Raw genomic sequence first — 288,358 nt, 5'->3', positions numbered from 1 at the left:
TTCCCTTGATTGTCAGTTCATCTCCACTTAGTTAAGTTAATTGATCCTTGTTTTCTAATTAAGTCCACTCACCTGCTCCTCATTGCCCTAGCTTATCAGTGTGACCTACATATTCTCCATTGTTTCCTGGGTGCTTTGTTAAGTCTTGTATTCTCCCTGAGTTGCATTTCTAAGTCATCTATTTCTATTTCGGTGTATCTGTGTTTTGACCCTTGCTTCCTTTTTGACTACTTATTCTTGGATCTCCTTCTTGGTGGTGTTTGCTAGTTTTTGACCACCTGCTTGTTTACCTGACCACGTTTTTGGATTCCCTATATATACCTGTTTGCCGGCTCTGACCCCTCGCCTGATTTTGACTGTCTTGGCTCACCCGCACCTGGGTCCTACACCCCTGTCCCTAAGTCTCCGTTACACTGTAATATTATTACTCAAATTAAACTCTAACACGTTATATTAACTCGTTATTAACACAAGTACTATTATTACAGTAGCATGTTACGTTACTAAAGCATTACCCTCAACTCTGGTTATAAGAAATGCTGAATCTGATTACCTTATAATGCATATGCTTAAAATTTAAAATACATTCAAAACAATGTATCTAAGTATATGTCTTTACCTTACACCAGGAATATCAGCGATCTGGGACTTTTAATGTTACGTGGAGAGACTGCAGTGTGGGCTGTATTTCTGTTAGTTCTGTGTGTTGGGGGGGTTGGAGAAGATAGTTTGGGGATCTAATTTACTGAGAGGGAATTATTGTAGCTTCCGGGATCAAAGGTTAGCCCTGTGTGGGAACAGCAGGGGCACCATGATTGGGTGGAGCTGATCATGAGGGCAAGGAGATATATAGGGGTGCCCCAGCTCCCACATGGTAAAAGTAGTTTGGAGTGAGACTAAACTCAGTGTTATGCCTTTGAAAGCTGTCTGTGAATAAAAACTGTTGTTTGCACCCCCAATTCACTCTCTATTATTTGTTGTTTTATTTGAGTCAGCGTAGCATAGAAAAATGCTACAGTATGCTTATTGTAACACCCGGTCTGTTGATCTATAAAATACAAAATGTTGCAGGCATTGTCTACCTTGTGTTAATTACATTTATTTTAACCTGCATTGCCTGCAGAACCTGTTTTTTCTATGATTTATTATAATCTATAAACAAATAACTATGTAATCATTAGAATAAATCGGCTGTGGATTCTGTAGTTTCCTTATATCTCTCTTTCTACAGCACTTCTGTTATGAACAATTCAGCTCAAGGTTTTCAGTTTATGCTGATACTAGCATGCACAAAACTAATATTGTTGTAAATTCTGCCTATTTCTTAATTTGTATGTTGTTTCACTATGAAATGACAGATCACATGTGCATGTTTAACAGAAACAATTAGAATGTTCATAAATGTTTTTGTGTTTTACAAATAATCGCCTGTCTTCATGCAGATTCACATTCTAAAAAACATTATCAAAGGGGACTCAACTAATCTAGTGATTACACTGCATTTATTACATTGACTACAGCATAGTCTCTCTTTTAATTTCAAGCCCGAAATTCTGTTCAAATCCAGTTAGTATGCTGAATGATTTTGTGATATTTTTATGTTTTTAATTTAAATAAGTTATTTGGGCATTAGTATGTACAGGGGTACAGCATTTCCCCAGAACATAAGAAATGAATTCAACTCTGTAATAAGATTTTTAAAGGGACCTCATAGCTGTCCCCAGCTGATTTAGTGCTTTCAAATCTGACCTTGATTGAGCAAGTGTTGTCACCCACCTATTAAACATCAAGAGGCCTATTCAAGGATAATGTATGTATTCTTGTTTTTTTAATTCACCAGAAGGGAGTTTGAGGTTATTCTAACAAGGATTATATTGTTTCTGTCCACACTCTGAATTTTGAATGTATCATTTACATACTGAGTAGTGGTTGAGGACTGCTACCCCCTGGGGTCCAGTGTGCTACACCAGTTTTGATTTTGCACTTGTTATTTTCATTGTCAAAATGTATTGCTTCTAAATTTGGTTTTCAATAAATTTAAATACATTCTTCTGATTTATGCAATGAGTTATAATTGATTTAAAAAAATAATAATCTGTGGGACCCTTCTGTTTGCTAAAAACAGGTTTTGCATGATCAGCTGTATGATTTAGGCTTTGATTTTTCTTAGGTTTAAATTGTGGTTGATGCTTCCCTCCTTTGACAACACTAGGCTGGTTATTAGCAAGCATCAAGGACCTCCATTTGATTCAACCAAGTCTTCATAGGAGAACAAAGCAATTTTCCTAAAATGAAATATAAACACATTGTTAAAATATGTAAAAGTATGATGGCTGGTATGAGAGTATGGTAAGAACTTTTTTTCTGACTGACATTACCTTCACACTAATATGAAAATAACATGATTATTGCATTAAGGAAATCCTTCATCAACTGACCTAAATAATGATCTTTATGTGCTAAAGAAATAAGCAAACCTGAAAACACAATTCACTATTTATCTCTTCCAATTTGATGAATATGTGTAGAAACACCATTTTATTTGCACTTTAATTCAAGCAAGGTATTTACCTAGGTAAAAACTACCAACCCTCAAAGGACACAAGAATATTGCTGAAATACACCTATCTATCTAATCATAATTAGAATTACAACCTTGTTCTGGTTAAACAGTGTGCTCAGAATCATAATAAAGATTCTAACAAGAAAAAGTGTATCAGACTTACAATATTAAAACTGAAATTTCCTGCACTAATTTGGAAGATTGTTTTTTTTAATGCTTAGCTCAGCAAGTACAAGCCTCAGATAACTTTTATTGTCAAATAATTTGGCTACATATACAACATTATTCAGTGTAACATGACTACACTCTCCCCTTTTTGTAAACCATATCTAAATTACATCTGGTTCCAGAAATACACCTGAGCAGAAATCAGTTAAAATGGCTTCTCGCTTTTCACTTCCATTTTTCCATTTGAAGTTCAAATGCCATTCAAATAGATCAGATCCTTTTTTTTGTAATTTCTGGCTCCTTGCTTTGTCTGAGTTTGTTTTATAACAATGGGACACATGTGTGGGAACACAACCATGTCACCCAATTTTTTAAATCGATTGTCACAATTAAACATCTTTAAAAAGATAATAAAGAATAATAGAACTATAGTTATCTTTCAAGTCGGAAGCACTGCCCAAGGGGGAGGGATTTCTGTGCACTTCCATAGGAACACGATCGAAACGTCACTGTATCAAAGCTGCCATTGGCCCCTGCGCTCGTCACTCGGAACAAATCCCTTCCCACTTCCTGTTCTATAAAACGTGACGTCAGCGCAGGTTCGTCCTCTTTTGCCTCTTCGCTGGACTCAGGAAAGTAAGCTCTCTGTGTCTGTGTTTGTAATAAACATTCAAACTGCGTATTTTGGCTGGCTGGCTCACTTCATAGTGTTGTTCACCACCGTTTTCGCTACACAACGTCTCTGTCTTGTGTATGTTTAGTTATTATTGATAGCTAATCCCGATTCTGTCCCATCCTAGCGGCTCAATCACAGACCCTCCCCCCTCGGTTTCCTTCAGTTGAGGCCGTTGCAGTGGTGGTTCAGGTCTCTCGGGATGCACCCTCACCGCGATTGAGCACGCCGAGTCACAGTCACTCTGGCATGCTGGAAGGCGCTCCGCTCCCCCCAATTTGACCCTCGGTGTGCCCCTGGGACCAGTTTACCACCAAGCAGTCATGACGCCAGATGCCTCCAAGCAGGGTTGGAGTCTGAGGCAGGTGGACGGAGCCCGCACGGGCCCTCCATATCAACATCCTGCAGTTACAAGTAGTACTCCTTGGACTGTCTCATTTCCTGCCAGTCCTGAGGGACAGACATGTGCTGGTCCGGACGGACAACACAGCGGTAGTTGCCTATATCAACAGGCAAGGAGGTCTCCGGTCGCGCAGACTGTACTGTCTAGCACACCGTCTGCTTCTGTGGGCCCAGCCACGGTTCCGCTCCATCAGAGCAGTTCACCTCCCAGGCCTGTCCAACACGGCGGCGGACCTCCTCTCTCAGGGAGGCCCCCCTGTCTCGGAATGGTGCCTCGTTCGGCAGGGCGGACGTGGATCTCTTTGCCGCGGCAGAGTCCACACACTGCCCTCTATGGTTCTCTGTCCGAGACCGCTCAGGAACCCTAGGGATCGAAGCGCGGCCACGTGTGGGCTAGCGCAGTCTCCTTTACGTGTTCCCACCGTTCCCCCTTCTCCCGGTGGTCCTGGAGAAGGTCAGGAGAGAAGGAGCGACAGTTCTGCTGATAGCCCCACGGTGGCCTCTCAGATTCTGGTTTGCCGACCTGATCGCCCTCCTCCAAGGAGAGCCTTGGCAGCTCCCAGTGAGAGCGGACTTGTTGTCCCAGGTGCAGGGCACGCTTTGGCATCCCAATCCGGGCCTCCTCCAGCTCTGGGCCTGGCCCCTGAGCAGGAGCGATTGATTCCCTGGGGTCTGTCGGACGCGGTAGTTGCCGCTATTCAGTCGGCGAGAGCTCCCTGTATGAGGTCGCAGTATTCCTACCACTGGCGGACGTTTAGCACCTGGTGCCAAGACGGCGGTCAAGACCCAATTAATTGCCCCTTCGGGGTCATATTGCAATTTCTACAAGAGCTGTTGGACTAGGGCAAGTCCCCGTCCACGCTCAAAGTGTATCTGGTGGCCATCTCTGCATTTCATGTCCGGATTGATGGCGAGCCTCCTGGGTCTCATTTTCTGGCTGTGCAGCTTTTAAAGGGAGCTCGACAGGCTACGGCTTCCTCGAACCCTTCCACTGCCCGCATGGCGCCTTGATGTAGTGCTGGACGCACTTTCCCAAGCTCCATTTGAGCCGCTGAAGTCAGCTGAGCTGAAGCTGGTGTCACTTAAGACTGCGTTTTTGCTGGCAATCACCTCTGCAAAACACATGAGCGAGTTACACGCCCTGGACACAGGGCCAGGCACTTTCAAAAGCAGCACCTCTCGCATTGGATTTTGTACACCATTACCATGGCCTACGAGTCCACCGGGACACCGGTGCCTGATCACCTGGTGGCCCACTCGACTCGAGGCGTTGCCACATCGTGGGCCCTTTTTCAAGGTTCATTCATTATAATTGTGTTGCGGTGGTGCATGCGTTTGGCCTGTACCCCACTCTGTATATTGGTCAGCAGCTCTGTGGCCCGCTCTGGCTGTATTACGCCATAGAGTAGGGGACCGTTGCTGTTGTCCTCCAGCGGAGGGCACTTGAGTTCTCCAGTGCCCCGTTGTGTACATAGTTCATTTATTCACACGGTAAGAGCTGTAGTTGCCCTGCATTAGCTGTGCTATTCGACAGGTGTCAACTGCTCCTGTGTTCCATGGGCGGCGCATTAGTTCGTTCCTGCGCCCCGTGGTGTATATAGTTCGTTTGTACGAAATCTAATTTGTCAGCACAATGGAGCTCTTCTACTCTGTACTGTTTAGTTGAGTTGGATGCTCTTGTGCTGCGCGCTGACAGCATGAAGGTCTTGCTGTCACGCGATATGTTTATATTGTATATTGTTCAGCTCAGCTACTCTGTTGATTAGCCAGCTATGTATTATATTGTATTTTTCTCATTGGGTCTGTGGCCCCGCTCCTATTGGATCAGGGGTCCACTGCCATGATATTGCGCAGAGGTCGCACAAGTGCTTGATTGCCCGTGCCAGACATGTGCAAGTAGATTACGGCCTCGCTCCTAGCTGCACTAGTAGAGCTGCCGGCCTTGCTCTTGTGAGCAGAGGGCGTAAGAGTTAACCTCTGTAGCCCCGCTTTGTATATGCTGATTGCAACAGTTCCCGGTAGATTGTGACTACGGTCCTCACTCCTGGATGGCTCAGGTGCGGCCCTATGGGGCCCCTGAGGTTACTGTCTGGAGTTGTGTTGCCGAGGCCCCCTAGCGGTGCACCTCGGGGCAGGCTCCCTTATCAGCTCGCTGCCTCCTCCCTTGCGACGGTTTTGTTATACAGTAACCCCTCCATCTTGGGCAGTGCTTCCGACTTAAAAGATAACGATAGGTTGCGTATGCAACCCCGGTTATCTGAAAAAGGGAGCACTGCCCAAGTCACAAGTTCGCGCAGGAGTCTTGGCTCCCGGCAAAAGAGGATGAACCTGGCGCAGAGGCCAATGGCAGCTTTGATAGAGTGACGTTTCGATCAGGTTCCTACGGAAGTGCGCAGAAACCCCTCCCCCTTGGGCAGTGCTTCCTTTTTCAGATAATCGGGGTTGCATACACAACCTATCGTTTTTATTTTTAACCCTATTTTATTCAGTTATTCAGTATAATATCACTACACTCTGTGGGCCCATTCTGCTTCTTATATTGAAAAAATAAATGGAAAGCTTGTTAAGCTTGTGAAGAGCTCTGAGGTGCACCACTGCAAAGTTAATGTTTATGCCGTCAAAGGATCTCCATTCTTTTAGCAATCTACACAACATTACTGAGAGGGTATTGAATTTCTGTAGCAAATTAACTGAACCACCAGCTTTTAAAAAAACAGAACAAATTAATAAAATCAGCTTGAATGGTTCAAAAACTACTCCTTGGTTTCAGTACATTTGAAGAAAGTACTAAGAGCAACAGGTGACCAAGTCTTGGATGGATACCATATGTATATTCACCATATATGTATTATCAATAAACAAATGGTTCTTTCATTAGAATATAAAAACGTGACTCTTCAGAGCACCGGTCAGGCTGCAGCCTCGCAGTCCTACACTGCAGTCTGCCTGTAACTCCCAGCATAACCTGACCCTGATCCTAGATCCCTGCCTGAGGGCATCCAATAAAGTACATAGTCCTGAAATTAAATCTTATACAAACAAAATGAATAGTTATCCTATTAAAACAGTAATTTTTCATAGGCTTGGATGTATTCCTTCCTCTCAGGGCCCTCACTTTAACAATCTAATAAAAGTTAAAACTACACATCAGAAATTACCTGCTCACATTACTTCTCCCATGTATAAGCTTGCTGTCTTAAACATCCGCTCACTACCTAGCAAAGCAGCCTTAATAAATGACACCATAATTTACACACACATAGATGTATTCACCTTGACTGATACCTGGTTAAGACCAGACAACACTATTCCATTAGTAGAAGCCTCCCCTATTGACTTCTCTTGCCAGAAGGCCTGTACAACAGGTTGTAGGGGGGGCCTAGACACCATCTACCACACAGACCTGCGCCTATCTACTAAGCCATTAGATAGCTTCACATCTTTTGAAATTCACCAGGTAGAATTTAGGCTTGAAAGGGGTAATGAACTGCCTTTTTTTTATTGTGTACTGTTCTCCGAGGTCCACTTATGTTATCAAGATTTTTACATCAAAAAACATCATAATTTAGAATAGGCTATTTTCTGTCCTGTTTTGACCCCCCTCATCGGAACACACCGTTTGAATAGGTGTGGCGGATTGTAGACTCGGAAGTAAACGACCACTGGTATGATTGGCTAACAGTTTTGCATATTTAAAAATGTTCAACTCCCCCCGTCAGTACACGTGTGGAATTGTTTTGACATTTTCCGATGTTGAGAAATGGCAGCCGGTGAAATTCAGCCATGTGTTTGAGCCAGAGTCTAATCCCGAATCAGAAGACAACGAACCTGCACCTCAAATGGCAAGGATACTACAGCCTGCGACAGCGTGGTAAATAATCATCTTTATTTATAGTTATACTTTATGTATTTGTGAGGTAGTTAGCCCATTACATTATATTAGAGTTTAGCCGAAGAAGCTACAGAAAGCAGTTTGTGTCGTAATGTTGTTAACATTTATGCATATTACACATTTTATATTTAATTGGTTGTTGCATATAAAGTTGAGATACTAGCCATTAATACAGTTATATCTGACAAAGGATAATTCGCGCTGCTTCATGTAAACAAAGTATAAATGAATGTACCATCATTTGTCAAGCTTTCTTTCTTATATTCATCGTCCATCATTTTCATTAAAGTAAAAAACTTGTCAATTGTTGTCTTCGGAGCCATCTTTATCGTTTGGGTTCTGCATAGACCTGGGATTGCCTCTCGTTATGTACCTACAATATGCGTTAATCGGTGGGCGGGGCTAAGCAGGCAGTAATGTAGAAGCAGGCATTGATCATTTTCTGCGGAGGCGGGGTTTAGCCACACTATTACGTAATAAAGTGGCACATTCCATATCCTGTCATTTTTGCAGATTGGCTTCAATATAAGCTGTTTTTAGACTAACGAGAGTTTTGAGTTCTGAAACTTACAGGATGTTTTTATAGTACAATGACCTCTTATATGTCAAAAGATCAAGGGAATTTTGATTTCTCAGTTCATGACCCCTTTAATCCACCTCTTCAGCTTATAGCTATTTATAGGCCACCAGGCTTTTTTAGGACTACATTTAGCGATCTCTTATCCATACACTTTAATAATAATAATAATAATAATAATAATAATAATATTATTATTATTATTATTATTAAATAAATAATAATAATAATAATACATTTTAATTTTATTTATTATTATTATTATTATTAATATTATTATTATTATTATTATTATTATTATTATTATTATATTTATTTTATTTCTTGGCAGACGCCCTTATCCAGGGCGACTTACAACATAAGTGCAATACAAAGTGCAAGAATACAGTTAAGTACAAGGCATCAAACATTACAAATTCAAATTTACATTAAACATAGCTAATCAAAATATAATACATTTTACAACTTCCAATTTACACAGGCAAGTACAGTAAGTGAGATCATCCTGGAAAGTAAAACCTAAGTGCTGTCGAGATGTAGGGTCACAGTCAAGGCCTACGGGAAAGGGAGCAAGGAGGAAAATCAATCAATAATGCAAGAAGCATGATAAAACTCTGTGAAGTGCTATCTAGCAGGGATAGAGGACTAACATTACAAGTACTGTCTGAAAAGATGTGTCTTGAGTAATAGCCAGAAGGAGGTCAAGGTCTCTGCTGTTTTGAGTTCGGTGTGAAGGTCGTTCCACCATTTAGGGGCCAGGGATGAGAAGGAGCGGGCTCTGGAGGAAGGAGAGTGGAGAGGTGGCAGAGTTACTCTTCTGGCACTGGAAGAGCACAGTGGCCTGGAGGGGATGTATGGTGAGACGAGTGTCTGAAGGTAACTTGGTGCAGTATGGTTGAGACAGCGGTAGGTGAGGGTCAATGTCTTGAACTGAATGCGTGCCAGTATTGGGAGCCAGTGGAGGGAGCGGAGCAGTGGAGTAGTGTGTGGGAATCGGGGCAGAGAGAATACCAGACGAGCCGGAGTAGTAGTTGGTAGTAGGGCGGGTAGTAGTTGCAGGCAGGCCGGCCAGGAGGGAGTTGCAGTAGTCCAGGCGGGAGAGGACCAGTGACTGGATGAGCAGTTGAGTAGTTGGTGAGGAAGGGACGGATTCGGCGTATGTTGCTCAGGAAGAATCTACAGGTGGGTGTCAGCGTGGCGATGTGCTGGTTGTAGGAGAGCGCAGGATCGAGGGTGACTCCTAGATTTTTAGCGGAAGAGGAAGGAGAGAGTGTGGTGGATTCCAAGGGGATTGGGATGGAGAGATCAGCAGAAGGTGAGGAAGAGTGGGGGAAACAGGAGATCCGATTTGGAGAGGTTGAGCTTGAGGTGGTGCGAGTGCATCCAGGTGGAGATGGCAGACAAACAGGAAGAGATGCGAGAGGGGATGAGAGGGTCAAAAGAGGCAAAAGACGGGAAGATCTGGGCATCATCAGCATAGAACTGGTAGGAGAAACCATGGGATGCGATGAGGGGGGCCCAGGCAGTGAGTGTAGAGAGAGAACAGGAGGGGGCCCAGGACAGAACCTTGGGGTATGCCGGTGTGCCATGGACATGCAATGCACAACTGTCTTTGGAAATATCCTGCATTGCATAAGCAGTATCTGAGAACAACTGTCTTCTTGTCTTCCAGCAACAGCCCCTTCTGAGGGTCTGATGAGGCACCTCGTCCCCCGACCATGGAAGTCTAACGTGGCACAACCCTCTTCCGGGGCACCCCACCACAGAGGGCCAACGGGGCATCCACACCCAAGGTTTGACGAGCCATCACCACCCAAAGGCTGTTGATGGTCCAACCCCCCCACCCCCGATGGCAGACGAGAGGCCTCCTCCACAAGGAAGACCACAGCCAGCAGCACCGATCAAGAACTTTCTGATCTCCTTTCTGCTGTAATAACTATACTGCCTGGAGGGGAGGCAACCATTAGGCCTAGGCCCTAAGCCGTGGACCCCCAGATTAATTTTTCCTACATGTCATCCATAGGAGTTTTGTTGTTTTTCTCTCCTCTGTACCTAAATGGGTTATTTATTTAAATGTTCACTTACTTTATTTTAGATCATGTAAACTGTTTACAGGTCTATATATTTTACTTTATTGTATTTATGCATTTTATTTTGCTGTACATTTGTTGTATGTTTACCACTCTGTAAAGCGCTCTGTGGCTATCCTGTGAAGGGTGCTATACAAATAAAAAGATTGATTAATATTGTTTATAATGTGATGTTTGGAAACATAGAAAGGGTGACAGATCTTCATGGATCTATTTCATGTATCATTTTCATTGCATGCCTAGGCATTCAGGGTAATGTAAGTAGATGGATTATGAACTGGTTGATGTATAGGAAGCATAGGGTGTCGATTTAGAGGAGTTGCTTCTAACTGGAGTGAGGTTGTTAGTGGAGTTCCACAGGGATCAGTACTAGGGCCTGTGCTATTTCTAATCTATATTAATGATCTGGACTCTGGGATAGTTAGCAAACTTGTCAAATGTGCAGATGATACTAAAATAGGTGGCTCAGCAGATACAATCTTGGCAGCACAGGCTATTCAGAGGGACTTAGATAATATTCAGTTGTGGGCTGACACCTGGCAAATGAAATTCAATGTGGACAAGTGCAAGGTAATCCATGCAGGTAACAAAAATGTCCACTATAATTACACTATGGGAGGTACAGATCTAGATGAAGTAACGCATGAGAGACCTAGGAGTCTATGTGGACTCCTCACTTTCTCCATCCAAGCAATATGGGGATGCAATAAAAAAGGCAAACAGAATGCTAGGGTATATTGTCAAAAGTGTAGAATTTAAAACAAGGGAAGTCATGTTAAGACTGTACAATGCGCTAGTTAGACCACATCTGGAATACTGTGTGCAGTTCTGGGCACCACACTTCAAGAAGGATATTGCTGCTTTAGAGGCAGTTCAGAGGAGAGCAACCAGACTTATTCCAGGTCTGAAGGGAAAGTCCTACTCGGAGAGACTGAGGGAACTGAACCTTTTTCACCCTGGAACAGAGGAGACTACGTGGGGACTTCAAAATCATGAAAGGCATCGACCACATCAAACCAGAGGAGCTTTTCCAGATCAGCAGGGTTTCATCATACGTTGTATGAGAACTGAAAGGGATCTGGAGGGGTACAGTTTTTGTAACACTGCATGTACTGTACATATCCAGGGCAGATAAGTTAAAAACTGAAATAAACAAGAAAGAAAGGTCACAACCCACATGCCAGGCTGCTGCCCATGGATAATTCAATGACGCAATATTTTTCTCATCAGTTTTCAATACATCTTGATTTGAACAATTTAAAGTATAATATCTGGAGCCTTCTATGTCATATAATACATGTCAAATGTCAGATGAAACTGATAAACTAATGCATTATGAGGAAAACCTCATTCTATCTATATCACTTTTTCCCCTTTTGCATTTCAAAGAGTTTACGTAGCATTATTTAAATTCACATACCCCTACATTATTCACAACAGGAGGATCAAAGGTCCCTGAACTATATATATATATATATATATATATATATATATACAGTGAGGGGAAAAAGTATTTGATCCCCTGCTGATTTTGTTTGTTTGCCCACTGACAAAGAAATGATCAGTCTATAATTTTAATGGTAGGTGTATTTTAACAATGAGAGACAGAATAACAACGAAAAAATCCAGAAAAACGCATTTCAAAAAAGTTATAAATTGATTTACATGTTAATGAGGGAAATAAGTATTTGATCCCCTATCAATCAGCAAGATTTCTGGCTCCCAGGTGTCTTTTATACAGGTAACGAGCTGAGATTAGGAGCACTCTCTTAAAGGAACCGCTCCTAATCTCAGCTCATTACCTGTATAAAAGACACCTGTCCACAGAAGCAATCAATCAATCAGATTCCAAACTCTCCACCATGGCCAAGACCAAAGAGCTGTCCAAGGATGTCAGGGACAAGATTGTAGACTTACACAAGGCTGGAATGGGCTACAAGACCATCGCCAAGCAGCTTGGTGAGAAGGTGACAACAGTTGGTGCGATTATTCGCAAATGGAAGAAACACAAAATAACTGTCAGTCTCCCTCGGTCTGGGGTTTCATGCAAGTTCTCACCTCGTGGAGTTTCAATGATCATGAGAACGGTGAGGAATCAGCCCAGAACTACACGGGAGGATCTTGTTAATGATCTCAAGGCAGCTGGGACCATAGTCACCAAGAAAACAATTGGTAACACACTATGCTGTGAAGGACTGAAATCCTGCAGCGCCTGCAAGGTCCCCCTGCTCAAGAAAGCACATCTACAGGCCCGTCTGAAGTTTGCCAACGAACATCTGAATGATTCAGAGGAGAACTGGGTGAAAGTGTTGTGGTCAGATGAGACCAAAATCGAGCTCTTTGGCATCAATTCAACTTGCCGTGTTTGGAGGAGGAGGAATGACCCCAAGAACACCATCCCCACCGTTAAAACATGGAGGTGGAAACATTATGCTTTGTGGGTGTTTTTCTGCTAAGGGGACAGGACAACTGCACCACATCAAAGGGACGATGGACGGGGCCATGTACCGTCAAATCTTGGGTGAGAACCTCCTTCCCTCAGCCAGGGCATTGAAAATGGGTCGTGGATGGGTATTCCAGCATGACAAAGACCCAAAACACACAGCCAAGGCAACAAAGGAGTGGCTCAAGAAGAAGCACATTAAGGTCCTGGAGTGGCCTAGCCAGTCTCCAGACCTTAATCCCATAGAAAATCTGTGGAGGGAGCTGAAGGTTCGAGTTGCCAAACGTCAGCCTCGAAACCTTAATGACTTGGAGAGGATCTGCAAAGAGGAGTGGGACAAAATCCCTCCTGAGATGTGTGCAAACCTGGTGGCCAACTACAAGAAACGTCTGACCTCTGTGATTGCCAACAAGGGTTTTGCCACCAAGTACTAAGTCAAAGGGGTCAAATACTTATTTCCCTCATTAACATGCAAATCAATGTATAACTTTTTTGAAATGCGTTTTTCTGGATTTTTTTGTAGTTATTCTGTCTCTCACTGTTAAAATACACCTACCATTAAAATTACAGACTGATCATTTCTTTGTCAGTGGGCAAATGTACAAAATCAGCAAGGGATCAAATACTAATTTCCCTCACTGTATATATACACTCACCTAAAGGATTATTAGGAACACCTGTTCAATTTCTCATTAATGCAATTATCTAACCAACCAATCACATAGCAGTTGCTTCAATGCATTTAGGGGTGTGGTCCTGGTCAAGACAATCTCCTGAACTCCAAACTGAATGTCTGAATGGGAAAGAAAGGTGATTTAAGCAATTTTGAGCGTGGCATGGTTGTTGGTGCCAGACGGGCCGGTCTGAGTATTTCACAATCTGCTCAGTTACTGGGATTTTCACGCACAACCATTTCTAGGGTTTACAAAGAATGGTGTGAAAAGGGAAAAACATCCAGTATGCGGCAGTCCTGTGGGCGAAAATGCCTTGTTGATGCTAGAGGCCAGAGGAGAATGGGCCGACTGATTGAAGCTGATAGAAGAGCAACTTTGACTGAAATAACCACTCGTTACAACCGAGGTATGCAGCAAAGCATTTGTGAAGCCACAACACGTACAACCTTGAGGCGGATGGGCTACAACAGCAGAAGACACCACCGGGTACCACTCATCTCCACTACAAATAGGAAAAAGAGGCTACAATTTGCACAAGCTCACCAAAATTGGACAGTTGAAGACTGGAAAAATGTTGCCTGGTCTGATGAGTCTCGATTTCTGTTGAGACATTCAGATGGTAGAGTCAGAATTTGGCGTAAACAGAATGAGAACATGGATCCATCATGCCTTGTTACCACTGTGCAGGCTGGTGGTGGTGGTGTAATGGTGTGGGGGATGTTTTCTTGGCACACTTTAGGCCCCTTAGTGCCAATTGGGCATCGTTTAAATGCCACGGCCTACCTGAGCAGTTTCTGACCATGTCCATCCCTTTATGACCACCATGTACCCATCCTCTGATGGCTACTTCCAGCAGGATAATGCACCATGTCACAAAGGTCGAATCATTTCAAATTGGTTTCTTGAACATGACAATGAGTTCATTGTACTAAACTGGCCCCCACAGTCACCAGATCTCAACCCAATAGAGCATCTTTGGGATGTGGTGGAACGGGAGCTTCGTGCCCTGGATGTGCATCCCACAAATCTCCATTAACTGCAAGATGCTATCCTATCAATATGGGCCAACATTTCTAAAGAATGCTTTCAGCACCTTGTTGAATCAATGCCACGTAGAATTAAGGCAGTTCTGAAGGCGAAAGGGGGTCAAACACAGTATTAGTATGGTGTTCCTAAAAATCCTTTAGGTGAGTGTATATATATATATATATATATATATGTATATACAGACCTCGAGTTTGGATCAAGATGGCAAGAGGAAAGGATCTAACTGACTTTGGGGGGGTCATTATCATTATTTTGGCATGAATGGTAGGAGCTTCAGTCACATAGACTGCTCAACTGGCTAGTGTTCTCGATAAGTGGGCAAGTGCATGTGTGGCGTACACCAAGAAAACGGTACAGTTCTGACTGCTTGACCCCTACAGTAAGGGCATCTGGAGGCTCTGTTATGCTGTGGGGGGCATTTTCCTGGAATGGTTTGGGTCCACTTGTCCCCAAAAGGGAAGGGTCTCTACAAATCATTACAAAGTTATTCTGAGTGATCACCTTTATCATATGGTGAAACATTTATATCCTGATGGGAGTGGTATCTTCTAGGATGACAATGCCCCCATCCACAGGGTATGAGGGGTCACTGAATGGTTTGATAAGTATGAAAATTATGTCCTTCGCAGTCACCAGTTGAACACCTATGGGAGATTTTGGACTGACGTGTTAGAGAGCACTCTCCACCACCAACATCAAAACACCAGATGAGGGAATATCTTTTGGAAGAATGGTGTTCCATCCCTCCAGTAGAGTTCAAGAGACTCGTAGAATCTATGCCAAGGCACACTGTTCTAGCGGCTCGTGGTGGCCCAAAACTTCACTGAAACAGGTTGTTTGTTGTTCATCGGGAAACTTTCCTTTGTTCTTGCTAAGCACAATTCACACTACCAATGGAAAAGTATCACTAGAACCTGAGATTGGAAGAGACTGGATTTGAACCTGAGATTTGTAAAATAATGTCCATAATTAGTGTGTAATCTGGGATGCAACATATCATTTGCAACATATAATGTGTCTATTTTCAATATTGAATAAGCCATGTGTTATGTGTGCAACTTAGTTGCAGTTTCTGCACCTGCAAGATATTACACTGTTAAATGCAATGACTGGTTTTGATACTACTTAAAAGATATAATCAAGTTAAATATTCTCCTCTTTAGTGTGATAATAAACACAATGAAATGTATTGGCTATTTTATCCACTGGATAGCTTCTGTTAATAACCTTTCTTATGTTCTCACACTCAAGGCTTTGCAAATGGATTTAGAATAAGCCTTTCCTTTCCATTGCCATGAATTAAATTGATAAGTGACAATTAGTAAGGGGTATTTGTGTAGGGCTCTTATGTTTGATCTGTTTAAGACTTTTGAACACTCTGCCCATCAGGGTTTGTTGTTTCAAGTGCATGGTGTGGGGGATTTGTCAGGAGTTCAGATGGTACGATTCATATTTATGTAACAGAACAAAAGCTAATTCAGAACTGTATATAGATACAATACCTAGAAACCGTTTCTGCTGCAAAGTTTACTCTTCGTCACTCTGTATGCTGTAGGTATATATAAATAGTGCAAAAGGCAAACATAAGACTGTAAAGTCAAGTGCCATTCTTACATTTCTACTTTTGCATCTTAATTATAGATATTCCTAATTCAGCCTTTGATCTGAACAGTGTTTGTTTATTTTTCTTTCTTTTTTAATTATGTATGCAGTAGAAGTTACATCACTATTCTTCAAGCATGACACAGTTCTAATGGAATTTGCTTTTGAAATTCACATTAAAGTTTTATGCCATTTAAAGTTTTAAATTAATAAATTTTTCTGTAACTTACAACTTACTTACTCCACACCAAATATAATTATAGGTCAGAAATTATGTGGTAACATGCTTAGCTGAGCATACCTGGAATGACCCAGGAGGGTACCACTCTGAGACTCTGAAAAAGCTGCAGTCAGCTGACAGATGTAAGGTTTGGCTAAATGGAAAATAAAGGAGGACTTGGAATTGTACATGGTACCACAAGCAGAATAATGCATATAATAGCACAGCACATTATCAATAGTGTTTGTATCACTATGAATTCAGCAAATGTATTTCTGTTTATATATGACTTCATAGAAGTCCATCTTCCATTGTGAAACCACAATGTTATTAGAATTATAATAAATAACAAAATGTGGCTGATGTACATACAATTTTTACTAAATGTAAGGTAAAATGCATACATGCATATATGCTATCATTAATAAAATGAAATGCTATCATTGCATTCCAATATTTGATCATTTAATGTATGGGCATTTGCTGATTAATTGATAGATTGATTGATGTACTTTTCAAGAATATTACAAATGGTAAATGGCAGGGGAATAATAATGTTTATTTTACTGGTTCGCCTAAATCTGCTTGTTACAATGTGCAGAAAGTGGCTCCCCAAACATGAACTGTGGCCAGTTTCAATTTCCTGGGTCTCTGGGTGAGATATGGACAGTTCTCATGAATACTACCATTATTACCATTATCATTACTATTTGTATTAAGATAAATCATTAACTCATAAATGCAGTTAATAAAAAATGTAGATACAAAAAAATCTAACCAAAATGTTCAAACATTAAACATAAAAATTAATTATTAACGTATTAATCGTTTACTCAGGACAGCACAACTATACATGTTTTAATATCCTGTTCATATATTTTTATTTATGATTTTGTTTATTTGCACAAGAATGCTTCCTTAAAAATCATACAATAATTATTTCATAATAAATATAAATGTTTTTATATATATGACAGATTTTCACTTGGATTTGTTTTATTTTGTTACACCTTACACTCCTTTAATAAGGACTGATGTAGAATTGCTTTCATATTACCCCTAGCCTTGTGGCTTGTTGTGATTATGGTGATTTAAATATATATATATATATTAACAGTTTTTCCTTTTATCACATCCTTTACTTTAACTTAAAGTTAACTTACAGTGAGATGTTAAATAAGAAAAATATCTTAATGGTGGTAAAGTCCATTGTGGTCATGCATCCAGTACATTAACATTTGTGAAAGTGACAAATGACTTACCTCAAGCCATTAGTAAAGCGTATTTGCCTGGGGCTCCCCATGTTTGATCTCTCCAATGTGCCTGACCTCTCTGGCTATCAAGGTTTGTTGCCAATGTCAAGTGCATTGTGTGCGGGGCCAGTCAGCTGTTCAGATGATAGGATTGTGATTTACATAACAGACGCATTCTGTTCCTAAAGGGAATAAAGGGGCACCCAAAGGATCTATTCCGAGGTCACTCTTTTTTTTATCTTATGCATGTTAATGAAATCACATCTGTTCATAAATTAAATGTTGGGTATAACTCCACAGATGACACTTACCATACCCATCTGGGAAACAGTTAATGTAATCTTCATACAGCTTTCAGTCGATACCAGCCTTCACTCTGGAATAACAAACTTTGCTTTCATGCTATTAAAATAAGCAGATGGACCCTTTATTTTAAACAAAGCCCAAATTATCAGAATATTCAGTGTAAGACATTGTGGGGTGTTTTAAAAACAGGGTATAACAATGACCATATAGGTCATGTTCTTATTTATTTGTTTTTTAATTAAAGGCTTCCCATTTGTATCGCTTTATGTAATCAAGGCATCTTGATTAACTGGGATGATTTAACCTCTCTCCTCGTGTGATTCTGTGATTTTTGTAGTTTTAATTGATTGAACGACACACATATATCTAACTATCTATCTCTATATATCAAGGATAGGATAGTATACAATTTCCATGGTATGATAGCCATAAGCAAAAATACAGTGGTAACCGGTACATTACAGTATAAATTATGCAACATATTTCTCTATAGGTCTACTATATTTTTGAGAATAAAGTAATAAGCTCAGCTCGTTTAATATAATATGGAGCATACATACATTTTAACAGATTTAGAGGCAGGGAATGACAGCATAAATTAAAGTAAAAATTAGCCAGCCCTCATTATAGTAACATTTAACTGTTGTGTTCCTAGCCATGTGAGTGATTCCCGTTATGACAGAGATAAAGCCCTGTTATTTCATAGATTTCCAGTAGACAAACAAAACAGTAACATGGCTTTTTCTATTAAAACATAAGTTACAAAGTATAAATTAGTTACTTTTGGTATGTTCAGTATTGATATTATGATTGTTTAGCAGATCAACTATGGCACAAAAGTGTGTAGCAAACACTACAGGATGATGTTTCCCTGTTATCTTATTTTTTGGTCTGTATAAAGACTTAAATATATTATAAATCTATGTAATAAAAATGCCTTAAAACATGAACATACCTATTGACTGTTACAACAAGCCAAATTAAACCAGTTACTGAAGGCTGTGTTATGTCAGACGAAAAAATTACCAAAATACATATGTGAGTGTTAGCTACTTGCACTCTTTTCATTGATCGAAAATATTAGCCTCTCAAGCTGCAACAATAAAAAAACTGGTTATAATATGGATTCATATTTATTCTAGATCTATATGCTAGCATAATATAAGACTTGTCAAACTATGTTATAGTTATTTACAATAGCAGTGTTTCTCCTAGAAAATCACATAGGCCTGGTGCTTAGTTGGGGGGGTTCAATGTGCATTTATTGGATTGTTTGTCTCTTATTGCTTAGCATATTGATTTATTTTCAATGTGATTGGGAAAACCACATTTTTAAACTTCACCCACGCTTTTTAAAAGCTGTTTATTCTTCGCCTGGTCTAGAGAATGATAGCAGAGAGTGCTGATTCACAAACATGGCAAAAACGGGATCACGTCTTTTCATCACAAGCTTTTTAGCGACAATTTGTCACCTGCGACAATTATAACAGGAGACACTTCTTCATACAAAGAGTTGTTACAATCTGGAACAAACTCCCCAGTGATGTGGTTGAAGCTGAAAACATGGGAACATTCAAAAATAAACTGGATAGGATCCTTGGATCACTTAGTTATTAATGGTCACCAAATGAGCACGATGGGTCGAATGGCCTCCTCTTGTTTGTAATTTTGTGATTCGACCCATCCTGCTCATTTGGTGTCCATTAATAATTTTAATTTTACAATTGATTTACATTTTTTTACTAATCACATACAAAGCATTGCATGGTCTAGCACCTTCCTATATTGCTGAGATGTTAAGTCCCTATAAGACTATAAGACCACTCTTGTACATAAAGTTTACAAACGAGCAAAGATCATTCGACCCATTGTGCTCACTTGGTGTCCATTAATAACTAAGTGGTGCAGGAGACTCAGAATCTCAAAACTCCCCAGGATGTTACTATATATATATATATATATATATATATATATATACACACTCACCTAAAGGATTATTAGGAACACCATACTAATACTGTGTTTGACCCCCTTTCGCCTTCAGAACTGCCTTAATTCTACGTGGCATTGATTCAACAAGGTGCTGAAAGCATTCTTTAGAAATGTTGGCCCATATTGATAGGATAGCATCTTGCAGTTGATGGAGATTTGTGGGATGCACATCCAGGGCACGAAGCTCCCGTTCCACCACATCCCAAAGATGCTCTATTGGGTTGAGATCTGGTGACTGTGGGGGCCAGTTTAGTACAGTGAACTCATTGTCATGTTCAAGAAACCAATTTGAAATGATTCGACCTTTGTGACATGGTGCATTATCCTGCTGGAAGTAGCCATCAGAGGATGGGTACATGGTGGTCATAAAGGGATGGACATGGTCAGAAACAATGCTCAGGTAGGCCGTGGCATTTAAACGATGCCCAATTGGCACTAAGGGGCCTAAAGTGTGCCAAGAAAACATCCCCCACACCATTACACCACCACCACCAGCCTGCACAGTGGTAACAAGGCATGATGGATCCATGTTCTCATTCTGTTTACGCCAAATTCTGACTCTACCATCTGAATGTCTCAACAGAAATCGAGACTCATCAGACCAGGCAACATTTTTCCAGTCTTCAACTGTCCAATTTTGGTGAGCTTGTGCAAATTGTAGCCTCTTTTTCCTATTTGTAGTGGAGATGAGTGGTACCCGGTGGGGTCTTCTGCTGTTGTAGCCCATCCGCCCATGTAACGAGTGGTTATTTCAGTCAAAGTTGCTCTTCTATCAGCTTGAATCAGTCGGCCCATTCTCCTCTGACCTCTAGCATCAACAAGGCATTTTCGCCCACAGGACTGCCGCATACTGGATGTTTTTCCCTTTTCACACCATTCTTTGTAAACCCTAGAAATGGTTGTGCGTGAAAATCCCAGTAACTGAGCAGATTGTGAAATACTCAGACCGGCCCGTCTGGCACCAACAACCATGCCACGCTCAAAATTGCTTAAATCACCTTTCTTTCCCATTCAGACATTCAGTTTGGAGTTCAGGAGATTGTCTTGACCAGGACCACACCCCTAAATGCATTGGAGCAACTGCCACGTGATTGGTTGGTTAGATAATTGCATTAATGAGAAATTGAACAGGTGTTCCTAATAATCCTTTAGGTGAGTGTATATATATATATGAATATAATTAAAAGCATCCGTGCACTGCAGCGTCTTCACCCCCATGAGGTGCTGGCCCAAATAAGGCAAAAATATATAATTAAAAATTGATTTTGTAGCCACACTCTAACTTATTAGGTATTTAGATAGGACTCTTGTTACAAAAGTTTCATTTTATTGAAAAAAATTACTTTCGACACTACTGTGTCTTCATCTGGGCTATAAATTCTAATACCTAATACCTAATGTTGCTACAAAATATTTTTTTCATTATATGCGTAAATATAAAATGTGATGTTGTCCTTATCTTAAAAACTTTTATTTTATATAAAGTGTAAACATCACCATGGACATGATTTCGGGACCTTTTCTCGTATACAATTGTACTATTTATATCATAAAGTGAATAATAAAGTTAATATGAAAAATAAAAATAAAATTTATTTATGTATATTGTAACGATCTCGAGCCTCACTAAGAGGCCTGTACCTTTAGGGATGCGGTAAGATTGTTGCATTGCGGCACAGGAGACTGAGGTTTGATCCCCCATCTTGCCAGGACCTGAAACCCCTCAAAAGTGTTACAATATTATTTATTAATACTGTATTTTTTATGGACAACTGTCATTAAAGTAAAGATGCTGTGATGTTCACCCACGCATTGCCTTTTTAATGGATTTGTTTGTTGTTTAATTTGCAATTATACAGTAATGGATATTGTACCTCATAAATTAACTTCTTGTTATCAACACAGTTTGTTATGGGGTGCATACATATACTGTGCGTGTTTCCACGTGGGTTTACATCACTTTTGATTGGTCAGATTCTTTCTAGTCGTGGCAAAATAATCAATAAAATAGATTGTTTCTATCTCAGCGATGCTAAGATTTCTTAAAGCAGTGTGGAAGCTCCTATTGAAATACAGGCAGTTCTACGATTTTCGCTCGAGTCAAGTGTGACCCACCAACAGAATTTATATTCATTTCTGATGCAGGACGAGCGCTTTATAAGGATGCGATTCTTATACAATTTTATGAAACTGTCACGGTCGGAGACGAACCAAATTAGGGAGGATTAGCAGGATTAACTAGCAATGGTGCATCAGAAATGACTGAGGGGGCACAACTATTTTCGGTCGATGATAACACAGGATGTACAATAATCGATAGTACAATGACACACAATGTTTTTGCAGAGCTCTCAGGTTTTCAAAACGTCAATGCATGAAATTTGTCTCACACAAAAAATGCGGTGACAGATACCGTTGACACCGGCAAAAGCAGGAGCCAGAGGTGGGGTGGGCACAATTTTTTGGGGGGCAAATGCTTAAAATTTCAGGGGCAATGAGTGAGAGTGCGAGGAGCCTCAATGTGTGAGACTTGAGAGCTATACCTGCCACAGGAATAGAGGTTACTACACCGCTATACAACATGGACAATTAAAAAAAAAATGTTATGACAACGCTACACATCTACATGCACAATACACATCGATCTAATGCAACAATAGATAGCTGCTAATTACCAAAATAATACTTCCCCATGCCAATGCGTTTCCAATCGCGGAAAACAATACTGTACACTGCTCTACCACGACTTATCGGTACACTGCAGCTCAGACGCAGGTACACATGCACTTTCAGATCAATACTCACTTCTCTTTGCCTTGCGCTTGGAGTGGGGTATCCGTGTGCTTCTATTTCTCCCATTACTCGCCATAACTCACTGGCACGTTGCAGTTTTTCCACGCAATTGTGGAAAACTATTCATTTCTCATACCCATTATTAATGTTAGATAAATTCTTTTCATGCAGCTGCACAGTGAAACTTTTTTGTTTGTTGTGGGCATACTACTTTGAAAGCAAACCTAAATGGTCATATTGACCCTGCTTTTCTACTGTGTGAAGGTGAATCAAAATGTTTTTTTTTCCCCCAAATTGGAAAATGTGTGTGACTGACGTATGAATGGTGCTATGGAATTGCAGAATGAACCATATAGCCGGTTAAATATTCATATTAATGAGTAACAGTGGGAGTCGTATGTGGGAAATGTAGTGGAGTAAAAGTAAAAGTAGCCACCAATAATAAATACTTAAGTAAAGTACAAATACTCTAAAATTTTACTGAAGTACAGGAACAAAGTATTTGTACTTCATTACTTTACACCCCTGATGTTACACAGTGCACAGTGAGTGAAACAAAAACAAGATTAACATTAAGAAAAGGAAAATAAATAATCTCAGAATAAATATGGGCCTAGAATAAATACTGGGACTCTATTCATACATAATAATAATAATAATAATAATAATAATAATAATAATAATAATAATAATAATTATATATATATATATATATATATATATATATATATACACACACACATATATAGCTGCAAGCATCAATGCAGGAGGCCAAATACACATCTACACAGTACAATTGAGTCTTTCCACTGGCGGGCGCGTCCGGCCCCGGAAGCTTTAACAGGTGTTTCCACTGGCTAAGCGTCTGGACGCTTGTCTGAATATAATGTTGTCTATACACGTTTAGCTCTTCCTAATATCTCTTAACAGAAACATGTATTTATTATGCTGTTTACAATCATGTAAAGCCGAAACATTAAAATAGACACAAAAATCCTTTCAACGTCAGGCTGTATCGCTTGTAGTGTTGTTCTCTGTTTTTGTTTTTAAAACGAAACACAAACCAAACGCACAAATCTCTCTGCTCCTCCCATAAGAGGGATTTCACAACGGCCTGGTTTTACAAAAAAGCTCTGGGATGCATCCAGCACGGCATGGCATGACACGGCACGGACGCTTAAGCCAGTGGAACCAAGGCATAACACATTCCAATGTAGTTCAAAAACTGCTGTTTATGACACTTTATGCAATGTAACCATTGTTGCAATTTGATTGGCTCAAGGTGGCCAATTTGTTTAATCAATTATTATTATTTCATAGCAGACGCCCTTATCTAGGGTGACTTACAAAATATAAGTGCAATACAAAGTGCAAAAATAAAGTGCAGTACAAGGCATAACATATTACAAATTCCAATTTACACAATATATGAGGTCTTACATTGGACTGTAAAAGCTGATAAGTGCAGACAAGATGTTAGGTCACAGCCAAGGGCCAGGGGAAAGGAGCATAGGGGAGATCAAAATAAACAATACAAGTACTAGTAATGCAAAGCAAGTAGTATGATAAACGTTGTATAAGTCTTACAGGAGAGTAAATGACTAAATTACAAGTACTGTCTGAAAAGATGTGTTTTGAGTAAGCGCCGGAAGGAGGTCAAGGACTCTGCTGTCTTGACTTCAGTGGGAATATCATTCCACCACTTAGGGGCGAGGGATGAGAAGGAACGGGCTCTGAAGGAAGGAGAGTGCAGAGGAGGCAGAGTTAGTCTTCTGGCACCGGAAGACCGCAGTGGTCTGGAGGGGATGTAAAGGGAGACAAGGGGATGTAAGGCGAGCAGCTGAGTCGAGCAGTTGGTGAGGATGGGTCGGATTCGTCGTATGTTGCTCAGGAAGAATCTGCAGGTGCGTGTCAGCGAGGTAATGTGCTGAGTATAGGAGAGCGCAGGATCGAGGGTGACTCCTAGGTTCCTAGTGGAAGAAGAGGGAGAGTGTCATAGATTCCAAGGAGATTGAGATGGAGAGATCAGCAGAAGGTGCGGAAGAGGGGGGGAAAGAGGAGATCCAATTTGGAGAGGTTGAGTTTGAGGTGGTACGAGCGCATCCAGGTGGAGATAACAGACAAACAGGAAGAGATGCGAGAGGGGATGAGAAGGTCGGAAGAGGGAAAGGACAGGAACATCTGGGCATCATCTGCATAGAAGTGGTAAGAGAAACCATTGGATGCGATGAAAGGGCCCAGGGAGCGAGTGTAGAGAGATAACAGGAGGGGACCCAGGACGGAGCCTTGGGGTACACCTATAAGGAGAGGTTGGGGGGGTGGATGAGGAACCTCAACATGTCACTTGATAGGTCCGGTCATTGAGGTAGGAGGAGAACCAGGTAAGAGCAGTCCCAGAGATTCCAAGGTTAGATCATATAGATCATATTGCCTTTAACAAATCTGATGGAGGACCTAGCCAAGGGCATGTGTACAAAATTTCACAGCAATCGGTCCTGTGGTTTCAGATAAGCTAAGAAAATTATCCAAACTTGGCATTAAATCCATGATGGACGCCATGCCATGTAACATATGGCCTGCATATTCCATACAGCATAGCTCTGCATAAACCTCGAAAATGTTATGAAGTTTCGTGAGTTTTCTTTTTCAAATTCAAAATGGCTGCCTACCCATGTGACCTATGACCAACATATTGCTTATGGGATCAATCCTGTCAAGTAATAATCAGTCCACAACATTCTAACATAGTTCAATACTGCAACATATTAATTTATTTGCAACTTAACCATATCTGAAATTTGATTGGCTCATGGTGGCCATATTGTTTTTCTAACATATCTGATAGGGGACCTAGCCAAGGTCATGTGTGCAACATTTCGTATCAATTGGACCAACTGTTTAAGAGAAGATCTTTGAAGATTTTTGGCCAATCCAATATGGCTGCCAAACCATGTGACGTATTGACTTCTCTTGAACGAATCTGAATATAAGCCATAACATAACTTCACACACCAAATGTCACATCTGTCCCATTAGAGGTTTTGGAAAAGATTGTCCAAAATGTGTTACTTAAACCAAAATGGCCACCAGACCATGTGACATATGGCATAGCTCTACATAGCCATCTATCACTGTATGAAGTGATAATAATAATAATAATAATAATAATAATAATAATAATAATAATAATAATAATAATAACTAGAAATTGCATGCAACTTTTAAGGCCTCCAAGCTGTATCAGTAGGTTTCAGATTTTAGCAGGCATTTGTAGTTTAAGTGTTATTAAGAGTTATTAAAGGTGTAAATTTCAATTTCAATCCAATTTAGTATGCATATGAGGTTTTCATTCTTGTGTCATTTGAGGTGTGTATGTCAATCTCAGTGGACTTTAAAATACATTTCTTGATTACTTGCTTCAATTATGTAAGGTACAATTGTATTTTTCACTTAATTCTAGCATTCATGTGAAGTTTTCATTCTCGTGTCCAGGGATGGGCAAAGATACATCAAAATGTATTTTAAAATAAGATACCAAATACCTTAATTTTAAGTGTATCAACATAAACTACAAAATACAGCAGCCACACCATGTATCAAAATAAACTACTGTATTTTTGTATTTTAAAAATACTAAAAATACTTTTACAAGGGAGCATGAAATCACTTTGAAAACCTTCCTTCTATCGGCCTATTTGATCTATCCCTTCACCAGTAAACTGACTCAGTTGATTAAGTAGACAATGTTTGCTAGCAACAGCTTTCCTCTGCCTAACTAGTCGTTCGATAAATCTGAGATAAGCAACCAGTTAACAGATCAAATATTCACATATCCCTGTGATCACCCAGATGAAGGTTAGTTTTAAAGTAACCAACAGTTTAATGTTTAACTAACAGTTTGCTAATGACTCATAATTGTATCCTAATTTAGTTACTTTTGTGTTTGGTAATGAAGGGCCTACTTTTCATCAGCAACACTGACTCAATGACAAACAAGTCATTCATAAGAAGACAACTGATGGTACCTTTATTCATAGCAACTAGTTTCTAAGTAATGAATAATTTGATTGTTAATCATAAATATAATAAATTATGTGTCAGGCAGTCATTTATGCAATGGTATGCAAAATCATGATCCTACTAAACATCTACTTCAATTAGGGTACAATCATTTAGCATTAAATTATTTATGTATCAATCATTGGACACCTATTTGGAGGTTGAGAACAAACATTTTAGCACTTTGTCAACAATTATGAAATGATCAATATGTTTTGATTTTAAATGTAGCCAGAAACGTAATCAGAAAGTAGCAACAGAGCTTGCCAAGGAGTGGTGGATGGGTTGACAACATGCTCTTTAATGGCGTTGCAGCACAACGTAGTTAATGACAATAAGGCACACGTGGGTGCATTTAACAAGTTACACCATATCGTGACATTATATTGTAATATTGTACAACACTGAAACGCTTTTATTTTTTTCGTGCACAAACAACGAAAACTTAACATAGGCTGAAAGTAGCAAAGCTAATGTTAACTGTGAGGGCTGCTACTCGGGTCAAATAGTTAGCTAGAACACTATGTAATTTGGTAAAAGATTTAGCCTAGGCTACTAAAACGAACACCAAAACTTAACATGAACTGTTAAAAAATTTAGCAATTTATACTAAAAATCGATGGAAAGCTGGCAACCTACACGTTTCTCACCTTGACCTTCTTCGGGTATGGATCAATTTTCTGTTATGCACCAATCAGAGGCAGCGTTTTTATGATGTCATCATGTAGACTTCTCACAAAGTATTTTACAGTATTTTTAAACTACAAAATACAAAACACTAAAGTATTTTGATACAAAATATGAAGCCATTTTCATCAACCCTATCAAATACAAATTACAAAATCCTATTTTGTATTTGAAATACGTATTTTAAATACATGTATCATAAATACTGCCCATCCCTGCTTGTGTCATTCAATGCAGAATGCAATTTCCAGGTTTGGCCACATGATGGAGGTAGAGGTCTACATAAGGAATGTCATGAAGTGGCTGAAATGAAATGTCATTTTCATTGGTGTACATGGTACATTGGTGTCCTATCAACTTGGCTTCATCAGCTTTGACAGATGTTTGTACTAGTGTTAATCACTGATATTTTAAGCACCGTAGGCTTAACTATGCTGTAGATATTCACTGCTGCATGTGACATGTCCTTAAGCATCGTGGCCACCGCGCCGTGTCCCCATTGGTGACAAAACTCACCATAATCAAGCATAACATTGTCATTTATTATTGTACCAAGTTTGGTGAGTTTTTGAATATGGCTCATGGGTTTTTTCTGGGGTCAAAGTTCATCTATTTATAAATACGTGTATTTTGCATACGTGCACAGTCATTTACTTGTGGCTGCCATGTTTTTGCACGCAGACACTTGCCTCTTGCACATGTTATAGACAGCAGTATCTATGTAATACATGCACAGTTTCAGGGCACTGGGCTTTATTGTTCTGGAGTAGTAGCCATTTTCATATTCGCACACAAATTCATGTTAAATCCAACACTTCACAAACTTAATTCTTTGGTTTTATGTTCAAAGCATAGCAATACACATATGTGCAGAGTTTCATGTGTGTACTGTATTCTAGTGTGCAGGAAATGTGTAATGTATCTAAAGTGGCGTGTACATTTTTTTTCATTGGCCCACGGCACCCATGTTTTTCAGTGGGGCAACTCGCCTTTAACAACCTTGTACTCTGTACAAGTGTCATGCATGGCAGTTTGTGTCACAGTGGGTATAAGTGGCATGGGATTTTCAAAATTTATACTGGAGTCAAAGATCACATAGATTTTTAATAACTGGTTTAATATTATGGGCTAGAAACCCAAGATTCACTTGAAGTTGTCTGGAGATCATGTCTGGGCTGATAATGAGAATTTCTGTTTTGTCTGAGTCTGCAATACAGTCATGTAAAATAGCAACTTTACTAAAGCGGTAAAGCTAAGTATCGTCCGCATAACAATGAAAATTAATAATATGCTGAAGAATGTTATGGCCCAATGGTAGCATGTATAGTGAGAACAACATAGGTCCCAGTATCGAGCCTTGAGGCACACCACATGCAAGTATGGCTGTGGACAATACAAGTTTGCTAATAGAAACTGAAAGTGATCCACACCCAGTGTCTAAGTCTATCAATTAGGATGGAATGATCTATTGTATTGAATGCTGCACTTAAATCAAACAACACCAGAACAGAGCAATTTCCAGTGTCTGCACTAATAAGGAAGTCAATTGTGACCATAAGAAGGGCAGTTTCTATACTATGATGTTGTCAGAAACCTGACTGAAATTTTTCAAATATGTTAATGTTTTTTACTACTGAGTTGTTTTGATACCAAAGGGGAACTTTGAGATGAAGTTGTTTAAGACAGGAGGATCCAAGGAGGGTTTCTTTAGTAAAGGCTGAACATTAGCTGTCTTAAAGTAATCAAGGACACATCTAGTGCAAAGAGAGTTATTCATTCCTGCGAGTAAGTCAGGGCCAGCATAATCATTTTATTTTTTTATTTAACATGTTTTGTGCCAGGAGTCAAAACTTCAGTATTAGATAAATCTCTCTCTCACTCTCTCTTTTAATCTTATTCACCCTGCTTTTCTCTGTCCTACCTTTGCAATTACATGTTGTCCATTTACATTTTTAATAAACGTATATCTTGTATAAAACTAAACAGCCTCAAGGTGAAATTATGCAGATCAACCTCACTGCTAATCTGTGTTCTTATAAGTAAAGCACTTTGGTAACTTGCATATCAACAGGTCTTGTTTTCAGAGGACATGACCGCTGTGTGTTATATGTATGGGATTCACTAGACAGCAGGACTTTATTCAGGAATTATTATTTCCTCTGATATCGATCAAAGGCAAACAAGCCACACTCCAGTTTAACATCCTAGGCTAATTAAAAGTACTTACTAATAAAACCAAAAAACCAATAACTGCAGCCATAACGTAAAGGCAATTCGTCCATTGCAATGTGTTCGCTGTATTGTAACAGATCAGCATCTCTTCACTCATCCTTTTGACATTATATACACCATTAAAAGCATGATATAAATGTTTATGTTTATTTTTTTCCAGGTCACCCCAGTTTTAAAGCCTTTTATCTTTGTAACTGGAAAAATATTAAGTATACAAATTACAGATAAATGTTACTGTTAATAATGGAATAATAATAATGGCAATGTGCCTTACATTTCCCCATTCTAAATGTGAAATGTTTCCTGCTTTTTCAAATTCATGTTTTTCATCATGCAGAATAAGTATGAATGTGTGCATTGACAGGAGAGGAAGTCCTATTTTACTGAAAAAAGATTAATACATTATATAAGGGGTATTTAGCTCAACAAAATACAAAGCGATAGAAAAAGACAAGCAGTGATAATAAAGACCAGGTATTTATTAAGGCCAAGGCAGAATTATGTAATTGACCACTATGCTCAAATATATGCTTTTTGAACAGTGTTACTTTACTTGAAACCAGAATTAAAATCAAGCTGAATCAATTTGTTTGCAATCGAATGTGTTCTCCATCCACAAACCAACACAGGGATCATGATTAACTTCAGTAACTTAAATCTGCACATTCAATGTTCTTAATTTATAAAATGGTATTTTAAGGCTAGCCTAATTATAATTTTGAGATATATTCAGTTGCATTTCAAGATATCTTTAAATATTTACAGATATATTGAAATTAATTAAAGACAACTACTTTCAGATATCTTGAATTGTTTTGGAGATATCGTCAAATGCACTTTAAAATAAGAAACACCCCAAGAACAAGCAGGAACTAAAGACAGCTGCAGAACAGGCCTGGCAGAGCATCACCAGGGAAGAAACCCAGCATCTGGTGATGTCTATGGGTTCCAGACTTTAGGCCGTCAGGATTTGCACCAAGTATTGAAACTCACAATTTAATTAATGATTATGTCCGAATACTTTTGAGCGCCTAAAAGTGGGGGTTACACATATAAAAATGGGTGTAATTCCTACACCGTTCACCCAATTTGCATATAACTACCCTCAAATTAAAGATGAAAGTCTACACTTAAAGAACATCTTGTTTCCTTTCAAATCCATTGTGGTGGTGTACAGAGCCAAAATGATGACAATTGTGACATTGTCCATATATTTATGGACCTAACTGTATCTTTAAATCATTTGAAGATATGTGGAATTAATGTAACGATATCTGAAATACATTGAGATATCTATAAATAATTTTAAGATATCTGTAAATAACGTCCCATTCATTTAGAGATATTTGTAAATAATTTCAAGATATTTGCAAATGACTTCCTGTATGTTGTCTGAGATTATCACTTCCTGTTTACTCATTCAGTTACATGAAAATTTACGAATAAGTGAACAGGAAGTGAAAATGTCAGGCAACATATAGGAAGTCATTTGCAGATATCTTGAAATGATTTACAGATCTCTAAACAAACAGGAAGTAATTTGAAGATCTCTCTAAATGAATTGCAGATATCTTAAAGTTAATTTGAATATATCTTCCAAACATTTAAAGATATCGGAAATTAATTTAGAGATCTCTAATTCCTTGCAATTGCAATTGAAGAGATCTCTACATGATAACTTGGCTTGCCATTGTATTTTTCATAATAATTAATGACCGCAATATGCAGGCCATATGTCACATGATCTGGTGGCCATATTGTATTAAGTGACAATTATTAGACTATATTAAATGATCATCTTCTCCAAAGGATGTGAAACTGCCCATACATTTCAAATTACCATGAAATTAAAACTTCTAAACTATAATAAATGGATGTCATACCTCATATGGTGTGGTGACAATATTGGATAAAGTGACAGTCACAATAAATTGTAATTTAATGTTGCATTAAGGTTGCTGCACTGTCATGCTGGAGACCAGGGTTTGAGTCTCACCATGGTTGGAACCTCAAATTATCTTGCTATATGCCATATTCACACAGATATGTTTGGCTGCTTATACCTATGTTGTTTTTTATATGTATGTACTACCATTATTATAGTGTAGCAATTCTGAAGGATTGTTAGGAAGGCGGGGCCATGTAGTGTTGTAGTAAGGTTGCTACACTGTGGCATGGGAGACCTGTGTTCGAGTCACACCACATGGCCAAAACCCCAGTGTGTTCAATATGCCCTATCCCTGCACATATGCTTGGCCCCCTACATTGCTGCTTGCAGCTATACTTTTTTTGTTATTTTTCTTCCTTTAAGTTTTGTGTCAGAGAACTTAGAGCAGAGAATAAAGTTCACAGCACTAAGCTGAGATGCCTTTAGATAGATAGGTACAGTATATAATTTTGGTAATGCTTTAGATTATGTAGCCAAATTTTATATTAAATATATATTCTATTAACATTCAACTAATTGCTAAATAAATATAAATAGATTTTTAATGTATCTGTATACAAAAAAGGTTGTCGGCATGAAAAGAAAACAAGTTGCAAAATTGCTCGGCCATTTAAAGTGGAGATATCAAATCAATAAGCCAAGTTACAAGAAATAATTGGGGCAGACGTAAATATCTCCACTTTATATTGCTGAACCATTGTTTTTTGCACATTGACAAAGTTTTTGGTATAGATAGATATTGCATTAACATTCTATTAATCTTTAATTATCAAGTAGTTGAATGTTAATATAGTTTCAGTTGAATATCTATTTAATATTAAATTGGGCCACATAATCTAAAGTGTTACCATAATTTCTGTTTTACTATTTCTTATTTGCTGTCTTACAAATAAACAAATATACAAGAACTTGATGATTCTTTGAAATTAGTCTGGAAGTGTTAACTAAAACAGAAATAGATCTTTGCAAGAAGACATAGATTATGTAGCTTTTGTCACACATTGAGTTGAATACTCAGTATTTGTGTATGTTTATCATGTATATTTTGAAACCTAGCTATGCCATAAAGATTTGAGATTTGTAAATTGTTCTTTATTAACAGATGTAGCTGTAGATGTCATGTATAATAAATGTGCATTGGAGCATTAGCACAAAGCTAAATCTTGAGCTCACAGCAAATAGGCATTAAATACAGTAGAGGTTCTTGCAAACACCATGTTTATTTCTGCAGGTCCTGAATCTTCAAGAAGCAACTCTGTTTTGTAAAAGGCATGTAATATATAGCCTACTGCCATTCCCCATGCATTGCAAAGTTACACTTTTTATAATTGTGGTTCTATATCCCATCAAATTGATCCAGAGTAAGGCACAGCATCTCAATAGAGTCTTACAGTTACTTGATGGTGTTTTCAAATAAGGTTTAGATAAGAGACTGTATTTCTTTTGCCCCATATTATCAGTTTGGCTTTCCTTTATCTTAGCACTTTATGTCTAAGGGGAAACTGGATCTCTTACAAAAAGGGTTTGCCCTACATTCATTTCAAATGAAAACTCTTATTATTCATAGCTTTTTCTGTTTTCTATTCCATTGTCCCTTAAATCCTGAGGGGCTATCTAAATGCTAATGTCTCAATGTGTTAAAGTGAAGCAGTGTGGGTTTAACTGTCATCCAGATTACTGTGACCTTTGTGATAGGAAAAATACAGACATTTGAGATAATTTAATTTATATAAAAAATAAGAAAAAAGCAGGCATTTAATTAATGAGATACCTTGAGCAGGTACCTGCTAAAGACTAGAGATTAAAAGCAGGATGGCATCAGTCTTCACATTATAGCCTAACAAGACAGAATAGATAGAATCCATATGGTATCCCCCAGTCAAGAAGACCCTTCCTCCCCCACACACATACATGCTTTCCCATACATATTAATTAAACTATGAATGAAAGAAAGAGAATGCAGGGCTATGTTGTTATAGGCATATGAATCTATTTGGGATAGAATTAAGTGTTGTTCTTGCTCTCTCTCAATACATTTGTCTTATTTACTAAAGGTAAGAACTTAACCTTTTTTGTAGACTGGACTTGTTGCAAAACTATGTAGGAAAAATACAACAAACAAATGACAATTTGTAATGACAGAATGAGCAGTTCTTTGATTTTGCTCAACAGACTGAAATACATTGTCATAATATTTCTGTATAATAAGTGAATGTTTTAAATTATATGAATACATATAATATTCCATTTGAAAGTTAAAAGCTACACAAAATTAAAGCTAGCTCACTACTTTAAAGCTTCTGACAAAAGTAGTGAACTACAGTGTATATACCTCTAGCAAGCTACTCCCCAACACTGGTCACTGTCTATGCCAAGATCAACATTTATGCAATGTATTTTAACAGTGGTTGAAAAAGTGCTGATGCAAGCAATAAAAGCCAATGGAATTGTTATAACAATACTGATGTCAACACTGGAGATGGGTGTTATCTGGGGGAATGGAAAGAATGTATCTATTGTAGCGATCTCGAGCCTCACTAAGAGGCATGGGCCTTTTAGGGATGTGGTAAGATCGCTGCATTGAGGCACAGGAGAATTGGGTTCAAGCCCCCATTGTGGCCAGAACCCCCGAGTCATTACATTGGTGTTAGAAGTGAGTGCCGAGCCTGCGTCAGACCACTCTCAGGTGGAGAGGTGGAATGACAATGATAGAAGGGGGTAGTGTAGTGATCTCAAACCTTGCTAAGAGGCCTGGGCCCTTTAGAGATGCAGTAAGATCACAGCATTGTGGCACGGGAGAACAGGGTTTGACTCCCCATTGCAGCCAGAACCTCTGGGTCGTTACACTATATTGGACACAACACACATAATATATATAATTTGAACATGCACACTCTCAATACTATTTCTGGGTTTGAGGGTTATCAAAAAAGTTTTCTGAAAAAATAGGGAATGTATTACCGAGACCCAGCTTCTATAAATATCTCATTAGACTTACATATGATCCACTTTCCTATGTTTAATCCCAGTGTAGTTCACTCCTAGACATTGTGAATCATACAATTTATCATATAATAATTAACTTTTTTCTCATGGTGTAAATGGCACATGGAAATACACATTTAATAAGAAGGCATACACTGTCATTTAAACATGAACAGAATGACAAATAAAGGAAGTAATGTGCATAATTTGTACAGATATCATACTATATATGTGCTAAAATGAGTATCATCAATTACTTTATTAAGATTTTTATCTTTAGTCATAGTATTATGCTGCTTTGAACATTAACTAGTGCATTGTATAGTCTTAACATTACTTCCCTTGTTCTAAATTCTACATAGACTCCTAGATCTTTCTCATGTGTTACTTAATCTAGTTCTATTCCTCCTATAGTGTAATTATAGTGGACATTTTTGTTACCTGCATGTAATACCTTGTACTTGTTCACATTGAATTTCATCTGCCAGGTGTCAGCCCACAACTGAATATTATTAAGTTATTAAGTCCCTTTGAATAACCTGTGCTGCCAAGATTGTATCTGCTGAGCCTATTTTAGTATCATATGCAAATTTGATAAGTTTGCTAACTATCCCAGAGTCTAGATCATTAATATAGATTAGAAAAAGCACAGGACCTAATACTGATCCCTGTGGAACTCCACTAACAACCTCACTCCAGTTAGAAGCAACTCCTCTTATTGACACCATCTGTTTCCTATACATCAACCAGTTCATAATGCATCTACTTACATTACCCTGAATACCTACAGCTTGCAATTTGAGGATCAGTCTTTGGTGTGGAACCTTGTCCAAAGCTTTCTGAAAATCTAAGTATATCATATCATATGCTTTCATGTGATCTACAGCTGCAGTTGCATACTCAAAAGATTTGAATAAATTAGTAAGACATGATCTGCCTCGTCTAAACCCATGTTGACTATCTCTAAGAATATGGTTTTCATTAAGATGTTCCACTATTTTCTCTATTTTTCCAACATTTTACAAGTAATGCAGGTGAGACTGGTTGGTCTGTAATTTCCTGGCTCAGTTTTGTCCCCTTTCTTGTGGATTGGTATGACATTTGCTGTCTTCCAGTCAGTTGGCACATCCCCTGTTTTAAGTGTCATTTGGAAGTACTGTAGGAAATATACCATCTGGCCCAGTTGATTTGTTTGTTTTTAATTCTGCTAGTCCCTTTACTACCTCCTCCTCATTTATCCTGATCTCTCTTAGAGTTTGGCTGGACTGATTGTTAACCTGTGGCATGTTATCTGTTTTTTCTTTTGTAAAAACCTCAATGAAATACTCATTTAGAACATTTGCTACATCTTGTTAATTTTCTAAGATACTTCAATTTTTGCCCTTTATCTGTTTCACTTCCTCCTTTATTGACCGCTTGCTGTAATATTGAAATAAGCTCTTTGCATTAGTTTTAGCTCCAATAGCTATGTTTCTTTCTATTTCCCTCTTTGCTGTCCTGATCACTTTCTTAACATCTCTTTGTAGTTCAATATATTCTTTGTATTTAGTTTAGTCTCTATTCCTTTTATATGTGCTATACAACATTTTCTTTCTCTTGATATTTTTTTGCATACTTCTATTAAACCATTTGGGCAAATGTTTTTGCTCCTTCATTTGTAGTAACATAAGTAGTATATTCTTAAAATATAACCATCCATTTTTGAGAGATAGGTGAGTCATAGGGTGACCCTGCTGCACTGCCGCACATTTACTGTATGTCTACTTGTTTAGTTATCTGTTTATGTATGTACATTTATTATTGTTTATTTACTATGTTTTTGTAACTGATTTGGTTTGTTCTCTGTATCGCTTTCTAAAAAAAAAGGTAAACAATTAAAAACAACATAAGCAAATGAGAATAAACCTTGGATGGTTTTAGTGCAAAGTCCTTGTCTTGGCCCTGGACCCATCTCCCGCAAGATGGTGTGTACACACAGGGTGTGTAACTTGCTCACATGTTTAGGTTCCAAGAGTGAAAACGAGTCAGTTCCTGTGTGAGCGTCACGTTATATACAAAGGGGAGGCCTATAGAAAGCTTTGATGGAAACATGTTTTCAATTAGGTTCCTATGGCAATGTGGTAAACCCCTCCCCCTGGAGCAGTGCTTCCGACTGTTGCAATGAAACAATTAGAAGCAAAAATAAAATAAATTACCTATATTTTTAAGAAAGGAGCATAATATTCTGCCAATTATCATCTTATTAAATGTAGAACTGTTCTTTCAGACTGATATGACATTTTGAAACCATTTTCTTAAATTCTGAAGACAGTGTCCACTGAATGTCCACTGTAAAATAATTAAGCTAAATACATCTTTGTCTTAATATAGGATGTGTTGGAAAGATTCAGATTTGGTGTTGGAATTACTTTTAGCAAGTCAGTAGAGCTCTGTCAGTGAGAGACTCAGGAGGGATCCCACAGCAGTATAATATTTCTTGCAGAGAATTTGACCTTCAGAGCATTCCAATTTCAGTTCACCCAGTAGTGTCATACTGAACCTTAATAAGAACTAACAGTAACAGCTCAATGACATTTTTTTCCACTTTCAGAAAACCTAGCTCAGTGCTTTTTATATATTAAGGATCTAAAACTGATGATTCATGTGCTATCCAATACCTACCTTTGTATTCTAGTTCAGGAACATTAGAGCATTACCTAATGCTGCCTGGGGGTCATGGCATTTAGATTGTGTGTTGCAAAGAAGCAGGAATTTGAAAGATGATAATTTTTCATTTTCTGTCCCGAAAAAACTGTTTTGTACACAAATTACAAATATTGTGTCTCTAGCATTTACAGATAATAGCAAAATAAGTTATATGGCTTTACTAATACACAACATGAACACAAAGTTCATTAACTGCGGAGTCCTTTGCTCTTCTTGGATTGTATGCAGCTGCCTAGGTATCACAACATTTGCAAAGATAGTCCAAATACAGCTCTGGAAAAAAATAAGAAGTTCAGAAATCAATGTTAAGTGGTCTCTTAATTTTTTACAGAGCTGTATATATTATTTTTCCTTCAATTATTAATTTATAATATAATACATTATTGATTTATTTTTTGTAAATACTGGTAATAATAAGCATCCCCTGTGATCTTCACTGCACTGTTTAATAAATATGTCCAACAGAAAACTCTGAGGTTAAACCCAGAGGTATCATTTAACATGGCTATTAAGGAAAGGATAATTAAGGATACATTTTGAATTTCAGCTTAAAGATTGGGACATGCAGGTGCTATTTACAGTCTTTGTTTACAACCTTTATTTTTACAAAAACATTTTTTGTTGAGAAACCATTATTTTGCCATTCCATGTGTTGTGTCATAGCTCCAAGAGAAAAGCTAAATCTGAGAGGAAAACAGGTAAAAGGCTTTTAAAATGTTGTGTAGTGCCTACAAAAACAACCTGCAACCTAATGTGAAGATTTAAGGCGATACAGTAAGACAGTTGTAAGGATACAATACCATTCAATTCTTTAGTGTCATGTAATACCCTTAGGGATCTAAGTTGTGGGGGAAGGATCCCTTTTGCAATATGATAATGGTGGTAAACTCACACTCATACTCAACCTAAATGACATGAAAAATTATAAATAAAAAGAACAGACTGTGAAATTGATGAGCTGGTCTCCCCAGTCACCTAAGCTCAAGAGAAAGGTGATAGAGCATGTTTGACAGCAGAATACATCAGAAGTATACATCTGAAATAAAATCTGAGACACACTGTTAAAGTTGTGTGGAAGTATGCCTGGAGTATATGAAAACGTAATTGTATTAGTAAAGTTTCAAAAAAAAAGCCAGCAAAACATGCTATGAGAAGGTTAACACATGAATCTGTCAATAAATAGTCCATGTTCATTGTTCCTTTTTTAGACCACTTTTACTGCCACTGAATCTTCTAAGATTCCATATGACATTTTTTCTGAATACTGATAGGGATTTAGAGCAAAGTAATGACCTTCTCTATTGAAATCCCATTTCCTTCTGACCTGAAATTAAGCTCTTTATAAACGTATTAGGTTTTTGTTAGCAAGCTAGCATCAAAGCAATAGCTGTTCTTTGTAAAAAAAAAAAAAAAACGGCACCACTAACAATGTAAATAGGTATTAGGTAGGTAGTTGTGTGAGATTAATCCATGCATGTAACACAATATTATTTAGCCCTCGAGTGTGTGTTCTAGAGAAAATATACAATACATTAAAGGCTTTTTAAAACATGTCAATCAGTTTCATATAATAAGTTAAAAATGGTTATGTGTGTTAGGATTTAATCTTGTTAAATTAGAAGTATAAATAATATGTAGTAATTTATTTTGAAACTTCATATGGCTCATACTATATATTTACTATATTTTATATATTACTATATACTTATGAATATATGTTCCATTAGTTTTTTCCTCATCATGCTTCTCCTTGCTATAAAAGGCTTGTATATAACTGATTAAGTTTCTCTATACTTTGCAAGGCTCTTCAAATCGTATCCTTTGATAAGGCTGAAATGGAGCTTCCATTGCATTATGGGTTCCCTTCATGATTTAAGTGGATATAAATAGTTTCCAAAAGACATTCATATTTTCTGTAGGCTATTTCACTTGTTTGTGGCATTTGACTGAATTCTACCTTCCATGACAGAAAATACTTGGCATTGCATAGATTCCATATGAATACAAAATATCAGTGTGATTGGATATATTCTATCCTGTATTTTTTCAACCCGTTCTTTGAATTACACAAGTCAAAATGTGAATGATTAAAGAATGATAATGAAATAATTGATAATCGATATAATAATTATATTATAATGACCAAATCAATGACTTTAGAAGTCGTTTATCTATTGCAATTCAGCACTACCATTGCTATTTTTATCCATAATTTATTATCATATTAATAAATATGTTATTATTATAACATTTTCATTCAAATCATAAAATTGGATACAGTCACAGAACAATTTGCAAAATGTTTGCAGGCAAAGGGATCTGAAAATTAACTTTTAGAGTTGTCTAATGCAACTTATAGTAAAATATGTATTGTCTTAATGTTTGTGTTTAGTGGCTATTTCTTATAAAATGGTATGTGGAATTGTGGAAGGGTGTAAAAATAGTTTTATACAGCTGAAATGTTTGCCTTGAAAGACAGGTGACCATTACCCCGTGGTCCAGTTCTGATGCTCATGTGCCCATTGTAGGTGCTTTCGGCAGTGGACAGTGGTCAGCATGGGCACCCTGACTGGTCTGCAGCTATGCAGCCCCATACGCAACAAACTGCGATGCACTGTGTGTTCTGACACCTTTCTTTCAGAACCAGCATTAACTTTTTCAGCAATTTGAGCTACAGTAGCTCGTCTGTTGGATCGGACCACACGGGCCAGCCTTCACTCCCCACATGCATCAGTGAGCCTTGGCCGCCCATGACCCTGTCGCCGGTTCACCGCTTTTCCTTCCTTGGACCACTTTCGATAGGTACTGACCACTGCAGACCGGGAATACCCCACAAGAGCTGCAGTTTTAGAGATGCTCTGACCCAGTTATCTAGCCATCACAATACGGGCCTACTTGTATCCAGCACCTGGTGCTTGATATACTGCCTGATCTCCTTGAAGAACTGAGGGCTACTTGGGACCATCCGGCAACAGCCCCCACCCTAGCCAGGAGAGGGGAGGCTTATGCCAGGACCCAGGGCGTGGCAGAAGCGGGCTTGGTGGATTTCCCACCATAGCCGCGCTGGTCTCCCTACCTCCACTGTCCGTGGAGCCACGCAACCTGACCTGCCTTACACCCCGACCGTGACTCCCAGGCCACAGGCCGGACCACAGCCCAGGTCACAGCCCCGCCCACCTGCCGATCTCCACCAGTGTCTCACTGGCAGGCAGGCGCCCCCCCAGGCTCGCCGCCCTGGTCCTCGGCAGCCCATGGCAGCTCGGGGTAAGAGGGGACCCAGCCCGACCCCACCCCCTCCACCACCCGAGCCCCGTCCCTGAAGCGTTCCAGCAGCCTCTGTCCCATCCTTACACCTTCCAGCAACTCTCGAAATGGCAACACTGCACCCAAGACTCTTGGGTGCTCCAAATTATATCAGTTGGCTACTTCCTACAATTTCAGACATGTCCACCTCCCTTCCAGGGCGTGGTGTGGACGTGAGTTATGGACTTGTTGCAGTGTGTTGCGCTTCTCATTGAAATCCAGAGGCTGCTGGGCCTCCTAGCGGCTGTATCACAGACCCTCCCCCTCGGCCTACTCCAATTGAGGCCACTGCAGTGGTGGTTCAGGTCTCTCAGGATGCATCCTCACCGCGATCGAGCACACCAGGTCACAGTTACTCCGGCGTGCTGGAAGGGCGCTCCGTTGGTTGCTAAGCCAATTTGACCCTTGGTGTGCTCCTGGGGCCAGTCTACCACCGAGCAGTTATGACGACAGGCGCCTCCAAACAGGGTTGGGAAGCAGTCTGCAACGGACGTGGAGTCCAAGGCAGGTGGACGGAGCTAGCACGGGCCCTCCATATCAAAGTCCTGGAGTTACAAGCAGTACTCCTCAGACTGTCTCATTTCCTGCCGGTCCTGCGGGACAGACATGTGCTGGTTCATACAGACAACACAGCGGTGGTCGCCTATATCAACAGGCAAGGAGGTACTGTACTGTCTAGTGCACCGTCTGCTTCTGTGGGCGCAGCCACAGTTCCGCTACATCAGAGCAGTTCACCTCCCAGGCCTGGCCAACATGTCGGCGGACCTCCTCTCTGGGAGAGGCCCCCTGGTCTCGGAATGGTGCCTCCACCCGTCTGTGATTCAGCAACTTTGGAGCCGGTTCGGCAGGGCAGACGTGGATCTCTTTGCCTCAGCAGAGTCCACACACTGCACACTATGGTTCTCTGTCCAAGACCGCTCAGGAACCCTGGGGATCGACGTACTAGACCATTCTGTCTCCTTTATGTGTGTTCCGTGTGTTCCCACGTGTGTTCCCACGGTTCCCCCTTCTCCCGGTGGTCCTGGAGAAGGTCAGCAGAGAACAAGCAACAGTTCTGCTGATAGCCCCTCGGTGGCCTCTCAGAATCTGGTTCGCAGACCTGATCGCCCTCCTCCATGAAGAGCCTTGGCAGCTCCCACTGAGAGCGGACTTGTTGTCCGAGGTGCAGGGCACGCTTTGGCACCCCAATCCAGGCCTCCTCCAGCTCTGGGCCTGGTCCCTGAGCGGGAGCGACTGATTGCCTGTGGTCTGTCAGACGCAGTACTAGCCACTATTCAGTCAGCGAGAACTCCCTCTATGAGGTTGCAGTATTCCTACCGCTGAAGGACATTTTGCACCTGGTGCCAAGATGGGGGTCAAGACCCAATTCATTGCCCCATCGGGGTCATATTGCAATTTCTACAGGAGCTGTTGGACCAGGGCAAGTCCCCATCCACGCTCAAAGTGTATCTGGTGGCCATCTCCACATGTCATGTCCGGATTGATGGCGGGCCCCCTGGGTCTCATTTCCTGGCTGTGCAGTTTTTAAAGGAAGCTCGACGGCTGTGGCCTCCTCGCACCCCTTCACTGCCCACATGGCATCTTGATGTAGTGGTGGATGCACTTTTCCAAGCCCCATTTGAGCCACTAAACTCAGCTGGGTTGAAGCTGGTGTCACTTAAGACTGAGTTTTTGCTGGCAATCACCTCTGCAAAACGCGTGAGCGAGTTACACGCCCTGCCCGTACACCCATCGTGTGTCCGTTTTGCAGGAGATGGCTCCAGGGTCACGCTACGGCCTAACCCTGCGTTCCTCCCAAATGTGCTGTCTCCATTCCATGTCAACAGGCATATTGAGTTAATGGCTTTTCATCCTCCTCCCTTGGCTTCAGAGCAAGAGAGTCGGCTTCACCTGCTCTGCCCTGTGCGGGCCCTCAGGTGCTATTTGGAATGCACTAAGGACATTCGACGCTCAGACCAACTGTTTTTGTCTTATGGAGTGCGGACACAGGGCCAGGTGCTTTCAAAGCAGTGCCTCTCGTATTGGATTGTGGACACCATTACCATGGCCTACGAGTCAACCGGGATCCCGGTGCCTGAACATCTGGTGGCCCACTCGACTCGAGGCATTGCCACATCTTGGGCCCTTATTCAAGGCACCCCCTTGGCAGACATTTGTGTGGCTGCAGCTTGGGCCTTGCCACTTACATTTGCCCGGTTCTACAGGTTGGACATGACGGGACCGGTCCCTTCCATTGGGAACCCAGTGATGGCTGCAGTCGAACCCCAGTAGCCTACGGGCTCTGGCTCCTGCCTTTTTCCTCTCCCAGTCTGCCCCTGTTAAGTGCATCCTTAGGGAGCTAGTGAACCGTGTCTTCCCTTCCACCGGACTATGCCTTCCAGTCGAGCACCCACGCAAGCTACTCTTGGATTTACTGACAGCCCTGTCGATGTGAGCTTCTCCAGTGCCCCGCTGTATACATAGTTAATTTATTCATACGGTAAGAGCTGTAGTTGCTCTGCACCTAGCTGCTCTATTTGGCAGGTGTCAACTGCTTCTGTGTTCCGTGTGTGGCGCATGAGCTGGCTCCTGCACCCTGTGATGTATATAGTTTTGTTTGTCACGACATGGTCAAGCTGGTGGGGCCTTGATTTTAACTAAACTAGTGGAGCAAGCGGCCACCGCTCTGATGTCCCATGTGTATATAGTTTGTTTGTACGAAATCTAATTGTCAGCACAATAGAGCTCTTCCACTCTGTACTATTCAGTTGAGTTGGATGCTCCTGTGCTGCGCACTGACAGCATGAAGGTCTTGCTGTCACGCAATATGTACATATTGTATATTGTTGTCAGCTCGGCTACTCTGTTGACTAGCCAGCTATGTATTCTGTTGCTTTTTCATTGGGTCTTTGGCCCCGCTTCTATTGGATCAGGGGTCCACTGCCATGATAATGCGCGGAGGCTGCATGAGTTGCTTGATTGCCCGCGCCAGATATTCTGCAAGTAGATTCGGCCTCACTCCTAGCTGCACTAGTAGAGCAGCCGGCCTTGCTATTGTGAGTGGAGGGCGTAAGAGTTGACCTCTGTAGCCCCGCCTGATTCTAGACAGTTCCCGGTAAGAGCGTGACTACGGTCCTCGCTCCTGGGCGGCTCAGGTGCGGCCCTACGGGGCCCCTGAGGTTACTGTCTGGAGTTGTGTTGCCGAGGCCCCTAGCGGTACACCTCGGGGCAGGCTCCCTTATCAGCTCGCTGCTTCCTCCCTTGTGATGGTTTTGTTATACAGTAACCCCTCCCCCTTGGGCTTCCGACTTAAAAGATAATGAAAAAGGAAGCACTGCCCAAGGGTTGCAAGATCTCATGGGAGTCCTGGCTCCCGGCAAGAGAGGACGAACCTGCGCTGACGTCACATTTTATGGAACAGGATGTGGGAAGGGACCTGTTCTGAGTGACAAGCACAGGGGCCAATGGCAGCTTTGATAGAGTGACGTTTCGATCAGGTTCCTACGGCAGTGCGCAGAACCCCCCCGCCTTTGGGCAGTGCTTCCTTTTTCAGATCGTTTTATCACATGCCAACTAACATTGAGTCTAACAGTGAGCAACAACAGTTTAATATACTTTTAGCTTAATTGGAAACAGTTCTGGCTGAAGAGACACTTAAGCAAAGGTAGACTTGACATAAGACAAAGGTAAATAATTAAATACAAAGACCTTTAGGGATAAACATCTGTAGTTGCATGCTCACAGAATACAGCTTTAGATTTAGTTTCAATAAGCCAGACTGATTTTAATCCATTGAGGAATGCATTTCACTTTTCCCAGAAGCAATGACCCAATGCTTTTCACAACATCTTTCCAATATTCTTAAATCAATTCCAAATTCCATGCACGCCTACCTGACATTTATAGACTCATGTGGTCTAAACTGAGATAATAAGGTGAACTCTAAATTCTGAAGTACTGATGTATGTGTGTTACACAATAGAGACAAATATATGTTTAACTCATTTTCTGCTTCGACAAATTTTCTGGTTGTCGCTTTACTTGCTTTAGATTTAGAGTTATAGAAGACTCAAGACGTAAATAAAATATACATTTTTTTTAAATATATTTTTTAGCATCACTGTGAAAACTGGCCAAAATGGGTTGTATTTTGTGATACAGGGTTAGCTCCCAGTTCCCCTTAGTTTACAAAAGTAGATGTACAATATGTATTTCTACTTTTTTTTTCTCTGCATAGGTATGACTATCAATATTTACACTTTGTGTGGACAAAAGGGATTCTTGGAATCTGTGAGATCACACAGAAACACACTCACACACACACGTTTTTAAGATCTTGCTAATGTCCGTGTACAGTATTCGGTATCTTTGTTCCCAGAATATATGTAAAATGCTACCCTTACCAGCAGCTGGTCTTTGCATTTCTTACTCTTGTAAGTTTGTTGTGGTTGGAAGGTTAAAATCACATGACTTTCTTAAGTGCATTTCCAAGACTGAGTTCAACAGAGGTTGAGCTTTAAAGAACAACAAATCTGATCTGTTGCCACTGACATCCTATGGTAATAAAACACGCTTTATAGCCAATTTCCTTTTAGCCCATTTTATTACCAAAAAGAAAGTGAATAATCTCCCCCTAGTAATGTACTTTAAAAGAACAACATTTTATTGCAGTCCAATGAATTGCATTTATCCAAAAATATTGAATTTGTTTTGTTGCCTTAGGGTGGAGGGTTTATGAAAAGAAAAGAACAAAACATTGATTACAACATTGCAAGTGGCCAGAGACTTTTTTTCCTAACCATTTTTGTTTTTGAATTAGCCACTCTGTGCTTTGTTGATATTATGGGATTTCTGCAATTTTTTAAATCCAGTGGGAGTATTTCCAATGTTAGAAAACCCTTTGTGGTTTACCTGAAGGAAACAGTCCATTACCATTAAGTAAGACAATTCAAATTAAGGAGTATAAGCTATACTGCCCTAACCCAACCCAATGTACAATGATGACTTTGTGGCAAGTGAAGAGAATATTCACATTCAATATGCAATGGTATATCAGATATTCCAATCAATTGTTTTGTACCATTTACAGTTCTCTGTACAACAATATACTGTTTTATTTTACATTCATATAATGTCTATTTTGCATCATCATTGATTATGTATCACATGGTGTTTTAACTAGGCTTTGTAACACTTGGTAATAATGGTGGTCAATTTTATTTTTGATAAAACAAACACAAAAACGTACACTATCTGTATCTCTCTGTGTACTGTACCATTCAAATGTTCATGATCAACAAAAGATTGACCAACTGGAGGTGAGCACATTACTTAAAGAGAAAGATCACCCTTGTATTGGCTGGTTTTACAGAACCAAATTATTATTATTATTACTTGTATTCTTAGCAGACAACCCTTATCCAGGGTGACTTACAATTGTTACAAGATATCAAATTAGCACTAGTCATGAACTACCTAATGCTATTTTAGTTAGAGTAATCTTAGGCTAGTGTGAAACCAGTGAATTTCCTCACTCTTATGCTTACAAATTGGGGTGTCCATTTTTGACTTTAAAGTAATATTTTAGAAAGTAAAGCTCATCATGATGTTATTGGAAACCAGTATCTATGCATTACCAATTTTACAACACCATTTTCTGGTATTCTGGTATTGAAACACTATAGATTACACTGAAAGGCAGAGTCCAGTGACACCATAGTCTGGTGAAAGTGGCAACTTACATGACAACTTATGTATGTGTTAATACCTTTTCAAACAGATCTTGTAACGTTGGGATTGTTTGAATTACTCATTTAAAACATTATCTATGAAGGGTGCATTTGTCCTTTGATATGTAGGTAATGTGCATTGATTTATTATGTATCACAATCATTCTCACAAGTTCTTAAACCTTCTCAGTAAATACAGTAAGTGGCCACATTGAGTTACGCTTTAATTTAAATTGTTTATTATTTGGTTGTTATTCTTCCAAATATATACTGTATGTTAGTGTGAAAGGTAATTCCTAGAAACTTAGGCTGACTGCTACATATATATGTAGGTGTTATGCATTTCTTGTATCTACTCCTTATCCTACCCCACCCCCTCTTCTCCTCTTTCTCTTAAAATCCTTCTCCCCCTGTGAGAGGGCACTCGGTGAACCTGAACAGCATTAATTACCTCCTATTATGTGAGTCTGAATGAAAGGAACATGGCAATTAGCCACTAGAACTCAGAGACCGGAGACAATGAGTGACTGTGGATTGTTGGCATGTCTTGCTGACTTCAAAAGGAGATAAGAGGAGGTTTACACAATGGGTCTTAATTTTTAGTTAACCTCCGGAATTTAGTATACCGATGGGCTGATCTGCTCCCTTTGGTTTGGACTCTGTATGCTGGGCATTAAAACCAGTTACTTGAATGAAAGATTTATTATGCCCCCCGCCCCCCCCCCATTTTTCTATTGGACCAAGGCCCCCAGTGGACCTCAGTTGTTATTCTTCTGGATTCATGTTTTCTTTTCTGAAGTGCCTTTCAATTCAGAATTTATACAGAAGCACATTTTGGCCGTTGATGTCCACCTGACATCCCTATGTCCATTGGAGGTGATGAGTAAACACAAGCTCCTTTGTAGTGGCATTTCATCTCCTGTAGAATAGTAATTCCCTTCTTATTCTATCTCCTCTAACCCACCTCATAAACAACTTTCAATAATGGGATGTGGATTTGCTAATCTGCACATTACACTGCTGTTTAGGTTAGGGGAAGGGCTGCCTTCAGGTTTTATTTTGGTGGTGTATTGTTCCAAATGTAAGATAAGAGGCTCAGGGTTGTCTCTGTTTCCAGTACATTGATATATCTTTGTGTGCTTTGGAGGCTGGGGAACTAAAGGAAAACAAACTGTTCCTGTTAGTTAGTGAAGATTGCTAAAGGAACAATTATTCACTGAACAATTATTTAATTAATAATAAATCAATCATATTTAATTTAGAATTAATTAGACAATTGACCATAAAATTAAAAATAAATTAATTTCAAAATCAATGCTCACACCCAGCCATCACCCATTTTGAACTGGTTCCATTTTATCATCAAATGTAATTTTTTCAACATACTGAAAAAGTTCGTATTTTGCATTAAAAAGCATAACAAACCAATTTTGTCACATATTGGTTTAAAGGATGTCTGCAGCACAATTATATCATTTTTATATGGATTATTTTAAATAAACGAACCGAGAAACCAACTAAATAACATAATCTATCCATTGCTATATCCTTGAATTCCCACCAAATAGTCATTTAATATCCTTTGTTTTGTCTTTTTTTAAATTAAATTGTACATGTGTTCCTTTGCTTTTTAACCTCTTTGTACCAAAGGTATAAAACTATGTGCTTGCTTTAAATGAAATCTGATTTAATTATAGTTTTTCAACTAGTTATCATAAGGTAACACTACTGTAATGCTGCTGATGGTAATTATCTAGATATTTAGAGATTATTTAGGATTCATTATTTGAAACTTCAATCTTATTTTCAGTCTTATGTCCTTGGATTGACAAAAAAAAAAATGTAAAAATATAAATATCCCCCACCCCCAAGAAACATTTTTCTACAGCACCTCTGATTTTCTCTGCTAGATTTAAGGGTATAATTAAAAATGAAAACTTAGCTAGCCATATGATCTGATAGTGAAGCTGTGGTTGCTTAGAATACATAAGACACTTAACTCCTCGTTAGCTGGAGTTAAATGTTTCATTCATCAACTTTTTTCATCCTTATTGTCATTGAACATATTTAACATTTCATCCTAAAAGATGAGGCACAAAAATATAGGACTACTCTGACAGCAATGTGGGAAAGTACATAAAGTCTACTGCTGATAATCACAGCAATGTTCTTCAGCCATAAAAGGGGTCATCCACACCCAATTTGTAAAAACAAAATCTTCACACCAAATCATACTAACACCGGTCCATTAACAGAAGTCCTGCCTAAAGAACACCTGACATAATCTGCTCTCTGTACAGTAATATAAAAAGAATGTTTGAAAACCCATGAGTTTTCCTTGGCCAGGGAAATGCCTGACACACACCAGCAGTTTATGAAAACAACTGACGTATACCCACTTTTACCACAAAGTAATTAATGTGTCAAGCAGGTTTGGGTGTGTGCGTGTGTTTATGTGTAATTTGAGTGAAATGTGGCCAGGTGCAACTGTTATTCATGGAAGAGTCCAGAATCTACCTAAACCACAATTAATTTCAAAACCATCTGAGGAGCAGTAGGTTCAAGAACATATTGAACAACAGCCATCCTGTGGAAGTGGTTTCATTCATGGATACCACAGTATTATTACTTAAGCACGTTTACATCAAAAATGTGATATGCTTTTGCAATGAAAGGTAGACTACACCTCCCTGACTAGAGACGATGCTGGAAAAAAGGATCAGCTCTTAGTGGGGTAACTGCCTGTTGTGCCACTGTCTGACTGCTACTGCATTGTCCAACTTTTTTTTAATTTAAAAATGTTAATTAAAGAGAATCTTCTAATGTATAACAATTGATAAGGATAACTGGTTTTAAGAGAGTGGACTGTGTACAAGGAAAAGGAAGACAACAAGTGTCAAATTTGTAAAAAAATATAACCTGCTGTAATGCAAACTGGCAAGCTATGCAAAGTTGCCTACTTTATCATTCTTGGGTAGCACTTCAACCTGATTTTGTGGCAGCAAGTGAATCCATGCATTGTAGAAAAAGGGTGGAACAACTTGCTGCATTAAGAAAAAATGTAAGATACACCTATTGCAATCTATGATCTATTTATGATATATATGTTTAAGAGAAGGGCATGTAATTGTGTTTAATACTGTATGTAATTATTATGTCACATTTTTTCACAGCTTTCTTTATATACAGACTATGATTCTCTGTCATCCCTAAACACAGATTTTACAGTGTTCAATGTTGTTAACCATTAGCTCTCCCACTGTATATATTTATATATTAACTTGTTTAAGCAGTAGTCATAGCAATAAGCAAATAAGCAAAATAAATAAGCTTGTTTCTGATAGAAAGTCAACTGATATGACCAAGCTAAAGTGCAATTTGATACAGCTTATAGATGTAGTCATTTACAACAGAAAAAAGTATATAGTTGAAATCAATCAACTATACAGTAGTTTTTTTGGAGTTTGAACATAGCATAGCTACCAATGACCTCTGTGATACCCTTGACAATCACAGTAAAAATAATAATATTAATCTTCATCATCATTTATTGATTTATATCATGAGGTAGAATCAACAATACAGCACAAGATGCATATAGTTTTGATTTGCATTTATGTATACATGTCTGCTTTTTGGGAGTTGTGTGGGTAGTAGTCCATGACATTGCCATCAACATAATTAGAGCATGGCACTATTTTGTTTAAATGTGTCTGTGTAGATATTTCCATCAGTGCAGTGTAATTCCATCCCCATTTACAATAACCCTGCAAGATAAACTGTCTGTCAAAGTTATATTCAGCCTACGTATGAAACCAGTCATGGAGCAGGTAGCTGGTCTTTTGCCCTCTGCCCAAGTCACCAAGTGCTTGGAGCTACCTGTACCTGGGTGATATGACTTAATATGGGACTTGTCAATTAGAGAACACTGTACAAAAGGGGAGGGGTTAAACCAGTTTCCATGGTACCTCATACGAAAACATTTCAATCAATGTTGCCTATAGGGCCGTATGTGTGTTTCCTGTTTGTATAACTAGTGACGCACACACCGGGACTTCCTCTTTGCCATTTTCCTGTAGGATTTTTTAAATAAAATTTGGAATAAAAGCAGTATTTTGTGCATACATATTTATTTATTTACACTCACCCAAATCACAAGTTATATATACAGTATATACACACACTACCAGTCAAAAGTTTTAGAACATCTTGAAATGTACGCAGATTAATGTCTCAGTGTACTCTAAAATTAAAGCATAGAACAAATAAATAATTGGAGACAAAAAGAAATCATGGAATCGTTTTGTTTAAAAAAAATTAAACCCTTAAGTTGACAAACCTCTCTGGTACCCTTGAAAGGGCACCAAATCCATGTGCTTCTCTTTGTTCCACCTTTGGGACAGGACAGCACCAACACCGGACTCAGAGGCATCGAGTGTTGGATCTGGGTGCTTCAAGATGGGGGCTGTGGAAAACAGATTTTTTAATTGTTGAAATGCTAGGGTTGCTGAGGGGGTCCTTGGTCAAAGAACGTTTTGTACCCTTCAGGAGGGAAGTGAGGGGCAAGGCGACAGTACTAAAACTGCGAATGAATCGCCTGTAAAAGTTTGCAAATCCGAGGAAGCATTGGAGCTCTTTGACAGTATGGGGTTGGTTCCATTTTGTGACAGCACTGACCTTGTCCTGATCCATGTGTACCCCCTGAGCATCAATGACGCTCTGTCGATGGAACTCGCATTTCTCCCCTTTCACAAACAGGCAGTTTTGCAACAAGCAGCTTAAAACCTGGCGTACATGCGCTATATGTTCGGTTAGAGAGGAGGAAAAGATTAAAATGTCATCAATGTATACTACGACAAAGTGCTGCAAAAAGTTTCTCAGGACCTCTCAGAAGCTTGAAACAAACCAAAGGGCATCACTAGGTATTCGGACTGGGTAATGAAGCCCGTTTTCCACTCGTCTCCCTGGCGTATGCGTATGAGGTTGTAGGCACTGTGGAGATCCAGCTTGGTGAAGTAGCGAGCCCCTTGAACTTGCTCCAACACCGCAGGTACCAAGGGCAGAGGGTATCAATATTTAACCATGATGTCGTTGAGACCCCTGTAATCGATGCATGGCCGGAGGCCCCCCATCTTTCTTAGCATTGAAAAAGAAACTGGCTGTAGCAGGGAAGGTAGAAGGACAGATAATTGCGAGTTCAAGAGCTTCTGTGATGTACTCCTCCATGGCGGTGGTTTCCGGGAGAGATAGGGGATAGATCCGACCCCATGGAGGAGAAGTTAAGGAAAGAAGGTCGATGGCACAGTTCCAGGGGCGATGAGGAGGAAGACGTGAAGCCTGAGCTTTGCTGAAGACCGTTGCCCGCGTACTCCATGGGTACAGCCGGTGGAGTGGATGGGTCGGGACTCTCAATTTGCGTGGGACGACAGGGGAGAGAGAGACAGTGATCAAAACACTGAACATCCCATGGCACGATTTCTCCGGTTCTCCAGGAAATGGTGGGATTTTGGAAAGCCAGCTGTGGCAGTCCTAGAACAATGTCAGTGCCAGGGGAGTCAATGACAAGTAGGGAAATGGTTTCGGTGTGCAGGCATGTGTCGAGGAGCTCTGGTCAAAAGGGGCAGGTCTTCGTGTGGGGAAAGTCGTCTTCTGGCCCTGAGGAGGTGGTCCAATCAAACCGCCAGTTGGATCAGCTCCTCCAGATCCAGGTCCTCATCTCCACAAGCGAGCTCAGCTTGCAGGTCAGCATTTAATCCCCTTCTAAACACCGTCAACAGGGCTAGTTCATCCCAACTACTGCAGGCTGCCAGCGTACGAAACTGCAGGGCATAATACGCTGTCAACGAGGCGCCCTGGCAAAGCTGGAGCAGCTGTTCCGCAGCCCCCCTTCTTCCAGTGGGAAGGTTGAATACATCCTTGAAGTGGGCCAGGAACTATCTCATGGACCGTGTGATGGCACCTCGCTGCCCATTGCAAGGCTTTCCTTGTCAGAAGGGTAATCATAAAGACAATCCTGGCAGCGTCATCAGGAAAAGCCGTGGGTTGGTTGGCGAAATACAGTGAACATTGTAGAAGAAAGCCCTCGCATCTTTCCAGGTTCCAGGGGCTGCAGGCGCCGTGGGCGAGACCGTAGGTGCTGCTGGCGAGAGGTTGGCTGCAGGACCTGGTGACAGACTCAGCAGAAGGCGATTTAAAGTATCCGCGATCTGCTGGAGCTTGGAGTCATGCTCGGTTAGTCGAGCTTCCTGGGCAGCCATAGCCGAATCAATGCGTCAACCCTCCGCAAAGGTCGTAAACAAGGCGATGGTAAATACAGGGAAGAATGCTTAGAAATGTCGACAGGGAAGAGCAAGACTTAGCATTGAATACAGGGAAGGAAGGGTTTAAATAGAGAGCAGAGTGAAGCAGGGAACAGGGATGTGAGGTATAGAGCCAATGAGGGTGGAGACTGAATACTGCATGTTCACATGGTGGTGTGGAATGTTAATGGAATTAGTAGAGCTGGTGAATGGGAAGGATGGGTTAAAATTTGGGGGATGACGACCTCTGGTGGCGAACAGTGTGATGATGGAGTGAGGATGACACACCAGTGAAACTGTACGTTCTCATAAAGTGCTACTGAATTATTTGTTTTGTGTTGCATGCTTCTCTGTGTTGTCAAAAATGTTTAGGCACATTATTATTATTATTATTATTATTATTATTATTATTATTATATAATTATTTATTTACATTGCAGTTCAATCTGATGGTGTGTTAAAATGGCTTCACTTGGCCTATAAATTGGTTTTATACTTTTGCCAAAACAGCTTAATGTTATGATTTAAGGTACATTTTGAGTAGGTGTACTTAAAGTCCATCCTGACAACACAATTGGTAGAGAAGTTTTGAAAAAAATGTATTAAATGGTTTAACTTAAACAGTTGTGGCAACACAGAGAAATATGCAACAACAAAAAACAATGTAATTCCCCTTTAATACCAGGCAGAAACCCACCTATGGCAAACCGTACCTTGATAACTGTATCATAAGCCTGCATAATTGTGACCTAGTCATACACCGATCAGCTATAACATTATGACCACCTGCCTAATATTGTGTAGGTCCCCCTTTTGCCACCAAAACAGCCCTGACCCGTCGAGGCATGGACTGTAAGTTGGGAGGTGGGGCCTCCATGGATCGGACTTGTTTGTCCAGCACATCCCACAGATGCTCAATTGGATTGAGATCTGTTGAATTTGGAGGCCAAGTCAACACCTTGTTGTGTTCCTCAAACCATTCCTGAACCATTTTTGCTTTGTGGCAGGGCACATTATCCTGCTGAAAAAGGCCAATGCCATCAGGGAATACCATTTCCATGAAAGGGTGTACATGGTTTTCAACAATGCTTAGGTAGATGGTACGTGTCAAAGTAACATCCACATGAATGGCAGGACCCAAGGTTCCCCAGCAGAACATTGCCCAAAGCATCACACTGCCTCCGCCAGCTTGCATTCTTCCCATAGTGCATCCTGGTGCCATGTGTTCTCCAGGTAAGCAACACATACGCACCCGGCCATCCCCGTGATATAAAAGAAAACGTGATTCATCAGACCAGGCCACCTTCTTCCATTGCTCCGTGGTCCTGTTCTGATGCTCACGTGCCCATTGTAGGCGCTTTCGGCAGTGGACCGAAGTCACCATGGGTACCCTGACTGGTCTGTGGCTACGCAGCCCCATAAGCAAAAAACTGCGATGCACCTTTCTATCAGAACTAGCATTAACCTTTTCAGCAATTTGAGCTACAGTAGCTTGTCTGTTAGATTGGACCACACGGGCCAGCCTTCGCTCCCCACATGCATCAATGAGCCTTTTGCTGCATTTTAACTTTTCCTGTTCATCTGTGTTGGTCATTGGATTCCAGCTTGGTCACACCTACTTGTTTAAGGCAATCACATCCAAGTAGAATGCAGGGCCCTGCTCAATAGATTTTGATAGCTGCTATTGTATTGGACTCATTTTGTGCCTTGGTATTCTATTGTTTGATGAATTAGGCAGATCCACACACAATTGGGTTATTCATTAATGGAGAAACTATTTGTGATAGACATGCATTTGTTTACATTGCGTACTTCCTAGTTTTAACAATCCAATGTGCAAATGCAGAACATGGGGATGCAATGGGCATGGACCAATGGAAAGGACATTACTATGTTTTGTCATCAGCCTAGAGATATTTTTACCCAATCACAGACCATGACTTTATGAATATTTAGCTAATACAAAGAACTCTGAAACCCCTGGGACTGTCAGATGATAAGGTGTCAGGCTACTCACTGTGCCACAGAGAAAAATTGCAATAAAGTAAAAAACATAACTAAATTCAAGCAATGGAAAAAAAAAAACTGATACAGATGTGGCACCCACTGTGGCCAGATTTAACCCCTGGCAGGCCCCCTGAGGTGCAACTTGACAAAACAAAGACTCACAGTGCACTGGGTCACAGGCATAACAATCACACACCTGTGCCAATTGGCCCTCTGGGCACAGCAAACCCTCAACTCAGCCTACTGCTTTGAGGAGGCACTGTGAGCACTGTAAGGTCAGCAAAATATATAACAACCCCCCCTGGCATGCCAGGTGCCCCTCTGTAACTTCCTGGAGAGGCCCAGCTTTGCTCATTGACATGTCTGAGGGACCTGAATCTCAGGGACAATAAAACAACAATGTGCGCCCAGGACTATTTACAAAAAAGGTGCATTATTTCAGTTTTATGTACATAGCTTAAAAAAAAAATGCATATTTGAATACCTAAGGGTTTGAAGAGCATCTTCTGTGTGAAAATTTTTCACTATTACTGTATCAATTATAATAATAAAAACATTAATTCAATGTCTTAATTGTTTTACTTTATTGCACATTGTCCACTAAAATACATTATACATGAAAAGTGCTTTTAGCAGTGGTTCTTCTGAATCCATAGATATAATACACATTGTGGTTCATAAGCAAATGGTTATTGTTCATCATTTAGAATTTAAAAGTAGTGAAAATGGGAAAAAATTGGCTCAGTCCTCTGAGGGTTATAAAGCTTTTCCAACAACATCAAGTGAAAAATGAGGCTGCGTTTATATGTAACATATTGAGCTACTGAACTAAATATTCACAAAAGAAGAAAAAAGCTTGTTGACTCTACTGTTAACAATTTACAATGGGTACGTTTTTCAATAGTTTTTTTACTGTCTACTCCAAATGTGATAGAAAAGCAGAATAAAGAAATGCCCTTAAAACTGAGCATGATGTGTGCTTCCCTTAACCGTTAAACACAGGTATCTGCAATTTTGTGGGTGAAGATAAGTGTCACTTTAAATTACCTTCTTAAGTCTTAGAAGTTTCTGCATTCTAAAATAGTTTATTTCAGTATCTGCAGTATGGGAGCTGTAGCTCTGAAAAAACACTTCTTAATGATTTTGTTTTTGTTTAGTTTTTGCTGACCTTGGAAGGGCCTAGTATTTGTGGCTTGGGAGCCAAACTGGACTGAAAAGCCTTTTTATTTTAAAAGCTGTATTGCTGACCCTTGCATCTTCATGCCAAAACTGTGGTCCTTCAAGCAAACATTCCCTGCTTCCTCTACACTGCATATTTCACACACTGCTGTGTCTATTATAACCCACTGAATCCTTTCTCCCTTTAATTAAAACGCCTAAATATACAGCCTATTAAGTCTGTCTGTATTTACACAGGCCAGCATTTACACAGAGTGCAACTACAAGTCTGTGGAGCTCTTGATGATCTTTTTACAGGGGGCATTTGTGAGAAAACATCAACCACATGCCAAAGCGGAAACAGTACAAGTTCTCACTCCACTGCTATGGAAAAGGTTTTGCAACCCTCTGTACAAAAATGTAATATTTACCAAGGGATGTGTATGTGTTTGTTCTGTGTCTGCTTGGGCACTATGTTTTGGAGCTCCCCATGTGGGCAAATTGAAGTATTAATAGTAAAAGTATACACAGGAACATAGGTATGGACCCTAAATAAAAAGTTTGAACAATAAGCAAATCAGGTTACAGTGTATATAATTATATTGTATTTAAAGCTTAACACATCAAATAACTAATACTAGAAGAACATTTTAAGTCCAACATTCTTTCAGTGTCTACAAGGTCTACAAAACATGGGTTCCCTTGTATAAAATGCACTTCACACATGCTCAGTATGAAATACAAAATATTAATGTAAGTATATAAACACACACACATATACAGAGAACTTGGATAACATTTATCTTTAGGGCTATAGGTTTGGAAGTCCATTAACAGAAAAATACAGTCTACTAATCAACCAACTTTCAATTTGTGGCTGTACTGATTTCATGAAATTCATACACCCCATAGGGACACAATAACAAATTACTTTTAATTTATTTAAGACACAGTATTTGAGTCGCAGTTGTACACTGAACTGTAAATGTGTATGTTCGTCAAAAATACCTTGAACAGGAATTAAAATAATATTTAGTCATGATGAAGTGATAGAGATTTTAGTACTGTGTGTTGATTTCTTTCAAAGCAGTTTCACTGCCTGGTTCTATCAAACATTTCTCTTAATATTATATTATTCTTTATATGAGAACTGAGATACTTGATGAAGACTGGTAATCAGATTACCATTACTACAGGACTATTCCTGGGACTAGTGGACTCCTCAATCATATCTAATCTGCATTTAGCTTCTGGTATTCAATAGGGGTGCACTCTTACCCTCACTCCAGGCAGTGTCACTATTTCATGCTCTATGAGTTCTGTCCTCCCTGGTAGGTTTGAGAACACATTGTTATTGGCATCCACCAAGTCACGGACATCCTGTACCTGTTGTTCAGACTCAGGCCCGACTATTACCGGTATATGGTCCCCTGCCCACAAATCGCCTTTGCCTGCAGAGTAGCCCCTATTAATGCCTCTCTTTCTACCCATGGTTTCAACAAGCTTACATGATATATCTGTATAGATTTCTTACGACCGGGCTGATTAACTTTGTAATTGACCTCCCCTACCGGTTCAATTATCTCGTATAGGCATTGCCATTGATTTAATAGTTTGCTCTCAGGAGTCGGAACCAAGACTCTATCCCCTAACTTAAAGGTTTTTTGCTTGACCGGTTTGTTATACTGAATTGCTTGCCTGGCCTGTGCTTGCTCCAAATGTTCGTGGACTATGGGTGTCACTCTCTGGATCCTGTCCTGCATTTGCATTATGTACTCCACTACATTCTTTCCAGTTGATTTCTGACTTTCCCAAATTTCTTTAGTTATATCTAGTATGCCCCTGGGTTGCCTCCCATACAATAATTCAGAAGGTGAAAATCCAGTAGAGGATTGAGGAACTTCCTTCACTGCAAACATCAAATAAGTTAGCAGGAGGTCCCAGTCCATTAATAACTAAGTGATCCAAGGATCCTCTCCAGTCTATTTTTAAATGTTCCCAAATTTTCAGCTTCAACCACATCACTGGGGAGTTTGTTCCAGATTGTGACGACTCTCTGTGTGAAGAAGTGTCTCCTGTTTTCTGTCTTGAATGCCTTGAAGCCCAATTTCCATTTGTGTCCCCAGGTCCATGTGTCCCTGCTGATCTCCCTCCTTAGTCCCTAGGTCTAGGAAAAGCTCCTCTGGTTTGATGTGCTCGATGCTTTTCGTGATTTTCAAGACTTGAATCAAGTTCCCATGTAGTCTCCTCTGTTCTAGGGTGAAAAGGTTCAGTTCTCTCAATTTCTCAGAGTAGGATATTCTCTTCAAACCTGGAATAAGTCTGGTTTCTCTGCCTCTAGAGCAGCAACATCTTTCTTTATGTACTGTTGGAAATATATATATATTTGTTTGTTTTTAATTCTGCTAATCCCTTTAGAACCTCCTCCTCATTTATCCTGATCTCTCTTAGAGTTTGACTGGACTGATTGTTAACCTGTGGCATGTTATCTGTTTTTTCTTTTGTAAAAACCTCTGTGAAATACTCATTTAGAACATTTGCCACATCTGGTTTGTTTTCTAAGCATCCTATGCTACTAATATTCATGTATGTATTATTTATTATTTAATACATTATTAGTGTATTTATTTGTGTGCATATATTTATTTATAGATAAAAAAAGAATGCACACACCTGTATTTTTTTGCTAAATCCATTTTTACCTATTATACTTTTATTCTTCTTCTTCATAATTCCTACTCCTGTCTTACAGTAATGTTGCATACCTGCTTTTGTCTGGTTCTTTGTTTTTATTCCACCACTGGCAGTGTGCAGATGACTCAACCAAAGTTCAAACAAGGAGAAAAAAATGACATGGGCCATTCAAATCTAGACTCCTTCCACCACATTCAATCCCCCACAACACACACAAACACAATCTGTTTTAAAGCACAGCCACACATTTTTATTTAATTAATTATTTATTTTTTAATGCCTATGGTACATTCACAGAGAATCAGCCTGACTGTTGAGTTTTCTCCCCTACTCTGAATTCCACAAATTCCCCGGCCAGCGCAATGCCTAATATTATATAGCATCAGCGCAACCAGGGCTGGCAGGGAATGAATAGGCTCTGTTAGATTTCAAATTTCTTTTTATGAAAAATATGCTGGAGCCATGGTGAGTGACTGGAGCAGCTCGAGGCTGCCTCACAAAGGCTGCCTTTCAAAGGAAGAAGCCAAAGCCTGCTTTCTCTGCTTTATCCTTAAAAAAAAGTAAAGAAAAAAAGTTTTTTGTTGGCATCCATGAAAAGTGCCTCTAAAAGGCTAGCTCACACAAAGGAACAGGTGTTTGGTGGTCTAAGGTTTCAGACATAGAGGCTGATGGGATAGCGGGATGTTGACATTCAATAATGACAAAAGGAGAACTGTTCTGGCAAATTCCAGTCCTGTTACATGCTTTTAATTGTAAGTTCAGTCTTTATATGCCAAAGACTTGGTTTCCGCAAAAACCCTCCAAAATACAAAACCATTTGCCAGAAAGATATCTCTGTAAAATTGGTTTCTAAATGTTTTCAACTGTAAATGTTATGCATTGTCTACAGATAGACAGAATGTCTGAGTTACAGTGCCTGCAGCTGCAACAATATTACAAAATCATATCACAAATTTAAGATTAATATCGTCAACAGTTTCTATTATTATTATCTTTAATGCCATCTATTCTGGAGTTACATAATCCTATCATAATTTACATTGAAATGCGCATAAGTCATTTTCAATATATTTTACCATACTGAATACAATTTTAAAAGTTAACTTCAGAGTTAGGATTTTGAGTTTTTTGTTTTCATCTTTCAATACGTTTCAGACTGATCTCTCTTCTTGTTGCATCTAATTGATAACAAAACACACTAATATCAAATACATTATTTGTTCTACAAGTGATATTGTGAAATTTAGAATAGCAACAACCAGAATTATGCACTGTGCTTGTTCTGTGCAATTAACTTAAATGTGGCAACAGAATCCTCATAAACCTAGTTCAAGAAAATAGTAAATAAAGGAAAGCAAAAAGGAGAAGAATATAATTTGATGCATACATGTTTTTCTAAACCCTGTGAGACCCAAGCATAAAAGCATTGTTTTTAAGTTTCCCAAATGTAGCACATAAACAACATTGGGCCTGAAAGGCAATACAAACAATAATATTCTGAGATGAACACTCTACAAATCATTGTAGTAAAATAACTAATTTAACAGTTACTTACCAAAACAGCTATTAAAAAAAATGCTTATTGATATTTCCCCTTAACAAAGAAGTAAAACTTTAGATGAAACTGTTCAAAATTGTAACATGCATAGTATAGTATATCTGCTGCCTTTCCAACTATTTCAGCAACAAATCACACCTGTAAATATGATGCAGGTATACAGATAGTAGAGGTAATACAGTTTTGAATGCTCAAGTTCTGCAATCAGAGCCGGGCAGCCCTACGCAAGTTGTATAGGGCCCCGCAAATTATGCAAGGGCCCCGCCCAGGACCAGTGCGATGTACAGGTGAACTAGGCGGTCGCTTAGGGCCCCATAATATGAAATGGACCATAAAATATTACATAAATAATATTTAAAACAAATTTAAATCCAACTGAGCGCACAATATAGCAGCTAGGAGTGACAGCGTGAGCTCGCCTAAAAACGTGAACTAGTGTGGAGGGGCAGGTGAGGCGCGGGTTACAGCGGGGCTCTGATGAGAGCGTGGAGGTGGAGAGAGAGAGATGGCATCTTTTAAAAGAGAGTGCGAAAAAAAGGATGAGGACAAGAAGGCGAAAGGTAGAGGCGTGTATCAGACATTATTCATAATTTAACCTCACCTGTCGAGTGATGCTTGTGTGTGACCTCAATGCATGCAACAAGCTAACTATTATTGACTATTAACTATTATTATTATAGCTAACAAATTTTCAATCGGAATCAGTAGTTAGGTTTGAAATCAGCACAACATACCATGTAAGCAGATACAGTGAGGGAAAAAAGTATTTGATCCCCTGCTGATTTTGTACATTTACCCACTGACAAAGAAATGATCAGTCTATAATTTTAATGGTAGGTGTATTTTAGCAGTGAGAGACAAAAAAATCCAGAAAAATGTATTCCAAAAAAGTTATAAATTGATTTGTATGTTAATGAGGGAAATAAGTATTTTACCCCTTCGACTTAGTACTTGGTGGCAAAACCCTTGTCAGACGTTTCTTGTAGTTGGCCACCAGGTTTGCACACATCTCAGGAGGGATTTTGTGCCACTCCTCTATGCAGATCCTCTCCAAGTCATTAAGGTTTCTAGGCTGACGTTTGGCAACTCGAACCTTCAGCTCCCTCCACAGATTTTCTATGGGATTATGGTCTGGAGACTGGCTCCAGTGCTTCTTCTTGAGCCACTCCTTTGTTGCCTTGGCTGTGTGTTTTGGGTCATTGTCATGCTGGAATGCCCTGGGTGAGGGAAGGAGGTTTTCACCCAAGATTTGACAGTACATGGCCCCGTCCATCGTCCCTTTGATGCAGTGCAGTTGTCCTGTCTCCTTAGCAGAAAAACACCCCCAAAGCATAAGGTTTCCACCTCCATGTTTGATGGTGGGGATGGTGTTCTTGGGGTCATTCCTCTTCCTCCAAACACGGCAAGTTGAGTTGATGTCAAAGAGCTTGATTTTGGTCTCATCTGACCACAACACTTTCACCCAGTTCTCCTCTGAATCACTCAGATGTTGGCAAACTTCAGACGGGCCTGTACATGTGCTTTCTTGAGCAGGGGGACCTTGCGGGCGCTGCAGGATTTCAGTCCTTCACGGCGTAGTGTGTTACCAATTGTTTTCTTGGTGACTATGGTCCCAGCTGCCTTGAGATCATTAACAAGATCCTCCCGTGTAGTTCTGGGCTGATTCCTCACCGTTCTCATGATCATTGAAACTCCACGAGGTGAGATCTTGCATGGAGCCCCAGACCGAGGGAGACTGACAGTTATTTTGCGTTTCTTCCATTTGCGAATAATCGCACCAACTGTTGTCACCTTCTCACCAAGCTGCTTGGCGATGGTCTTGTAGCCCATTCCAGCCTTGTGTAGGTCTACAATCTTGTCCCTGACATCCTTGGACAGCTCTTTGGTCTTGGTCATGGTGGAGAGTTTGGAATCTGATTGATTGATTGCTTCTGTGGACAGGTGTCTTTTATACAGGTAATGAGCTGAGATTAGGAGCACTCCCTTTAAGAGTGTGCTCCTAATCTCAGCTCGTTACCTGTATAAAAGACACCTGGGAGCCAGAAATCTTGCTGATTGATAGGGGATCAAATACTTATTTCCCTCATTAACATGCAAATCAATTTATAACTTTTTATAAATGCGTTTTTCTGGATTTTTTTGTTGTTATTCTGTCTCTCACTGTTAAAATACACCTACCATTAAAATTATAGACTGATCATTTCTTTGTCAGTGGGCAAACGTACAAAATCAGCAGGGGATCAAATACTTTTTCCCCCCACTGTATAATGGGGGATTTCAATTTCCCAAACATAGACTGCATTGGGACTACAGAAGCAGAAATAGAAATGGTTGAGATGGTAAATGACTGTTTTCTAACTCAATTTGTCAGGGAACCAACCAGGGAGAGTGCATGCATTGACTTGATCTTTTCATATGACCAGGATAGAGTCAGAGGGACACTAGTTAGAGAACCAATGGCAAATTGTTATCACAATATGGTTAGCTTTGTGGCATTCTTTCAAAAAACAAGGTCCAAGTCTAAAACAATGGTCTACAATTTCAGAAAAGCAAACCTTGAAGGTATGAGGAGGCACTTAGAAGAGGTAGACTGGAGCACACTGGATACAGATTCAGTTGAAAACAGGTTATATTTTAAGAATATACTTATAACAGTCAGTCCAGGCAAATCCTAAGAGAGATCTGGATAAATTAGGAGGAGGTACTAAAGGGACTAGCAGAATTAAAAACAAGCAAATCACCTGGGCCACATGGTATATTTCCAACAGTACTTAAAGAAATGAGTGAATGATTTTTAGGCCTCTAACTCAAATATTCCAAAGGACACATAGAACAGGGGATGTGCCAACTGACTGGAAGACAACAAATGTCATTCCAATCCACAAGAAGGGACAAAACTGAGCCAGGAAATTACAGACCAATCAGTCTCACCTGCATCACTTGTAAAATGTTGGAAAAAATGATTAGACAGAAAATAGAGGAGCATCTTAATGAAAACCATATTCTTGGAGATAGCCAACATGGGTTTAGACAAGGCAGATCATGTTTTACTAATTTATTAGAATTTTTTGAACATGCAACTGCAGCTGTACATCATGTGAAGCATATGATATGATATACTTAGATTGTCAGAAAGCTTTTGATAAGGTTCCACACCAACACTGATCCTCAAATTGGAAGCTGTAGGCATTCAGGGTAATGTAAATAGATGGATTATGAACTGGTTGATGTGTAGGAAACAGAGGGTGTCTATTAGAGGAGTTGCCTATAACTGGAGTGAGGTTGTTAGTGGAGTTCCACAGGGACCAGTACTAGGGCCTTTGCTTTTTCTAATCTATATTAATGATCTGGACTCTGGGATAGTTAGCAAACTTGGCAAATTTGCAGATGATACTAAAATAGGTGGATCAGCAGATACAATCTTGGCAGCACAGGTTATTCAAAGGGACTTAGATAATATTCAGTTGTGGGCCAACACCTGGCAGATGAAATTCAATGTGGACAAGTGCAAGGTAATACATGCATGTAACAAAAATGTCCACTATAATTACACTATGGAAGGAATAGAACTAGATGAAGTAATGCAAGAGAAAGACCTAGAAGTCTATGTGGACTCCTCACTTTCTCCAGCCAAACAATGTGGGGAAGCAATAAAAAAGGCAAACAGAATTTTAGGGTATATTGTCAAATAAAGTTTTAAACAAGGGAAGTAATGTTAAGACTGTACAATGCGCTAGTTAGACCTCATCTGGAATACTGTGTTCAGTTCTGGGCACCACACTTCAAGAAGGATATTGCTGCTCTAGAGGCAGTTCAGAGGAGAGCAACCAGACTTATTCCAGGTCTGAAGGGGAAGTCCTACTCGGAGAGACTGAGGGAACTGAACCTTTTCACCCTGGAAGAGAGGAGACTACGTGGGGACTTGATCCAAGTCTTCAAAATCATGAAGGGCATCGACCACATCAATCCAGAGGAGCTTTTTCAGATCAGCAGGGACACACGCACCCGGGGACACAAATGGAAATTGGGCTTCAAGGCATTTAAGACAGAAAACAGGAGACACTTCTTCACACAGAGAGTAGTCACAATCTGGAACAAACTCCCCAGCAATGTGGTAGATGCTGAAAGGTTGGGAACATTTAAAAACAGACTGGATAGGATCCTTGGATCACTCAGTTATTAATGGACACTAAACAAGCACCATGGGTCGAATGGCCTCCTCTCGTTTGTAAACTTTCTCATGTTCTTATGTTCTTATATATCTGCAAATCATTTAGAGATATCTTTAAATATTTGACGATATCTTGAAATGCATTTAGAGAAATCTCTAAATGACAATTTGGCTTGCCATACTATGTGTCATGGCCCCTGTATAACACTTCCAAAACCCCAGTCTAAACACTTACACAGTTCCCCACCAGAGGTCGTCATTGACTCCTCTCCCAGCTCCCTGCATGCAATCATTCTATCACAGCAATCACCCTGATTACTTACCACACATATGGTCCCCATCACCCAGGTCATCTGCTTCCCTATTTAAACCCCTCCCTGGCTCTCACTTACTGTGAAGTTTTGTATTCCTAGTGTTTCATCTCACAGTAGTCCCCTTTGTTTTTATCCCCTGTTTTCCACCCCTGACTTCTGACCTTGACTTCTGGATTGCCCCTAACACACTGTTTGCCTGATCGACTGAACCTTGCCTGTGACTGCGACTATGCCTTGCCTTGCCTTTGTTTGACCTGCTTTTCCGGTACTTGACCTCTGCTTGTTAAAGACCGCTTCTATCACGTTCTGCACTTGGGTCCTCCACTTCCCTCTCTCCCCCAGTCCCTTGGACCGTGACAGTGTGTATGTATATATCCTGGAACCATCAACAGCAAGGAGACTTTTCTTGTCTTTTAGTTGCCCATTTATCTAAAACTATCACAGATGTTAGATTATTTAGACACTACAGTATTCCAGACATCGGGTTTACCGTGGGAAGCCCTGAGAATCGCACACAGCTCTTCCTTGTATAACTGTTAAATACAGTATTGAGGATGTATTGCCCAAGAGAATTTTTCATTACACTATTGCCTTAACACCTCAAAGCAAATGCTGAATGTCCTTTGGGAATTTTGGTTACCTAAGTATGGCTGCAAATACAGTTTTTGTTGATTGCTTTGGTACTATTTTCGCAAGTATGTGGTAAAACCTCACAACCTTTAGTACATAACTCCAAACTCATCACACTTGTAATGCAGCCAGTCTTTCATTCAAAACTAACCATTGTGCATTCATTTGGATTGTAAACATCCCTCACCACACAACCATTGATTCAAAATTGAAGTTTCTTGTGAAATGTCATGAGAACATATGGTTTAATCACCAAAACACAACATAATGATATATTTTCAGTTTAGTCGTTTTAACTACCAGTGAATCCGATAACAAACAATGCAAGATACAAGTTTCAAATCACCCTTAGAAGTGCTGAAAGTAGTATGCTACAGTACTGTAAAAGACAGATTACACAGTTTTCACATACATTACCCAACATTTACAGAATCTATAATTTCCATAGTATCTATCCTATGTGTAATCCTCTACAATAATTTGGGCAAATTTATTTTTATTTTTCAGATATAATTGTAACATAGGTATACTCTCTATAATCAAATGTACACAGTTCAATAAAACACATTAAAACTAAATGAAAAAAAGAACATTTAGCACACATTAATTTGGATCAAGCCTGTCTTGAGCATTTGGCCATAGATTCTCATCCATATCACAATGAATGTCATTGTGGCCCGTTGGCCGATGAGGTTCCGTCCACGGTGACAAGTTATGGCCAGGTTAAAGCCCACTTCATCAACAAAAATTTACTTGTGATGGTTCACATCAGCATCAAGCACCATTACCCTGTCAAAAATATATTTTGGTTACTTATTTTTACAGTGTAGTTCCAATATACACTCACCTAAAGGATTATTAGGAACACCATACTAATACTGTGTTTGACCCCCTTTCGCCTTCAGAACTGCCTTAATTCTACGTGGCATTGATTCAACAAGGTGCTGAAAGCATTCTTTAGAAATGTTGGCCCATATTGATAGGATAGCATCTTGCAGTTGATGGAGATTTGTGGGATGCACATCCAGGGCACGAAGCTCCCGTTCCACCACATCCCAAAGATGCTCTATTGGGTTGAGATCTGGTGACTGTGGGGGCCAGTTTAGTACAGTGAACTCATTGTCATGTTCAAGAAACCAATTTGAAATGATTGGACCTTTGTGACATGGTGCATTATCCTGCTGGAAGTAGCCATCAGAGGATGTGTACATGGTGGTCATAAAGGGATGGACATGGTCAGAAACAATGCTCAGGTAGGCCGTGGCATTTAAACGATGCCCAATTGGCACTAAGGGGCCAAAAGTGTGCCAAGAAAACATCCCTCACACCATTACACCACCACCACCAACCTGCACAGTGGTAACAAGGCATGATGGATCCATGTTCTCATTCTGTTTACACCAAATTCTGACTCTACCATCTGAATGTCTCAACAGAAATCGAGACTCATCAGACCAGGCAACATTTTTCCAGTCTTCAACTGTCCAATTTTGGTGAGCTTGTGCAAATTGTAGCCTCTTTTTCCTATTTGTAGTGGAGATGAGTGGTACCCGGTGGGGTCTTCTGCTGTTGTAGCCCATCCGCCTCAAGGTTGTACGTGTTGTGGCTTCACAAATGCTTTGCTGCATACCTCGGTTGTAACGAGTGGTTATTTCAGTCAAAGTTGCTCTTCTATCAGCTTGAATCAGTCGGCCCATTCTCCTCTGACCTCTAGCATCAACAAGGCATTTTCGCCCATAGGACTGCCGCATACTGGATGTTTTTCCCTTTTCACACCATTCTTTGTAAACCCTACAAATGGTTGTGCGTGAAAATCCCAGTAACTGAGCAGATTGTGAAATACTCAGACCGGCCCGTCTGGCACCAACAACCATGCCACGCTCAAAATTGCTTAAATCACCTTTCTTTCCCATTCAGACATTCAGTTTGGAGTTCAGGAGATTGTCTTGACCAGGACCACACCCCTAAATGCATTGAAGCAACTGCCATGTGATTGGTTGCTTAGATAATTGCATTAATGAGAAATTGAACAGGTGTTCCTAATAATCCTTTAGGTGAGTGTACATATGAAGTAGGCGATGCATCAAATAGTAACAGTAATACAGTGCTGTACCTGAACATACTCAGCCCTCGGTTGTTTCACCCGGTCATTGTTTCTCTCAAAAGGCACCATGTAAATGTGTTTCATTGATACCTGGTGCCTCTTCAAAAGGCGGGGTACTGTTGGTAGGCTGATGGATGCCACATTGGCAAAGGTGTCATTGTTCTACTCAATTGCCTGATTTATTTCCGACAGCCGTATATCATTCCTGGCCCTCACCAGGAAAGTCAGGCGAGGGTTCAAGGAAACACGGATATCAGCCACGGGGATACAGGGCTCTAGGAGAGGACACGGGAAGAAGGCTCAGGATTGCAGTGACTACGGGCAAAATTTCACCCCAAGTGAGGGAAGTGAGGGGATTATATAGGGCACAGGAAACCAGGTGGGATGGTGCAGGACGAATAGGAACATAGGGAGAGTGAACAAGTGCACATGGGAGACCGGAATGTTAATAGACTGATTGACAGGAGCTGGGAGAAGGGACAGGGAAAGACAGGGTGATAGCGGCCTCTAGTGGAGAGAGAGGGTGAGTACGTGGGGAACCGTGACAGCAATATGCTCTGACTTCTCACAGGTTTATTATTCAGTATTCTATAAAACTGTAAACATGCATAATGATAGATTATTATTGTGAGGAAAAACATAAATTTTGTTTAATTGTCTTTAAAGACCATATGCTTGTGTTGTTCGTGTTTCATTGCCAATTCATAGTAAGAATATTTCCCGCTGACTGAATTAATGAATGATATTACAATTATTTACATGTCTATATGATTATTATTAACAATAAGTATTATTTCTCTCTCAAAGGTTTCCTTGATCTTTTCCAAGTTGCCACAAATCACTATTTTAAGTTTTTGTGTTCTGGCTCACTGGCCTTTCAATTCGTTGTAGATTTATTTTCAATCTACACTTGTTTTATATGAGAATTACACTGTTTTTCACACACTTGAAATTCAATTTTCCAAAAGTATCAATTTTTTTAGCTCATTGAGCCTATTCACTGAAATGAAACAGCTATGTTTGTGTCAGTAGCATGTACAAACAATAGCAGTGGATAGCTTACTCCCTCAAGGTTGTTTAATGTAGCTTAAAAAATAGAGCTACTTTAAATGTAACTACATTTTATATTTAAATGTACAATTGTTGGAAAATCGTAAGGTTAACATTGCATCAATACAATTAACCATTAACCATTGAATGGCAAACTCACGCAACATGCAATACTCTAATTCATATTGTTATACTGTTTCTTGAGGAACTTGTTCAAGCATAGTAGAGCATGGATTAGTGGTAAATTGGGTAAGAATATATATTTGTGTGTCTGTGTAGCATAAAGAATTGAATCCTGTGGCTTATCTTCTCAAACTAATATGATGTCAGACTTACAACTACACGAGAAAGCTCAATAAGCAGAAAGTGCCCCTTCACATGATCTAATTAACAAGTTGTGACAAGCTCAGATGGATTCTAACATACCAGTTTGGGTATTTATTAATGTCTATTCAGCTCTGTGTCAGCTCTGTGGAAAGTGCTGACTGTGGAAATAATTCTCAGATCAGGATAACAGCTTGAACCGGTCCAGGCCACAATACTTCTGCAGCAGTTTCATGTGCAGAACCTTTTTTTCCCTGTTTCCAGTTGAGTTCAAGCACGGTAATTTGCAGAACGAACCATCCGGTTTCCCAGCAGAGCAAAAAACTCAAACCAGTGTCTGCAGCCAGCAAAATGGAAAATTAAATTAATGAGAAAAGCATCAGTGCTGTGGTAGTATAGGAACATGGAGACTCAGCAGAATAATATTTTTTTAAAAAGGTCTTTGTACTGGATAAAGGAGCACAAGGAGCACAAGGAGCACAAGGAGCACAAGGAGCACAAGGAGCACGGGTAGGTGAAGCAGGTGGAACTGACAACACTTCGCCCCGAGTGAGGGGTTTAAGAAAGGAACCAGAAACCAGGATGGAAGGTGCAGGGCCAATGGGAGCAGAGGAAAGGAATAAGAGTGCACAAGGGTGTGGCGGAATGTTAATTGGAAGAGTGACAGATGAAAGTAGTGAGAAGAGAAGGAAAGGCAGGGGAACAATGGCGGCCTCTAGTGGGGATAGAGGGCCAGGGCTAGGGAACCATGACAATCATCACACCACTGCTGAAGAAAAATATATTCTAAATAATACAGCACAGTGTGATCTGAAAAGTGTAAAGGGTTGATTACTTATGCAAGCAACACATTTCAGTTTTTTATATTTCTTACAAATATTTAAAAAAAAAGTTTTAGTGTTTTCAAATAAAATATCAAACAGAACGAAATGTACCATTTGTAATTCTGTAATATGAGAAAATTGGTCAGGGGTCTGAATACTTTTGAAGCGACGGCAAGGCATATATAAATCTGTGCCTTGTACATCCTTTGAAGTTATGAGCCTGACGATCAAACAAATTAAGTAGGGATTTTGTTCCTGGATGGATTCTGAGTTCAGAGGGGTAATGCAGAGCTACAGTTCTTAAAATGATAGGTTGCGTATGCAACCCCGGTTATCTGAAAAAGGAAGCACTGCCCAAGGGGGAGGGGTTTCTGCGCACTTCCATAGGAACCCGATCGAAACGTCACTCTATCAAAGCTGCCATTGGCCCCTACACTCATCACTCAGAACAGGCCCCTTCCCACTTCCTGTTCTATAAAACGTGACGTCAGCGCAGGTTCATCCTCTTTTGCTGGGAGCCAGGACTCCTACGCGAACTTGCAACCAACCCTTGGGCAGTGCTTCCTTTTTTGTTGTCTTTCAAGTCGGAAGCACTGCCCAAGGGGGAGGGGTTACTGTATAACAAAACCGTTGCAAGGGAGGATGCAGCGAGCTGATAACCTCACCTCGGCTGACCTCGGCAACACAACTCCAGACAGTAACCTCAGGGGCCGCGTAGGGCCACACCTGAGTCGTCCAGGAGCGAGGACCGTAGTCACGCTCTACTTGGGAACTGTCTGCAATCAGCATATACAAAGCGGGGCTACAGAGGTTAACTCTTACGCCCTTCGCTTACAAGTGCAAGGCCGGCTGCTCAACTAGTGCAGCTAGGAGCAAGGCTGAAACTAATTGCACAATGTCTCGCGCGGGCAATCAAGCACTTGTGTGGCCTCCGCGCAATATCATGGCAGTGGAGCCCTGATCCAATAGTCAACAGAGTAGCCGAGCTGAACAACATACAATACATACATATCATGTGACAGCAAGACCTTCATGCTGTCAGTGCGCAGCACAAGAGCATCCAACTCAACTAAACAGTACAGAGCTGAAGAGCTCCATTGTGCTGACAATTTAGATTTCATACAAACGAACTATATACACCACGGGGCGCAGGAACGAACTCATGCGCCGCCCATGGAACACAAGGAGCAGTTGACACCTGCTGGTTAGACCGGCTAACGCAGGGCAACATTAGCTCTACTGTATTAACAAAGGAACTATATACACAGCGGAACATGAGAGCCTGATCACATACTTACCGCTGAGGGCAGCAGCAGCGGACTCTTGCTCTATGGCACACAGCCAGAGCGGGCCACAGACCTGCTGACCAATGAACTATTCACAGTAACTAAACATACACAAGGCAGAGACGATGTGTAGCGAAAACAATGGTGAACAACACTATGCAGTGAGCCAGCCAGCCAAAATACGCAGTTTGAATGTTAATTACAAACACAGACACAGAGAGCTTACCTTCCTGAGTCCAGCGAAGAGGCAAAAGAGGACGAACCTGCGCTGACATCACATTTTATAGAACAGGAAGTGGGAAGGGACCTGTTCTGAGTGACGAGCGCAGGGGCCAATGGCAGCTTTGATAGAGTGACGTTTCAATCGGGTTCCTACGGAAGTGCGCAGAAACCCCTCCCCCTTGAGCAGTGCTTCCGACTTGAAAGATAAATGTAGTTTTAGCTTTTCGCTTTAAATTAAATCTCCTGGTATCTGTTAATTGTCTTTATATAAATAACTCTATTTGTATAAAGACAATTAACAGATACCAGGAAATTTAATTTAAAGTGAAAAGCTAAAACTACAGCTTTGCTACAGCTACAACTTTCTTGTGCTGTGGAAGCTCCCAGTTTACCCAGATGAAAGAAAGTGCCCTAATGAGGACACAATTTCCTTACCGTTGGCCTCCTGTGAACCATAAAAGTTGCTGTCACATTTTCTGGATAAAAAACACTGTTGAAGTATTATTGGTCAGGCTGTAAATCTGAAGGAAAATAAATACCAAAGAGCATTCTACAGAAGTTAAAAATAAAGTTATACAAATACATAGATTAGGAAAAGGGTACAAAATAATATCCAAGTGTTGGAATATCCCAGTGATATCAGGAAGTGGAAGCTGCATCACACCACTCAGACATTGCCAAGAAAAGGACATCCCTCGAAACTCAGTGCTCAAACAAGGAGACTTGTGAGAAGCCACAGAGAGGCCAACAATCACTTTGGAGTAGCTACAAAGTTCAGTGTCTGGGAGTGGAATAATTGTGCACCAGTCAACCATATCAAGAGCTCTGCATAACACTGGCCTGTATGGGAGGGTGGCAAGCTGTTACTTAAAATGTACCATTTGTAAGTCAGTAATACGAGAGAATTGGGCAGGGGTCTGAATACTTTTGCATACTTTTAGTATATATAAATATGTAAATATGTAAACATGATTAGTTGGGATAATCTACATATCTGTGTGTACCATTAAATACAAACAATTGTCTCTTCTCTTTCAATTAGAAAACCTGTTTGTTTTGATGGACTTTTGTATCTAGACTTTTATTTGAATGTAACCAGACAGCCTTTCTGTACTGGTTTTGCATTCTCTCTCTGTCTCTCTCTCACACACACAAACATATCGAATGGATCTTGAGTTCTTTACAAAGAAGTGAGGTGCACCAGGCAATCAGAGCAAGCATTTTACAGCACATAAGGGTCAGACCTGCTTGAAAGGTAAATGTTAAAGATTTTATTTTCTAAAGTACACCATCATTTATTCCCAACAGCAGTATCTTCAACCATGCTTCTGCCTTTGCTAAACACCACAGTGTAGGTGGCAAATACACAGGGTAGACCACAGTTTTGAAGTATAATAATCAGTTTGAATGACTGTGCTAAAGGTCCACGGTAGGGGTAAGGACCCAGGTGCAGTGTGCAGAGAGAAGGTCAAACTCGCAAGGGGTCAGCAAAGGGAACAAAGAAGGCTAGACAAGAATCGTAGTCAGGGTTTCAAGCAGAAGGTCAGGTGATCAGGCATACAAACTAGAAGCAGGGAATACAGGAGTCAAAGAATGGGGAATACAGGCACAGGTCAAACACAAAGAAGGTGAACTAGACCTGGAAATGCTCAGGAATGATACCAAGAATATGCAAGACTTCGCAAAGAACAAAGGGAAACAAAGGGGTAATAATACAGAGAGCAGGTGAGGCAATTAAGTGGATAACTAGGAAGAATGAACTAATAATTAAGTAAATGGGAACAGGGAGCCGGAAATGCACAACTAATATACTGGTGACCGTGACATCTGCAGGCAAATGGAGGAGGTGTGCGGGGTAGATGTAACAATAACACATCCTCAAAATATATTTATTTATTTAATTCAAGAGAAACCATGGCTTGTGACATCATTAATACCTATGATAATTATTGTATTTTCATTTGAAACTCACTATTTAAAAGTAAAGTTGGGTTTAATGTACTAAAATGTATTATTACTGAAAACTGAAACCAATATACATCACATGTATGAAAAATGTTTGATACGTTGATTCTGTTTGTTTGTTTTATGTAAACTATATACTGTTTAATGTTTTAGAAAATCTAAATTGAAATCTGGGTTAGTCATATAATAAATAACATTCCAAATGCATTAATTAACAGGTTCTTCTGGCTCGGAAGGACTTGATGACTGTACTACAAATGTTCTTTATTTATTTTACTTTTTAATAAATGGATTTCCAATATCATGTAACTTCAGATCGATTTCAAAGCCCTTGTTAGACCAACCCAGGTGATTCAAAAATGTTTACAGAGGGCTGAAATCAAGGGAATTCTATTTCCAGGTTAGAAGGTTAAGAGCTCTCTTTAACAAAAGCCCACTCTCAAGAGCAGTGTTCTTTGCTCCCTCTCTGTCTCTCTTATTTTCTCCCAGGAATGGGGTTTAATGCTATTAAAACCTGCTTGTGAAAAACATGCCAATTGAGGACCGACATTTGATCTGGGCCACTTATTTCTTTCAGGTTGTGAATACTAAGTAGGACAGACAGATGTGTTTAAGGAGTTATGGAGAGGAATAAGTGAACAGACGTTTAATTATTTTTTTAATACCATGTATCCCAGCAAGTCCAACATCCTACCTCTATACTAAACTTTCCCTGAAACAGAGTGCATGTTTTTTAACCAGATGGATTGGGATAAAGGGAAACAATATAACAATGAAGCAATGTTGGTAACACTAGATTGAGTGGTGTCAACAGATATTTAATAGTTATTTAATTAATAATCTCTGTGTTCAACAAACACGTTTTTCGTTCTCTTGTATGTTGATTAGCTATATCTATAGATGTGCCATATGAATGCCACGTTGCATGCACTTGTACAAGCTCCTTAAATATCTATAAACACACCATAAGGACACTACATGGACATGCAAAACCAATAAAATGATAGGTTGTGAATGCAATCCTGGTTATCTGAAAAAGGAAGCACTGCAAAAGGGGAATGGGTTACTGTATAACAGAACTATTGAAAGGGATGAGGCAGCAATCTGATAAGGGAGTCTGCCGCTAGGGGGCCTTGTGAACACAACTCCAGACAGGAGCCACAGGGTGCCCTTGGGGCCACCCTGGGCTGCCAAGGAGCGAGGACCGCAGTCATGCTCTTACTTTGAACTGTCTACAATCAGCATGTATAGAAGCCAACTCTTACGCCCTCCGCTTATACAATAACAAGGCTAGCTGCTCCACAAGCACAGCTAGGAGCGAGGCCGCAAATCTACTTGCACAATATACAGAGCGTGGCAATAGAGCAACTCTTGCACCCTCCACACTACAACGTGGCAGTGGACCCCTGCTCCCATAGGAGCGGGACCACAGACCCTCTGAAAATCAACATAATACACAGCTGGCTAGTCAGACACTGGAGTAGCCAAGCTGAACAAAACAGTATATACAATACAACGCGGGCAACAGGAAAACATTCATGCATCATAGGAGCAATCTTGCTCAATTGAACAGTACAGAGGCCATTTGACCACCCATCATGCTCATTTGGTGTCCATTAATAACGAAGTAATCCAAAGATACTATTCAGGCTATTTTTAAATGTTCCCAAATTTTCAGCTTCAAGCACATCGCTGGATAGTTTGTTCCAGATTGTGACAAATCTCTGAAAATGTGTGAAGAAGTGTCTCCTGTTTTCCATCTTGAATGCCTTGAAGCCCAATTTCCATTCGTATCCCTGGATGTATGTGTCCCTGCCGATCTGGAAAAGCTCCTCTGGTTTGATGTGGTCGATGCCTTTCATGATTTTGAAGACTTGAATCAAGTCCCCACCTAGTCTCTGTTCCAGGGTGAAAAGGTTCAGTTACCTCAGTCTCTCCAAGTAGGACATGCCCTTCAGACCTGGAATAAGTCTGGTGCTATCCTCTGAACTGCCTCTAGAGCAGTGATATCTTTCTTGGAGTGTGTACAGTATTCCAGACGAAGTCTAAGTAGTGCATTGTACAGTCTTAACATTACTTCCCTTCTTCTAAATTCTACACTTTTGACAATATATCCTAACTTTCTGTTTGCCTTTTTTATTGCTTCCCCACATTGTTTGGATGGAGAAAGTGATGAGTCCACGTAGACTCCTAGGTCTTTTTCATGCATTACTTCATCTAGTTCTATTCCTCCCATAGTGTAATTATAGTGGACATTTTTATTACCTGCATGTAATACCTTGCACTTGTCCACATTGAACTTCATCTGCCAGGTTTCAGTCCACAACTGAATATTATCTAAGTCCCTTTGAATAACCTGAGCTGTCGAGACATCTTTCTGACTATCTGAATTGGGTGGTCTGTAATATACTCCTACCACTAATCCTACAGATATTTTATTCAAAAGTTTAACCCACAATGATTCTGTTTGGTTAGGAGGATCTAATTTGAGTTCTTCAATATATATAACATACATACAATGCTACCCCACCACCTCTTCGATTATGCAGGTCTCTCCTAAACTGTGTATCCTTTCAACTTGTATTCATCCCCATAATTTTCTGTAAGCCATGTTTATCACTCATACAACATCATAGTCACACGCCAGTACTGTGGTTTCTAGGTCTAACATCTTGTTCCTTATACTCCTGGCGTTGATGTAGAAACATTTCAGGACTTTCCTACTAGCAGGTTCCCTTTGTTTTCTTTCCTTAGTAGAACATGTCCCATTGTCAGAGCTCCCTGACCCCATGGTGCCTTGTTTAAAAGATTATCAATTACTCTGCAATTATGCTCTCCCAATGCATTAGCCCCCCTTCTGTTTAGATGTAGACTGTCCAGTTTGTACAGGTCCCAGAAGAAAGACCAATTCCCTATAAATCTAAAGCCCTCTTCCCTAAACCAGGATTTCAACCAGGTGTTGAACTTTCTAATCTCTGCCTGTCTCCCTGGCCTGGCACATGGTACATGTAGTATTTCAGAGAAAACTACCATGGAGGATCTGCTCTTTAGTTTCTTACCTAACTCTTTAAATTGGTCTTGCAAAACCTCTGGCCTACCCTTTCCTATGTCATTGGTTCCAATGTGGACCATGATCAGTGGATCCCTCCCTTGGCCAGTAGCCCGTCTACTAGTTTAGGGAGATCTGCAAGTTGAGCACCAGGCAGGCAAGATACCATGTGGGTCTCTTTATCAGTAGAACTCACTGTGTGATTTATGCCTCTCAGATTCGAGTCTCCTACTATAATTTCTTCCCTGTTCTTGGGGAGTGGGCATCGTGGTGCTCTGGTGCTCAACTTCCCTCCCATTACCCTCTGAGCTGTCAATGTTCAACTTGGTGTCAAGCAGTTGGAACCTGTTGGGCATTTCTAGCTCTTGGGTTATCTCTTCTAAGGGATGTGCATGCCCTTTTCTGCGGTTATGACCTACTGTAACCCAGCTGTTCACTTTCTACACTTTCCTGGTCTAAGGGCTCAACCTTCCTAGGTTTTGGCGTTTACACCACCTCTCTAATTGGCCAATTCTTCCAGGTCACTAATACAGCAAAGATAGGCAAGGACCTCTCTAGCACCTCAACATGCTGACAGTGTTCACAGATTAAATCTTTCTGGATGAAATCTTACAGTTATTGGCCTTTTTTGTTGCAGAGTATTGATACAATATCGTGAAAAATAGAATCGCGGTTCTACATTAAATCGTTGTACCGGCATAGCACTAGTCCCCACCAGGCATAACATATAACGATCAGTGGGTAGGGGGGGATAAAAAAGACAGAAGGGGGATTATCACATACATTGTAGCGCTTAGGGTTTTTTCCAAAGAGTAGGCCTAACTCATATTTAAAGGTGAAACAACAGATTGTTTTATTTCTTATTAATTCACACAGGTATCGGGGACTGAACACACTCACACACTCTGCCCCGTCCTTCTACTTCTTTTCACCCTTTATCCCCTCTCACTATGCTCCTCTCCACCACACTGCCTTTATCCCATTAACCCCTTATGGTGTGATGGCACGCTACAATAAATACAGCTCTGGAAAAAATAAGAGACCACTTAACATTGATTTCTGAACTTGGAGTAGTCTCTTAATTTTTTCCAGTGCTGTATATATATAAATGGATGATACATGAATGAGGCCTCCTCCAGAGGGAAGACCACAGCCAGCAGCACCAATAAAGAACTTTCTCATCTCCTTGCTGCTGTAATAACTATACTGCTTGGAGGAGAGGCAACCATTAGGCCTAGACCCTAACCCGTAGACCCCTAGAGATTAATTTTCTCCTACATGCCATCCATAGGAGTTTTTTTGTTTTTCTCTCCTCCATGCCTAAATGGTTTATTTACTTAAATGTTCAGTCACTTTATTCTAGATCATGTAAACTGTTTACAGGTCTATGTTTTACTTTATTGTGTCTATGTATTATTTTATTTTGTTGTACATTTGTTGTATGTTTACCAGTCTGTAAAACGCTCTGTGGCTACCCTGCGAAGTGTGCTATACAAATAAAAATTGATTGATTGATTGATAAATTGTCAGGCAATGTCAGGCTGAAATCTAGTACAATTCTATATATTCAAATAGTATATAAATGTATGCATGACATAATGCTTGAGCTTAACCACATATAAACACCACATTACATACACCAATTTTGTATTAATTATTATTATTATTATTTAATCATTGTAAGAATGGACTGGACCTAAACTGCTTATAATGTTACCATGCATATAATATAATTAGTAGTGGTAATGTTAATATCCTAAACTATAATTCACATTCTGAACTGAACATTAACATGCCTTTCCACTTCAAATCTATTTATTCTCACTTTCTCAGGCTAGTGCAGAACAGATGCACTTCATACCAGCATTCTTTGAAATGCCTGTGATTTACAGAATTTTATTCTGATTAATATCTTATATATTTTTAGGCTGACTGTATGTTGTTCCTTCAAAAAGGAAAACATATATGGATAGATAGATATTGATAGATATAATGTTTATCCAACCATATTGTAAACATACGTGTAACTAATTTTAACCAGAATAAATGGTGCATTTTTGTTGTTATTGAATGCTAGTGCACTCGTAGGTGCAGGAGAAAGAAGAAAACCATGAGTCCTGTGAACTGGTACTGCCAGATCACCCTGTGAGTCCAGGTAAATAGTAAATAGAGGCTAAGAGAGACAAAGAATAGAGCAGTAGAACAGCGGGGAGCACACAGGCAAGGGAAGAGATTGTGGCAGTGTTCTTTTGAAAACTTTCTTTCATGTGTGCTTGGGATACCTAAGGTTGCTGTACTGGGATAAGCAATCTGGAGTGTGTGAGAGATGTGACAGCTGTGACAGGACTAGTCCAGGAACAAGAGTAGCGGAGGACCCAGAAAAAGACACAGCAAACCAAGCTAAGTATATGCTGGTGTTTATTTTTGGGATGATAAAAGCAGTCAAGAAAGAGAAACTGCTGTTGTTTGAATCTGCTTTATTATACTGCACTGCCTGTCAAGCCGTCTTCCCCAATGTAGCCAAGTGTAAAGCTCCGTATTCACGTGAGACCTGAAAACTAAAAAGAAATATAATTGTGGGTTAATTGATTATAATTGGGATTATTGTACCATGAAGAAGAGGTGGTCAAGAATATAAGAGACTTAGCTGCGCAGCATCTCAGAGGGAGAAAATGCCAGAGAAATCATCATCACTGTGATTATCAGGACTTGCTCTTTCCTTTTCTTTTTTTTCTATATTTCTTCTGTGACTGGAATGAGATGAAGCAATAGTTTTACTTACTATAGGGATATTTCATTGTGTTTAGATTACTTTGATAATTATTAGGTTAGGGCAATAGCTTTTATAGGAAAACCCTTTTAGCATAGTTTTAGTTCACCCACAGATGCTTAAAGGCGATTTTAGATGTCTTCCTTGTCGATAAACTGTACTCAAACTTCTTGCCCTGTGTGTATTGTAATAAACATTTTCTTACTGATATTCTCTGTGTCCCTGGTATGTACACCGAGAACCATGTCCAAACCTGTGTGGGGGACCCTTCTCCTTAAATATCTGGGTTGCGTAGTTGGGGCTTTCGTTGACACAGACCACATGTGACACATGTGAGACCCAGGAAGTTTCTTACCTGCTTCTTGGTAACTGGACATGGCCAGTCTTATATGGCAGATACGGAGTATCTGAAAAAGCACACCATGCAATCCAAACAGGACCATCTTATACTTGTACAGCCCCCTAGGAGTAGCAAAAGCTGTTTTCTCCCTGACAGTTTTACTGAGGAGAACCTGCCAGTACCCTTTTGTTAAATCCAGGGTGTTGATGAAGTTGTGCAGTCTACAATCTTTAAATCAATTCATCCACACAAGGCATTGGGTAAGTGTTGAACTTCGAGATGGTGCACCTTGTCCTGGAAGAGAAGAGAAAAACTCCAGAAATTATCTAGAAATTATTATATCTCTTGTTTCTGCATTGGGATAGAGATTTCCAAGGGTTATCAGGTCTTGGAGCTGTTCTTCCTCTGTATTACTGAATAGCAGCATGAAGAGGATACATATTTTAACTAAAAGGAAAATATATATTCAGGGCCGGCACTGCCTATAGGCAGAGTAGATAATTGCCTAGGGCCTCGGGCTTGGAGGTGGGGCCTCCATAACCGTAACATCCCTATACATTAGTCCACCAATCAAGACGGGTCTATTGAATATAGATGAATTGTCACTCACTGAAGAGGCTGGGGCTCAAAGGGTTAAATAGTTTTGAGTTCTAAAAATCCTCCACTTTGAGGAAGTTAAGATGAGGAGTGCTATGTTAATAACTCTGTCCTAACTCTGTCGTTGTCTATACTTAATGTTGTCTGTACTTGACGTTCTTTATATAAAAATAGGAAGATCTGTATCCATACAAGGAGTTGTTTTTCTCTGTGGTTCTCAAGAGAAACTGTCAAAAATATTCTCAGACTGCTTTTTGTGTTATGAGTTATGATAACGGACAAATTCCCTGTCTGCCAGCAACAAAATCTGTAATATGTCCTAAAGAGACTGACATGTCTGAAGGGATTGGCAGAGAGTCCGTCGCATTATGTACTATATCATATAAATAAGTGTGTGTGTGTAAAGTGCCTTTAAGAATCTGCAATCATAGAGACCGCCTCTGTGATCACATTCTTCCAACAGTTGCTTGTATCGCAATAAATTTCTATCTTCACATACTTCTGGTTTATCGTTCAGACTTATTGGGAAAAATCCATACTGTACACAGATAAAGTTTGGATTCAACACTCATCTGTAGTGAAACAAATTAATGTCACCGTTTCAAAGTGGGTCCCACCCTCTGAATGTATGAAGAGTTAGGGTACGATAAACAAAATGCAAAAATGCAACTTCTCTCCAGCTGACTGACTTTAAGTCAGTGACTTATGATGTTGCCGAAACAAACACATCCTTTGGGGCTGCTAAGCGAAAAACTAAACAGGCACACAAAGAATGTGCAGCTCGTGATGCAGGTATGTGAATTGGAATGTCTATTTTGGAATGATTGTAGCGTATTTTAAAAATAAACTGGGCCTTGTTCTGTCGATCAGCGTCATTTCGGGATAGATCATTTGCCGGTTTATTCTGAGTTCAAAAGAGCGCGAGGGCGTCCTCTGGACGGAACACTCAGGCGGCAGACTGCGCCTCTCCCGGTCAACAGGGGAGCCAGGCATACCACCCACTCCGACTCCGGCCAGCTGCAACACCAGGCGGTCCGCTTGAAGATGGTAAGGAAAGCCGGGTCATCCTCCGGCCCCATCTTCGGAATCCTCAGGCCAGCCCAAGCCGGGGTCGCTGCGGCCACAGCAGGGACAGGCGCAGGAGCTCGCACCTAAGGTTTCTGGACCAGTGTCTCCAGGGTTTGCTGTTGCTGAGCCTGCAGCTGCACCACTGCGGCCAGAAATTGGTCCACGGAAGTTGCCTCCATAGCCATCCTTCCACACACCAGGCAGGGAGTTCAGGATGATTATGCCACAGAGCTTCCCCACATTGGCCACCAAATGTGAAAGCCAGATACAAATAACAGGGAGTGAGAGAGAGTCTCCAGTTCCAGTCTGGGCTTTATTAAGTTCAGGCTCATCAAGGGGGAGCACCAAAACAGGAAAAAACAAAAGCAAAACAAACACACAAGCATCCACAAGTGGGGTGCTCCGGGCAGACATGGGTTATAGACTCAGTCCACCTTCTCAGCGGTTAGCTGGCTCCGTCGGGGAAGGAGAAGGATTAAATTGACAGGGCACAGCTGCCGCTGATGTCACAGTCACCACAGTGCTCATTGCCCGCAGCCATGAGTCCGCAGCCTGTTTGCGAGGGAGCGGACAACACAGCTGCGGCACATGAGCACCTAATCAGCGGGCGTCAGCAGCAGCCGTGCTGTGTCCTGTCACACTATAGTCTGTATTGGTTCAATAGGAGGGGGAAATCCTGTCCATACCCAGCTAGTAAAAAACGATAGGCACTGATGTTCATTTACTGGTGGTCTAGTGGTGTCCAGGAACTGTAATTATTTGTTGGCAATGTAATGTTGTCTTGTATTTTTTTTTTTTTTTCATTTTACTGTATAGAGTAGGCAAAACTGTTCATTATAAATTACTGAACAAATAACTGCCAAAAAAATAATAATAATCCTGGCTGCCTTAAGATTTTTAGTCAGTGTGGTTTTATGAGTAATTTCTAATTAAATTATAAAAAACTGACTTAAATCAAGTTAACATGTTAAAGTAATGGGAAAAAACATGTTGTCATAACTGTACAAATTATTTTTTACAGTGTAGAAAAACCAATGTAGCCTATCTAATGACATTACTTGTTTTAAACACTACCTGTTGCAGGATCAATTATGAGGTTTTTAAAGACCAGTAGTGAGTTTACAGGGCAAAGAGAGAGAGGAACAAGAGAGTGGCCTTGAGGCAGAGCATCAACAGGGCAAAGAGATTGAAGAACCAGAGAGTGATTGTGAGGAAGAACATCAACTCAGCAAAGAGAGTGAAGGGCCAGAGAGTAGCCTTGAGGTCGAAGGCAACAGTAGTGAGAGACTGGAAGTCACTGACTCTGGAGGAGACAATGCCACACCTGGAATGTTAACAAAAAGTGAAATAGGAAGTACAGTACCCAAAGCTCAACCAATTGATCCAGCCTTGTGGCCTGACACAACTTCGCAAAGTTTCAGAGCAGAGGCAGTGCAAAGAGGACCATTTAAAGTCAAAGAAACTTGTTTTTCCATAAAACTCATATGGATGAGCTTTTCCACACAGTCAGCCTAATGGTGAAAGAGTCAAAAGATCAAAGTTGTCCTATTCAGAAGTGAATGATGCAGTCTTTTGCTACAGCTTGAGACTTTTCTCTACCCAAGTAATTAAGTTAATTAAAGGAGGATTAAAAGACTGGAACATCCACACCATCCTGCGCAGCCATTAGAACAGTTCTGAGTATATAAGCACCATGCAAAAGTGGAGGGAATTAGAGTTGCGGTCTACAACAGGTCAATCCATAGACCAGAGACAGATGACCCTCTTGGAGGAAGAAAGACAGAAATGGCGAAATGTTCTCACAAGACTGTTAGCAATTATACAGTCTCTTGGTGAGAGGAATCTTGGATTTAGGGGATCCACAGACAAACTCAATGTTTCTGATAATGGTCATGTTCTAAAGGTAATGGAGCTCCTGGTTTGATCCAGTCATGCAGGAGCACTTGGCTAAAATCAAAGATAGCAGTACACACACACACTACTTTGTGGAAAGACATACAAAATGAGCTACTGAATCTGAATGAGCAGTCAACTGACCAAATAAATAGCTGCAAAAATCCACACTGCTGTAAGAGAATTTGGAATGCTTGGTTTTTCAGTCAATCTAAATAAATAGTCGAACTGAAAACTCATAGGTCAATTGGTTTCTCTTTTAAGATTCTTTTTAGAGGGAAGATGTGGTCAAGTCACAGATGTGCAATAATCATTTATTTTGACAAAAATAGGAAACTAATATCATTCAATTATATTACTGAAAATAAGTAATATTAAGCTTCTGCTGGATTACAGTAAGAAACAGATAATACCCATTTTCTTCTTTCTCCTCACAGTACAACTTATAGGCCAGTCTGGTCAGGCAGGAAGTGGTGTGTCTCTCTCTGTCTCTCCTCTCAAGCTCTGTCTTGTGTCTCGTTGCAGGATGAAGAAGTTAAGAGAACTCAAATTCTCTTTGTTTTCCCTTTTATAAGGTTTCCTTCCAACCAATAGCATTTTGCCACCACCATGACTTGGGTGCCTTATGCTAAAGTAATTTAGAAGTGGGGGTCATTTTGAATTTGGCTAGGAGCCAATCAGAGGACAGGTCCCTTTTTGGTCTCTGGTCATAAAGATAGGGTTACCAGGGCTACCTGGGGCTACCAGGTGAAAGGGAGGAGGTCTGTTTCCTTTACCAAACCAGATGGTATAGAATTTCCCATAGAAAAAAACATTCTAACAAATAATATCTTACACTGCAAAGTACTTTTCAATCATCCTTGATTGTACACCAGACATTATACGCATTGTGAAACTACAGCCAGAGCCAGAAATAAAAGAACATTTCCTGGGATTCTTGGTTGTGGTAAAAATGTGTCAACTGTAATCCTAAATAGGCTGAAGGACCTTCAGATTGACTTCATGGGTTGTTGAGGTCAGTCATATGACAATGGCTCCAATATGAAGGGCAAAAAGCAAGGTGTACAAGCCAGGCTGCTTGAAAAGAACCCACATGGGGCACATACATTAAAACTGGTTCTGGCAGATGCTGCAAGAGCTTCAAGGGATGCCATTGGATTCTTTGGACATCTGCAGAAACTATTCAGCTTCTTTTCAGGATCCACTCAGAGATGGTCTATTTTGAATAAAATATGTGGACCTCACTCTTAAATCATGGAGTGACACAAGGTGGGAGAGCAGATTAAAAAATGTTCAGGCTGTCAGGTTCCAGGTTGCCCAAATCAGGGAAGCAGGGAAGGCAGAGTTTGTCTGACCCTGTTTCTAAAGTGGAGGCCCAAGCTCTTGCTGAACAATTGGGGTCTTATCACTTTTTGATTTGTTCTGTTGTGTTGTGTGACATTCTGACACTTGTCAGCCAGGTCAATAAGCTTTTCCAGTCATCCTCTATGCAATTGGATGTTGCTTTAAGCCTGATTACAGCATTGTGGAGTAGTGGTTAGGGCTCTGGACTCATAAGCAGAAGGAACTGGTTCAAATCCTGGGTGGAGTAGTGCTGAGCAAGGTACTTCACTTAGATTGCTCCAGTAAAATGCCCAGCTGTATAAATGGGTACAAATGTAAGTTGCCCTGGATAAGGGTGTCTGCTAAGTGTTAAGTGTTATGTAATGATTACTTCCACCAAAGCAGTACTCTCACAGTATAGGGCCTCTGTGTCTGCTGCAGCACAAGCAACTACAAATGATCTTAGTGAGGAAATTAACATAGTAAATGCAGATTGCCTTAAGTCTCAATTTAACAATTGTACAAGCAGAGGTTTATATTTTCATATTTTAATATCTTGCTATTGGATCCTGTGTCTTCTTTCACTGTCTTTGTCAGCTTTCCTGTAAACAATGTATAAAGATTGATAAAATGAAAATTATGTTTTGGGAGAGTTCTATCATGGAGGGAGATGATACCTGAATACAATACACTTCTGAATGATCTTTCAGAATGGAATAGAAGTAAAACATTTGCAGAGCATAGAAAATCAAGTGGAATAGAGCAACACAGTGGTTTTGGAGAATTGGCTTATGAAGGATGTTGAACTGAAGGTTAACATCAATATTTTCTATATGCCTTCAAAGCAATAGGCAGGCAATGTAGTTTCCTCAAAATTGATTTGATTTTCCCTGATGGGCTCACAGGTCTAACAATTTAAGTAGCAAAATATATAATCAGCTGAAGATTTCCCAGAAGGTAAGCTTCTAATAGCTTCACTCTAATAACACCAAACACAAAACTAAAACCAAAACTGTGAAACAGGGTTTTGATCAAAGAAATGGGACATATCTATTTATCTTTGAGCACCTAATTTGATATTCAGCTCCATGAAAATATATTACAACCCCAGCCAGACCTGATAATTCAATCAGCATGAAGTAGGCTGAATTAAGAAATTAATCTTAAATAAAGTTAAATATGCTGGCTGGAGGGCAAAAGCAGGAGCAACTTGCTATTAGATTGGTGTACCTACGTGTGTAAGTGTACATTGAACATAAATCTTCAACTGTGAACTTTATTTTTACAAATCATTGATTATATAAATACAATTTAAGATACAAATATAGTAAAAGGTAATGTTCATAGAACAGATAACACCAAATACATTGCACTGAAGTTGGGAAAGTGTCACTAATTTATGATTTAAGAGTCTTCAACCATGGACAGGCAGGGGGCTATGGCTTAACCTTTGCAATTATTTACAAGAACAAATTATTGACTTATTAAGTGAAGATTAACCTGACCTTTAGTCTTTTCTTGCAATCACGATGAAACCTGACAGACTGGCGTTCTCCCAGACCACATCAGTTTACATGTATTATTAATATTATTATTATTATTATTATTATTATTATTATTATTATTATTATTATTATTATGTAACATTAGCTGTTTGTTTTTACTTTATAAACTAACTGCATTTTTAGGTTTGTTAAAGTAACGAGATGTGGAGATGATGTGCTAATATGTTCAATGATTTCGTAAAGTGTGGTAATTAAGCCAGGGTTATTATAGTTCAAATAATGTCCACAGGACACATCAAAACATATCATAAACAGCCACACTGACAGACAAGTGAATAATTAGGAGATCCCTCTATTTGACCAAACAGCTCAGAGATAAAGGGAAAGCAAACCAAAGAGGCAATTAGTAATAAACAATTACACCGTGCTACACATGCAAAATAAAAACACATTTACTTGTATTCAGAGTCCTGAAAGTTAAAGTTGCCTAATCCTGCTCCTGTAAACTATACTAAGAAAACTCAAAATTGTTCAGTTGATGGCTGTAAGATATTTTAACAATAGCAGTTAATGTACAAGTTTAAAATATAATGTAATATTTTTAATGGCTACGCTATACCTTTTCATGGCTAACTCCAGTATTTTGTTATATGCCTGAAAGTCAAAAGTCAGGCTTTCTGGGCATTGTTTATTTTGCTCTGAAGAAGTACTGCAGTGAAACATTGGCCCATTCTTTTCAGTAAAGTCAATTTAATTTGTATTCTACACTGAGGTTTAATTTATTTCAAATGTTGATTAAATATTTGGCATCTAGCACCCTGCCATTAGTTTTTTGTGTGTGTTTGTGTCAGCAATGTATTGATTAGTTTATACTCCAGTCCTTTTCAAGTGAGCTTTTTCATTCATGTACTAATTGTGATTAAAACTCCAAAAAGGTGCCACAGTACAATCACAAATGTGCTGATGACCTATCTAAATCAAAACTTCAAACCACCCACCAATTCCAAAGTACTTAAGAGCATATTTGGTAGAAAGAATAATAATTTATCAATCAAAAACCTGGAACCATATATCAGAATTGTAATTTTAGACTGGTGGGAGTGTCAAAGTTTTCATTTGATTAATCCAGATAAATCGGGCCATATTCATACAACTTTTACAATCAACACATATTGTTCACCTTTTCTCCTAATGAGAAAAAAGAAAAGAGTGAATAAATATCACATACAACTTTCACAGTGCTAATTTAACTTAGCAACAGTGAATTAAATGCATCATTTGTTTATCTTGTTTTATTTGGCATTTGTTTTTCATCTTTAAAACAGATATATTAAAGTTTTATGAGTATGTGCAAAGCTGGTGCTCAGACAGGAATATTTCATATAAATATATATAAGTATATTGTAGCGATCTCGAGCCTCACTAAGAGGCCTGGGCCCTTTAGTGATGCAGTAAGATCACTGCATTGTGGTGCAGGAGAATGGGGTTTGAGTTCCTGTTGTAGCCAGAACCCCCGGGTTGTTACATTGGTATCAGAAGTGCGCTAAACAAGCCTGTGTCAGGCCATTCTCAGTGAGGAGATGGAAGAGCAGTGCAAGGGCACACTGTAATGACAGGGGAGAGTAGTGTAGCGATCTTGAGCCTTGCTAAGAGGCTTGGGCCCTTTAGTGATGTGGTAAGATTGCTGCATTGTGGTATGGGAGAATGGGGATCAAGTCCCTGTTATGCCCAGAACCCCCAGGTCATTACACTATATTACTTTCACATATTTACAAATTGTATTGAGTGTTGGACATTACAATATATATTTTTATTAAAATAAGAAACAATATCCTGCACTTAAACAGCTCACGGTGAGCTCAGTCGAGGAAAAATACAAAATACATTCTTAAAGCAGACATTTTTTGAGAGTTGTCCATAGAAGGTTTGGACGTAAAGCTTTCCTACTATATAAGTACAGAATCGCTGACTTTTTAAAAATAAACATAAGACTTTGCTAAACATTAAACAAAAATCTGTTTTATTTTATCCAATTTGTTGCATTCATGCATTGCATTTATTTTATTTATGTAGTAGGATAATTAATCCAATTATGTATAGTGGCTGAAACAGAGATGTAATGGCTTGGAAGGGTATTAAAATTTACATCTGATTTGGAGTATGTGTAGCAGGAACCTGCTAAGAATATCTACTATACTGGATTACTTACTAATTTACTTATTTACAATGAATAATTGGCATTTGTTTAATTTATTAACTAATTTAGTAAGAACTGCAGAGCAAAATTGGGTAATTGAAAATGCAAAAAAGAAAGCACTCTTCAAACACTACAACATTTAAACCAATTAATTTTATTAAGCAAAAAGAAACCCACCAAAATTTAATCTAGGAAGCCTTCATCAGTTCCATTAGCTGGCATGTCTACAACTTTTGGGTGTGCAACACGCACTCTTCCAATGTTTCATAATTTAAAACACAAACCATAGCCCAACACATTTAATCATGACATATAGCTTTTTACATAACATGCAGAAAAAAGTATACATACACAAACACAGATTTTTAAAGATATAAATGCATTGTGATGTTAACTGGTTACAGTGGTCTCACACAAATCACAGTGCTTGGTATAGCACAGCAAATTACTTATTTTTACTTGCATATAATGATCATATGAAACCTATATATCATAAGAAACATAAGATATTGAAGTTTAATTCTTTCTATAATTAATTTATTAATGGAATAGTAAAGAAACATATGTTATACAGACACCATTTTTATTCTCAAAACAACGCTGTTTTCAAAATTAACCTCTTTTTGTGCGGCTTTTGCAATTCAAAAGTAAATATCTCTGCGTATGTGCATTTCTCCCACATATCTATTATTATATGTTACTAAATATTTGAATTAAATACATATAAGGTGTTTCAGCTGTAAACTCCTCAAATTAATATGTTATAAATACTTTCTCCTCCAACCACCGGTCTGGTTTATGCGGTACAATATATCAAATATAATATAAAATATGGTCCACATTGGAACCAATGACATAGGAAAGGGTAGGCCAGAGGTTATGCAAGACAAATTTAAAGAGTTAGGTAAGAAACTAAAGAGCAGAACCTCTCCAAAATACTACCAATACCACATGCCAGGCCAGGGAGACAGGCAGAGATTAGAAAGTTCAACACATGGTTTAAATCCTGGTCTAGGGAAGAGGGCTCTAGATGTATGGGGTCTTTCTTCTGGGATAGATGAGACCTGTGAAAACGGGACGGTCTACATCTAAACAGAAGGGGAGCTAATGCATTGGGAGAGCATACGTGCAGAGAATCTTTTAAACTAGGGACCAGGGAGTTCTAACAATGGGAGATATTCTACTAATTAAAGAAAACAAAGGGAAACTGCTAACATTTGTTACCTCAGTGACAGGAGAGAGAGCATTCCCTGCAGCTGGCCCGGGTTTACCCTGTTGCACCCTACACCCAGCAGAGCAGGCAGCCTGCAGGAGCTCAACGACGAGGAGCTCCCCACCTCGGCTCCCAGGCCACAGCCCAGGCAACAGCCCCAACCTCCTGTCAACCTCCGTCACTGCCTTTCCAGCAAGCAGGCCCCCTTCCCCGGCTTACTGCCTTGGCCCCCGGCAGCCCACAGCAGCTCATGGCAGGAGGAGGCCTGGTATACCCCAGCCTCCTCCCCCACCTGAGTCGCAGCCCTGAGGTGTTTCAGCAGCCTCTGAACCACCCATACACCCCCCAGGACCTCAAGGTGTTGCGCTTCAAGATGCTCAACCTGCACACCATGTAACAGTCCATCAAGGCCAGCAACTGGTTCACCACGGTCGATCTGAAAAATGCCTACTTTCACATCCCCATTGTTGAAGGTGCACAGAATGTTTCTCTGCTTTGCCTTCGAGGGCTGAGCATTAGAGATTGCTGTTCTCTCCTTTGGTCTGTCGCTAGTCCCCCGCACTTTCTCCAAGTAAATGGACGTCATGTTAGCCCCCTGCAGTGGTGGTTCAGGTCTTTACAGATGCATCCTCGCTGCGATCACAATCGGAAGGAAATCCATTGGTGGTGGAGCCCTCACAATTTGACACTCATGTGCCCCTGGGGCTGATCTGCCACCGAGTTGTGATAACGACAGATGCCTCCTAACAAGGTTGGGGAGCGGTCTGCGATGCATGTGGAACCCACACGGGCCCTCAACATCAAAGTCACAGTTACAAGCAAGTTACCTTGTTACCTTGGACTATGTCATTTTCTGCCAGTCCTACGGGACAGACATGCTGGTTTGGACAGACAACACAGACTGCAGACTGTACTGTCTAGCACACCATCTGTTTCTGTGGGCGCAGCACCGGCACCGCTCCATCAGAGCAGTTCACCTCCTTGGCCTATCCAACATGGTGGCAGACTCTTGGGGAGGCCCCCCATTTTCAGAATGGCGCCTCCACCCGCTTGTGATACAACAACTGTTGAGCCTATACGGCAGTTGAAGTGGATCTCTTTGCCTCAGCAGAGTCCACCCACTCTCCACTATGGTTCTCCATCCAAGACCGCTCAGGAACCCTAGGGATTGATGTTAGCTCACATGTGGCCATGCTGTCTCCTGTACATGTTCCCACCATTCCCCCTTCTCCTGGTGGTCCAGGAGAAGATCAGGCAAGAATGAGTGTCAGTTCTACTAATAGCACTCCAGAGGCAACGCAGACTCTGGTTCGCAGCCTTGATCTTCCTGAACGGAGAGCCTTAGCAGCTCCCATTGCACACAGACTTGTTGTCCCAGGTGCAGGGCATGCTCTGGCACCCCAACCTGGGTCTGCTCCAGCTCTGGGCCTGGCCCAGATTGCTTGATAACCTTGAGGTTATTTTTTAATCATCCCTGAAGTTTGAGCTACATAGTAAAAAGCTTATACAATCTTGTTACTACCAGCTGATAAATATTGCTAACATTTATTTCCTCTCAACTGGATTACTGTAACTTTTTTTACCTGCTAGAGCAAGCTTAACATGTCCAGTCTGTAAATAGTGCAGAATTCAGGGGCTAGACTTTTAACAAAATCAGGAAAAAGATGTTACGTAACCCCAATTTTAGCCTTGCTGCACTGGTTGCCCATTACTTATCCTATCGATTTTAAGATTTCATGAATTACTTTTCAAGCAAGACATGGCCCAGATTATATTTTAGAACTTTTAACGCCTTACTCTCTAAATTGAGATCTAAAATCTGCAAATAAAGATCTCTTGACAAATCTTAGATCTAAGGGGGAGCTTTGCTTTTTCAGTTAAGGCCCAAAGACTCTGGAACAGTCTTCCAGATGAGACTAAGGTTGCTCAATCGGTGTCCTGTTTTAAAACCCTTTTGAAAATGTACTACTATAAAGCAGCATTTTCTAAAACTCTAAAGCATTTTCTACTGCTGACAGTATTAAACTGTTTTATTTAGTTTTATTTGATGTTATGTCTTATGTATTCTTATGTATTCTCTATCTGTTTTATCCAGTTTGTATGAAAGGTGCTATATAAAGTATTATTATTATTATTATTATTATTTTTATTTTTATTTTTTTTATTAAAATAAGAAAAATCAAACTGGAGCTATACCTTATGTCATGGATAGTGATGAAGGGGCGCTATTGCAGTTTGTTTTTTTATGTATGTTTTTCTTTATATTGGTTGTATAATTGTTATGGGGTTTCAGTCAGTCAGTCTCCCTCAGTCTGGGGCTCCATGCAAGATCTCACCTCGTGGAGTTTCAATGATCATGAGAACGGTGAGGAATCAGTCCAGAACTACACGGGAGGATCTTGTTAATGATCTCAAGGCAGCTGGGACCATAGTCACCAAGAAAACAATTGGTAACACACTACGCCGTGAAGGACTGAAATCCTGCAGCGCCCGCAAGGTCCCCCTGCTCAAGAAAGCACATGTACAGGCCCGTCTGAAGTTTGCCAGTGAACATCTGAATGATTCAGAGGAGAACTGGGTGAAAGTGTTGTGGTCAGATGAGACCAAAATCGAGCTCTTTGGCATCAACTCAACTCGCCGTGTTTAGAGGAGGAGGAATGCTGCCTATGACCCCAAGAATATGCTTTGGGGGTGTTTTTCTGCTAAGGGGACAGGACAACTGCACCGCATCAAACGGACGATGGACGGGGCCATGTACCGTCAAATCTTGGGTGAGAACCTCCTTCCCTCAGCCAGGGCATTGAAAATGGGTTGTGGATGGGTATTCCAGCATGACAATGACCCAAAACACACAGCCAAGGCACCAAAGGAGTGGCTCAAGAAGAAGCACATTAAGGTCCTGGAGTGGCCTAGCCAGTCTCCAGACCTTAATCCCATAGAAAATCTGTGGAGGGAGCTGAAGGTTCGAGTTGCCAAACGTCAGCCTCGAAACCTTAATGACTTGGAGAGGATCTCCAAAGAGGAGTGGGACAAAATCCCTCCTGAGATGTGTGCAAACCTGGTGGCCAACTACAAGAAACGTACAAAATCAGCAGGGGATCAAATACTTCTTCCCTCACTGTATATACTGTATATATATATATATATATATATCTGTGTGTCTGTGTGTGTGCATGTATACCACATCTGTTGCAGGGGGTGCGGTGCAGTGTGGGTGTGTGTAATATTAGGTGTGTGTGGGGTTTTCTTTTATATTGGTTATTTATTTTTTTGGTTTGGTTTAGTTTGTCTTGCACTTATTCATTCTTTTCACTTGATTGTATCTTTATTTATTGTATTTTACTTTCTTTTACTTTCAATGAGCATGTTGCATTCACTATGCACATTCCATGCTGTGGCATGCACACATTCCAGCACACCTCTCCTCATTGGAAAATCCCCTCTTGAGCAATCAGCCGAACACTGTCCAACCAATCACCTCCCAGCTCAAGAGTTGAGTATTTGGACTGATTTCTAATTTATTTGGATCGCACCGATGGGCTTCTTTCGGCTGCCGGGTCAGAGTCTTGTCCTGTTCACCTGCAAAAGGAAACACTTAACCACAGAAGAATTATTATGGTGGAGACTGCCGCTGTCTGTCCTATTTTGCAGGGTCGGTGGAGAAGGGAGGGTCCTGCGGAGCAGCGCTGGTGGCGAGACTGGGCCCGGGACATTGGGCCTATGGGAGGGAGACAGCAGAGCTGAGGGACATGCATAAGTTCAACTGGCGGTGTACATTTCTACTTATCCAGCTCGATCCATGTAGCAGTCCCTCTGAGTCTCTGTTTCTCTCTCCCTTTCCTTGAAGGTCGTGGCGCCACTGTTAGAACATAAGAACATAAGAAAGTTTACAAACGAGAGGAGGCCATTCGAGCCATTGTGCTCGTTTGGTGTCCATTAATATCTAAGTGATCCAAGGATCCTATCCAGTCTATTTTTAAATGTTCCAAACCTTTCAGCTTCTACCACATTGCTGGGTAGTTTATTCCAGATTGTGACTACTCTCTGTGTAAAGAAGTGTCTCCTGTTTTCCGTTTTGAATGCCTTGAAGCCCAATTTCCATTTGTGTCCCCAGGTGCGTGTGTCCCTGCTGATCTGGAAAAGCTCCTCTGGTTTGATGTGGTCGATGCCTTTCATGAGTTTGAAGACTTGGATCAAGTCCCCACGTAGTCTCCTCTGTTCCAGGGTGAAAAGGTTTCAGTTCCCTCAGTCTCTCCGAGTAGGACTTTCCCTTCAGACCTGGAATAAGTCTGGTTGCTCTCCTCTGAACTGCCTCCAAAGCAGCAATATCCTTATTGAAGTGTGGTGCCCAGAAGTGTACACAGTATTCCAGATGAGGTCTAACTAGCGCATTGCACAGTCTTAACATTACTTCCCTTGTTCTAAATTCTACACTTTTGACAATATACCCTAGTATTCTGTTTGCCTTTTTTATTGCTTCCACACATTACTTGGATGGATAAAAGTGAGGAGTCCACATAGACTCCTAGGTCTTTCTCATGCGTTACTTCATCTAGATCTGTACCTCCTATAGTGTAATTATAGTGGACATTTTTGTTACCTGCATGTATTACCTTGCACTTGTCCACATTGAATTTCATTTGCCAGGTGTCAGCCCACAACTGAATATTATCTAAGTCCCTCTGAATAGCCTGTGCTGCCAAGATTGTATCTGCTGAGCCACCTATTTTAGTATCATCTGCAAATTTGATGAATTTGCTAACAATCCCAGAGTCCAGATCATTAATATAGATTAGGAAAAGCAAAGGCCCTAGTACTGGTCCCTGTGGAACTCCACTAACAACCTCACTCCAGTTAGAAGCAACTCCTCTAATCAACACCCTCTGCTTCCTATACATCAACCAGTTCATAATCCATGTACTTACATTACCCTGAATGCCTACAGCTTCTAATTTGAGGATCAGTCTTTGGTGTGGAACCTTATCAAAAGCTTTTTGGAAATCTAAGTATATCATATCATATGCTTTCACGTGATCTACAGCTGCAGTTGCATTTCAAAAAATTCTAATAAATTAGTAAGACATGATCTGCCTCGTCTAAATCCATGTTGACTATCTCCAAGAATATGGTTTTCATTAAGATGCTCCTCTATTTTCTGTCTAATTATTTTTTCCAACATTTTACAAGTGATGCAGAAGAGACTGATTGGTCTGTAATTTCCTGGCTCAGTTTTGTCCCCTTTCTTGTGGATTGGTATGACATTTGCTGTCTTCCAGTCAGTGGGCACATCCCCTGTTCTAAGTGTCATTTGGAATAATTGAGTTAGCGGCCTATAAATAATTTCCCTCATTTCTTTAAGTACTGTTGGAAATATACCATCTGGCCCAGGTGATTTATTGGTTTTTAATTCTGCTAGTCCCTTTAATACCTCCTCCTCATTTATCCTGATCTCTCTTAGGGTTTGACTGGACTGATTGTCAACCTGTGGCATCTCATCTGTTTTTTCTTTTGTAAAAACCTCTGTGAAATACTCATTTAGAACATTTGCCACATCTTGTTCATTTTCCAAGATACCTCAATTTTTCCTCTTCATCTGTTTCACTTCCTCCTTTATTGACCGCTTGCTGTTGTCATATTGAAAAAAACTCTTGGCATTGGTTTTAGCTCCAAGAGCTATGTTTCTTTCCATTTCCCTCTTTGCTTTCCTGATCCCTTTCTTGAGATCTCTTTGCAGCTCAACATATTCTATGTATTTGTTTCGTCACCATCCCTTTTGTATGTGCTATACAACATTTTCTTTCTTTTGATATTTTTTGATACCTCTATTAAACCATTTTGGCCAGTGTTTTTTGGTCCTCAATTTGCTAAGTTTTGGTACAAATTGCTCCTGAGCCTCAAGTAGTATATTCTTAAAATATACCCATCCATTTTCAACTGACTCTGTATCTAATGGGCTCCAGTCTACCTCTTCTAAGTGCCGTCTCATACCTTCAAGATTTGCTTTTCTAAAATTGTAGACCATTGTTTTAGACTTGGACCTTGTTTTTTGAAAGAATGCTTCAAAGCTAACCATATTGTGTCCCCCTGACTCTATCTTGGTCATTTGAAAAGATCAAGTCAATACATTTGCACTCTCTCTGGTTGGTTCCCTGACAAATTGAGTTAGAAAGCAGTCATTTACCATATCAACCATTTCGATTTCTGCTTCTGTAGTCCCCACTGGGCTTTCCCATTCTAAGTTTGGGAAATTGAAATCCCCCATTATAACAGCCACATCCTTGCTACATGCAGTCCTGATTACACTGTACAATGCAGCATCTTTCTGAATATCTGAGTTTGGTGGTGTAGCGTTATGTTGGGTGTATTTTGATAAGAGCATTTTAGCTCTGAGCTGAAGCACTGATCTAAAGAAGACCTCTCCCCCCCAAAGTTATCAGATTTCCTTAACTCATCAGCTTGGAACTGGTTTACATCAAAGTGACAGTTTTGGGGAGGATGGCACCAAGACTAGGCCAAATAGTTTGGAATCCTGCTATGAGATGTCTGGAGAAAGGGGCCTGTAGGTAATAAAAAACTCTTTGAAGTGGACGAGAGCCAAAATCCCGACATAGAGCTATGAACCCGGGCCAACCGGCATTTCCAAAAGATGGCATGGATTGACATCAGTCATAAATCAAGCCCCCCTCCAATAGGACACTGGGGGCTGAAACCGAAATCCAATCTCAAAAACTCAAGAACCAATCACCTATTGATTTGACAGACTATAAAGAACAGCGCACAGTCTCTCTCTCTCTCTCTCTGTCTCTCTCTCTCACCTGAACCAGAAACTCGCTGCCACAGCTCAACCTGTAGCTCTGTTGCCCGAACCGGAACCAGAAACCAACCAAGTCTTTGCCGGCAACAGAAGAGTTAAACTGGGAGAAGGAGATTGAGCCGTACGAAGAATTCTTTTAAAGGACTTTATTAAATAAAGAACTTTACAGACTGCACATGCCCGCCTGTGCCCACCTGATCAGTGGAGTTTTACAGCTGGACAATTGACTAAGTCGACTGTATACGAAAGTGTTCAGTCATTTAAAAAGCTATTTGAGTCTTAAGAAACTTGACCCTTGGAACAAACAGGGCCCTGCTAACTACGGTGGAACCCTGCTTACAAAGAAGATTTTGTGCACATCCTTGGAGCCTTCAAACCAGTGGAAAATCTGTTTGGAAAAGACTCTACTTTCACGAAACCCCAACTTCCAGGTGTATCGACTGAGTGGAAGTTCTTGGACAAAGCCGAACCGGACTGCCTTTGTTCCAAACCACACGGACCTCGTGCCGCGTGCTGTTATCTGAGCCCGAAGCCAGAGAGTTTAGATCAGATAAGTTCAGATAAGTTTAACAGTTTGGAGTTCATCATTCATGACATTTGAGAAATCAATTAGAAATGTTAATCTGTGATTCATAACTCTAGAATGTGTAATATCATTTAGTTTTCTTAAATATAAATGTGTGTTGCATTAAACTGTTTAGTTGATAATTTTAGAAATAAAATCTGTCAACGCCGAGAAATATCTTCTCATTCCTGTTTAACTGTTTAGTCTGATATTGACACAAGTTAATAGACACCAGATTATAGGTGGCCCTGCCTATCCTTAATCATTGAATAATAATCAGTTAAGGGAAATTGTGGTAACAAGTAATGATAGGATCTTTTTCGGCACCTAAACGTAAATGAGACTGATATATATATAACGAGAAGTTACCTGACATAAATACTAACCTGCGTAGTTATTTAATGTCTGACTAACAATACTAATGAGAGACTCACCTTCGTCTTACTAACCAGTATTTTAGTCAATGTGTTTATAACCTTTTTTGTTTAACGATTTGTGTGTTATCATATGCGATCCCATGATCTTTGATTTGGTCACGGAAGTGATTTGTCTTTGATTTGTTGATGTAGAGTTGAATTTTAATTAGTTTATCCCTTTTGTATAATTAGTGTAGTGTAGTCTTTGGAATTGGTGTCTGCGTCCAATTATTACAAAAATTGAGTTCTACAAGATTCCAGGATTCGTGATAAGGTGATACTCTAAATTCACTTCTTTAATTTAAATTTATAAGTGTACCTTACGCTACAGTGGCCTGTAACACACTCCTACCGCTAATCCTCCAGATCTCTTGTTCAAAAGTTTCACCCTCAAAGATTCTGTTCCGTTACTGGGATCTAATACAAGTTCTTCTGTCTCAATGTCATTTTTCACACATAATGCTACCCCCCCCTCTTCGATTTTGCCTGTCTCTCCTAAACTGTGTGTATCCTTCCAACTTGTATTCATCCCCATCATTTTCTGTAAGCCATGTTTCTGTCACTCCTACAAAATCATAGTCACATGCTAGCACTGTCTAACATCTAAAAAAGTCTAACATCTTGATCCTTATACTCCTGGCATTGAGGTACAAACATTTCAGGACTTTCCTACTAGCGGGTTCCCTTTGTTTTCTTTCCTTAGTGGAACATCTCCCATTGTCAGAGCTCCCTGCCCCCCTTGTCCCTAGTTTAAATGATTCTCAATTTCTCTGCCCATACGCTCTCCCAATGCATTAGCCCCCCTTCTGTTCAGATGTCCGGTTTGTACAGGTCCCATCTATCCCAGAAGAAAGACCAATGCTCCATAAACCTAAACTCCTCTTCCCTACACCAAGCTTTCAACCACGTGTTAAACTTTCTAAGTCTCCCTGGCCTGGCACGTGGTACCAGAAGTATTTCAGAGAAAACTACTGTGGAGGTTCTGCTCTTTAGTTTTGTTCCTAACTCTCCAAATTCCAATGTAGACCATGACCAGTGGATTCCCCCCGGCTTTGACCAGTAGCCTGTCTACTAGTTTAGGGAGATCTGCAACCTGAGCACCAGGCAGGCAAGATACCATGCGGGTCTCCTTGTCACTAGAACACACTGTGTGATCTACACCTCTACGAATTGAGTCTCCTAATATAACTACCTCCTTCTTCTGGGGGGAAGTGGGTACCATGGTGCTCTGGTGCTCAACTGCCCCCCCATCACCCTCTGAGCTGTCACTGTCCAACTCGGTGTCCAGCAGTTGGAACCTGTTGGGCAATTCAAGCTCTTGGGGTGTCTCTAGGGGTTGTGCACCCCCTTTTCTGTGGTTACGACCTACTGTAACCCAACAGTTCTCTACGATGTCCTGCTCTAAGGTCTCAACTCTCCTAGGTTTTGGCGTGCACACCATCTCTCTTATGGGCTGATTGACCAATTCTTCTATATCCCTAATACAGTGCAGATCGACAAGCTGAGCCTCAAGATCACGAACCTTGATCTCCAGGATTTCAACCTGCCGACAATGTTCACAAATGAAGCCTTCTTGGATGAGTTCATCCAGGAAGGCAATAATTCTGCAAACCTGACACTGTAGTGGCCACATTCTTTTAAATGTTACTTGTTTTATTTTTATTTTATTTTCTTGTTTTTTTACACGTCTCTTGGTTCCTGTGAGGTAAAAAAGTATTTGATCCCCTGCTGATTTTGTACGTTTGCCCACTGACAAAGAAATGATCAGTCTATAATTTTAATGGTAGGTGTATTTTAACAGTGAGAGACAGAATAACAACAAAAAAATCCAGAAAAACGCATTTATAAAAAGTTATAAATTGATTTGCATGTTAATGAGGGAAATAAGTATTTGATCCCCTATCAATCAGCAAGATTTCTGGCTCCCAGGTGTCTTTTATACAGGTAACGAGCTGAGATTAGGAGCACACTCTTAAAGGGAGTGCTCCTAATCTCAGCTCATTACCTGTATAAAAGACACCTGTCCACAGAAGCAATCAATCAATCAGATTCCAAACTCTCCACCATGACCAAGACCAAAGAGCTGTCCAAGGATGTCAGGGACAAGATTGTAGACCTACACAAGGCTGGAATGGGCTACAAGACCATCGCCAAGCAGCTTGGTGAGAAGGTGACAACAGTTGGTGCGATTATTCGCAAATGGAAGAAACGCAAAATAACTGTCAGTCTCCCTCGGTCTGGGGCTCCATGCAAGATCTCACCTCGTGGAGTTTCAATGATCATGAGAACGGTGAGGAATCAGCCCAGAACTACACGGGAGGATCTTGTTAATGATCTCAAGGCAGCTGGGACCATAGTCACCAAGAAAACAATTGGTAACACACTACGCCGTGAAGGACTGAAATCCTGCAGCGCCCGCAAGGTCCCCCTGCTCAAGAAAGCACATGTACAGGCCCGTCTGAAGTTTGCCAACATCTGAGTGATTCAGAGGAGAACTGGGTGAAAGTGTTGTGGTCAGATGAGACCAAAATCAAGCTCTTTGACATCAACTAAACTCGCCGTGTTTGGAGGAAGAGGAATGACCCCAAGAACACCATCCCCACCGTCAAACATGGAGGTGGAAACCTTATGCTTTAGGGGTGTTTTTCTGCTAAGGTGACAGGACAACTGCACCGCATCAAAGGGACGAAGGACGGGGCCATGTACCATCAAATCTTGGGTGAGAACCTCCTTCCCTCAGCCAGGGCATTTAAAATGGGTCGTGGATGGTATTCCAGCATGACAATGACCCAAAACACACAGCCAAGGCAACAAAGGAGTGGCTCAAGAAGAAGCACATTAAGGTCCTGGAGTGGCCTAGCCAGTCTCCAGACCTTAATCCCATAGAAAATCTGTGGAGGGAGCTGAAGGTTCGAGTTGCCAAACGTCAGCCTCGAAACCTTAATGACTTGGAGAGGATCTGCAAAGAGGAATGGGACAAAATCCCTCCTGAGATGTGTGCAAACCTGGTGGCCAACTACAAGAAACGTCTGACCTCTGTGATGGCCAACAAGGGTTTTGCCACCAAGTACTAAGTCGAAGGGGTCAAATACTTATTTCCCTCATTAACATGCAAATAAATGTATAACTTTTTTGAAATGCGTTTTTCTGGATTTTTTTGTTGTTATTCTGTCTCTCACTGCTAAAATACACCTACCATTAAAATTATAGACTGATAATTTCTTTGTCAGTGGGCAAACGTACAAAATCAGCAGGGGATCAAATATTGTTTCCCCCACTGTAAGCTCTAAGTGCAAAATCAGGTCTGTGAAACCAGCTGTAAATGTTATAATATATAATAATCAAGACAAGTAAAAAAAAAAAAAATATATATATATATATATATAAATACAGTACTGTGCAAAAGTTTTAGGCAGGTGTGAAAAAATGCTGTAAATTAAGAATGCTTTCGAAAATAGATGTTAATAGATTGTGAAGTGAGTGAACAAAATCAAATCCATATTTGGTGTGCCAACCCTTGCCTTCAAAACAGCTTCAATTCTTCTAGTTACACTTGCACAAAGTCAAGTATTTTGTAGGTACTAATGGTCATCAATTCTATATGTAGGTTGAAACACAATCATTAACTTAACTGAAACAGGAACAGCTGTGTAGGAGGAATAAAACTGGGTGAGGAACAGCCAAACTCAGCTAACAAGGTAAGGTTGCTGAAGACAGTTTACCGTCAAACGTCATACACCATGGCAAGACTGAGCACAGCAACAAGACACATGGTAGTCATACTGCATCAGTAAGGTCTCTCCCAGGCAGAACTTTCAAGGCAGACAGGGGTTTCCAGATGTGCTGTCCAAGCTCTTTTGAAGAAGCACAAAGAAACGGGCAACGTTGAGGACCGTAGATGCAGTGGTCGACTAAGGAAACTTACTGCAGCAGATGAAAGACACATCATGCTTACTTCCCTTCGCAATCGGAAGATGTCCAGCTGTGCCATCAGCTCAGAATTAGCAGAAAACAGTGGGTCCCTGGTACACCCATTTACTGTCTGGAGAAGTCTGGTCAGAAGTGGCCTTCATGAAAGACTTGCGGCAAAAAAGCAACACCTCTGACATGGCAACAAGGCCAAGCGATTCAACTATCCACGAAAACACAGGAACTGGGGTGCAGAAAAATGGCAGCAGGTGCTCTGGACTGATGAGCCAAAATTTGAAATATGTGGCTGTATCAGAAGGCAGTTTGTTCGCCAAAGGGCTGGAGCAGTACACAAATGAGTGTCTGCAGGCAACAGTGAAGCATGGTGGAAGTTCCTTGTAAGTTTGGGGCTGCATTTCTGAAAATGGAGTTGGGGATTTGGTCAGAATTAATGGTCTCCTCAGTGCTGAGAAGAACAGGCAGATACTTATCCATCATGCAATACCATCAGGGAGGCATCTGATTGGCCCCAAATTTCTTCTGCAGCATGACAATAACCCCAAACATACAGTGAAAGTCATTAAGAACTATCTTCAACGTAAACAAGGACAAGGAGTTCTGGAAGTGATGGTATGGTCCCCACAGTGCCCTGATATCAACATTATCGAGTCTGTCTGGGATTACATGAAGAGAGATAAGCAACGGAGGCTGCCTAAATCCACAGAAGAACTGTGGCTAATTCTCCAAGATGTTTGGGCCAGCATTCAATCCTTTTGGGTCACATTTTCCCAGAAAGAAAAAGAAAATCTGCAACAGATATCAAGAACAGCAGCTGAATAACTTTGATAATCTACTTGCTTTTTAAATGCTTTTGTTTTGTTTTCTTAAGCTTTTCTGGGATATCTCTTCTAGACAGACACAAACATGGAATGCTTTAAAAGCAGCACTCCTCTATCTACAGCAATCTTCAGACATGATGACAGCTGTGTTCTCCCACAGCCTAAGCCAAGGCCTTGCATCTGGTTGCTACCTGTCCTTAACCCTGACCTGAGAAGCAACCAGACTTATTCCAGGTCTGAAGGGAAAGTCCTACTCGGAGAGACTGAGGGAACTGAACCTTTTCACCCTGGAACAGAGGAGACTACGTGTGGACTTGATCCAAGTCTTCAAAATCATGAAAGGCATCGACCACATCAAACCAGAGGAGCTTTTCCATATCAGCAGGGACACGCGCACCCGGGGACACAAATGGAAATTGGGCTTCAAGGCATTCAAAACGGAAAACAGGAGACACTTCTTTACACAGAGAGTAGTCACAATCTGGAATAAACTACCCAACGATGTGGTAGAAGCTGAAAGTTTGGGAACATTTAAAAATAGACTGGATAGGATCCTTGGATTACTCAGTTATTAATGGACACCAAATGAGCATGATGGGTCGAATGGCCTCCTCTCGTTTGTAAACTTTCTTATGTTCTTATGTTCTTAAGATTAACTTCAATTAAGACAGTTAAAATCAGCAATGCTAAGACTGTCTGAAACTATGACCACAATGAGATGGTTGCCTCTCACCTGTACTGGCCTGTGTCTGTCTATGGCAACTTGTAAAAAGTGCATCACATAATGTGACTGTTCCAAAAAAAAGGTAATAAAAATTAGTTATTTTAAAAAATTAAATTAAATTAAACAATTGTGTTTGTGTATTTCAATTATTTTGTAAATATGCTGTGCTTATAGGGATAGACATTATCACATTGAGTATGGGTTAAATAATAGTCCTATGTATCTTTGTCTACTCCTTTTTTTAATGTATACATATGGCTGAATGCAGTATGTTACTATAATTGTTACAGGAGTTCTTGTTGGATTCATTGCCATATTGTATTATTACAATATATTCTTTATTTAGTTCCAAAAAGCATTTATGTAACTAGAAAATATGGTAGAGTTACAGAAATGGACCAGCAAATACGAAGGCTAACAGTTAATTTTGGTTTTATTTATTTTTATTAAAAAGAGCCAACAGGAAAAATGGCATGCAATATCCTGCAGTAGTGCTGGGGCAACATTTAGAGAACCTGTAATACATGTCCTCTAATAGTATTGGTACATGGACGTTCATAGAATGTCAGAAGAACATCACAAAAGACATCCAGGGAACCCTAAAAAATAACATTGTAGTGGGAAAATTTACTTTTATTATTTCCTTTATATTCTGTATATATTATTAATTGTTTCATGTTGTTATATTATACATTGTTTCAGTTTATCTATGAAGCAATCATTAGTTTGTATTTATTCTGTCCGAGAGGTTACTTCAATCAAGCATTGTCTTTTCATGATTTCATTCAACCACTGTCTTCTGGATATTCAATCAGCTGAAACAGTCAAACAGTATAGAGATTGTGTGTTTTAGGGCACAGGTATTTGGTTAAGGACTCACAACAATGTCTTTGATAAACATCTGTTGCCTACGAATGCTGACCATCACCATTCAACTCATCAAACACTTCAACAACAGTAACAAACTTAGGTCTGTGTTAATTATTATGTATGTGGTAAACTTAATGAGATGTAATCACTTCTGACAGAGAAGACTGTAACCCATTGTCTCTGAAGATACAAAAAGTCTTCTCCAACTCACATCCTTAGTTCTTTTCTTCACTTCATGTGAGAGGAGAGCTCCGGGTTAACCTATATTTATGTTTTCTGTAATAAACTTGTTGCTTCTTCATCAGTGTATCCTGGGACTTACTAAAACCACTACAACATCAACCCTTTGAGCAGTACGTTCTAAAATGCTCTGCCGTGACTCATGTATAAAAATGTTGAGCAGGCCCAGTTGACCTTGATTTTGGATCAAGATGGCAAGAGCAAAGGATCTAAGTGACTTTGAAAGAGGGGCGATTATTGGGGCACAAATGGCAGGAGCTTCAGTCACAAAGACTGCTCAAGTGGCTAGTGTTCTCAACAAGTGAGCGAGTGCATGTGTGGTGTACACCAAGTGAACGGTACAGGCCTGACTGCTTGACACCTACAGTTAGTGGGTCCGGGGGCTGTTATGCTGTGGGGAGCATTTACCTGGCATAGTTTGGGTCCACTTGTCCCCTTAGAGGGAAGGTTCACTGCAAATCATTACAAAGTTATTCAAAGAGTGATCCTATGGTGAAACATTTATATCCTGATGGGAGTGGTCTCTTCCAGGATGACAATGCCCCCATCCACAGGGCATGAGGACTCACTGAATGGTTTGATGAGTATGGAAATTATGTGAATCATATGCTATGGCCTTCAAAGTCATCAGATCTCAACCCAATTTTGGACCGACGTGTTAGGCAGTGCTCTTCACCACCATCATCAAAACACCAAATGATGGAATATATTTTGGAAGAATGGTGTTCCATCCCTCCAACAGAGTTCCAAAGACTATCTATGCCAAGGCACATTGAAGCTGTCCTGGCGGCTCATGGTGGCCCTACACCTTACTGAGACTGAGTTTGTCACCTGTCTGTGTATGTATATCTATACTATAAATCATATAATTCTAACTTATGAGCTGGTTTCTTTCAAAATTATGTTTTACTTTGTCTACTTATTTTCATTCACTGTAGGCTCCAGAGGACTTTTTAGGATTACATGACAGTAATTAGCTTTTCTACTCCATCCTCTCTTTATTACCTCTTCGAATGAAACCAACCAAACATATAATTTTAAATTGTAATTTAAGTGGTTCTGTTGCCATGTGATTTAATGCCTGTGATAATAATAATAATAATAATAATAATAATAATAATAATAATAATAATAATAATAATAATGTTGTATTATGTCTTGATCTGAAGACAGGCATTGTTGTAACAGAATGGCAATATGCAGAGATGATGATAAATAAGCTGTATAGATGGCCAGATTTCCATTGCATCTCCTCAGCTATTTTTTTAGGAAGCATGAATATAAATCTTCTTTGTCTGCCAAAATTAATTCCCAAAGGACAGCCAAGTATTCAACTGAATATTCATTGTCCTGCAGTGTTTTTTTTGTAATTATTGATTTGTTTATCACAAGCCAACCATTACATTCTTGGGCATACTATAACCCTTAAAGTATTTACATGTAATTACTCATTTGATCTAGCCTTTTTCATAATAAATGTAACACTAAGATCCCTGTTATAAAGATAAAACATTTCCATAGGAACATAATTATAGCTTTTTAATAATGCGTAAAGCACTTGGGAAATTACATCAACTCAGCAAAACAAACACAGCAAAGATTACATTATCTTGTATCCTGCACCAACTGGAAACATTGACTAGAATAAAAAGCAATATTTTTTTTTCACCTCACCATATTTATATGTCTATTATTATTATTATTAGTTCTTGGCAGACGCCCTTATCCAGTGCAAAACAAAGTGCAAAAATACAGTTAAGTAAAAGACATCAATCATTACAAATTCAATAGCAATTCAAAATATAATACATTTTACAAATCCAATTTACTTTATGGACATTAAAATGTGCCTTAATTTTGTATTAATACAGGAATACCTTGATCTTGAAAAACAAACATTATGTGTGTATATGTCACAGATGTAACAAGGCTAATTTATTTTCACTAATTGTTTAATTGCTTTTTATGCACTTTTCTTTTTGGTATTGATCACACACATTTGGTTTGTAGTTTTCATTATTATTACTACTTTTTTCTTTTTCATTGCTTATATTGCACACTATTATTTGTTTTGTTGATTGAATATTCAGGTGTGTATTTTTTTTCCTTGATGCTGAATTGCTGCTAGACACACCTGTACCTAATAGGGCTTCGCCCACCCCCCATGCTCTACCACCAGATACACCTCTTCTCAAGGACCATTGTTAGCGGCATAGCCCTATAAAAAGGGGGCTGAAGAGAAGAAATGGAGATCCAGAGCTCGAGAGATTCCTTGACAGAGAGACAGTGTCCTCTTCCTGATGGCGTGCTGTGGCCTGGCTTGTCTTGGGCATTGTGGTACTCCTGAGAAGGTAAAGAGAATGAAAAGTCAAGAGAAAGTGGTCAAGAAGAAGAGGCAAAGAAAGCAAAGGATGGTGTTACCAGCGTCGTCTTCACCCTATGGCCCCGGCATCTGCATATCCTGGGGTGAAAAGGGAAGACTACCGCACTCCGCACTTTTGAAGAGGAGCATTCCGACACAGTGATAAATGCTGGTTGAGACTCTTGGTTTGTGGAGGAATGGAAATTAAACTCCTGATTATTAATAGGTTTTAGGAAACATTTTACTTATTTACTTATTTAACTCTCACTGAAAATGTGTAGGCAGACTGCCTCTGCAATAGCATGATCTATAATAAACATAAATTTCCCTTTACCAGAAAACAAGGACATTATATAGTAGCTTGAGTCCTGGATAACCTTAGTAAGTTATTGTTTCCCTGATTTTTTGTTGAACCACATGAAACCATTGGTCTCTAGATTACAACATTCAGTGGTGAACGGTTTCAAGAAAACCTCCATTTTGGGTTTTTCTGAACCAAACTACAATGCAGGGACAATTATACGTTTGTGTCTTTCTGAAATCAAAATCTCATTGATCATACACTGTATTGGCCAAATGGAATAATTTGATGATTCAAAAACTGTGATACCATCATTATTCCAGGTAAGCATGGCCGTATGCAGGGTTTAAAAAATACCGGGGTCCAAAAACTTGGACGCATGTAAAGTTTGCTAGCGGGGTTGGGAGGCAAAGAATATTGATTTCCCTGATTTACATATGTGCATTTTAAGATGTTTGATAATAATAGCTTTAAAACCATGTCAGTGTGCAGTAGCATAAATGATCTGTCAAGCAGTAATACACGAGAATCAGGTTTAATGTTGCAATGAATGATCCACACAACAGTATGGAAATACAGAAGAGGCTAATCTAGATGAATGTTCATTGTTGACAATACACCATCTGTTAGTGGCTTATTTTTAAACTGGGCTGGATCAAATTTGTGTAGAAATGTGTCTCTTTGACTGACATCAGCTCTATCACCTCTCATCTCAGCCTGGTCTACTCCAGTATTGCTCTGCTTGTGTGGTCTCTCTGAGTCTTTTCCATTTGTGTCTCCTGTGCTTTTTCTCACCCTCTTTTTCTGTATCTCTCTGCTCTCCATAACCTTCCCCTGTTTCTCATTTCTTGTTGTCTCCCTGCCTTCAACATTACAATCTTTCTGTTCATTTCTCTCTGTCCTCTTCTACTTTCTTCTCTCTCTCCCTCTGTATTCACTGCCTGTCCCTTTCTTTGTGACTCCTCACTTGTGTCTCCTGCCAAAGTGTATTAAAAATAATTTACCGAATAATTTGAACCTATAGGCTTCACTGTAATTACCAAAGAATACATTTCTCTGTGGTAATTAGCCTACATTGTTTGAATGAGATCAGGTCAGTTTTTGTTTGTGTTAAACAGCACAGTAACATAATGCTAATCATATTTTGGGCACAGTGGGTAGTACCTGCTCTTCCTCTCTCATCTCCATCATCTTCTCTTTTTCTTTTTCTCAGTCCCCTCTCGTTGTTCCCTGTTGCTTACCTTGCCAAAGCTAAGCTTCAATTGTTAGATTCTTTTCATTTTCGTCTGTGTCAGTAAAGAAAGTAAACTCTGGGTAAATTGATATTTATTTGCAAATGTTACTGGCCTCTGCTAAGATAATCTTGCAATGAAAATAAAAATATATAGTAGTACCTCATAATTTTAACATGCATTTCAACCCTACACAAACTGATATGAAAGAAAAGCATATCATATCATTGGATGGTTGGAGTTAATGTTAGCTGGTAGCTAGCTAGTTTACTCATGATGGACGGCCACTGTTTAACGAAGAGCGACTGGGTGGGGATGAATCATGGCAATGAACTACAAGCAGACGACTAGTAAAATTCTCTAGTTACCTCATAACGCTTCGGCGGATTAAGGTGCCTGCCCTGCCCGGTTTGTTGACATTAGGAATGGGCGGATCGATCCAAAGTATCGATACTTCCGATCCTGAAATTTCATTTTTGAGAATCGATCCTCACATAAAGATATCGATACCAGGTGGTGACAGAGTGAAGCAGAGCTCTCTGACAGAAGCCTTTCAGAGAGGCAGGCTTTCAGAGATACCTTCAATGTATCTAAGTGATAATATTAGCTTATTTTAATCATTTGAATAGAAATCAGTTAATACTTTTATTTCTTGAGGAGCATAATATTACAGTGGGTGCATGTACATATATGCTAATACTCTGATACCCCAACTAAGGTTAATATCCGGCTATGTAAAAAGTAATGTAAACACCTTTATCTGATATCTTTAATCGGGGTCTTAATAGCAGTAACACACCAAGATTTCTGCCCAACACTTTGATTAATCTGGGCATGTTATCAGCTTTGTCAGATTTCTGTATGTTTTATAAAGGCGTTCATGTCTGAATACATAACCAGCGCCAGGTCCTGTAGAAAGAGAAATCTCACTATTTCACCGATCCTATGTAAACAAGTTTTTTTTGTGTAATCGCAGTATTGCTGTGCATGTAAACAGCTCAGTCGAATTATTGCCATAACCTGATTTTTTCCGGTCGGAGTTTTGTTCTGCATGTACACGCACTCAATAGGCTGCTAGATTGGACACATTTTCAAACAATATCTGAATGCATTATATCAATTTTGTGGAAAAACTGATATGCATTGCTCAGGATTTCTAAAACATAAATTATATCTTATAAAATGTTACCGTTTTGAAACTAAAGAGCTCAGGTTTCTAATAATGATCTGGTGAATATAACTCTTATGCCAGCCAGAACAATTGAACATGTGTTTTATAATTGCTGTTATTAAACAGAAAACAAAAAGAGAAGAGAAATATATAATATAATTTTTTATGTCTGCATTTACCAATTTTCACTGTATAAATCACAAAGATTTCCCCTTTTTATGTACATAAGAACACTTTTAAAAATATCGGTATCGGTATCAGTATTGGGATACTAGCCTTGGTATTACTTGGTATCGGATCGAAAAGAAAATCAGTGGTATCGCCCATCCCTAGTTGACATAGTCCACAGTCACATCGAAAAAATCTCTATGGCTCTGAGTCCAGCACAGTGGAGCGCAAAGACTGCCCCCCAGACGATTTCATTGGTCAACTCAAGCAAGCAGTCACTTGAGAAGGTCGGTTATCTTTGCGTTGTACAATCTTTGCGGCACCAAAGAGTTATTATTAGGCAATTATTTTATATACACCTCGAAAAAAAATACCGAGGTCTGGACCTCGGTGTCCTCAATGGTGGAAACGGCCATGCAGGTAAGGGATATATTGTTTTTATCCTGTAATGTTGCCACCCTCTTGTAAAATGTTCCATCACTTACATCTTTAATGCAGCCATCAGATTCTCTATGAAAACTCATTAATTCATATTTTATGTATAGTAGTAGAGCAGCCGGCCTTGCTATTGTTTGCGGAAGGTGTAATAGTTGACCTCTGTAGCCCCGCTTTGTATATGCTAATTCTATACAGTTCCTGGTAAGAGTGTGACTGCAGTTCTCGCTCCTGAGTGGCTCAGGTGTGGCCCTATGGGGCCCCTGAGATTACTGTCTGGAGTTGTGTTGCTGAGGCCCCCTAGCGGTACACCTCAGGGCAGGCTGCCTTATCAGCTCGCTGCCTCCTCCCTTGCGACTGTTTGGTATACAGTAAACCCTCCCCCTTGGGCAGTGCTTCAGACTTGAAAGATAACGATAGGTTGCAAATGCAACTCCGGTTGTCTGAAAAAGTAAGCACTGCCCAAGGGTTGTAAAGTCGGGTGGGAGTCCTAGCTCCCAGCAAAAGAGGATGAACCTGCACAGATGTCACGTTTTATGGAACAGGAAGTGGGAAGGGACGTGCACAGGGGCCAATGGCAGCTTTGATGGAGTGACGTTTTCAATCGGGTTCCTACAGAAGTGCACAGAAACTCCTCCCCTTGGGCAGTGCTTCCTTTTTCAGATAACCAGGGTTGCATTCGCAAACCTATCGTTATTCAAAGGGACTTGGATAAGTTGTGGGCCAACACCTGGCAGATGAAATTCAATGCGGACAAGTGCAAGGTATTACATGCAGGTAACAAAAATGTCCTCTATAATTACACTATGGGAGGAATAGAACGCATGAGAAAGATCTAGGAGTCTACGTGGACTCCTCACTTTCTCCATCCAAACAATGTGGGGAAGCAATAAAAAAGGCAAATAGAATGTTAGGGTATATTGTCAAAAGTGTAGAATTTAGAACAAGGGAAGTAATGTTAAGACTGTACAATGCACTAGTTAGACCTCATCTGGAATACAGTTCTGGGCTCCACACTTCAAGAAGGATATCGCATCTCTAGAGGCAGTTCAGAGAGAGACAGAGGGAACCAAACTTTTTCACCCTGGAACAGAGGAGACTATATGGGGACTTGATTCAAGACTTCAAAATCATGAAAGGCATCGACCACATCAAACCAGAGGAGCTTTTGTCACAGTGGCACTCTTAAGTTGGTAGCTCCGAATATGCCACTGGGGATTTGCACCCCAGAAATATATTTCCCTTCACCAAACGCTGCCCAGGTTCGAAATAACTTTGAATGGGAGTCACACCACCGACCAAATAATACCCCAGCATAGGCAGCACAAGTATCAATGAACAGTATTTTATTCTCACATTTGAACTCAGACTCTAAGTGTTTGATAAACAAAAGTAAAATTTCACAAAGATAAAAAATATGAAATCAATAGCAGCAAGGGTCCAGTGTATCTCTGGAAGTGGCAGTTCAGCAAATCAAAGAAAGCCAGTCGATAAAATTGGAGTCCCTATAGTATTGAGCCAGTCAGTCCTCCACAGGCTCTAGCACTTCTGTTTAGGGCTCCCTCCAGACCATTAGCCACACTTTCTCCTAGGCTCGTCTTGTCCCCACCTGTAATTTCGTCCTTCCTCCCGTTCTTTCCTGATTGTCCGTTCCTGCCTTCCCCTTTCTTTTCTCTCTACCCAGAGGGTGATTATAGTCCAGGGGGCGGGACAACCCCCCCATTCAATCCAATCACCGCTTGACAGGACTGAACCAGTATGTGCCATTGGTTCATATTGGATCTGGGGAGAGCACATCCATTACGAATCTCCAGGTGCGGCGTGTAGTGCATTCAAGTGCAATTAGTGCTACAAAACAAATCTCGTGAAATATAAAAGTGTACAATAACAAAACCATAAAAAAAAAATAATAATAAGTGATAATAACAATGTAAAAATAAGTGTAATTGTGAAAAAAGAAAAGTGCTCAATTAATTATACACAGACGTCACCCTGTGACACTCTCCCCTGCTTATAGGTTCTAGGAGCCATCCCACTTCCATAATATTCAATCATCATACCTTACTGGGGGTCTTCCCATGTTTTCCATCTGGGAGTGCCTTTGCTCAGGAACATTCTCTTGTGGGCCTGGATTCACTCCATAAAAATATCCCCATACTAATGGGGGTCTTTCTATTGGCACTACTGGGTCCATATTTTCAATTGGGGGGGATCTAATTTGGGGTAACGAATATAGGGGTGGAGGCGATTTCGGTGAAGGACTCTCTCAGGTCCTTCTCTCCCCTCTGGTCTCAGAAGATAGCCTGGTTGGTTAGGCTGGGTGCTTCCAATCACTACATAAGGCACTGTCTCCCATCTATCTGCCAGTTTCCCTTTTCCCCTTCTACGGCTATCGAAAACCAGTACCCTCTCTCTTGGTATGAATGGTGCTTCTCTAGCAGACTTAACTTAGCCTCGTTTTGCCCGTTCTGCAGCTTTGCCAATGTTCTCCCCTGCTTTTTAAAAGGCATAGGTTAGCCTCCCATGATGTTTCTGTACCCATTCCTCACTACTGACCTCTATTCTCTCACTGATAGTACCAAATTTCATGTCTACAGGTAGCCGGGCATGTCTCCCAAACATAAGATAAAAGGGTGCATACCCAGTATAAGCATGAGCACAGAATTATTGTAGGCGTGGACTAATTCTGTCAAGTAATCCATCCACCTATTCTGCTTCTCCATTTCCAAGGTCCCCAATAGGTTCAGGATGGTTTGATTAAAATGCTCACAGCCCCCGTTCCCTTGGGGATGATATGATATGGGGTTGTACGGCTTTTATGACAACCATAGTATTGGCAGAGCTCTCTAACAAGGCTAGACTCAAAATTAGGGCCTTGATCAGAATGGAATGACCCCAAGAACACCATCCCCACCGTCAAACATGGAGGTGGAAACATTATGCTTTGGGGGTGTTTTTCTGCTAAGGGGACAGGACAACTGCACTGCATCAAAGGGACGATTGACGGGGCCATGTACCGTCAAATCTTGGGTGAGAACCTTCGTCCCTCAGCCAGGGCATTGAAAATGTGTCGTGGATGGGTATTCCAGCATGACAATGACCGAAAACACACAGCCAAGGCAACAAAGGAGTGGCTCAAGAAGAAGCACATTAAGGTCCTGGAGTGGCCTAGCCAGTCTCCAGACCTTAATCCCATAGAAAATCTGTGGAGGGAGCTGAAGGTTCGAGTTGCCAACCAGCCTCGAAACCTTAATGACTTGGAGAGGATCTGCAAAGAGGAGTGGCACAAAATCCCTTCTGAGATGTGTGCAAACCTGGTGGCCAACTACAAGAAACATCTGACCTCTGTGATTGCCAACAAGGGTTTTGCCACCAAGTACTAAGTCGAAGGGGTCAAATACTTATTTCCCTCATTAACATGCAAATCAATTTATAACTTTTTTGAAATTCGTTTTTCTGGATTTTTTTGTTGTTATTCTGTCTCTCACTGTTAAAATACACCTACCATTAAAATTATAGACTGATAATTTCTTTGTCAGTGGGCAAACGTACAAAATCAGCAGGGGATCAAATACTTTTTTCTCTCACTGTAGGTATGAATGGGGTTGTTCAAATTTATGTTGGAGCAGTACGGGTAAAGCAGGACGTATTATTACAGGAAGTTTAGTTGTAGGGAGAGAGAAAAACAAAGACACGTGTGATGTTGGTAAATTTAAAACCTGTTATTAGACAAAAGAGTTTGCATCCAGACAATTTATTATTAAAAGAAGGATCTCCTCACCACCTCTGGACCCCAACATTTCAATGGGATCTGTTATAACTCAATGCTTCCCAACCCTGGTCCTGGAGGACCCCTCCCCCTGCTGATTTTTGTTCCAACCGAGCTCTCATTTGAACCTTAATTTAATTAATCTGCTTAGATTTGACTTTTTAAATTGTGTAATAAAAAAGTTGGTTCTTTAATAATGATGTGATGTTAAACTTAAAACTCCTCCTGTTTAAAATAATTAAAAGGCTCTGATTTAGGAAATAATTAGTTTGGCTCAATTAAGTAATCAAGAGCTCAGTTGGAACACAAATCAGTAAGGTATGGGGTCCTCCAGGACCAGGATTGGGAACCACTGTTATAACTGACACTAATGCCCTACCCTTGCTCATTTTTCGCTGTGGGCATCCCATAACTTGGCACTTATTACCTTGTAAATGTTGGACCTGAAAATGTCTCTCAGCAACAGACATATATCAGAGTGGTGTTTGTGATGCACACTTTGCCAATGCATTATATAATACAACACAATGTGTGCATTGCTACAATAACAGATTATTTGAAATATAGATAAAACTTCTACATACCAAATTCAGCCCTCCATGATGTGGAGCATGTTTTAAAGTAGCAGCAATGCAATCCATGGTCTTCAAGCTGTTTATATCTGGGTGTGCTCTATTGAAGGCTTCTAAAGCAATGATGAAAGACAAAGACAACACAAAATAAAAAACATATTTCCAAGAGCAGTCATAAGCCATTAAGGTATGCCTTGTAGCCTGTCAAATACATAGTTCATATTATGCCCTGGAAGGGCAAACCACTTTTCCAAACAAGGGTGCCAAGCAAATTTTGAAAAGTAAGTTAAATACATTGGTCATATTCTATTGTATTCTCTCTCTTAGTCGGCCGAAGACTTTGTCAGAGAGAGACATAAACGGATGTCTCTGAAAAACACTGAGATAAAGATATTGCTTCTGGAGACCCCTTTGATCATGTTTAAAGACACATTAATTTACTCTTACCTTCTGAGCACTCATGTTGTTGAACAGAACTGCCATCAGGTATCATGTGGCACAATGGAAAGAGAGAAACTGTTAATCGAACTTAAGTACAGAACTAAACATATTGATGTTAACATCAATATTTTAATAACCACTCAAAATCACATTCGATACCTGCTAATCATATGCCTCGCTTCCTTTTCAAATCGAAAGACAGCCATTACCTAATGGGAAGATCTGTCAATCATTGATCTGTCAATCTGTGAAAACATGTACCAAAGCTGCCCAATAGGGGCCCTGCTGTCAGGAGATCCGTCCCCGGCGTCTGTGAAAAGTCTCCTCCTGACGCAGCTCCCTGCCATTTCTTCTTTCACCTTGCCAGTGAATGTGCTGACAGTTTCGCTTGTGATCCTAAAGCTTGAGAAGTGCGCTCCCCTACTCTTCGGAGTTCGGTTCCTCATCGGATTATATCCTTTGATTATTATTCGCTCTTCGGAACTCAGACTACGCTCTTTTTGTGTACTACTACTATTATTAATTGTGTTTTCACCTTCTCTTGGAGGTAAGTGTGCAGTAGGAGTCTCGCTCGGAGCCGGCTTCGGTCCCTCCTCTGAGATCTACTGCACGATTTTACCTTTCTGTACCATTTTTATTCTTTGCAGATTTGAGTGACGTAGGAGAGGGTAGAGAAGGAGTCTACTCCACGGAGCAGCCTCCCTGTGGTTGTGACCGCCCACTGTATCCTGGGATCTCGACCTCTGTCAGCAGATTTTAAACCACTCGACATGCCGAAAACAGCTCTCGACATACCGAGCTCATCGATCTTTTGACTTTTGTCGACATCTACCAACCCCACCGATCCCTCGCCCCTGCTGCTCGACATCGATCAAGATTCTCTCGACCTCTGTCAGTGGATTTTAAACTGCTCGATACGTCCGGAGTAACGCTCGACGAACAGCTTGTCAACAACGAACTGTTGATCCCTCGACTCCCTTGTCGATATAGACTACCCTGTCGATCCCTCAACCTTTCTGTTGATATCGACCGTTGAATTCCTCTGTGTCCATCCTGTATTGACCTCGACCGACCTCGTCGACCTTCGTGTCCCATCGACCTCTTGACAACACGACCTGCTCTCGACCTCTGGCATCCCGCGTCCACCTCTCAGACCTCGACAACCTCGACTCAAACATCGAGGGGGGCAGTATCAGAGCTGAGGAGTTTGGCAAAGCCCATCTGCCAGAAGAGCAGTCGACCTACTTAGAGAGTCTGATCGAAGGAGACACAGACACGGATCTATTAACCAGGATGAAGCCAAAGGGGGCTTTCCACCGTTGTTCCAGGTGCCAGGGCAAGCCTCACCTCACACGATGGACACAACTCATGCATGTGCTGTCTGGGCGAGGAACATGCCCAGAGCGCACTGACGGCAGAAGGGGGCTGCATGCACTGCATGGCATTTGCAGAGACCATGCGCCGTAAGAAGGCCCGGAACTCCCCATTGACCAGCAGCTGCAGCGGAACCTCTGCCCGCCGCTCTTCTATGGGCTTGGCTCCGCACGGATCCCCGGCAGGCACTCCAAGGAGGATCCCACATTTCCAAGGACGCGGTCTTCCTCCAGAGCTTCATCGGTCTGTCTCCCCTTCTCCGTCTCCTCACAGGCGCTCCCCCAGGAGGAGAGCGCGATCCTCCAGATGAAGGTCCCCAAGACCGAGGCGCTCTCGCTCCAGATGTGCCAAACGCTCTGCTCCACGAACTCCTCCAAGGCGCAGGAGATGGAAAGCGGGTGGGATTGAGTCTCTGATTAAAACAGTGAGGGAACTGTCGCACAGGCTGGACTCCCAGCAACAGATGCTGCACTCTATGGCAACGTGACTTCCGGTGGAAGAGGATGTTCCTCGTCTCTCTCAGCTGCCACCACCGCTGCCACCCCCACCGGAAGAAGTGTTGTCCCAAGTGGTGTCGTACTCAGGCATATCGGATCCTCCATCCTTTACAGAGGAGACCGAGGTGGCGAGTTCCGTGTCGGAATATTTTCAAGGGCCGAGTTTGGAATGTAAAGCCCTGATGAGATGTGCGGCTATGGCACTGGACATTCCCTGGTGCCCCCAGGAAGAGGTTTTGAAAAACCGGTTTATGAGAGAGAGGACCACTAAGCCTGCAGAGACCCTTCCCCTCCTTGATGATTACGTGGACATTGTACAATTCACGTGGAACCAGCCAGGATCTCCTCCTATGACTTCTAGGCAGGTGGATGCCATCTACGCAATGGTGGGGGCGGAAGCGAAAGGACTGGGATCTTTTCCTCCAATAGGAGACTCGTTCAGGCGAATACTATATTGGGCAAAGAACCACTTTGCCCTAATAAACAATGCAGAACAACGGACGCTATGCTGAAGAAAGCGTATTCTGTGGAAACTTCAGCGGTCCGGGCCAATAACGCACAGGCTATCTTGATCCTGTACATGGGTTACCTGACGGGACGCCTGGGACGCCGTACTCGACCAATGGCAAGCTTGAACCCTTGAACCCAGGACTCCTGGCGATGACCCACGGATACGCCCTCCAATTACACTCTGCCCCCCCGCCTTCAGAGGGGTGCTGCCCACTACTGTCGGATGTTCCGAAAGGGCTCAAACTCTCTCTCAGGAGATCGCGGTGATGTGGGAGAAGTGAGCAATACGACTAGTGGCCGATGAAGACTCTCGAGCAGGCTTCTACTTGGGGTACTTCCTGGTGCCAAAGAAGGACGGAGGCTTCCGGCCCATTCTCGATCTGAGGGACCTCAGCATGTTTCTGAAGAAAAGACCCCTCTGCATGTTGACTGTACAGTGTATCCTCCAGTCTGTCCGGCCGGGCGACTGGTTCACGTCAGTAGACCTCAGGGACACCTACTTCCACGTCCCCATCCTCCCGGCGCACAGGAAATATCTACGCTTTGCCTTCCAGGACCAGGCATACAAATTCAATGTGCTGCCATTCGGCCTCTCACTGGCTCCCCGCACCTTTTCAAAGTGCATGGACGCAGCCGTGGCCCCCTTCAGGACAAAGGGGAAAAGGATCCTGAACTACCTGGACGACTGGCTGGTGTGCGCAGATTCCAGGCTTCAGGCAGAGGAACACACAGCAGAGGTCATACGTCACGTGACTGCACTGGGTCTCACAGTTCACACAGAGAAAAGCTCCCTCGATCCCGCACAGACGGTGAGTTTCTTGGGAATTAAGCTGCACTACCTGTCCAGAGATAGAATCGAGTCATTGGAGAAATGCCTGGCGTAATTCAGAAGGGCATTGATTCTGCGGCTGGTCAATTTTCAAAAACTGTTGGGGCTGATGGCGGTTGCCTCAATTATTCTCCCCTTGAGCCTGCTGTGCAATGCTGAGTAAACGCCCACACAAACACCGCCCAGTGACTGCGGCTTCCTGGCAGGCACTATCCTGGTGGAGAAACCAGAACGATCTGCGCCTCGGCTCCCCCCTCGGATGCCTGCACAGATGGGAAGTCATCACCACAGACGCCTCTGGTACAGGCTGCGGCGCTGCCTGGAATGGGATGTGAGTCAAAGGAGTGTGGAGCAGCCTCTGGTCAGTCGCACACCTCAATGTACAAGGAGCTGTAAGTGGTGCGACTGGCGCTGCGCCACTTTCGCCACGGTCTGGCAGACAGACACATCCTAGTTCGGACGGACAACACGTCGGTGGTGGCTTATATCAGCCACCAGGGGGGCCTACACTTCCCCAGACAACATTGTGTGGTGTGCAGACTTCTCCTGTGGGCGCAAACACAATCTCCACTACATACGGACAATACACCTGCCAGGCATGTCCAATACAGGGGCAGACATTCTCTCCACTGGACAGCTCGGAGTGGAGAATCCTCAGTTGGTGGAGCAGATCTGGAAGAGGCCGGGACAAGCTCAGGTCGACCGCTTTGCTACACAGGCAACAACCCAATGTCCTCTGTGGTTCTCCCTGAAGACGGGAGGCGGCCCGCTGGGCGTGGATGCTGTTGCTCACCCGTGGCTGCAGGAACTTCTGTATGCCTTCCCCCCACTGCCACTTCTTCCACTGACACTGGAGAGGATTCGCCAGGACGGAGCTCGAGTTCTCCTGATTGCCCCTCGGTGGCCGAGACAGTTGTGGTTTGCAACTCTGGCATAGATGATCAGCGCGGACCGTGGCAGCTTCCGCTTCGACGGGTCTTACTGACTCGAGCAGAGGGACTGTTGTGGCACCCCAACCCAGCATAGCTGCAGTTGTGGGTTTGGCCCCTGAAAGGCACCACCTGATGTCTCTGGGGCTGCCTGTGAATGTCGTGGAAACGCTGCAATTGGCCAGGGCCCCCTCCACCTGGGCCCAGTATACTTACAAGTGGTCAGTTTTCCTGATGATCTAGTTTCTGAAAGGTGCGAGATGCTTGAGACCACCAATAAAGGATACAATTCCAGCCTGGGACTTGGAATTAGTGCTGAAAGGACTGAGCAGCGTTCCCTTTGAGCCTATCTCCACAACGGAGCTCCGCTTCCTCTGGCTCAAGGTAGCTTTTCTTGTAGCGATAATGGCGGCAAGGAGAATTAGTGAAATTCATGCCTTGTCTGTGGGTAAAACCTGTCTGATCTTCTTGGGAAGCAACAACAGAGTAACTCTCATGACAAAGCCGGCCTTCCTGCACTAGGTCTTTTCGGCATTTCATATAAATCAACCTATTGTCCTGGAGTCTTTCTATCCCCCTCCACATACATCGGATGAGGACCGCAGACTACACACACTCTGCCCTGTCCAGACTTTGAGGTGCTATATGCAGAGGACTACGCAGACCCGCAAATCTGACCAGCTGTTTGTCTGCTATGGTTCCACCACCAGAGGGAGGGTGGTTTCAAAACAGCGACTGGCACATTGGGTGGCAGATGTGATCCGGCTCACCTGCTCAGACTGCTAATGTCCCCATGTCTGAACACATCTCAGCGCACTCAACGAGGGGACAAGCCACGTCGTGGGCTCTTTTTCATGGTGCCACACTGCAAGAACTGTGCAATGCTGCGACCTGGTCCGGTCATCATTTGTGCTAGTATATATGTATTTTAGAAGGCACAGCGTGACTCCTTTAATTTATTACTTTTTCTGCAGATTTGTAATTGCAAACAACACTTTTTTCCTTATTATTTATAATATACTTAGCAGATATCCTTAACCAGGGCAAGTTACAATTGAAACAAAATACACGTTTCACGATTAATCATCTAGCTACAATATAGCAGGTTATAATTTAACTAAAGTGTGCACGTTTCAGTCATGGCGTTTATGGACTTATGGACACATTTATTAAACCAATGTTTAATAATGTTAATGTTTTAGAGGGAAACCCAGATCTGCTGTATTTATTTATTCACTCATTTAACTTGTAAATGAGCACACGTTAACTAAATCGTGTTCGCTTTCATACTGATTTTCTCTGCAGATTGTCCCTGCACACCATTCACAAAACGACAGCCTGAAACACCGGCCAGTTTTTCATACAATATTAATAAAATTGGCTGCTACAATCCGATTATTTTCCTTCTTTGTGATCCCACATGGCACTTGAGATTATATCTTCCGACATAATGTAGCTGATCTCTTCCCTGTCTGTCTACAAGTCAAGCACACATCTTCGCTTTCAGAAGCGGAGATATTTCCTTAGTGGGCATGACGGACACTTACGGACATGTCTAGCACCAGATAGTTAACCGTCCACAAAATGTCCAGACGCTTAGTCAGTGGAAACACCCGTTTAAACGTTCGGACGTGTCCGCCAATGGAAACGGGGCAACAGTGTATTATTAGACCATGTTTCATATTACCTGGATTACTACAACCGCAACGTTGTAGGAACCTAATATTGTTAGCTGGGAAGCATGTGTTAGTGGAATACCTTGTATTGAACTTCCAAATTAACAATGCATTGTACATTATTAATCTCTTGTTTTTAGATACATTTCACATTCATAACAGCAAATGTTCTAAGTCAACCCCAAATTTCTCTGCATTTAAATAGTTTTTAGCTCAATATCTGGACACCTTAAAACCACACATTTTAAAAACTACTTTATTAACTTCAGTCTTTTGTCTTTGTAAGTAACTTATATGTTTGTAACTAAATTCCAGAGCACATGTTCGTGGTAATAAATGTGTTGTATCCTGTTACCGTTGTGATGTAATGCTGCTTTTCTTAATTAATAAATAAATAAATAAATACATACATACATACATACATACATAAAAAAGTGGTAAGTAGAGGCATAGATGAAACTTTATTTGTTGCTCATTACATATGCCAAGTATTTGTGACATGTTTTGTTATTTTTGACACATTAAATTTTAAATGTCCTGCGAGTGTCCTAATTGTAACCAACAGGGAACCTGTGAAGGTCTGCTTTGTAACAAAATGGGTCTCAATAAAGAATGTTCCTAATGTCCTGTGCATATCCTCATTATTACATCCTATAAAGAAAAAATCAAGCCTTAAAACACTCCAATATCAAATCAATTAATTTTATTAAGCAGAAAGCCTTCATCAGGGTGTAATGAGTCAGAGACCATGCAACATATATACCTTAAGGCAGGTGAATTAGTTATTAGATTAGTTTACAATAATCCATAGAATCAATAAAAGGAAACTGTCAAATAAATGTAATGTTGCAGTGCACAAAGCAGTACATAATATTTAATTCAGCCAAAATAAAATACATATTTTTTCAATAACATTAATGTTATTAATGTTAAGATAAATTATGAATGTCAATTGTAGTTAAAGACATTAGACAATTGCAAATTAATTATAGAAAAACTCAAACCCAATTAAAAACCAATTCTTGTCAGCTAATTGAATAACATTGTGACCCATTTATATTATTTGACATAAGGTATACAGCTCTGGAAAAAATTGGTTTTACTATTTATAGGTATGTGTTTGGGTAAAAGGAACATTTGCAATTTTTATCCTATAAACTAATCCCAAATTCCAAATAAAAATCAAAATTACAACAAAAAAAAGCAGTGTTGTTTTAATAATGCAAAGAAAATATATTCATATTCATTTATAAACACAATACTAGTGTTTTAACTCAGGAAGAGTTCAGAAATCAATATTTGGTGGAATAACCCTGATTTTCAATCACATCTTTCATGCGTCTCAGCATGCTCTCCAGCAGTCTTTCAAATTGATGTTGGGTGACTTTATGCCACACATGACGCACAAATTGAAGCAGCTTGGCTTTGTTTGATGGCTTGTGACCATCCATCTTCCTCTTGATCACATTCCAGAGGTTTTCAAAGGGGTTCAGGTCTGGAGATTGGGCTGGCCATGACAGGGCACCATACACCCTCTTCACATTTTGATAAGATCCTACCACAACAAGCAAACAAGAACATCCCTAATGTCCTGTGAATGTTCTGATTATTATGTCCTGTCATAACTAATAGGGAACCAAAAGGCCACATTTCCTAAAGTCCTGTGAATGTCAGGATTGTAACATCATTACAAAAAAAAACAGGACCAAACAGGAATGTTTCTAAATAAGAACATAAGAAAGTTTTCAAACAACAGGAGGCCATTCGACCCATCGTGCTCGTTTGGTGTCAATTAATATCTAAGTGATCCAAGGATCCTATCCAGTCTATTTTTAAATGTTCCCAAACTTTCAGCTTCTACCACATCGCTGGGTAGTTTATTCCAGATTGTGACTACTCTCTGTGTAAAGAAGTGTCTTCCATTTTGAATGCCTTGAAACCCAATTTCCATTTCTGTCCCCGGGTGCACGTGTCCCTGCTGATCTGAAAAAGCTCCTCTGGATTGATGTGGTCGATGCCCTTCATGACTTTGAAGACTTGGATCAAGTCCCCACGTAGTCTCCTCTGTTCCAGGGTGAAAAGGTTCAGTTCCCTCAGTCTCTCCAAGTAGGTCTTTCCCTTCAGACCTGGAATAAGTCTGGTTGCTCTCCTCTGAACTGCCTCTAGAGCAGCAATATCCTTCTTGAAGTGTGGTGCCCAGAACTGCACACAGTATTCCAGATGAGGTCTAACTAGCGCATTGTACAGTCTTAACATTACTTCCCTTGTTTTAAATTCTACACTTCTGACAATATACCCTAGCATTCTGTTTACCTTTTGTATTGCTTCCCCACATTGCTTGGATGGAGAAAGTGAGGAGTCCACAAAGACTCCTAGGTCTTTCTCATGCGTTACTTCATCTAGATCTATACCTCCCATAGTGTAATTATAGTGGACATTTTTGTTACCTGCATGTATTACCTTGCACTTGTCCGTATGTTATATAAAAGTAAAGTCCTTGTGAGCTTCACAGGCTCGTTCAGGGGGAACACAGACAATCAGGGGGAAAAAACAAAAGCAAAACAAGAAAATAAACATACAAACAAACGTCCACACAAACAGGGTACTACGGGCAGTCAGGGGTTGCAGACTCAGTCCTCCCTCTCATTGGTTAGCTCTCTCCTCCAGGGAGCGAGAAGTTGGTGAGGAATGGTCAGATTTGGTGTATGTTGCTCAGGAAGAATCTGCAGGTGCGTGTCAGCATCATGTGGAAGGAAAGTTAGAATTCTTTCCCTCATATCTATTTTACTCTCTTGTATACTTAAGAAAGATAAGGTCAAGCCAGGAGGACAGGCCAGAAGGTACCTTGTTTTCTGTTTGTTATTTACGATGAGAATCTTGGAGACAATGTCAAACAGTATGATTGAAGTGCCTGCTCCCTAATCCATGTGTTGACCTATGAACTCTGTCTTATAATGATATATATTCTGCTTAGCTAACTCTCTAAGATAATATAGTAATGACTCTGTGATTGTAACCAGATCTTTGTTTTTTGTGTATAAATGCCTCTGACTTTTAAATGAAGGCAGAGCGACTTTGGGATCTTCTTGATTCACTGTTCCTCTCCACGCTGCGTGTATTAAAGGCATTGCAACTAACGTTCCAACCTGATTGAAGATTGTTTTTCTTCCACAACCGTGATGTGTTGAGTGTAGGAGAGTGCAGGATCGAGGGTGACTACTAGGTTTTTAGCAGAAGAAGAAGGAGAGAGTGTTGTAGATTCCAAGGGGATTGAGATGGAGAGATCAGCAGAAGGTGAGGAAGAGGGGCAGAAAAGAGGAGATTCGATTTGGAGAGGTTGAGCTTGAGGTGGTGCAAGTGCATCCAGGAGGAGATAGCAGACAAGCAGGAAGAGATGTGAGAGGGGATGAGAGGGTCAGAAGAGGGAAAAGACAGAAAGATCTGGGCATCATCTGTGTAGAAGTGGTAGGAGAAACCATGAAGTGCGATGAGGGGCCCAGGGAGTGAGTGTAGAGAGAGAACAGGATGGGGCCCAGGACAGAGCCTTGGGGTATGCCTGTAAGGAGAGGTTGGAGGGGTGGATGATGAACCTCTCCAGGTCACTTGATAGGTCCGGTCATTGAGGTAGGAGGAGAACCAGGTAAGAGTAGTTCCAGAGATTCCAAGGTCAGTGAGGCAGGAGAGGAGGATGGAGTGATTGACAGTGTCAAATGCTGTAGAGAGATCAAGTAGGATGAGGACTGAGGAGAGGGATCCTGCCCAAGCACAGCTGAGGGAGTCAGTGACTGCCAGGAGAGCAGTCTCAGTGGAGTGAGCTGTGCAGAAGCCAGATTGCAGAGGATCCAGGAGTGAGTAATAGGAAAGAAATGCAGATAGCTGATGGTGGACAGCATGCTCGAGGGTCTCTGAGAGGAAGGGGAGTAGGGAGACAGGGTGGTAGTTCTTAGGAGAGGTGGGGTCAAATATGGACAGTAGAGAGTGGTAGAGTTCAAGGGCAGCTGGGAGTTTGGACCTTTTCCATTTCTGTTCAGCGGCACGCAGACTGGATCGGGTGGAGAATGGAGGAGATCCAAGGTTGAGGAGGGGCGGGACAGACAGGATGAGATGTAAGAGGACAGAGAGAATCAAGGGAGGAGGTGAGGGAGGAGAAAAAAGAGGAGGTAGTGCAATTGATGGACGGATGGGAAAAGCAATCAATGGAAGTTAAGAGAGTGAGAGCAGTGGAGGCAAGGATGGAGGGGGAGACGGAGCGGAGATTGTGGCGGAAAGTGACAAAATGAGTGGGTGGGGTGGGGAGGGAGGGGAGAGCAAGGGAGAAGGAGATGAAGTGGTGGTCTGAGATGTCTATGGGTGTCATGGAGAGTGTCGAAGGGGAGCAGCCTCTAGAGAAGATGAGGTCTAGCTAGCGGCCTGCCCTGTGAGTGGGGGGAGACGGGGAGAGAGAGAAGCTAAAAGAGTAAAGGAGCGGAAGAAAAAGTGGGAGGAGTTGGAGAGTTGGATGTTGAAATCTCCCAGGAGGATGATAGGTGAGGACAGTGAGGGGAGGGAGAAGAGAAGAAAGTCGAGTTCATCCAGGAAGAGGCGAGTGGACTGGGAGGTTGGTAGAGAACTAGAAGGAAGAGGTGAGAGGGAGAGGTGAGTTCCACTGTGTGGAATTTAAAAATATTGTTTATTAAGGTGTAGTATTTTACAATTACAAAATAAAAACATTCAAAATTTAATTCTCATGATTACAATTTTTAAAATCCATCTCAAAAATCACTTAAAACTTTTTAAAATCCTAACGTGATTGAAAGAAAACCAAAATATCAAATCAACTCAAAACATGTGCACTAAATCAATCAAAACAACACATTCTGTACATGAACACTCGGGTGGGGAGACACCGACTCACGGCCATCCAGGAGACGTCTTTCTCCATATTTGTGAGGCAAACATGCGTAGCGTTAGCCCAGATATTGCGGCAGGTTTCGGGAGGGAAATCTTCTATTCTGCTGGCTTTGTGGAGGCCTACTGTGGAGTGCAAAGGCTCAGAGCGCCCTGTAGAACAGCAGGGGATCCCACGAGTGCGGCCTGGTGTTATCCATGGCACAGAGGCTGAGTGGTCTCAGGTTGCTGGCAAAATAAAAGCGGTTAATGAAACTCACTTTCTTGCCAGGAGCCTGGATGTTCTTTACCACATATGCCAGCCCCTACGCCTTAATGAGCCGCACAATGTCTGGGACCCCCCTACCTCCATCCAGGGCGCCCTTCACCATCTGCACTCGTTTCAGCCTCTCCATTTGACTCCCCCAGACAAACCAAAATATAATTCTGTTAACCAATTTTGCGGCGTGCCTGTCTGGGGGAAATATCATGTCGACAGGATGGCCTTTACGACCAGCACCTTACCAGCCATCGTCAAGGTTCTTGTGATCCAGCCGTGGATCTTCCTTTGAACTTTGGATAAAGCTTCCTCACAGCTCCAGGTGCCCGTGTTGGTCCCATCAATCGTGATCCCCAGAACCTTGATGAACGGCTTCACTGGGAACACGGTCGGCGGGCCCCAGCCAACAGGCCATGCCTGAGAGAGGTAGACCTCGCTCTTGGCTTTATTGACAGGAGCCCCCGTCGCCCTGCAGAAGCCATCCAGCAGTTCCTCCACCCTGACACCTGGGTGACAGGTTTCCATCTGCCGGGCGCCGGCGGAGAGCAACTGAAAGCCCTGGCCTATATGGACGATGTGGCTGTGGTCTGCACGGACTCGCCACAATCTATTGTTACAGGGCTTACTCCGGTCTACATCCCTCAGGGCACAGTTGAAATCACCTGAAATGATAACTGGTAAGGTGCCGATCAGGAGCAGGCATAGCTGAGTGAAAAAGAGTACTCTCTCTCTCTGGCTGGTGGGGGCATAGACGTTTACCAGCCTCGACTTTAAATACAAGGGGGCTGTATTGAGGCTGGTAAACGTCTATGCCAACCTGCCCGCCTCTATCACTCTAAATTTTTTAACGTCTATGAAGGGGTACGGCAATCCCATCCACTCAGGACACGTTGGACCCAGACCAGAAAGACTCACCCAGGGTCCCAGAGATCTTTGTATTCTTTTTGGAACGGGATGCCTGATAATGTCTGCCTTCATGCCAGCCAGAGAGTTTAAAACATCGTCCCTCTTTTTCACCTCAGCAATGCTCCTCACATTTACAGATATGATAACTAAAGCCATAATGGCAGTGAGGGCAGTTACCCGCTCCATAACAGTCATGTAAAGAACCCTTCCTCTTCCCCACTTCTCTCTTCTCCCTCACGTAGCTTAGCGCTCGCACCCATGATTTCAACCATTTGTGCGCAACCGAGGAGATGACCGGATAGACCCCGCTAGATGATCTTATTACTAGTGGGGAGGGGGCCAGTCTCTCCCTTCCTGGCTGTCTGCCGCCACAGGCCTCCACCCCCAGCACCATTGACTCAGTCATTGCGGACCTGAGGTCTTCCTGATCGAAGACACAAGCGCTAATTCTACTCTCCTGAGGACCTGTGGCTCTCACACTACCACCGGGAGGGCAGACCTGTCCCCTACCCTGAGAGAGTCTAGGGAGTGGGGCAGGAGGGATATTACTTTTAGGGGTCCAGTCCTCCACCAGGCTGCTGTAGCGTTATGTTGGGTGTATTTTGATAAGAGCATTTTAGCTCTGAGCTGAAGCACTGATCTAAAGAAGACCTCTCCCCCCCAAAGTTATCAGATTTACTTAACTAATCAGCTTGGAACTGGTTTACATCAAAGTGACAGTTTTGGGGAGGATGGCACCGAGAAGAGGCCAAATAGTTTGGAATCCTGCTATGAGATGTCTGGAGAAAGGGATCTGTAGGTAATAAAAAACTCTTTGAAGTGGACGAGAGCCGAGAGCTACGAACCCGGGCCAACCGGCATTTCCAAAAGATGGCATGGATTGACATCAGTCATAAATCAAGCCCCCCTCCAATAGGACACTGGGGGCTGAAACCGAAATCCAATCTCAAAAACTCAAGAACCAATCACATATTGATCTGACAGACTATAAAGAACAGCGCACGGTCTCTCTCTCTCTCTCTCTTTCTCTCTCTCTCTCTCTCTCACCTGAACCAGAAACTCGCTGCCACAGCTCAACCTGCAGTTCTGTTGCCAGAACCGGAACCAGAAACCAACCAAGTCTTTGCTGGCAACAGAAGAGTTAAACTGGGAGAAGGAGATTGAACCGTACGAAGAATTCTTTTAAAGGACTTTATTAAATAAAGAACTTTACAGACTGTGCATGCCCGCCTGTGCCCACCTGATCAGTGGAGTTTTACAGCTGGACAATTGACTAAGTCGACTGTATACGAAAGTGTTCAGTCATTTAAATAGCTATTTGAGTCTTAAGAAACTTGACCCTTGGAACAAACAGGGCCCTGCTTTCCTCAAAGACTTTGTCTTCAAGTAACTACGGTGGAACCCTGCTTACAAAGAAGATTTTGTGCACAACCTTGGAGCCTTCAAACCAGTGGAAAATCTGTTTGGAAAAGACTCTACATTCGGGAAACCCCAACTTCCAGGTGCATCGACTGAGTGGAAGTTCTTGGACAAAGCCGAACCGGACTGCCTTTGTTCCAAACCACACGGACCTCGTGCCGTGTGCTGTTATCTGAGCCCGAAGCCAGAGAGGCCTCTCTGCAACGAAGTTCAGATAAGTTTAACAGTTTATAGTTCATCATTCATGACATTTGAGAAATCAATTAGAAATGTTAATCTGTGATTCATAACTCTAGAATGTGTAATATCATTTAGTTTTCTTAAATATAAATGTGTGTTGCATTAAACTGTTTTGTTGATAATTTTAGAAATAAAATCTGTCAACGCCGAGAAATATCTTCTCATTCCTGTTTAACTGTTTAGTCTGAAATTGACACAAGTTAATAGACACCAGATTATAGGTGGCCCTGCCTATCCTTAATCATTGAATAATAATCAGTTAAGGGAAATTGTGGTAACAAGTAATGATAGGATCTTTCTCGGCACCTAAACGTAAATGAGACTGATATACACTCACCTAAAGGATTATTAGGAACACCTGTTCAATTTCTCATTAATGCAATTATCTAACCAACCAATCACATGGCAGTTGCTTCAATGCATTTAGGAGTGTGGTCCTGGTCAAGACAATATCCTGAACTCCAAACTGAATGTCTGAATGGGAAAGGTGATTTAAGCAATTTTGAGCGTGGCATGGTTGTTGGTACCAGACGGGCCGGTCTGAGTATTTCACAATCTGCTCAGTTACTGGGATTTTCACGCACAACCATTTCTAGGGTTTACAAAGAATGGTGTGAAAAGGGAAAAACATCCAGTATGCGGCAGTCCTGTGGGCGAAAATGCCTTGTTGATGCTAGAGGTCAGAGGAGAATGGGCCGACTGATTCAAGCTGATAGAAGAGCAACTTTGACTGAAATAACCACTCATTACAACCGAGGTATGCAGCAAAGCATTTGTGAAGCCACAACACGTACAACCTTGAGGCGGATGGGCTACAACAGCAGAAGACCCCACCGGGTACCACTCATCTCCACTACAAATAGGAAAAAGAGGCTACAATTTGCACAAGCTCACCAAAATTGGACAGTTGAAGACTGGAAAAATGTTGCCTGGTCTGATGAGTCTCGATTTCTGTTGAGACATTCAGATGGTAGAGTCAGAATTTGGCGTAAGCAGAATGAGAACATGGATCCATCATGCCTTGTTACCACTGTGCAGGCTGGTGGTGGTGGTGTAATGGTGTGGGGGATGTTTTCTTGGCACACTTTAGGCCCCTTAGTGCCAATTGGGCATCGTTTAAATGCCACGGCCTACCTGAGCATTGTTTCTGACCATGTCCATCCCTTTATGACCACCATGTACCCATCCTCTGATGGCTACTTCCAGCAGGATAATGCACCATGTCACAAAGATCGAATCATTTCAAATTGGTTTCTTAAACATGACAACGAGTTCACTGTACTAAACTGGCCCCCACAGTCACCAGATCTCAACCCAATAGAGCACCTTTGGGATGTGGTGGAACAGGAGCTTCGTGCCCTGGATGTGCATCCCACAAATCTCCATCAACTGCAAGATGCTATCCTACAAAAATATGGGCATTTCTAAAGAATGCTTTCAGCACCTTGTTGAATCAATGCCACATAGAATTAAGGCAGTTCTGAAGGCGAAAGGGGGTCAAACACAGTATTAGTATGGTGTTCCTAATAATCCTTTAGGTGAGTGTATATATAACGAGAAGTTACCTGTCATAAATACTAACCTGCGTAGTTATTTAATGTCTGACTAACAATACTAATGAGAGACTCACCTTCGTCTTACTAACCGGTATTGTAGTCAATATGTTTATAACCTTTTTCTTTAACGATTTGTGTGTTATCATATGCGAACCCATGGTCTTTGATTTGGTCACGGAAGTGATTTGTCTTTGATTTGTTGATGTAGAGTTGAATTTTAATTAGTTTTTCCCTTTTGTATAATTAGTGTAGTGCTACATTTAGTCTTTGTTTTTGAATAAATTTGACAATTTATATCTTTGGAATTGGTGTCTGCGTCCAATTATTACAGAAATTGAGTTCTACAAGATTCCAGGATTCGTGATAAGGTGATACTATAAATTCACTTCTTTAATTGAAATTTATAAGTGTACCTTACGCTACACTGCCCACAGCCTTTCTGCTGATGGGGGAAGTGGAGAAGGCCCACAACTCTCCGCTCCAGACTCATAGATGGGCGTATAAAACTGAGGGGGAGAGGTCTCAGCTGCAGGGGAGGAGCTGATGGGGGGGGAGCTAGCAGAATTGACCCGTTTACTCATGACACCCCCCCCACCCACTCTCCTCCTCTCTGCCCTTCTCCTCTTTCCCACCACAAATGTTCACTTCTCCTCCCCCTCCGCCTACATTTCCGACCCGGAGTCAGTGAGGGAGCCTGTCAGACTCCTGAGGACTGTTTCCTCTCTACCCACGTTCTGGGGTATCTCCATTACAGGAGCCTCAATTTGTTTTTCTTCCTCTCCACTCACCCCGAGGGCCCACACCCTATTTGCATAGGAGGAGGGACAATTCCTAAAAAGGTGCCCTCCTCCACCACACAGGTTGCAGGCCCTCTCCTGCTTACAGGCCCTGGTCAGATGTTCCCCGCCACAGACCTTGCACTTAATAACAGTGCAGGCTGCGGCTAAATGACCCAGGGCCCTGCAGTTCCTGCAAAGCTTGGGCATGCCATGGTAGAAGACAAGCCTAAAACTACGGTGCTCGGCAGGTGACGTACCCCGCCAATGGCGACCACTTCCACCTGCAGGCACACCTGCCACCGTCGAGCACCGGTCCAAACCCCATCCATTGACTCTCTTACTTTCTGAAAGGATCTCAGTGTCTCTTCAGCCATACTTCTACATCATACTCTGCCACTGCTTCATTAAAAAACTGGATTGTTACAATTTTAATCTCTCTGTCGGTCAAAGCCTCGACTACAAAGTCACTCAGGGGCATACAGTTTTTCTTTTCTCTAAATATATTCCAAAATCTCTCTAGCACTTGAGGGTTTTTAAAACTCACCTCAAACACGTCTCTAGGTCCAGGCAGTTTCACCACGCAGTTCAGTTCAGAAGGCGCAAAGCCCAAGCCCCTCTGCAGCACGGACCTGCTGAATTCCTGCCAGGTGAGGGCCGCTGTCTCGCATCCAGCCTCTCGGCTGAAACAGACTGCATTGTGGCGCCTCACTGCAGCCATCCACTGGGCCATGCTGCTCGTTCCTACCTGGGAATGGATCCAGAGGCTCTCAATCCGGAGATCGGGGCAAGTCCACCTGCCTGGGGAGCTGCTTCCACCTCCGGGGCTCTTGCAGGAAGCGGGCCTTGTGGGGAAAAATCCAGGCCCTGGCTGCAGGAGGCCTCCCTCAGGGCCGTTCGCTGGTCGGCCTGGTCGGTCCCTGGGATCTGAGGCCTCTCCTGGATCCTGGCTGGTGTCATCAGTGGGGAGCAGTCCTGGTCAGGCCGGGCTCCGGATAGATGGTCGGTTGGGCTTCTGGTTGGGACCCACTCCGTGAGGAGTCCGCCGAGGAGGAGGTTTCTCTTACAATGAGGGGAAACCTGAGTTCGAGATGTGGAATTTAAAGCTGTTAGTCATGATAGAGGAAAGAAAGGGGGGGACAGAGAAGAGGAGAGAAGGGGAGGGCAGGAGCCCTGTTCCTCCTTCCCGCCCAGCAAGACGGGAGGAGTGGGACAGGACAAACAGAGAGGATAGGGCAGCAGGGGTGGTTGAGTTCTCAGGGGAGATCCATGTTTTGGTGAGAGCGAGGAAATCCAGAGAGTGGTGGGAGGCAAAGGCAGAGATGAAATCAGCCTTTTTGGAACCTGAGTGGCAGTTCCACAGGCCTCCGCAGAGGGGAACAGAGGGGAGGGAGGAGGAGGGGAGAGGCAGGGAGATGAGGTTAGAGGGATTAGGGAGGCAATGGCATGCAGGTGCACGCCGAGAGGAAAGAGAGAGCAGGATCGGAATCAGAGAGATTGTCATGGCTTCTTGCTGTTGCTGTGTGGCGTCTCCTCGCAGTCTTCTCGCTGGAGTCTCATAGCTAGAGTCCCTGCCCTTTGGAATTGTAGCCCTTTTGAGTCCCGCAGCTAGAGTCCCTGTCCTTTGGAATTGTGGCCCTTCGAAAGGGGGGCACTGAGGCTGCTGGTGCAGAGGTTCAGGGGGCTGTTAAATATTCCACCTGTAGCTAATTAGGACAGTACACACCTGCGTTGCGTTGAATGACACAAGGCTATCATGATGACACAATCCCTCCTAGGCGGCACTGCTAATAGCACAATTAATGGCCGCTTTGAATGTCAATACAAAAATAAGACCGTGCCAGACACACACAGTTACACTGAACAATAGCTCGCAACAATACTAAATAATAAAAGCCTACAATGTAACCACTTTACATATTTGCTGTTTTGTTTACACATTTGCAGTTCTGTCTGCGCTCGTTCAATCTCATTTACACATGTGCAGTTCTCTACATGCTCGCAATTCTTTTTGACAGTGTTTTCACACCAACAGTAGATCGGGCATACTAGATGATCAATGCACTATCAATCTCCATTCTCATCAAACATGGCTGACCACACGGCAGCAGAGGGACAGTCTAAAATAGCTTTACTTTACTATTACTGTTGCAAATTTATTTAAAGAAACATTAAGAAAGAGCCTCCATATCACTGTGCATCAGTATTGCAAGGAAACATTGAAACAAATATCTTGATTTATATTGAAACAGATGAAAAGATCACCTTCAACAAAATGATGCATAGAATGCATCCATGCAGAAATTATAAATACTAGGAAATTGGTGGGCTATCATGTTTTTTGTATTAAGGAAACAAGAAAGAAACATTGCATTCAGAAAGCCCATACTTGTCAGGTGTCAAATGCATGTGTCTAATCAGCTGTGTAAGAGGTAGAAAATTGTATTTTGGTTTAAACTGGAATTGCTATAATTACTATACTCAAACAGCTCATATATTACTGCCAAAATGTTCAAAGAAGATGGATCCTAATAACTCTGCTATACTATTTGAATGTGCAACAATGGTTTAATATATTCTAATGGAAATATGACAACGAGAAGGATCAGCCATACAAATGATTAGTAAATGGCATGTACCTCTTGGGAATAGGTTTAAGTTTGCTGTCATTAAATCTGAATCATCACTTTCTCGGTTGTGTAATGGCAGACCTAACTGAGTGAGAAATTATACTCTGAACACCCCCTCCAAATGCCTTCTGCTTCAAGAAAAGAATAAAGAATGAGGGCTTTGAATTGGTTTTTCAAAACTGAATAACAACAGGGTCAATAAGCAAGCCTCAGCGAGAATGGAAATCTTTGGATTTTCACTCTTACTGATGGATCTGTGGAATTAATTCTCACATTTAAAGTGGGGGAAAAGGATATATATATATATATATATATATATATATATATATATATATATAACCACACACATTTACATGTATATCATCATCAGCCTATTTCATTCCATTGTAAGAGGAAGGCCTCCCAAGGATTCCACTTTCCACTTGCTTTAATCTATAGGTTCCCTTTTCCATGTCATGCTGCAACATTTATTTAATCTTCCCATCTTTTATGTGGTCTCCTTCCATGTTTTTTTTAATCTCTTGAGATCCTATCTTTCATCTGTTCTTGCAATGTGTCCAGTGCCATTTTAACATTTCATTGATGTCACATTGGTTTGTTCTCGCATTCATTTGTTTATTTTTGTATCTCTTCCTGTTATTCCAAGCATACACCTTTCCATGCTTCTTTGTGTTTTCTGCAGTTTCTGTAACATTTTTGCATTTAGTAACCATAAGTGAGCACTGATAGTATGCATTGATTAAATACTTTTCTCTGCAGGCAAATGGGTAGATTGTCTTTAAAATGCATGCTGCTAATTATCCCCCATGAAGTCTCCACCCCTCTGTGTTAATACTAGGTGGAAAAACCTTTGACAGCAATTACAGCTGTAGGTCTGTTGGGATAGGTCTCTACCAACTTTGCACACCTATATTTTACCATTCTTCTTTACAAAACTGTCCAAGCTCTGTCCAGTTCATTGGGGAGAATTGATGGGCAGTAATCTTCAAGTCATACCACACTTTTTTGATTGGTTTTTGGTCGGGGCTATGACTGGGCCGGTCAAGGACATTTACCTTTTTGTTAGTTTTTGTTCGCTCCAGTGTAGTTTTGACTGTGTGCTTCAGATTGTTGAACTTCCATTTCAGTTTCAGCTTTCTTGCAAAGGACAGCAGTTTTTCCTCAAGGACTATACTATACTTTGCTCTATTCATTTTCCCTTCTATCTTGCCCCAGTTCCTGTGGATGAGTTTGATAAAATTAACCCAAGTAATGGGAGTTTGCATCCTCTTCTATTGAATCTGTCCCAAAGTCCCCCTCTCTAACCCTGTTTTTTTCATTTTATTCTTGTTTTTAAAGGTGTTTCTTTGTAAAACATGAGCATTCTGCATACATTTTTGGAGCAGGTTCTCACAGGTGTAGACAGACAGAGTGTGAGATCCCCCATTGTTCAGGTTGTCTGGCCTTTCAAGGATTGCTTGAACAAGTACACAAATTAAACCCACTCTCCAGAACCAGACCATACCTTTAGGATCATTTGTATAGTATAATCTTACAAAGTCTATTAGCACTGTTAGTTATTATTTAATTAACTTGAAGCACAAAAGGAGAAAACAAAAAATCCATGAGCTGCAGACTGAGAATCATCAGACCCTCTACTAATATGCTGATGTATCCTAAGCATACATATACAGATAGGTGACAAATTAAAGAATAAAACAACATAAAGTGTTTCAGTAAGGTGTTGGGCCACCACGAGCCGCCACCAGAACAGCTTCAATGTGCCTTGGCATAGATTCTACGAGTCTCTGGAACTTTACTGGAGGGATGGAACACCATTCTTCCAAAAGATATTCCCTCATTTGGTGTTTTGATGATGGTGGTGGAGAGCGCTGTCTAACACGTCGGTCCAACATCTCCCATAGCTGTTCAATCGGGTTGAGATCTGGTGATTGCAAAGGCCATAGCATATGATTCATATAATTTTTATACTCATCAAACCAGTCAGTGACCCCTTGTGCCCTGTGGATGGGGGCATTGTCATCCTGGAAGAGACCACTCCCATCAGGATAGAAATGTTTCACCATGGGGTAAAGGTGATCACTCAGAATAACTTTGTAAAGATTTGTAGTGACCCTTCCCTCTAAGGGGACAAGTGGACCCAAGCAATGCAGGGAAAATGCCCCCCACAGCATAACAGAGCCTCCAGACCACCTCACTGTAGGGGTCAAGCAGTCAGGCCTGTACTGTTCTCTTGGTGTACGCCACACATGCACTCGCCCACTTGACCAGAACACTAGGCAGTTGAGCAGTCTTTGTGACTGAAGCAAGATATCACTGGGAAGGAAATCAGGTGGATAAAAATATACACTGAGCAAAGCTCCACAGATGATGTATAATGGGTATTGCATACTGCCTTAATGAGTAGAAGGAAAGGGTGAATATAATGTCAATCAGAGGTATAGGAAGAGGGATATATGAACATGTCTGAATTCCCTGCAGCTTTACCAAGAGACATTTGATTTTTTTAATAAGTTCCATCTGACAGTTTATGCATCCTCTCTGTGTATATATTTGTGAGATAACTTATCTCTTCAGCAAGCAAAGGCAGAATGTATTTAAAGGCATGGGAAAAATATGAATGTAAGTTAATCCACATTATATCTATCAATTGTTCTATATATTAAATTTGTTTATAAATACATATATAATGTATATAAGAAAGAAAAGGACACGTTAGCTTAGATCTTATGGGGCCGTCTGGAAAATGCATTCAAGGATGACCCTTTCACTGCTTTTAAGTAATGAGATACTTTTCCATCTAATAATGAGATGTGTATATCTACATTAAACAAGGGTCTTCAATGATATCTTGAGCAGGAAGCAATCAAAATAATGGACAGGGCAATTAGATCTTTTTACATGAACTCTAAAGAGTATGCTTCAAAAATGCTATGGATAGCAAGGTCAACCTTGTCACAGAATTACTCTGAGTATCCCATGTTATACTGCAGAAATCATCTTTCCCTCCAGGCCAGGATAGCAAGCTGAGATCCAAAAAGCCCTTGCCAAGGATGAATAGCTGATTTCAGTGAAAAGCATTCTCTCTTATGAGAAATACAAAATGCATGATTATGACTCACGTTCATAATCTGTCATTTGTTTCTCTTTCTAGATCAAGTGTGGATCAAACTCAACCAGGGGTGCGATAGGGAGAATTGAATGCAAACCTCAGCAACAATTGCAATAATAAAGCTTACTTCAAATCATATACACTGATCTTATTTCAATCCACTCATCACTGATCTGCTTTCTGATAGAAGGCAAACAAAGCTTTACTGAAGGCAATGTCTACTTTCTTTGACCACAGCCTGTCCCACAGCCAGCCAGTGCTGCTCAGTCCTTAGTTCAATGTAGAGTTTAATGTCCCAGTCTCCACGTTCCTTTAGCCGTGGCATCTCAGTCTGCCAAAGCTCCCTGCGATCACACCTAATCCCAATCCCAATCCCAATCCCGACTCCAGGATGAGCACTCACTCCCAATTCTGCCCAGAATGAAGCACTCTCTCCTGTCTCTTTCCACCGCACCTGTTTTATCTCACTCTGAACATAACAATTAGTGACACGGAACAGGTGAAACAGGCTACAGGCATGGGAGTGCAGGCAACACCCAACTAGGTGTAGGTGTGTGCACTTTTAAATTAGAACACTCATAGAAAAACGTGCAACACCCAATAAAATAATAAATCAATAAACACACATGAATAATAAATAAACAGAAAAATAAGACATGAAAAAAGGAAAACAATCCAATTAAGGGCAGGATTAAATAAAAAATGTTCGCAAAGTGCGAACATGAAATGTTCCGGAAGTACATAGTTTTCACAGTAAAATGCTTCATATGACTCGCTGTCTTGTTTTAATTCCACTTAATTCACTGTACTATACATAGTTGTACACACTGGATAAAGATTCAGTTGAAAATGGATGGTTATATTTTAAGAATATACTACTTGAGGCTCAGGAGAAATTTGTACCAAAACTTAGCAAATTGAGGACCAAAAAACATAGGCAAAATGGTTTAATAGAAGTATACAAAAAAATATCAAGAGAAAGAAAATGTTGTATAGCGCATACAAAAGGGATGGAGATGAAACAAAATACAAAGAATATGTTGAGCTGCAAAGACACCTTAAGAAAGGGATCAGGAAAGCAAAGAGGGAAATAGAAAGAAACAGCTCTTGCTAAAACTAATGCAAAGAGCTTTTTCAATACTACAACAGCAAGAGGTCAAAGGAGGAAGTGAAACAGCTAAAGGGCAAAAATGGAAGTATCTTGGAAAACGAACAAGATGTGGCAAATTTTCTAAATTAGTATTTCACAGAGGTTTTTACAAAAGAAAAGACAGATAACATGCCACAGGTTAACAATCAGTCCAGGCAAATCCTAAGAGAGATCAGGATAAATGAGGAGGAGGTACTGAAGGGACTAGCAGAATTAAAAACAAACAAATCACATGGGCCAGATGGTATATTTCCAACAGTACTTAAAGAAATTAGGGAAATTATTTTTAGGCTACTTAAAATAGAGGATGTGCCAACTGACTGGAAGACAGCATACCAATCCACAAGAAAGGGGACAAAACTGAGCCAGGAAATTACAGATCAATCAGTCTCACATGCATTACTTGTAAAATGTTGGAAAAAATTATTAGACAGAAAACAGAGGAGCATCTTAATGAAAACCATATTCTTGGAGATAGTCAACATGGGTTTAGATGAGGCAGATCATGTCTTACTAATTTAGTAGAATTTTTTGAAAATGCAACTGCAGCTGTAGAGTACATGAAAGCATATGATATGATATACTTAGATTTTCAAAAAGCTTTTGATTAGGTTCCACACCAAAGACTGTTCCTCAAATTGAAAGCTGTAGGCATTCAGGAAATTGTAAGTAGATGAACTGGTTGATGTTTAGGAAACAGAGGGTGTCGATAAGAGGAGTTGCTTCTAACTGGAGTGAGGTTGTTAGTGGAGTTCCACAGGGATTAGAACTAGTGCCTTTGCTTTTTCTAGTCTATATTAATAATCTGGACTCTGGGATAGTTATCAAACTTGTCAAATTTGCAGATGATACTAAAATAGGTGGCTCAGCAGACACAATCTCGGCAGCACAGGTTATTCAAAAAGACTTAGATAATATTTAGTTGTGGGCCGACACCTGGCAGATGAAATTCAATGTGGACAAGGGCAAGGTATTACATGCAGGTAACAAAAATGTCCACTATAATTACACTATGGGAGGAATAGAACTGGATGAAGTAACGCTTGAGAAAGATCTAGCAAAGGTCAGCAAAAACACTTCCCAGATGCCTTGAAAAGATTATTCATGCTATGGAAGCACCTGACCCACAGGATAACCCTGATTGGCCATCTGATTGTCCTGCATAAAATCAGGAAGTTGAAACCCTTTGTGATGGTGTATAGAAACCAGAAGGTGGAGAAATGCAACAAAGACCTGGTAATTGATTTTGACTATTCTTATGCTTTGTGCTTTGGACTGTTTGTGGTTTATCTTTTGTCTGTCGTTTTGCTTTTGACAGGGATCTGTTTCACAGTGTAGAAAGGTTCAACAAAGAGCTAGCATTTTGTATTTTCACTTGAGCACCATAATAAGCCTGCACTATACTCCCAATTCCTGGGTCTATTTCCTGAGGCCCCACCTATTACAATAGCCCAGCATCATGGCAACCCCTCACAATGTGACAATATATCTTTATTATTATTATAATAATAATAATTATTATTATTTATTATTTATTTATTAGCAAACGCCCTTGTCCAGGGCGACTTACAACATATCAGAGCAATACAAAGTGCAATAATGCAGTGCAATACAGTGCAATACAATAATAATATAGTGCAGTTCAGACATAATACATTTTACACATTTAGAATTGACACAAGTGTATAGGAGATACAGTAAGCAATATATAAGGTCTTACATCCTAGATTGTAAAAGTTGATAAGTGCAGAGAAAATGTTAAGTCTTGTTAAGTTAAGAACTAAGGGAGAGGGAGCATAGAGGAAATCAAAATAAACAATACAAGTGCTATTAATGCAAAGGCAAGAGTATGACAAAACGTTGTATAAGTGCAATCTTACAGGAGAATGAAAGACTAAATTACAAATACAGAGGTCAGAGACTGTTTTGACAGTGGGTCATTCCACCACTTAGGGGCCAGGGATGAAAAGGAGCGGGCTCTGGAAGAAGGGGAGTGGAGAGGAGGCAGAGTTAGTCTTCTGACCCCAGAAGCATTCTGGACCACAGCGGTCTGGAGGGGATGTATGGAGAGACGAGGGTCTGCAGGTAACTCGGTGCAGTGTGGTCGAGACAGCGGTAGGTGAAGGTCAGTGTCTTGAACTGAATGCGTGCCGGTATCAGGAGCCAGTAGAGGGAGCGGAGGAGTGGAGTACCGTGTGTGAATCGAGGCAGAGAGAATACTAGACGAGCTGCAGAGTTCTGGATGAGCTGTACTGGGTGGGTAGTAGTTGCAGGCAGGCTGGCCAGGAGGGAGTTGTAGTAGTCCAGGCGAGAGAGGACCAGTAAATGGACGAGCAGCTGAGTTGAGTAGTTGATGAAAGGGTCGGATCATCAACTTTGAAAGGAAGGGGAGTAGGGAGAGAGGGCGGTAGTTCTGAGGAGAGGTAGGGTCAAGGGTAGGTTTCTTGAGGAGTGGGATGACAGGAGCTTGTTTAAATGCAGAGGGGAAACAGCCAGAGAGGATTGAGGAGTTGAGGAGGGAGGAGATGAAGGGGAGTAGATCAGGGGCACTCGCTTGGAGGAGGCAAGTGGGGAGAGGGTCCAGGGAATTGGTATATCCGACCTGTGTCGGAACCAGGCTGGCACAGCTCGGCACATTACACACTGGCCAATTTTGTTGAGCCGACCCAGAACCAGGACATGAATTTTCGGCCCTGCTCCTTACCTAGTGCTGGCCCGGGGCTGGGCCGAGCCGGTCTGGAGGAGGAGTTAACTGAACTTGTCATCATGTAGCACCAGTCTACCTGATTACCAGGTTTACATACATTACAGATACTTAATACATTAATAAAATGCATTACACCCGTACGGTTTTGGGTCCATATTTTAAAACAGTCAGCTGGGTATGGGTCAGGTCCCATTCTTGTACTTCGGGTACCGGGTCTGTTTAGCACTGTGTGTAATACCAGAGTGACGCGATGACTTTACTAATTGACGATTGGCTACTTTATTTAGAAGGCGGGATTTATTTATCGTGTTTGACAGATGACGTAAACAGAAGTGCATTATTGGCATCGATGCGATTTTTGAGATATCGTGGTTGGAGTTCAATTTGTATATCTAAAATCTATGGCAGACACGTCTCAGAGAGCACAGATGACAGCAAATTAGTAATGCTAATGTCAGTGGCCGTGGCACGAGCAATTGTAATTATAGTTCAAAAGGGCAAACACTGGAAGTTATCATATTATGCGAGATACAAAAAAACTGCAAAGCTGTAAAGTCACATTTGTCATCCACCACCATGACAGCAAGTGGACTTTTGAAGCTGAAATAATGAGTGGATTATACATGCTCTTTCAATCAGCAAGAGAGGAACAACATGGATGTTATTTTACCAACATTCTTGGCAAGGAGGATGGATTGTATGCGTCACGGTCAGGTACAGGAGAGAAGGCTACTAACGTTACATTAGGTAAAACACAAACTTTGAACTTGTTAATAACAATTAGCTGTGGGATCTGTGCCGATTGGGTTCAATCGGGTCTGTGTGTCCCGTTTATCCTGGTGAAGGTCGCGGGGACACTGGAGCCGATCCTGACAGGCATAGGGTGCAAGGCAGGAATACACCCAGGACAGGATGCCAGGCAACACACACGTACAGACACATACCTACAGGGCAATTTAGCATGGCCAATTCACCTAACCTGCATGTCTTTGGACAGTGGGAGGAAACCGTAGAGCCCGGAGTAAACCCACGGGGACACGGGGAGAACACCCGTGGGCCATTGATACTTCATTAGCTTGGTTTTATTGATTGTTTTGGGCTTTATATTTATTACACATATTTGTTATACACATCTAACACATGCTTGTTTGGTTTTCTTTATTTTTCACACTTATGACTTTTGGGTTTTGCACAAGTTTGTTTATTGATTGAATTTTCACTGATTGCCTAGCTAATGAGTATTAACTACCGCACTCCATTCCAAGCCTTCTCACGTCTTTTAATAGCATAATTACTGACAGCTGCGGTAGCCTTTTAAAAAGGGCTTATTCAAACTGAAATGGGAAGGGCACGACAGAGGAGAGATGGGGATCACAACAAAGAGTGAGCAGCAGAGAACAGGAAAGGGAGAAAGGAGAGGGGAAAAAGAGACATAGAAACAAAGAGAAGGGGAAAACGCAGAGAGCGAATGAGAGAAACCAAAACTGAAACTAGGAGGTTTAAAGAGACTTAAAACGTTATCCTTGCAAGAATGCAGATCTTTGTATGTTTTGTATACCCCCTGCCTGCTGCTATCTTTGATGTAACTGGATTTTAACTTTGTTTTTTAATAACTTTTTAAGCTTTCCATAGACACTGGAGGTACTTTTTGGACTCTGAGTTTGGAGACCGCACCTATATTTGGATACAAGCCAACTCTACAGACATCGCTCTAGCAGTGGACTGGACAATCTTCTTGAAGCTTTTATTCTTTAGTATTTGTTTTCTTTTTTGGACAGTGTTGTGGATTGCCTTGGCTTTTAATTCTTTGGCCAGTTTTTAATAATGGTTTTAAAAACTTGTTTTAGAGTATTTTAAACTAAGAACATTTTTAATAAAATAATTGTGCCCCCACTTGATTCTCTGTGTTTGGACCCCAGGTAAAATAATCTGATTTCCCTTCTTTTTTTTATTATTAGTATTGGAGGTTTGAGTCCTAGTGCTCAATCAAAACACTAGGTGGCATAGTCGTTCATTTTCAGTGATTCTTTCAGCCAGATAAAAATGTACCCCCTTCACACAAACTCCACACAGACAGGCCCCCAAGCCAGGACTCAAGCCCAGGACCCCTGGAGCTGTGGGGCAGCAGCACTAACCACTGTGCCACTGCACCACCGTGCCACCCAATAATACAAATGTACACTTCAAATGAATCCCACAGTCACATGCAACAAACAACACAAAGCATGCATAGACACTTTAAATTAAAATAAGAAAAACAACATAAAAATTTCAATCAAACCTGCAGGTCATCGCTTATTATAGAACAGAATGTTGGAATATGTCTGTGCTTCCACTGCTGAGGAGAAATGGGGATTCGTGTTTGAATTTTCTTTTTCCCCAGAAATATATGGCGTATGTTGTATTTCAAACCTTGTGAATTACAGAATCCTAAAAGTTTGGCTTAGGTCTGTATAAAAAAAATAAAGCAGAGGGGTACGGCCACCTCTCATATCAGTGGCAACACACACATTTTATGTTCAGACTAGCAGCAACGTTGAAACGTTGTTTCTAATGTAATCTAATGTATACAGCATTGAAATTTAGTTGCAAATTGGTTGGATTTGCAAAAGGAATCAATGTCAATTGTCAACATTCCTTCAACATCAATTTAATCAGCAAATGCAAACAACCACAGAAAGAGAGAGTGAGTGATGATAGATAAAGTTAATCTGGGGGGAGAAGAAAAGAAAACAACTAAAATACACTTTCTTGGTATTAACTATACAAAAATAGTAGAGGAAAAAACACGAGGGATGAACCTACAATGAAAACTCCAAACATCGTTTTTTTTAAATTACTTTATTGTCATGTGTTAGAAGAAAGACAGTACCCTGTACATATTGTGTACAAAATAACACAAAATGTGTCATAGTATTATTAAACCACCTGAAAAACTGATTAAAAAAATGCTATCAATCTTTTTTTTGTAGAATTTCTACACTCTTAGAAGTAATGTGTAGAAATTCTACACAAAAAAGATTGATAGCATTTTTAAAATCTGTTTTTCAGGTGGTTTAATATTAAACCACCTGAAAAACAGATTTTAAAAATGCTATCAATCTTTTTAAACCTAGTTCCATGCAAGTAATGGTTAGAGCACTTTTATATACACCCACAGTTTTTCTAATATGTTGTATACAGGTCTCCAGTTTAATTAAAGTTGAAGTAAAAAAAAAAGTTGCACTGACATTTTTCAATTTTCAAATATTGTCAACGGTCACTGATAAAATATTTTAATTGTAGTTACTATTTTGATAATAAATTTGATTCATGCACACATAATACAATTTTGTTATCCTGCACTGAAATATTTTGCTGGTAAAATATCTGAGTTAAACTATCCATTAATTTAAATTTAAATTAACGAACACTCAGAAATATTTTTCCTTTAGAGGAATGTGCTTAAATTCTAATTATATACCTTCATCAATTTCTACGTTATATAGCAGTTAAACATTCAAGCAGCAAAGACCCTTTCAATAGCCTACACAATATATATATATATATATATATATATATATATATATATATATATATATATATACACTCTTACTTGAGAAAACCTTCCATACAGCCAGCTTCAGTTAAAATGGAGGTTCTCCCCAGGCTGTGTTCAAGACTCTATCTGATTCGTCAGCTAAGCGTTTTGTCATAGAGCCAGGGGCGTCGCAGGGGGGTAGGCATCCTAGGCAATTCCCTGCCGCCCCCCCCCCCCCCCCACCCCCCACCTCCTCGGTCCGCCGCGCACTTACTGGAGAAAACTACACCACACCCCCCACTCTCAGGGGACAAAGCTCCCCCGCCCCCCTGCGGCATCACCGTCAGGAATTATTATACCCTAGAATATATATATATATATATATATATATATATATATATATATATATATACACTCACCTAAAGGATTATTAGGAACACCTGTTCAATTTCTCATTAATGCAATTATCTAACTAACCAATCACATGGCAGTTGCTTCAATGCATTTAGGGGTGTGGTCCTGGTCAAGACAATCTCCTGAACTCCAAACTGAATGTCTGAATGGGAAAGAAAGGTGATTTAAGCAATTTTGAGCATGGCATGGTTGTTGGTGCCAGACGGGCCGGTCTGAGTATTTCACAATCTGCTCAGTTACTGGGATTTTCACGCACAACCATTTCTAGGGTTTACAAAGAATGGTGTGAAAAGGGAAAAACATCCAGTATGCGGCAGTCCTGTGGGCGAAAATGCCTTGTTGATGCTAGACGTCAGAGGAGAATGGGCCGACTGATTCAAGCTGATAGAAGAGCAACTTTGACTGAAAAACCCACTCGTTACAACCGAGGTATGCAGCAAAGCATTTGTGAAGCCACAACACGTACAACCTTGAGGCGGATGGGCTACAACAGCAGAAGACCCCGCCGGGTACCACTCATCTCCACTACAAATAGGAAAAAGAGGCTACAATTTGCACAAGCTCACCAAAATTGCACAGTTGAAGACTGGAAAAATGTTGCCTGGTCCGATGAGTCTCGATTTCTGTTGAGACATTCAGATGGTAGAGTCAGAATTTGGCATAAACAGAATGAGAACATGGATCCATCATGCCTTGTTACCACTGTGCAGGCTGGTGGTGGTGGTGTAATGGTGTGGGGGATGTTTTCTTGGCACACTTTAGGCCCCTTAGTGCCAATTGGGCATCGTTTAAATGCCACGGCCTACCTGAGCATTGTTTCTGACCATGTCCATCCCTTTATGACCACCATGTACCCATCCTCTGATGGCTACTTCCAGCAGGATAATGCACCATGTCACAAAGGTCGAATCATTTCAAATTGGTTTCTTGAACATGACAATGAATTCACTGTACTAAACTGGCCCCCACAGTCACCAGATCTCAACCCAATAGAGCATCTTTGGGATGTGGTGGAACGGGAGCTTCGTGCCCTGGATGTGCATCCCACAAATCTCCATCAACTGCAAGATGCTATCCTATCAATATGGGCCAACATTTCTAAAGAATGCTTTCAGCACCTTGTTGAATCAATGCCACGTAGAATTAAGGCAGTTCTGAAGGCGAAAGGGGGTCAAACACAGTATTAGTATGGTGTTCCTAATAATCCTTTAGGTGAGTGTATATACACACACATATACATATACACATACATAAATATGTTTTATTTATTGAGGAGAATTTTGCGCATTTTTTACCATGTCACTCAAAATATACCCATGAAAAAAGTACTGACTGGGGAAATACATTTGTTTGAGAGGATACTGTGTTTGTTATCTGGGGGTCTGTTTGATTGTTTTGACTGTCACGACGTCTATTCAACCTAAAAGCAACTTGTATTTCCACGTTGATGAATCGTTGACAAAACCACGTTGAATATTAGTTGATCCACGTAGCAACTAGATTTCAACCACGAAACAGCGATGAAATTACGTCGAGTGCCTGCTGGGCTGGGCGATATGACCTAAAAATAATATCTCGATATTTTTAGGAGTTTGAGCAATACACAATATATATCTCGATATGTTTTTGTTTTCTCCAAACAAGCTACAAAATAACACCGAAGACATTGAAACAAGTTTTTCTTAAATCATGAAATATGCAAAACTTACAAATACCACTTGCCAAACTGGCATGGTAAACACACGTGTCTTTTTTTACCTAACTTACATTAAAAACCTACAGTATATATATATATAAAATAACAACAGATAAATGCATCTAGTATTCCTGTAAAAACAATGCGCAAAATAACAAATGCTTGCTGTCAAACTACATTCTGATGAAAAAGCAAGGAATACACGCAAGCCTGCAGAATAGACTTCATGAAGCCCGCAGAATGCAGAATGCAACCCATTACAGCGCATGTGTTGCGTAATTACTATTACTTGTGTTGTTGTGTGTTATTTGATATGTACACACACAGTATTATTTACTATCGCATAACAACAACAACAAGGACAAGTAATAGTAATCACGCAACACATGCGCTGTAAAATAGTATAGATTCAAGTAGATTGACCACATCTGGGTTTAGGTGCATTTAATCTGCTCTTAATCGATTTCTTCACTATAACGGTTGAGTTTCGATTTGAAATTCTGCTTACTGGATAATGTGATAATACAAAATGGTATTATTATTATAGTACAAAAAAACGAAACTGGGTTTTACCATTTCACCATCCTAATAAAAAGAAAATGAAACATGTTTGCATTATTTTACATTGCTTTCCAATTCATAAAAATGCACACAAATGTATTATTCTTTAATTTAATACAAATTATATCTATAGCTAAATTAGCGGGGTGTAGGGGTGCGATCACGCTTTGTCGGGGGCGCTTGCAGATCGGGTTTGTCCAGGGTGAACGAGAGCAGGGCGGAGCATATGCACTTGTGCTTTAAAGTTTATTTTTGTTATTATTTTTCCCATACGTATATGTTTGGAAGGGGGCGGGGGTGCTTAGATCGACTTTATTATTGGTGACTATTATTTTGTCCATTTGCTTCCATTGCTTTTAAAAAATCTTAATATAGCGAGTGTAACATTTAAGATCATAATTCCACGAACCCATTTGTTTGTAAAATAAACAAAATAAAATAAAAGCAGTTGCATCTCCTGATTAAGGACCTCAAAACAACACAAATTATTTGACAGTAATACACCGACACTAGTGATGTGCAGTTCGCGAACGATATCATTTTGGTGAATGATGGGAATCGGATCCGTGTCCGCATTGAATCGGCTCTTTTGATTCACCCTGTGAACAGCAAGCAGCAGCTCTCAGGTGCCGGTGACGCGCCTATCGAATCTCGTTCTGTGACTCACTAACTCTCAGTCTGGCGGATTTGTTCGTCCTGACGAGTCGTTGAGTGCTATGAATCTGAAGATCGTAGGTGCCATGCTGGTTTCAAATTCCCTCTTGCTTTGTGCATAAAAAAATAACTCTGTATGAGCCAAAATGGCGTCAGTTACATCATCCACACCGAGTATGTCTATGCTGTCAGAAAATTTGATTTGACGTTTATGCAATATTATATACTGTACATAATGTGTGTGTGTATTACAGTCTGTATTCACTGGGTTTGTCTGCCAAACAAAACAAAAATATTGTAACACTTTGGGGGTTCTCGGTCCCAGCGAGATGGGGGATCAAGCCCCGGTCTCCTGCACCACAATGCAACGATTTTGCCCCAGTCTCCTGCGCCACAATGCAACAATCTTACCGCATCGCTAAAAGGCCCAGGCCCCTTATCGAGGCTCAAGATCGCTACACTACCCCCCCCTTAGTGCTAGCGCTTCCACGCGCTACTCCCATATCTCCCCCCGGACTGGAGTTGGGTCACTTCATGCTTTGGGGTACACATCTCTGTGCCCTCTGCCCCTGTTGCAGGTTCGGCACACACTTCTGACACAGTGTAACACTTTGGGGGTTCTTGGGTCCCAGTGAGATGGGGGATGGAACCCTGGTATCCTGCATCACAATGCAACAATCTTACCACATCACTAAAAGTCCCAGGCCTGCATGTTCAAAGAACTTAGTAAGACATGATCTGCCTCATCTGAACCTATGTTGACTATCTCCAAGAATATGGTTTTCATTAAGATGCTCCTCTATTTTCTGTCTAATAATTTTTCCAACACTTTACAAGTAATGCAGGTGAGACTGATTGGTCTGTAATTCCTGGCTCAGTTTTGTCCCCTTTCTTGTGGATTGATATGACATTTGCCGTCTTCCAGTCAGTCAGCACATCCCCTGTTCTAAGAGTCATTTGGAATATTTTAGTTAGCAGCCTACAAATAATTTCCCTAATTTCTTAAAGTACTGTTGGAAATATACCATCTGGCCCAGGTGATTTGTTTTTAATTCTGCTAGTCTCTTTAGTACCTCCTCCTCATTTATCCTGATCTCTCTTAGGGTTTGACTGGACTGATTGTTAACCTGTGGCATGTATGTATGGAGAGATGTATGGAGAGACAAGAGTCTGCAGGTAACTCGGTGCAGTCTGTTCGAGACAGTGGTAGGTGAGGGTCATTGTCTTGAACTGACTGCGTGCCGGTATTCGGAGCCAATGAAGGGAGCGGAGCAGTGGAGTAGCGTGTGCGGATCGGGGCAGAGAGAATACCAGGCCGCAGAGTTTTGGATGAGCTGGAACGGGCGTGTAGTAGTTGCAGGCAGGCCGGCCAGGAGGGAGTTGCAGTAGTCCAGGAAGGAGAGGACCAGTGACTGGAGCTGAGCTGAGTCAAGTAGTTGGTGAGGAAGGGTTGGATTCGATGTATATTGCTCAGGAAGAATCTGCAGGTGCTTGTCAGCGTGGTGATTTGCTGGGTGTAGGAGAGCGCAAGATCGAGGGTGACTAAGTGGGTGTTCTAAGTGGAAGAAGAGGGGAGAGTATGTCGGATATTCCAAGGGGATTGAGATGGAGAGGTCAGCAGAACGTGAAGAAGGGGGAGGGGGAAAGAGGAGATCAGATTTGGAGAGGTTGAGCATGGTGTGAGTGCATCAAGGCATTTTTCTGTGTTATTCACTTTTGTTCCCACTTTAGTTTTTTGTTAATGGCTGCTCTTTACTACTTTAAATAAATCATTGACTTGTATTGACATAATTTGAATAACATATTCCCTTCACCTGTGATTACTATGGATTCACAATAATTACATTATCTCAATCTCCAGAACCACAGTAGCATTGCAAATGTGAGGAAAAGTCATACTCTCTATTGTATTTTCTTTCAAAGTGGATACAAAAAGCTTCAGCAAAAGCTAGTTGCTTATATATAGTTATACATTCTAAACAGGGTTTCAATAAGATGTCCAATGGCCTCCAATTTGTTCAGACCCTATGATGAAGTGTAGCTAAACATAGGGAACAAACATATACACTACATGGCCAAACTTATGTGCACACCTGCTCATCAAAAATCTCATTCCAAAATCATGGGCATTAATATGGAGTTGGTCCCTCCTTTGCTGCTATAACAGCCTGAACTCTTCTGGGAAAGCTTTCCACTATATGTTGGAACATTGCTGCAGGGATTTGCTTCCATTCAGCCACAAGAGCATTAGTGAGGTCGGGCACTGATGTTGGGCGATTAGGCCTGGCTCACAGTCTGCATTCCAAATCATCCCAAAGGTGTTCAATGGGGTCAGGGCTTTATCCAGGACAGTCACGTTCTTCCACACCAATCTTGACAAACATTTTCTGTATGACCTCGCTTTATGCAAGGGGGCATTATCATGCTGAAACAGTAAAGGGCTTTCCCCGAACTCAGGGACGGAGCCAGGGGGGTGCAAGTGGCACTCCTGCTTTTATTGCCATAGAGTAGGACACTGACAGCTGATTGTATCACGCTGAAACCTGCCTCTGACCACTAAACAAATTGATTAAAACGGTGGCTCATTGTGTAGTGAAGGCAAATTCTAGCCCTGGTTGTGTTCCGGTTTCTTTCTATCCCACATATGAAACGTTAATATTTCAGGGATTAGTTTCATTGACCAGAAGACCAACAACGAATACAGATTTTTTCAAGACACTGGTGCTGCACAGTCTCTGATTCTCTCTGCAGCATTGCTCTGGTCTGATCGGGGTGTAGAGTAAAGAAGTACAAATACTTTGTTCCTGTACTTAAGTAAGTTTTTTGAGTATTTGTACTTTACTTAAGTATTTATTATTGGTGGCTACTTTTTGAGCTGCAGTGTCCTGATAAGTCGCAGTAGTGCAGTGTACAATATTGTTTGCTTCCCGTGATTGGAAATGTATTGTATTGGCATGGGGAAGTGTTATTTTGATAATTAGCAGCTGTTTTGTGTTGCATTAGATCGATGGGTATTGTGCATGTACAGTAGCTGTGTAGCATTGTCATAACGTTTTTTTCTAGCCAGTTATGAATTGTCCTCATTGTAAAGCGGTGCAGTGACCTGTATTCTTGTGGCAGGTATTGTCTCACGCATTGCCCCAAAAATCTTAAGCATTTGCCCCAAACATTTTTGTGCCCAGCCCCCCTCTGGCTCCTGCTTTTGCATGCGTAAGGACAACATTAAATTTTATACTTATATATATAATGAATAATTGATTTTGTAGCCACATTTTCACTTATTAGGTATTTATAGCCCAGATGAAGACACAGTAGTGTCGAAAGGCGTATTACTTTTGTAATACAAGAGTCCTGTCTAAATATCTAATAAGTGAGAGTGTGGCTACAAAATCAATTTTTAATTATATGTTTTTGCCTTATTTGGGCCAGCACCTCATGGGAGTGAAGATGCTGTAGTGCACATATGCTTTTAAGTTATATTCATAGGCTGCAACTAACGATTATTTTTTCAATCAATTAATCTATCAATTATTTTTTCGATTGGTCGATTAATCTAACAATTTTTTTTTCCCTGGACAATCTATCGACTATTTTCTGATTAGTCAATTAAGCCTTTGGTTAACTTACAAATAAATAATAACCGTAACTTCTTCAATTAATCAAATAAAAAAATTCCCAACATAAAAAAATTAAGTGCCAAGAATTAAAGGCATCCATCAATAATACAAATGTCCATAAGTCCAACATAAATTCAGCCCAACATAAATAGTGCAAAAAAAAAAAAAAAAAAATATATATATATATACAGTGAGGGAAAAAAGTATTTGATCCCCTGCTGATTTTGTACGTTTGCCCACTGACAAAGAAATTATCAGTCTATAATTTTAATGGTAGGTGTATTTTAACAGTGAGAGACAGAATAACAATAAAAAAATCCAGAAAAACACAAATAAGTATTTGACCCCTTCAACTTAGTACTTGGTGGCAAAACCCTTGTTGGCAATCACAGAGGTCAGACGTTTCTGAGAGAGTGCTCCTAATCTCAGCTCGTTACCTGTATAAAAGACACCTGGGAGCCAGAAATCTTGCTGATTGATAGGGGATCAAATACTTATTTCCCTCATTAACATGCAAATCAATTTATAACTTTTATGAAGTGCGTTTTTCTGGATTTTTTGTTGTTGTTATTCTGTCTCTCACTGTTAAAATACACCTACCATTAAAATTATAGACTGATCATTTCTTTGTCAGTAGGCAAACGTACAAAATCAGGAGGGGATCAAATACTTTTTTCCCTCACTGTATATATATATATATATATATATATACACTCACCTAAAGGATTATTAGGAACACCATACTAATACTGTGTTTGACCCCCTTTCGCCTTCAGAACTGCCTTAATTCTACGTGGCATTGATTCAACAAGGTGCTGAAAGCATTCTTTAGAAATGTTGGCCCATATTGATAGGATAGCATCTTGCAGTTGATGGAGATTTGTGGGATGCACATCCAGGGCACGAAGCTCCCGTTCCACCACATCCCAAAGATGCTCTATTGGGTTGAGATCTGGTGACTGTGGGGGCCAGTTTAGTACAGTGAACTCATTGTCATGTTCAAGAAACCAATTTGAAATGATTGGACCTTTGTGACATGGTGCATTATCCTGCTGGAAGTAGCCATCAGAGGATGGGTACATGGTGGTCATAAAGGGATGGACATGGTCAGAAACAATGCTCAGGTAGGCCGTGGCATTTAAACGATGCCCAATTGGCACTAAGGGGCCTAAAGTGTGCCAAGAAAACATCCCCCACACCATTACACCACCACCACCAGCCTGCACAGTGGTAACAAGGCATGATGGATCCATGTTCTCATTCTGTTTACGCCAAATTCTGACTCTACCATCTGAATGTCTCAACAGAAATCGAGACTCATCAGACCAGGCAACATTTTTCCAGTCTTCAACTGTCCAATTTTGGTGAGCTTGTGCAAATTGTAGCCTCTTTTTCCTATTTGTAGTGGAGATGAGTGGTACCCGGTGGGGTCTTCTGCTGTTGTAGCCCATCCGCCTCAAGGTTGTACGTGTTGTGGCTTCACAAATGCTTTGCTGCATACCTCGGTTGTAACGAGTGGTTATTTCAGTCAAAGTTGCTCTTCTATCAGCTTGAATCAGTTGGCCCATTCTCCTCTGACCTCTAGCATCAACAAGGCATTTTCGCCCACAGGACTGCCGCATACTGGATGTTTTTCCCTTTTCACACCATTCTTTGTAAACCCTAGAAATGGTTGTGCGTGAAAATCCCAGTAACTGAGCAGATTGTGAAATACTCAGACCGGCCCGTCTGGCACCAACAACCATGCCACGCTCAAAATTGCTTAAATCACCTTTCTTTCCCATTCAGACATTCAGTTTGGAGTTCAGGAGATTGTCTTGACCAGGACCACACCCCTAAATGCATTGAAGCAACTGCCATGTGATTGGTTGGTTAGATAATTGCATTAATGAGAAATTGAACAGGTGTTCCTAATAATCCTTTAGGTGAGTGTATATATATATATATATATATATATATATATATATATATATATATATATATATACACATATGTTTTCATTTGATCTATTTAAGGCTATAATCCACCTCATACATATCTCCTATAGGGCAATTCTAAATGTTACAATTTATTCTATTGTCTGACTTTCCTCTATTATTTGAATATTTGTCTTTAAAAAAATCTTTACACTCGATATCTGTAAAAGAAAATTTGGTATATAGTCAATGATACAACTAAACAAAAAAGCACCCCTACTACCTAGGTCCTCGGTCTGTGCTACCAACCAGAGGAGCTCTTAGAGGCGCCTGCTCTGCCCCTGCAGGGGTTTTGATAAGCGGCTCCACCCCGGGCTGGGGCCCCTAACCTGTGACTGATGCTTATTACCGATCGCTGAGTTCACAGCTCTCACATATCAAACCCCTGATCTGATATGAATGTGCAGTTCTTTTCAGGATGCTCAACCAGAAAGAAAACTGTAAAGAAAACAAATAAATAAATAGTAACTTATGTAATGAGTCACAGTTTTCACAATCATGTTTCGTGACTTTTTAACACACAGACAAAGTTAGATCCCTTCCACCCGGGCTGTGGTCCCCCGCTATTCAGTTTTCTTATTTGAACGACACAAATGTGTTGTTGTTTCTAAGCATTTATTAGGTCTCTGTTTTAGGGCCTCAACTTAGTTTTCTTTATTGTCACAAATGAGTAAAATGTTTTTTTTTTTTATTTAAAGTTACACATTTGTTTCTTTTATCTTACTTTGAAAACCTTTTTCAACCGACTAATGTCATAAAGATGGAAAGTCTTTGTAAACAGTTATTTCTGATGTCTTTGAGGTATTTGGTCTAGTTATTTGAAATGACGTACTAATCTAAAGCAGATTCCCCCTGAGTATTTGTTATAGGCTCCCTGTTTGTATTCAGCATTGTGATTTATAATAATGCATTTGATTAAGGTCGAATAAATCCAAAACAATAAAATAAAATAAAATCTTGATCTTTGTTAAAATGAACCTTTGTCTTTAGCCTGTATTTTACTGATAAGTCAAATCCCGCTTAAAAATTGCTTGCCCAAAAGCCAAATATGTCCACCAGTATAAAAATTGTGTGCATGTGATTTATAATACATGTGCTGAATAAAACAACAAATCAATAAGATTTTATTAAACATGCTGTTAGAAAGGCGATACACATGGCACCATACTTCTTGACAGACCAGAAAAACTGATGTGGTTGAGGATGTACATTTCATTTCAGGGGTAATGCAGACAGATGACGGGGGTACGAGAGTCAGTGTCCTATGCTGTGGGACGTGTGACGGTGGTTCAACCCCCTTAAAGCCTGAGAAATCCTGTCCCCCAATTTGTGTAATGCACCAGATGATCACTAGTGTTGTATTTTGAATAATGTTCAACCAGGCTTAATAGCCCTGCCCGTTCATTAACTGTGTTGCCCTGAATTCAAGGTAACCATTAAGATCCTACTTATTCTTACAATTACTAATCTGTTAAATCTCAATAATTTAATTTTAAACCCCTCTTAGATGCAATCTTTACACTTTCAACTTAGTGTATTTTTAATGTCACTATTTGGAAAGTTTAATTTGTCTTTAGTGCGCTCACAGACAGGCGGTGGTGGGTGGTCAGTTTAGTTATTATTGAAGTTATTTGTAATACAAATCAATACAAATGTGAAGTGAAATTAATCTTTTAAAGCACAAACATTTCATTTTATTCTCCTTTAGTTTACTGATCCTGTCTGGAAATGATAATACCTTAGTAAGGAAAAATAAAAACATCAAGACCTTGCAGTTCTCATGCGTTTCTGTACAGCCTTCACAGTGTCAATGCTGAGAATTCATACAACTATCTAACTAACTACAGACACCCTGCATTTGCACTGCTGTAATGTGACATTGTGCTGTCCGGTCTGCTCTGGAGGATCTGTGTCAGGGGGTTCAGATAAGAGAGGGGCTGTGAATGTACGGGCCGCATTCCTCGCAGCTTTTCAGGCGGCTCTCCACAGAGGCCGGAGCTTTTTTTTATTTTCTTAGCTGGACTCTCCTCCCCCATCGATTTCTCCCCAGCACGGTCAGATCAGACCTTTTTAGCAAAACGTTGGATGACTCGTTGGATGATACAGGGACACATCGAACAGGTTGATGTGCATAACTTTTGTCTTTTTAACTACTTTACTCATTTTGAACATTATTTGGGGTACGAGTTGTACAGTAAAGCGAAATCAGATTTAGCAGAGAGAGACACAAGTCGGTAAGAACATGTTTTTGTACAAAATAAGAATCAGAGAGGTATCTATTTTATGAAATGCTTCTTTATTGTTAATAACATACACAAGGTGGGAAGGATGGAAATGATGCTACGTCAGCTCAATGTATAGAATATTATTCTGAATTGCACTGGTGCTGTTTCTGCTCACGTTTCAAAGATAATCAGTAAACTATTGGCCGGGTGACTGAGAATCTGAGATGCGTTTTAAACCCTAGATGCTTAAGCTATATGCTGTTAGGTCCCAGCTGTTGATTTGACAGATCTGTTCAGGGTGATGCTGTGTCTGTCTGTCAGTCTGTCACTATGTGTAAACATAAAAAACAGCTTTATGTTTATCACCAGACTACATACAGTTAAAAGGAATGCCAAATGGCTGAACTTGGCTCTTGAAACAGAGCAGGACATTAAGGCTTCAGGATATGCCTGATCTCAGACCCCCACCCCCACCCATACAGAGTCGCTTAAACTCCTCTTGAAGAGACCTATGTGTAATAAAAATAATAATATCGATATATGCAATAAGCCCACAAAGTATTTTGAATATAACATATAGACTATTTCTGTTTGCTATGTGTGCTTTGTTACAACCGGAATTGACTTTGATATAGAAAATACATTTTATATTTCACTTATGTTGTAAGTTGCCCTGGATAAGGGCGTCTGCCAAGAAATAATAATAATAATAATATTAATGATAATAATATTAATGGTAATAATAATAATAATAATAATAATAATAATAATAAAGCATTTCCCAAATTTCAACATTTGTAGTGAAATAGTAAAATCTATCACATCAGTATGTCATGTATTTCAGTACACTGTGCATGTTTCAACACAATTGTACATTACTTAGATACAGACAATGAGTCTCATAAAGCAGTTTGCAAAACTAGTGAAATACATCTGGTGTCTCACATATCTGTACAATATCACTTAATTGCAAACATTGTTTAAAACCATAAAAAGGAAGACTTAAAATCAGACACCCAGATAAGAACTACATAGAATTTATACAGAATATCATTTAGAGATGTTACTGAATCACGTTACTCAGACAGGGTAGAAATGCCTGACCGCTGGATTTGTACAGGTTTTCTGGTGATAAATTCTCAGTCATTAGGGGGGCTAGTTTTGTGTTGTTGCCGCTCCTGCAAACCCCCACCGCGGTGCTGAGAGCAGGACGTGCTGCTTCTGAAGCCCCTCCATTGCAGTGTGATCCTGTCAGGGCATCAGTGGAATGACTGTGTAAACTGTTTTGGTGAAGCAAATTCTTAATAAAACGTTCAAATATTCAACTGTTTCGGTTTGGTCGTTATAACTCACCCTGTTATTATGGTTATTTATTTATTTATGTACGTATTTTTTTATTTATTTTTTATTGGTTTTCTCTATTTCTAGCCAATCTCTCTTTTTCTGCGCCTGATTGTTTTGTGTTAACCCTATCTCACTACAGACCTGCTGGATTCACGCATGTGTTTTTCTTTCGCTGTGGTCTCTAAGGTTGCTGCTCCCTCTGGCCTGTCTGTATTGTGTTTATGTGCTGCTAGGTAGGTCTCACTCCCTGAGATGCTGAGACTGGAGATTATTTTTCTAGAAAAAGTATAAATCTACTGTTTTAATAGACACATACTTAATGAATGATACATATTTAATATGTCTAGAGTTACTTTAGTATTTTTTAATTTATTTTCTTCTTAACATCATGGGGTGCATTCTTTATTTCTGTAAGAAAGTTACTACTATACTACTACTGAGCTGTGCTCAGTTAAATGTCGGTTATATACTGTATTTCTTAAGTTAAATAAGTGTGGTTTAGTTTCATTTACTTACTGTTGTTATTAAAATTGTGTTTTTGTTCTTTATGTCTGTTAGAATGTTACTAGTTGGTTGTACTGAAGGTTGTTCAAATGTCTTACTGTCAATACAACCAAGACCATTAAGGTCTTCAGACTGCACCCCCAAGCTATTGTAATGTGTAAATTATATAAATATACATACACACATAGGTTTTTGCTTAAATCATATTGTGTATTTACTTTTTGAATGGATTACATTAGATATTTATTTAAAATAATGTGATGTTTTGTTACTAATATTATTACAAATGCTGCTTTTATTGAGTTTTATTGAAATTTCACAGTTTCTAGATATATATTCTATGGTTCTTCTAAGGATTTCTTAAGTTAACTTCGTAACGTTACATTTCGTTTACATCACCAGGTGTTGTGAATACACACACACACACACACACACACACACACACATTTAAAACATTATATTTGTATTTATTCAAGCTTTACATTTACCTTTTCTTTAAATAACACGTTTGATATATTCTACAATACCGGATAATATAGGTCTTGCGTAGGAGTGGTATTTACTGATATTATGTTGATTACTGAAAGTTCCAATTACATTTTCTGTTTTACATTTCTTTTACTTTTGTGCATATTCAGGATTTTCTAAAGCTTAGTCCATCTTGTGTCTCTCAAGCTGCCCACAGCCCCAGCGCTTCTACAGATAACTATCTCTTGCCACATTCCATTATCCGGGGCTAGGGAAGCCCATCGCCTCAAATGTAAACAGAGCCACTTCTTAAATTGAAAACAGACCCCACCTGTCATCAGTGACCTATTAGCTCCGCCCCCAAATAAATTCTTCAAACCAAACTCTAACGTGATAGGCTATTTCTTCATTGCCCTGTCAACTCCGCCCCCAAATATACTAATTCTTCACCGATCCAAGCTTACTAAAGACGTAGACATCTCCTCGCCACCCCCACTAGCTCAAAAAGCTCCAGACCAACATAACCCTTGTCCATTTGAAAGAGGTAACCGCTTTGGCCCTGTTGAAGAGACAGCCTTGCGTATCTCGCTTAAGTAGAAGTATCTATGTTACTAAAGAGTCGAGAGGGCTTTAATAGAGCTCCTTTGGAGCTTCACTCGCATAGGGAAAAATAACTATTCTACTAAATAAATCGGGAGGACTTAAATACAACTCTTTTGGATCTTCACTAGCGTAGGGAAAAATATCTATGTTTTCTAAAGATTTTGAAGGGTATACATAGCGCTGTTTTGGAGCTTCACACGTATAGAGAAAAATAGCTATTTTACTAAAGAATCAGTCTGGCTTAAAGACAAATCTTTTGGAGGGTTTGAAAAACAGTTGAAGACCCCCACCACCCTGCACATTCCTTCGGAATCCATCAATATGGTAATTATTCTGTGACGCGGTACAAGCACCCCCCACCCCCTAGGAAGTTCAACTCAAGTTCAAGGTCAAAAGGTCAAATCCCCCTTAACCCCCCTAGGAAGGGCCCCCCCCACCGCCTAGGAAGGGGCCCCCGAGTTCAACTCAAGTTCAGGTCAAATCCCCCGCAGCCCCCCCCTTCCGAAGAAGTGTCCTATATTACTACTACTGTAAAACATGAAATTACCATTTGTCCAGCATACTGTGCTTTTTGAGTCACATATATTAGGAAATGTGAATAACTGTGAATCTACATAAAAATAAATGTTAGTCCAACAAAATTCTCCAAAGTGTCACCGCTACATGTTAAACAAAGTTTTCTGGAAAAACATTTTTATGTTGAACAGCAATGGTAAGATCTAAATAGTTTGCGCATGCGTGATGAGCCAGAAAATCGCACAGAATGCACTGGGTTTCCTTTAGCTCCTCATTTTATTGGTGCCATGTTGGAGTTTGCTCATCCTGATTCTTCGAGGATCTTCAGTGTATTATTAGATATAGGAATTATTGTGTAAGGTTAAAAATGCAAATTGTTAAACAGCGGATAATTCATGTATAGTTTTTTTTCATAGTCATATGTTTATGTTGGCATAATTAAAATTATACATTACAAGATATATCATGGAAGCACCGTTGCCATCAACACATTTTTTTTTATGTAGGCTAAATGCACAAAAAACGACTTGTGGCCTAACAGTTTTTATGTTTGTGTCACTGGTCAGAGAAAGATTAGCTCATTAAAGTTCTCTAGACAGATTAATGTAGATTAGATCATTTATTTAAGCATTTCAATTAAGTGATCAGGATCCCAGCGTGAATTCAGTATATTATCCTGCTTATATTACGCGATAATACTTGCCAAGTAAATAATTAAATAAATAATAAACAATTGTACACGATAAAGTTTCAATACAATAGCCAAAATAAACGAAACTGAAATTAGCGAGTAATATGTCTGTTTACCATGTGATTATTTAAGTACTTTATTGTTAGCTGAGGGTTTTTTGTCTGTAGCTGATTGTGTATCTGTTCTGCACGTTTGTGAGAGAGAAAGAAGAGAGCGGAGAGCTGCGGGAAACATTTAACCGGTGAGGAAGAACATGTAATGTGTAAATGTTTAATGTGTAAATGTGTAAGCCTCCCATACACAATGTATGGATGGATAAACTATTATGTAAATGTATGTTAGCTGTTTTTATGTGCGGTTTCATCGTTAAAATTTCACACGCACGCATATGTGTGTAAATATGTATGTGTGTGTATAGCACAGATCATTCTTAAAAAAAATATTCAGAGATTTCATAGAGATGTAGATCATATGATTTTAAATATGGGGACATAAAGATAAAATATGTTCTAAAAGTGTAGAATATGGCTCTTAAATGCATTACATTTTAACTTTAACTAATTTTAATTAATATAAGATTGGGATTTTTACAATATAAGGTTCTAACTGATAATTTTCTATTTTCCAGGATGATCCAAGGACTTAATGCAGTGTTTCAAGTTTCATCAATACAATTGAATATTGTTTGTTATGAACAAATTTGTGAGGAATGTTTTCAAATCACCAACAAAGACCTTCTGGGAGTCTTCATAGCAGCCGTTGGCATGTACACACCTAAGCTCCTGAAACTTTACAGAGCCAGAAAAGGAGCTTTCGATCAGGACATGGTTGCACTCCTAGAAAGACTTGATGAAAGGGTAAGTTCAATTTCAGTGTTTTGATGGTTATATTTATGTTACTTTGGCTGATAATAAATACAGTTTTCATACTTTGGCTATTTGGTTGTTTCTTCTGAATGTTTTTCAAGATGACAGACATTGTTTATCACAGGAGGACTGCTGCTTTGGAAGGCCTGCCTGTCTTTCTTCACGAGAACCAACCGGGCTATTCAAGAAGTGTAAAGTATGTATCAAAGACTTCAAAAGGCTTAAAGCAGTGGTCTCAAACTCAATTCAAGGCCACAGCTCTGCAGAGTTTATATCCAACCAGCTCCAACTCACACCTGCATGGAAGTTTCTAGTAATCCTGAAGACCTTGATTAGCTGGATCAAGTGTGTTTGATTAGGGTTGGAGCAAAACTGTGCAGAGCTGTGGCCCTCCAGGAATTGAGTTTGAGACCACTGGCTTAAAGGGTTCGTTAATCCAAAAATGTAAATTCTGTCATATATTTATTCACCCTTATGTAATTTTAAACATGTAAGACTTTCGTTCATCTTCGGAACACAAATGAAGATATCTGTAATTAAATCTGAGAGATTTATGTTCCTCTATTGACAGCCTACGCAACAACCACTTTCAAGCCCAAGAAAGGTAATAAAAACAGTAAAAAAGTAGCCCATGTGACTGCAGTGGTTTAACCTCAATTTTGTGAAGTGACGCAAATGTTTTATTGCAAAAAAACAAAAATGACGTCTTTATTCACAAAAAATAAATCCCCAACGCACGTTCATGAGAGCACCATGACACATGCGTGTTGTGTAGATGTTCTCACCCATCCTGGAAGCACCATTTTTAGGAAACAAACCAAGACCTAAAGCAACATCAATGTAGAATTAAATAAACAAAGCTTGCATACAGCATCCCTCTTCCCCTGCTTTTAAACAGTGCAGCGCTTCCAGGTGAGAACGTCTGCTCTCTTGTCAACACAACACGCATGCGTCATGGTGATCTTGTGGTGATATTTTGCAAAAATGGTTTATTATTTTACATAATTTGTAGTGGCTGTAGATCTGTCTCCTCACTTTTCTCACTCACCACACTTTTCCCCAGTCACGTGTGCAGGTGCGTTATGTTGCGATTCCCCCCCACACTTTCTACCCCTAGACCTTAGACCAAGGGGGGTCCATAACTGGGGTGCTGAAGCATTCCCTGGAATTGGCAAACACTCCCTCAACGTAGCTGGCTAATTTGACTGCAAAGTAATAACCCTGCTCTAGATCCCTGCAAAAATTGACAAAAGTATAGGCGACACGTAACAGTTGAAAGTGGGGGGGTGTGGGGGAGCACAATTTAAGGTTGTGGTGGTTAAGGTTGTGTTTATGGTCGGTATTAGAGAAAAGGAGTTTTAATAACCCCAAATCTCTCGGGTATAGATTATTAGATAAATGACTTTAGATTTGCTTTTCTGGTGATGATATGTTTTGTATTTTGTGGCTAGAACTATTCATATTCACTATTTGTGTTATCTATAATGCCACAGCAGAGGCATGTGTGCTTTAAAACAGTGCAGTGTCTAAATATAGTAAATTGACCCTTCAACTTATTATAACGGAGCTCGACTTTGCGTATACACATATTTTACCTACACTTTACCTACAAGCACCTACATTCAGTGACAAAGCACCCCCATAGCACCATCTATGTCCCTGCCCAAACTGTGGCCACAAAGGTGGAAGCGCAAAATCATCTAGAATGACATTGTATGCTGTAGCGATAAGGTTTCCCTTCAGTGCAACTAATGGGCCTAGCCCGAACCATGAAAAACTGCCCCGGACCATTATTCCTCCTCCACCAAACTTTGGCACTATGCATTCGGACAGGTAGCGTTCTCCTGGCGTCCACCAAACCCAGATTTGTCTGTCGGACTGCCAGATGGTGAAGCATGATTCACCACTCCATAGAATGTGTTTCCACTGGTCCAGAGTTCAATGGAGGCGAGCTTTACACCACTCCAGCTGTCACTTAGCATTGCACATGGTTAGCTTGACATTAGGCTTGTGTGCAGCTGCTCGGCTATGGAAACCCATTTAATGAAGCTCCCAACAAACAGTTCTTGTGCTGACGTTGCTTCCAAAGGCAGCTTGGAACTTGGTAGGACAGACCATTTGTATGCGCTACGCGGCCCTATTCTGTGAGCTTGTGTGGCCTACCACTTCGCAGGTTGAGCTGTTGTTGCTCCTAGACGTTTCCAATTCACAATAACAGCACTTACAATTGACTGGGGCAACTCTAGCAGGGCAGAATGTGACAAACTGAAAAGTGGCATCCTATGATTACAGAACACATATTTTGAATATATATCCCATGTTTTAAATTACCAAAAAAGTGGTAATATGTATCATACATTTCTACCACGTTACAAATGTTGCAGTGTTCCTTATGGGTAATAGTTAATTTAGTGAAAAATTACACCTCAGTATCTTTCCACATAAATACACACCAATACAAAAATTTGAATTGTATGCATCGATAGCATATCTGTCAAAAGCAGTTGCATATATTTCTAAATGTTCAGATTTATTGAGATCAACAATCACTTATAAATCCACAATAGAAAATTATGGATAATCAATTTCTCAGGAATAATTTTTGACCTCCATACATAACCTCTCCAGTTGATTCAGGTTGTACCACTTGTAAAGTGCATTTTTAGTTCATACCACAAGTTTCATATTGGATTGAGGTACAGAAACCATGATAGATAATACAAAACTTTGAGTTTATTCTCTCTTAATCATTTGGTTGCAGATGGATGTTTCTTTGTTTTGTTATTGTGCTTAGAAGGTGAATTTCCAACAAAGCTTCAGATCATCTTGATAGAGGCTGTCAGGTATACTGACTTACATATCCTGCTATGTTTTGGAACCCATTCATCCCTTAGTTCTAAAATGGGCAACTAGGACTGAAGGATGCAAAATAGATCCAAGGCAAAAGTGGCTCAATCCAATAGACAATTTGTTGTAAGAACTGAAAAAAACAGTCCTTGGCACAAATACCAATAAGGCAGCTCAACATGAACTGTTGTAAAATTACAAACAACTAAAAATACGTTTTTTTTTTTTTTTTTTTTTCATAATCGATAATCGATAGTGAATAATGTGATTACATTGGACATTACATAATGATGGGGCTGCACTGTAATCGTCTGCATTTCAATGGGATGTACAGTAATGTCACTGCAATCTGGGTCTTGTGGTAATGTGATTATACATCTAGAAATACATTTAAATATATTTGACAGATTTTTGATGCACAGAATATTGATAGCCATCATTATTTACTATTTGATTGATTTGTTCCGGGCAAATTATACACCTGCATGTCATTGCTAAATCAACTTTTCATGAAGAATACATTTACAACAGAATAACAGTCTTGTTAACTTACTTAGTGCTGTGTGAAATTCACTTGAATGCATTCATTCTCAGTTCTTTGAGTAAATGAAAACTCTAATCAGTTTATCTATTTGTGTCACCATCTGCTTGGGACAGAGGTTATTACAGTTATCTGAAAAAAATACTGTATATATAAAGTAACTATTGTCTTAAATTGAATTGCATAAAAATTAATTAAATGTTGTATTGTGTTTCAAATTATGGTTGATGTGATTAACTTGAAGAACACTTTTTAGAGGTCATTATTTTATTTGGTTTTGGGAATGATTTATATATATGTATCTTGTTTGACTCCCAATGCAACAATGTATAGCCCTCCAATGCAATTTCCCTTCAGTAATAAGGGATACAGTACAGTATACCAACATATAATTAGCATGCTTCAAACAGCCAACTCCAATGGCTTCATAATTGTCATTTTATCATGAATCCTGAACCTGATAGTGTATCAGAAACTCTGAATCTTTCTGCATGTATAATTCAAAGAGATAAAAGGATTGTAACCTGAGCACAAGCAAAACCTTGCCTTTGGCATATACCCATTGTGCACTTCTGTGACATGTGCATTAGATGTAATTGTGAAATTGATTACCAAAACGTCCATTTGAGCTTTTACTCCAGCCCATATGACCACAAATTACATTGTATTACAAAAGACTGTGTTCCAGGCAAGGCTTCAGTTTGAGGCTTGTTTATTGACTGCAGAACAGTGATGCAGCTTTATTCCTGGAAGACTCAAAGTGAGATATGACAGCGCTGATCAATGTGGACAAGAACTTTCAAGGTCAGGTGTAATATTAGAGTGAAAACCAGGAGAATGTTTTAAAGTGAGTTCCACATGTGTATCAGGAGTTTTATTCCAGTATATATATATATATATATATATATATATATATATATATATATATATATATATATATATGTGTGTGTGTGTGTGTGTGTGTGTGTGTGTGTGTGTGCACATCACCCGAGACATCCACCTGAAAAATACAGTATGACTTATGTTTTCATACCAGACACAAAAGAAAAGTAATAATGCTAATATAAATGACTGATATCACTGCAGTCCATTGTGCACAGCACCTTTTAGTCATAAAGGTTTTATGGTCTTCAGCAAACTGATTGTTAAAAAAAAAAATACTCAGGCATACTAAAAGCATGTGATTCTTTCTCACTCTTTTGTTAGAGTTAAAGATCAAAAGGCTCTGTGGCTTTGAACTTTCCTACCTTTTCTTTTTGTAATTTAAGAAGCTTTTCTGTCTCAATTGTTTTTTTCTGTAACAAATTATTAGCAGGCAGCTTGGCTGCCAGCACCAATACATCTCTCTACAGGCACAGGGTCACATGGCCTCCCTGTTCAGCATGTCATTGGTGGAGAGATGTTTCCATGGCAATGCAGCTGAGTATACCTTCATGGGAAAATGTAAACAGTGACTGAACATGGAGGATTTATGTGAATTGCTTGCTAATCTTGTCATTTCAGTTTTCCATGCTACAACAACTGCAGACTATGCTGAAATCTGCTATTAAGAAAAATGTATTTTCACAGAAGATGAAAACTGGCTCCAGATATAAAATAAAATCACTAGTTGAATATATTATGGTAATGGCAAAGGCTGGGCAGTGCTCCAATTCTCTGCCACTCTTACAAAGTATCTAACATTCTGATTCGACCTTGGATTTACCATGTTATCAGATTAATATATATTAATTAATACTTGAGCAAAGGCTCTAGCTAGCAAAAGATCACATTTATTGTAATTACATAATTGTGGCCAATATGAATGTCTATGAAACCTATTTAGTATCATTAGACATTCCCTAATATGTTATCTCATTCTTGTTAAATGTCCTATTTGTTGGCCTCTTGAGATTATTTCCTTAAAGGAAAACAACTAAGGAGAAACAACAGTAGGTAAACAATAAACAATGAATCTTGGTAACTATCACAAAAGGAAAAGAAAACCAAATAATCAGCACTTTATCAGTAAATAAGTTATGCTATCAGTTATAAGAATGAGAGAAGGGAGAGCTTTATCACAAATGTAGAATGAATCTGAAGAGGTCAAGTCTTGTTTGTATTTTCTCTCTTCTTTTTTGTGGAAAATGGTAACTGTTACCTTAAAAAGAGTCACTTCCCTTTGTAAAATTAATGCTTGGTGTTCGTAGAGCATGAGGGAATATCACACAGGTTCTACTACTGCTATATGTCTCAATGTTGCAGTTTTCAAACATTTGCAGATAGTATCTGTGTTTGACTTTTGACAGTTTGTTGATTTTGTATTTTGTGGATCAATATTGTATTTTTGTATGATTTTTGTTTTCCTTTCTTGTGGTTTCTATTTTGTACTTTTTGTGCAGGATTGAATATATCATTACATTAATGGTTTTGCTGTTGGTTTTATTCTGCTACTGTGCATGTGTATAACATCCTATATTACAATACATGAATATATGAGTCTAGTATGCATATTTTAAATCATGACAGTCATGACAATCTAATAAAGAATAAATGTCACCTCATTTAAGAAACTTTCAAGCTCTGAATTTATATGAAGATATTATCCCTGGCCTTGTTTTGAAAGAGACTAATTGGGCTTTGCTTAATTGACTGACAACAAAATGCCACTGTAAGGAGGAAGACAGATGCTGTACCTTTTCAGAAATAGAAAGCAGTCAAACGAACAGAGAAAATGGTAAAATGCAAATGTTTGCATAACAGGAATGTGCATAATATAGAATTATATATAATGACAGGTTGCAAATGCAACCCCGATTATCTGAAAAGGGAAGCACTGCCCAAGGGGGAGGGGTTACTGTATAACAAAACTGTTGCAAGGGAGGAGGCAGCGAGCAGGAAGCCTGCCCCAAGGTGTACCGTTAGGGGGCCTTGGAAACACAACTCCATACAGGAGCCACAGGGGCCCCATAGGGCCACACCTGGGCTGCCCAGGAGCGAGGACCACAGTTATGCTCTTACTGGGAACTGTCTACAATCAGCATGTACAATGCGGGGCTACAGAGGTCAACTCTTATGCCCTCCACTTACAATAGCAAGGCCGGCTGCTCTACTAGTGCAGCTAGGAGTGAGGCTGCAATCTACTTGCACAATATAGAGTGCGGGGCAATAGAGCAACTCTTATGCCTTCTGTGCAATAACATGGCAGTGGACCCCTGCTCAGGACCACCTGGAGCAGGGTCACAGACCCACTGAAAATCAACATAATACACAGCTGGCTAGTCAGACACTGTAGTAGTCAAGCCGAATACAACAGTACATACAACGTGGGCAGCAGGAAATATTCACGCTGCCTCCGCACAGCACAGTAGCAGGAAGGTGCAGGAAGCAGTTCATGCACTCTCCGCTCAACATGAGAACGGTCGTCTTGACAGAAGTCTGTCTTTTTCCGTTCCTGGAAGCAAACTCAAAGTCCCACTGAGTAAGTTACTATAGCAACACATCCTTAACCTCAAACCTGCTCCTGCGCAGGCTGACTTTGAGTTAGCCGGATCTGTGCGGAAAAGCTTGTGCTTGTGCCTCTGAAATGGCAACACCCTTCCTTAGAGATCAAGGAGCAATTTTAATTAGCTTTTCATACGGAATGAGTACTGAGAGATCGCAAATATAATTTTCATCATTCATATGTTTTCCTATTTGAGCACTATAGATTCAGTTGGCAAGGTATAATTTACCTAACAAATCTACTTGAGCCGTACATTACCAATCCACCCAGCGCAGCCGTACTTTGACAGTAACGCAGACTATATGCACAGCGCTATGCTTTTTTGCTAGTAGCACATTCCTATTCAGTTCAAAATATCGCCAAAGCAGCTGCTACAAGGTTATATGCAATTGAATTAATAGGTAATCCTATCATTATTGTATTACATGCTACATTATTATGCAGAGATCCACAAAGTCATTGGTGCTGTAAAGTCAGATCCACATGAGGGATATTTTGTGAACAGGAAATAATTTCACAGCATTAATGTACAGGTTCTTATAATGTTAATGACAATGTAAACAACAATTAGGCCTATACAACACCTGTGCTGGCAGCAGGGTTTCATCATCATCCATGACTTGACCACAGTTACAGTTGTGTTCAAAAGATTGCATACCCTTGGAGAATTAGTAATATATATACCATTTTTAAAGAAAACATGAGTGAGCAGGCAAAACACAGTTCTTTTATTTATTTTTGGATTCATATTCAACTGTAGGTTATAACAGAATGCACAATCATAAAACAAAACATGGCAACAAAAATGAAAAAAATGAAATGACCCCTGTTCAAAAGTCTGCATACCCTTAGTTCTTAATACTGTGTATTGCCCTGTGGCAGGGAGGGGGTTAATTGTCCCTCCCTGCCTGCTCATGGACTGCAGGTGGCTTGGGGTGATTGATCAATTAAGGTCAATCAACCCCAGCAACCTGCTATATAAGGAGGCCTCGGCATCCTATTAGGGGTAGAGGGTGTGGGAGAGTTATTTGGGTGTGGGAGAGTTATTTGGGTGTGGGAGAGTTATTTGGGTGTGGGAGAGTTATTTGGGTGTGGGAGAGTTATTTGGGTGTGGGAGGAAACCTGCCCAGATTTGTGTATGTTGTTTTGTTTGAGTGTGTATGTTACGTGTTTACACAGTGAAGACCAGGTCCAACCTGTGTATTATTCTTTGAGTTTTATTGTATCTTTTTGTTTGGCCATTGAGCTCGTTTATTTTGTTTATTTAATAAAAACTTACTTTACGCCTGCGGTCCATCTCCAAGCCTCCATTACTGGCTACCCCACCACATGCCCCCTTTAGCATCATTGACAGCATGCAGTCTTTTGTAATAGTTGTCTATGAGGCCCCAAATTCTTGCAGGTGGTATAGCTGCCCATTCATCTTGGCAAAATGCCTCCAAGTTATGCAAAGTCTTTGGTTGTCTTGCATGAACCACACATTTAAGATCTCCCCAGAGTGGCTCGATGATATTAAGATCAGGAGACTGTGATGGCCACTCCAGAACCTTCACCTTTTTCTGCTGTAACCACTGGAGGGTCAACTTGGCCTTATGCTTAGGGTCCATGTCGTGCTGGGAAGCCCAAGAGCATCCCATACGCAGCTTTCATGCAGAAGAATGCAAATTGTCTGCCAGTATTTTCTGATTAACATGCTGCATTCATCTTGCCATTAATTTTCACAAGATTCCCCGTGCCTTTAAAGCTCACACACCCCGAAAACATCAGTGAGCCACCACCATGCTTCACAGAGGGGATGGTATTCTTTTCACTATAGGCCTTGTTGACCCCTCTCCAAACAAAGCGCCTATGGTTGTGACCATAAAGCTCTATTTTGGTCTCGTCACTCAAAATTTCAGTATGCCAGAAGCCTTGAGGTGTGTCAAGGTGTTGTCAGGCATATTGTAACCACGCTTTTTTGTGGCATTGTCGCAGTAAAGGCTTCTTTCTGGCGACTCTACCATGCAGCTAATTTTTGTTCAAGTATCGTCGTATTGTGCTCCTTGAAACAACCACACTGTCTTTTTCCAGAGCAGCCTGTATTTCTCCTGAGGTTACCTGTGGGTGTTTCTTTGTATCCTGAACAATTCTTCTGGCAGTTGTGACTCAAATCTTTCTTGGTCTACCTGACCTTGGCTTGGTATCAAGACATCCCCGAATTTTCCACTTCTTAATAAGTGATTGAACAGTACTGACTGGCATTTTCAAGGTTTTGGATATCTTTTTATATCCTTTTCCATCTTTATAAAGTTCCATTACCTTGTTACACAGGTTTTGACAGTTCTTTTCTGCTCCCCATGCTGAGTATCTAGCCTGCTCAGTTCATCCACATGAGAGCTAACAAATATATTTACTATTTATACACAGACACTAATTGCAATTTAAAAAGCCACAGGTATGGGAAATTAACCTTTAATTGCCATTTTAACTTGTGTGTGTCACCTTGTGTGTCTGTAACAAGGCCAAACATTCAAGGGTTTGTAAACTTTTGATCAGGGCCATTTGGGTGATTTCTGTTATCATTATGATTTAAAAAGGAGCCAAACAACTATGTGATAATAAATGGCTTCATATGATCACTAAAATGATCAGTCATATTTTCAAAATCAATGCCAAAATTTCACAATTTCTGCCAGGGTATGCAAACTTTTGAGCACAACTTTATTCCTATATGATCTATGACTCCACCTGTATCATTTCAAGTATTGAAGCCAAGTTGCCAGGCTCTGTGCAAGACTCAAGAATGCTCAGAGTCTACATTGTGCCAGAGATTCGAGGAAGGTGCAGGAAATAATCTTATTTGTCAGAAATCATTGCTTAAATATTTATTTTATGAAGTGATCTAATAGTGTTGATCTTGTAGGTCAATATGAAGGGATAATGTCTTGTCAATTTGACTAAAACATGCAAATAAACCATTTATATCAGACAGATTAATTAGTACAACTGTAGCGTTATGTTGGGTGTATTTTGATAAGAGCATTTGGGCTCTGAGCTGAAGCACTGATCTAAAGAACTTTGTGGGGGGAGAGGTCTTATCAGATTTCCTTAGCTCATCAGCTTGGAACTGGTTTGCATCAATGTGATAGTTTTGGGGAGGATGGCACCGAGAAGAGGCCAAATAGTTTGGAATTCTGCTATGAGATGTCTGGAGAAAGGGGCCTGTAGGTGATAAAAACTCATTGAAGTGGACGAGAGCCGAAATCCCGACATAGAGCTACGAACCCGGGCCAACCGGCATTTCCAAAAGATGGCATGGATTGACATCAGTCATAAATCAAGCCCCCCTCCAATAGGACACTGGGGGCTGAAACCGAAATCCAATCTCAAGAACTCAGGAACCAATCATCTATTGATCTGACAGACTATAAGGAACAGCGGACAGTCTTTCTCTCTCTCTCTCTCTCACCTGAACCAGAAACTCGCTGCCACAGCTCAACCTGTAGCTCTGTTGCCCGAACCGGAACCAGAAACCAACCAAGTCTTTGCCGGCAACAGAAGAGTTAAACTGGGAGAAGGAGATTGAGCCATACGAAGAATTCTTTTAAAGGACTTTATTAAATAAAGAACTTTACAGACTGCGCTGCCCGCCTGTGCCCACCTGATCAGTTGAGTTTTACAGCTGGACCATTGACTAAGTCGACTGTATACGAAAGTGTCAGTCATTTAAATAGCTATTTGAGTCTTAAGAAACTTGACCCTTGGAACAAACAGGGCCCTGCTTTCCTCAAAGACTTTGTCTTCAAGTAACTACGGTGGAACCCTGCTTACAAAGAAGATTTTGTGCACAACCTTGGAGCCTTCAAACCAGTGGAAAATCTGTTTGGAAAAGACTCTACATTCGGGAAACCCCAACTTCCAGGTGCATCGACTGAGTGGAAGTTCTTGGACAAAGCCGAACCGGACTGCCTTTGTTCCAAACCACACGGACCTCGTGCCGTGTGCTGTTATCTGAGCCCGAAGCCAGAGAGGCCTCTCTGCAACGAAGTTCAGATAAGTTTAACAGTTTATAGTTCATCATTCATGACATTTGAGAAATCAATTAGAAATGTTAATCTGTGATTCATAACTCTAGAATGTGTAATATCATTTAGTTTTCTTAAATATAAATGTGTGTTGCATTAAACTGTTTTGTTGATAATTTTAGAAATAAAATCTGTCAACGCCGAGAAATATCTTCTCATTCCTGTTTAACTGTTTAGTCTGAAATTGACACAAGTTAATAGACACCAGATTATAGGTGGCCCTGCCTATCCTTAATCATTGAATAATAATCAGTTAAGGGAAATTGTGGTAACAAGTAATGATAGGATCTTTCTCGGCACCTAAACGTAAATGAGACTGATATATATATAACGAGAAGTTACCTGACATAAATACTAACCTGCGTAGTTATTTAATGTCTGACTAATAATACTAACGAGAGACTCACCTTCGTCTTACTAACCGGTATTGTAGTCAATGTGTTTATAACCTTTTTTGTTTAACGATTTGTGTGTTATCATATGCGATTCCATGGTCTTTGATTTAGTCACGGAAGTGATTTGTCTTTGATTTGTTGATCTAGAGTTGAATTTTAATTAGTTTTTCCCTTTTGTATAATTAGTGTAGTGCTACATTTAGTCTTTGTTTTGAATACATTTGACAATTTATATCTTTGGAATTGGTGTCTGCGTCCAATTATTACAGAAATTGAGTTCTACAAGATTCCAGGATTCGTGATAAGGTGATACTATAAGTTCACTTCTTTAATTGAAATTTATAAGTGTACCTTACGCTACACAACATAATACTAAAGTATTATATATTTAAAAAATAACAATCCCAGCTAACACACAATGTAATTTACATTGCTACAACGTTGCTACAGCAGGGTTGTTAGCAGAGATGGCATAATATGACAAAACAATAGAGAGCTAACGATTCTGATGTAGCAAACTTTCAGTCCATGTTGCATTCCATTACTACAAGCGTGCTGACTTAAATTGGATGTGTGTGAAATTAGAAATTATTATAATGGGGTAAATACAGTCTGTGTAAAAGAAATTATACATTTAAAATAGGGCTGGGAATCGATTATTATTTTTTTACTAATTAATCGCACAATTTGCTGTGATTAATCGCAATTAATCATTTTTTTCCCCAAGCTTGTAATCATCAATATTTAAACGTAGAATCACCTAATTAAATTAATGAACACAAAGGAAGTCTATTTTAAATAATATTTTTAATGACATTTTGTGAACTATAAACAGAATCTCCTCAGAACTACAGAGTAGTCATTCCCATCAAATATATTGAATGCAGCAACATTATAAACAAAGTGTTTAAGTGCAAGTTGAATATTGAAACCATCATGGTTATCAAAAAGACTGGATTAGCTTAGAATGTAAGTCAACAGGCCAAAATAAATACTTTATTTATATGCACCAACAATATCAAACACAACAAAAAAAAGTGCCAGTTGAATTTCAAAAAGGTACATAAGTCTTTGCAATATGAATAACAAAAGGAGAATGTTGATTTTTTTTTTCACCCCAAGATTTTGTCTACTCTTTTACATTAAGCCAGCAACTGAGACAGACCAGTCGGTTTACATTATCAGGGTGACAAAGCAGCTCTCTTTTTCTGGACATGTGTCATTAAAGTCATAAAAAAAGTGCTGTGTCAATTGGGTTATTTTTTCTTAATGCGTTAAACATTTCAAATTAATCGCAAAGATTAACGCATTAATTCCCCCAGCCCTAATTTAAAATTAAGCTTTTTTTTTGCCATGCTTCCTCTCTGGGCTTCAGCAGCAGTGTTGCATTTACCTGTGAAAATCAATACATTTTTATTTGTATAGTGCCCTTCGCAGGGTATCCACAGAGCGCTTTATAGACTGGTAAACATACAACAAACGTACAGCAAAATAAAAGAATACATAAATAATACAATAAAGTAAAATAAAAATAGACCTTTAAACAGTAAAGTAAATGAACATTTAAATAAATAAACCATTTAGGCACAGAGGAGAGAAAAACTAAAAAACTCCTATGGATGGCATAGGAGAAAATATATCTCTGGGGGTCCACAGATTGGGCCTAGGCCTAATGGTTCCCTCCCCTCCAGGCAGTATAGTTGTTACAGCAGCAAGGAGATCAGACAGTTCTAGATTGGTGCTGCTGGCTTTGGTCTTCCCTCTGGAGGAGGCCTCTTGCTGGCCCTCGGGGGTAGGGGGGGGTGGACTATCGACAGCCTTTGGGTGGCGATGGCTTGTCAGACCTTGGGTGTGGATGCCCCGTTGACCCGCCGTGGTGGAGTGCCTCAGGGGAGGGTTGTGCCTCATCAGGCTTCCATGGTGGAGGCCAAGGTGCCTCGTCAGACCCCCAGAGGGGGCTATTGCTGGAAGACAGAATGACAGTTGAGCTCAGAAACTGGTCATGCAATGCAGGACATCTCCAAAAATAATTGTGCATTGCATGTCCATGGCACACCGGCGGCACTATGGGCTAGAAAAATAGAGACTAAACAGATGAGTCTTCAGCCATGATTTTAAAGGCTAATACAGAGGGGGCATCTCTTACATTGGCTGGAAGATCGTTCCATAGTTTCGGGACGCTATAACTAAATGCTCTACCACCTGTGGTTTTCTTGTGTATTTTAGGAACCACTAAGTAACCGGCTTCCTGGGATCTCAATGGCCGAACTGGAGTGTATTCAATAAGGAGATCTTTTAAGTAGGGAGGTGCCAGTCCCTTTAGTGCTTTAAATGCTAGTAAGAGAACTTTAAAGTCTATCCTGTAGCGCACGGGCAGCCAGTGAAGAGAAGCTAATACTGGAGTGATGTGGTCATGTTTGTTTGTTTTAGTTAGAATTCTTGCAGCAGCATTTTGAACAAACTGAAGTGCAGAAATAGCTCTGTTTGTGCTGCCTGACAGAATGGCATTACAGTAATCCAATCTAGATGTAACAAATGCATGTATCAATTTCTCAGTGTCATGTAATGAGAGAAATTGTCTAAATTTAGCAATGATTCTAAGCCAGAGGAAGGAAGATCTCGATTCTGAATGTGTGATTCAAAGGATAGATTTAGATCACAGATGACACCCAGGTTTCATGCCATCTCCTTAGGGGTGAAATGAAACTTATGATTACTCAATTATGTCAGTCTATGATGAACAATCTCTGCTATGTTTAGGGTTACCATGGCTCCAAAAATCTGAGGAATGGGATTGGGACTAAATTGAACTACATTAATATGTAAATTAACCATTTAACTAAAATGAATAATGGTGCTATTACCATCAACAGCAATTAATTGTATTATACTAAGAATTAAATGCAACCGGTTGCTATTTATGTTCTATTTTGTTAATATTTAATGAGCCAGTATGTAAATATGATCAAAGCAACATCCCTGTGTTCTGTAGCAATTCCACCACAGGATTAATCTAAGCAAAGGTTTAGCTAATGCAAGTTATAGGTAAATATACTTTTCAGTTTAGGTGGAATTTGGAAATCCTGTTCTGTCTCAAAGCGTCCCTATACAATTATCTGGAGCCATATGGTAGCCCTAGTTACTGATGTATTTAATTGCAGAGCTGTATCCTGATAATGAGCTATTATCTTAATAATACTCTTAAATAAGTGTATTATTATTATTATTATTATTATTATTATTATTATTATTATTATTATGTATTTAAATGGTTAATTTACACATTAATGTAGTTCAATTTAGTCCCAATCCCAGTCTCACGTCCTCCGATTAATGCTGGGTCACACTACACGATTTTAAGCCCAATTTGAGCCCGATTTGGTTCTCACGACAAATCGGCCCTGATCGTCACAGGCAGCCTGGTCGGGCGCGTACCGCCGCCGATGGTCGTGCAGTGAGAGACGGGTTGATGCATCGCTGCCCTCTGATCCGATCGTAAGCTGGTCGGAGCCGCTACGATTTTATTAAACATGTTTAATATTTATGACTTGATCGGCGCCGATCGTGGAGAGTGACGTCATCAGCAGCCAATGAGAGCTGAGCTGATTGAAGAAGAGAAAATAAACAAGAATAAACATGACAGGAGAATAAGATTTTCATACGTATTTATTAAAATACTTCAAATAACAATGGGTGTTTCGGCGCAGGTTATTTAAAATACTGTAATACGGGGAAAATAATATATACCAATTAGTATCTGTAATTGACCAGGTCTGAGCTAAATATCGATCCCTACAATGCGCTGCTCACACTGTGGGATGGATAGAGCCTGTGTGTTGCTGAGCTGCAGCTCTCACGGCCATGTCTTCACACTCATTCTCTTTTCTCTCCGCTTTGAGTGTTTGTCCGACACAGGAACACGAATAGCAACAGCAGTGTGTGGTCGTGTTCTTGTTGCGCAGATTTCCGCAGTTTTGCACAGATCTGCAGAAATCCACTGATCCCATTGGTTGAGCAGCGCAGATCTGCGCATGACTGCGGACAGCTGCACTTCACGAATGTGACCTATAAATGTGCACGTCCGGTCTGGTTGCTCTCATCTGAACTGCCTCTAGAGCAGTGATATCCTTTTTGAAGTGTGGTGCCCAGAACTGTACACAGTATTCCATACTTGCACATTGTACAGTCTTAACATTACTTCCCTTGTTTTAAATTCTACACTTTTGACAATATACCCTAATATTCTGCCTTTTTTATTGCTTCCCCACATTGTTTGGATGGAGAAAGTGAGGAGTCCACATAGACTCCTAGGTCTTTCTCATGCGTTACTTCATCTAGTTCTATTCCTCTCATAGTGTAATTATAATGGACATTTTTGTTACCTGCATATATTACCTTGCACTTGTCCACATTGAATATCATCTGTCAGGTGTCGGCCCACAACTGAATATTATCTAAGTCCCTTTGAATAGCCTGTGCTGCCAAGATTGTATCTGCTGAGCCACCTATTTTAGTATCATCTGCAAGTTTGCTAACTATCCAAGAGTCCAGATCATGAATATAGATTAGAAACAGCAAAGGCCCTAGTACTGATCCCTGTGGAACTCCACTAACAACTTCACTCCAGTTAGAGGCAACTCCTCTAATCAACACCCTCTGTTTCCTATACATCAACCAGTTCATAATCCATCTACTTACATTACCCTGAATGTCTACAGCTTCCAATTTGAGGATCAGTCTTTGGCGTGGAACCTTATCAAATGTTTTCTGAAAATCTAAGTATATCATATTATATGCTTTCACGTGATCTACAGCTGCAGTTGCATGTTCAAAAAATTCTAATAAATTAGTAAGACATGATCTGCCTCATCTAAACCCATGTTGACTATCTCCAAGAATATGGTTTTCATTAAGATGCTCCTCTATTTTCTGTCTAATAATTTTTTCCAACATTTTACAAGTGATGCAGGTGAGACTGATTGGTCTATAATTTACTGGCTCAGTTTTGTCCCCTTTCTTGTGGATTGGTATGACATTTGCTGTCTTCCAGTTAGTTGGCACATCCCCTGTTCTAAGTGTCATTTTGAATATTTGAGTTATAGTTATAATAATTTCCCTCATTTCTTTAAGTACTGTTGGAAATATACTGTAAGATATTATTTGTTAGAATGTATTTTTCTATGGGAAATTCTGTCCTATCTGGTTTGGTAGAGGAAACAGACTTCCTTCCTTTTATCTAAGCTCCCTGGTAGCCACTGGTAGCCTCTGGTAGAACCTGGTAAACTTATCTGTATGTTCAGAAGACCAAAAGGGACCTGTCCTCGTATTGGCTGCTAGCCAAATTCAAAAGGACCCCAGACTTCTAAATTACATTAGCATAAAGCACCCAAGTCATGGTGGTGGCAAAATGCTATTGGTTGGAAGGAAACCTTATAAAAAGGAAAACAAAGAGAAGTATAGTCTCTTAACATCTTCATTCTTCAATGAGCAACAAGAAAGAGCTGGAGGGAGAGAGAGAGAGAGAGAGAGAGAGAGAGAGAGAGAGAGAGAGAGAGACCGCTTCCTGCCTGACCAGATCTAAGCTGTCCTGTGAGGAGAGAGAAGAAACTTGGTAGTATCTGTTTCTTACTGTAATCCAGCAGAAGCTTAATATTACTTATTTTCAGGAATATAATTGAATGATATTAGTTTCCTATTTTTGTCATAAATAAGTGATTATTGCACATCTGTGACTTGACCGCATCTTCCATTTTTGCCATTTATCTGCTTCACTTCCTCCTTTATTGACCTCTTGCTGTTGTAATATTAAAAAAAGCTCTTTGCATCAGTTTTAGCTCCAAGAGCTATGTTTCTTTCTATGTCCCTCTTTGCTTTCTTGATCCCTTTCTTAACGTCTGTTTGCAGCTCAACATATTCTATGTATTTTGTTTCGTCTCCATCCCTTCTGTATGCGCTATACAACATTTTCTTTCTCTTGATATTTTTTTGCATACTTCTATTAAACCATTTTGGCCAATGTTTGGTATAAATTTCTCCTGAGCCTCAAGTAGTACATTCTTAAAATATACCCATCCATTTTCAACTGAATCTGTATCCAGTGTGCTCCAGTCTAACTCTTCTAAGTGCCACCTCATACCTTCAAGGTTTGCTTTTCTAAAATTGTAGACCATTGTTTTAGACTTGGTCCTTGATTTTTGAAAGAATGCCTCAAAGCTAACTATATTGTGATCACAGTTTGCCAATGGTTCTCTAACTAATGTCCCTCTGACTCTATCTTGGTCATTTGAAAATATCAAGTCAATATCAATATATGCACTCTCCCTGGTTGGTTCCCTGACAAATTGAGTTAGAAAGCAGTCATTTACCATCTCAACCATTTCTATTTCTGCTTCTGTAGTCCCAACTGGGCTTTCCCAGTCTATGTTTAGGAAATTGAAATCCCCCATTGTAACAGCCACATCCTTGCTACATGCAGTCTTGATTACATTGTACAATGCAACATCTTGCTGAATATCTGAGGTGGGTGGTCTGTAACACACTCCTACCAGTAATCCTGCGGATCTTTTATTCAAAAGTTTGACCCACAAAGATTCTGTTCCGTTACTGGGATCTTATTTGAGTTCTTCTGCCTCGATGTCCTTTTTCGCATATAATGCTACCCCATCCCCTTTTCGATTTTGCCTGTCTCTCCTAAACTGTGTGTATCCTTTCAACTTGTATTCATCCCAATCATTTTCTGTAAGTCATGTTTCCGTCACTCCTACAACATCATAGTCACATGCCAGCACTGTGGCTTCTAGGTCTAACATCTTGTTCCTTATACTCCAGGCATTGAGGTACAAACATTTCAGGACTTTCCTACTAGCAGTTTCCCTTTGTTTTCTTTCCTTAGTGGAACATTTCCCATTGTCAGAGCTCCCTGCCCCCCTGGTACATAGTTTAAAAGATTCTCAATTACTCTGCACATACGCTCTCCCAATGCATTAGCCCCCCATTTCTGTTTAGATGTAGACTGTCCAGTTTGTACAGGTCCCATCTATCCCAGAAGAAAGACCAATGCTCCATAAACCTAAAACCCTCTTCCCTACACCAAGATTTCAACCACGTGTTAAACTTTTTAATCTCAGCCTGTCTCCCTGGCCATGCACGAGGTACTGGAAGTATTTCAGAGAAAACTACCATGGAGGTTCTGCTCTTTAGTTTTGTTCCTGCCTCTTCAAATTTGTCTTGTAGAACCTCTGTCCTACCTTTTCCTATGTCATTGGTTCAAATGTGGACTATGACCAGAATGGTGAAAATCTGTCTTGATACACATATATACAGTGCCGTGAAAAAATATTTGCCCCCTTCCTGATTTCCAAAATGTTTGCATATTTGTCAAACTGAATGGTTTCAGATCTCCATCCAATATAAAACGAAAAGAACACACAAAAAAATCACAAAATTCAGTTTTTAAGTGATAATTGTATTTATTTAAGGAAAAGAAGGTCCTATATATATATATATATATATATATATATATATATATATATATATATATATATATATAAATAATATATACACTCACCTAAAGGATTATTAGGAACACCTGTTCAATTTCTCATTAATGCAATTATCTAACCAACCAATCACATGGCAGTTGCTTCAATGCATTTAGGGGTGTGGTCCTGGTCAAGACAATCTCCTGAACTCCAAACTGAATGTCTGAATGGGAAAGAAAGGTGATTTAAGCAATTTTGAGCGTGGCATGGTTGTTGGTGCCAGACGGGCCGGTCTGAGTATTTCACAATCTGCTCAGTTACTGGGATTTTCACGCACAACCATTTCTAGGGTTTACAAAGAATGGTGTGAAAAGGGAAAAACATCCAGTATGCGGCAGTCCTGTGGGCGAAAATGCCTTGTTGATGCTAGAGGTCAGAGGAGAATGGGCCGACTGATTCAAGTTGATAGAAGAGCAACTTTGACTGAAATAACAACTCGTTACAACCGAGGTATGCAGCAAAGCATTTGTGAAGCCACAACACGTACAACCTTGAGGTGGATGGGCTACAACAGCAGAAGACCCCACCGGGTACCACTCATCTCCACTACAAATAGGAAAAAGAGGCTACAATTTGCACAAGCTCACCAAAATTGGACAGTTGAAGACTGGAAAAATGTTGCCTGGTCTGATGAGTCTCGATTTCTGTTGAGACATTCAGAGAGTCAGAATTTGGCGTAAACAGAATGAGAACATGGATGCATCATGCCTTGTTACCACTGTGCAGGCTGGTGGTGGTGGTGTAATGGTGTGGGGGATGTTTTCTTGGCACACTTTAGGCCCCTTAGTGCCAATTGGGCATCGTTGAAATGCCACGGCCTACCTGAGCATTGTTTCTGACCATGTCCATCCCTTTATGACCACCATGTACCCATCCTCTGATGGCTACTTCCAGCAGGATAATGCACCATGTCACATAGGTCGAATCTTTTCAAATTGGTTTCTTGAACATGACAATGAGTTCACTGTATTAAACTGGCCCCCACAGTCACCAGATCTCAACCCAATAGAGCATCTTTGGGATGTGGTGGAACGGGAGCTTCGTGCCCTGGATGTGCATCCCACAAATCTCCATCAACTGCAAGATGGTATCCTATCAATATGGGCCAACATTTCTAAAGAATGCTTTCAGCACCTTGTTGAATCAATGCCACGTAGAATTAAGGCAGTTCTGAAGGCGAAAGGGGGTCAAACACAGTATTAGTATGGTGTTCCTAATAATCCTTTAGGTGAGTGTATATATATATATATATATATATATATATATATATATATATATATATATATATATATATATATGTATTGTTTGCGCTTATGTTGTAAGTCGCCCTGGATAAGGGCGTTTGCCAAGAAAATAAAAAAATAAAAAATAAATAAATAAATAAATAATAATAATAATAATAATAATAATAATAAATAAAAAAAATAAAAAATAAAATAATAATAATAATATAAGGTCCTTATGATTATTTAAGAAATCATAAGGTGTGGCCTCCTAGAGCCTAGTGCAAAGCAGGTGATAAACAAGGAGGGTGTTTTAGGAGAGTGTTGACCCTGGACTAAATGAGAACGATGACACAGGTAAAAACATTTTTTCCCCTGTTGACTAAAAGTTTTCTTGCCCCTAACCTGTTTTTTGTAATCTAAGCCTGGTCCCATATGTCACACACTCCCAGCCTTCCAGTGTGTTTTTTTTCATTTAGTTGAAGTAGAACATAGTGGAAGGAAATATAATCTTAATGTCTATCAACATACAGTATAACACTTTGAACTATAAATATAAGACATATACTCTAAGAACAAAATGTGTGTGTATATACAGATGGTGACAAATTAAAGGAAAACCTGATGTGTACTGCATGATACAATTAAGCAATTCACATCCTATCATGCTCTGAGGCATGTATAAAAATGCTGAGCACGCCCAGTTGACCTCGATTTTGGAACAAGATGGCAAGAGGAAAAGATCTAAGTGACTTTGAAAGAGAGGTCATTATTGGGGCACGATTGGCAGGAGCTTCAGTCACAAAGACTGCTCAACTGGCTAGTGTTCTCTACAAGTGGGCGAGTTCATCTGTGGCATACACCAAGAGAATGGTACAGGCCTGACTGCTAGACCCCTACAGTGAGCGGGTCCACATGCTCTGGTATGCTGTGCGGGGTATTTTCCTGGCATGGTTTGGGTCCAATTGTCCCCTTAGAGGGAAGGGTCACTGCAAATCATTACAAAGATATTCTGAGTGATCACCTTTATCCTATGGTGAAACATTTCTATCCTGAAGTGGTCTCTTCCAGGATGACAACCCCCATCCACAGGGCACGAGGGGTCACTGAATGGTTTTATGAGTATGAAAATGATATGAATCATATACTATGGCCTTCACAGTCACCAGATATCAACCCAGTTGAACACCTATGTGAGATTTTGAACTGACGTGTTAGACAGCACTCTCCACCACCATCATCAAAACACCAAATGAGGGACAGGGAAGAATAAAAATCAAAGAACTTCACTTATGGATTTCAGGGGCAGTACTGGGCCTCACAGATTTGCTGCAGTTATTGTCCCTGTCTGATGATGCCTTGAAAATCAGGCAAAGGCTCTATTGATGCTAAGCAACCAAAACATGAATTATTTACACATCTCTCCAACAGTAATTTACCACAACAACAAAAACATTAACAACAGTTACTAGGTCAAGACAATCTCTGTTGTTTACTGATTTTAGTATAAGGATTTGCATTTCTGTTAGATTCTGAGGAAAATATAAAACAGAAATTACTGGCTTGCTACAAAGCAGACCTGAAAAGGCAAAAATTGTATTAGTAATAATAAATAATAAATATAATACATATTTATTTTACAATACATACATTATAAAACATTTATTACTGGGCACAGTTCCTCTGAGCAGAAAGACAAGTAGGTCATTGGAATGTACCTAATACATTCTCACTAACGTTGTTCTGAACAAAATCAAATATGTAGAGAGTAATAGGTCTCTGGGAACAAAACTGAATGTAGGCAGGAGGATTGTCTCGATTACAGCTTCTGTAACATACAATGCAACACAAAATCCAGCTGTCAGCTTTATTGAGTGATGCACAAAGGTCCCTTACATAACCCCCTGCAAAGACAGCAGTTAGATGGCTGAAAATAGTCATTCCCTTTTGAGGAGGCCACTTTAAAAATGTGGGGTTAGGGTTAAAGGTAAAACTTCTTGGACCAGGCTCACTTCAGTGTGTATCTATAAAGATATAAATAGTCTGGGTGGTTGTGCCCGATTTGTAATTGTCAACTGAGATATGCAGGAGATAAATTTACAGGACAACCCTACTGACCCTGACACCAAACCCCCTGATTGTTGAAAGGAAATGGTGGATGGGGGAGAGCTGTTACTGCTGTCATTGATAAAGCACCCAGCAGATCCCGGGTACAGCAATTTAGGAGAGATTGATTATCCAATTAGTTCCTAGCTGGAAGGGAGTAGCCACATTGTATATCCTCCAAATGCCCACTAACAAACTACAAATGTTAGTGTCTGAACTGTCTTTTGAAATCGCCCCATAATTATAAAATACTCAATCACAATGGGGGATGGGGCATGGGAAAACATTATAACAAATATTAACCTGAAAATAAAAGATAGAGCACACTCAATCCCCAAATGGTAGCATTGAAAAATAAAAATATTTCAATATGCTGACTTAATACTGTTAAGATACATGATAAGAAATAAAACAACTGTTTTGTTAAACATGTGCACCTAAACTGCTCCAGCAAGAAAATCACACAAAACTGATGCCAGTGAAGTTGCCATATTGGAATATTACAGTTTTTGGAGTCAAGGATCTCTGTAGCTGCCTATTAGCACAAGTCATTTTCAGATCATTTTCTCTCATAAGGTGGAGAGTATTTAACAGAATGCATGACACATAGAAACACAAACAAAAGAGTGTAATTGTAACATACAGATCTTCAGTAATGGCAGACAGTAAAGTAACTTTACTATAAGGTGTAGGTAGTGTCTTTCAGAGTACTTTTTCATTAAGGTGCATTAAAAGCTTTGAATAAATATTTAAAATACATTTCGAGTGGGGTTTAAAATGGACAGAACTACTGCTGATAGAGCTCCAGAAGGTAGGTATTCCCAGCTCACCAACTGCATGTCAAAAGCCAAATTTAATCTCCAGGTTCATATTACAGTTTGCTAGCAATAATTTTTTGAATTATACAGAAAGAGAAAGTAAAATGCCATGAAAGCAAAATCATGTTATTGACTGGCAGAAGTGCAGGGAAAATAATCTGCTGAGCCAAACAAAAGCATTGTATTGGTGGCTGTAAATTAACATGGTTTGAGAGACATAATTTTGTGAGACATAATTTAAACCTAATTGATCCATTCTCACACTAAAGGCATATATTTTAATGGAAACAGTTCAGAATGATAGTTCTACCTCAGCAGATCCTAGTCCTAGTTCCTTCCTATGTTTCCTCTTTCAAGCCATTGTCACATTTATTATCTTATCTGAACTCTAGGGGGTGCAAATCAGAAATTATGTGAGGAAATCCAGAAGATTAGTAGTGTTGTCATGATGTACCAATGCCACATAATATAATCTGTGCAAAGTAGGTGTATGTATATGTCCCTTTAAGGACTCCACAGTTAAATGTCCTGCAAGACAAAAAACTGCCTTGCCTTTTTTATATTTTATTTTTGTATTTTTTAAGATGGCTACTGCAAGTTTTGTTGGGCTTTTCGAGTGTGTGGAGAGTTCAATTTTTCTTTATTATTCACATTATTCACATCATCCATCTCATGTTGCCTGCATTGTTGTCATCCCTGAGTCTACTAAGGCTCTCCGCTAAAACCTTGGGCAGAATTATACTTTTCAGGTCATTTTAGATTCATAAGTAAATCCATTGACATAAACACCTCACAACCGAACAGTACGTTATGGGGGGTGAGCTTAGTCGTAGCTTGTACAGTACTACACTATGTAAATAAGACATAAAGGAGTAACTCATCCCAGTTAGTCTCGTTCTCATTGGGAAACACAGATAGCATAGTTCATAATGTCCTGTTGAACCTATCTACTAAGCTGTCTGACTGGAGGTGGTATGGGGTAGTGCAAGTCTTATGGATTTGTAAAAGTATACAAACTTTCTTAAACAGTCTACAATCAAAATGTCTACCCTTGTCTGTATGAATGGTGCGTGGAGCCCCAGATCACTAAACAAACGGTTCAACTAATACTTCTGCTACCATACCAGCCTCTTTATCTGGAATTGGGAAGGCTGGAAGGCCTCAGCCCATTTAAAAAAAGAATCCATGATTACATATTTTCCCACCCACTCCTCTATATCTTTGACACAACCCAGCCAATAAAATTGCTAACTGACTTTCTCCTTTAATTTTGCATTTCCCAAATGGCCCCCACTGACACTATCATGGAGGGACCATAATGCCACTGGTATCAATGACCTTGGCAATATGACTCTGTACTGTGAAGCCAATTGATTAGGATCTCCCAAGCATCTCTTCTCCGTATCTCCTCATATAATAAGTTGTCCCCACACCCCAAGAAACCTTTCCAGCTCATGGTGATCTTACAGTTCTGGGTAAAATGCTCTACCTTCAGTTTTCCACTTCCACGGAGTTTGCACAAATCAGAGTTGGCCCTCTGGTCTTCTTGGACATCCACCGGTAAAGCTGCATTCAACTGGGTCATACAATCCGGTGCAAGAGTGGCCCTTAGTGGTCAGCAGGACAATTAATCTTCATTTTGGTGAAGATGTCCTGAACAATATATAATTAAATAATGGAAGGGTGCTAGTCGTTCCAGCCACTGTGCCAACTGACCATCAGGCTTTTTAAAGTTATGCAGCCAGACACAATGGGGACTCTACCACAATGGGTAGAACAACCAAAATAACTATAAAACTACAACACCATATTAAAGAACAATATAATATTTCTCTCACAAGAAAGTAATACGTTAGAGAACAGAAGCATAGTTTTTTCAGGGAATTTCACATTATACTAATTGAATACGACACACAAGCTTCAAAATGTCCGTATACTGGCAAAAACAAATTTAGCACAAAAGAACTTATGTTCAATACCAAGTAATCCCACACGCTGAAACATTACTGAAAACTGTCACTCCTTCCACCCCCTGCCCAATCCAAGTTTATTAATTCTTTGTAGTGGACATATTATTTAGTTTTGTTGGGGTAAAACGAAAGAGATCAGGAAAGCAAATAGGGAAATAAAAAGAAACAGAAAACTAATGCAAAGAGTTTTTTTCAATACTACAACAGCAAGAGGTCAATAAAGGAGGAAGTGAGACAGATAAAGTGCAAAAATTGAAGTATCTTGGAAAATGTACAAGATGTGGCAAATGTTCTAAATGAGTATTTCACAGAAGTTTTTACAAAAGAAAAAAAACATTCCACAGGTTAACAATCAGTCTAGTCAAACCCTAAGAGAGATCAGGATAAATGAGTAGGAGGTACTGAAGGGACTAGCAGAATTAAAAACAAACAAATCACCTGGGCCAGATAGTATATTTCCAACAGTACTTAAAATTATTTATAGGCCACTAACTCAAATATTCCAAATGATGCTTAGAACAGGGGATGTGCTAACTGACTGGAAGATGGCAAATGTCATACCAATCCACAAGAAAGGGAACACAACTGAGCCAGGAAATTACAGACCAATCAGTCTCACCTGCATTATTTATAAAATGTCAGAAAAAATTATTAGACAGAAAATAGAGGAGCATCTTCATTAAAATCATATTCTTGGAGAGAGTCAACATGGGTTTAGATGAGGCAGATCATGTCTTACTAATTTATTTGAACATGCAACTGCAGCTGTAGATCACGTGAAAGCATATGATATGATATACTTAGATTTTCAAAAAGCTTTTGATAAGGTTCCACACCAAACTCACTCTGGTTGATGTATAGGAAACAGAGGGTGTCGATTAGAGGAGTTGCTTCTACCTGGAGTGAGGTTGTTAGTGGAGTTCCACAGGGATCAGTTGTGTTCAAGACTGAGTTCCAACAAAAACAGTGGGCTTGAGTTTTGGATTAGTACCCCAAATTGTTGGATAAAGCTGTATAAGTTTTGATACTGTTTGCTACAACTTACCTGTGTGTAACTTACTGCAATGAAATCAAAGTATTATCACTGTCTTTCTAAACAACTTATGACTCAAGCTATCAACCATCAATCCAAACATTATGCGCCTATGAACATAAGAACATAAGAAAGTTTACAAACGAGAGGAGGCCATTCGACCCATCGTGCTCATTTGGTGTCCATTGATAACTGAGTGATCCAAGGATCCTATCCAGTCTGATTTTAAATGTTCCCAATTTTCAGCTTCAACCACATTGCTGGGGAGTTTGTTCTGGATTGTGACTACTCTCTGTGTGAAGAAGTGTCTTCTGTTTTCCGTTTTGAATGCCTTGAATCCCAATTTCCATTTGTGTCCCCAGGTGTGTGTGTCCCTGCTGATCTGGAAAAGCTCCTCTGGTTTGATGTGGTCGATGCCCTTCATGATTTTGAAGACTTGGATCAAGTCCACATGTAGTCTCCTCTGTTCCAGGGTGAAAAGGTTCAGTTCCCTCAGTCTCTCCTAGTAGGACATTCCCTTCAAACCTGGAATAAGTCTGGTTGCTCGCCTCTGAACTGCCTCTAGAGCAGTGTAGCGTAAGGTACACTTATACATTTCAATTAAAGAAGTGAATTTATAGTATCACCTTATCACGAATCCTGGAATCTTGTAGAACTCAATTTCTGTAATAATTGGACGCAGACACCAATTCCAAAGATATAAATTGTCAAATTTATTCAAAAACAAATACTAAATGTAGCACTACACTAATTATACAAAAGGGAAAAACTAATTAAAATTCAACTCTAGATCAACAAATCAAAGACAAATCACTTCCGTGACCAAATCAAAGACCATGGGATCGCATATGATAACACACAAATCGTTAAACAAAAAAGGTTATAAACACATTGACTACAATACCGGTTAGTAAGACGAAGGTGAGTCTCTCATTAGTATTGTTAGTCAGACATTAAATAACTACGTAGGTTAGTATTTATGTCAGGTAACTTCTCGTGCAAAAATTGAAGTATCTTGGAAAATTTACAAGATGTGGCAAATGTTCTAAATGAGTATTTCACAGAAGTTTTTACAAAAGAAAAAAAACATTCCACAGGTTAACAATCAGTCTAGTCAAACCCTAAGAGAGATCAGGATAAATGAGTAGGAGGTACTGAAGGGACTAGCAGAATTAAAAACAAACAAATCACCTGGGCCAGATAGTATATTTCCAACAGTACTTAAAATTATTTATAGGCCACTAACTCAAATATTCCAAATGATGCTTAGAACAGGGGATGTGCTAACTGACTGGAAGATGGCAAATGTCATACCAATCCACAAGAAAGGGAACACAACTGAGCCAGGAAATTACAGACCAATCAGTCTCACCTGCATTATTTATAAAATGTCAGAAAAAATTATTAGACAGAAAATAGAGGAGCATCTTCATTAAAATCATATTCTTGGAGAGAGTCAACATGGGTTTAGATGAGGCAGATCATGTCTTACTAATCTATTAGAGTTCTTTGAACATGCAACTGCAGCTGTAGATCACGTGAAAGCATATATGATATACTTAGTATTTCAAAAAGCTTTTGATAAGGTTCCACACCAAAGACTGATCCTCAAATTGGAAGCTGCAGGCATTCAGGGTAATGTAAATTGATGGATTATGAACTGGTTGATTTATAGGAAACAGAGGGTGTCGATAAGAGGAGTTCCTTCTAACTGGAGTGATGTTTTTAGTGGAGTGCCACAGGGATCAATATTAGGGCCTTTGCTTTTTCTAATCTATATTAATGATCTGGACTATGGGATAGTTAGCAAACTTGTCACATTTGCAGATGATATTAAAATAGGTGACTCAGCAGATACGATCTTGGCAGCACAGGTTATTCAAAGGGACTGGCAGATGAAATTCAATGAACAAGTGCAAGGTACATTGATGTGGGACAGTGACCTGTCTAGATGCTAAATATATTATATTCACACCATTGTTGCAGCAAGATTGTGTAACCCGTGTATTGCTCCAGAGAGGCCAGGTGCAGTAGTTCTGTAGCTGATTTTTATAAGGTACCTCATCAACTAGTTGCCCAGCAACCAAAGGGAGTAATCTTGTATATGATAGTATGTTCTTTAGAAAAACTTTAGATGTGTCTTGCCGACTGACCACTTCAAGAAAGATATCGCTGCTGTAGCATTATGATGGGTGTATTTTGATAAGAGCATTTTAGCTCTGAGCTGAAGCACTGATCTAAAGAAGACCTCGCCCCCCAAAGTTATCAGATTTCCTTAAAGTGTGGACCTGGTTTACATCAAAGTGACAGTTTTGGGAGGATGGCACCGAGAATAGGCCAAATAGTTTGGAATCCTGCTGTGAGATATCTGGGGAAGGGGGCCTGTAGGTAATAAAAACTCTTTGAAATGGACGAGAGCCGAAATCCCGACACAGAGCTACGAACCCGGGCCAACCGGCATTTCCAAAAGATGGCATGGATTGACATCAGTCATAAATCAACCCCCCTCCAATAGGACACTGGGGGCTGAAACTGAAATCCAATCTCAAAAACTCAAGAACCAATCACCTATTGATCTGACAGGCGTATAAAGAACAGCGCACAGTCTCTCTATCTCTCTTTCTCTCTCTCTCACCTGAACCAGAAACTCGCTGCCACAGCTCAACCTGTAGCTCTGTTGCCTGAACCGGAACCAGAAACCAACCAAGTCTTTGCCGGCAACAGAAGAGTTAAACAGGGAGAAGGAGATGAGCCGTACGAAGAATTCTTTTAAAGGACTTTATTAAATAAAGAACTTTACAGACTGCGAATGCCTCCTGTGCCCACCTGATCAGTGGAGTTTTACAGTTGGACAATTGACTAAGTCGACTGTATACGAAAGTGTCAGTCATTTAAATAGCTTTTTGAGTCTTAAGAAACTCGACCCTTGGAACCAAACAGGGCCCTGCTTTCCTCAAAGACTTTGTCTTCAAATAAGTACGGTGAGAGACCCTGCTTGCCAAGAAGATTTTGTGCACAACCTTGGAGCCTTCAAACCAGTGGAAAATCTGTTTGGAAAAGACTCTGTTTCACAAAACGCCCAACTTCCAGGTGCATTGACTGAGTGGAAGTTCTTGGACAAAGCCGAACCGGACTGCCTTTGTTCCAAACCACACGGACTTCGTGCCGTGTGCTGTTATCTGAGCCCGAAGACAGAGAGGCCTCTCTGCGACGAAGTTCAGATAAGTTTAACAGTTTGGAGTTTTAGAAATTTTAGACATTTTAGAAATCAATTAGAAATGTTAATCTGTGATTCATAACTCTAGAATGTGTAATATCATTTTGTTTTCTTAAATATAAATGTGTGTTGCATTAAACTGTTTTGTTGATAATTTTAGAAATAAAATCTGTCAACGCCGAGAAATATCTTCTCATTCCTGTTTAACTGTTTAGTCTGAAATTGACACAAGTTAATAGACACCAGATTATAGGTGGCCCTGCCTATCCTTAATCATTGAATAATAATCAGTTAATTGAAATTGTGGTAACAAGTAATGATAGGATCTTTCTCGGAACCTAAACGTAAATGAGACTGATATATATATAACGAGAAGTTACCTGACATAAATACTAACCTACGTAGTTATTTAATGTCTGACTAACAATACTAATGAGAGACTCACCTTCGTCTTACTAACCGGTATTGTAGTCAATGTGTTTATAACCTTTTTTGTTTAATGATTTGTGTGTTATCATATGCGATCCCATGGTCTTTGATTTGGTCACGGAAGTGATTTGTCTTTGATTTGTTGATCTAGAGTTGAATTTTAATTAGTTTTTCCCTTTTGTATAATTAGTGTAGTGCTACATTTAGTCTTTGTTTTTGAATAAATTTGACAATTTATATCTTTGGAATTGGTGTCTGCGTCCAATTATTACAGAAATTGAGTTCTACAAGATTCCAGGATTCGTGATAAGGTGATACTATAAATTCACTTCTTTAATTGAAATGTATAAGTGTACCTTACGCTACACTGCTCTAGAGGCAGTTCAGAGGCGAGCAACCAGACTTATTCCAGGTTTGAAGGGAATGTCCTACTAGGAGAGACTGAGGGAACTGAACCTTTTCACCCTGGAACAGAGGAGACTACATGTGGACTTGATCCAAGTCTTCAAAATCATGAAGGGCATCGACCACATCAAACCAGAGGAGCTTTTCCAGATCAGCAGGGACACACACACCTGGGGACACAAATGGAAATTGGGATTCAAGGCATTCAAAACGGAAAACAGAAGACACTTCTTCACACAGAGAGTAGTCACAATCCAGAACAAACTCCCCAGCAATGTGGTTGAAGCTGAAAATTGGGAACATTTAAAATCAGACTGGATAGGATCCTTGGATCACTCAGTTATCAATGGACACCAAATGAGCACGATGGGTTGAATGGCCTCCTCTCGTTTGTAAACTTTCTTATGTTCTTATGTTCATAGGCGCATAATGTTTGGATTGATGGTTGATAGCTTGAGTCATAAGTTGTTTAGAAAGACAGTGATAATACTTTGATTTCATTGCAGTAAGTTACACACAGGTAAGTTGTAGCAAACAGTATCAAAACTTATACAGCTTTATCCAACAATTTGGGGTACTAATCCAAAACTCAAGCCCACTGTTTTTGTTGGAACTCAGTCTTGAACACAACTGATCCCTGTGGAACTCCACTAACAACCTCACTCCAGGTAGAAGCAACTCCTCTAATCGACACCCTCTGTTTCCTATACATCAACCAGAGTGAGTTTGGTGTGGAACCTTATCAAAAGCTTTTTGAAAATCTAAGTATATCATATCATATGCTTTCACGTGATCTACAGCTGCAGTTGCATGTTCAAATAAATTAGTAAGACATGATCTGCCTCATCTAAACCCATGTTGACTCTCTCCAAGAATATGATTTTAATTAAGATGCTCCTCTATTTTCTGTTTAATCATTTTTTCTGACATTTTACAAGTGATACAGGTGAAACTGATTGGTCTGTAATTTCCTGGCTCAGTTTTGTCCCCGTTCTTGTGGATTGGTATGACATTTGCCATCTTCCAATCAGTTGGCACATCCCCTGTTCTAAGTGTCATTTGGAATATTTGAGTTAGCGGCCTATAAATCATTTCCCTCATTTCTTTAAGTACTGTTGGAAATATACCATCTGGCCCAGGTGATTTGTTTGTTTTTTAATTCTGCTAGTCCCTTCAGTACCTCCTCCTCATTTATCCTGATCTCTCTTGGGGTTTGACTGGACTGATTGTTAACCTGTGGAATGTTATCTGTTTTTTTCTTTTATAAAAACCTCTGTGAAATACTCATTGAGAACATTTGCCACATCTTGTTTTTGTTTTCCATGATACTTCCATTTTTGCCCTTTATCTGTTTCACTTCCTCCTTTATTGACCTCTTGCTGTTGTAATATTAAAAAAAGCTCTTTGCATCAGTTTTAGCTCCAAGAGCTATGTTTCTTTCTATGTCCCTCTTTGCTTTCTTGATCCCTTTCTTAACGTCTGTTTGCAGCTCAACATATTCTATGTATTTTGTTTCGTCTCCATCCCTTCTGTATGCGCTATACAACATTTTCTTTCTCTTGATATTTTTTTGCATACTTCTATTAAACCATTTTGGCCAATGTTTGGTATAAATTTCTCCTGAGCCTCAAGTAGTACATTCTTAAAATATACCCATCCATTTTCAACTGAATCTGTATCCAGTGTGCTCCAGTCTAACTCTTCTAAGTGCCACCTCATACCTTCAAGGTTTGCTTTTCTAAAATTGTAGACCATTGTTTTAGACTTGGTCCTTGATTTTTGAAAGAATGCCTCAAAGCTAACTATATTGTGATCACAGTTTGCCAATGGTTCTCTAACTAATGTCCCTCTGACTCTATCTTGGTCATTTGAAAATATCAAGTCAATATCAATATATGCACTCTCCCTGGTTGGTTCCCTGACAAATTGAGTTAGAAAGCAGTCATTTACCATCTCAACCATTTCTATTTCTGCTTCTGTAGTCCCAACTGGGCTTTCCCAGTCTATGTTTAGGAAATTGAAATCCCCCATTGTAACAGCCACATCCTTGCTACATGCAGTCTTGATTACATTGTACAATGCAACATCTTGCTGAATATCTGAGGTGGGTGGTCTGTAACACACTCCTACCAGTAATCCTGCGGATCTTTTATTCAAAAGTTTGACCCACAAAGATTCTGTTCCGTTACTGGGATCTAATTTGAGTTCTTCTGATTCAATGTCATTTTTCACATATAATGCTACCCCATCCCCTCTTCGATTTTGCCTGTCTCTCCTATCTATATCCTCTCCTGTCTGTATCCTTTCAACTTGTATTCATCCCCATCATTTTCTGTAAGCCATGTTTCCATCACTCCTACAACATCATAGTCACATGCCAGCACTGTGGCTTCTAGGTCCAACATCTTGTTCCTTATACTCCTGGCATTGAGGTACAGACATTTCAGGACTTTCTGACTAGCAGTTTCCCTTTGTTTTCTTTCCTTAGTGGAACATCTCCCATTGTCAGAGCTCCCTGCCCCCCTTGTCCCTAGTTTAAAAGATTCTCAATTGCTCTGCACATACACTCTCCCAATGCATTAGCCCCCCTTCTGTTTATATGTAGACCGTCCGGTTTATACAGGTCCCATCTATCCCAGAAGAAAGACCAATGCTCCATAAACCTAAAACCCTCTTCCCTACACCAAGATTTCAACCATGTGTTAAACTTTCTAATCTCAGCCTGTCTCCCTGGCAATGCACATGGTACCAGAAGTATTTCAGAGAAAAATACAGTGGAGGTTCTGCTGTTTAGTTTATTTCCTAACTCTTTAAATTTATCAACTGCTCACCAGCTGCTTTAAGTAGCTTTTGTCTACCTTCCCCCAATTCACACCTATCTGGCCCCACCTGGCTCCTCCTGCAACAGAATTCCTGCTAGTCCTTGACTAAATCTCCTTTCTACAACCTATTTACTTTCACCAACTCAGCAGCTGAACTGAATTGGCTTCAATTTAGGCAAACTACAGACAATGCTAACTTCAATTAAGGCAAACTTAAAACAAAATGAGCAATGCTAAGACTGGTCTGAAACTAGTCAAGCAACAAGATTGCAGTCTCTCACCTGTACTCTCCTGTCTCTGTCTGTGGCAACTTGTAAATACTTCTGTTTACCTCTTGGTCTCAACAGCTGCTTTAAGTATCTTTTGTCTACCTTCCCCTAATTCACACCTAGCTGGCCCCACCTGGATCCTCCTGTACTCTCCTGTCTCTGTCTGTGGCAACTTGTAAATTTCTGTTTGTATAGAATACAGACCTTTTGGTGTTCCCGAGCTCACCGGTGCATTCTTTCTTTTTAAGAATGTACCAAATAGTTGATTTGGCCACACCTAATGTTTTTGCTATCTCTCTGATTGGTTTGTTTTGATTTCTAAGGCAAAACTGAAGGCAAAATGCCCCAAGAACAAGCAGGAACTAAAGACAGCTGCAGTAGAGGCCTGGCAGAGCATCACCAAGGAAGAAACCCAGCATCTGGTGATGTCTATGGGTTCAGACTTCAGGCAGTCATTGACTGCAAAGGATTTGCAACCAAGTATTGAAACTCACATTTTAATTAATGATTATGTTAGTTTGTCCAATTACTTTTGAGCCCTTAAAATTGGGGGGACCAGATATAAAAATTGGTGTAATTCCTACACCGTTCACCCAATATGGATGTAACTACTCTCAAATTAAAGATGAAAGTCTACACTTAAAGCACATATTGTTTCCTTTCAATCCATTGTGGTGGCATACAGAGCCACAATAATTATAATTGTATGCCAAGTGCTCTTTGATGACACAAATATTATCCAGCATGTTTAAGGTTTACTGACAGTTTTCATCCCTTTTTGTAGAATTACACAATCGTCATAGTATACGCAATCACATATAGAAAAATGCACTATATTATAATTTAAAGTAAAGCTCTGGAAAAATGTCAAAATAAATTAAAAGTAGCTGGACTGGTGGTGTTGAAGATGTTTTAGAAATACTGAAACAAATACATTTTTATTTGACTATGATATTTTGAAAAATGCACCTGTTTGTTGTCAGTTTCGTCTTTTCTCATGTTACTCAGCTTCATATCAAACCATCTAATAATAATGGGAAGGAAGAATGTGAAACTAGACAATGTCTGTCAGAACTATATCTTTATCTTTGTCTGGAATTCCCATTATAACATGGTCATAATTTAAAGTGCTTACCTGTTGTTTGGTACACTCCTTTACCTAGGGGATGTTACACTACCTTACCAACATATGTGATTAATATCACACTACAGCATTTGAAAGCTTAAAAAAGGAGAAACATGATCAGGGATATACTGTCTGACATTGTTTTGAGTGAAGTAGTCCCCTGATGTTGAGAAACTTTTGCAGATTGTAATGTGTTGTAATGTGTGTAAGAATCCACAAAGTGGATAGGGATAGAAATGTTTTGATGATTGTAATTGTTGTTGTTAATGTTGATGTGGTGGATGGTCAACATTGGTATTACCATTCAAAATATTTGATTTCCAGAGGTGTATTCCAGAAAGCGGGATTAGCAAGTAATCGAGATCTGTTGAGCCAGAATTTGAAATCCTGAATTTGCTGTTCCACAAACCAAGATCAAAGTAATTCTATATCAGTAACTATGACAACTTATCCTCTGAAGCTAACCTGCTATCTGCCAGGATAACTTGGGCTAAGCCTGAACAAGCACATATAAACATGGGTTGTCAACCAATCAGTCCCTTGGACGTCATGGCCTGTCTGTTTGAAGAAAATCCAATTGTTCGATAAGCTTTGCGCCATGAAAGAATTGTTTGATCTTTATGAGTGTTATCATTTTTCTGCGCAGTCAATCTCAGCAATCTACTGAAGCCAGCTATTTCCAATGTCACACAACATGGATTTGCACTCACGGAGATACAGACACTGTGCATCGCCCTTAGATATTTTGCCAATGGAAGCTTTCGGTACAATATAGGCGAAGCAGAACACGTCAGAAAAAACACGGTATGCAGGGCCATTAGAAGAGTGTGTGTTGCATTAAAGCGTTTTTTGCACATTTTTGTTGCGTTCCCTGTCCACAAATCCCCGGATGTCATAGAGAGGAGTTCTATAGAATCGCAGGTATCGTACAGTTGCCTATGATCCATGTAGGGGGCCACGAATTTCCACGGTCAATTCTGTCAATCTGAAATTGTGTATGCATAAATTATGAAACTCAATGCATTCCTTAGGATTGCCAAACGTGATTGGGTGCATTGATGGAACCTATATTCCCATCAAAGCTCCCCCTGGGCCCAATGAGGCTGATTTTGTGAATAGGAAATCCATCAGCAAAGCATTAATGTGCAGGTACCAACTGAGTCCTTTGTATGTTAACCCTGTCAAAGTTACACCTTGATTTCAAAATGTCATTTCACTCACAGCTTTTTATTTGAGTCAGTTTTAAATTACATGGGCTACAAGCATACACATAAAATGCTGTATAGCTAGACTTACTTTACCAACATATCTTGAGGTGGAAGGCTCAGCAGAGCCTTATTCACTTATACATGTGAATTGGTTTTGCTTAGGCAGCTGTGAAGGCAAATAAAGCATTTATGACCTTACCATTTTAAACAATGTTCTTATACTTTACTCTTAATTGCTACCAAGTTTGCTTGACACCCCCAGGGTTGCAACTGAAAGAAAGGCACAAATATCAATCCATTTCAATATGCTATAGAAAATTGAAAACATAATTGTTGTAGGTAACAAATTCAATTACATTAACAACACATTAATATTTTAAAACGTTCTCAAAAAATCACACATTTTCGTTTTTATGAACTATTGCAATAATTATCTTGAAAGACACGTTTTTGATTGAAGAACGTATGCATTCACTCTATCAGCAATTTTTTGCTAAGTCTGCTCTCATTCTTTCGCTCCCGCTGCAGTACTACTTTGTTTGGAGAAGAAGTGAATGTATTAATTATACGCTAATCATTCGTTGTGTGATCAACAGGTGATGGCTTCTTAAATGTTACATGAACGAAAGAGTGTGTCCTAACTAAATATAACAATAGCTCCATGATTAGGCAGGCCCTGATAGAAAGAATTTTAAATTACTGTGGTATGTGCTGAGAAGCTGAAGCAGTGTGAAAAAAGTAATGAATTACATACCATAGAACCAGACTAAATAGGAAAACTGATTGGACTTTAATTGAAGTTTTGATATGAGTCAAGAAGTCAAGTTTATCTGTCTCAAGGGTTCTACTATCCCCAGGTGGACACAGTGAATACTGTTTATTTCAAAGGCTATTTCAGTACATATAGTTTAGATTGAGCATGATTAGCAATTGCATATCTGGTGACCTTAGGGATAATGATGAAGTCTAAGCTGAGACAATGTATCACAGTTGTGAAGGGATAAAAATTAGACAAAGCCCTGGAGGATTTTAACACAATGCTGTCCTCTGTTACATTACATCAATGCCAATGTATCTACTTTGATCAAAAATAGATCATATAATCTGGTCTCATGGAAGTCTGTGTCTCATTATCTCATCTGTAATGTGGCTGGATAGTTTAAAAGGAAAACAATATGTTGTGCTGATAATGATACAAATAATAACTATTATTTCTGGCCAAAATAGACAAACTAGACCTCATCACTCCTCTTAAACCAGCTCTGATATTTTGTAAGTGCTCTGATATTTTCTAAGTTGCCCTGGACAAGGGCGTCTGCTAATAAATAAATAAATAAATAAATAAATAAATAAATAAATAAATAATAGTAAAAATATATAATTTTATGATTCTGGCATAGGATAACCATCATATATATGTGTATGTTGGAAAGTAATAGAACATGTATTCTAATTATATATTTGTAACTATAAGCAAAATATTTTAGATACTTAACAAGATTACATTGCTAGTAAAGAAACAATTAGTTTTCATCACATTTATAAAAATGGTAGTACAACTTTATATATTTAAAAATATATAAACCTCTTGTATTTTCTTTACTCTGCATTACCACATACTCATGTAGCAACTCATTTTATTTTAATGTTTTTTGCAGTTTTCAATGCTCCGAAGAATATTGGAAATATTGCTCACTGAATAGTACTTATTGCAAGATTGTGAATCAGTTTAAACATATTTAGATATGTATGTGTGTTTTTTTAAGCTATGCCCCCGAGTTCTTTTTTTTTTTAGGCATTTGTATGTTAAACAATAAAGTAACCCGGACTTTTAAATAATTTGTTGTAATCCCTTATTGTGATGAAGCAGCACGGGTGTGAGGAACCCAGGTGTGGATTAAAGGGAGTCCAGGGACAGGCAAGGGTCAATACCATTAAAAAACAATGCCAAGGATGATCCGAAGGCGAGGTCAATGAGGCAAGCAGGGGTCAACGATAAAGCGAGAACAGGCTAGTAGGGAAAATCCGGGAATCGGTGGTCGAGGTACACAAGGAGGTCAAAACAGGCATTCAATAACAATGTGGAATACTTAGAAATGCAGCTCGAAAGAAGACAAGACTTAGAAGTGACCAGGGCGTTTATATACAGGGCAGGAGATGGGAGGCAATCGGTGCTGGAGTGTGTTGTGCGAATGAGAGCTGAGGGAGATGAGAGAGTGCACTGGGGTTTGAGGAATGTGGATAGCAATGGTTAGAACTCTGGTGGCAAGAAGTGACAGAGACCCCCCCCACATGCAGCTCCGGATGCGGGAGGACCTCGGTGATGTGGTCGACCCTGTGGCCGGGGTGCAGGAGCCGAGGGGTGATCCCTGTGAAAGTCACTAATCAGAGACAGGTCCAGGACATCAGGAGCCGGAACCCACGACCGTTCCTCCAGACCGTACCCCTCCCAGTCCACAATATATTGAAGACCAGTCCAGCGTATACACAGGACTATCATCAGTCAGGATTGGGACCGGGCACCACAGGTTTGAGCAGGAAGACATGAAATATCAGGGAGATGCAGGATATCCTTGGTGGGGAGCTAAACCTCCTGGTGCAGGATGATAGAGGGGAGCTTCAGCTTCTGACGGCACACCACCTGTTGGAGACAGACATGTGCAGCCTGCCAGACCTCATCACACCTCTTAAACCAGTCATCCACAGCAGGAACATGAAGAGACTTGTCTGACCCAGGGAAGAAAGGAGGCTGATAACCTAGGACGCACTGGAAGGTCGTGAGACTGATGGAGGAGCTGTTGATGGAGTTCTGGGCGTATTCATCCCAAGGCAAATAGCGACTCCAATCCAATTTGGACGAATTGTAGTATGATCTCAGAAACCTGCTGCGGTTTAGCCTCTCTGTCTTATCATTGAATTGCGGATGGTAGCCTGAAGCAAGGCTAATGTTCACCTGCAGAGATTTGAAAAGAAACTCGGCTGTCTCCTGGGCAGTAGGAAGTTCTTTCAACGGGATGAGGGCGGCATGCCTTTGAGAAGCAATCTACGGCCACAGGAATGGTGGTATAACCGTGCGATTTGGGAAGATCTGTAACAAAGTTAATAGCTATGTGAGACCATGCTCGAGATGGAGTAGGGAGTGGTTCCAGGAGACCTGCCGGTGGTTGCCATGACATTTTGGACTGTGCACATGTAGAATAGGCTGCAATGAACTGCGTGATATCTTGTGACAGTGCTGGCCACCAGACTTGTTTCTGTATGAGGGAGAGAGTCCGATGCACTCCTGGATGTCTGGAGGCGGGAAAAGAATGTAGCCAATGTACAAGACATGCCAGCGATAATATGGGATCTGTGGAAACAGTGACATTGTTGGAGCTGAATAACCGAGATAAAGCATCTGACTTGATGTTTTTGGAACCTGGCCGGTAAGTGAGGGTAAAGTTAAATCTCGTGAAGAATATTGCCAATCTCGCCTGTTGGGTATTGAGCCTCTTTGCGGAGCATATGTACTACAGATTGTGGTGGTCAGTGAGAACAATGAAAGGATGGTGAGCGCCCTCCAGCCAGTGTCGCCACTCCTCAAATGCAAGTTTGATGGCCAGAAATTCTCAGTTCCCGATGTCATAATTCCTCTTGGCGGGGGGACAATTTCCTGGAGAAAAAGGCACAAAGGAAGAGCTTTTTGAGGTTGGCCGTGGCATTGCGACAACACTTCCCTGACACCGGATTCCGAACCGTCCACCTCCATGACAAGGGGAAGCGAGGGGTAAAGATGCTTTAAGATGGGTGAAGAGGGTCTTCAGATGTGTGAAAGCCAATGACGCTGTGGGTGTCCAAGCCAGGCTGCGAGCGGCACCTTTCAGAAGGGATGTAAGAGGAGCAGCAACAATACTGAAGTTTTGAATTAACCTACTATAAAAGTTCGCAAAGCCCAGGAAACACTGAAGCTCCTTTACTGTGTGGGTTTGGGGCCAGTCTGTGACAGCTTGAACTTTCCAGAGATCCATATGCACCCCCTCAGCATCGATGATGTAACCCAAGAAACTGACCTGTTCACATTGGAACTTGCATTTTTCTCCATTCATGTACAGTCCATTCTGCAGGAGGCTGCGTAAAACCTGGCGAAATGAGTGACATGCGAGGAAAAGATATGGGAAAAAAACAGAATATCGTCAATATAAACAATGAAAAAACTGTTTAGATATTCTCTCAGGACGTTATTAACAAAAGCTTCAAACACTAAGGGCGCATTGGTCAATCCGAAGGGTATAACAAGGTATTTGTTGTGTCCACTGCTTGTCTTCCACTCATCCCCCTTACCTACTCGAATCAGGTTGTAGGCACTGTGAAGTTCCAATTTGGTAAAAAAGCGTGCACCTCGAACTTGTTCCAGCACAGCTGGCACCAAAGGAAGAGGATAGCGGTATTTAATGGTGATATCATTCAGACCCCGGTAATCAATGCAGGGGTGCAATCCTCCATCCTTCTTCGACACGAAGAAAAAACTGGCAGCAGCAGGAGAGGTAAACAGCCTTAGATCCCCAGTTCTAATGCTTCCTGTATGTATTCATCCATAGCTCTGGATTCCGGGATAGACGGGGGATATATGAGTCCTCTGGGCGGAGCCAACCCCGGCAGCAATTCAATGGCACAATCTCCTGGTCTGTGAGGTGGTAGAGAAGCCACATTGGATTTATTGAAGACAAAAAGCAGTCTCTATATTCTTAGAGACAGACGAAACGTGAAGACAGGAAAGGACATTCAATGTGCGAAACAGACAGACATCCGCCATCAGCCCAGGATATGGTCGGATTGTGGCGAATTAACCAAGGGAGTGCCAAAATGACCTCAGCACCGAATCTATGGATTGATTGTTTACTGATTGATTGTTTACTGCCTTTACTTGGAGTAGAGGTATACAGGGAATGAGGGGAATGCCCAGTTGATTTACAGTTATTCGGTGAATGAAGTTGCCAGCAGACCCCGAGTCCAGTAAAGCAGTTACCGACACAATGTTAGTGTCCCAAGTGAGCTGGAATGCAAATCTCACTCTGTGCCGTGGTAAAAAGTGGATACTGTCCTGTACTCTCCGAGGGAGTGGGCAAGGAACCGGGACGAACAGGGCAAGTGTCGGGGAAATGTCCCTCATGGCCACTGGCCACAATACAGGCACAGGCGCAGGTTAACTCTCCTCTGTTGCTCTGTGGTTGTCAGTCCAGTGCGCCACAGTTGCATCGGCTCATCCTGGTCTGGGCTGTGACGGTGACGGTGAGGATAAAGGCGGTCATGGAAAGTCTTCTAGCCCAGAGAATATGATCTAAATGAACGCCAACTAATGTGGAGTGGAAGAGGTTCTTATGAGTTTATAAGTAATATTGCATAAGACACAGTAGAAACACAAGAGACCAAAGGGAAGCCACAGACTTGTTCATGCACAGACTAGTGAATTGATCCTTCAACCTCATCAAACCTGTTTTTGAAAGATCTTACAATATCATCACTCAAAATAGTGTTTTACTGTCAAGGGTTGCAGTATGGCATGGCACACCAATTATTGGGCTTATGATGCATTCATCATCTTGCAGTTCAGGCATAGCCCTTCCTTTCTGCTCCATGAACAACAGATTGTATATTTCCAACAGTACTTGAATAATTGACAAATGAGCCTCACTAAAAGGTCCGGGCCTTTAAGTTCATCCCCATATCATACTGCTTGTGCAGTGGAGCCTCAAGGTAGACTTTTTGCCCTGGCTCGGGTTAAAAGATTGCCATTATTTTATGTACTTAAATAATTAATGTTCTATATGACTTGTCCATGTGCTTGGTGTTCTGAGCTGCGAACCTGCCTGGGGGAAAAGTAATTGGTCCCACCACCTCATACTATCTCTAGGGCGTAGTCAATGATTTGGGTCTAGATGCCAACATCACCCATGACATTATAATTATACAAATTCACAGATGATGGGACTCGGAAAAGAGAGCTGATTTGTTTATGTTTTTATTGTGGCAAGGGGCACCAAATCCCCTTTTTCAATTTCAGGTTTAAATTCAAATTGAATTTAGGTATCAGCTTTAAAAAAGTCAGCCATTGTGTCTGTTGTGAGTGTGCTGGTGCAGACCCCTCATTACAGGCTGAAAGAGTGAGAGAGATGAAAGGCCCTCTAATGCTCAGATCTAATACTCTTAAGGCATGCTCTCAAGCTTTAAGAAGCTTTGCTTTCAATTTACGTCTGGTTACTTGACAGTGAATCACATGTTCTCTATTGGATTGTTTTTATCCAATGCTTACATAGTGTTTTGTAGCATCTCTAGGAGTAAACGGCTCATTCCACAGGAGTCCTCTCTGTGTCATACTAATTAAATGCTCTGCCTGTGCCAGTTCTGCAGCAAGCTTGGCAACTAAGCAGATATTCTACTGCTGTGGCCTACAGTCAATAGGTAATAGGAGAAATATGGAATGTGACATGAAAGAGAAGGAATGCTTTGAACACGAAACAAAATATTTTATTGTTGTCTGAGTTGTATATCATTCAAAATCCATTAAAGATCGTGTGCAAGATATTAACATACCTCTATGATCCTCTAACTAGTTTGGTACAAAAATGTATTTGATAAAGGTACAGAAACAATGCCTTACTTTCATTCCATTCCATACTTAATATCGTACATATAATCATTATTAAATAATATTGTAACGTACTTAGGCCAATAATAATTCCATACGGTAATGTCATTTCATACCATTTCAACCTTGCTGACAGGTTATTCCATGCACTGATAACTTCTTTCTTTTTGCTCCTCAAGCCTACATTTATTTTAATTGAATATATATATATTTGTATCCCCTGGTCTTGGTAATATAAACAAATAAAATAAGATATAAATCTTGATCAGGTTAACAAATAACATTTTACTGCTTTATCTAATGGTCAGACCAACACATTCCTGTCTATATCCCTTCTCTTGAAGAATGCATAAAGCAATTATCTAGAGGACTTTTTCTGCTGGAACCCCTGAAGAGAGTAAAGGACACTTTTTGGTCCACAGAACAATGTTTTCCTTCTTTTCTTCACAATAGTAGCACACCAGTACAATGTCTATCTCTCTCTACCCAGGCCAGCCAAGAGCAATTCAATAGAATCAACCTCTTATTCCATTCGCTATGGCCTGCCTCTTATGAGAAACCAAACTGGACCTGAGAAATAAACTCTCCTGACATCTATAGCAGTCAATCATTCACTCCATAACGTACTATAAATTAATATTTTTCTAGACCTGTTAATGACTATGGGAGGAATGGTCTTCCACTTCCCCTTCTTCCTAACTGTAAGAGTGACAGCATGTCACAACAGTGTACCGCTGCAGGAGGTTTGGTTTCATCAGATACTGACACTAGCAGCCTCTGCTCTAAGGGATGTTTCTCAGGGTTTTATGATTGTGTGCACTGGGAGGGGAGCTATAAGTTAATTGGCTTCCTTTGGCATTGCTGACATAGTCAAAGATTATTTGAAAACAGCAAGGGAAAAACTATTATATTATTATATATATAATTATTATTTTTTTGTTTTGTTTTGTTTTGTTTTTAATCTTGAAGGAAATCCGTAAATAAACAAGTAAACAAACACAAGTTTTTCCCTTGCTGTTTTCAAATAATCTTTGACTATGTCAGCAATGCCAAAGGAAGCCAATTAACTTATAACTCCCCTCCCAGTGCACACAATCATAAAACCCAGAGAAACATCCCTTAGAGCAGAGGCTGCTAGTGTCAGTATCTGATGAAACCATATACACCGATCAGCCATAACATTATGACCACCTGCCTAATATTGTGTAGGTCCCCCTTTTGCCGCCAAAACAGCAGATCCTTTAAGTCCTGTAAGTTGCGAGGTGGGGCCTCCATGGATCGGACGTGTTTGTCCAGCACATCCAACAGATGCTCGATTGGATTGAGATCTGGGGAATTTGGAGGCCAAGTCAACACCTTGAACTCATGATTCATCAGACCAGGCCACCTTCTTCCATTGCTCCGTGGTCCAGTTCTGATGCTCACATGCCCATTGAGGGCGCTTTCGGCAGTGGACAGGGGTCAGCATGGGCACCCTGACAGGTCTGTGGCTACACAGCCCCATATGCAACAAACTGTGATGCACTGTGTGTTCTGACACCTTTCTGTCAGAACCAGCATTAACTTTTTCAGCAATTTGAGCTACAATAGCTTGTCTGTTGGATCGGACCACACAGGCCAGCCTTCGCTCCCCACGTGCATCAATGAGCCTTGGCCGCCCATGATCCTGTTGCCGGTTCACCGCTTTTCCTTACTTGGACCACTTTTGATTAGGGATGGGGATTGAGACCCGGTTCTATTATGGACCCGGTTCCAAATTTGTCAAAACCCGAATATCAATAAGGTCCGAGTTTATCGATACTGCTATCGAGACTAGTGGGTAATATAATGTAATGTTAACTTGCTAACCACCTTTAAACTAAACGAAGAAGAATTTAATTGCGTCACGCCCTAATTCATTTCTCATTTCGTTGCTTGCTAGGATGGCTGAACGTACTAAGCGTTTGGCTACATTTTAATAAAGCCAAAGATAAGGAGGAAGCAACATGTAATTTATGTTCGAAGGTAATTTCTTGCAAGGGGGGGAACACTACAGCAATGATTAAGTACCTCAACGTTGTGCATCAGTTAAAGGGAAAATGCAGTAACTTCGACTGTCTTTGAGTCGCAACGGTGACAACTCCGGCTGCCGTTGCAGGACAGTCATCCTCCTCCACCTAAGGTATGCATGGTGAGCGCACCCCAACTTCGTAGCAAGTCTCCATCATTGACAATAATAATCCAATTCAGGGCTCTACAGTGCAACTATTTCACTCGCATTTGCCCCTAAAATTAGATACGTGCGCGAACCAGAAAAATGATTTACGAGCACAGTGTGTGAAGAGCTGTCAAGAAGAGCTGTTGATTCTTTTTTCTTTTTGTGTAAAGCATAATATTTATTTTATTTATGTATATTATTTATTTTCTTTGTTGTTGGAAAAAACGTGTTGGACATTTTGCTGCTGATATATTATTTTACTGTTCACATTATAAATGCAATGTTCACAGTATATGTTATGTTGAAATCAGAAATTAAAGTTTTTGCAAAATTAGCAATAACAGTTCTGTTAAGAATGTATTGTCGTCTCGTTTTTCCACCAAATAATAGAAAAGTATTGATAGTGATATCGATAAAGACTCGGATCATTGAGCAATCTCGAAAATGGTATCGATTTCAATAAAAATGAACAATCCCCATCCCTACTTTTGATAGGTACTGACCACTGCAGACCAGGAACACCCCACAAGAGCTGCAGTTTTGGAGATGCTTTGACCCAGTCGTCTAGCCATCACAATTTGGCCCTTGTCAAAGTCGCTCAGATCCTTACGCTTGCCCGTTTTTCCTGCTTCTAAATCAACTTTGAGGACAAAATGTTCGCTTGCTGCCTAATATATCCCACTCACTGACAGGCGCCATGATAATGAGATTATCAGTGTTATTCACTTCACCTGTCAGTGGTCATAATATTATGGCTGATCGGTGTGTATATATATATTTCGGTGTGTATTATATATATATATATATATATATATATATATATATATTATCTGGCAGCTATATTTAAACTTACATATATATGTATACTGTATATATATATATATATATATATATATATATATATATATTTAAGTTTAAATATAGCTGCCAGATAATATATATATATATATATATATATATATAGTACAAATTGTACAAATTGTAGGCTTTTCAAAATAGGCCTGACTTCACATTTCCACAAATCTAATATAAATGTATATCTCTCTTTAAGCCAGGGAGAAAAAATAAGACTAGAGAATTTAATAATCGTCTATGCATGTTTTTATTGCATTGCAGATTGCCTTTGCATTTGAGTGTGTACAGATTTTGTGCACCATGAGTTGGATAGGCATCAGGTGCCACCCTGGTTGCTGTAAAACAGGATTTATTAAGTGCATTGCCATTTTGCTCTTTATCTAAGAATCCTCCCGGGGACTAAACTAATCAAAACCACAAACTAAAAGAGAGAGATGCTATGGGACTTTAACTCATTGAGGACTGCAATGATGTGAGAGCTTATTACACACCAGTACATTAAACAGGCTCAGTGTGTGCCTAATTACTAGAACCAAGACTGAGCAAGTGGCCATTTTATTTCATTTGACACAAGTAACTGATACATTTCTGAGATTTGTGTAAGGTGGAGAAATTCTAATTGCAGCTTATAGGTCAATGACAACACTGTAGCATCAGCTATCATTGCTGGGCTCAATACATTACTTGAGCAAAAGCAGTGGGGACAATATTTATCAATTGCTCTATTCACTGTTCGGAATTACTTAGGAATGAATTAGGAATATAAATATATATGAATAATTAACTATTTACTTCAGCATCCAAACCAATCTTCGGAATGTAACATATTTACTGTATTTCACAACCATTTCCTATTCAGTCAAGTTAACTTACCTATTTTCCCACTCGTTATTTTTTATTTAATGTATGGAATTTACTGTCTATAAATAGACATCTTGTATAACCTAGTTTTAGGTCTGAGCACTTCAAAAACAACAATATTGTGCAATATTGAAACGTATGTGGCAGATACACATGGCAGCTCATAAGTATGTCACAGATGGTGTTATTGGCTATAAATACAAATTATGTTATTTACTTTATATTTGAAATTCACTTGCTTATAATTTTTCTAGAAATTTTTATGTGTATATTGTATTGTGATTTCCTTACACTGTGTGGTTTTGTGTTTTCACATTTGATTAATTATTCTATTATTGTTTTTGATTATTGTACTTTCATTTTAGCCATTCATTGCATCAATCATCCCCAGATGATTAAAAGCCCAGAGGAGGCTGTGTGCTAGAGATTCAGTCAAGCCAGAGATGTAGAACAAGCCAAAGAGGCAAGAAGGGGTGCAGAAGAAAGACAGGTGAGAAGGTACAAAGACAGTGCCAGAAGGAAAGAGGGGAAAGTGAACTGGCTCTCCACCTGTGTCCTTTCATGGAGGAAGATAGCAAGCACAGGATAGCGCCCTTGACCGCAGGCAAGGGAGCCAGCGAGAGATGTGTGGGAGCCGGATGCCCCAGACAGAGCCCAAAGAAGGGGGGCATGGGCCACCTCTCCATCCAGGGGTCAGGTGAGCAAGAGACAAGCGAGGGTGCCCTTGATTGCTCACCAGACAGGATGGGAATGGGTGGAAAGGGCATGAGGACCCCCTCTTGTGTAGCGCTTTTCCTGCTCTGTCAGCAGATCCCCCAAAGCCTGATGGCCCGGAGAGAGTGCTCCTATGGAAGAGAAGAGAGACACACTATGGAGATATTAAGGTACAAACATTTCACGGAGAAGTGAACCCTTCGAGTTCCCTGGACTAGGCTAACCCAGCCCCATCAGTGCAGGATGGTGAATCCGCCGCAGGATACGAGCTTGGGAAGTAAACACACACAAAAGCAAGTTCGTTTCACTTCAATTCATTCTTGCCACAGCACACATTTTTACACACTCCAAGATCATGTTTTGCAAGAGTTCAGGGCAGTCCTTAAACTCGTGAGTTTCAACAACATTCTTAGAATAGAATCCTAAAGTTCTGTCTGGACAAGGGGGGGAATGTGTTTGCAGGGGAGAGGACATCTAGACTTGCACAAACCTCAACACAGATTTGCACAAATATGTAATTTCTGCGGATGTTACAGGTTTAGGTTCCTCTCGAGCCCGGGGACCTGTCACAGCAACAGTTCAACATTTCAGTGTACGTGACTAATGCTGTTTGTGCAATAACAATCAAGTTCCTCCTTAGTCCGAGGCGTGCTAACAAAGTAGTATCATCAACAGACATTCAGCATTATACACACAAAATAGTGATATAATATAGCAGAGTATTATACAGTGGGTATATACAATACATAGGGGGCAATTTTATCCCAACAGTTGCCCTCTTTAATGAAACATGAACATGTTACATTAATTCTGTAAAATTGCGAAAAGTTGTTTCAACCATTAGATAGAAAAAGACATTTTGGACATGTTAATCACAAAGTAAGCCCTCTTGACCAGATTCTATAAACACAGCAGTTTCCACCACATCTGACAGAGGCTTTATTTCCTGGTTAAACGTTGGATCTTTTAGAGGCACAGTTCTAATTTCATGGTCCCAGTAGGTAATTTGAAGAAACTTCATGTATTGTCCTTCAGGGTATCCCAAAATATGTTAATTCTGGTGATTGTTCTTTCATTGTGGTCCATCGGCGCTCATCAAGTGGTGGGAAGGCAGAGTCAATTTCCAGTGTTCATTACATTTTATTTCATTGTTGTTTCAGCAGTTGAGCCTGGTGGGCACCGAAGTGCTTAGGGTTCAGAGCGTCCATATACAGGGACCAAGGGACAATAGAGCAAAATGATAATTATGCAGGGTATAGCAACACTTGATCAACACAAAACAAACAGAGAAAAATGAATATTCCAAGAATAAAAGCAGTCCTTGGGTCTATATGAGCATCAAGGTTTCCTAGGGAGCCACTTATCCAGCTCCCCAGAGACCACTCCGGGGTCTGGTGAATTGTAGTTACTTAGTAGTTACTTCTCTACGAATGTGATCTGTAAGATCATGAATCTTTTCAGAATTATCAGGTATATAGGTACAACATTCTTTACCAATGAGCGCACACACCCTCGTTTTGCTACCAGAGAGAAATCTTCTATAACAACATTGTGCTTATGGCAATTTTATCAGCTGTTACGTTATCAACACAGTCAGCGGTTTTATCAGACGTCTTCAACTGTGAGAGGGACGGGGATCATGGGAATTCCTCCTAGAGCATTGCAGGGCACATGTGAGCAAACTCAGCACCCTGATATATTCAAGTCTTTTAGTAAACTTGTAGGACAGTTAGAGATCGGTGTTCTCTCTCATCAGGTGGCTTTGTCGTCACTGTCGAATCCTCAGTCATATTTTAACATTAAAAGTATTAGTGTTTGCGGTGTCAATATGTGAAAAGGGAGAGGTTACTAGCACATCACCTGGTATTTGTGGACTCGTACGTCCTGTTGCTCCTTGTAGGCCACTGCTCCGGCCATGCGTTGGCCTCATTAGCTCGAGGCAGATGCTGATGTCAGCTACTCCAAGATTGATTTTTTTTCAGTCAGCGATGATCCTTCCACAGGGCACTGAAAGCAATCTCTTCCCAGGCTGTTATGGTGCAGACAATGGTCCTGCATGCAACGAGGAAGAGCATCCAAGCAAAGGAGGAGCATCTCTCTGGTCTCCACCAGTGTCATTTTCTCTTGGCACTTCACAGCTGTGTGGGTGGTCAGGAGCACCTGGTAGGGCCCTGTCCATCCAGGCTGGAAAAAATACTTTCTCTTGTGTGCTTTGATGTACACATAGTCACCTAGTTGAAATGGGTGACAGTCCTGTGAATGGACAGCTTCGATTGCACGAGTTAGTCCCAATCAAAAAATAAACTACATAGCATCTTCCTTACAGACAATTGAGGAGTGACAGAGTCTCATAAGTTATCCCATAATAATCTCATGTGGAGAAAAAGCTTCCTTTCATTTTGTTTTCTTTCAGATTTGCTGACGGTCTCATTGTCATTAGAACTATAGGAAGGCCATCTGGACATTTGAGCCCTGTTTACATTATTACAAGTATATATTCATAACCACAATATTTAGGCATTTTAACACAATCTATTTGCCTATGAACAAAGGCATGATTTTGTGATTTCAGCTCTCTTCCCAGGATTATGAGCTTGACAAATGTGGCAAGTTCACAATATTGCTGAACTATTACTGTAAAACCTGCTTTGTGATAGAAAAGGACTGCTTCACACATCCTCCACCCCTCCTTTTGACCTCTCCCAAATCATAAAACATTCTAAGGCACACAATAGGGTTATTTCTCTACCATGTAGGATTCTTTCCCTGGAGCCTGCAGCTTCCAACAGTCTGCAGTTTAACCTTATCAAGGACATTCCTGAGTTCACCTTATGACCTCCACGTGGGCACAGAAAATGGGCCATTGTTAGGTAGATTGGTTGAATGCAGAATATATATATAAAAAACTCTTTTTAAAACATGTAATACAATATTTAACATCTGCACAGTTTGCAAGGTTTGCAAAATAAGAACAATTTCTTAATAATCTTAAGTAAGATGTATCACAAGCACAAATTATTTCGGTATAGTACTCAGTTGTTGTCAGCAGAATCATATGTCCTGCACTTACTAAATCAATTTACTTATCAATGTAAATACTTAGTTTTTGTGTGGCGTTGTCAGTCTTTTCAAAGCAAAGTGCTTACCTCTGTCCTTTTTCACATCTAATTTATACATATCTGAGATCTAATTAATATTATAATATTTCAGCTCCATCGATCACTCCATCCTCCTCTCCTGCCCCACTGACCTTGGAATCTCTGGTAATGCTCTCACCTGGTTCTCCTCCTACCTCAGTGACTGGTCTTACCAAGTGACATGGCGAGGTTCCTCATCCACCCCCCAACCTCTCCTCACAGGCGTACCCCAAGGCTCTGTCCTGGACTCGCTCCTGTTCTCTCTCTCTACACTCGCTCCCTGGGCCCCCTCATCGCATCCCATGATTTCTCCTACCACTTCTATGCTGATGATGCCCAGATCTTCCTGTCTTTTCCCTCTTCTTGCTTACATTTAAACCACTGCTCAGAGTAGGTTTGAGGCAGCTGCTCATCCCATCCATAGTCCTTGCAGATCTCTTGGAGCAGTTACTCTTACTGTTCCAGTTCTTGCTGCGGGACCAGCATATCCCTTTAAATTACATCATTGACAAAGTCTGTGTACTCTTTATGAAAATGCTTATCTTTCTTGAATTTTCTTTTCAGGCTGAGAAGACATTGCACAGCAATGTGTCAGTTGTTGTGTCATGCTTTTTGAAAGCTAGGTTCAGACTGTGATGAGATTGGCAATTTTCAGAAACTTTCTGTCCTCTAATGACATTTCAGGTTTTTCCTCTGATGCCTTTTCATTGAAGTCACAATTGTATTGGTTAATCAGTAACTTTTACAGGTTTGCATTGGAGATTAAATTTACAGTAGCAGACTGACAGTCATTCTTGGCACTGTTGTCACCACCTTGAAGGGGCCCATTGACTACCCATCCCAATAAGATTTTCACAGCTGTGTATGACCTCCCAGGGCTTAATAATTTGTGGGGCATTTGTTTCTATTAGGCGTTCAATCTTTGCATTGATTACAGGGATGTGAACCACACTCAAATATGACCATCTGGCCCGATCCTCTTTTCTGGGAATATTATCGGTGGTCACTGGAATCTCTTTTTGAGTGACAACCTCAGATAACCATATTAATATCTCTGTCCATTCCAGAGACTTTCAGACCTGAGATTTCATGAGTCAGCACAGATTTCTCCTGACTGCCTAGCAAGATGTTAGTTTTTTTGCCTTTAATGTTCAGTTGAGAGATCAGATTTTCTGTGCAAAATGTCCATTGTTCAACTGGGTAAACATGCTGCTCTCCAAAAAGTCAGTGTCCAAGTGCTTTCCAAATGATCCTTTGCTGTTCCAAGTCAAGTCTTTTGACTTAATGTAGTGGTTATTTCCTAATTTTCCATCTTCGGTTTTCCTATCTCCAATATAAACCACTGTGGTGTCCAAGAATGGGAAAGTGTTTTTAACAAATTCCAAATCCCCAAAAAAGTAATGTTCAGAGTCTGAATTGACAGTGAAAAAATAAACCAGGATTTATTACAGGACACACAAAACACATAATATAAGGAAGTTTCAGAGTATATAAACTGAGAACTACTGAAATGCACAAAAGATTGTGGCAACAGTTCTAGACTTCTTCAGGAAGCGAGCGGTCAAAAGATTAAGTGTATTGGCCTCTAGTGGAGGCAATTTCACAAGAGAAATAATCCACACACAAACAACGAAAACAAGGTAAATAGTTACTTTGGCTCCTACAATTATAATTATTTTTCAGCATCAAGCTGTGTCTCCTGTTTTCCATCTTGAATGCCTTGAAGCCCAATTTCCATTTGTGTCCCCGGGTGCGTGTGTCCGTGCTCATTTGGAAAAGCTCCTCTGGTTTTATGTGGTTTTATGCCTTTCATGATTTTGAAGACTTGAATCAAGTCCCCAGGTAGTCTCCTCTGTTCCAGGGTGAAAAGGTTCAGTTCCCTCAGTCTCTCTGAGTAGGACATTCCCTTCAGACCTGGAATAAGTCTGGTTGCTCTCATCTGAACTGCCTCTAGAGCAGTGATATCCTTTTTGAAGTGTGGTGCCCAGAACTGTACACAGTATTCCAGATGAGGTCTAACTTGCGCATTGTACAGTCTTAACATTACTTCCCTTGTTTTAAATTCTACACTTTTGACAATATACCCTAATATTCTGCCTTTTTTATTGCTTCCCCACATTGTTTAGATGGAGAAAGTGAGGAGTCCAGGGACCCAGGTGTGGAGCGAGCTCTATCCAGGCAGGGAGGTCAGGGGCCGGTAAACAGGAGTAGAGTAGAGTAGAGTAGAGGAGTAGAGTTCCAAAAATGTGGTCAGGAGAACAGGCAGAGGTCAGATCACAGGCGAACAGGGCAATGTAGAGAATCCAGAAATGTAGTCGAAATAAGGCAAGCAAAAGGTCAGGAATCCAGATCCAAAGAACAGTGGTCAAAGGTACGCAAGGGTCTAACATGAAGGAGCGAGGAACAATGACTTTGCTTTGATCTGGGGTTTCAGCTGGGCTTAAATGCACTGGGAGTTGAGTGAGGGAAATCAAGAACAGGTGCTAGGGATAATGGAATAATGACATGAGAGAGGTGAAGGGTGACATCTGGTGGTGAGCTGGGGAAGGTGTAGGCAGACAGCATGACAGTACCCCCCCTCTGACGGTTGTCCCGGGACGACCCCAAATCACAGACGGCAAGGACAGCCACGGGGCCAAGGAGCAGGGTCTGTAGGGAAGTCGATGGAAGTCATCAATCAGGGCAGGGTCAAGAATATCTGCAGCAGGTACCCAGGGGCGCTCTTCCAGACCGTAGCCCTCCCAGTCCACGAGATATTGTAATCGTCCACTGACACGGCGAGATCTGAGCAGGGACCGGACGGCATAAGTGGGACCATTCTCAAGGTCTATGGGAGGAGGAGGACTAGTAGCGGCGGTGGCATCAGCAGCGGAAGGATGAATAGGATCCACTGTGATCGGTTTGAGGAGAGAGGCATGAAAAGAGGGAGAGATACGGAAGTGCGCAGGTAATTGAAGATGATATGTCACTGGATTGATTTGACACAGAATCGTGTAGGGACCAATATAACGCGGTCTTAACTTGGTGCGTTTTATTCCGGGATGACCAGAGGCAGGGGATGAGTGTAACCAGTCAAGCAACTAAGAGTGTACAGAGGTGGGTACGTAGGAGCGATTGACTGGGCAGGCAGACGGGGCTGGTTCAGTGGCAAGAGCTTGCTGGATCCGATCCATAATGTCCCAGTGGATAGGAGCCAATATGTAGGTAGATGGCAGGATGGGTTCTGCGGAGAAGGGAATGGAATGGCTGTCAAATTGTCGGGAGAGAACGTCCGCTTTTGTATTCTTGGATCCGGGTTGATAGGAAAGATGAAACTGAAACCTTGTAAAGGTCCTTGTAAAGGAACATCTAGCCTGACGTGGGTTGAGACGCTTTGCCGATTGAATATATTCCAAATTACGGCAGTCCGTTAGGACAAGAAAGGGATGTGTAGAACCCCCCAACCAGTGCCTCCATTCTTCCAGTGCCAATTTGATTGCTAGGAGTTCCCAGTTTCCAATATCATAATTCCTTTCCGCGGAGTAGAGTTTTCGTGAAAAGAAGGCACATAAAGTTTTGGGGGCAGACCGTGACGTTGGGACAGCACTGCACCTACTCCAGTTTCTGATGCATCCACTTCCACCACAAAAGGCAGAGAGGAGCTGAGGTGAAAGACGTTTTGAGGTGAGAAAAGGGGTCTAAAGCTGACTGGGTCCAGGAAGGAGAATGCATGGCTCCTCGGAGAAGGGAAGTGAGAGGCGAGGCAATGGTGCTGTAGTTGCGAATGAAGCACCAATAGAAATTGGCGAATCCAAGAAAGTGCTGCGACTCCTTCACTGTAAAACATGAAATTACCATTTGTCCAGCATACTGTGCTTTTTGAGTCACATATATTAGGAATTGTGAATAACTGTGAATCTACATTAAAATACATGTTAGTCTAACAAAATTCTCCAAAATGTCACCACTACATGTTAAACAAAGTTTTCTGGACAAACATTTTTATGTTGAACAGCAATGGTAAGATCTAAATAGTTTGCGCATGCGTGATGAGCCAGAAAATCGCACCAAATGCACGGGGTTTCCTTCTCCACTTTGTGCTTTAGCTCCTCATTTTATCGGTGCCATGTTGGAGTTCGCTCATCCTGATTCTTCGAGGATCTGAATATTACCATACGGCTTTAGGTAAGTATTAACATTACTTTTAATGTTATGCATGCAATGAATTGCATATTTCTGAGCTGATGGTGTGTTATTAGATATAGGAATTATTGTGTAAGGTTAAAAATGCAAATTGTTAAACAGTGGATAATTCATGTATAGTTTTTTTAACTAAGTCTTAACTCATATGTTGGCATAATTATAATTATACATTAAAAGAAATATCATGGAAGCACCGTTGCCATCAACAAAAATGTTTTTATGTAGGCTAAATGCACAAAAAACGGCTTGTGGCCTAACATTTTTTATGTTTGTGTCACTGGTCAGAGAAGGATTAGCTCATTAAAGTTCTCTAGACAGATTATCGTAGATTAGATCATTTATTTTAAGCATTTCAATTAAGTGATCAGGATCCCAGCGCGAATTCAGTATATTATCCTGCTTACATTACACGATAATACTTGCCAAGTAAATAATTAAATAAATAATAAATAATTGTACACGATAAAGTTTCAATACAATAGCCAAAATAAACTAAACTGAAATTAGCGAGTAATATGTCTGTTTACCATGTGATTATTTAAGTCCTTTATTGTTAGCTGAGGGTTTTTTGTCTGTAGGTGGTGCTGATTGGCTGATTGTGTATCTGTTCTGCACGTTTGTGAGAGAGAAAGAAGACAGCGGAGAGTTGCGAGAAACATTTAACCGGTGAGGTAAAACGTGTAATGTGTAAATGTTTAATGTGTAAATGTGTAAGCCTCTCACATACACAATGTATGGATGGATAAATTATTATGTAAATGTATGTTAGCCTTTTCTATGTCCGGTTTCACTGTTAAAATTTCACACGTACGCATATGTATGTAAATATGTACGTGTGTGTATAGAACAGATAATTCTTAAAACAATATTCAGAGATTTCATAGAGATGTAAATCATATGATTTTAAATATGGGGACATAAAGATAAAATATGTTCTAAAAGTGTAGAATATGGCTCTTAAATGCATTACATTTTAACTTTATTTTTTATAATAATTTTAATTAATATAAGGTTGGGATTTTTACAATATAAGGTTCTAACTGATAATTTTCTGTTTTCCAGGATGATCCAAGTACTTAATGTAGTGTTTCAAGTTTCATCAATACAATTGAATTGTTTGTTATGAACTGAATTTTTTCGAATGACGAACAAAGACCTTCTGGGAGTCTTCATGGGAGCCGTTGACATGTACACACCTAAGCTCCTGAAACTTTACAGAGCCAGAAAAGGAGCTTTCAGTCAGGACATGGTTGCGCTCCTAGAAAGACTTGATGAAAGGGTAAGTTCAATTTCAGTGTTTTGATGGTTATATCTATGTTACTTTGGCTGATAATAAATACAGTTTTCATACTTTGTCTATTTGGTTGTTTCTTTTGTATGTTTTTTAAGACGACAGACATTGTTAATCACAGGAGGCTTGCTGCTTTGGAAGGCCTGCCTGTCTTTCTTCACGAGAAACCAACCAAGCTATTCAAGAAGTGTAAAGTATGTATCAAAGACTTAGATCCAACCAGCTCCAACTCACACCTGCTTGGAAGTTTCTAGTAATCCTGAAGACCTTGATTAGCTGGATCAGGTGTGTTTGATTAGGGTAGGATCAAAACTGTGCAGAGCTGTGGCCCTCCAGGAATTGCGTTTGAGACCACTGGCTTAAAGGGTTAGTTAATCCAAAAATGTAAATTCTGTCATAATTTATTCACCCTCATGTCATTTTAAACATGTAAGACTTTTGTTCATCTTTGGAACACAAATTAAGATATCTGTAATGAAATCTGGGAGCTTTCGGTACCTCCATTGACAGCCAATGCAACTACCACTTTCAAGGACAAGAAAGGTAGTAAAGATATCATTAAAGTAAACCATATGACTCCAGTGCTTTAACCTCAATTTGATAAGCAATGCCCAACGCACGTTCACGAGAGCACCATGACGCATGCGTGTTGTGTTGACGTAAGAGTAGATGTTCTCACCCATCCTGGAAGCACCATTTTTAGAAAACAAACCAAGACCTAAAGCAACATCAATGTAGAATTTAATAAAAAAAGCTTGCATACAGCAGTAGATAGTAGGGTCCTATGGTCTTATTTTGTTATGACGTATAACCTAACCTTATTAATATTCATACGCCATAATTGGGGGCGTGGTTTTAGGTAGAGTTATTTCCTTAATTATTCCTACGTCATATCCGGCAGAAAGTCTACTCCCATAAAACCCTGAACAACAAGGCCACCGATAACCCTGTTGTTCTTGTTGTTCTTATTGGTCAACTGTAGAGTGTGAATGGGTCAGATCCTCCTGTAGTGGTTGGGGGGCTTTTTTTTTTTTTAAATATACATGTAATGGTTTAGGAAATCTAAACCCTTATAAGATCAACAAGTTCTGTTGTCTGTAATGGGCCCAGGTCTTAACAATGCCAGTTTTGAATAGGGTGTTTATCTTATCCACTCTGTCTCTGTCTCTGTCTTTGTCTGTCTCTCTCGCCCAATCATTTTATAAGATCAACAAGGTCTGTTGTCTTTAATGGTCCCAGGTCCTAACAATGCCAGTTTTGCATAGGGTACTTATGTTATCCACACTGTCTCTGTCTCTGTCTCTCCCCACCAATCTCTGGAAACATCTGAGGATGTTCAGTTTGTTTAATAATAAGACAAATTGAATTAAAAATAAAATTAAAAATGCGTGTGTGTGTTTGTCTGTATAGGTTAATTGTTTTTGAAAAAAAAAAAAGCTGTGGTTATATTTTATTTTATATTAGCTCTCTCACATAATGTGTTCATTCGTTTTACTTAAATATATTCTAGGGTCTTAAAGCTCGTAAGAGTTAGACTTAAGACTTAATGATGTGCTTTTAATGTATTTTAGCTGTCTCAATACCTAATGATAAGGCATCGTTTAAAAAATAAAAACAACTGATCACTCAATGCTAAATAGCTCACAACACTCAATGCTAAATAGATCACATCACACAAGGCTAAACACACTGCGGGAGGTGGGTCAGACAACAGTAGGTATGACGTGTGATATCAAAACATTCAGAATACTTTTAACCTATATAATTTATAAGCTTTGTAAAATAAACCCAAATATCTCTTTTGCAATGATAAACGCTGTTTTGAGTAGTTTGTGACTTGTTTAATACCAAACAAAGCATCGCTATTAAAAACTAAACTAAAAGTTTAGAGTTGAGAGGAGAGAGATCGGCTCCATCTTGGTTTCTATTTGAAATTTGATGCAGTGCCATTTTATTGGTTGGTTTTGATATGTTAATTTGTAACGGGGTGGCACAAAGTCCAGACCAGAACAATGCCTTACAAACAGTTCTGGCATATAGACAGCTGTATAAGTATGAAGGTCAGGTCTTCAGCTCGACAGACTCATACTAACCTTTCCATTTAAGACTAAAGATCAACAATGGCCGGAAACAACATCAGCGACTTCGATTTAAACAAGTTTTTAGGTAAGTCTTCAGATTAATTTCATTGACTCAAAGCGTGTTGTGTACATGTATTGTAAATAAGGCTATATCATCTGTTTTAAGCTCTGTAAAATTATTTTTCAGCCAGTCAACAGGAGTTAATTCCCAACGCCGAGGAGATCATCTGGAACAACGCCGGTAAGCTTTTTGTGTTTGCGCTCATGGGTTCTTATGTACGGATGTGTGTGTGTGTGTGTGTGTGTGTGGGTGTGTGGTTTTGAAGCGGATCATTAGAGTTTTGAAAACGTTTTAATATATATTAATGCCGGTCTCTTTAATTACACAGAAACTATCGAAAGGCCCGGGGTTAATGTCTCCGAGGATCGACCGAGAGAAATGGTTGGTCTGCCGACCGGGTAAGACCTAAACCCCTGGTTGTTTGCATCACATTTCTGTAAGATGTTTGAGTTCAGTTTTGTTAATTTAAAAAAATTATCCTTTCTAACAGTATTAAGAAACGTGGTTCAAGACAACGAAAGGCCTTCCACATCGAGGGCTTGTTTCGTTTTACCTTCGATAACCGTAACCTTTCAAGAATCTGAAAGGCCGTCAGCCCCGGTATCTGATAGCTGTGAGTATATATCTGCAGTCTGTAAATAAGAGGTTAAAGCTTTTTATAAAGCGGCTTGGTTAAAGGTTAAACATGTCTTTTACCTTCACAGCGGTGCAAAAAGCTAAACCAGCCAAAAAACATAAGAAACGATTATTCTGTGGAGGTAAGTAAGATATTTCAAACTTTAATGTTTTTAAAAGGGATTTGTTTGCCCGCTGAGGGTTGAGGGTTAATATTTAAGGGATGTGAGCCTGTTTCCTGTAGGGCGGGGGGTTCTGGGAAAGACCTGTAGAAGGCCGGACAGGTCTGGGCTTGTTTCTGGGAAACGTGTTTAGAACTGGCCGATTGCCATACCGTCTGGTTAGGAAGTTAAGCCGACCGAAAGGGTTTAATAAGTTGTTTGACATATCTACCGCTATTATACTTCTGTTTTAAAGTGGTTGTTGGAAAAGGATTGATTGTGTTCATTGTATTTAATATTTAAACAGATCATGAAAACGCTTGTGAAACAGGAAGTCCCGGGATCAGGAAGCGTTTACACTTGGAAGGTGTGTATATAAATGTGTTTTATTAATAATATTACAGTTTTTAAAGAAACATTTAAGAAACAACTTATTTACATTGACTTCTCTGTTTTACATTTATTATAAGGTTTTAGATTTTATTAAGTCCTAATAAATATAGTGTCTGTAAATAATAAGGCGGTGTAGTGAATGTCTAAGGCTATTTTCAAAGGTCTAAAAAAGCTAAAGATTTTGATTGTCCTGCTTAGTTTGTTTTAAGTTTGATTTCTGTCACCGTTTAAAGATATAAATGTAATGTATTTTTTATTCTTCCTAAGCCTCTTGGGATAGTCATTCGGTGGATGAGCTTTTGAGGACAATTACTCCGTCTAAGTGGGATAAAACATCTTCACCGGTGAGACCACCGAGAGGATCCCCCACGGTGGTCTTGGAGACCCCCCAACATCTACTCGGGCCACAGCCTTCTGGGGGTAATTCAACACCCCAGATTCAGCTTGCCTCATTGTCGGTCGGAACAAATACAGCCACCCAACAACCTCAGGGGTCGCCGTTAATCGGGGCTGACACACCCCCCAACACCGGTCTGGTTTCAACATCGTTCACCCCGACCCGTTTCTTGGCTACAGAAACGCGGAACAGTACCCCGCGCTTGGTCAGGGTATCACCGCAAAAGGCCTGCTTGGTCTCCGGCCGTGAGTATACGCTCACTCCCTGCCTCCGTCGACCAAGATTTACCAGAGCGACCATCCTTTGAAGCCGAGCCAGGCCACCAGCCCCCGGAGCTACTTCCTGAAGGTCGGCATGAGTTGCTACATACTTTGTTACAAAATCAAAGACTTGTGTTAGTGGGGCAAAACCTGGTGATAGAGAGCCAAAACACACTTATTAATACCCTTACTAACGCCTTGTACCATATTTAATGTTTTAATAGCCACAAAACGCCTTACTATTGTGGGTTGTTGGAAAAATAAAAAATAAATTAAAAAATGTCTGGACTTGGTAAAAGAACTCACGAACTAAAGGATTATGAACAAGCTAGGGCCCCAAAAAGACCTTCCCAAGAGAACGTCCCCGGCCCTATTGTGAACTCCTCTGATGTTCCAATGAACCTGGAACTATTACAAATTGTAAATGATTGAAATAACCACCAACTACCCCCGATAGAATTAAACCCTCCGAGCCAACGTGAATTAACAGACTTACCGTTGAACCCTGACCTGTTACAGATGGTCAATGATCTAAATAACCACCTCCCACCTATAGAGGTTCTCCCCCTAGAGTCACCCCGATTTGTTTGAAATGGTGGAGGCTTTGGAGGAGCTACCCCGACCAAATTCTGCCCCTGTTATAAATTATTTGAGTCAATTAGAACACAGGATGTCGGCAGAAGCCGCCATCTCTATAGAGGAGGATCTTGACATTAACCGGTTGGTTATCTTTGAAGGGCTTTTACAGGCTTTAAATGAGACTCCTCAAAAGGGGGGTTTTGTAGATGGTGGCGGTGGTGGTGTTCGGGATGTGTAGGGTTCTGAGACTGATAAGGCTGTGGAGGACATGCTCTGTGAGAATGTAGGGGGTGACGGTTTTGTTCAAAATGGTGATGTGTCCAAGAGTTCCAGTGATCCCGTGATTATAGATAGACCTGCCTATAACAATTTTGAAATGATTCAGCGTTTTAATTTTGCAGAACTTTTAAATTGTGACAATTATGCGGAAATATTTGTCAACATACATGAGGCGTTGCAAAACATGCTTGAACAGGTTGCTGAAAGGGTCAGAGGGGATGATTTGTTGAGCAACCTATCTGTAATGCTGAGTGGAGATAATTTAGATGTTGATGAATTTCTGGCTGAAATCGAAGCGTTGTTGCAAAGGCCATCTTAGCTGATGAAAGTCTGTCTCTGGTAATGAATGTGGTTCGTAACCCTGAGGGTGGGGCGCTTAGAAGACTGTCGAAATGCTTGAAGAACGACATAATTAAGACCAAGCTCAGGCAATTAGTGGTGAGTTCCAGTGGGGACAATAAGCTCTGTTTTGCGTACAGTTTAATAAAACTTCTCCCCCCCGACATGCCCGAACCCCAAGCTCTGCAAGAGGCTTTAATGCTTCATCAGAGTGCTGGCTTAAACTCTCAACAGACGGTGGCCTTTTCAGACATTACCAAGTTTGAGGAGTTGTTGTCTTTAAAAATTGTAGTGTGGTACCGTTGTGTGGTAAAGGAAGTATTTGTGAAATTTCAGACACATCCTGAAACCCATACACAGACTCTGTTTCTCTTCCTAAGTGATAGTCATTACTTTGGAATAAAGAGTTTGACGGATTTTTTGGGTTGTTCATACGTTTGTCCTTGGTGTTATAAGGCCTTCAATGATAAGGCACCAGTGCTTTATTCAGCCGGTTAAAAAGGAGCTGCCGCACAACCGGTATATCTTTTTTGATTTTGAATGTCGGTAAGAAAACGGGGTCCACGTTGCTAATTATATCCACTGTATTGATATGTTGGATCGTGAGTGGTCAGCCAGCGGTGTGAGTTGTGTCAGGGATTTCTTTACACGGTATCGCGGTCCAAAATACCTCAATTACACATTTATTGCACACAATGCTAAGTATCTGGTGGAAAATGGGGTGACCCCAAAAATAATAGCTCAGGGTAGCAAGATCATGTGTTTCACTGATGAAGCTTTCAACCAACGTTACATAGACTCGTTAAATTTCCTCCCCAGGAAATTGAGCGCTTTGCCTAAAGCTCTGGGTTTTGAGGCTCAGAAGAAAGGTTGGTTCTGCCATTTTTTTAATACTAAGGACACTCAAAATTATCGAGGGTCCTACCCACCTGCCTCTTATTACGGGGTTGATACTATGATGTCTCATGAGAGGGCGGAATTCTTTAAATGGTACAATACGGTTAAGGGAGGTGTTTTTGATTTCAGAGAAGAGATGGCCGCTTATTGTAAAAATGATGTGGTGATCCTTAAAGAAGCCTGTGTGTGTTTCCGTGCTGAGGTTATCAACACCTCAGGTCTCGACCCTTTGCAAAGTGTGACCATAGCATCTCTCTGCATGAAAATGTATCGGGCCAATTTCTTGCAGAAAAACACTATAGCGGTCATCACTTCTGACAACTATCGTGCTAGACAAAATAACTTTTCAACTGTCTCCATACAGTGGCTGGAATACCTGAGTGTCAGGGATAACATCTTCATCAGACATGCTTTAAATCAAGGGGAAGTCAAAATGGGGCCTTACTACTTAGACGGTTTTAGCGACGTGTCCGGGATGCGTACCGCTTATGAGTTTACTGGCTGCATTTACCATGGCTGTCCACAGTGCTTCGACCCAAACACCTTTAACCCAGTAACACAAAAACTCTGCGGTGATATGTACTATGATTTCCAGGAACGAATTGAAACTTTAAAAAACACCTATGGTTTGAACGTACTGGTGATTTGGGAACACGAGTGGACAGCCCTGAGGCAGCAGGGATGCGGGGGTACAACGGTTTATGGAAACCTTGGACTTTCCTGAACGTCTAGAGCCCCGGGATGCGTTACTTGGGGGTCGTACCAACGCCATCTGTTTACATTATGAGGTAAAGGAGGGGGATAGAGTAGATTACTATGATTTCACCAGTCTGTACCCTTTTGTCAACAAGACCAAAATGTACCCGGTGGGTCATCCAACCATTTAATCGTGACTTTCTCGAACTCGGTCATTACTTTGGTTTGATCAAGATCACCATGTACCCTCCTCGCGAGCTGTTTTTACCCGTGTTGCCTTACAGTTGTTCGGGAAAATTGATGTTCCCTCTGTGTATAACGTGTGTGGAAACTGAAAATCAGACTACCTCTTGTCTGAACAGTGATGAAGAGAGAGCGCTGACGGGTGTCTGGTGTAGCATTGAGCTTGACAAGGCGGTGGAGAAAGGTTACAGAGTCGGTAAGGTGTATGAGGTTTGGCATTTTTCTGAAAAATCTGATACTCTTTTTGCTGATTACATTATGACCCATCTGAAAGGGAAACAGGAGGCATCGCGCTATCCCTCTTGGTGTGTTGACGCTGCGGACAAAGAGCGATACGTTCAGCAATATTTTGAAAAGGAAGGGATCCGTCTAGAACCGGGGAACATAACTGTAAACCCCGCCAAGAGACAAATGTCCAAACTGATTTTAAACAGTCTGTGGGGTAAGTTTGGGGAAAGAAATAACCGTCTAAACACAACCTTGATTAAAACCCCTGAACAGTTTATAGAATTTATGTTTTCCAAACAACATGCTGTATCACACTTTCAATTCTTAAATGACTGCGTGGCACAGGTCCAGTGGAGGGCCCCCTGTACAACTTAATAGATCAGCTGCAGGAACCCACGTTCTATCATGATACTGACTCTGTAATCTTTGTCACCAGACCAGGGGATTGGGTCCCTCCCCTCGGGGACTACCTTGGGGAGTTAACGAGCAAACTAGATCCTCAGGACCACATAGTGGAGTTTGTTTCAGGGGGTCCTAAGACTTACGCATACAGAACGGCGGCGGGTAAGACCTGTATGAATGTTAAGGGTTTCACTCTGAACCATTGTAACAACAAGCTCATTAACATCAAGTCTCTGACGAACCTGGTACAAAGTTTTGTAACCAAGAAAGATGCGCTTCCTCGTGAGATTATTACTGCCTGAAATCAGATCTATGGCAATAAAAAGGGGTAGACGTTGGAAAATAGATCACTAAACAAACGGTTCAGGGTGGTGTACAATAAAAGAGTGTTGAAGACTGATTATAACACTCTGCCTTGGATATTAGCAGCGGTTTTGATAACAGACTTCAACACCCTTTCTCCTGTATTATAGCCTGTCCCTCCAATTCGGGTAAGAGCTATCTTATAAAGAACATCATAGAAGATGTGGAAGCAACCGTGTCCCAAGCTCTCGACAACATAGTGTGGTGTTACTCTTGCTGGCAACCTCTCTACGATGATTTGGCTTCGAAAAAAAATAATCAGAAATTTGTGCAAGGTCTCCCCGCCTCGTTGTGTGACGATGACTTGTTCCCGCCCGGTCAAACTAATCTAGTGATCCTTGATGACCTGATGGAGCAGCACTATTAATTTAAACGCCAATTATATAATTATTTTTAAAAACCCCAGCGATAAACTACAGGTCACCGTCTTGGCTCGTCAAATGTACCCTAACCAGACCAAGTTCTTTTTGGAGGCATTTGAGGATGCCACCAAAAAACCGTACGGGTACTTGATTGCGGACTTAAAAGCACAAACCCCAGAATACTTTTGCCTCAGAACAGGTTTGTGCCCGCCCGATTGGCCGGCAGTGTATGTGCTAAAGAAAAGGAAATAAATAAGAATGTCTGTTCGGATTAAAAGAAATCTGCCGCTTTTGCAAATGTTATTTGAGGAGAGCCCGCGCCAATAGGAAAGCTGTGCTGGCAGCGGCCCCCTCGGATTTGATCGAGACCCTGTGTGAAATAGCTTTAAACATCTTACGCGGTAATATACCCCTAACCCCTTCTCAACATTCTAAACTCAAAAAACAAAAAGCTGTTATCAAGATCATCGCTAATAAGAAGTATTCTATTAAAAGAAAAAGAAAGAAGATTAATCAAACCGGGGGTTTTATTGGCCCACTGTTGAGCATAGCCGTGCCTTTCCTAACCAGTCTTCTAGCTTCCAGAGTGGGTTAATAATGGAATATGCTCAGAAAATGTTTTTGATCCCTCAGGAGCAGCTTGAGAAACTGAGAAAAAATTTTGTCGGGACAGAGCCCATTAGACAAACGGCCGAAAACAACCTGGACTCTGAAATGAAAGCTATACTGGCCAGGGCCGATTTAAATCAGTATTCCAAAGCCCAGTTGTATAGCAACATGTTACAGCGCTACCTCCGTCTGGTTAGACAGGGTGAAAAAGATCAAAACACTTTAACTTTAACCATGGCCTCTCAAGAAAATGGTTCTGGGGCTGATGCGGGGGCTACGGTTGATAAAGATGTTGCGGTGACCGACCCTGTTGAGAGTTCAGAGGGAGATGTTGTAACTGATGTTTTGAGAAACATGCCTGCCAGAAGCAAAAGACATGCAGAATATATCCTGCACAAAATGGTTCAGAAACCGCGAGTAACGGCTTCGAATGAACAGGGTGAAATTGTTTTTAAAGGACAACTGATCAAAGGTTCACACGTTTGATTTGTTGAAGAGCGTCACTAGCACTAATAAGGTACCTGATAGTCGCCGACCTGTAGGCTGGCATGCTTTCCTACATGCGATGGCCTGTCTGAACATGCCCCAATCAACAGTTCCTAACCAGGAAACGCGACAAAAAATCCGTCTGTGTAAAGAGGGGGAGACTGATGTGACTCCGACATCTCATTACTCTGACCGTGCTGAGCGACTATCCTCAGGATCTAGCCACCATTGGGAAGCTTATTAATCTCATGTTTTTATTTGTCCCCCCTGTAAATAATGACCTGACAAACAATTTTTTTATCTTTTTTATTATTATTATTTTTTCAAATGTTGTACATTTATTTTTAACATAACCCATGCTTTGTATAAGAATTGTGTTAAATAAAAACAAAAGTAATGATTCAAAGGCTGTTTTCATTATTTTTTCACCTTAACACGCATGACATCTTTTAAAATCCTCGCAAGAACACCCCATCTGTATACATGGTTGGCTAGGGCCGTAAGTCAATGTGTTATAAGGGGGGGTCCACAGTGTCCTGACAAACTCTGCCACTTTTTTATCATTTTGTCCTAAATCCTCGCTGTACAAGGCCATAGTATGACCTTCCTTTAGATCTATGATATAAGAAAAACACAAAGTGTTGACCACAAGTGAAGGTCTGTAGACTTTGTACTTGACGACCGCTGTAAATGGTTTCTTGACAGTTGTTGTGCAGAAAGTTATTGATCTTCTGAGGGAAATGTCTGAAATTCGGGGGGTTTCCATAGGAATCAAAAAATTCACCACGGTGGTCCTCCCTTAGATAAATAGCCAGCCAATGTTCTCCGGGCATATTTTTAGGGTGTGTGTTGATTATGTACATTGCGGGTAAATTCTTGATCTTAAATTTAGGCAGCTGGTCGCAGGCGTAGACTCCTTGAAACAGTTTCCGTGAGCAGGCCATAGCATTCATGATGTGGTTGAGCTCTCTGGTGTTCATTTTAATAATAATCATACAGAACGTTTCTCCTCTGGTTCACCTCAATAATGTTGTCAAACACAGCGTACACGACCATATTTACAGTGCATGGTAGAGGCTGCTTGAAACGCATCTCCAAACGCATATTGCCCGTCTTCACCAGCGAAAAATGTTGTCCACACTCTTCGTCAGGGGTCACGTTGAAGCCGTACAGTTTGTAACCGCTGCAGTATTCCCGGCGATCGATCAGCAGAGGTTGATCCTTGAGATGGCGACCCGTAGCCAATACTAGACTGTAATATTCACGAACAGCATTGCAAGTCAGGTTGAAAAGATCTGGATGGAACCTGCACCCCATCGACGTACAACGCTATAAATTCCACGTTATAATGTTTAAAATTAAAGGGATTCTTGTTGTAAACCCCGGTAAATGCATCATTATCCACGAGCTGTTTTGGGAGCTGTCCTAGAAACAGATTTTCCTGGTTCATCACCCGCGTCCCTGTGGGGATACTGTGGACTTTCATATAGACTCTTTCGATCGGGTACTTGGCGTTTGCCGTCATTAATGCCTGCGCATGTCCTAGTTTAACCGCCGGGGAGACGGACACTTTTTTCACAAACAGCGAGGCCGATAATATGGTCAGTTTATATTTTTCAGTATCAGGGGTCATCAGACAAAAAGCATTTTTTCTACAGATCATTTTAATTTTAATGTCTACCCCGTTGAGCATGAGTTTTTCTTGGAAAAATATGTCTGCATGAATATGTCCCATTAGCTCAAAGGTCCGCCCTTCTGTTGAAAAGGCCGTTCTTTTTTGCAAACCCTTATTGAGTCCCTCTGGATCCTTGTCGTCCATAGCTCCCGGGGTGTCTTTGAAGAAAAGGCCGGGGCTGAACTGTTTGCTTAGGGTCTCCTCACTATAATTAAGGATACACTCCATCATGGCTCTATAGGGGTAAGTATTGCTGCTTTGACTAATGAGCCAATCTCCAAGGGTCACATCCACCTGTGAAAACATGGTGGCCACCGGGTAATTGATGACCCCAATGTTGGTCGTCTTCTCGATTGCATCGCCATCCTCATCAGCCACTTTACAGTTCATTAAAATAAATGTGTTATTCAAATCAATATAATCCTCGCCATTGCCTGCTATGAAAAACTCCAGAGGGGCCATGTCTGAAATTGCTGAAAGAGGTGGAATCTCAACATATATACTCTTATCTATACTCGTTTGAGTGTATGGAACTGTAAACAGATTCAGTTCTGATTTGACGCATTCTTCCGATAGACTGTGGACAAAAGACATGTTTAAAAGATGTATCCTCAGGCTCTATTTGTCTTTCTTTGAGACTTTCTTTTTGCAGGTTTTTTCTTGTGCTGCTTCCTTCTCCGAGTGTTTCCACGATATGTTGGAGAATGAGCGATTCTTCGTTTTTTGTTAGCCATGGATCTTCGTCGCCCTGGTGGACACCTGCTGTTTCTTCTTTTACCCCCACTCCTCGCCATTACCATGAGACCCGAACCCTCCTGATGCTCATGGCTAGCTGCCCGGTTCATAACATTGGTGAACACGTCACTAACAATGTTTTTAGCCGCTGATTTCAAGTGGGGTCTGGCTGTAGCAAAGCCTCTCTTAAGCAGGGGTACGGCCATTCTAAAGAGACCACGAAAGAGCCCTCCTACACCGGCTCCATACATTGTGGGGGCTCCTACAAAACCAGGCAAGCCGTTCCCTGCTTGCGTCTTGTAATAATCCACATAGGCGCTAGGATCGACATAACCCCTCGAGGTATCCATTTTAATAATGTACGCACTGTTTCAGGGGTCGAAAATGTAGTTTGACAATAACTTTACCGAAGCGGAAGGGTACATTGATATTCTGATCCAATTTTACTTCGATCGTGATGTTGTCAAAGTGGGTCTTTGAGACTGGTACGTAGTGCGGCTTGTCATAAGTAATTGTGACCATGTCATTGCTTTTACCTTCTCTACATTTCTCAAAAGGGGGACATAACTATCCCTGACCCTCTGGTGGGTTATGATATCAGTAAACACATAAAGAGTGTAAAAGCCGCCCCTGATGTCGGCCGGGAAGGGGGCCACCACTTCTGAGAACATGCTCTCTGTGTCAGAATAGAACCCTAATATACGGCCCAGTTGGCCGCTGGTTTGAATGCTAACACCCGGTTTTGACACCTCTGTTTTTAATAGGGTTGTAATACAGCTTGAGGTTGGGGTTGCCTTCTGAGAACTGTTTATTCATCTCATCTAATATTTTATGCACGTTGTCATAATAACCTCCTTGTATCGTGAATGTCCATTGACTCTTTTTAACATCATCAAAAATGGCGAAGGTGGCATCCTTATCTTGTAAAACAGACCAAGTGTAAGGATACTGTATTTCCACCAACCCCACTTCCCACGACCCCCTTAGATCTATAGATTTTCCAAATTGTACCGTGTAACTGGATATTTCATTTTTAGGATATATATTGAGAGAGGCATTACTGGGTAGAGTCACGTAGAAGCCTCCTGATTCCATCTTGAGTATCGAAAGTAATGCCCCCACCATACCCGCGGTCATGTTGTTATAAGGATTGAATATCGCAAACCTGTTGTTCCGGGACCCAACTATTGAACTTTTCAGGCCATCCTCGCCATTTCACCAACACATATTTTTTCCGGTTCTGGGTCTTTTCAGCTAATATCTTTTCAACTCTGTATACACTGTCTTTACCCACAATAATTTTTTTTAACTCGGCTTCATAAAATGTTCCTTCTATATCCTCCCCGTCATAGTCTTTTAACCGGTACACGGGGGGGTCTCTAGCCAACTGCTCGGTAACTGTAAAATATTCGTCAGAAAATGTTTGTTCATAACCTTTGGCAAAAGTACTCCGTAGCTTTGAAACGCGAACCACATCACTGATGTTGAACTTATAAGTAGTTTTTCCCTTCTTAATAAATGGTCCGTATAAATTTTGATAGACCTTAAAAGAATTACTTTGATCAACATCTATAGGCTTCATTTTAATACTGGTGTGATACCCTTGGTTGTAAGCCTCGATAAAATCCTGAACTTTATCAAAATACTTGAATGTGTTGACAGCTGTAAAATATCTCCACATTTTGGTCTTTATGGTGCGGTTAAACCTCTCCACGACCGATGCCTTAAGCTCATTACCGGTGGTGAAATTATGTATTTTGTGTCTCTTCAGTAGATTCTGAAATTCCCTGTTGAGAAACTCTTTTCCTTTATCAGTCTGCAGTTTTTTAGGACATCGACCCTGGCCCAATATATCCTCAAAGGCCCTTGTCACCGCCCTACCTGTTTTATTATGTAGAATGCGAGCCCAGGCATATTTCGATAACACGTTGATACACATCAACATAAATTTGTGACCATTGTTATGTTTTGATAACTTTGACATATCGACTAGATCCATTTGCCATTGTGAGTCTAGGTCAGTTGCATATTCGCGGTTTCTTAATCCTGAGAGGTTTATGTAAGGTATAGGCGTCTTGTTCCCGTAACCATTCTGAAACAACCACATCATTAGCCTTCACTCCTGCCTCCGCGAGTCCTCTTCTTACCCGCCAAACCCCCAATCTTGGATGGGTTGTAGTATAGTTCCTGCATTTGGGGAGCTTGCCGAGTCATTCTGTCAAATAACAACACAGACCAACACTATGCGCAAAGTTTTTATACAAGGTTTTTTATTCAAATTCAGGAGAGCAGATACCCCTTTTTAGACATTTGAGAAAAGTATAAAATATACAACAATTTTTTCTACGGTCCAGACAAAAAGAAATCAGATGATTGGTTACTTGATCTATATCAACAAATATCTGCTTCTTTATCTTGTAGGCACACACCTCAGTTACATATGTAAATGAAACAACAATATGGCCTATTTTAAAAGTAAACAGAGGTGTACTAAACATGCTCAGTAAAAGGTCATACAGATGTTGATGAAATGGCCTAATATCATTCTTGGCCCCCTTGAGCGCTTCATCCCAGTGTTCGTACCCCCCGGTCTTTGTTACAGAAGCCATTAACTTTTCCAGGTTTGAAAGTTGGTCCTCATTGATGGTTAAATCTGTAGAGAAAAGGCTCGCGTTGGCTACTTTTTTGTCAAGCACATGGTGTAATAGAGCTCTTAGGTTAGCTGCAGAGTGTTGATGACAGAAACAGTTGCAGAAGCAGTCCAGAACATTCCCCATATTCAAAGTCCCTTAGTTCAGGTCAGAGTCGGAATCAGTGGTGTAGATGTCGAATTCTGTTCCCTGCTTTAACTTCTTTATGGAAGAAATAAGCTTTTAGCTTGCCAGCGGTTTTTCTACTCAGCTCATCCAGGTCGTTGAGCAGCTGACCAAGTTTCTCTATTATAAATGGCTCCTTTTTCAGCTCCAGCAAAATCTCATCTATGATTTTCTAGTGACATGTAGGTGGGAGTAAGACAGCGCCTTGATTAGCACAGGTTTCAGCCACGGTTTGTTCAGTCTTCTGTAAAACACGTTGAAATAGAACTGGAAATAGTAGCGATCTGGTTCAAACAAACAGCTGTGTCTCAACTGACTGGGGTGATTCACTTCACAACCCAGACAGACTTCTTTCAGAGCTCTGCTGATGAGAGCACTCCAATACACCAGGGTGCTTTTAACCACTCTGCTTACTTGGTCACGTACACCGAGCATAAATCCAGCGTCTTCATCACACCCCCGGGACAGTTCGATGCTCATTGGGTCGCCTGGCGGTTTGTGGGGTGTTTCTACATCCATTGGACTGACCCCCTCCTGAGACGCACAGACGGTAGACAGTTCAGCAAAATCGAGGCCCTCCAGGAGCTCCAGAGGCTGGGGCTCACCGAGACTCATTTGGACATCCATCGCACAGCATGCAGTTTCGTCCTGAGGGACCGGGGGTTGAGGGCTTGGAGGGTAGCCGCAGTCAGAGGGTTCCGGAGTGTATACAAAATCTGGGGAATAGAACCAGGGGAGATCCCGGGTTTGAAGAGGTCTGTAGAGCCTGTCGACATCCACAGCTTTCGGGTAAGACATTCTCTTTAATTTTAAACCATGAATGAAGTGTTGCGCCTTTTATCCTATCTCTTCACTACGTCACGACAGACCGCCCTCTTAGAAGAGAGTAGCCCATGAGCCGCCAGACCCCCCTCCAAACCCCCACGGGTCGTCTGTTTTATCATCGTCATCGTCCTTCAAGGGGATATATAATCCATAATGCAGCATATTCTCCTTCTAACAGAATCCAGTTCCGAACATTTGATCAAGATGTCAAAACCATCATTTATACAGGTTATGACCTCTTTCAAGAACGGCCAGTCCAAGTCGTCAAATATGATTTCGGTAACCTGTTTTTCTGGCTCCTCCACAACCTCTTCAATAGGGTTTGTAATCAGGGTCCTGCTAAACAAAACCTTGCGATCGGTAGTTATCGATAGACTCTTCACCACTCTACCGTAAATCTGCAAGCTTTCCCATTCACACCTTTCAAAACCCTGAGTCGGAGAGCCCGTTTGGGGTTCTCTTGGACCCTCTTGCAGGTCTTCTAGAGTCTTATCCACAAGACCCAGATCTCTCCAGGCCATCACCTTCAACCAGTCCTCATAAGAGTATTCAATTACCATCTCAAAAGGTTCCAACGTACCCTCCTTCTCTCCCAAAGTAAAAAGCTCCACTCCTGCTGGATGTTTCAGATGCTGAGAGTTAAAGAGGTATTGCCTAAAAGCAGCGCGGGTTCTTAAATAGAGAGGAGAGTTTCGGGGGCAGTACCTTCAGAGGGGGTGAGGGAATTTATGGGTGGCCTTGTTGTTCAGGGTTTTAGGGGTGGCCTTGTTGTTTAGGGTTTTATGGGTGTACACTTTCTGCCGGATATGACGTAGGAATAATTAAGGAAATAACTCTACCTAAAATCACGCCCCCCAATTATGACGTAGGAATATTAATAAGGTTAGGTCATACGTCATAACAAAATAGGCCGCGCCCGTAGGACCCTACTATCTACTTACAGCATCCCTCTTCCCCTGCTTTTAAACAGTGCAGCGCTTCCAGGTGAGAACGTCTGCTCTCTTGTCAACATAACACGCATGTGTTATGGTGATCTTGTGGTGATATTTTGCAAAAATGGTTCTAAAAATGGTGCTTACAGGATGGGTGAGAACATCTACTCTATGCATCATGGTGCTCTTGTGAATGTGCGTTGGGGATTTAATTTTTTGTGAATAAAGACGTCATTTTTGGTTTATATTTTTTACACACAGAGCACTCGCATTGCTTATCAAATTGAGGTTAAAGCACTGGAGTCACATGGGTTACTTTAATGATGTCTTTACTACCTTTCTTGTCCTTGAAAGTGGTAGTTGCATTGGCTGTCAATGACAGTTGGGTGAACTATCCCTTAAAGAGTTATATAACATTTCACTACATTCTATGTGCTTTAATAATAAAATAAAAGATAAACTGATAAAGGAATAAGTCCATGGTTGTCATTTGTAAATAGGATGTAAAATCACAAAAAAAAGGATAGTGTGGTGACATACTTTATTTTACAAATTCATTTTTTTTCCATCCAGGAAACAGGAAAAAATTAATTACCTCAACAACAGTAATTGTTGTTTCAGTTGCTGTGACAAGAATATTTTTATTAGCAAAATATGACAATCAACATTGCATGAACGAACAAATTTACATTGGCTAAACAAAGTATCTTTACTGAGAAGTACTGAAAAATAATTGTTGTGACAACTCAAAAGCCTTACTGCATCAAGGTGCCTCATATTTTTACGTTTTCTCAACTATTTATTTTTTACAGTGTTGATTGTGTGAGGTTGTGGCCATTCTGTGACTGCTTGAATCTTGTCTGGATTCATGTGAACTCCTGTAGCATCAATTCTGTATCCCACAAAGGCGATACGTTGCCTGTGGAATTCACATTTTTCACCCTTAACAAACAGTTCATTGTCTAGTAGACATTTGACAACAGTACGGACATGAGAAACGTGCTCGGAAAAGGTTGGTGAATAAATTAATATGTCATCTACATAAGCAATAACAAAGCGATTTAGAAAAGGGCACAGTGCCTCATTGACGAAGGCTTGAAATACCAATGGGGCATTTACCAGTCCGAAGGGCATCACCAGGTACTCATAGTGTCCATTCTGAGTGATGAAAGCTGTCTTCCACTCATCGCCCTCTCGGATTCAGATCAGGTTTTAAGCGCTGCTCAGATCCAGCTTCATAAAGTCTATCGGGCTCCTCGAACTTGTTCCAGAGCTGCAGGCACCAAGGGCAAAGGATATCAATATTTCACAGTTATGGCATTAAGACCCCGATAATCAATACAAGGTCGAAGTCCTCCATCTTTCTTGGCCACAAAAAAGAAGCTGGCTGCCGCAGGTGATGTGGAAGGTCGAATAATGCCCAGCTCCAATACTAACTTCACATAATTCTCCATGGCCTGGGACTCCGGGAGAGAAAGAAGGTATATGCACCCTCAAGGAGGTGTGGTACCTGACAGCAGATTCATTGCGCAACCAGACGGGCGTCTGGGTTTTGCTGAAAACTGCCACCAGGCTCTGATACTCTGACAGAACCTATACGGGTGTGGAAAGTAGTGGACTCTTTACGTGGGTGGCTCTGCTGGGAAAAGAAAGGCAGTGAGCAAAAAAGTCAGGGCTCCAGGAGAGGATTTATCCCTCCATCCAGGAGATTTTAGGATTATTGTGGAGGAGCCATGGAAGTCCAAGAATTATATCCACTCCTAGGGACTCGATGACCAGGAGGGTAAGCTGTTCTGTGTGTAGGAGTCCGACTTGAAGGGTTACGGGAATAGTTTTCTGGGAGATCTGACCTGAACCAATCGGCTGATTATTGACGGCTCATACTCGGAGTGGAGGATCGCATGACAGAAGAGGGATTTGTAGTCTGGTTACTGTTGCACGGTCGATGAAGATGCCAGCCGACCCCTAGTCTAGTAGAGCAGCAACGAAAGTGTCACCAGAATATAGTCAAAGTGTAAAATAAATACAACGTTGATCGGAAGAAACCGGAGGGCATTGTCTTGTACTTCACTGGATCTTCTAGGAGTGTGTTGAGATGGACAGGACAAGACCCTTGAAAATGACCAGGCTGACCTCAGTACAGAGAGAGTCTTTGTTGAAATCTTCTCTGTCTTTCTTCGGAGGATAAACGGGTTCAGCCGAGTTCCATAGCTTGGGGTCCTGACTGAGAGGTGAGTGAATGAGCTGATGTAGAACAAAGACGAAGAGACTCGGAAGTGGATGTTTTAAGGAGGTTATCTAAGCTGACAGCGAGTTGAATTAACTGTTCCAAGCCAAGATTCTCATCTCTACAGGCAAGTTCTGTTTGTAGATTGGAATGTAGTCCCTGTCAAAAAGCCGTAATTAATGCCTGCTCGTCCCATCCACTGCATAGTGTAATTATAGTGGACATTTTGTTACCTGCATGTATTAACTTGCACATTGAATTTCATCTGCCAGGTGTTTGCCCACAATTGAATTTTATCTAAGTCCCTTTGAATAGCCTGTGCTACCGAGATTGTATCTGCTGAGACACCTATTTTAGTATCATCTGCAAATTTGACAAGTTTGCTAACTATCCCAGAGTCCAGATCAATAATATAGATTAGAAACAGCAAAGGCCCTAGTACTGATCCCTGTGGAACTCCACTAACAACCTCACTCCAGTTAGAAGGAACTCCTCTAATAGTCACCCTCTGTTTCCTGTACATCAACCAGTTCATAATCCATCTACTGACATTACCCTGAATGCCTACAGCTTCCAATTTGAGGATCAGTCTTTGGTGTGGAACCTTATCAAAAGCTTTTTGAAAATCTAAGTTTATCGTATCATATGCTTTCATGTGATCTACAGCTGCAGTTGTGTGTTCAAAAAACTCCAACAAATTAATAAGACATGATCTGCATCGTCTAAACCCATGTTGACTATCTCCAAGAATATGGTTTTGATTAAGATGTTCTTCTATTTTCTGTCTAATCATTTTTTCCAACATTTTACAGGTGATGTAGGTGAGACTGATTGGTCTGTAATTTCCTGGCTCAGTTTTGTCCCCTTTCTTGTGGATTGGTATGACATTTGCCATCTTCCAGTCAGTTGGCACATCCCCTGTTCTAAGTGTCATTTGAAATATTTCAGTTTGCGGTCTAAAAATAATTTCCCTAATTTCTTTAAGTACTGTTGGAAAGATCCCATCTGGCCCAGGTGATTTGTTAGTTTTTAATTCTGCTAGTCCCTTTAGTACCTCCTCCTCATTTATCCTGATCTCTCTTAGGGTTTGACTGGACTGATTGTTAACCTGTGGCATGTTATCTGTTTTTTATTTTGTAAAAACCTCTGTGAAATACTCATTTAGAACATTTGCCACATCTTGTAAATTTTGCAAGATACTAAAATGTTTGCCCTTTAGCTGTTTCACTGCCTCTTTTATTGACCTCTTGCTGTTGTAATATTGAAAAAAGCTCATTGCATTAGTTTTAGCTCCAAGAGCTATGTTTCTTTCTACAATGAGGGAAAAAAGTATTTGATCCCCTGCTGATTTTGTACGTTTGCCCACTGACAAAGAAATGATCAGTCTATAATTTTAATGGTAGGTGTATTTTAACAGTGAGAGACAGAATAACAAAAAAAAATCCAGAAAGACGCATTTCAAAGAAGTTATAAATTGATTTGCATGTTAATGAGGGAAATAAGTATTTGACCCCTTCTACTTAGTATTTGGTGGCAAAACCCTTGTAGGCAATCACAGAGGTCAGACGTTTCTTGTAGTTGGCCACCAGGTTTGCACACATCTCAGAAGGGATTTTGTGCCACTCCTCTTTGCAGATCCTCTCCAAGTCATTAAGGTTTCAAGGCTGACGTTTGGCAACTCGAACCTTCAGCTCCCTCCACAGATTTTCTATGGAATTAAGGTCTGGAGACTGGCTAGGCCACTCCAGGACCTTAATGTGCTTCTTCTTGAGCCACTCCTTTGTTGCCTTGGCTGTGTGTTTTCGGTCATTGTTATGCTGGAATACCCATCCACGACCCTTTTTCAATGCCCTTGCTGTGGGAAAGAGGTTCTCACCCAAGATTTGACGGTACATGGCCCCATCCATCATCCCTTTGATGCGGTGCAGTTGTCCTGTCCCCTTAGCAGAAAAACACCCCCAAAATATAATGTTTCCACCTCCATGTTTGACGGTGGGGATGGTGTTCTTGGGGTCATAGGCAGCATTCCTCCTCCTCCAAACACGGCAAGTTGAATTGATGCCAAAGAGCTTGATTTTGGTCTCATCCGACCACAACACTTTCACCCAGTTCTCCTCTGAATCATTCAGATGTTCATTGGCAAACTTCAGATGGGCCTGTACATGTGCTTTCTTGAGCAGGGGGACCTTGCGGGCGCTGCAGGATTTCAGTCCTTCACGGCGTAGTGTGTTACCAATTGTTTTCTTGGTGACTATGGTCCCAGCTGCCTTGAGATCATTAACAAGATCCTCCTGTGTAGTTCTGGGATGATTCCTCACCGTTCTCATGATCATTGAAACTCCACGAGGTGAGATCTTGCATGGAGCCCCAGACCGAGGGAGACTGACAGTTATTTTGTGTTTCTTCCATTTGCGAATAATCGCACCAACTGTTGTCACCTTCTCACCAAGCTGCTTGGCGATGGTCTTGTAGCCCATTCCAGCCTTGTGTAGGTCTACAATCTTGTCCCTGACATTTATCACAAAATAAATTTGTATACAAATGTAATGGCATACTTGAATATTAAATATTATTGGTTATATACTAGTATACTAATTTTGTCTTTAGAGGAAGCCTATGATTTACAGTATGATTATGGAATACCCAATTACACCTTACATCTCAGTAATGGTGTTTGTAAAGTGAACTAATTACTTGTTAATCAGCAATAAATAAACTTATAGGCACACATTTTATGTTTCTTATTAGGTAGTATAGTGATTCCCTATCCTCATTCCTAGAGTACATTGTGTGTCTTTGTTTTTGTTTAAGTGACATCTACACTAATTGATTCCATAATTTAGAGGTTTTCATTCATCAGCCTTGGAAATTGTTCAAATAATTAACTGATACTGAAAACCAGCAGTACTAAACCAAGAACTGAGTAGCTCCAGGGTAGTAGATAGGCTTGTTTCTTGTTAAGGGTTTTACCATTGCATATTTCATAAGCAAAATGTCTTATTTGTATACCTATATTTTATTTTTTTCAGGTAATACAATCCTCCTAAAAAATATTTTTTTAAATCAATGTTTACTCTTTGTGTTGTCTGTTTTTGACTAATTTATACACAAATATATGCCTAATTGGTCAAATATTGTTAAGAGAATACCATTTGTTTCTCAATTGTAGGGACACCATCAGAAATGCAACAGGACAAATAAAACATGAAAGGACTTCAATGTTGCAACTCATGGTGTGGGCTTTGAAGTGCTGAATATGTACAGTATAGTTCAATTCTTTTAATATGTGCTGATGCCCAGATTGAAAAACTGAACAATGTGTAATATGGAGTCAATATAATTTCATTTTAAAACAGTTGGAAAAAATGAAAACATGCAAATGCAAAACATTTTTATGTCCTATTTCACAGCCATTAATATTATTTTGTAGAAGAACGATGTTATACAAAATGTACAATAAATGTAAGTAATAAAGTCACTTTACAAAGTTAATATACAGTTTATTGTGTTTAATTTATAATTTCCTTGTTAACAGTAATACAGTAATCCATTGGGTTGCCCAAAATGCATGAGTCAGATAGGAATGGGGCAGTTTGACTACTATACATAATTTTTACTTATTTACTATTTTATATATGAACATTATATATACATAACTTCCATTTTGTCTTTAAGTGATGATAGCACAATGAATGGTGCACATAAAACCAAAAATTGTCTGCTAGTTAATGACAACAAATATATAATCTTGCATTGTAATAAATGTAATAATAACAAAACAATTCATGTCAGTAGAAATAGTCACTTGAGTCACCATAGTTCGAGTCTGAGTCCGAGTCACCATGGTTCGAGTCCGAGTCCAAGTCTGAGTCACCATGGTCCTTGACTTTTGAGACTCAAATCTAAAGTTGAATTTACAAACAGTGCATTTGTCTTCAATTAACTCCTGTTGCCCTCTTGGTACACTTTAAAAATAAAAGTTTTATTAGCCACTTGCAGGTACATGTGAAAGATACCTTTTGTTTCTCCAGCAAGAATTGCATTCAACATTTGATTTTAACAACACTGCATTTGTAAAGTCATAATCTATCATCAGAGGAAGAGCAGCAGACACTGATATCACTGTAAGTTGCCCTAATACAGGGATGGTGAACCTTTGTCACTAAGTGGCAAGGGTGCTATAAGGGTGATATTTTCTTGTACATTTACAGATATAAAAAATAGTAATAGCACATCATTTTTGAATATGTCCCTTTTTATTTTGGGCAATGAGAATCTTTAATCCTTATTCAAGTAAAATCAATCAATCTTAATTGTATATAGCAGAACACCTTTTTCAAAGCATGTCACAACATAAAGAATTTCATCATAAAATTAATACATAATTTGAATGTTGCAGTATGGCTACAGTACAGTAAAATGCATGGATTGCATTTAATCACAAATTAAGTTTGTTTACAGATGAGAGGAGGACATTCGACCCATCATGGAATTACTGGAACAATCACAAAGCATTACACTGCAGCAGAGGGACTCATGGTTGGTGACGTCACACACATACACTGCTGGCTTGCTTTCTATCACACAGCACACAAGTCAAATACAAGTCAAATACAAAGTCCCACAGATTCCCCATTGCCCTGCCGTTACAATACGATAAGTAGAAGTTTGTTCATTTGGCCCATCAGTGTACCTTAAGCTTATATTTAGCCTAATTAAAAATATCTACTGCTTTAACATTTTATTAAAAGAAAACTGGTAGTAAATAAACTAGTGGCATTATTTTTTTTGAAGAAGAACAATTATGTTAATTAATTAATTAATGCATAAATGTACGATGCAAATCAAATGCATAATTTATTTATTTAGATTTTTTTGCCCACATCGAAATACTTCTTTCCATTGCAGACCACAATTAATCACAAGAGGTCAGACTTACTGTTTTGTCTACTTTCTCCTGGTCCTACAGTGCAGCACATCAGCATAAACTATGGAGGGTGATCAGTGCCAAAATTAAGATGAACGTGATTATGAACATGAAGATGATTATGAAGATGATTATGAACATGAAGATGATAATGAACATGAAGATGAACATGAAGATGATTATTAACATGAAGATGATTATGAAGATTATTATTAACATGATTATGAACATGAACATGATCATGATTATTAACATGCTTCTCTCAGTTCACGTTCAGCTCCAATGAAGTTGGTTCCATTGTCTGAGCGAAGCACTGAAACTTGACCTCTTCTGGCTATAAAGCGATGAAGAGCATTGATGAATGAGTCTGTATCCAGAGACGATGCTACTTCAATATGGACTGCTCGGATGGCCATGCAAGTAAAGATGACCTCATACCTCTTCACGTCACCTCTTCCACGCCTAACCTCAAACGGACCAAAGTAGTCTACACCAGTATTTGTGAATGGAGGTTCATCTGGCAAGACTCTGTCCTGGGTTAGATCAGCCATCTGTTGTCGCCCTGCAGCACTATGTAACCGCCGACAGACAACACACTTGACTAGGACTCTTCTTATAGCTGAATTGGCACCAGGAATCCAATAGTTTTGGCGCAGCTTGGATAGCATATGGTTGCGATGATTGTGACCCACATCCTGATGGATCTCACGAAGGATAAGTTCTGTCACATGGAAGTCTTTTGACAGGATGGCAGGGTGTTTAGATTCTTCTGGCATAGTCTTCCACCAACTCTAAGGACTTAATCTTGTAGGATTGAGTTTGTAAATATGGCTGCTCTTTTTAACACTCTTGCCCTTCTCTAGGGTGGAGATTTCCTCAGGAAACTTCCTCCTCTGGTTGCAGAGGATGATCTCCAGTCTTTCACAGTGATGCTTTTCTTGTCAATGCTTGCTTTGAAGCTTTGTAGCTCCTTGTCCAGCACAAGCCTTTGTCGATCCTTGTCATTCTCAGACTGAGCAATGGCCACACTCAACTGTTTCCTCTTTTTACAAAGACGATGCAGATTTCCTCTCAACTTTAGAATCCATGCCACTGCCCTCTTGAGACGAATCCAAGAAGAGAAATGTTCCATAAACTGCTGCACTGTATCTATCCTTTCTTCAGCTGTCAGAGTGTTCACTATAATGCTCCTTTTGACCTCTGGGTCATCTGTAGAAGTGTCTCCAGAGTGGTCTGGGTAATCTGGCCACTCATTCTCAGACTTCACAAGAAAATCTGGCCCTGAGATCCAATCTTGAGTCTGCATGAAGGAATCCACCTTGAGTCCTCTAGATGTGTGATCAGCTGGATTGTTGACAGTATTAACATACCTCCACTGTGATGCTTCAGACACCCTCTGTTAGCCACGAAGGTGCGGAACCTAGTGGTTTCATTCTTAAAGTACAGCTGTGCTATCTGTCCAAAATACAGATTCTTTGAGCTGTAGCTGCAACTCCCCTTTTAGCATCTTATCCATGCGTCCTGCCATTGTGGCTGCAGTGAGCTCCATGCGAGGGATAGTGGTAGTCTTGATTGGAGCAACTCTGGCCTTCCCCATGACAAAGGCGCAATGCACTTGATTGCGGCTGTTCCGTTGCAGAAGGTAGCTCACTGTACCATAGCCCCCTTCACTGGGAACCCTCTCGGCATAATCATCCGTGATAATGTCACTCATGAATGCAGTGTAATCAATGAGGGATCCTTGATTAACTTGTTTCTTAAGTTTAGAGCACGCTGTTCAGCTACTCTGCGATTGTTTGGCATGTTGATCACTTTGTTCCTTAACAGCAGCCCAATGCTGTAATGTCCATTCACAAGTCTGGCAGACTGTGAGACCAAATCCATAAACTGGTGGTCTTCCCTTGACATTTCCAGTTAGTCATCCTGACTGCACTCAGGGAAGTCGTTCTTGAACTGCTGACTCCACAGCTCATCCAGCCTGACAACCGATATTCGATTTGTTGTTACCTGAATTAGTCCACTTCTTGTTCTGTTACATGTGTCAGGACCTTGTCTGACTCCAGATAGGAGTTAATTTCATCACTCGTGTATTAAGATGGGACTTGGAAACTCTCAAATTCCTCCAAAACCTTAATTTTAGCATTTGAGGCTGCTAAAGCTGTTTGTAGCTCCAACTACTCTCTCTGAGCCTTTAGCTGGGCTTCCTGTTCTGTCTAAAGCTTGTTTTTGCTTCAGTGCAGCTGCTTTAGCTAACAAAGTAGCTCTTTCCACTTCAGCCTTTAAACGTGCAGATGAGGCAGATGATGAAGCAAGTGAAGAATGTCCAGTGTGGCTTTGTTTTCTCCTTCTAGTAACTGATGACACACTAGATATGCTATCTGATGGCTTGACCTCTTCATCACACTGCCTGGCTTGTTTCATACGTTTATGGACTTCTTCTATCCATATCTCAGTTTTCCCTGTGAATTCTCTGAATTAACTAGCTTTGGGCTCAAACCAATTAAGCTGATCTTCATTCATTTCCTTCTCGGATTGCTGCTGAAGTAGTTGTTTTATTGTAGTGTTCAGCTCACAGAAATCCCCAAAAAGCTGGCTGAACTCGATCATTAATTTGGTCTTAATTATTTCCAAGTTGTCATCATCATCCATTAAGTTACGCATTTCATTCATCTTGCCAGGTCAGCTGACCTAGCTTGCCTTTCCGTGAGCCAATAAGACAATTCTGCGTTTCCTCCATAGCTTTAAATGTAGGTTTCACTTGCCTCTTAGTCACAGGATACTTCTTCATCACCATTCATTATAACGTATTTGACCTTGCTTAGCTGATACAGTACAGTCCAAAGATGTTCCACAATACACCTGCTTCAATCTAAATACAGCATATATTCCAGTATTTCACATTTTAATCCTTCACGACGTCTGAAACATTGAACTAGCAATGAAGGCGTTAAATCCTGTACCGTACTGTCGTACTATTTCATGAATAGGGAAAACAAGTGAATAGCATTAGTTAGGGGTACACTAGTAGAAACAGTTAACTTTGTTTCAATCCACTGAGATAAAAAGACAAAATTTACATTCGCAGTCGAGCTGGCTCATTCAAAGCGACGATGGATAATCTTTCTTTTATCTTGATCCAAAAGCTCCGTTTCCTTTCACGTCCAGTTATCCAACCAGAGAACTGGGTTTTCTGACTTTATTGTAGAAGCGGCTTTCTTAGGTTTCCACTGGTTCCACAGGTCAAATATTTACGGTTATTTACACGATTTCATTGTAATCATTATACATATTTAGAAGTTGATTTCATGAATTAACGCAGGTGTTATGCTCCATAGCTAAACTAACTGAATATGTGACAGTTGATTTCAAATATATATAAGCGCACAAGCCATGGAACATACATAAAGCTCGGTTTCTTAAAGAAACAAAGTACAATTTATCAAAATGCATAAACTGACAAATACAGAATAAATATAGTTCTTCTAAATAATAACACGTTAAATAAACTAATTGGCTCCTAGAATAACACTTAAGTCTCGTTTCTGCAGTACAGATTTCCGGAGTTCTGCGCAGATGTGCGCAACTCCACCAAAGGGATTGGTGGAATTCTGCAGAAATGTGCAAATCTACGCTCTAGTGATGTGCAGTTTGCGGACGATTCGTTCTTTTTGAACGAATCATTTTGGTGAATGATGGGAATCGGAACCGTGTCCGCATTGAATCGGCTCTTTTGATTCACCCTGTGAACAGCAGCTGCTCTCAGGAGCCAGTGACGCACCTATCAAATCTCGTTCAGTGACCAACTGACTCTCACTCTCAGTCTGGCCGATTTGTTCGTCCTGACGAGTCGTTGAGTTCTATGAAACTGAAGACTGTATGTGCCATGTTGGTTCCAAATTCCCTCTTGCTTAGTGCATCAGAAATAACTCTGTATGAGCCAAAATGGCGTCAGTTACATCATCCACACCGAGTATAGACTACTGTCAGAAAATGAGATTAGACGTTTATGCAATATTATACACTCACCTAAAGGATTATTAGGAACACCATACTAATACTGTGTTTGAACCCTTTCGCCTTCAGAACTGCCTTAATTCTATGTGGCATTGATTCAACAATGTGCTGAAAGCATTCTTTAGAAATGTTGGCCCATATTGATAGGATAGCATCTTGCAGTTGATGGAGATTTGTGGGATGCACATCCAGGGCACGAAGCTCCCATTCCACTACATCCCAAAGATGCTCTATTGGGTTGAGATCTGGTGACTGTGGGGGCCAGTTTAGTACAGTGAACTCATTGTCATGTTCAAGAAACCAATTTGAAATGATTCGACCTTTGTGACATGGTGCATTATCCTGCTGGAAGTAGCCATCAGAGGATGGGTACATGGTGGTCATAAAGGGATGGACATGGTCAGAAACAATGCTCAGGTAGGCCGTGGCATTTAAACGATGCCCAATTGGCACTAAGGGGCCTAAAGTGTGCCAAGAAAACATCCCCCACACCATTACACCACCACCACCAGCCTGCACAGTGGTAACAAGGCATGATGGATCCATGTTCTCATTCTGTTTACGCCAAATTCTGACTCTACCATCAGAATGTCTCAACAGAAATCGAGACTCATCAGACCAGGCAACATTTTTCCAGTCTTCAACTGTCCAATTTTGGTGAGCTTGTGCAAATTGTAGCCTCTTTTTCCTATTTGTAGTGGAGATGAGTGGTACCCGGTGGGGTCTTCTGCTGTTGTAGCCCATCCGCCTCAAGGTTATACGTGTTGTGGCTTCACAAATGCTTTGCTGCATACCTCGGTTGTAACAAGTGGTTATTTCAGTCAAAGTTGCTCTTCTATCAGCTTGAATCAGTCGGCCCATTCTCCTCTGACCTCTAGCATCAACAAGGCATTTTCGCCGACACAGGACTGCCGCATACTGGATGTTTTTCCCTTTTCACACCATTCTTTGTAAACCCTAAAAATGGTTGTGCGTGAAAATCCCAGTAACTGAGCAGATTGTGAAATACTCAGACCGGCCCGTCTGGCACCAACAACCATGCCACGCTCAAAATTGCTTAAATCACCTTTCTTTCCCATTCAGACATTCAGTTTGGAGTTCAGGAGATTGTCTTGACCAGGACCACACCCCTAAATGCATTGAAACAACTGCCATGTGATTAGTTGATTAGATAATTGCATTAATGAGAAATTGAACAGGTGTTCCTAATAATCCTTTAGGTGAGTGTATACTGTACATAATGTGTGTGTATTACAGTGTGTGTATTTGGTACGTCTGCCAAACAAAACAAAAATATATCATAAATCGCTGTGAGGTCTGTTTTTGTAATGTATTATACACATAAAACATTTTGCACAAATTATTATTAATACTTGGAAGTCATCTTGAGGTAAATCAACAAAATGACCTATAATAATTGAGATACACCTATGCGTAAGACATTTATGTAATGATATTATTATTATTATTATTATTATTATTATTATTATTATTATTATTATTATTATTATTATTATTATCAGTGAACGAAATGAACTATATGAACTAAATGAATCGATTCACCAAACTGAACTGAGTCACTAAAAAGAATCAAACTGCCCATCACTACTACGCACGACAAATGCGACCTAAAATATTAACATTAAGAAAATAACATAAGGGCTGCTCAAACTGTTTGGTTTTCTAAAGTTACGATCAGTTAAATTTTAGTATGATAGCCGTTTTGTTTCTTGCACACACCATAACATCTCTGATTCTGTATGCATTTTAAATGGGGGTTGGGGGTCTAGATTTTCGATCTCAGTCTAGATTTACTAGACATATCTAGTCTAGACATATCTAGACATATCCGGAAGGTCGAGTCCGAGTCACCAAATCTGCAACTCGAGTCCGACTCGAGTCCGAGTCCCGTCCCGATGATGTTTTTGGATTTATAAACTAGAAAGAACGTGTTGACTGTTTGAATGGTGATCTCCTATAGGAAATTTGTCCTAATTCCCTTATGTTACAACTCAATTTATATAATAGTATGTCTATGCATAATGGTGTTTATAGAATACTTTTGAAGCTATGGAAAGGTAAGGATGAACAAGTTTTAATGTAGAGAAACAATGTATAGAAAAATACATTGATTTAAAACCGGAAAGAAATAGAAGGAAACTGAAACTAATACAACCAAAGTTTGCTTCACAAACAGGTTTAAATACATGTTAGGAACCACAGTAAGAAGGTTGCCAGTTTAGTGGTTTCACAAGTTTAAGAAAGCATAATTAAATGCAAAATAACATAATCTTCTAGAAGATCTGGAACTTTAAGAAACAGGAATTATATAATTGAAGATAACGGAAAATAACGGTGTTTGTTTTCTACACACGATTAAAATCCTCCATTGTCTCTGTCTTTCTTTACCACCACTGTGCACAAATCAAAGATCAAGAGAAACATATCACTCTCCAGCTGAACTGTGGACCGAAAAACCTGATGGGACTGGACAAAACGTATCTGAAAACAAATTAAAAGAGGGATAATGAGTTTGTTCTGAGCTGCTGAAATAAATTAAAGTCCTGAGCCCTAACATCTGTCTGTGGGCTGTGAAAAGTTATCCTTTGGCAAAAGTTGCCTCTTTATTTATCTTACTGCTGAAACATGTGTTCTTTTCTCAGCAATTAGACACAGAGACCATGAATCAGTGCCTTACTGGCAACAGGGATATCATTTGTTTGAACGTCTGGTAATGTCAGTTCTATAATTATGGAAAAGGGCCTTAAGCACAGTTTCGGTCTGATATCATTGATAGAAATAAATACATATTTTTTTGTATTGCTATAATCATGTAATTGTGTGAATAATTTGTAATTTTCCAGTTATGCATGCTTAATATATTTTCTCACCTCCTCATCGGTTATGTATACTAATTATTTAATTATACTAAAAATATTGTAACAGGTTATTGTTTAGGATATTGGTATAATACATGTATTCTTCTTCTTCTTATAATCCATGTATGCCTGCAGCATACATTGCTCTAATACATGTATTATAAGGGCTCATTAGGCAGGGTTTTGCAAACGCAGAGGTACGGTGAAATGGAGTTAGTTTTTGTATACAGTGCTCTGTGTGCTAAACCAAAAAGACAAAAACAACACCTAGCTTCTTGTTGAGCCTAATTACTGAGAAAGGCCTAGACCCAATCAAAACTTTGACCCCCTTGCTAATGGCAAATTACTATTCAATTACTTAATGGAAGGTTTGGGTATGGGTTTGTGGTTTATGGTTTGGGCAAAGCTTTGATTTTGTGAAAGCCACAGATTCGTCAGTGATGACAGAGAGACATTGCTTTACTCAGGGAATAAGGAGAATGTGCAGAACAACTTGCTAAGTACAACTGTGCAAGCTGATTATCAGGGATCCTTAAGGAAAGGCTGGATGATGTTTTTGGATTAATAAGTTAGAAAGAACATGATGCCTGTCTTAATGGTGATCTCCAATAGGACATTTTTCCTAATTCCTTAGAATATTACAACTCATTTACACAAACACCTAGCTCCTTGCTGAGCCTAACTATGAATTTAAGGAGGCCCCTCTCTTCACAAATAACTAATAAAGACACATGACAAACACACTCAGCCACCAGTCCAAACCAGTGAAATTCAATGCAGTAATCAAGTTCAATAGCAAAGTCCTTACCGTTCACAATTCTCTCTCACTCGTTCTGTCTCACCCACTCATCATCTCACTCACCGGCATTCTTTCTTACTTCTCCACAGAAGGAAGTTTGTCTCTCCTTACTTTATCGAGGGGTGAGCCAGACACAGAGGGAGCAGCAGGTCAGGTTTTCCCTTGTTATATCACTTCCCCCGGGGTCCGGGGAGGTACAGTGCTCCTCAGAGCGGTCTTTCTGTCTCTTCCCTGCATGGCATCGCAATATATATTTACATATAATATATTGTAACACCGTGAGGGAAAGACCAAGATGCTGGGCTCGCAAACTTATAAATAAAATTAAGAATAAATCAATCAATAAATGATACTAATCAAGCATTCAGCACTAAATCTGTGGTTTTGTAAACTGTTTTTTAAAATAGTTTTTTTGTTCTCCAAGGTTATGTAGCCACCAAGATCAAATAGCTCAGGTCATCTTGTAGTGCAGATTTGCCAGCTGTCTCTCACAAAGTTCCCGTTTTTCTCCTGTGACAAACTGTGAAAAATTATGGCCTCAGAAATAGAATTATTGCCATTCATATCAAGAAGTTATGTTGTATACATGCAGGGAGTGTGTTAATGCTCTGGCTGCCTGTATTTTCTATATAACAATCAGGTTCCATGGGTCCATAGTATACTATATGCTGTAAAGTTTAAATATAGCATAAATTTTCAGTAGTTTGTATATAACAGCTTTTCGAGGATCAGTGACTGAACGGAGAAATCTATTTTAAGATATTTCTTCTTATGATAAGAAACATATATGATGTGGTTCCTGGTAAATACAATTTTGTTGAATGATATTGAACACAACTTATTACTAATGGAGGATGCATGATTACATGAATGTTAGCCATATACACAGTTATGTTATTTAACCTGCCAGTGTGTGTACTTTGTAGTAATATAATGACTAATTGTAATTATAATCAATGTAACACAATGGGATGATTGTTAATGACTGGCCAATAGGTAGCTTAATGAGGAGGCTTTGTTGGCCTCTTGGGGCTGGAAGAGTGAAATACAGTTTAAAAAATCAAGTCCTGCAAAACAGAGGCCTATTTATAATGTCTGTAATGTATTTTTAACAGAAATACAAGTTCACTTTAAATTGATTCTGACAGTACAGACAGAGAACTGGAATATGAACTATGAATAAAAGACAGATAACAAAATCTTACAGTGTGTAGTCCATATATTACAGAGATCGTTGCTCTGTTTTTGCACTACTTAATTCACATGCAAAATGGAAGTACTGAAGAATATTCAATATTCAGAGGTGTCCTGCCCACATACATAGAAAAATACATAAATATTGATTGTTTTTAAATAAATAAATAAATAAATAAATAGATAGATAGATAGATAGATACACATCCAGGTTGGAACCAAACACTGGAATGCCAGTAATGATCCAGAAAATTATCAGGAGGCTTATTTTTTATTTAGTGAGGCAAAAATAGGCCAGGTCTTCATTTTGCATTTATTTCCATGTTATTACATTAAATAAGTGTTTCTCTATTCTCATGTGGTATCTGTTCTTCTAAAAGTAAGGATCATATTAATAGTTTTTGGGTTCCTGGCAGGTTGCACGATTTTTAATGTTTTGTCTCTTTTTCTTTGAAATTCTTCTTTGCCATCTGGGAGACTTTCCTAGTGAATCACCATCTCCTAGCTACACCACTTAAAATTCACCACGTCACAGCAGCAGGCTCATCTATTTCTTTTAGTAATGAAATCCCCATGGAGCAAAGGCTGTGACATGAAGAGGAACCTCATTTCAGGAGCAATTAATTACGGAATGCAGGTTTTGTTACATTTTTATCATGAGCTCATTAATCTTAAGCTTCTTCCACTCCACAGTGCAGGTACCATTGAGGTAATTACAGTAAATCATTGAGACAACTATCAGGAATGACAGTGGGGAAATAAAAGGAAAAGTTGCCATAGATACAAAAGTCATCTTGTTCTCTCTTCTTCATTGAGCCCAAAGGTATCCTTTTTGTGAACCATGTACAGATTTGTGTTTATTTTGTAAATCATTTCAGGCCCTGAAGCAGTTTACTTTCTCTGAACATATGAACATACGAATGCAACCAACGTGCACACAACACTGGCATCGTTATACCACTATGGGCGCTAAACAACAAATGAAATAGACCTTGTCTGTGAAATCTGTCACAAATAAATTATCCTTTAGTGCTAATAGTTTTTAAAGACTAAAATTTTGTGGGCTTTACCCTTAAAACTAATGAACGACTACTAACTTTATGTAGTTGAATAGTTAAGGGTAAAGTAGTCGACTAGTTGGGATTGTAGCACAAAAAGACACAAAAAATAAAACACATAATTTCACTGTTTTATTATGTATTAAGTATTTATTTGAACCTGAAACAATTACTTCCATTTTGATCATGAAGCAGAGAAAACAGAGAAAATTGAATCATGCAGTTTTATTTAACAAATTCATTACTGCTTCACAGTATAACCAACCGGCTGAAGTAGCCTACTGCATGGACGTAGTGAAAAGCGAATACAATACAACACGTAAAAAGAAAACCAAACATATTGCTGTAAAATGATTTAGCCTATGATGATAATTATTTATTCATACTCACGTTACTGATTTACTACTACTAATAAAACAAATCATTAGTATAATTAATATGTTCATGCCTTACAAAAAACAATGAATGTGCATGTGCAATCGCATTGCTCACCATGTAAAATAATAAAATACATTAAAAAAATACCAGGGTAACAAATGTATTTGGATAAATCAAAGCCTTTCATATAAGAAACACAATATTATATTGCTGGCATTGTCATGAACCACACACAAAACATCAATACCAGTGTGCAGTTACACTATATAGCACCCGGGACCTCAGTGGGGGTTCTACGGGATAAGAATGAGGGGAGTGGCTCAGCCAGACCATTCATATGGAAATTGTTTATTGTCGGGGGGCTTTATCAGTTAAAATACAAAGAATTTATGGCTAATACGGGATGGAATTGTGTACTCGGGTTCAAAGGAATTGATATGATGTTGAAATCGCTGCGCATGAATTACTGAAATCTTTCACAATTAATGCTATTAGATTTTCTGTTATTTACTGTTTACGTAGCCTATTTAATTTATTGGACGCTTTGAAAATCCAAACTTTTTTACTGCCTTTTTAGGTGTCACTTACTGGACTGCAGCAACATAAGAAAGTTTACAAACGAGAGGAGGACATTCGACCCATCGTGCTCATTTGGTGTCCAACACTTGTTTGACTTTCAGCTGACAGGATGAAGGAATGTTTTCCTCTGTGGTGTGCACGCATACACGATGTGCTTTGATTGTATTTGATCACTTTCTTACAAAGTGTAAATTGTACTTTTTTTAATCCACAATAAACTAGGGCGACGTGGGATCAGCGGAATTGAACTACGGAAATCTGTGCGGTTTCTTGCTTTCTTTTGATGTTAATGTAACATCCTCCACTTAAGCAAATTGTGTGAATGGTGACACGACATGTCTGGTTACTCAAATACAAGAGCTGAGGTTGGCAACAGCTGTAATTAGTCGACTATTAGACTCTTTGGCGCTAGCCCTACCGCATACGCATGGGCAATTCTCTATGATCAGGTGCAAATCAGTTAAAGATCAAATACATAAAGGACACATTTTGTATCTGCTGTAGAGCTTGGTTTTAAAAATAGGCACCCTATGTCTTGATGGGTGTAGAAAATTGAACAAATAGTTAACTGAGAGATGGGAATATGAACAATAAATGGTGAGGAAAAGCAATCAGTCAATATAATTTCCAGTCCAGTGGTTTTTACTGTTTGATACAGTACTTACATGAACCACAATGCAGCTTATTGTAAAGTATTTAATATTCATGCAACATGATATACGAGATTCTATGAAGTTATCGCATCAAGCTTGTTTAAATGCAATCAGTTTGCACAAGCACTTTACAAATTACTATGTGTTAATCCCAACAACAACATAAAAAAACACTAAATAATCCTGTTACTGTATAATATATAGTATGTGCATGTTTTAGTTTGCCAAATGAGTATTTTTTATTTACTAAAAGGTAAAATATATTTTATTTTATTATATTTTAATGTGTGTGTGTGTGTGTGTGTGTGTGTGTGTATGTGCGTGTGCATGTGTGTTTTTGTTTTAATAGACAAAGAAATTGATTGTCCTCAGTATTAACTATAAGAACTATACCAGTGAAGAATAGCAAGGAATAGAAAGACGTGGAGTCCACCAGGGGAGTGCTTAATGCAGTTGGATCAGGGTATTTAGTTCTTAAATTGCATACCTTTTACTCTTAATATGTCTGCTTCAAGGGATCTGACTGTCGTTATTTCACTTAGGTTCCTATGCATTTTAAATAGTCTGTAGGATGAATGGCCCCTTTCTTCAACCATACCTGCATTTAAAGGGTGTCCTTGATTGACAGACTGAAGTACAAAAAAATATATATACTAAATATCCCTGGTGTATTTCATGCGAGTATTACACTACTATCAGACAGTCATTAATTAAGCAGAGGATTTTCCTTTTTGCATAGACACAGTTCTTCATCCTGTCATACAATGTAAGAATCCTTTCAAGAAAACCAAATTCTCAGGGGATGAAAATGTAAATAGTGATTGCTTTGAAAATTCTATTATATGGCATTTTGCACTTCTAAAGGCAGTTAGAGTGACAACTTAGTTCCTGTAAATTACTGTTACAAGAGGTGCTGGGAGGGGTGATTGGTGTTTTTATGGAGTGTTGTGGGTTTATATTTTCACTTGTTTAATTACTTTTGTTACATTTTTACTTGTGTTATTTCTGTTAATGTTCACTTTTGATTTGATTTTGTTTCTTCACTTAATTATATTTTCACTTCAAGGCAGCATTCTTCACAAGGTCCAGGCACTAATTAAGGACACACCTGTCTGATTGGGCGGTGTCCCCCACTCCTCTAACTATCACACCTGTTTCATCTATCTCGTGACCCATAATGAGGAAAACCTGCTTTAAAAGATGATTGCATCTTCCTATGGGAAAACTCTCCTTGGTCTTGAATGAGAGTTTTGGTTGATGATTGCTGTGCACCTCTCCTGACTCCTGACTCCTGACTCCTGACTCCTGACTCCTGACTCCTGACTCCTGACTCCTGACTCCTGACTCCTGACTCCTGACTCCTGACTCCTGACTCCTGACTCCCTTTCGTAACATGAGTGTGGCATCCTGAGGAGAAAAATAAATGGTTAATCAGAGTATAGATACTGGACTGATTCTGTACTATTTCTCGCAAGGCTGGTAGAGACAGTGTGTTCCCCCGGTGGTCAGCTGGGCCCAAGATGGAAAGTAGTGCACCTGTGGAGAGAGACACCCTGAGGAAGAGGATAGCAGAGGGACGTGAATGGGAAAATAACATCTGTAGTGTGTGTGGTTTCACTTACCCAGCCTCAACAACGCGTCCCTTCTGAATGTCCTTTCATTGTTTCTCTCTCCCTTCCCAGGGTTGGTGGCACTGCAGAGCCTTGTCCAGAGGCTCACACTGTGGAAGGGGGACCCCATGCTGCCAAGCCTCCTAGAGATCCACCTGCTACAAACTCGAATGGACATTCGTGAATGTGAATAAGACTAAGACTTTTGCATATTTGCACCATAATTCCGGGACTTTGACACTTGGGGGGCCAAGACAGGCTTAGCTTTTAGTATAGTTTTATTGGTATTTTTTTAGGATTAGTTTTAGTGTATTTTGTGTTTGTTTTTTCTTCGTAAGATTGCTAGTGCAATTGCCTAAGGCGGTTTTAATTATTTCTATTGTTAGTAATAGGGCCTCTAGCCCGGCGGGCTTCGTGGTGGGCAGCCATTGTAATAAACTTGTGTGTAACTCTAAATCTGGACTCTGTGGTGTGTGCATCGGGATCTTGCCACAGCCTGCATGGGGAGAGGAGGGGAATAGTGAGATCCCCTCCTCACTGGAATAAAATTGGGGTGTTGTGGTCGCGTGACAGTGGCAATTGTTCCCCCCTTTGTCATTGTCACATTACTTCAAGAAAGTACCTCTGAACCAGGTAAAACCTTTTGGGTAAACAACCTTTACATTTGCAAAGTAAAACCCTGTAAATTCGCTTTGAAGTGTTTATATTTAATTGTGCCACAATGACTATCACTCCAAACCAAGCCAACAGGATTTCCTTTTTCCAGGAAAAGGTCTAACTTAAAAAATTATAAATATGAAAACATAGTGTCATATACCACTTTGTGTTGTTCCAAATGTTCACGTAACATACCTTTTATTTTTATTCTTTTTCAGATTTTTAGTTTTATCAGGATAGTTTATCTTCATAATCTCTGTGACGATAAATCAACCTGGGCACTGTAGCGTAAGATACACTTATAAATTTCAATTAAAGAAGTGAATTTATAGTATCACCTTATCACGAATCCTGGAATCTTGTAGAACTCAATTTCTGTAATAATTGGACGCAGACACCAATTCCAAAGATATAAATTGTCAAATTTATTCAAAAACAAAGACTAAATGTAGCACTACACTAATTATACAAAAGGGAAAAACTAATTAAAATTCAACTCTATTCAACTCTATTCAACAAATCAAAGACAAATCACTTTCGTGACCAAATCAAAGACCATGGGATCGCATATGATATCACACAAATCGTTAAACAAAAAAGGTTATAAACACATTGACTACAATACCGGTTAGTAAGACGAAGGTGAGTCTCTCATTAGTATTGTTAGTCAGACATTAAATAACTACGCAGGTTAGTATTTATGTCAGGTAACTTCTCGTTATATATATATATCAGTCTCATTTACGTTTAGATGCCGAGAAAGATCCTATCATTACTTGTTACCACAATTTCCCTTAACTGATTATTATTCAATGATTAAGGATAGGCAGGGCCACCAATAATCTAACGTCTATTAACTTGTGTCAATTTCAGACTAAACAGTTAAACAGGAATGAGAAGATATTTCTCGGCGTTGACAGATTTTATTTCTAAAATTATCAACAACATAGTTTAATGCAACACACATTTATATTTAAGAAAACTAAATGATATTACACATTCTAGAGTTATGAATCACAGATTATCATTTCTAATTGATTTCTCAAATGTCATGAATCATGAACTCCAAACTGTTAAACTTATCTGAACTTCGTCGCAGAGAGGCCTCTCTGTCTTCGGGCTCAGATAACAGCACACGGCACGAGGTCCGTGTTGTTTGGAACAAAGGCAGTCCGGTTTCGGCTTTGTCCAAGAACTTCCACTCAGTCGATGCACCTGGAAGTTGGGGTTTCGCGAATGTAGAGTCTTTTCCAAACAGATTTTCCACTGGTTTGAAGGCTCCAAGGTTGTGCACAAAATCTTCTTTGTAAGCAGGGTTCCACCATAGTTACTTGAAGACAAAGTCTTTGAGGAAAGCAGGGTCCTGTTTGTTCCAAGGGTCAAGTTTCTTAAGACTCAAATAGCTATTTAAATGACTGAACACTTTCATATACAGTCGACTTAGTCAATTGTCCAGCTGTTAAATTCCACTGATCAGGTGGGCACAGGCGGGCATGCGCAGTCTGTAAAGTTCTTTATTTAATAAAGTCCTTTAAAAGAATTCTTCGTACAGCTCAATCTCCTTCTCCCAGTTTAACTCTTCTGTTGCCGGCAAAGACTTGGTTGGTTTCTGGTTCCGGTTCGGGCAACAGAGCTACAGGTTGAGCTGTGGCAGTGAGTTACTGGTTCAGGTGAGAGAGAGAGAGAGAAAGAGGCTGTGCGCTGTTCTTTATAGTCTGTCAGATCAATAGGTGATTGGTTCTTGAGTTTTTGAGATTGGATTTCGGTTTCAGCCCCCAGTGTCCTATTGGAGGGGGGCTTGATTTATGACTGATGTCAATCCATGCCATCTTTTGGAAATGCCGGTTGGCCCGGGTTCGTAGCTCTATGTCGGGATTTCGGCTCTCGTCAACTTCAAAGAGTTTTTTATTACCTACAGGCCCCTTTCTCCAGACATCTCATAGCAGGATTGCAAACTACTTGGCCTATTCTCGGTGCAATCCTCCCCAAAACTGTCACTTTGATGTAAACCAGTTCCAAGCTGATGAGTTAAGGAAATCTGATAACTTTGGGGGGGAGAGGTCTTCTTTAGATCAGTGCTTCAGCTCAGAGCTAAAATGCTCTTATCAAAATACACCCAACATAACGCTACAGCACAATGTTGTGGACCTTGATCGATGGACAAATAAGTCTGCTCCTGACAAAACTACCTCACCAGGATATTTACATCCTAGGGTCAATTGTATGTTTTTTTTCTTTTTTTTCCCAATCAATATTAGCCTTGAGTTTCAATAGCTAAAAAACACCTAGTTGAGTTTTGACTCCTATGGCTGTCCTGTGGCCAAGAACTGAGGATTTAGGCAAATAGTCCCTTCATGGATGTGAAAGAAAGAAGGGAGGACAGGGGACTGACCGGTATAAAGGTCATGTTCATAACATAATGGTAGCAGAGTCTAACAGCACTGGTAACTAACTATCCATCCCACGGGGGCTGTAATATGATGGTTTGTCCCAGAGTAATAGTCATACTGATTTCAAAAGCATACCAACTGCTGAGAGGATAATTCACCCCCTGCTATTATACCATATACACTCTTAACTCGGTAACATGGACAAAAGAGTTTCAGATGTTGTTTTGCTGTGCAGAATTCCTCTGTTGGAAGAGAGAAAGTCATTTCAATAGTTTTCAAAAATGCGTATGTGTAGATGCAAGAGCTTTAGGTTGTTAGGAGATTCTTTTTTTTATTGGTTCTGGTACTGATAACATGGAAACGAAGTATGTAGAACCAGAAATATGCATTGTAAAGGTATACAAATTTCAGATTTCAAGTGCCTTACAACTACACACTTATTATATATGTTGTGTAATTATTAAAAAATTAGGTCTGTCAATCAATTAAAATATTTAATTGTGATTAATCGCATGATTGTCATGAGTTAACTCGTGATTAATCGCAATTTAATCACACATTTTTATCTGTTCTAAATGTACCTTAAATTAATACTTTTCAAGTTTTTAATACTCTAATCAACATGGGCATGGACAAATATGGATGCTTTATGCAAATCTATGTTATTATTAGTGAAATCATACTCAACATAGAGCAGACATGTTTCAAAGGTCATAGATATTTTTCAAAGAACTTGTTCATGTCTATTAGACACATGAAAAAAATAACATAGAAATACCAGGTTCCCATTACTTCTCTTTCTTTGCACTGAGCAATTTACTTACACAAGCCTGTTTACATTTAGTTATTTAGCCACCCATTTAGTTATCGCTGTGGTGAGTCTATTGCTTGTGGAGTCCATCCATCTGCACTGCAAATGATCTAGTGTGCTCTGCCTTTGGCGAGGGGGAGGAGAGCTCTCTGCATCAGTTGTATGCTTCGCCATCAAGTGATATTTTAAACTCAACATGCTGCGGTGATAACTTAATTCACATCGACGATCAATGCAGACAACTTCAGACATCGTTTTGTATATGAATTTTCCGTTCACCCTAAAAGACACATGAAGAATGTTAATACAGTTTATTTTGACTTACGTGACTAAGGGAATGCTGACCTTGCCATGAGTCGAGGCCTTTGGAAGACTACCCACTAGGTGGAATGAGTTAAGCAGCTGCTGCAAAGGTGGTGTTTATAGAGGAGGAGGGATGCAAAGCGAAGAATGCTGGGAAAGTGTGCCAGATACTAATGCTTGGTAAGGTGGGAGTCAGGTGCGATTGACATTGTTCTCCTCCTGAACTTCAGTTTAAAACTCAATTTTGTAAATTCTGAAATGCCCTGGCTTTTTGTATCATATAATGCAGTAAAATAATACAAAATTAAATACATAAATTCATACACAATGTAAATCTGTTTAGGAATATAAATGCATTAAAATATATATTTATACAGCACTGGAGGATACCAAACCATATTTTTGACTTAAAGAATAAATAAATAATCTTTACACAGGGTAATCACATGATATGAATTATAAATTGCCCCACTGCATGTCATCCCCATGCATGAAATACAGCAAGTGTTGTGGTATCATTTTTAAATATGCAAGCATAAGCGCATACTTTATATGTCCACATGAAACACTTGTCAGACAGAATACAGTAAAACATTATTCTGAAATGAGACATATTAAGTAGCCATAACCAATCATTTAGCACCTGCTGAATATGCATGATATATCAGTTTATGCATGCATAATCAATAGCACAAGATACAAGTTACCCATGAAGCAATTCTAACTAAAAGCAAGTCTGTGAAAGAAAAGAGGTGGTAGATGCTTTTTGGACTGCAGAGCAGAGCCTTTGGTACTGTAATTTAGTTCACCGTTATTATTTATATATACACCAAACTGCTGCATTGCAATAACATTGTGATACATTTTTTAAAGAATTAAACGACTCCTGGATTTCCTGTATTGCCCTGTCTGCCGGTATTCGACCCCAAGTTTGTTCCTGACCTGTTTCCTCTGCTCTGCGCCTGGGTCCTTTACACCTCTGGTTATTTATTTTAAGAAATGTAAAAATACTAAACCTAATAAACAGTATTTCTGGTTGTCTGTTTGCCTGAAAAACCCCTTCTTAATAGTTAAAACATTCAAGGTTATAGAGGCGGGCAGACTGGCCAGCCTCGATTTTAAATACAAGGGGGCTGTATTGAGGCTGGTCAATGTCTATGCCCCCACCAGCCAGAGAGAGAGAGTCCTCTTTCTCCCTCAGCTACGCCCGCTCCTGATCGGCACCTTGCCAGTTATCATTTCAGGTGATTTCAACTGTGCTCTGAGGGATGTAGACCGGAGTAAGCCCCGCAACGATAGATCCAGCAGGGACCTCGCTGCGTTCGTGGAGGACTTTGAACTCTGCGACGCAGGTCGGGACCTGGTCCCCTTGTTCACCTGGGTGAGTTCTTCTGGCTCCTCCTTCTCCAGGATAGATCTCGTCCTCCTCAGCAAGCCACTGGAGAGGACCGCCATGTCTTCGGAGGCGGTCTTCTTTTCAGACCACAGGCTCCTGACGACAGAGGTGCTCATTCCGAGCACACGGGAGTCGGGGCCTGGGGTCTGGAAGCTCAACACCTCTCTGCTCGATGACCCTCGTGTGATTAAGACCTTTAGCAGACGCCTCGAGGAGTGGAGGACCCTGAAGGACCTTTTTGATTCTCCCATAGAGTGGTGGGAGATGATGAAGAAAAGAACCAAGGGCTACTTCATTCAGCTGGGGAAACGGAAAGCTCGCGAGAGGCGGGCGAGATATTCCCATCTAAACGCCCGCCTCCAGCGCCTGAGTCTTTTACAGCTCAGAGGCTTCGACCTAGCTGAGGAGGTGGCCCGGGTCAAACTGAGTCTCTCCGCCCTCTATCGGGAGGAGCAAGAAAAGATCAAGGTCCTTTCCAGGGTCCGCATCATGGAGGACGATGAGAAATGCAGCCGCTTCTTCTTCAAGAAAACGAAGGAGAGGCGGCCTGCAATGTCCTCCATGATCGACTCCTCGGGGCAAGAGGTGGAGGGCAGAGAGGCTGTTGAGACAGTGGTGCGGGATTTCTACAGGGAGTTGTACGACCAGAAGGTGGTGGATCGAAATCTGATCCATCACTTTCTGTCCCTGTTGGAGTCCCGCAATGAGGGGGACGAGGAGGAGGAGGAGGATCCAGAGATCACCACCACTGAACTCTCCCAGGTGATAAAGAGTCTTAACTCTGGAAGGACACCGGGTCCCGACGGGATCCCTGCTGAGTTCTATAAGATCTTTTGGGAGGTGCTTAAGGAAGATCTGGGCCAGGTCCTGGGATCGATGTACAGAGAGGGCAGATTGGCCCCTTCGATGAAGAAGAGTATCCTCTCCCTTCTTCACAAGAAGGGAGACACGAAAGATCTGAGGAACTGGCGGCCAGTCAGCCTCCTGTGCACCGACTACAAGATACTGGCCAAAGCACTGACGCTCCGGCTGCAGCGGCCACTCCCTCAAGTCGTGGGTCCCGACAGGGTCTGTGGTGCCCGGGGGAGATCGGCGGCCGACAACGCCATGCTGCTCAGGGATGTCGTGGCCTACTCGAACGAGAGAGGGCTTCCCCTGGTCCTAATCAGCTTGGACCAGGAGAAAGCCTTCGACAGAGTGGGCCACGAATACCTGCAGCTTGTTATGGAGAGGATGGGTCTCGCTCTTGGCCTGAGGAAGTGGGTCAAGATCATCTACAGCGGCCTAAGCAGCAGGGTCCTTGTGAACCGCCACCTGACCGAACCATTTCCGGTCAGGTCGGGGGTCCGGCAGGGTTGTCCCCTGTCGGCCCTGCTGTACGTCCTCTGCTTGGAGCCGTTCATGCAGGCGATCCGCCGGGACGTCCGGGTGACAGGTTTCCATCTCCCGGGTTCCGGCGGAGAGCAACTGAAGGCCCTGGCCTATATGGACGACGTGGCCGTGGTCTGCACGGACGCTCCGTCCGTGGCCAGGGTCGAGGAACTGCTGGACGGCTTCTGCAGGGCGACGGGGGCCGCTGTGAACAAGGCCAAGAGCGAGGTCTACCTCTCCAGGGCATGGCCTGTCGGCCGGGGCCCGCCGACCGTGTTCCCTGTGAAGCCGTTTATCAAGGTTCTGGGGATCACGATCGACGGGACCAACACGGGCACCCGGAGCTGGGAGGAGGCCATAGCAAAGGTCCAAAAGAAGATCCACGGCTGGAGCACAAGGACCTTGACGATGGCTGGTAAGGTGCTGGTCGTAAAGGCCATCCTCTTCCCGATACTCCTCTACGTAGGAATGATCTTCCCCCCAGACAAGGGTATCGCAAAACTAGTGACCCGAATTATATTTCGGTTTGTCTGGGGGAGCAAAATGGAGAGGCTGAAAAGAGTGCAGATGGTGAAGGGTACCCTGGATGGAGGTAGGGGGGTCCCGGACGTTGTGCGGCTGATAAAGGCGCAGGGGCTGGCTTATGTGGTCAAGAACATCCAGGCTGCTGGCAAGAAAGTGAGTTTCATGAACCGCTTTTATTTTGCCAGCAGCCTGAGACCATTCGGCCTCTGCGCCATGGACAACACCAGGCCGCACTCGTGGGATCCCCCGCCGTTCTACAGGGCGCTCCGAGCCTTTGCGCTCGAAGTAGGTCTCCATAAAGTCGTGCTGGCCTCCTGGGATTATAAGACCATCTGTAGTCAGATGAGATCTGCCCAGGAGACCAGCCGGATAGAAGATTTCCCTCCCGAAACCTGCCGGTTTATCTGGGCTAACGCTACGCACGTTTGCCTCACGAACACGCAGAAAGATGTCTCCTGGATGGCTGTGAGTCGGTGTCTCCCCACCCGAGTGTTCATGCACAGAAGGGGCATAGCTCCTTATGACACCTGCCCCTATAAGGGTTGCTTGGGGAAGGAGACGGAGGCTCACATCTTTAGTGAGTGCCCCTCCGCCCACAGGGTCTGGCTCCTGTTTTCTCCGTTCCTCCACAGGTTCGCCGTTCCTGCGCGGGCGACCGCCCAGCAGATCCTATACGGTCCAGCCAAGGGAATTTCTACATCTACCTTGAGGTGCTGGTGGCGTGTCGTCTGCGCAGTGAAGCAGGCACTGTGGGAGGGACGGAACATCTGTTTGTTCAATAAGCAGGAGCTGGACCCGATCGTCATCGCGCGGAGGGGCATGGTGTTTGTGAAAGACTACGTCAATCTGGAGGTCCATCAGAGGGGCAAGGAGGAAGCCTTTAAGAACTGGCGCATACAAGATCTGGGGGAGCTCAGGATCCCGTGATGGGACCCATCTCCGGGGACGGTTAGTTCCCCCTGCTGGAGCCCGAGTCCAAGATCTTTTTAAGATCTTTTAAAGATTTTATGAATGATTGTTTTTAAAAGAAGATTTTAAATAATGAATCTTAATTGTTTTTAAAGATTTAGTTGTTTTTAAATCACATTGTTTAGGGTTTTTTAGGTATAGTTTTGTTATATTTTGTTGTCAAATACATTGACCGTTTTTGGGTTTAATTTAAAATGCATTAGACTTTTTTTGTTTGTTTTTTATTTTTTCCTTTTAATTGTTTCTTTATTTTGTCTAATGCATTTTCTGTTATTTTCAATGTATTTGACTCTTTTGTTGGTGTGCAGTTTTTGCTTTTATCACGTTTTGTTTATTTGATTTGAGCACATTTATTTTAAAAGTTAATTGTTTTAGTTTTGTTAAAATCACAAAGTTTTTAAAAATTTTAAGTGATTTTAAGGATTGATATGTCAATGTTTTTAATCATAAGTATTAAAAATTGAATTGTTTTTATTGATGAAAAGAAAATACTAAATCCAATAAAATAGTATTTCTGTTTGTCAGCCCTGACAGAAGCAATGATTGGGTAAGTCTTGCTTTGGTGAGGAGAACCTGTTAAAACATGTCACTGGCAGTGTTTGAATGCAAAACATAAAAAGCATGACGGTAGTTCAAATGTGAGGCTATTTTAGAGTGAAAAACTGGCCTTCCAAATGCAAATGATTCCATTAATAATAAAATATGGGAGGATTCATTTAAATATCAAAAAACAATCAAACTAATTATGAATGATAAATTATATTGTTCAAATTATGAACAGGGGTTGCATGAAGTGTTAAGCTGGACAAAGATGGAAGAGATCCCATAGTCAACATGGGTTTAGATGAGGCAGATCATGTCTTACTAATTTATTAATTTTTTGAACATGTAACTGCAGCTGTAGATCACATGAAAGCATATGATATGATATACTTAGATTTTCAGAAAGCTTTTGACAAGGTTCTGCAACAAAGTTTGATCCTAACATTAGAAGCTGTAGGTAGTCGATAAGGAGTTGCCTCCTTAAGTGAGGTTGTTAGTGGAGTTCCACAGGAATCAGTATTAGAGTCTGTGCCTTTCCTAATCTATATTAATGATCTGGACTCTGGGACAGTTAGCAAACTTGTCAAATTTGCAGATGATTTGCAGGTAATAAAAATGTCCACTATGGGAGGAATAAAACTGGAAAGAAGTAATGCATGAGATAGACCTAGGAGTCTATGTGTACTCATAGGTTTCCCCATCCAAACAATGTGGGGAAGCAATAAAAAGGGCAAACAAAATGCTAGGGTATATTTTCAAAATAGGGTATATTGTATATTGTCTGGGCACCAGAGGTGAGCAACCAGGTTTAATTATTTAGTTAATTATGATGGGTCGAATGGCCTCCTTTCGTTTGTAAACTTTCTTATGTTCTTATGTTTTCAATAGGAGACTGTAAGAGAATTTAATATGCTTGGATTTTCAGTCAATCTAAATAAATAGTTGAACTGAAAACTCATAGATCAATGGGTTTCTCTTTTAAGATTCTTTTTAGAGGGAAGACATGGTCAACTCACAGATGTACAGTAATTTATTTCTGACAAAAATAGAAAACTAATATCATTCAGTTATATTACTGAACATAAGTAATATTAAGCTTCTGCTGCTGTGTTCGTTTTTTGTCCACAGGGCTTTTTCCTCCACAGCAGGAGCGCTAGCAGTGGCAGTAAAATCCGAGGCCCGGCCGCCCGGCCTAAGCCTCGGTCTGTCGTAAAAGAGATCTCACCTGTGACTAGTGCTCTTGCACCGGCTTGTGCCCGTACTACAGCCCGCAGCTGCGGCTATAGGAGATCTCGCTCTCTCAGTTAGCTGAGAATGAGCTCTGCTTAGCCTCCTTGTCCGAGTGTGCAGGCCTGGTGGTCTACTACCCTCGGCCCCCTCGGACCCCAGACTTCGCGTCACCTGGTGTCCCCAGAAAACCCGGCACACACGTTGTGGTTAAGCCTACGGGCCTACGCGGCGCTTGTATCCAGCACCTGGTGCTTGGCATACACCGTGTTCTGTCCGGCAACAGCAAGGTTGCATTTGGTTGGTGTTGCAGTGCCTCCGTATACATAAACATTACCGGGTGGAGACGCACTTACAGCGGCGAGCCCGCTATGTGCTCCACTTGTCACGGTGGTGTTTTTAGTTGTTGTGTGCCCAGTGCAAACACACTGACCGCTGTTCACGAGCATGTGCGCTCGGCGATGAGCTCCTCTCGCCCCCACCACTGGAGTGGGCAGGTCCTATGCCCCATCTGTCACGGGCACGGGCCTTCCATATCAATGTCCTGGAGTTACATACTGTGCTCCTTGGACTGTGTCATTTCCTTCCAGTCCTACGGGACAGACATGTGCTGGTTCGAACGGACAATGCAGCAGTGGTTGCTTATATCAACAGGCAGAGAGCATGCCATCTGCTTCTGTGGGCGCAGCCACAGCTCCACTCCATCAGTGCAGTTCACCTCCCAGGCCTGTCCAACACGGCGGCAGACCTCCTCTCTCAGGGAGACCCCCCGGTCTCGGAATGGCACCTCCACCTGCTTGTGATACAGAAATTGTGGAGCTGGTTCGGCAGGCGGGAAGTGGATCTCTTGCCTCGGCAGAGTCCACACACTGCCTACTATGGTTCTCCGTCTGAGACCACTCAGGAACCCTAGGGATCGATGCGATAGCCCACACATGGCCATGCTGTCTCATTTATGCGTTCCCACCGTTCCCCCTTCTCCCAGTGGTCCTGGAGAAGGTCAGAAGAGAACAAGCGACAGTTCTGCCGATACCCCCACTTTGGCCTCGCAGATTCTGGTTTGCAGACCTGATCACCCTCCTCCAAGGAGAGCCTCACTGAGGCAGCTCCCAGTGAGAGCGGACTTGTTGTCCCAGGTGCAGGGTACGCTTTGACACCCCAATCCAGGCCTCCTCCAGCTTTTCCAAGCCCCATTTGAGCCACTGAACTTAGCTAGTGTTACTTAAGACTGTGCTTTTGCTGGCAATCACCTCTGCAAAACGTGTGAGTGAGTTACATACCCTGTCCGTACACCCATCATGGGTCCATTTTGCGGAAGATGGCTCCAGGGTCACACTGGTTGCCCACTTGACTTGAGGCGTTGCCACATCATGGGTCCTTTTTCAAGGCGCCCCCTTGGCAGACATTTGTGTGGCTGCAGCTTGGGCCTTGCCGCTTACATTTGCCCAGTTCTACAGGTTGGACGTGACGGAACCGCTCCCTTCCATTGGGAACCCGGTGTTGGCTGCAGTCGAGCCCCAGTAGCCTATGGGCTCTGGCTCCTGATTTTCCTCTACAAGTCTGCCCCTGTTAAGCGCATCCTGATGGAGCTATTTGAACCGTGTCTTCCATTCCACCGGACTATGCCTTCCAGTCGAGCACCCACGTGAGCTGCTCCTGAACTGGCTGACAGCCCTGTTGATGTGTCCAGCATCTGTCATGTGGCCTCCAGGTACATTACCTTACGAGGCCGCCCTGTATATAGTTCGTTCATTGTGCATTGCATTGTGTTGCGGTGGTGCATGCGTCTAGCCTGTACCCCACTCTGTACATATATATATATAATGTGTTAAACAGCAGGACTGTGGCTCCGTTATGAAAATGTGTAGAATGGAGCTCACTGCCGCTGTTCCCAGCTGATGGCGCTCGAGTTTCGCTGCCTCACAGTGTACATAGTTCCTTGGTCAGCGGGTCTGTGGCCCACTCTGGCTGTGTGCCATAGAGCTAGAGTCCGCTGCTGTCCTCAGCGGTAAGCACGTGAGAAGGCTCTCGTGTTCTGCTGTGTATATAGTCAGCACAGTAGAGCTAATGTTGCCCTGCGTTAGCCGGTCTAACCAGCAGGCACCAACTGCTCCTGTGTTCCATGGGTGGCGCATGAGTTCATTCCCGCGCCCCGTGGTGTATATAGTTTGTTTGTACAAAATCTTGTCACAATGAGCTCTCCACTCATACAACACTGTAGAGCTGGTGTGGCCTCGCTCCTAGCTGGGCTAGTGGAGCAAGTGGCCAATGCTCCCATGTTATGCGAAGAGTGCATGAACGGTTTTTCCTGCACACCGCAATGTTTATGGTTTGATGGTCATGGTAGAACCTGCTGTTGTACTGCATTAGCTGCGTTAATAGGGGACAACTGCTCCCGTGTTACGTGGTGGTGCATGATCCGCTTCCTGCACCCCGCGATGTGTATAGTTGTTAAGACAGCACAGTGGAGCTGGCTGCTCTGTACCATTCAGTGAATGTGATTTCTCCTGTGCTGCACTGTGTATACTGTTTCAGCTGTGGCTACTCAGTTGACTAGCCAGCTGTGTGTTATTCAGTGGATATGTGGACACGCTCCTGCAGGATTAGGGGTTCACTGCTACGTTAATGCTCGGAGGACGCACAAGTTGCTTGATTGACAACACCATATATTGTGCAGGTAGATAAACGGCCTCCCTCCTAGATGCACTAGTAGAGCAGCCGGCCTTGCTATTGTTAACGGATGGCGCAATGATGGAGTTGACCTCTGTAGCCCCGCTTTGTATATGCTGATTGCAGACAGTTTCAGGTAGAGCATGAGGTCCTCGCTCCTGGACAGCCCAGGTTGGCCTCAAGGGGCCTCTGTGGCTCCTGTCTGGAGTTGTGTTGCTTTGGTCCCCTAGTGGTCGCCTCAGGGCAGGCTCCCTTACTAGCTCGCTGCCTCCTCTCTTGTGATGGTTTTGTTATACAGTAACCCCTCCCACTTGGGCAGTGCTTCTGACTTGCGAATGCAACCCCGGTTATCTGAAAAAGGAAGCAATGCCCAAGGGTTGCAAGGTCACGTGGGAGTCCTGCTCCCGGCAAAAGAGGACAAACCTGAGCTGACATCATGTTTTATGGAACAGGAAGTGGGAAGGGACATGTTCTGAGTAACGTGCGCAGGGGCCAATGGCAACTTTGATAGAGTGACGTTTTCGATCGGGTTCCTACGGAAGTACACAGAAACCCCTCCCCCTTGGGCAGTGCTTCCTTTTTCAGATAACTGGGGTTGCATTCGCAACCTATCGTTATTAATAAATAACACATATGCTTTTAACTGTCAACAGGCTAGTAACAGGTGCTTATTCATTTGTTTCTACTTGTTTGTTAATAGTTAATGCTGATTTATTCATGCATGGGCTTACTTCTAAGTCGTGCCACAACATTTGCTCTATAAGTTTACATCAAAGTAGGTTAACTGAGAAAAGTTATAATACATCAAATAACAAACAGTATATTAAATTAGAAAACTGTTAATAGATTAGTTACTAATGCTTATAAATATGTTGCACACCTGAACAATAACAGTGACTTTCATGCATGCTTAGCTTTAAAAAGGTTTATCTGAAATCACAAACACAGGAGCACATGTAATCAGCACTCTCCTGTTGCATTGCAAACTCGGTCTACTCCTGATGACACATACTGTGTGCACCTTAACTATTACCTCTGAGCTGGTTAAACAATTCCAGAGTGATGATAACCATCCTTTAATCACTGAATATATCTGCATGACAGAATATGTAAGTGTGAAGTATAGCTTCAAAATCATATAGTCTGATCTCTGTCTTATTAAAGCATTAAGAAAAATAATACAAAATAATTAACGGGGCATCATTACAAGGGGGCTGCACACTCTTATGCTTAACATTCTAATGGGGTCCCACAAATACAAGTAACAAATAAGCTTAACTGATAAGTAACATATCCAGAGTTTTTTCTAATAGAAATACACGTAGTTTATTAACTGTGAGTAGACTAGTAACTAAAGTTTATTCATGTATTTACTAATAGATAGATTGATAGATTGTTAATCGTTAATAGACACTTTAATACATCATTTATAATAAATAATATTATGATAAACTACTTTATAATAGTATTAGGTGTAATATTGATCATTATAATTATCTACCCACTGAATGAATAATGGATGTTGCTCTACACTATATGTTGTACTTGGTTTTAGTTGACATTATCTACATTGTATATTGCTGTATATTGTATTTCACATTTACTGTATTATGTAAAAGTATCTTTTGAAAAATGTATTTCGTGACAAAAGTTGTCCTAGGTAAGGGTTTCTAATTATTAAAATTCACAAATTAAATTTGAGCAGTAGATAACTCCGATTCAGCTCTCTTTCACTCAAATAGAGTATAAATACCCCTGTAGTACTGTTGTAACCGGATATATAACTATCAGAGCTTTCTTGAACCCACTATGAAGACTCCACATTTTATATTTCTATGTAAAGATGACCACAATTGATTTTAAATTGAATTATATATATTTTCCCACTAAATGTTTAATCATATGTGTATTCTTCCCAAAATTAAAAAAGTGTCCTGCAAAGAGCCCCCAGTAAAGCCCTCATTGTATTAATATTCCATGTATGTTAAGGTTTCTTTTAAAAGAGCAGAGCTCTGATGTCAGGGGTCACCCCATGCTTTTTTGCAGGTGGTAGGTAAATCTGGAATAACTTTAACTCCACGATGTGCAGACTTTCCTCCAGCCACCTCCTGCACATTTGCAGTCACTGTGCTAAGCCCATGATTGCTCAGTGTGCTCCCTCTATACCGCCTCCCTCTGGAAACCCTCCTTCCCCAAATGACTATTAAAGGACCTATCTACTTCTATCAATGTCCCTGCTCCACAACCCCATATTAATCCCCTCAGCATCGCAACGCACAGATAGGCAAAAAGCACCTCATAATTGATCTTTTTGCTCCCCAAGCTCCACAGTCCCTTCAGTACACCACTATTGATCATGCCATCTCCCTCATTAAAAAGTCTGGTCGGGATGCTTGGATGGTAAAGGCTTTTAAAGTCTTGCCCCTGGCTACCAACTCTCAGCAACTTTACGGCCTCCACTGGTGACAACAATTCTATTTTTCTGTCCATCTGATTTTGGCTGCCGCAGCAGCCCAGGGATTTTAGTCCCTCTCTCTCAGAGTCTCTCTACTGGATTCTGCTCAATAATTACGTAATCCCATCTGTCGTGCACCTGCTTGATGACTTTCATTTGATCGATAACCCCTTCTCCCCCCTGCCCCCTCCCACCGTACACATAATCAACAAAGGACACTTACAATCCCTGCACATAATGAAACTGTTCATACGTCTCATCTGGCTGTTCATCACAAATCAATTCATAATCTGTGCACAACACATTCCTGGTCATTTAATCATAAATGCTGAATCTCTTTCTCATTTTCACTTTCAGCAATTTAGATCACTGGCTCCAGAAGCAGACCTCCTCCCAATTGGTGACATTCCACCTTAAACGAATAAAATGGACCAATTTGGATATGGTGCATTAATTTACTATTTCAAAATAACTTCATCACCAGCCTCCATCAACCTCTCACCTCCTTCCTGCTAATTGAGGACCAAAAAACATTGGCCAAAATGGTTTAATAGAAATATGCAAAAAAATAGCAAAAGAAAGAAAATGTATAGTGCATACAAAAGGGATGGAGTCGAAAAAAATACAAAGAATATGTTGAGCTGCAAAGAGATCTTAAGAAACGGATCAGGAAAGCAAAGAGGGAAATAGAAAGAAACATAGCTCTTGAAGCTAAAACTAATGCAAAGAGCTTTTTTCAATAATACAATAGCAAGAGGTCAATAAGGGAGGAAGTGAAACAGATAAAGGGCAAAAATTGAAGTATCTTGGTAAACGAACAAGATGTGGCAAATGTTCCAAATGAGCATTTCACAGAGGTTTTTACAAAAGAAAAAACGGATAACATGCCATAGGTTAACAATCAGTCCAGTCAAATCCTAAGAGAGATCAGGATAAATGAGGAGGAGGTACTAAAGGGATTAGCAGAATTAAAAACAAACAAATCACCTGCGCCACATGGTATATCTCCAACAGTACTAAAAGAAATGAGGGAAATGTATAGGCCGCTAACTCAAATATTCCAAATGACACTTAGAATAGGGGATGTGCCAACTGACTGGAAGATGGCAAACTGCAGCTGTAGATCATGTGAAAGTCTGCGTGGACTCCTCACTTTCTCCATCCAAACAATAATAATAGAACATCAAATAATATATACTGAATTAATCATTAAGTTGTTCTGAACAAAACGAGCAGACTGCGCATTTACCCCCCGGGCTCTGAATGACGGTGGGTGACACAGAAAGTGTAAATCGGATGTGTTTGAGAAAGTAAAATCTGAGTCCCGGCCACCCGGCCTAAGCCTCGGTCTGTTGTCAAAGATCTTGTCCGTGTGAGGCTGCAGCTATAGGAGATCCCAGCTTGTGGTGTGGTTAAGCTTACAGGCCTCCGGTGTCTGGATACACAGTGTTCTGTCCGGCAGCAGAAGTTTGCTTGTGGTTGGTGTTGCAGTGCCCCCGTGTCCACTAGCGTTGCCGAGTGGAGATGCACTTACAGCGGCCAGTCCCGCTAGGCACTCCACTTGTCCCGCTGCATGCTTTTCTGGTACGCGCGCATATGCAAAGATGGAGAGACCCCCCTCCTCCTGTCGCCCCCGCCACTGTGCTGCTTACGGCCACTGCACCTTGCCTATCTGTCTGGGCACCTGGAGCCCCGGTCCCACTCTGGGCACTGCCGAAACCACCACCGCACCCGGCGAACCCCCAATCCAGCGAGTGACAGCAGGGGCTTGGTGGCCCTGAACCTCAGTCTCTACCCGAGCCCCTCTGTCACCCCCTCCAGGCACGCAGCTTCAGAGGCAGCCACACCCTCTGTGTCTGTTGTTCCAACTGCACCTGCTACGGCAACTCCTTCCCCCACGGCACATATTTGTCTGTCCTGCCTGACACACCCACAATGCTCAACCACGAGAGTGACGGGGAGACAAATGGAGTGGTGCCCACAGACCACCTCTTCCTTCTGTGCAGGTTTAAATGGAACAACAGTCAAGGAGGTCTCCGGTCACGCAAACTGTATTGTCTGCCATCGTCTATGGGTGCATCCCTGGCTCTGCTCCATCAAAGCAGTTCACCAAACCAGCCTATCCAACATGTACAGGGGAGGCCTCCCGATTTCAGAATGGCATCTCCACCCGCTTGTGATACAACAACTGTGGAGCAGATACTGCAGAGCGGAAGTGGATCTCTTCGCCTCAGCAGAGTCCACCCACTGTCCACTGTGGTTCTCTATGTCTGAGACTGCTCAGGAACCCTAGGGATCTATGCGCTAGCTCACACATGGCTGTGCTGTCTCCTCTTTGCGTTCCCACCATTCCCCCTTCTACCGGTGGTCCTTGAGAAGATCAGGCGAGAATGTGTAACAGTTCTGCTAGTAGCGCCCCAGTGGCCTCACAGATTCTGGTTCACAGACCTGACTGCCTTCCTCAACAGAGAGCCCTGGCAATCTCGGTAGCACAGGCTATTCAAAGGGACTTGGATAATATTCAGTTGTGGGCCGACACCTGGCAGATGAAATTCACTGTGGACAAGTGTAATACACGCAGGTAACAAAAATGTCCACTATAATTACACTATGAGAGGAATAGAACTAGATGAAGTATCACATGAGAAAGACCTAGGAGTCTATGTGGACTCCTCACTTTCTCCATCCAAACAGTGTGGGGAAGCAATAAAAAAGGCAAACAGAATGTTAGGGTATATTGTGAAAAGTGTAGAATTTAAAACAAGGGAAGTAATGTTAAGACTGTACAATGCGCTAGTTAGACCTCATCTGGAATACTGTGTACAGTTCTGGGCACCATACTTCAAGAAGGATATCACTGCTCTAGAGGCAGTTCAGAGGAGAGCAACCAGACTTATTCCAGGTCTGAAGGGAAAGTCCTACTCAGAGAGACTGAGGGAACTGAACCTTTTCACTCTGGAACAGAGGAGACTACGTGGGGACTTGATACACATCTTCAAAATCATGAAAGGCATCGACCACATCAAACCAGAGGAGCTTTTCCAGATCAGCAGGTACACACGGACCAGGGGACACATATGGAAATTGGGCTTCAAGGCATTTAAAACAGAAAATAGGAGATGCATTCCATTGGATTGTGGACACTATTACCATGGCCTATTAAAAAGGGCCCACGATTTGGCAATGCCTCGAGCCATTCAACTCGAGGCGTTGCCACATTGTGGGACCTTTTTCAAGGCGCCCCCTTGGCAGACATTTTTATGGCTGCAGCTTGGTCTTCACCGCTCATATTTGTCTGGTACTACAGGTTGGATGTGACAGGCCTGGTCCCTTCCAATGGGAACCCGATGTTGGCTTCAGTCGAGCCCCAGTAGTCTACGGGCTCTAGCTCCTGATCTGTATTTCCAGTCTGCCCTCTTTAGGGCATCCTGGATGGAGCTATTTTGAACTGTGTTAGTCTTGCTACCGGACTATGCCTTCCAGTCAAGCACACACGCAAGCTGCTCCTGGACTTGATGACTGCCCTGTTGATGTGTTCTTAGGGGCTGTCACATGTCCTTCAGGAAGTCAGCATTGTCTATAGTTTACCTAAATTGAAGTCAATTCAGTTCAGCTGCTGAGTTGGTGAAAGTAAATAGGTTGTAGAAAGGAGATTTAGTCAAGGACTAGCAGGAATTCTGTTGCAGGAGGAGCCAGGTGGGGCTAGTTTGGTGTGAATTGGGGGCAGGAAGACAAAAGGTACTTAAAGCAGCTGTTGAGAAAGAGCTGTGCTGTTTCTCAGTCACAGAAAGTTAAGCCGTTGACTAGGGATCTGAAACCAATAAGAGACTTTGGGGAAAAAAATAAGTAACATTCAGAAGCATGTGGCCCCTGCAGTGTCAGGTTTGCAGAATGATTGCCTTCCTGGATGAACTCATCCAAGAAGGTTTCATTTGTGAACATTGTTGGCAGGTTGAAATCCTAGAGATCAAGGAAAGTGATCTTGAGGCTCAGCTTGATCTGCGCTGTATTAGGGATATAGAAGAATTGGTCAATCAAACTATGAGAGAGATGGTGTGCACGCCAAAATCTAGGAGAGTTGAGACCGTAGAGCAGGAAAGTGGACAGAACTGCTGGGTTACAGTAGGTTGTAATTTCAGAGAAGGGAGCTAGAATTGCCCAACAAGTTCCAACTGCTGGACAGCGAGTTGGATAGTGACAGCTCAGAGGGTGATGGGAGGGCAGTTGAGCACCAGAGCACCATTGGTGCCCACTCCCCCCCCCCAGAACAGGGAGGTAGTTATAGTAGGAGACTCAATCCTTAGAGGCGTAGATCACACAGTGTGTTCTAGTGATAAGGAGACCTGCATGGTATCTTGCCTGCCTGGTGCTCAGGTTGCAGATCTCTCTAAACTAGCAGACGGGCTACTGGCCAAAGCCGGGGGTAATCCACTGGTCATGGTCCACATTGGAACCAATGACATAGGAAAAGGTAGGACAGAGGTTCTGCAAGACAAATTTGAAGAGTTAGGAACAAAACTAAAGAGCAGAACGTCCATGGTAGTTTTCTCTGAAATGCTTCCGGTACCACGTGCCAGGCCAGGGAGACTAGAATGTTTAACACGTGGTTTTAGGTTTATGGAGCATTGGTCTTTCTTCTGGGATGGATGGGACCTGTACAAATCGGACGGTCTACATCTAAACAGAAGGGGGGCTAATGCATTGGGAGAGTGTATGTGCAGAGTAATTCAGAATCTTTTAAACTAGGGACCAGGGGGGCAGGGAACTCTGACAAAGGGAGATGTTCCACTAAGGAAAGAAAACAAAGGGAAACTGCTAGTAGGAAAGTCCTGAAATGTTTGTACCTCAATGCCAGGAGTATAAGGAACAAGATGTTAGACCTAGAAGCCACAGTGCTGTCATGTGACTATGATATTGTAGGAGTGACGGAAACATGGCTTACAGAAAATGATGGGGATGAATACAAGTTGAAAGGATACACACAGTTTAGGAGAGACAGGCAAAATCGAAGAGGAGGTGGGGTAGCATTATATGTGAACAGTGACATTGAGGCAGAAGAACTCAAATTATATCGAAGGGGTCAAATACTTATTTCCCTCATTAACATGCAAATCAATTTTTAACTTTTTTTAAATGCGTTTTTCTGGATTTTTTTGTTGTTATTCTGTCTCTCACTGTTAAAATACACCTACCATTAAAATTATAGACTGATCATTTCTTTGTCAGTGGGCAAACGTACAAAATCAGCAGGGGATCAAATACTTTTTTCCCCCACTGTATATAATATTATTAACAGATGTATTCATTATTTTTCTTGCATTTCACATACCTTTTTAAAAACCATGCAGTTTTCCTAACCTTTACCCTATAGTATTTTAAAATGGAAAACTTATACATATACCATTTTACTCTGTGGGACTTTTTTCCCATTACCATTACCATTAAACTATTTTTTCTTTTTTTTCTTTTTTTTTGTATCTGGGTCAACCGTGCACAGCAATCAACTTCATACTGAGAAGCCATCTTTCAAGCTGAACGGCAAATTCATTAACATCCACAGGCACACCTGTAAATGTCAAGCTGCTCTCTCCAGCTCATTAATAATGAAACGGGACATAATTTGAATCATGTGGCATTTCAGCATCAAAGGATGAACTGTTCTAATTTGCAATGCTGCCCTTCAGGGTCCAATATGCATACAATGAATATTTTAAAACGTAGCAATATAATTGCAATTGGTGATAAGAGGATAATGGCAGCACTGCAATAGAAACTTTTAAATACTTACAACTAGAAACAAAGTGTCACTTGAGAAAACAAACTGGATTTCTGATTATCAATATTTATATCTTTACCATAGCAAACTTTTATTGATGGAGAAAACATCTCCTTTGACCAAGTCAGATTCTAAATTGTCTATTCTCTCACTCGTTTGTCAGCACTGTGACTATGTTCATATTGACCTGTGAGTGTGCACACAGCCAAACATGCAATGAAGCTTACATTTTCCACCTCTAACATAATTGAACATTTGCTTGAATGCTTCCACTCCTGTACCAAAGTGTTATGACAATAAAAACTATAATCATAAAATATTATCTTCCCTGTCCTGGTTTTTCTGCATGTTTTATTGCTTTACACCATGTGGCTGTGGTAGGATAACTGGAATGTTTTCAGAGATGAGCTGTAGGTAAGACTTTTAATGAGCATAGTGTAATTAATTCAAATTATATTTCATATTAGCTAATTACAGCTTCTGGAGAATATTATGATAAATGCTTGTAATTGAACCATTTATTAATTTATTTTTAATCTGAGTAGTAACAGTTTGCAGTATGTTAAAATGTACATGTTTATTATGAATGTTACCTAGCATTTTAAATGTAAATCCACGTTAATCACATACTGTATCTAGACAACATCACATAGAGCAGGTGATTTCAATGTAAACATACATATACAAAGCACTGCTAGTGAATATGTAACAATTAGTGTTTAGTCAAAGTGGTATCTCATCTTAATATTCTAAATGCTTTGTGCCATGCAAACATTAATAGGGCTTTTAAATGGTTCAAAGATTCTACAGATATGTTCCACTACAACTCTAGTGTCTTAAGATTTTAGTTCCAAATGAATTCTTAACAAAAAAATTCCACTCATTATTGGCTTAACTTGATCAATGTAACATAATTTGACCAGTTCACTGATCAATAATACCTGCTAGACTTGTAGCCCTCTAGGACTGTAGCAGATTAAATTGATTTGAATGCAGATTTTGATACCCTGTTATACATACAGGACAAGCTAACTTGGGCAGTTAACTGGCACATTCAAACAACTGTATCATAAAAGACAGACACTGCACCACATGGAATTGGAATTCAGCACACCCAAATTAAACCATCTGGAACACATCATTGTACATCACCTGAAGCAGCGTACCATGTCAATTCTTGCATGTTTCCCAAATGAGGGCGGTGCCACAGGTGATCAGAGACACCGCTGCCCATGCCACCAACTGCACCACCCCTGTATTAAAGAGGCCAGGGAACCCCTTAACCAACCTTTCATTTCCAGGTCCCCCATGATAGGTTTGGTTAATCCAGGGCACTGAAAACAGACACACAATAAGTAACAAGTACATTTTATGTTTTTCCTGTCACACAGACAAACAGAAATGATACCTCCAATGCAGGGCATGAAGTCTGCATGTCAATATACAGGGGGTCGGGCTATTTGCTAAAACTAATCTAAAACACAGTTCCTAAATTTCTAAACTTTAAAATATTGATCCCTATGCTAAATAATTAACAAAGTAATTCAAACAAAAGGAAACCACTATTCTCAGATAAAATAACCCCCAACAAATGCAGAACAGAATAGCAGCATACAAAATACATCCATAGCAGCCGTTCATAGCAGCATTCTTACATAATTATTCACGCATTTACACAATCATTTCTAAGCAAAGTTCAAAAGCTTCCAACTTGCCTCTTTTTATCCGTATGGGTCCCAATGAACCATATAGAACTCTTTCTATCATTCCATCCCGTACTTCCCCTGCTCCTCTCAGGGCACCTCTATGCTCGTCCTCTGTGGTCAAAGCGCCTTCTCTGCCATCCGTCACTCCTGGGGAATATCCCCGACGGGCCAGGCGTCCATGTATTCATAGTGCTTGAGTTCCTGGGCCCAGGCTGCTTTCCCCGCTTCAAGGCACGTGCTCCCCTTCCTCCCCATGCCATCCCGCTGTCTTTTTTTCCTTTTCCCTGTTCCTTCCAATTCTTTGTTTTGCTCATTATGTTGAGACACCCTTTTAAAGTCCACAAATTCTCCAATTTAGGGAGTTGAGGTCCAGGTGTAAAATTTTAGTGGTTAGTGGCTTGGGCAGTTTACTTCATTGAAATGTATGTCTTCAAATACTAGTTCTGTACTGTATTGTGTTAATTGTATTATAGAATAATTATTAATAAACCTGATTTCATACTTATACTGCACTTCCATTTAATTTTTGACTAATTTACCTCCAACCCCCACCCGTTTCCACATCATCCGACTATATATTGGTCCCGTTAAGGTCAAATAATCAGTACTCTAATAGGCAGAACTGAAACAAGCCAATGTATTTAAGATAACTATAATACTGTATTCTAGTTCCAAGAGGTGAGAGCACATTATTAATTTTCATTAGGCCCTGTTGACAAATGTATCTGGAAGATAAACATATGTGCTGCTGTTATAACATTGTTCTTGTACAAGATTTGCCTTCGGGGTATTGGAAAACTGAAAATTCTCCTGGTGTGAAGTAAATTGGATTGTTGTTGTAAAAAACTGAACCAGTATTTTTGTACAACTCTTTTAATGACTGAAATAATGGAGTGGATGTATATCATTGGATGTGTGAGCCTCTAATGCAGGGATGGTGAACCTTTTTTGTCTGGATTGCTCAATGTCTGGTTTGTATACTTTGCCAAGTGCCAAAGGGTGCCAATGATAAATATGGGATATAAATGTTTATACAGGGGCTAAACGGCATTTTTTTTAACCAAAATTTGTATTTATTATTGTAATTGAGGTATTAAGCAAACATGCTAACAAAACAAACCGCAATAACAGAACATTTGGACAGATATGGACAGATAGAACCATCCCACCCACCCTCTCGCCACTTGCACCCACTCCCCCCCAGTTAATGCTTTCTAGTCTGGACAGCAAATGCAGCTCCAGTCTGCTAATGGGAGTCTGCTGTAGAATATGAAGCTGAATTAAACGAGGCACATATTATTCCCAAAAAAGATAAATTCAGTGAGGGAAAAAAGTATTTGATCCCCTGCTGATTTTGTACGTTTGCCCACTGACAAAGAAACGATCAGTCTATAATTTTAATGGTAGGTGTATTTTAACAGTGAGAGACAGAATAACAACAAAAAAATCCAGAAAAACGCATTTCAAAAAAGTTATAAATTGATTTGCATGTTAATGAGGGAAATAAGTATTTGACCCCTTCGACTTGGTGGCAAAACCCTTGTTGGCAATCACAGAGGTCAGACGTTTCTTGTAGTTGGCCACCAGGTTTGCACACATCTCAGGAGGGATTTTGTCCCACTCCTCTTTGCAGATCCTCTCCAAGTCATTAAGGTTTCGAGGCTGATGTTTGGCAACTCGAACCTTCAGTTCCCTCCACAGATTTTCTATGGGATTAAGGTCTGGAGACTGGCTAGGCCACTCCAGGACCTTAATGTGCTTCTTCTTGAGCCACTCCTTTGTTGCCTTGGCTATGTGTTTTGGGTCATTGTCATGCTGGAATACCCATCCACGACCCATTTTCAATGCCCTTGCTGAGGGAAGGAGGTTCTCACCCAATATTTGACGGTACATGGCCCCGTCCATCGTCCCTTTGATGCGGTGCAGTTGTCCTGTCCCCTTAGCTGAAAAACAACCCCAAAGCATAATGTTTCCACCTCCATGTTTGACGGTGGGGATGGTGTTTTTGGGGTCATTCCTCCTCCTCCAAACACGGTGAGTTGAGTTCATGCCAAAGAGCTCGATTTTGGTCTCATCTGACCACAACACTTTCACCCAGTTCTCCTCTGAATCATTCAGATGTTCATTGGCAAACTTCAGACAGGCCTGTACATGTGCTTTCTTGAGCAGGGGGACCTTGCAGGCGCTGCAGGATTTCAGTCCTTCACAGCGTAATGTTTTACCAATTGTTTTCTTGGTGACTATGGTCCCAGCTGCCTTGAGATCATTAACCATTCTCATGATCATTGAAACTCCACGAGGTGAGATCTTGCATGGAGCCCCAGACCGAGGGAGACTGACAGTTATTTTGTGTTTCTTCCATTTGTGAATAATCGCACCAACTGTTGTCACCTTCTCACCAAGCTGCTTGGCCATGGTCTTGTAGCCCATTCCAGCCTTGTGTAGGTCTACAATCTTGTCCCTGACATCCTTGGACAGCTCTTTGGTCTTGGCCATGGTGGAGAGTTTGGAATCTGATTGATTGATTGCTTCTGTGGACAGGTGTCTTTTATACAGGTAACGAGCTGAGATTAGGAGCACTTCCTTTAAGAGAGTGCTCCTAATCTCAGCTCGTTACCTGTATAAAAGACACCTGGGAGCCAGAAATCTTGCTGAATGATAGGGGATCAAATACTTATTTCCCTCATTAACATGCAAATCAATTTTTAACTTTTTTGAAATGTGTTTTTCTGGATTTCTTTGTTGTTATTCTGTCTCTCACTGTTAAAATACACCTACCATTAAAATTATAGACTGATCGTTTCTTTGTCAGTGGGCAAACGTACAAAATCAGCAGGGGATCAAATACTTTTTTCCCTCACTGTATCCTTCAAACTTACAAGCAGTTGCTTTTGAGGATCATGGAACAGTCATAGTCGAATCTCTATTAACAAGCACTGCAGCAATTCCAGAATTGTTTGAAAACCCAGTTACTGGTCAAAATTGTTTACCTGAAATGACTCTAGAACATTGGTTTAAGGTGCAATGAGCAGACCCTGTTATAGGAAAAGTCATACCTTTATGGAAACCAACCAGAAACCAGAAGCTGGCATTAGAAGCTTAGGAGACCCAAGAGACTTTTATCCTTAGAGAGTGGGAGAAACTTGAGTTAAGGAAGGGTGTCCTTTTCAGAAAATGTTTGTGGAATGGAGAGCTTCACCAAAAGCTGGTTATTCCTGAACAATACAGAGCAAGATCCCTACAGGGAGTGCATGATGATGTGGGCCATTTGGGATATGAGCACACCCTTGACCTAGCACGTGCTTGATTTTATTGGCCACGCATGGCTGCTGATATTGAGGAGAAGTGACGTACCTGTGAGAGGTGTGTGCGTTGGAAGGGAGTGGAGTGGAGAGAGCAGCTCCACTAGTTAACATTGTAACTAAAAGTCCCCTTGAACTTATCTACATGGATTATGTCTTTGGAGCCAGATAATAAAGACACAAGAAATATTTTAGTTATAACAGACCACTTCACAAGGTATGCCGTCGTGATTCCTACAAAAGACCAAAAGGCCAAAACAGTCACTAGAGCACTATGGGAAAACTTTATAGTGCACTATGGATTCCAGAACGTCTTCTTATGGATCAAGGACGTGATTTTGAATCTCAACTCATAAAGGAGCTTTGTGCTCTGGTGGGGATTCAGAAAATTAGGACGACACCATATCACCTCAGAGGCAATCCGGTTGAGAGATCCAATCGTACCCTGCTCAATATGCTAGGAACCCTGAATGAGAAGGATAAGTATCATTGGAGAGACTTTGTAAAACCATTAGTACATGCGTACAACTGTACTAAAAACTTTACTACCATCTATTCTTCATATCAATTCATGTTTGGTTGATTGATTTGATACTCGCCACGGAGCTGGTAAGTCATGATGCCGTATCTCATTCTGAGTATGTGAAGAACTTGAGGGACAGATTGAACTTAGGACCCTTGTTTTAAATGAGTTAATGATAGTGATGGTGTGTGGAACAGTTGTGTCCAGCACACAAACAGTTAACTGTCTCAGCAACTGGCAGTTCAGGGGCCTTACAAATAAATGTCTTTTTATCTAAAAAGAAAAAAAAGAAAAACGAGAAGCTTCCAGGAGCACACCTAGCACGGAGGAGAGTGGGACGGAGAGACTAGAGTTGAACAATACTTAGAAGGTTTTTTCTGAAAGAAAAAAATACAAAAATATATATAAAAAATAACTATAATAAGTTACAGATATTTTTGAAGCAACCGGGGAACGAAGTGATCGATCATGGGCACTGTGGAATGATTTTCTGGTGAGTTATGTTATTTTTTGTTTAAAGGAATAATATTGAAACTAAATAAGTTCTAATATGTGTTTACTGTTGTAAAAAAAACAACCAGAATTAATTCGAATTATAAAAGCAGCCAGAAATGGTGAGGAAATTGGTATTTGATTTATCGTTTGTTTGAAAGAGGGAGACGAGGTGCAGTGTTTTATGTTCTTTTGCAAAGGGGTGGATAGATCTGTAAAAAGTAATGTCAATCGCTGTGTTAGTGAGTTAAGAAGTTATGCAAAGTGTTAAAATGTAAAATTGAAAAGGAATAGGGAAAAGCAAATCATTAATTGTAATGTAAGTTATTTAGTCTGCATAGTAATGATTATTCCTATATGCAGGTTGTTTTTTTGTTTGCTGTTTTTTTTCTTCTTGTGGAACTCGTGCATGTGCACCACTGTTACAAATTCAACAACGTCGGCCATTACAACGCAGCTCCACCGCTTTTCATATATCGGACACTGTTCATGGTGTCTGCTTCTGAACTGCAAGTTGTAGGACATACAAACTTATAGAGATAACTGATTGAGACAGAATTGTGGTGTAATTTTATTTTATCTTATGTTTTTTTTCTTTCTTTTTGTTCTTTTTTTATTGCTATGGGAATTAACTGACTGCAAATTATTTATAAAAAAAAGAAATAACAAAGCCAAGTAAAATACCATTCAGGAAAGTAAGTAACACTGGTATGTTTTTTTATTCAGGAATTACTATTACACTATGTCACAACTTGTACAACCAGTCTCCTATCGAACCTAAGATACCGTGAATATATTATACACTCAAATAGGGTTACACTAAGTTCACCACGGTGGAGAAATAGTGTTTGATGATCAAATAAATGGGTGTTTAATTCTCTTAAATATTATGTTATGGGTTTTGAATTTGACTTGATGACTGACCATGCCCCACTTGCCTGGATGAAGCAGCACTGTGTAACCCGATGGTTTTTGGGCCTGCAAGCCTTTCATTCCTCAGGTCTTTGTCTCTCTTAACCTCTGTTTAAAACAAAATCCTCCACATTATACAGAGGAGTGCAGGTGAAAGAGATCTTGTAATTAGCGGTGTGGCAAGTCTCTGATCCTGGGCAGGTGTGTGGTGTTTGGTGATTTGGCTCATTTAAAAGGAAGAATGTGATTAGGATTAATTAAACAGTGAATAGAAATAAACCAATAATCGATAGTGAAAACAACACACATGAATAATAATAATAAACATTACAAGAAATCAAAGCAAAAATAAAAATAAAATAAGTAATTAGGAGACCCGCCACCTCCCGTGACATATGCATTTGTTTTACTTTATCTTTAACTTCTGTAGAATGCTCTTTGGTCTTCATTTTCCTACAGATTCACAGCCTGACCAATGATCCTTCAACAGTGGGGGTTTTATCCAGAAAATTAGACATGAACTTTAATGGTTCACAGGTGGAGGCCAATGGTAAAGGAATGTGTCCTCATTAGTGCAATGTGGCATTTGTAATCCAGTAATATGAGAGAATTGGTCAGGGGTCTGAATACTTTTGCAAGGCACTATAACAGGGCTGGTTAACCCTGGTCCTGGAGAGCCACAATCATGCAGGCTTTCCAGGTCTCTCTTAATTACCAATCAATGGATATCTTGAACACAGGGACATTTTGCCTAATTAAGACCCATAATTGATTCAATTAAGCAGTTAACGATCTGGATAAAACAAAAACCTGCAGACCCTGCGGCTCTCCAGGACCAGGGTTAGCCACCCCTGCACTGCAATGTACGTATGTACACGCACACGCACGCACGCACGCACGCACGCACGCACGCACGCACGCACGCACGCACGCACGCACGCACGCACGCACACACGCACACACACACACAGCAAAAAAAGAAACGTCCTCTCACTTTCAGCTGCTTTTATTTTCAGCAAACTTAACATGTGTAAATATTTGTATGAATATAAAAAGATTAAACAAGTTTCACAGACATGTGACTAACAGAAATTGAATAATGTGTCCCTGAACAAAAGGGGGGGTCAAAATCAAAAGTAACAATCAGTATCTGGTGTAGCCACCAGCTGCATTAAGTACTGCAGTGCATCTCCTCCTCATGGACTGCACCAGATTTGCCAGTTCTTGCTGTGAGATGTTACCCAACTCTTCCACCAAGGCACTTGCAAGTTCCCGGACATTTCTGCGGGGAATGGCCCTAGCCCTTACCCTCCGATCCAACAGGTCCCAATGGGATTGAGATCTGGGCTCTTCGCTGGCCATGGCAGAACACAGGAAATCACGTCCAGCGAAGGTGGGTTTGTGCCCCTAGGCGACGTTGTTGCTGGTGATGTCTGGTAAGGACCTGACTTACAACAGGCCTACAAGCCCTCATTCCAGCCTCTCTCAGCCTTTTGCAGACAGTCTGAACACTGATGGAGGGATTGTGCGTTCCTGGTGTAACTCAGGCAGTTGTTGTTGCCATCCTGTACCTGTCCCGCAGGTGAGATAATCAGATGTACCAATCCTGTGCAGGTGTTGTTACACATGGTCTGCCACTGCGAGGATGATCAGCTGTCCTTCCTGTCTCCCTGTAGTGCTGTCTTAGGCGTCTCACAGTATTGACATTGCAATTTATTGCCCTGGCCACATGCAGTCCTCATGCCTCCTTGCAGCATGCCTAAGGCACGTTCACTCAGATGAGCAGGGACCCTGGGCATCTTTCTTTTGGTGTTTTTCAGAGTCAGTAGAAAGGTCTCTTTAGTGTCCTAAGTTTTTAAAACTGTGACCTTAATTGCTTACCGTCTGTAAGCTGTTAGTGTCTTAACAACCGTTCCACAGGTGCATATTCATTAATTGTTATTGGTTCATTTAACAAGCATCAAACAACATTGTTTAAACCCTTTACAATACAAATCTGTAAAGTTATTTGGATTTGTACAAAATTATCTTTAAAATACAGTTTCTTTTTTTGCTGAGTATATATTGTAAATACTTTACAGCCACATATACATTGAAATAAGGGTGTGACCTTTGCCTTCAAAACAGCCTCAATTCTTCTAGGTACACTGACACACAGTTTTTGAAGGAACTCGGGAGGTAGGTTGGCTCAAACACCTTGGAGAACTAACCACAGTTCCTCTGTGGATTTAGGCAGCCTCAGTTGCTTCTCTCTATTCATGTAATCCCAGACAGACTCGATGATGTTGAAATCAGGGCTCTGTGGGGCCATACCATCACTTCGAGGACTCCTTGTTCTTCTTTATGCTGAAAAAATTCTTAATGACTTTCGCTGTATGTTTGGGGTCGTTGTCATGCTGCAGAATAAATTTGGGGCCAATCAGATGCCTCCCTGATGGTATTGCATGAAGGATAATTCTGACCAAATCCCCAACTCCATTTGCAGAAATGCAGCCCCAAACTTGCAAGGAACCTCCACCATGCTTCACTGTTGCCTGCAGTCATTCATTTGTGTACAGCTCTCCAGCCCTTTGGTGCACAAACTGCCTTCTGCTACAGCCAAATATTTCAAAATTTGACTCATCAGTCCAGAGCACCTACTGCCATTTTTCTGCACCCTAGTGTTTTCATGCATAGTTGAGTTGCTTGGCCTTGTTTCCACGTTGGAGGTATGGCTTTTTGGCTGCAAGTCTTCCATGAAGGCCACTTCTGACCAGACTTCTCCGGACAGTAGATGGGTGTACCAGGGTCCCACTGTTTTCTGCCAATTCTGAGCTGATGGCACTGTGGGACATATTCCGATTGCGAAGGGAAGTAAGCATGATGCGTCTTTCATCTGCTGCAGTAAGTTTCCTTGGCCAACCACTGGGTCCTCAACGTTGCCTGTTTCTTTGTGCTTCTTCAAAAGAGCTTGGACATCATATCTGGAAACCCCTGTCTGTCTTGAAATTTCTGCCTGGGAGAGACCTTTGCTGATGCAGTATAACTACCTTGTATCTTGTTGCTGTGCTCAGTCTTGCTATGGTGTATGACTGTTGACAGTAAACTGTCTTCAGCAACCTCACCTTGTTAACTGAGTTTGGCTGTTCCTCACCCAGTTTTATTCCTTCTACACAACTGTTTCCGTTTCAGTTAATGATTGTGTTTCAACCTACATATTGATGATCATTAGCACCTGTTTGGTATAATTGTTTCATATACCTGACTATATGCCAACAAAATCCCTGACTTTGTGCAAGTGTACCTAGAAGAATTTGATGGCAAAGGGTGGTCACACCAAATATTGATTTGATGTAGATTTTTCTTCTGTTCACTCACTTTGCGTTTAGTTAATTGATAAATATAATCTATTAACATGTCTATTTTGAAAGCATTGTTACTTATTGTTAAGCATTGTTAGTTTGTCACACCTGCCTAAAACTTTTGCACAGTACTGTACACTCACCTAAAGGATTATTAGGAACACCTGTTCAATTTCTCATTAATGCAATTATCTAACCAACCAATCACATGGCAGTTGCTTCAATGCATTTAGGGGTGTGGTCCTGGTAAAGACAATCTCCTGAACTCCAAACTGAATGTCTGAATGGGAAAGAAAGGTGATTTAAGCAATTTTGAGCGTGGCATGGTTGTTGGTGCCAGACGGGCCGGTCTGAGTATTTCACAATCTGCTCAGTTACTGGGATTTTCACGCACAACCATTTCTAGGGTTTACAAAGAATGGTGTGAAAAGGGAAAAACATCCAGTATGCGGCAGTCCTGTGGGCGAAAATGCCTTGTTGATGCTAGAGGTCAGAGGAGAATGGGCCGACTGATTCAAGCTGATAGAAGAGCAACTTTTACTGAAATAACCACTCGTTACAACCGAGGTATGCAGCAAAGCATTTGTGAAGCCACAACACGTACAACCTTGAGGCGGATGGGCTACAACAGCAGAAGACCCCACCGGGTACCACTCATCTCCACTACAAATAGGAAAAAGAGGCTACAATTTGCACAAGCTCACCAAAATTGGACAGTTGAAGACTGGAAAAATGTTGCCTGGTCTGATGAGTCTCGATTTCTGTTGAGACATTCAGATGGTAGAGTCAGAATTTGGCGTAAACAGAATGAGAACATGGATCCATCATGCCTTGTTACCACTGTGCAGGCTGGTGGTGGTGGTGTAATGGTGTGGGGGATGTTTTCTTGGCACACTTTAGGCCCCTTAGTGCCAATTGGGCATCGTTTAAATGCCACGGCCTACCTGAGCATTGTTTCTGACCATGTCCATCCCTTTATGACCACCATGTACCCATCCTCTGATGGCTACTTCCAGCAGGATAATGCACCATGTCACAAAGGTCGAATCATTTCAAATTGGTTCCTTGAACTTGACAATGAGTTCACTGTACTAAACTGGCCCCCACAGTCACCAGATCTCAACCCAATAGAGCATCTTTGGGATGTGGTGGAACGGGAGCTTCGTGCCCTGGATGTGCATCCCACAAATCTCCATCAACTGCAAGATGCTATCCTATCAATATGGGCCAACATTTCTAAAGAATGCTTTCAGCACCTTGTTGAATCAATGCCACGTAGAATTAAGGCAGTTCTGAAGGCGAAAGGGGGTCAAACACAGTATTAGTATGGTGTTCCTAATAATCCTTTAGGTGAGTGTATATCTCCATGGATTAATTAATTTATTCATTTCTGAATTTCTTTATTTTTAATTATAGCATGGAAGTGTTTTTGTGGCACTCGTATATGTCAGCTTTATCATTCATATGACTCAGAGAGGTCTGGTTCTAAATTACACCTCAAAAACAATCTGCACTATATAACAACAGATGGAGTAAACATAATTGAAACAGCCTTAATTGACCACCCCCACTTCCCCTTCCTATGTACAACCCAGGGGATGACACTTTGTCTACTTTCTCTCTTAAATTGATGTGCATGTCCAAACTGCCTATAGTGGCTTAATATAATTGTCTCAATGGGATTGCCTCAATCGTCTCATTGGGGTATCTATAACTACATGGAAACCCCGTAAATGTGTTCACCTTTTCCATTGTCAGCATGAAATTAAAAGCAGGAAATAAACATTTCAAGGTTAAGGTCATCGCATGCCTACAATTATTGGACTTTTAATTGAAGACAGCATAAATATATCACAACATATTAGTTTCATTAAAACTCACTGCAAATGAGCTTAAGCCTTTCCAACTGCATTATGAAATTTAAATTAGTCTCCAAATTACATGTAAATGTATTTCCACGTTTTAATTAATTTTAACACCAAGCCAGAATTAAATTGTCATGTTATGGCCCATACAGAGGGAGATGTCACACACATTGTATGCATATATTTATATAATGAATTACAGTGAGGGAAAAAAGTATTTGATCCCCTGCTGATTTTGTACGTTAGCCCACTGACAAAGAAATGATCAGTCTATAATTTTAATGGTAGGTGTATTTTAACAGTGAGAGACAGAATAACAACAAAAAAATCCAGAAAAACGCATTTCAAAAAAGTTATACATTGATTTGCATGTTAATGAGGGAAATAAGTATTTGACCCCTTCGGCAAAACCCTTGTTAGCAATCACAGAAGTCAGACGTTTCTTGTGGGTGGCCACCAGGTTTGCACACATCTCAGGAGGGATTTTGTCCCACTCCTCTTTGCAGATCCTCTCCAAGTCATTAAGGTTTCGAGGCTGACGTCTGGCAACTCGAACCTTCAGCTCCCTCCACAGATTTTCTATGGGATTAAGGTCTGGAGACTGACTAGGCCACTCCAGGACCTTAATGTGCTTCTCCTTGAGCCACTCCTTGAGGGTTCAATTACTGGTGTCTCTCGACTATAATTAATGTCCTACTCCTACACCCCTACTGTTCATTTTACACTGAAAATATTACAGACAGAATTAGAAACAAAAAAGGGATTCATTTAAAGAAGGGATTCATTTAAAGAAATAATAGAGAGAGGTATGCATAATAAAGAATTAATGAATAAGCAGTTGCTCACAAACAGTGATTAAACAATTACCATCAGGAAGAAAATAAAAAAAAATAAAAAAAATACTTTTATGTTTATATTTTTTTAATACTGAGCAGTGTGCTTTCAGTTAACTTAAGAGAAGTTTCAACCTACTCTGCTGTGTTACACACTAAATACCCAGCAGCATAGACTAACTGCACTTCAACAGGTGAACTTCACAAAGTAAATTCACATTAACGCTTTGTAAACATAATGAATATTCCCTCACAATACTGTATATATATCAATAATTGTTCACCTTTCTCTCATGAAAATGTATAACAGTGCACTTCAAATATATTAAATAGACAATGTTAACTCAAAGTGGGCCCACACACACACGCAAACCTCACTCTCACCCCCCCCCCAAAGTAGGCCTGTGCCATTGCTTGAGTGCGTGGTGGCCTCAGAAAAACATAAACTGGCTGCTTCACTCAAATGAGCTAAACCAACAATGCAAAATGTACCTGAACTCGGTCTCTCTCTCTCTCGATCAATACTCACGATCCTTCGTTACACTGTCCGCAATCATCCACGAATTACCGTCCCTCCCTCATTGCTGGAGGAACACCTAACCTCCCAGTGATAGTGATCTGGTGTTTGCGGCACTCCCCAGCGCTGTCAGAGGACCTGTGAGCGCTTCCAGAGGCTCAAATAGGGATAACTGGTGTCTGTGCTTGGCTCTCCCCGTGTCCCACGAAGAGTAAATCGTGAAACACAATCACCAAACAAATTTCCTCAGTGCTAACTAATGCTGCTCACAACAGTCCGTCAATAAACATGCGCACTGAATCTTTTTAGGTCACTATGTCTCTCATACAATGGAGAACAGAACTAAAACTGTAGGTTAACCTAAAACAGCAGGTAACTTTTACCCAGAAATAAAATAAATCTTTCTACAAAGATAATAAAACAAATCCTCACAATAACCTTAACCCCCCTCCCCATGTCAGCAATAAGGCGACCCAGGTCTCTTCCCAACATGGCCTCTGTAACCTTCCCCTACTTTCCCCAAGATGGCCACTCCACAACCCAACAACAGGTTAGCCTTTGTTTGTTTTGAAGGTTTTTTCGAACAACTTAACAGAGGGATGGGCCTACTCCATCACACATTGCAATTCTACTGGCCTTCAATACCATTTACTTGCTGAATAACAGCTCTCTATACACATTGCTGCATTTCTGCTTTTATAGCTACGCTGAAGAACCTCAACTCAAGTTCCACCATGAGAATTCTAGTCAGTGGAGCTAAAACCAAGCTCATTTGCTGAATATGTTTAATACCCAATTCCTGCTCCCTGGTGAGGTCATACAGGTTTGGGTAGTGCAGCTTTGATATCCAGAAAGGTCTGTATATTCTAAATAAATCAATGGAGGAACCGGGGAACTTAAAGAATACCAGTCTTGCACAAAAAGATAAAAAGCAATAACTTTTATTTCATAGGCTTATTAAAACTCACAGGCTTATTAAAAACAATAGGTTGTGAAAGCACTCCCCAATGGGGAGGGGTTTCAGCACACATCTGCTAGAACGTATCAAAAACATTTGTCTATCAAAGCTGCCATTGGCCACCTCGCAACCCTTAGGCAGTGTTTCCTTTCTCAGATAACCGCGGTTGCATTCCTACCTATCGTTATCTTTCGAGTCGAAAGCACTGCCCAAGGGGGAGGGTTTTACAGCATAATCAAACCGTCGCAAAGGAAGAGGCAACGAGCTGGTAAGATAGCCTGCCCCAAGGCGTACCTACTAGGAGCTGTACCAACTCTAGATAGAAGCAACAGGGGCACCTTGGGGCCACATTCGGGCTGCCCAGATGCAAAACCAAATGCTCAACTTAAGTAAGGAGCTGGACAAGTTCTACTGTATATTACAATTAACTATATACACTAGTTATACACTGCCGACCAGCAGCAAGCAGAAACAGGTGCTCTACTGATGTCAATAATAAATTAACTATATACACAGCGGGGCAAAAAGAGTTAACTCAAGAGCCTCCTGCTGGACACTAGCATAGCTAGGGTGGGGCCACAGAAATGCTGCAAAGGAACTATGTACAATGGCGGAGTACAGGATGTGAAAACACATGCACTCCCGACTACAGAATGAACTATATACAAGTCATGGTCCGATAAGAAGGGAAAACGGTTGCTTCTCCAAGCATGCTCAACAGGGGCAGAAAGGGATAGAATAGCCAGGAGCCAGTGCCTGATAGGCTACTGAAACTCAATTGAAGCCAACACCGGATTCCCAATAAAAGGAACTGGTCTTGTCACGTCCAACCTGTAGAACCAAACAAAGGTGTACCGACGAGACCCAACTCGCAGCCATACAAATTTCTGCCAGTGGGGCACTTTGAAAAAGGGCCCACGCAGTGGCTACACATCAAGTCAAGTGGGCCACCAGGTGTTCAGGCACTGGGGCTCCAGCCGACTCGCAGGCCGTGGTAATGGTGTCCACAATCCAATGCGAGAGGCGCTGCTTTGAAAGCTCCTGGCCCTGTGTCCACACTCCGTAGGACATAAACAATTGGTCTGAATGCCGAATGTCCTTAGTGTGCTCCAAATAGCACCACAGCAGGTGCAGCCTACTTTCATCCTCCGAAGAGAAGGGAGGAGGATGGAAAGCCATCAACTCATATGGAAAGGAGACCGCACTTTCGGGAGGAATGCAGGATTAGGCTGAAGTGTAACCCTGGAACCATCTCCTGCAAAACGGATACACATAGGGTGAACGGACAGGGTGTGTACTCGCTCACGCATTTTGCAGACGTGATCGCCAATAAAAATACCATCTTCAGTGATGCTAATCTGAGGTCAACTGATTGCAAGGGCTGAAACGGGGCCTTGAAATGCGTGTCTAGCACTACATCAAGGTGCCGCCGCCAAACAATTAGACCCCGGGGGCTCGCCATCAAACCAGACATTACATGAGGAGATGGCAGCCAAATAAACCTTGAGCGTGGACAGGGACTTGCCCTGGTCCAACAGCTCCTATAGGCCATCCTGGATAAGGGCGTCTGCCAATAAATAAATAATAATAATAAGTCAAGTCATGAGACTTCTGACACCAAGTTTGAAAAGTCTGCCAGCGGAAGGAGTACTGTGACCTCATAGCGGGATCTCTTGCCGACTGAATAATGGCCACTACTGTGTCTGACAGACCCCAAGCCATCAGGCGACCCTGCTCAGGGGCCAGGCCCAGAGCTGGAGCAGGCCCAGGTTGGGATGCCACAGTGTGCCCTGCACCTGAGAGAGCAAATCTGCCCACAGGGGAAGCTGCCAAGGCTCTCCGTCCAAGAGGCAGACCAGGTCCGCAAACCACAGTCAGTC

Source organism: Amia ocellicauda, chromosome 13 (genome assembly GCF_036373705.1).
Source record: "Amia ocellicauda isolate fAmiCal2 chromosome 13, fAmiCal2.hap1, whole genome shotgun sequence".
In the NCBI taxonomy this organism is placed as follows: Eukaryota; Metazoa; Chordata; class Actinopteri; order Amiiformes; family Amiidae; genus Amia; species Amia ocellicauda.
The sequence above is the reverse complement of the archived record's forward strand: the minus strand, read 5'-3'. Positions refer to the sequence as shown.